Genomic DNA, 260717 nt, shown 5'->3' with positions numbered 1-260717 from the left:
GACAGGTAATCCAGAACCACCCTTACCATTTGAGTTCACATTGTGCTTTATACATAACATTTCCAAACAAATCTCCAATTAATCCAGCGTCTTCAGAGTCCTGAAGGTTCAGGGCCTCAGGGCAATTTCACGCTTTGCCCAGCTGGTAACTTAGCCTTGACAGTAACCCACTTCCTGTGCAACATGGTCCAGTTAAAACATTGTTTTGCCTCAGCTGATTTCACGCTGTGTTGGGCTGTATTCAATTTGGATTAAAAAGACATTACAACTTTGCTGAATAATCTTGCAAACCACTGCCAGCTAGACTTTATTACAATAAGTACAGTAGGCTGTAGTAACCAATCAGCAGAGGAGAAACATAAAAGTACTGTATTTCCATTTTATGCCACTTTATACTTCTATTCGCCAACAGTCCAGGAGGGAAATCACACATCACATTGATTTGACACCTATAGTTAATTTGCAGAATAATGTTACAGATAAAACATACAATCTTGTCAACCAAGCAGTGGTTTGTTTTCTTCTTAATCTTCATTTTATTGCTCAACAGCAATTTATTGTGGCTGATGAAATTTATTTCTGTATAATATTTGGCATTCATCAAGAACCACAGCAAGAGTTACCCATAATGTCACAGAATAGATTTTGCTTTCTTGGAAGATACAAATTCTGTGCCAAAATTGCTGCTTAATTTCATAGACAGGCACTTTTTTGTGGTTAATCTAATGTTTGTCTAATCTAATATGTGCTCTTCTGTAAACCCAAGCAGACTTGAGGGCTGTGAATAGACTAAGTGGAGCAGAATTCATTAAGCTTATTTAGCCTAATTTTCTTATTATATCAGACAACTGGGCAATGGTGGCCTAAAGGTTAGAGAAGCGAGCTTGTGACTGGAAGGTCATCGGTTCAATCCTCTGGGTGTGAAAAACTGGAAAAGCAGTGTTTGCCCCTCCCTCATTACCACCATTGAGCAAGGCCCAACTGCTCTAGTGGAGCTACTCAGTGGCCAACAGTCAGACTGTGGTTGTACTGGGCAGCTTCCAGCTGTGAAAGTGTGTAACTGCGTGAATGTGATCAGGGTGTTCCTGTGAAAGAGAGGCCTGCTCTCAGTGAACTTCAATAACTTGAAGTAAAGGTTAAAAAAAATAAGCATGTGCAAAACGTGAATATTTCCTTATTAGTGATACTCATTCTTTCTCTGCTGTAATTAGTATTTAAACATGTATTTGTTATTTTGAAGTGACTAGACAGGAAGTAGCTCTTGAGTTTCTGCTGTCTGCAGTCAGCAGCATAATGGATAAGTACAGTATGTGCAAGATGCCGAAACTATCTCCAACAAAGAGTCAGAGTCTGTTCAGATGCTGTACATTTGGTTCAGTAATTGTAATCTGCAGATGTCCGTCACTGCTTTAAGTTATTTTTCCATTTTACTATCCTACAGTATATATCATACCATATAAACTCTTTTCACACCATCACAGAACAAAATTTACATTTTTATCGACTCAAACTAGTACAACACATTGTTGGCTGCCAGTGCAACTCCACACACCTTACAGTGCTATAATGTGAGGAGATCTAAAACGTCACATTTATCTGCTGTTTTTGTGCTATTGCAAGTGATTTCCATAACATTTCACTAAGTACTACTTCTTATCAAGAAGAGGAAAAAATAAAACACTTAATTCGTGTTAACTGACCTCCCCACACCTAGAAAACTAGACTCTCTTCTTTAGAGACCCAAAGCTTTGCAGGTTCTGGCAGACCATTAATCACATTCATCACCTCACTCACCAGGTGTGTAAAATAGTGGCTAACTGCTCTGAAGTCAAGGGTCTGAGACCAGTCTAAAATTGTTGCACAGTGACACCTGGTGAGAGACAAGCTGAACAGCACCGATAATGTGTCTGACTTCATTAGGTCAGGCATCTGCCATGCTGTACTTGTCTCTAAAAGTAACAATAGAATGACCTAACCAGCCATACGAATGTCTAAAAATGTCTTGCCGCAACTTTATTATACATAAAGGAAACAAATTTTGATTGTAGAAAAATAAAATGTTCACAATGTCGTAATAACAGTTTATTGAGTGGTATACAGCAAATGCTTAATTAACAAACATCTTTCAAGGGTACCATATAAGGACAATGTGTTAAATATTATTGGTTAATCAAGATAATACTCATAAAGTGTACATTAACATTACAAAATGTTATTAGAGTCATGGAATTTAGTGGGAAAAATGATTTTTGTGCATTTAAGTTGCATTCCTCATTTGGCACTCTTGAATAAAGACACGTATAATTATGATTTATATGGTTCATTTGACACATTCACAATTTCCTTTAAATATTGTTGCCAAAAAATAGACTCTTGCCATCTGCAATTATAGTAACCGTCTCCTTAAGTCAGTAAAATTGGCACTAATACAACCAAAATTTTAGATAATATATGTCAAAAGCATACTGCCTTGATATTGCCGTTTAAAAATAACTCAATCCACACCGTACCAGTCTCTCCCACATTGTCGTTTCTGTACAAGCCGAGTGTATAACAGCAATGATAGTGCTGTGCACTGATGCAGACTGAAACAACTGAGCCATTGTCAAAAAGTGATTGCACCGAAATCAGCCTTTGGCAACAAAGAAAGAAAGAGAGAGGAAAAAAAAAACAAAAAAATAGCCGTACAGTTTTAAAAAAAGAGGAAAAGACAAACCCCTCCATCACTGTAGTCCTATGGTAATGGTTTCAAGTGCAGTAACAAAGTTATAAAAAGATAACATAAGGCACAAACAAGAATGTAAATGCTATGATTGAATACAGGAATACAGCTTGTGCAGTCACATTAAAAACGCCCATTTTGCAGACTGCTGGTGTTAACTTCCAACATGGAAGAGTTAAGTACTTGTATACAAACCAAAGAGGTTAGATGTTCACAGACAGTAACATTCAGGTTAATCAGCTGTAACAAACACACCAACAAGGCGTTCAAATTAAGATGATTTGATTGCATAATGACGAAAGTATCACGGTTTTTATGAGTAAAAGTGTTAAATCCTCTAAGTTCAAAGATAAACAATCTCCTTTTATGAAATACAAGAGTCAAGAGAGAGAGAGAACTAAGTGACAAGCACTCTTATGACACAGCATCATCTGGCTGCTGGCTAACAAAGGCTAAAAATATCAGGGTGTGTTGCTCTGAGCGAGACATCCAGCTCCCACCTCGGTCCCCAGTGACTGTGGAGGGGAGGCTCTGACATTAGCAACCACAAGGCCTCTGGGGTGAGATGTGCCCTGGTGGGAATACAGAGGAGGATCTAGATTAGTTTCCCCCCCCCGCCCCGGCTCTTAGCCCGAGAGTATTTTTTTCTCTAAAAGTCGATATATTAAAATGATCTTAAGGTTAAGATGGTTTAAAGTTATAGGAAACACCAAATGTTGAATTTCTAACTTGAAAGCCGTTAATTCTCGATGCCATTTCCATTTGGATTGTAAAAATGTCAACAACTGTGCAGACGGCTTCCCTGCTGTTACTTTAATGTTATCATTTCACTTCCCTTGTTCGAACACTCGTCTCTGAACGGTTGTGAATTGTTTCATCACCAACAGGGGAAAGCTCAGACCTCACCAGACAGGCACATCAATCATACAGCTGCAGGTTTTTCTGTTACTTTCACCGCTGTAAGCTTAGGTTAAATGTATCAACATAGCAACCTGAGCCATGTTGATTTGTTTTGTGCAACATATTTAGGATGTTATTTATGTGGCCTTCATGATTTCATTTGCATATAACAGAAACCCTCACCATTCTCTGCTTTTCTCTTTCATCGGAAATTTGTTTTTAGCTATTTTTAGAGGTTCTTACAGCTTTTAAGAAACTGACAAAATAATTGCACAAGTATATCTGGAGGTGAGAATGGCAAAAAAGTCTTAAAATTGGCAATATAATGGTAGAACAGTATATTTTTTTTATGAATTGTATTTACTTCAAGGCCAAACTCCACTCATTTTGTTGGAAAAACTGATGATTTCTCATATGTGGTTACTACTTTAACTGTATTCTTACATTTCTTGTATTTGTCCTTGGCAAACGACACTCTGAAAAACATATTATGTGTTTTCTTGCGTGGATTGTACGGTGATTAGTGGTAAAACAAATTGATTCCCCTGTGCCAGACAAGATCTGGAATCAATCACATTTTTCTTAAAAATATCTTTGTTGATTGATGGTAAGACTGCAATTTGAAATTAAGTCAGTGTTTTCTCACCTTTCTGCTGGATTCAGAAGGGTATAATAATGCAAAATGTTTAGAAAAGAAATGATATAGCTGTGGGAAAAGAAATGATCCATCTCCGTCAGTTTACTGGCTCTGCAGCCACTGCACTCTCAGTTCCTCCACCTCTCTGCCATACCAGTCATGGAGCTTGGAGAAGCACCCAGTACCGGGGGAGACGGGGCTCTCCAGAGATGCTCCTCTTCTCCTGGGTGGCACTGGTGGAGCCCTCACCCCATCAGCCCCATAAGCAATCATACTGCTGTACCCAGAGTCTCCGCTGGCTTCCCAGGCCACACAGGAGGACGCTCCCTCGACAAAGCCATTAGCCAAGGCAACTTGTGGTTTGCTCCATGCGACGCCGTTCTCCTTGGAACACCCAGACATGAGCTGGACCTCATCCTGGAAGTTCCTTTGATTAGAGAAGGGGAGTGACAAGGGAGGGGCACTCAATGATGATGATGACAAGGAAGATGAGGATGATGAAGAAGAGGATGCCCCAGACCTTGATCTTGACACCTGGCTTCGCCTGGAGGACTTTGACCTGCCCTGCAGGCCTCCTACACCGGCCCCACCACAGCCACCTCCTGCAGCCTCCTGAATCTCCTCCAGCTGCCTCTCCAGCTCCTTCACCACCAGCCTCATGTAGTCAAAGCTGGCCCTCGACAACGCTTTCACCCACGACTCCATGGCTGCTTGGTTCTCAGCAGCCATCTTGTACACCCGGGCTTTGGCGCAATCAAACTTAATGGCGAAGGCGAACTCCTCAGCTGACTCACACAGCTCCACGGTGCATCCTTCAAGGACGATGACACCGATTGGCTCACGGCTGTCGCGCTCCTCAAAGTAGAAGAGCATGTTGCCCTTAAGGACAAACCAGCGCCTGTGATAAGCTGTGTTGCGCTCACCCTTTTTGAACAGGAAGCCTGTTTTGTCTGGCGGTGAGTCACAGGTGGCATAGTGCGCCACACTGCGTTCATTCAGCTTCATCTTCACTCCTCCTCCTTTTCCACAGTGGATTCTTTATTCATCTGAAGGACAATGTAATGACACAAGTCATCCCCAAGGTTTAAAGGTTAGTTCATAGTCAATGATGCTGATAAGAGTCTTTCAGCAAATCTTTGCAACAGCTGATTCCGCTTATTAGTTGCTCTTTTTCTGCCTTATCTTGTGCTAATTTGTCTTTCTTGAAAGAAAAAGTCATTGTCCTCAGTGCTACATGACTGCATACTTTCTAGTTTATTGACATGATAATATATTAATAATTAGGCTGTGAGATGTTTTATTGTTTGATGTTCAGCAGGCAAGTCATCTATTAGCACTTCTCTTGTTACAAGGAAGTCAGAGCACAGGGTCAGGTATAAAACAAAGATTGCTGCATATGCTTGCCAACAGGACTTCAACCTACATCCTCCAGTCTCCTCCCCCTGGAGTTATCCTGTCAGCACTCCTGGCTAAAACAACAATGTTCGTCTACTTTCATTATATCTGTCAAAGTGCGCAGCAGTCATAACCTCACACATGCTGTTGCAAAAGTATAGAAGAAATACTGTATAGACTTGATTCTCTACAAATTTAGGTCAAGTGATAAGGCTGACTTATACAACAGGGTGAAATTCTTAGGTTATTCACTGTGCAATCACATGTGCAACTGTAAACTAGGACTCAGTCCTTCCCTCGGTGTAAACAACTAATCCAAATCTAATCTGGCCGTTAAAAAGGAAGTATTTAGGTTCAACCCTGGTGTAACTTCTACCCTAACTGACTTGTTTATCTCGCAGCTTTTACGTGTAGTGGTGCAAGCACAACTGATATTTACTGTGCAATCTAACTAGACAACATTGTTTTTACTTACGTGTCTTTCTCATATCCAGCTGACATCCACTCCTCTCCTCTCCATCACATCTGGAGCTCACAACTTAACATGTCTTCATCTTCTTTTGTCTTTCTCACGAACTACAAACGAGAGCTGAAAAAGACAATAAAAAAAGTGGGAGGTTTGTTGACCAGCGACGAGTCCGAGTGGAAATGACGGCTCAGTGAGAGGTCAACGTGTGACTAAAAGCATGCTACGTTACAGATTAGCTGTTTTTTTTTTTCCATCTCTGCGAGCCGATCATGTTTGGTGGCTATGATTCACTCTCAAGCGGTCACACGCTTTTGACACATCAGCACTTTGTGGGCATTTATCTCTGGCTACAGAAACAGTTTCAGTAAATATAAAAAAAATACACAAACACAAACCTCTGAAAACACGTCTCTCTGTGCCAACTAGCTTATCGCATTTAGCCACTTTGGTGAATACAAATGTGCATCAGCGTCAGCGTTTTGAGTCCACAGAGCCGTTGAGCACTAACGTTAGCTAACAGCTGGCAGTTAGTTAGCCCCACATTTAAATTACCACGATATTGACAACGTAAATGTTAATATTTATTACCTGTCTTCTTTCAATCAGTCAGATAATCTCCTCGTTGTTTATTTTTTTTTCCTTTTTATCCCTCTCCCTCCTCTCTTTTTTCTTCCCTTCTTCCATGTCACGTGACCAACATGGAGGGCACTTGCTGTGTTGAACGCGGCCAATTTGAGTGGGCGGGGTCGTTGAGACAGCGCATACTTCCCATGCCGTCCTCGTGAAAAGTTTTTATCCGGATGAGCGGTGAAATAAAACAGGCGCACCCCGTCTTTGCCCTTGGAGAAGAGGCATTTGGACGGCTGCTACAGGCTGCTGCAAACACCTGCATGGCTGGACGATGGATGCTCCTCCTGACGGAGGAATAACGGACTAATAACGGAGTCTTTTATTGAGAATAGAATAGAATAGAATAGAATAGTGGTTTTCAAAGTGGGAGGCAAACAGTTTCAGAGGAGGCTCATTGAATGGAAGTGAAAAAAATATTACATTAGTTATTACATTAGTTATCAAAAGGAGATCAGGTAGAATGCCCTACATGTGTGTGATTTTGTTGAAGAAATAGTTCAGAGATACATAAGTTTTGGGGAGTTTCACTGTTTTTCCCACTTTCCCAGAGTCAGAAACCAATAAATGCCTTAGGACAGACTTTTTTATGTATTTGGTGTAGTCTGAAGTTGTGTCAAACAGCAATATGAGGCTATATTGGCTCAATTGTTCGGTGTTTATGGGATGATATAACATAATCATGATCCCATAGGCATCCAGGAATTGAGCCAAACTAAGAAACTAAACTAAAAGGGGGAGAGGGGGCGATTTTCTCCAAGTTTTGTCTGAGGGGAGGCCCACAGTCTCAGACTTTGAAAACCCCTGGAATAGAATAAGTATTTTACCACTTTGTCTCCACTGCCTGCTTTAGACATTTCTGACATCTATTAAAGATCCCCTCCAGACATGTTTTATGATATATAAAATACTCTGCTTTGTTTTTCCGCAAAAATATTCCGTTAACTAGTTCAAAATTATGTGTTCCTAATATTTTTCCACCCTCGTATCTGTTAATGGAGTGGATAAAATATTAGGAACACTTTTCAATATAACTTTACTGCAGTACACCACCATCACCCACTATGACCTCAATAATAAACATAAAGTAGAATCATTACTTTTCTGACAATGTCAACAAAAACTGAAAATGTATAAGTGTTTGTGCACGGAAGCCTTCAAGTCTCCACATCACACTTGTGTAAGTTGCATATTGGACCAGGATTGGCTCCAAACTAGTTGTGATGTCATAAATCATGCTCATCTTAGACTGAGATTTAAGGTGAGCACAGATAAACTTTCCTCCTTCAGCAGATAAATGTGAAAACATCCTTCTAGTGTCAAACCATGCACATAATTCTTCACAGTGAAGCTCAAACATCACAGCCAGGTAACTATAAAAAAAATGAGTTTAGGGGGACTTTAAGTATTTATTCTTTAAAGTTTATTTTTCTCTTCATCACCCCATACATTACGCTTGACTTCCAACTGAGAAGAAGGGGTTAGTGGAAAAATAACCTTTGCACACCTTGCGGTAAAATATTCATACTTTGGAAATTCTCCAAATTGACACAGCAAAGATGCTTAAATCTTTGTGTGCGTGCAGTGAGACTGTCCTGCAACAGAAATATATCAGTCCCTGTCAAGAATGATGGTGCAAAGTGTTTTATGTGACCTCACATTTTATAAAGAAAGCCATTTTTAGGCTAAAATGTGAGACTTTTACTTTGGATATTCTCCAAATTGAGACAGTAAAGATGCTTGATTCTTTGTGTACCTGTGGTGAGACCCCTCTGGAACAGGAATATATCAGTCCCTGTCAGGATGATGGTGCAAAATGTTTTTATGTGATGGAAAATGTCATTATGGAAGCCATTTCAGTGTACAAAGATACAACTTTTACCTTGGAAATTTTCCAAATTGACACAGTGTAAATGATAAACTGTGTACCTGCAATGTTATTTATTTATTCTTATTATTTTTTTAATTTATTTGACAAATGCTCATTAATCAACAAGAAAATGAAATGTAAATGAGCCAGAGTTACCCTAAAAGGCTAAATTCCCTCTGTTGTCCCTGTTGTCTCAGCCAATAATAGAACTTAAGAGTTAAGGTTTAAGCTGCAAAATACTACAGAAAATGTGAAATACATGCGAACAATGTGTGTGTGCGCGTGTTTGTCAGGGATCAGATTAACTCACCCTGCTCCTTCCACTCTATTTGCACTGTGCACGTATTCTGTTGCCCTTGAGTCCCCCTCAGTTTAGTCCCCCCCCCTTTCTGCCCAAGGTGTGCAGTAATTTGATTAATCACACACTAATTTATTTATGAATATACACGATAAGTAATGAAGGTATTAAAACTAGATTTCTGACACGGAGTCCTTCTACAAGACAAGGCCTCAAGATTACTTAAAAATGCAGGAATAAAGTACAAATGAATGAAAAGTATTTTGCTTTTTTTTCTTCAGCAATGACGCTACTACACACAGCTGCCCAGTACAACCACAGTATTCTTGTCCTACCGTTTCACATCGGGTGCTTTGCTCAAGAGCACCACAGCAGTGAGTTACAAATGCACTTTTCTTATGTTCATTTCCTCTGCAACTTTTTTCTGGATTTGAACCCATGACCATTACAGTCTCCAAGTTCACCTCTCTGTCTTCTAGGCCGCCACCACCTAACTCTTCTGACACTGTCTTTCATTTTCATGGCACTGAGCTGCTGGCGGTGGCCTGTGTTATAATGTGTATGACCGTGACAAACCACTATGAATTCATTAGATTATCTTCTGGAGACAGCTGATGGCCTTTAGCACCGCCAGTCTGCTATCTCATCACACTAATCTTCAATTAACTGATGCAGCTGCTGATGCCATTTAATGTATTTTTCTTTTTGAAAGGTTCGCTTGCACCGCTTTTTGGGAACTCATTTGCAAGAGCATAGATTATGATAAAAGCGTACAGATGTAAAATCGACACTTTCTGCACTCGAAATTATTGTCCAGTCCGTAAAATACACACAGGTACGCAAACATTTAAGTGCAAAGTGTTTACTTCTCACAAGTTATTTTCCAACAGTTTGTGGACACACACACAACAAAATATTACTGATAACCTTTTGAGACATTCCAATCTTCTTTGACTCTTGATTCATCCAGAGTTTGGTCATGAATTCAGTCTCTGTGTCCAGTGAGAACAAAGAGGTGGCGTTTACAAGTGTGGTGCCTCCAGTCTGAATGTGGAGAAAGGCTGTGTGCATCAAAGAAATTCTGTTTGCTCTCCAGCCCACATCTCTCTCACTTTTATTGATCCAAAATGCCCCATGAAAATTTGTCCACAACTATATATTAATATTCTTCCTTTTTATTTGATTACCAATGACTTGTTGGCCTAAGAAATGTGGTAAAACCCAGGATATTTGTCTGGTTTATAGTGGCTGCAGAAGTAGAACCTGATGGACATCATATGAGGAAATGAGAGTGACATATTTCCTAACTCTGTAGCATGGAGAGCAGAGCACCCCAACTGACAGCCTCTCCACATATGCATAGAAAAACACAGTGATGGCAGGACAAAGTGAAGAGTCAGTCATGCATTCATTCAGCCCCATGCCTCCTATCTGATAAAGCACAACTAGGTATTTGGTTTACGCCATTTATATTCTCCACATTACATTTTCTCTCACACAATACCGCTCCCTCTGTAAAGTTTCTTTAAATGATGATACTGAAGCACTTGTTTTCTTCCGTACAAACACTATGCTGTTGCTATATATAAATAACTCATCCTGCTTTGCCCTGCCGAAAAGCACGCACCTCGAGGGAATGACAGCTTTCCTCAGAATAACTCTCAGTCATCCAACACAATATCAAAAATATCATCTCTTTAAATGTTAAAGTCTCTGTAGAAAAATGCCTGAAATATATAGATATCAAACATGTACATGTATATTTGTATACATATAAAATTTGATGCAAATTATTACTTCTTCAAGGATCCTTTAAAGCTGTAACTATGCCACACTGAACTGTATCTCTGCATGTTATCGTGGAAAAAGAAACGTAGCTTGCATGGCAGCAGTTGAGCACGTAGATTTTGATGTACAATGAACATAATGTCTGGACACAGATCAGTGACCACATCATCAAGTTCAAACAATTAGTCTTTCCAAAACTGCTCTGTGTATGTGTGATGTGCATACGGCACACACTGTACTGATACATACTTAACATTATTTTCCCCTTATCTGCAGTCCAGCAGAGCAGTGTTTTGCTCACAGTCGGATCTGTTGGGCTCCCTAGACACAAACAATTACAATTCTTAAAAGGCAAATTCCATCGGTTGAGTGGAGCTATTGATTTCCATCTGAGTATGCACAGAGCAAACGTCTGTGTAGACATCAATCAAATACTGGCTGACATCAATTCACCCCTGCATGTACATCTATAACTAACCTTTCTCTATCCTTTTTGATGAGCAGAGTTTCAGCAGCTGTCTAACTATTTCTATGTAACAAAAATATCATTTCCACAACTATAAATTCATCCATCTGTATGCACTTACATACAGGGACTACCATTTCTCTCTCCCCAGTCTCATAAGAATATTTCCTCCAGCTCCCGTGAACACAACTATGCCCGGAGGTTGTTCATTGCTCAAAATTCAAAGTATGAATTTGTCTGGAAGATCTTGTCTCCTGTTGGTCGAGAGCCATTAGCGCTTCCAAAATAAGGTTGATGCCTGGCCTCCTCCATCTGTGATCAGCCAGGGTCGATCAGTGTATGAAATAAGCATCCCTTCCACTTGTATCTCAAGGATCTCAATGGGCCCTGCGAAGGAAAGAGGAAACACATTAGTGTGGATATCAGACAGCGCGGAGGAGAGCCACTTGACAGAGCAGTCGCAGCACTGACGGTCGCTTTCACAGAGCAAAATGGAAAGTATAGCGAGGTATCGTTGTCCACACACACACGCGCGCTCACACTCATACACACACACACACACATACACATGTAATCAAAGTTAATAGGACTGAACCGTCTGGCACATTTTCCTCTATGGATTAAAAAGCCTTCCCTTTCATGAAAACACAATCACCTAGCCTTGTGGCTCTCCTTAAATAGCTGTCTTTTTTTTTTGTTTCTTATTCAGTTCTGGAGTGGTTCAACGAGCAGAATACCCCCATCTGGGTCATTGTGGCTTTTACAAAGCTGATCCGGAGATATTGTTTACCTTCACTGAGAAAGGTGCAGCTGATGCCTCTAACTTTTAACAATCTGCAAAGGAGCGTGAAATTCTCCGATTAAGTTTGCTTCACCACCAAAGCTCTCCAAGTTGCACCGAGCCATCTCACGCCCTTTTGCACTCTCGTACATTACATTAAAGATATGGACACGTATCCCTTTAACATTAAAATGTATGCATATGAGTGTGCACACACATTTTGACAAGGACACACGCACATGCCCACTCACTTTCCCACATCATGACTTTGCCTGAGTCACAGATAAAGAAGCACCAAGACGAGCCAGTATCCATGCCTAATGTGGACCAGATTTACTTTTCAATGTTTGGCAATGTAGGTCATGTCTAGTTTGTATTCGAATGAACTTTGCATACAGTATCTCCATTACAGATGTAACGCCTCTGGCATGCAACCCCACAATTATTTGGCTTTCATTTTGTTTAATGTCTTCCTCGTAACATTTTCATTTCCAATGACTATAATGAAATGTGGTTGATTGAGGGAAACAAAAATCAAAGTAAACGATGCGTGCAGAATGGAGATGAGCAAATAGACAACTGTGTCTCTTGGCAAACTATCACCACCGACAATCAGACGGAGAAACAACAGCTAATTAATATTCATTGGCAAAAATGTGTGTCTCACACTGACACATTTATTGAGTTTTATTGTATGCTGCGCACTTGCCAGGTTGGAATATGGGAAGAAGACAATACAGTCAGGACACATGTGACAATTGTGTTAAAAGACAACAAATGAGAGTAACAGGTTTACATTTACTAATGTAACTGTGACAAATTAAGCATTCAGCTCCATGAGTTTGAATTAATCATGTAAGCAGCAGGTTTAATCATTTACCCCATGAAATGAAGGTGTCGCAGCAGTGACGTCAGCAGAACGTGGGGTAAAGACTGAAAACACACAACCTCTAAATGGCGGAGCTACTCAGTCATTAGTGGATGCATAATGAGTAGGAGTGGATTTTTTTTTTCATCCCTAGAAGGTCATTTGTAATTCAAAAGGTGCAAAGTGAAGGATGCAGAGGCAGCAGCTCTTGAAAGAAAAAGTCTGTGAACTTTGATTAAACATACAAATGGAAATGTGCCAAAAGGTGTTTGCTGTACTAAGTGTCAGATATGTTTTAATAATAGCAACCCCACCCACATGTATATAGAGATACATGTGCACAGGGAGATTGGTATGCATACAGCTGCTGCCGAGTGGGAGTGAAGCATCATCTGAGGGGAGAGAGAGATAGAAATGAAGAAAGAGTGAGATAGAGAGAGAGAGAGAGAGAGAGGTGGGCTATGAACTAGAGCTGTGAGCTGTGAGCTGTAGGGAGTAGGTCAGTGCGGTTGAGTCAGTCCTGACTCACGATGGAGGCGGTGAAGATCCACCTCCTCCCTGCCCATTACAACTCCATCCTCAAGCCTGGAGCAGTGGAACTCAGATAGCCATTACAAAAACGGTGAAAAACTCCTACAACCGTGGTCAGACGAGCGGTGTTTCTGTGTAATGGGAACGATCTCAGAACAAGTCACGGATGTATTAAACAATGAACGATGAATTCAAACATAAAGGCTCATATTTTGCGATGAGAGCTGGTTAGTCAGCGCAAACTCCAAAAGAGTTTCTCCTCCTTCCCACTGTGGGTCGATTAACATATGCACATTAGTGTGTTTCCTTCACTCATATATGATGTGACTGTTTAAACTGTTTTATGGAAAATAATGACCTTGAAATATAATTTCTAATGTCATATTATAATAGATAGAAAAATATGTAAATAATATACCTGATGAAGGTCGGATAGATAATATTTCAGCAGCAAGTGAGACAGTGTGCGGGAGTTGTTTTCATTGTTTTCAAGTTGCACCTCCCTCCGACACACCTGTCACATATTCAGGTGTGCAGACGTTTTTTCCGATAGATACGAAAGTTAAATTTGTTAGTTCTGTGTGCTGAAAGCTTTCTAGTAGAGATTAAAAATTGGATATGTTGGATTTTGTTCCACTGGCCTCTCACACAGTGGCTCACTTGACATCATATATTGTTAAAGTGCCTCAATACACAATGCACACAGCTTTTCAGTGTGTATTGGTCCGTGCCAGAAAACCTGTTTTTTGACCTTGTGTACCAAAAGCGGGCAACAAATGTCTGGTCAGATTCATAATCTTTTTTACTTCATCATCAGATAGCAGATAAAAAAAAGGCTTTTGTAGCAAAAATATTTTTTCTCACAGTAAATAAAAGATACAGTTTCATATTTTCATATCGTACTGAAATTCAGTACTGGCATTATGGCTGCAAATAACGATTATTTTTATTATCAATTAATCTGTTGATGGTTTTCTTGATTAATTAATTAGTCGTTTGGTCTATAAAATGTCAGAAAATGGGGAAAAATGACGAATACTGTTTCCCAAAGCCCAAGATGTTCCTTATAGGCTAATGTCTTTTGTCTTGAACAACAGTCTATAACCTAAATATGTTCAGTTTACTGAACATAAAATCTACTCGATATATAAAAAGCTACATGTGTGCTGCAGCTAATTTTAGCTTGACTTAAAATTCAACAGAGGAAAAGTTGGAAAGTCTCTGTAATTACAAAAAAAAAACACAAAACAAACAAATTAGTTATCAAACCTTTACAAACAACTTTGTGTTTCATCTCTGGGTTCTAGCCTGTATGCAACAGCAGGCTGTCTTAGTTTCAGTACTGTGGTCACTGGTCACTAAAGTGCGATAAATAAATAAATAAATACCTAGATAAATACAAATATCTTACAGGAAAAACACAGTGGTCAGGAGCAATGCTTTTGAATAAAATTAACTTAGAAATAACTTAGTTGGGAAAAAGACACTGATGTAATCATAAACGTATAAATTATACATGCAAGTATTATGCAAATGTGTGTCCTCAAAAGTCCTGGTCAAAAAGAAGAAGAGGAGCATGCACAAGGAAAAGTAATATAAACAAAATGCAGTCGCCCTTATTTTTTCATTGTGTTCCCTTAATCACACAATGCCTGGTCCACAGTATCAGTGTCCTCGGTTCAATGAATAGTGCATTAGCTAGGAAGGCAGTACTACTGTATAGCAGCAAAAGCCCTTCTGATCTGCATCTATTGATGATACTGGCTACACTCCATTCTGTAGCACATTCTGCTCTGCGTGCCTGTCTCTGTGAGCGTGCTGCTGCCAGACTCATTAGGATCCATTAATACAAGGTAAATATAGTCAATGCTCTACACCGAGTGCAGTCATGTTGAAGACAAAACACGCATCCACATATGCTCTTACAAAAGAGTAAACGCAATTCATTCACTACAGCATCAGCTTCCACTGCATTACTGTTTTCTCTTTCACCATCTTTCTCTCTGCCTCTCTCCATCACACATGCTCTCTTTTCCCTCTCTCTCTCTCTCTCTCTCTCTCTCTCTCTGTCTGTCCCACACTTTTTTTTTCTCTCGCTCTGTGCCCTTAACCCCCATCCTCACTCTCTCATTCTCGTTTTTCCCATGGCTGAATATCCACTGATCCCTAATCCAGATGCCGATTTTAGATTGTAAGGCCAGCAAGGTCATGCATTGGATTTAGTCGTCAGTGTGTGTGCTACTTCATACACTGATTTTCTCAGCCTTATCCTCCAAGCTTCCCACCTCCACAACCTTTACACACATACAGTATATTATACACACATATATATATAATCTAAATACTGTATATGCTCTATATAAAATACAGCCTACTGTTTATGCAACACACCTGCACCCTCAGAACACAAAACCGCCCTACCTCTCTTTCTCTTTCCTTATTTCCGTCTCCATTTTTTTTTTAGCTTTCTCACTCTCTCTCTCTGTTTATCATGAAAAATATGTGCAGCAGCAGAGCTTTGTCAAGGCTAATGTTGGTACAAAGGCTGTCTGAGGCAGTGCTGTTATCTCCTGTAGTCTAATCCAGCTAATTAAGGGCATCGCTGGGAGGAAGGTGCTACTATTCTCATCCAACTCCAGGGTATGCTGTCTCCCCAAGTCTGCCAAACTGACATGTGCTTTTACACACACCTATGCACACACACACACACACACACACACACAGAGACGTGTGCACACACACACATACATGCACGGTTAAAGATACCTTGACACTTGATTTGAAAATGATTAAAATTTCAGTCACATTCGCACACAGTTCACGCACATTCACAGCACACTAGCTTTAATAAATATGCCTCTTAATAAGAGCTAATAAAATGAAGGCTACCAACTGCTCATATAGACTGAGATGGTGTGATATTACTGCGGGTTTATATTCCCTTATGGAAATAAAGGCCAGCATGTTTTCTGCCTGATTATCAGCACTCAAGAGTAGAATTCATTAACTTACTGTCCATTTAGTCTCATAGATATCACAAGAAATAATAGCGGGGGTCTGTAGAAATGGGAGTAGCGTTGCTGAACATTAATTTTATTGGAAAATTAAATGCAGGATTTTTTTTTTTTTAAATTAGAATTTGCCACCAATCAAAATGTCAGTTCTGTCACCTAACACACACTTCTCTCTCTTCCCCCCACTGATTTTCGCTCCCTTCTTTTGCTCCCGCAGTCTGACGCGTCAGCAAAATGTGACATGTACAGACAAGAGGTGATGAAGGAAGAGGAAGCATGAACTCACTAGCCTATATCTCAACCTTCATTGTTCATCTAGACAGGCTTGGTAGAGATGCCACTACCTGTCTGCAATGACTTTTTAATGTACTGTACTGTACTGAGTGTACTGTACATACTGTATGTACTGTATGTGTGTTGGTGGTGGAAAGTTGTTTTTGTAAATGTACAGCACCAGTCAAATGTTCGGACACACCTTCCCATTCACTGGTACTGTATATATCAGTGTATGGGAGGATCTTTAGGGCTTTGGATGAAATCTAAGGGAAGTGGGTTTTCTTGTTTCATCCAGAAGGACATGAATTAATCAGAGCTGCTCTCTGAAGGAACTTCCTGAGTTTGAGACTCGTTAGTACCAATAGCTTCCAGAAAGACACAGATACAATTTAGTTTTAGGGTTGTCAGCAGAGTCACTCCTGAAATTTTAAAGTCCGTGTACATTTTGCCGTCAATGCTCACGGCCTACAAACATCACACTCTGCACACATACGCCTACGCACGCACCAGCAAATATATACACACATGAATATACATAAACAAATAAACTTGTATGCAGACAGATATGACTCAGTGCACACATGCAATTGTTCCTTAGTTCCTCCGTTTCTCGTCCTGACAAACACGCTTATACATGCACAAACACTCACCGCTTCTTCCTGATCTCTCTGTGTGTACATCTCAGAGCCTATGGCGATGCCTTTCTCTCTATTCCACTCCTTCTCTGCATCCTTTTGTTTCCTATTTCCCAACCCTTTCTCTCTCTGTTTGGATAATCCAAAGTTCATCTTGAGTAGAAAGCGCTCATAAAGTAGAAAACACTATGAATGATTCAAGAATGTTTAAGTTAGACAGAACAAGGGGTTTGGTGTCAAACTGTGGTTGTGGTTGATTTGCGTAGGATTGTTTTCTGGGGTTTGAGGGAAGTTGGGTGAGGAGGCACACAAGGTGGAGGAGTGTTCGCTTTCGGCGGGAAACTGTGGCTGACCGAGAGGCCGCCGTTTTCCAACATTAGTTCATGGGGAAGAGAATGAGGAGGGGGGGTAGGAGAGGAGGAAGAAGAGCAGCAGTGCACAGGGCTGAGCCTCAAGTCATTCAGCTCAGCCTGTAAGTGTAGTTCTGTGTCGTCGACATCGTATTGAAGGTCACAATCCGGGCAGTAGCCGTGGTACTGGACCTTCTCACTGAAACGGACACGCTCCCTCTCACGAGGTTCCCTGCTGGGGGCCTTGGGGCATTTGTTCTTTTCATGGTGGAGCAGAGGCATGGGCCGGGGCAATGTAGGAACAAGCCCTGACTCAGGGATCCCGCTGTCACTAGAAATGAAACACGGCGTGGAGGAGAATAACTCCCTGTTTGGTTTCAATGGGAAAACCCCACCATTCCTCAATAGAGACCCGTTAGCCTTGGATATATTCCCTGATAACACTAATGTTGGGTGAGGCAGATTCTTAATGTTGTGATCCTCGGCTCTCATCGGGGTAAGTCTGGGTGGGGGTAAGGGCGGGTGGGGTTTCTTGAGTACAGTCAGGACCGCAGGAGGGTTGACGGGGACCGGTGTGATGGGTGCAGGTGGTTTGAAGATGCAGTCATCGGGGAAGAGCTTCATCTTCTCCAGGCTGGAAGCGGTGGTGGTGGTGGTGGAGCTCGAGCTGGAGTTGAGCGTGTCGGTCTTTGAGCTGTCTGTCAGTCCGTCCTCCTCTAGTTGCAGGTCGCAAGTCAAGGTGTCAATATCGTGAACAACCTGGTGACAAGAAGAGGAAGATAGCTGAGGTCAGGAATAATAAACAATGTGGCATGAGAGAAAGAACTATCACTCTCAACAAGATAAAAAAAAACCCCCACTATGACACCAGTATCTGGCAGAAGAATGATGATCCCGATAGAAGATTGAAGATCAAGAAGAGGGGAGATGAAAAATGTGTTCCTGTAAGGAGTTAATGACTTTATCTCCTCAAGTTCTCAATTAATGAATTGAGAACCTCATTGTATAAAATTTAAAGAAGATACACTTTGATTTAAGAGATTGATTTATGAGATTAAAGACTGATTAAGATATCGCTATGACAACCACGCCAGGGAGAAAAGAAATATCACCACAATTTATGGGAACAGCCATGAGCCTGCCAGACTCCGACTTAAGTGATATACTGCAACAATCCCATGTACCATCACAACTGAGAGAGGTGACAATACCAACCATTTCCTGCAAGCCAAGAAGCAAAAAGTCATTTGTAACACAAAACTGGTGCTGAGACTGAATGAAATAGATATCGTCTACATAATAGCTACATACAGCGAAAGAGTGCAGAGGACAGACACAAACACAGGGAACAAATGGGAAAGGGTGCAGAAATGAAAAATAAATAGACTGTCAGTCTTCAATCAGGAAAAGTCAGCACAAATGTGTGTCATGTTCTCCTGAAAGTGAGCAAGTTAGAGATTGATGAGATTTTCAACCACAGAGAAGGTAACTAAATATAATACAAATGCTATGAGAGAGAAGAACCATTTCTACTCACAAAAGTGTCATTTGTTTTAACAGCAGCACTCATGGTTTGAGTTAATTGCAAGTAAACGACCTTGCTGTGACAGAGATAAAAAAGATTTTATAAACAGGAGAGGACATTCAAAATAACATCAGAAATCTTCTCCTCAAGCAACACAACATAAGAGAGAAAACACTCTATCAGTGGCAGTGGTGCAATGATGTACCGCAAGGAGACGAAAGAAATGCACTGTGACAGAATACTTTTTAGGGAAAGGAATAGAGGCAAATAGAGAACAGTTTAAATATTTGAATGAATTTGCAATCTTGAAATGTAAGATGATTTATGAACACAGGACAAAGCAGACTATTATTGTAATTGTATTGTCAGTGAAAATGGCAGAAATACTCTGCTCAGTGCAGTGGAAATTAATGATAGCTTTTATCTCGGGACCGCATGTATACAGTAGATATTTAGATCCAAAGATAGTTCCTTTGTCCTTCAAGAGGAAATTTGTTTTCACAGCCTGAATAGGGAAATATTAAAGAACTGTTACAGCAGAAACTGGTTTGTTGGCACTCTACATGTACAAAGGCAACAAAGAATACTGGTAATAGTAGTAAGAATGCAGCAGCACAACATAAGATAATAGACTTACACTTGGAAAACTTAAATGTCCTCCGAGAGGCATTTTGTGGTACAGCACAGAACATATAGACACATTAAAAGCACATCAGATAAACAAAAACAACAGTAGTCTAACATCATCTATAGCAACCATCATAAATATCATCACAGTCCAGGCAGCCATTTATACAGTTATGTCAATAACTGTACACCAACAATTGTAATAAAAAATAAATAGTGAGTATACTGCACATCCCCTATGTATCCATGTATGTCACATCCCTTAGTCCATGTATTTCCCCAGACTCTCCATGGCTACCGAATCTTGTTTAATTGAGTTATTGCCACGGGAATAAATGAGTTTCTTGCTCGGTTGGGTCTGATCTTGGGGTATATATACCTCAGACCAGAAGTGAGTGGCTGGAACTCCATACAGACAAGGTCTGTATGGGATGTATCCATACAGACCTTGTCTGCCTTCTCAGTCAGCCTGGTGAGGTGTGGGTGGTACAAGTCAGCCTGCAGCTCCACCATGATTTTCCCACAGGTCTTCATAAATTTCCCTAATCCATAAAAGATACATACAGTACATACTGTACAGACATATATACATATACATATATATATAGACGTATATTCTACTGTAACTGTACATACAACATACTCAACAACACATTCTTTCAGGACTTAATGCTTAACTGAATTTGATTCAATACCCACTAATCAATATGCACCCATCTAGAAGGCCAACAAAGGACTGAATATACAACAAAAGCATGACATACTGTACAGTGCTATCCTTAGACAGTATACTGAGTGGAACACCTCTGGTTATTGTCTCCTTTCCTACAACTGATTGCATTTCATTCACATAAAGCTAACATTTGCATTGTGGACACAACCATGGAAATAAAAGAACAGTGAGGACAAAGTTTCTTGAAATTTCTTGAAATTACATGTACACATAATAAATATTGCCCACGGGAACCATTAGCATGGGGGAAATCAATTTAACAGACCAAATGGACTTGCTGCTAGTTATCATCTGAGGTCATTTCCTGTCATAATGACTGAAATTCAGTAATGAAACATCCATGTTCTTCAGCCATTTTTGGAAGTGCGTCCAAAAACCTTTGGAGAGGAGTTCCTGTGTGGTTCTCTTTGCTTGGTGGAGTTTTTATTACTTTGATGCCCAGAACTGAAGTCTTAGACATTTTATTACTGGCTGCCTGACCAGTGAGAATCCAGCACTCAGTGAGTCTGCAGGAAGTCAAATAAAAGTTAAGCTGAACACGCTTTAAGCTCATAGCATTATGACCTGAAACAGCTGAAATAACTTCTGAGGAAAACTCACCAGAAAGGAAAGTTAATGTACTTTCGTTGTGCATTCATGAAGTAATTATGACAATGGCAATGTGCTTATGTTCATTTTGCATTAGTCATGTTCATCTCAGAGCACCCAGTATATTAACCCACTGTAAAACAACATAACTATCATCTCAGGGTTTGAAATGCATGTCCAAACAGTGGCTTGAGAAAAGGCTTAAGCAGAGATATGGAGAAACGGTAATGAGGAGAGAAACACAGACCGAGTGAGTGAGAGTGAAAGATAAAAAGAGAGATATAAGGCCTGGGCAGAGACAGCAATGGAGCTAAACTCTCCATGCAGTCTTTAAATGGATAATTTGTTGGGACACACACAAGAGGTAATACCAGTATCCCAGTGTGCAGCCCCTGCTGTAGGCCAGGCAGCTTCAGCGGCTATGCCAAGTATCTGGGCAGGGTCTCTCATCAGAGCCAGACTCAGCTCCAGCCCTGTCTGTGAGTTATAACACATAATAATAATAATAATAAAAAAAAAATAATATTAATAATTTATTGTATAGCACTTTTCAAGCTAGGAGCACACAGTGCTCTCCATAGATAACTGCATTTCAAATGGATTATACCCCACATACTGGCTTTGATAGTAACACCCCCTTGAGGTACGTGTTTAGTGTGTGCGGTGTCAGAATAACTGATCCTCTACACAATTTCCTGCAAGCAAAAAAGGAAAGAAAGAAGGAAAGAAAGAAAGAAAAAGCGAACGAACGAAAGAAAGAGGGCACATCACAAAAAAATCACAATAGACAGATTACTATGCCTTCTTGTTCTCATTTATCTCTGGCGCCTGCTGTGAGACATTGTAAACTGCCGAAAAACACAAAAGAAATCTAATTCAGCTCAAGTTGCAAAAACAGAGTAAAGGGAGCAGAGAGGCAGAAGGAGACAGATGCTGTGTCGACTACCCATCCATAATGTAGGAACCAGAGGCTGTACGCAATAGGGTTTTATTAGAATGACAGCCTGTCATGTTAGGGTGAGAGGTTCAGCACAGCGGGCTGGACGCCTAGTGTGTGGCCAGTGGAGGAATGTAAACATCAAAAGCGGGTTAAGACTGCAGGTTATTGCAACTGGAAAAAATAGATCTGAAGCAAGCACTGTAACACGTGAACGAAATCAAAGAAAATATGTCTTTGCACACAGGCACTGCCAAGATACAGAGCAACTTGCTGCAAATAAAATCACAATATGTCTACATATAATCCCTGAATCCTTCAGAGACATCCTCCGCACCCGCCCTGACTTCTATTCAACACCCCTGTCTCTGCATCACTGAGATTTGAATAGCCAATCAGACAGCTCTGAGAGTTTTGATCTTTAACAAGGACTCTGTGGAGAGGAGAGAGAGAGGGAAAGATGCAGAAAGGAGGAAGAGAAAGAGAGGCAGACAACAAGAGATATAAAGAAAGGATGAAGATGAGCGGATGTAATAAACACAGACAAGAAGTGAAAGATTAAGAAAGAAGATAAATGGAGAGACACCGAGAGAGAGTTTTGAGAGAGATGAAAAGTGAAAAGACAACTGCTGTATTATTTGGCAGGAGATAATTCGCAGCAAACAACAGTCAGCATTAAGATGATGAAACGCAATGCAAAAGCGCCTTCCTAGTTGAACCAACTTGCACATTAAATATTAATTGTGATTAAATTTTTCTCACTTTCATCAAAGCCTGTGAATCAGGGTGAAGCTGTCCTGTCATTTCACAGCCCATATCCTCCTGTGCCAAATGTCTTTCATGTTGGAGAGAATGATCACATACATTAGTGGGCAAAGGGGGGAGGAGGGGAGGACAGTCTGTATGTTTGTGTGTGTGTGTGAGTGTGTGTGTGTGTGTGCTGTCATAGCCTATTCCAGGCCCAAGTGAGGTGGACGATTAGCTTTTCCATCACCTCTCAGACATGGATGTTTAGAAAAAAAGACAAGAGCGTCCTCAAGCCAAACCTGTAGAAATAACACATGGATAACACATGGCATGACTAGTAGTGCTTATATGCTAGGCGTTGTGTGTGTGTGTGTGTGTGTGTGTGTGTGTGGTCTCTCCTGGTTCATTTACCTCTTTCAGCTCTTTGGCTACATCCTTGAGGTCTCCCAGGATGGTTTCCAAATTCTCCACGATTGTCTTGATCTCCTTTTTCACTTTCACTTTGGAGACTACTCCTTCAGCCTCTGCATCTGGTGTCCCTGACATTCTTCAGTTTGCGGCACAGTCCGTTTCGTGAAGGATCGTGAAGTCAAATCCTTTGGTTGCCACGCTGCCACTTTGCCAACGCATTTTTATTTATTTATTTATTTTTTTGTTGGTGTTTTAGTCCTCTGTTCCCTTCACTTTTGCTCCTACATCACGGCCAAGAAGGTGCGAAGTGGCGTCGGGCAGCGCTCTATATCTCCCACTAGGCATGCGCAATAGAGCGTAACACAAAAATAACGGTTATGTCAAAATATTGTATCATACTGTCTGCCGAGACTGTCCACTCGGTTTTTTTCTCTTCTTGCACCTTACACGTTCATGTCCAACAAAAACAACAACAACAACAACAAAAGGACGTTCCTCACATATCCTTCACGTCGAGAGAGCGCTAAATTCAACATTTTGTGAAGAGGAAGAAGAAAAAAAGAAATGTTATGGCCGCGTTAAAAAAAAAAAAATTGTGTCAGCTGTAGTGAATACAAGAGTAAGCTACACTAACGGTTATCCAAACCGTTAACACCGCCGGTCGTTAACCTAATGGTCCATAATCCTCAGGCATCGACAAAAAGGTAATACACTCCTCCTTTTTCCTCAAATATACGGTTCTGGTAATGATATACTCAGGAAAGCTGCCAGGTAACGACACCCCAGAGGCACTTTCCCCCGAAAAATACCGCGGCAGTTTCATCCTGTCTCCATCGCAGCCTCCTCCGAGAGTCTGAGCAGCCAACGTCTGGGCGCAGAGGATGCTCTCTCTCTCTCTCTCTCTCTCTCTCTCTCTCTCTCTCTCTCTCTCTCTCTCTCTCTCTCTCTATCTCTCTCTCTCTCTCTCGCTCTCTCTCTCTCTCATATTCAAATTCAAAGGGCTTTATTGGCATGAAGGTTTCAAGAACAATGTTGCCAAAGCATCAAATTTGTCCACAATAATAGTAATATGAACATTAACACAACATTAAGATTGATATATGTTAATTATATGTATACAGTATATCCTTTGTGTGTTTGTGTGCGTGTGTGTGTGTGTGTGTGTGTGTGTGTGTGTGTGTGTGTGTGTGTGTGTGTGTGTGTGTGTGTGTGTGTGTGTGGCTGCTAATCTGTATATAATAAACAAAAAAACGTACACAATATGGGATTTTCTGGATTGAGGGTTTATGTTTAGGGAAGGATGAAGGTGTACAGTAGTATTGAAATGAATCCTCAGTTAACAGTAATATTATGAGTCTATGTAGGAACAGAGTAATTCACTCAGTAACCATCTGTGTGTGTGTTTGTGTTTGTGTGTGTGTGTGTGTGTGTGTTTGTGTGTGTGTGTGTGTGTGTGGGGACCTTTTCCTGTATAAACACCAACCTTGTCAGGACCAGAAGTCCTCAAGGGGACCAAAGCACAGTTAATGGTTAGTGGTAAAGTGTGAATTTAGGTTAGGTTAAGGTTAGGGTTTGGGTTAGGCTGTCCACAATGAATGAAAGTGTCAAAGTGTGTGCGCGTGTGTGTGTGTGTGTGTGTGTCGAGGTCATTCACTGTCCCTCAGATTGTGGCATGTTGATACATATTGGGCAGCAACATATGCCCTGTCTCCTTGTCCTCTGAGTATTTTTTTTATATTTTGAGAGGTCATTAAGCTCTTTGAAATCTGAAATTACAGAGTTGAACTTGTTAAAGTGAATGCTCCTTATTTCATTGAGTGTTTTACATTGTGGAGCAGTCACCGCATATTCTGTTTGCTTTTGATTGCCATGATTTTCTCTCTCTCTCTCTCTCATTGCATGGCATCTAGTAATTTGTTGCTATTTCATAACGCATGCATGAGGGAGAAGGAGTACTCTAGATCTCATTTTAAGGATTGTAACAAGATAATTTATTTTTTTTGTGGAAAAAACATATCAGACACAAATAATTATTCAAAGTAGAGTATTTTACATACATTACATACATACATCTTTAGTTTCACCCCCACTATAACCTAAAGTAAAAATGAATTAGGATTAGTCTGAACAAGAAATACTTGATGGGATACTAGCTCAAACAATAACATGTCAGTAACAAGCACCTGAAATATGCACTATGGGAACACAATACTAGCTTGAGAATGAATGATTGAATAGATTGATGAAATGTCAAACACCTAAGGTGTCCAAATAGTCTTAAAAGTCTCCTATAAACTTTATTCATAGCCTACACACTACAATGTGATGTAGAGTATAAATACCAAAAATAACCCCACAAAGTCATAAAAAAGTATATATATTTTTAAAATAAATGCTTTGAAGGTATGTTAGGTTGTGAAATGAAATTAGGTCCTGATGAACATAAAACAGCAAGTGAGTATCAGCCGTCACACTGGAGTCAAGGTAAGGCGTCTATGAAAGCTCCCCAGATAAACAGTGTGGGTCTCTTCTTTACATTGTAGAGGATCATCTCTACAGTGGGATGTTACTTCATTGAGCCAGTGTCTTTATGAGGGAGGGAGGTTAGATTTCCAGTTTACTGAAATGCATTTTTTTCCCAGCTGTACTGGCAAGTAAAATGAAGTGCGTACCAGTTATTTATTTTCAGTGGATTCAAGTATAAGTTATACTATCATACTACTATAGGTTTCCAAAAACTCTGCAATCACTGGGCAATGCCAGATCACATGTAAAGGATTTGTTATTTTACATTTCTGGCACACGGGTGAGATATTATTGTTAAATTTGTGCAGCATGTGAATTCTTAAAAATACTCCATCCACAGGGCCTCAATAGGCCACTTTCACTGCAGCCATTCTGACACAATAACTGCAGGAAATGCAGGTGTAATCAGTAACATTAATTATGGCTGTGTTTTCTTTAATTTTGCCACTTCCAACTTCCTGGTATTTTGCTTGCTTGCTAACTCGTTCTGCTTACTTCAACACTTAGACGGAACACAGTCATCAATAATTTAATTAGATACACCTGTGCTTTTTCTGCTATACGTCAAAATGTCTGGTGTGAAAGTGGAATGAATATTAGACAGTTCACTAGACTGTGATGATTTTTTTTCACATTCCCTCTATGACAATCGTGATTGTTAGAAAGAGTTATTCCTCTTGGACAGTGGGTAACATGTTGGCATGGACTACTAATCTTTCAGATTTCCTAGCTAATAAAATAATACAGAATGTTTAGCTCATGTATGTATGTTTAGAAGTAATTAAGATACATTTTCTCATCCTGTAGTCTGGGAACTTTACAATTATACTAAAAGGGCCCCAAACAGCTAGATTTACTATGATGTTTAAATCTGAAAAATATTGAATTATGTTACTATTCTAACTCATTGTACCCTGAAATAACTTATAAAAGGTGCCCAAAGCGCTTAAAAAAAGCAACTGTATACTTCTACTTCATTACATTTACCTTACATATACATGTTACTGGTTACGTCCCAAAATATAACAAATAAAATATGATGCATTATTATTGATTAAATTAATATAAATATTAAATAAAGTAAATAAAGATTGAGCATATTTTTTTTTAGCAATTTTATTTTATTGATCTTTTCTGCTAAAAAATAAACTGATAAGCAAAATGTGATAGCCTATGCTGTGATGAATAATGTATTATACATGTTGTGACACCATTGCTGATTTCTTCAACCCAAGCCAGTCTGCAAACATCCACGGGAGTATTTTTATGTAAGCCAGCAAACATCTAATAGATTTTTTAATATACAAAAACAATTTGAGATTGACTATACATTAGACATTTATTAGCTTTTTAGTTGACATTTTGCATTTCCATAGTTTTACACACATGCTGAAATAATCTATAACAAGGCAATTAGGTTCTAAAAGAAAATAATATATTATAAATTAAATTTTAAAAATCAGTTGTCTTGTAATGTGTTTTATATTAAAGGAGAGGTTTTTCAAGACTGTCTTAAAACAACAGTCAGGTGTCCAAATGAACACTGAAAGAGGATTTCCTCGCTGTAATCATTTCTCCTGCTCATACTGGCTGTTAAAAGATCCCCTTCAAATGTGCATTCAATGTAAGTGATGGAGGCCAAAACCCACGGTGTGTCCACACAGTCATTTTGTGCAAAAATGCATTTAAAAGTTGATCTGAAGCTTATATGAGGCTTCAGCAGTCTGAGTTAGTCATAACAAGTGGATACCTGCCTCATTTACAGTCTTTTTAGCATCAAATTCCCTCTTTGTGTTTCCCTTTTGAGCTGCAGTGGAAGTATAGTAACAAAAAGAGGGACTTTGGCACTAAAAATACTGTAACACTGAAAGATATCTACTTGATTTGACTCATTTGAAGCTTCATATTAGCTTCAGATAAACTTTTAAATACATGTTTGCACAGAAGGAGGACTGTGGATTTTTGCCCCCCATCACTTACATTGTAAGTGCATTATGAAGGGATCTTCTTCTGAACAGGACGAATGATTACAGCAAGAAAAAACTATGTCATTGTTCATTTGGGCACCTGACTGTTGTTTTAAGACAGACTTGAAAGTTTGCGAACCTTTAACACAAGGTTATGAATTTGCCATGGAATAAAATATATGCAGTATGCTGAAGGGTGAGGCTCCTAAATAGTTAATGTAATTCAAACGATGATTAACAATAATTTTGTTGAAGTAATAAAATATAAAACATAAGTAGTAAATATAGACTACATGTGAAAACTCAGCAGTGGTGACAACAGGGTTAATAAAATCGTGGTTTCTGATTGGTCACTGCTTAGACCGCCCCCTACGTTATTGCGGAAGTGGAACTTGTGGAAGTTCACCCTGCTGCTGACTGACTCTGGGAATCACTGTTGCTCCTCTACTTGCAACTGTGTTGGTGTCCCGTCACAGCTCAGAATCAGAGAATAATATCTCGCAGGGATGTCTTTGTCATTCGAGGGAAGAGTCGTGCTTGTCACCGGGGCCGGAGGAGGTAAAACTGTCGTGCAACTGAGCTAACTGAGCGTTAGCTTTATGTACTTAAATAGGTTTCGCAACGTTAGCTACGAATGCTAACCCTCTAGTTGCAAAGATTTAATAAATATATGAGCCAGGTTATTAACGCAGCTAGTGTTTAACTATGAAAGCCTCCCTTTCTATTGCAACAGACATTTGCTAGCCCTCGTACGTGAATAACACAGGGATCAAAGTGCGACGCAAGTGTGTCAAAGGGCACATACAGCAACTCCACAACATACTCTTAAATGGGGGGTGTGTTGTTCTGTTAAAGGTATACTTATAGCATTTTACTCATATGTCTTTTTTCCGCACAGGCCTTGGCAAAGAATATGCACTGGCTTTTGCTGAAAGAGGCGCCTCAGTTGTAGGTAAGCAAAAGATCTTCATTTCAAATCGCTTCCTTCACTGGAGCAGGTGTAGTGGATGTGATCTCATGTAGCTTCCCTAGTAAAAGTGAAGCCTCGTTACCACAATGGGTGTATTATTTTTAGTTGCTTTGATGAGATAGTTTTGTCAGTATGCATGTTTACAACTTAGCATAATTCCCTGAAGTGTTAGAACTGAACTGGACAGCGAATCTATGTTTCATTAATCAAATGGTCTATTTTTTAGAAATCTTACTGAAATGTGAGCTTTTTACCATAAATCCATATTACTTGATGCTCATATACAGAAAAGGAGCAGCAGTGATCTTAATCTGCACAAGGTGACATCAGAGCTTGAGTAGAAACCTGCAGATTATTGCTCCTGCATTGCACACTGTTAAAGATGACTGCTGCTGCTTAGAGGTGTCCTCATTTTGATTCAATTACGGATGCACTGATCCAATACATCTGATTGGTGACCAATCCACAGTAAATACAGTTTCTTTGTCAATGTCATTGTGAAAAAAAGTTATTTTTGCTACCAAGTTACATTCATTCAGTCACAGCAGGTTGCAAACTCAGTTTTTAGTGTTGCAGCAATCTGTATTTTAATGTGAACTCACTTAAAAAATAATCCAATGCTTTCCACACAGTGAAGTATCAAATTGGTTCTCGGTATCAGCAGATCCCGAGTTGAGGTATTGAAATTGGTATCAGGAGGGAAAAAGTTGGATCAGTGCATCCCTAGATTTAAGTGATTTAGAGATTACATATACCCCAGAGTGAGGCATGTTTCACAGAAATGTGCATTGCATTGATTGTTATGATATCCTTTCTTTTTAGAGTCAGCAGTTGCAGATATAGGCATAAACATTTACCCCAAATTAACAGCTTTCCCTGCTGCCTGGGCTGAACTTGCCCTTGAACTCTGACAAGGAATCAGCTTAGCTACACTCTTCTCCTAACCTAATCACTCGTGGAGAATTGCAGAACTCACCCCATTATTGCTAATCTCTTTCTTCTCATTGCAATAAAGTGAATGACCTTGGGGCAGACACTAAAGGGGGTGGAAAGAGTTCTGCAGCTGCTGATAAGGTGGTGGAGGAGATAAGAGCAAAAGGAGGCAAGGCTGTGGCGAACTATGGTGAGAAGTTTGGAATAGCTCTTCTCTTCTTCTCTTCTCTTCTGTTCTCTCACACATCATTATCACTGTTTGTTTCTATCTCTGCTAACCTTGTAGTATTTAGGTCATGTAATGCTAGTCTCAAAAGGAATATTGATTTCAGTCAGTCTGAATACCTCACTGATAAAGCAGTCAGTGAGTATTGTTGACAGGTGTATTTTCCTCTCTCATCTCTGTGCATCTTGTATCTGTAAGAATTTTTTTTTTTTAATGAACCAAGCAAGACAACGCTTTGATGTCTTTCTCTCAGGTATTTTTGAACATGGCAAATTCGTTTGTAGATGTAATTCAAAGGTATCACTTACTAGAAAAGATGCCATACTTTTGACCCAGTTTATAACAAACGATGATGCCCAGCAATCAATACAAATGATTTTAATAGCTGAATAACTAGTTTAAATAGTTGAGTTGTCTCAGATTATTACTCAACATACTGAGCACGAGAACTTTCTTTACCATATAATAAGACGCTCATAAATTTTATTATTGTAAGTGTTATACTTTGAGTTGTCATATCTATAAGAAACATTTTTATAATTGTAGCAGAACTAACTGGAACAATAAATAAGATACAGTTATGCAGAACATTTCATCATTTTATCACTATCTCTGCTGTTACAGATTCTGTGGAAGATGGAGAAAAACTAATCCAATCAGCACTGGATGCATTTGGAAGAATCGGTTAGTATTGTCTTTGGATGAAAATCATGTGGCCATCAGAGTTTATTATTCACTTCATTACTCAGTTCAATTTAAATTATCTAAATGAAATGATAGTGATTTTAATATTGTTGTTTTTATTGAACAAAATCTTTTCTTCCAGATATTGTTGTAAACAATGCTGGGTGAGTCATTTCATGGCATTAATCACACTTTTTTGAGGTCTAATCACATCATCCGTTTTTGGAGTGGCCCTTTGATTGCAGTTAGCATATTAATAGGAGTTTGGGGCACTGTAATCATGTTTAAAAAAAGAACCTTATGTTTCGTCACAAAGACTGAAAAGACTAAAATTCTTTCCTGCTTTTCTTTGCCAAGGATCCTTCGTGACCGATCATTTGCCAGGACGAGTGATCTGGATTGGGGTAATTAAATTATGTCCGATCTTTACATTCACTTCACTCTCATTAACTCATACTGTGTATGGGGTCATCTCATATCATCACATTATTTCCTTTTTTTTGGCTCACCTCATCATGAAGACTGTGCCACCACGCTATAAGTAGAAGAACACATTTGTTTTATCTTCGGCTTCTTCTACTTCAAGCTACCTTATGCTTGTAAAAACAGATTTCCTATGTGGGAGTTTTAAAAAACTACTTCTATCTGGATCTGAGCCACAAATGTGAAATAACTAAACTGTGCAATGGTATTTGTTTTGTGCTAATGTTTACTGTGTCATTCCTCTTACTCTGCATTTCAGACCTGATTCATAGAGTTCACTTGAGAGGCTCCTTTTTGGTGACCCGTGCTGCCTGGAACCACATGAAAAACCAAAAGTTTGGCAGGTAAGGAGCCAAGCTACTAACGTTTATTGATGTGGATGAAAACTGTGCTTTCCTTCTATTATGTGGGCAGGATTATTTTTGTAGATCCTACAAAGTTACAATATCCTCAGCAGACAGATCAGTGGACTGTAATCAAGATATCAGGATACATATAATGCTGTGTGATGAAGCCCTGATTCAGACTCAGCTTAAGTATCAAAGGTACTCGGTGTTCTTTATGTGCCCCACTTCAAGTGGGCACTTGAGGATATGCATGTGAGGTAGTGAGTATATAAATCAGAGAATGTCTGCCATCACATTATTATACATATTTTCTGACTCTGACTCTGACTTCACAGTGTAAAAAGAATAAAATCTGCATAATAATAAAAGCCTAAGACAGCAAATTTGAGACGAATATGCAAATTACCAAAGAAAGAAGGAAATTAGTTAATTTGGGTATGCAGCACTTAAGGTTGATCTCTGAATAATTTGAATAGTATTTAAATTGATGACTGTACAAGAAGCAGTAGAGATGTGTGCAGATTCATCTCATTCTTCCAAGTCATGAAGCGTCAAGTCAAAATTAAAATTTCCACTGGACTAAACTTGCAAAATTGAACATGTTTTGCCACTCAATCAAGAGCTTATGCACACATGGACTACTTCTTCAGTTGTAAAGAAACATTCAGAGAATAATTTAATTTAGACTTGAAGTAGTGAAGATGTATCCAGATATGTATCGATCATATTTTAAGGCACCATCAATCCTTAATGGAATATGGTGAAGACATTGCTGACTTCAACAGGCGTCTAATGCAACTCGTGTCAATACATTAACAGAGCCTTGTTAAAAGGCCTCATTAACGATGACTGCGATCTAAAACTGGACAAATGGATATTATTAATCACACCTGTGGTTTTCCTTCTATGACAAGTAAAAATGTATGTGCTGCTAAAAGGGCCCATTGAGGTTTGCGTGTTTTTGAATTGCAATTTTTCAGAAGAAGGTCACACAAGCAGATTTGCTCCCATGTTACTTCAGGTAACAGATGCCCTTCCCAAGTGCACACAAGCTGTTCTACATGAATGGGAGAAGGCATTAGTCTGTGAAAATTAAAAGTGACATTTTGCAAGAAGTGTCATTGAACTCAAGAGTGGCTTTTAATTGAGCAGAAAACAGTTGCAGTGAAAGTCGTTTTTTATGTTAAAGTTTTGACATAAGAATATTCTTTAACATATAGGTTTACCAACTGAATAATCTTGATAATTTCAGATTATAATAATATATAATTTGTATATTTTTTTCTAATGTTTGATGGGCAAGTTTACAATTCAATCTTTGTATCTAGTCATCCTAAAGAAAATTATATTATATTCTGTATCATCAAAGAAATGTTGTGTGTTTGCTTTTGCTCCTCTAAATAACCATATTCGATCATATTCTGCTCTTTAAAAATGCAAATAAGTGGTTCTTGTAGGAACACCTACTAGAATGTTTGGGACTTTGTTATTCAAGTGTAATTGATTCATTAACTTTAGGCCATAAAAGTTAATTATAAAATATTTTATTATTGCCAATCTTCTTGTGGTGGTTGTACTATACACCATGAGTGTGTTGCAATATTGATCACTGCTTTCTGATGACCAATGAGATGGCGTGTTTCAGACGTCATCTACAGTCAATTTGGTGTTGGTGCTTAACCTCTTTACTTGTGCTTGACTGAGGTGAACTCCCTGCATGAGATTACTAGCAAAAATGTATTTACAAGACTGTGTGTCTACTACATGCATCTATCTCTGCATATAGCATGTGTTCAATGTTGTACAAGTAAAATATTCAAGTAAATTTGCTGTACGCAGCGCTGTATTTGTGATTAAGCAGTTAGATGTTGTGTATGTGTGTGAATGGATTTACATTACATGTCTAGTTGCCCACATATGTGTACTCCTGCGTGTTTATGCATGCATGAAAAGAGCATACTACCTCGTGAGATTATGTGTGTATGTTGGATGGGGGCTGCCTGTATCTCCCATTACTCCATTGCGATGCCTGTCACTTTGCATTAACACTGACTTGTTGCCTTGGGATGTCTGTGGCCAGAATCATCATGACGACTTCAGCTGCAGGCATCTATGGTAACTTTGGCCAAGCCAACTACAGCGCTGCCAAGCTGGGCATGCTGGGACTGGCAAACACCTTGGCCGTCGAGGGACGCAAGTACAACATCCATACCAACACTATTGCTCCTGTTGCTGGGTCGAGGCTCACAGAGACTGTTATGCCCCCAGGTAGGCAGACAGATAAAACGACCAATATATTTGCATGCAATTGGTGTGTATAACACATACTGTGGTGTTCCACTAGGTTTCAGGGTGCACACACTTTCACAACAGGCTAAAATGGGTAAATAGATTCTAACCACAGCCACTCATGTAATGTTGATTTACAAAATTTGAGGCAACAGCACTCCCGTTTGACATGCAAATTTATCTTCTAATATTCAAGAGCTGTGTTTCTTTTGCTGTTCCAATAACCATAATGAAATCATGATCCCTGTGAGTGCTTTAAAAGTTTTAATGTATCACCCCATGATTTAAACAGGTGGCTCTGGCCTCCTCATTTGACTGTAGGTGTTATTATATTCACAAAAATGTGAGCAAGTATGTCAGTTAAAAATATTTCTTAAGATGATGTAATTCAGCATTGCGAAATAAAGCTCATAATAGCTCATAAACACGATAAAACAATAAATCCACTTTCAAAATGACAACTTTTTAAACATTATTTCCTGTTTTTTAAAAATGATCTTATGAGCCCAGGAAGATTTTTTTTTTTCCAACCTACCAAACTCTGTGTTTGGAAATGTCTATACTTCATGAACATATTGTGCGTTCTCTGTGACTGCAGCTCTGTTGACAGGGGTATTAAGTGACAAATAAAAGGAATGGTTTTGTTTTCCTGCCGTGCTGGTCTGCAGTAGCATCTGTCACACTGCGCTGTGCCAACTGTCACAGGATGGCCTTACCTTAGTAAATGACTTGGTTCCATATGTTGGCTTTCACTGACTCAGGCTTTTCTAAAAACAAACAAGACAAAAAAAAAACCTAATCTTGAAAAACATTGCAGTGTGCAGTGAAGGAAGCGGGGTGCCTGTTCTTTAACCACCATGTTTTGGTGACAGAAGCGTACAAATATTTTCTACAGACATACAGTGTATAGTATTAAATCTTCAATGGATCATATAGGGGAATTCACAGTGTTTGCCATATTAGCTTGACTTCATTCCAACATGTATGGGAACCTATTTCATAATATAGTTATTAATACTTACTTAAGGCTCCAATATACATCCAGAAATACCTTGATTATTTTCGAGATCAGTTTAAACTTATTTTCCCCAGATCTTATATTCTAATGCATTATAGGTAGATCTGTTTCCCTCTTCACATGCTAGTATGAGTGCAAGTTTTGTGATTATATTAAATAAACTACACAAATTGGTGTGTAGTTACTAATTCTTACTGTGTAACAATCCATAACTGTCATGACATATATATATTGCCTTTCTTTTGATTAATTAAAATAAAGATTCAGATTTCAGAGCCATTAATTCATCATACACATACTGTATAGTGTGTACTGTAATACAGCCTAGATGTATACAAAAATCAAATTAAGGGTATTTTCTCCATATAATTTTCTCTCTCTCTCTCTCTCTCTCTCTCTCTCTCTCTCTCTCTCTCTCTCTCTCTCTCTCTCTCTCTCTCTCTCTCTCTCTCTCTCTCTCCTTTTGAAATTTGTTCGGAATAAACAGCATCTAATGTCTGTTAGCTCTGTAGCACGAGGACGAATGCTTGAGGCGTGTCTGATAACTCAGACCATGTCCTTGTAGTATTTTCAAAATGAGCTTCATTATTGTAATAATACTCTAACTACTAAGCAAAAAAAAACACTGAAGCAAATGCAATTCTTTGCCATTCAGTAAATCTGTGTTAAAAGATGTGCATTTGTTTATTTATTTAGATCTCGTTGAGTCTCTGAAGCCTGAGTATGTCGCTCCCATGGTCCTGTGGCTCTGTCACGAACAATGCCAAGAAAATGGAGGACTGTTTGAGGTATCCAGAAAAAAAAAACACTCTCTTTCTCCTTCTTCAAGGTCTCCCTCTCACTGTACTGTCTGTACTGTAGCTTTGTCTATTTTTTTCTTCTGCCATTGCAAACAGCAATGTACCACTGACATGTTCAATTTTCATAAACAGACTTTTTTTTTTTCTATTTCTGTGTGATGGCTCATCTGCTCATGTTTCATCTTCTTTCAGGTCGGTGCAGGCTGGATTGGTAAATGTGAGTACTGTGTAATTTTCCAGAGGAAACGTCTGTATACATCTATGATATTCATTAGCCCCTGGTTCACCAGTACTGTATGTGTGCGTGACTTTCGCTATTCAATGACCTCTTTTATTTGTGTGTGTCCATGTGTGCAGTGCGCTGGGAGCGTTCTCAGGGCAGCATTGTGAGACAGAAGAACCAGCCCACGTCACCCGAGGCTGTCAGGGACCAGTGGGACAAAATCTGTGATTTTACAGATGCTACGAAGCCTTCTAGCGTACAAGGTCAGTAATGCTCTGACATGAGGGGCAGTGGTGGCCTAAAGGTTAGAGATTGGAAGTTTGCTGGTTTGACCCCTCAACCGGCAGGATAAGTCTGGGCGGGAGAAAGTCATGCTGTGGTTGTACTGGGCAGCTTCCAGGTGTGAATGTGTAACTGTGTGAGTGTGGAGAGGGAAACTTCACTGAATAAATAAATGTAATAAAAGAGCACACTTTCATACACAATAGCCTACATTCACACACACACACACACACACACACATAGTAGTAGTATGTAAAAAATATAAACCATTGAATTTAATAATACACATCCTAATTTTTTTTCTTTTACATATCACTCATTAGTTGTGAACATGAACGTTTATCTCCAAGTCAGAGACCACACAACCACCGTTTGAGATGTTACTAAGCCCATTTTTTACATTTGATTTCTTCAATTGAGTCCATATCTGAGTTGGATCGACTCCCTCCTCGTCACCCAGCTGGTCTGCTTTCACACTTGTTTGAATCATGCTGTGTTGAGTCAGAATGATTCAGATTGCAGCTCACTGTGTAGCAACACTGAATGTGATCAGAGCCATCTGATACTGACCGATGATGTAACCGTGCTCACTGTAAAGCTTAGTCCTTGGTCTTGGGCAGGTTAACTCCCTGATATTCTACAGTTACAGTTATCGCTCATGTTTGAAAAATGGATCTACTGTATCTTGGCACCTTGATAAACTGTTCAATCATGGTGAGGAGGAGGAGTGTGATTTTGAGGAAAGGTGTATTTCAATCTTTATTATGAAGCTATTGGCAGGTTTCCATGAGACAGTGTCTGATATTGATTGATAGCTATGATGTGAGACAAGATAGAAAGTTGTTGAATATTTGTTTATATTTAGTTAGAAACAGCAGACATAATTGAAATGCTTCAAACATCAAAGGATAAGGGTGGCGATTTTCTATATTTTTCGCATTGTCAACCAATTACGGAAGCATAACGCATTCACTTGAGAAAAAAAAAATTGCCCTGTTTTTCTAAATTAACGAGATACCTCAAAATCCTGACTGCGGTAACGCCGCTGTCTGAATTTCGTTGCACCTAAACTAGCGTAATTATGGTAACGACGGCCTCTGAACGAGGCAACGGTCCTGAAAGATGCGTTCTCTGTCATGTTTCTTCTGTGCTCTTCTATGAACATAACTGTTCTTTTTCGCATGTTTGACCTGTTGTAAGTTTTAGGTTATCAGATAAATCCTAAAGACTGCTGGTCCAGATGTCCTCTCTAAAGTCGAGTCATTCCACTATACCTGTTTGTGGAAATTGCAAACTAAAATAACCTCTCAGCTCTGTAGGCGGTCTGGTGTGTTTGTTTCATCTATTTTTGGGCTTTGATGAAACATTTTTGCCTGTCCTGAGATGCCTTCACAAAGTCGACAAACTAATAACAAAACCATCTATATTACTTAAAGACGAGTATTTCCCAATGTTTCAAACCAAAACCAAAATAAAACTGGATTAAACTAAACAGGCGGGACATGTTTACTTCGAGCTCTCAAGTTAGGAATGAGAGCTTCTCTCGGGATTTTGAGGTATCTCATTAATTCAGAAAAACATAGCAGAATTATTTTTTTCTATGAAAACTTTTCTGAGAATTTCCAAGATAATTATCTTGTTAATTCAGAAAAACAGGGCAATTTTTTTTTTCTCTCAAGTGAATGCATGACGCTTCCGTAACAAATCTCAAGTGCAGAGCCAAGTGTATCAGTGTATCTAAAGCCTGAGCTATTGTTTTCCTCTGTGCTGTAGACCTCCATCATTGTCCAGAAATAATTAAAAACACATCAGTCAGCCACACCTCTGACCTGGGTGACATATTCCTTCGTCACAAAGAGTACGATCATGTTATTTTGTCTAGAAACGGCTCCAAAGAATAATAACAGCGCTGAAATTTTCAGTCTCAGGAGAGATGTTCTGTCTGAGGCAGACGCCACTGTACGTGCATGGCAACGCGGTTCCGTTCACAGAGCTTCTCTAGCTTGTTGTGCCACGTTGTACATTTCTCAAAGAACTTCAGTACAAAGAGGTTGTGATATTTAGCACAACAAGCTAGCGAAGCTCTGCTGTTTGCCTTACACAGAACAACTGTCCAGAGACTGAAAACAGAACAGCTGTTATTATTCTTCAAAACTGTTTCTAAACTAACCGAAGGAACATATCACCCTGTGCAACAGTGCGGCTCATTGACGTGTTTTTAATAGTTTTTGGACAACAACAGAGGTCTACGACACAGAAGAATAAGATATATCAGGCTTTGGATACACACACAGTGTAAGGAGGATCAGTTCACGGTTGGTTTGGCTCTGCACACGATAATTAACATATTGAAAATCTCCAGCCTTCTTCTTTAAGTCAGTGAAAAATAGCAATGAAGAAAGAGGGGAAGAAAGGTGTAGTAGTCATGCAGTCACACTTTGAATTGTGGAGGAAATTAAGCTTTTGTGAGAGTGGGAACCTGAAACAAAATCCTTCAGTTTTCAGGCAATTGAGCCATTTTACTATCTGCTCATCTGTATTTACAGAGAGTTTAGTAACACTGAGTGAGGACAAGATGGTGTTAGATATCAAGCGGATGAGGTGGAGGGAAAAAAACTGAAGGTGAATACAATAATTAGTATGAACTAGAAGAGTGTTGTTCCCGTAAGGTCTCATGCAAACAAGAATGTGTCAAATATTGATTATTATTACCCTCTGCCTCCTCCATCCCTCTCCACGCTGTCAGATGTACATTTGAAGAAAGGGTGGTGGTGTTAACATTAAATGAACGGGGGTGGCAGTCCCACTGGGCGCTAGCGGGCCTCATTAGCATGGCTTTGTAGTAACTCCTCATTTGTAGCTTATTACAGAGACTTGTTGCAGCCTCTGTTCTGTAACTGCCGGCCACTGATTGATGGTAATTAGTGTCTGTGGTCTTCCAAGTCAATTTTTGTTCTGTTTGCTGGTTGTTTCAACTGTCTTCCTTTGTTTGTTTTGGCAGAATCTGCAGAGGTTTTCATGACTTGTGCTACCTGGGTAGATGTATTTACATTCTGTTTTAAAGTTGCAAAATGAGGACAAACAGTGTTGACTCAGAGTCTTCAGTACATGTGAACAACTAATGTTAGAACAGAGTACGTGGAGCTCATATTCATCCATCTGTTTTAAAGCTGCCCTGGATCAGTGCCTGTTAGATTGAAGTTCTTTAAGTGTGTTAACATCTCATTAGAGTTCTTTACTTAAATAATTTACCTTGAGATTAATAATTTTCTGTCATATTCCTTAGGCTCATTCCTGCAAAAGTACAGCTTTATTGACAGTTATGTGGTTGATGACTTTTCAAAGGGAACCCCACACATGAACTGATTTTCTGTGATTTTTTTGGGGGACCATCTTCTTTCCTGTAGAGGCTTCGGTATGGAAATGTTGATATAATTGTGATTTTTAGATGAGCGCTTCTATGTTATTGATAAATCAATACAACAAAGTAAAATTTAATAAAGAACCAATCCAAATTTAGTGTAACTAAAAGTTTCTGTCTGATGTCCAACCAATGAAACCAACAAATCTTGATGGAGATGTGTCATTTGTCAACAGTAAAATATATATATTTTACCTACATTAAAAGTATGAAATGTATATATTTAAGTTTAGGCACTTAATTTCATGTTGCCATTATATTAAATGAGAGTGACTCCATGATTTAGCACTCGGCTCCTATAACATTGTTGGACAGTTTTTAAAAGAAAGGATCAAGAATCAATCAATTTTAAATTTCAGTCAATTTTTTTTGACCTGTAAACACACTTTGATGTGCAAATCCAGCGGAGTTCCTCTTGAAATAAATCCTCCAACTGTTGTTGAAGAATCAAATTTGCTAGATGAGAGTTAATAGGATAATTTTAGCTAAACCACATATGAAGAATGGGCCTCAGGTACAGTCAGTTGATGGGTAGATTGCTGACAAGCTTGTTGACACAAGTAAAAGCCATCTGCATAAGAAACAACTATCTCTGTCTTTCTGCACGCTCTGTGGTTTCACTTTCTTCAGGTCAAAAGATCCTGAAGATCACTTCATCTTCCTATATCTCAGTCTCTTGATTTGTCGCACTTCCACTCATCTGCCATCTCTCCCTTCGTTGCAGAGTCTCTACAGTCAATCGTGAGTGTGTTGTCTCGAGTGGATTCGGAGGAAAAAGTCAGTGGCAGTCCAACCGCCGCCGCCGCAGCCGCCGCGTCTTCAGCCTCAGGGATCAATCCTGTGAGTTGAAATATTGCTGCTTTTTTTCCTTGACAATAACGTAAATACATATCAGACATGGAATATGCAAAGAAAGACAATCATAGTTGCAGTAAACATTATCATGACCTGCCTAAACCTGATCCTTTTCTACCTGCACTCTTACTCATCCTCTTCTACCATCGTCCTCCTCTCGTCCTTTTGCTTCATTATTTTCTGGCCTCTTCAGTTCTTAACCTTATTTTCACCACTGTTTCTCCACACTCATCAAATGTTTTCCTCCACCTCAATTTTTCATAGCGCATTACTCCTGCAGTGGTGTCAGTAATGGAAGGTTGACAATGACTTCTGAAAGAGCTTTAAACTCTCAGACTGTTTCAAACACGGCAACTCATGACTCTTTAATATCGCCTCATTGTACTTAGTCGGGGATGATAATTACCTTTTCAGCAAAGCTCCTACAACATAGATAAGTACTTAGATGTCTCCTGTAAATACGAAACGTCGATGCACAAGACAAGTGTCAACTCAAATTAGCTTTTAGAATGCAAGATACAAAAGACGTCGGAGCACAATGGTACAGCGATGGTTCCTGGGGATGGGCGCTTCCTCACTTCGCTGTGTTCCCTATCATTGAATCACAGCAAGTGAACTGGTTACAGCTCACACATGGCTGAGCTGCCTAAATAAAACATTGAGCCACAAGTATAATTGTATCACATGAAATAATTATCCACTTGGAACAGCCACCATTTTTTTTTTTTTTTTTTTTTTCTGAAGCCAGGTGTAGCATGCAATAGTGAGAGTGCAACATTTTATCAACAGATTAATCTGTTTTGTAAAACAACTTAAACTGATACTTAAACATTTACAATTTGTAGATTTATTTTTATAATAAAAGAAATGGCTTATTAAGCATCGACCACAATCATCACGGTTTTATGACTATGATAATTTATTGTGGTTGAATGCTTGGTTTAGTGCAGTGTGTAGTAGGGGTGCAACAGATACTGGTTATCTTATCAGTATTAAGCAATAGTTGTTTAAATATATGTTATCAGTATCTGGACCAATGTCCAAATGATTCTCAGTGCATAAAAGCATTTTGTAGGGAATCAATTTGATAATCTAATCTAGTAATTTGTAGAAACTTATATGTGAAAATGGGATCATGGAAATTATTGTTTTTCTTTAAAAATGTAAATATTGTGCATTAAACTGAAAGGATTAGTCGACTAGTTGGAAGCAGTTATGATAAATAATTAATTGTTAAAGTTATCTTGATGAATCCAAAATAAACCAAAGTAGTTAGTAAAGTGAATATCTTTGGGTTTCGGACTGTTGGCTGGAAAAACAAGCTATTTAGATATGTCATCTGGGACTTTGTGAAATTATGATGCACATTTTCCAATATTATACAGACCAAAGAACGAATCAAGGAGATGAATAGATAATGAAAATAACACTATAGTTGCAACCTTAATGCATCCTTTTTATCTTCCGCTTGTGTGGTAATAACCAGATGCTGACTTGTTGAGATTCACTGATGATGAAACGTCCTCTTTGACATCTGGTGAGACCTCAGCAGCACTCAACTAGTTGGCCTCAATAATATCATGATTCACTAGCAAATGTTAAATGATGTACGCTCCATCTTGGGTGTAATTGTCCTCTCCACTGAGTCTCTGGCAGGGGGGTTTGTTTGTGTGTGTGTGTGTGTGTGTTTGTGTGTGTGTGTGTGTGTGTGTGTGTGTGGACTTGAGATTTGGAACAGGGTCACAATTCAGCCGCAAGACAAACGTCGTCATTGTGTCTTTAGCTGACAGCGTTGTGTTAAGTATGTATGTGTAGATTGTGTATGTTTGTGAATTGCAACACACATATACATTTTTTGCAAGTTATGCCCCTCTTTTCTACTGCTGTGCTTATATTTATTTGATGACATGCACTTCTCCAACTGCAGGGAAGTGTAATAATCTTAGATGTTATGTTTATAATTAGATATTTGAAGCAAAATATCAGGAACATTACATCAACTCTAGCAAAGTTGTTTCTTTGTGCATTTACAGACGCTTGTGTGTCATGCAAGTATTCTCTTCGTGGAGTGTTTTAAAGTTTAAAATGTACTTATATAACATCATGAGCAGATAAAACTCATTCTCATAACATTCTCAGCATGATGAGTTCAAGTAAGTAAGGTATAAATGAGCTTACATGTTTTGTATTAGTTCATTTTGATTTCAATGTCGTGCCCATATGTTTGGCCTACCTACATGTGATTACAAGACACGGCTGTATGTCAAACATCGAAAATATAGCAATAATTTTCTATGTACAAAGCCTAAAGAAAAGCATTGATTATAAGGTTATACTGTATATACACAGTACATTTGGTTTCATGTAACATTTTTGTGCAAAACCACTTTTTAAAATTAAATGTATATATTCAATTTTGCCCTTTATTTGATAGTATGTAGTTAGAGCAGACAGAGAGGGGGAACCACTAGTCTGCTAGGACTAACTAAAACTTACAGAAAATAGTATAGAACAAATAAGTTAATAAATGAAATATACAAATAATTGAAACGTTTTAGAAACTTTTATGGACAAGGGATGCTGTAGTTGGGGAAACGTTGACTTGTGATCTCAGTATTCTTAGCTAAGCTGCTGGTTAAGGCTTTTATAAAATGCTTTTCCACATTTTATAGAAAAGAAATAAGAAAACATGGTGTTTATGGTGCACAGGTTTTGTCCAGATTCCTTAGGAGCTCTGATTGAAAATTCATGATCAGTTTGAGTCTTGAATGGTTAGAAAGTTCTGCCAGAGGATCATAGGCTGGGATTATTAAGAGTTTTAAATGGCTTGCAGAAGAACTGAGGGCTCCACTTTACTTAGCTTTTATAAGGCTACTGCAATGTTCTGTTCAGGTGTTTCTGCCCTGGTTGCTCGTTAACACAAGCAGAAACACAAATCGAACGTCCATTTCCAGCCACCCTACCCTGGCTGCCAGTCAAGTTCACGATTTGTTTTAAAATAGTGCTGATCACATAGAAAATTCTGCACGTGCCAGCCCAAGAGAACATTTCTAAACTGCTGATTCCCATAATTCGGTGAGATCCCACAGGTCTTCAAACTAATGACTACTGATGATTCCACAGATCACAGATTAAATCAAACTCTAAGCTCTAGGAGCAACTTCACATACTGAATTCTTACATCAAGTTCAATCTGAAGATGCATTTTATAGCATTTTGCTGCTTTGAATATGCAGTTTTGTTTACTCTCTGTATTTTGATGTCTGTCTTTTCATTATTATTATTTTCTCTGAATCTTACAGTATATTAACTTGTAATCACTTTTAAGGGTCAAATGTTTCTTAATAGTTTCTACTATTGCTCACTGTGTTCTTCCACTACTTTTATCATCTCTCATCTCGGTTTAGAAAGGTGCTCTACAAACAAATATTGATTAATTCACTCATGACTGTATGTATAGTATTTATTAAGGCATTTGTATTCAGAGTGTTGAGCTGTGGATTTAATCTACCATAATGTAAACCTTCTTTCTTTTCTGCAAACCTCAAAGTTGCATAGTAATTCTCTGTGTCTCAGTTACAGTATAACATTTCATTTTCATTCCCCCAATATGTTGTGTCAAAAAAGCTGACCAAGTAAATGTATGACTGCGCTAAAAGCCTCTCCTCTCCTCTCCTCTTCTCTCCTCTCCTCTCTTCTCCTCTCCTCGTTAGACTGAGGCAGTGGGACAAAAACTACCACCAACCACATTCAACTTCACCCATACCCAGTGCATCCTCTATGCATTGGGGGTTGGCATGTCCACCAAGGACCCAGACCATCTCAGGTGTGTATCTAAACTCATCTTTATTTATATAGTACCTTTCATACAAACATGCAGCCCAAAGTGCTTCACATAGCAAGATTAAAACAACACAGACAAAAAAATAAAAACAAAAATGGACAACAGTAAATAAAATTTTGCAAGACTGAAAATTACGACAATAAAACAATAAGATGTTGAAAATAAATAAGTCAATAAAATAAACACCAGGAATAAAAATGATACAAAAACAATGATTAAAACTTAAAAACTAAGGCTATAACATTACACCAAATTGAAAGGCAGATTAGGAAGATAGGTGTTTAATTTCCTTTTCAAAACACAGAGAGCCATTCTAATATCCAGAGGCTGTGTGCTCCACAGTTTAGGGGCATAAAAACAGGCGGCACCTTCACTGGTACTTTTTATGGGACACATATGGAACATTGAAAAAAAAAAGCACTGGAGGACCTCAGTGATCTGGCTGAAACATAAAATGAAAGACGATCTCTGAGGTAGGAAGGTGTAAGGTCATTAAAAACTTTATAGACAGGTAAAAGAACTTTAATGGTCCAGTGTGTAGAGTATAGTGGCATCTAGTGCAACGGACATGGCAGAAATGGAATTCAATATTCATAAGTATGTTTTAATTCGTTTATAATGTTACCTTTAGAATGAGCCCTTTATATCTTCATAGGGAGCAGGTCCTCTTATACGGAGCCCACGATGTTGCACCGCCATGTTTCTATAGTAGCCCAGAACGGACAAACCAAATACTGGCTTTAGAGAGGGCCTTTCGCGTTTTTCATGAATTTCGTGGCCACCGTAGGTTCTCCTACACGCTTGGTAGGGGAGATCTTTTTGAGTTAAAAAAGGTCTGACTTTGGCAATATTTTTAAGATGAAAAAATGTTTTAATGACCTTGTTAAAATGAGAATTAAAATTTAAATCAGGGTCTAAAATCACTGCCAAGTTCGTGATCTGTGTCTTAATCTGTTTTCTAAGACCACCAATCATTGAGTGCATTTTTTTTTCTCTTGCTGCTATTAAAAGAATCTCAGTTTTTTCTTAATTTAGGTTTTAAAAAGTTTTTACCCATCCATACATTAATGTCAGTGAGATGGGCAATGAGAGCATGCAGTACATTGGGGTCATTTGGCGAGACAGAGATGTACAATTGTGCACCATCAGCATATAATGAAAACAAATTGGGCCGAGAATGCTTCTTTGAGGAATACCATATTCAGTACCATGAGTCTCTGATACATAAGCACCCAGGATGACAAAACTGTCAAACTGCCAAGTAAATAACTCTGAAACAAAGCTAGAACACGGTGCGAGAGACCCACTCATTTCTCAAGTCTGTCAATAAAATTCTGTGGTTGTATCAAATGCTGCACTGAAGTTGAAGGACAGCCACATCGTTTGCATTCAAAATAGTTCTCAGGTCATTTACAACTCTGAGTAGGGCTTTCTCAATGCTGTGGTTTGCTCGAATACCAGATTGGAGTTTTTCTAAAATGCTGTCGTTGATTAGATGATGAAGTAATTGATTGAAAACAATTTTCTCTACAAGTTTACCAAGTTAAGGTATATAAGAAATGCGTCTGTAATTGTTTAGCTCTCAGTAATCTAGATTGGATTTCTCGAGGAGAGGTTATACTGTTGTTGTCTTGAAAGCTGTAGAGAAATTGCCTAAATTAGAAGAGGAGTTTATTATACTTGTTGTTACTTGGGAGAGGTTTTGTGGACAGGATTTAAACAGCTTGGATGGGGTCTAGAACACAAGGGAAAACTTCATCTTGCTAATCACTTCACAGATGGCATCTTTTGACATCATATGAAAGGATGACATCATACATGGAGACCCATAGGCAGATAGATCACAGGGAGTTTGAGTGTCTGCATTTACAATGCTGGCTCCAATAGAAACTATTTTTTCTTTTTAAAAAAATGAAGCAAATTCTTCACATTTAAGAGTTGATGAGTTATTATGAAGACAGAGCAGGTGATGTGTTTAGGAGATTGTCAATTGTGGAAAAAAGCACTTTGGGATTATTTTGGTTTTCTGAAATAATCTTTGAGAAATTATCTTTCTTCTTTCTGCATTATTGTGAAACTTGATAACTTGATCTTAAAAAATGTCAAGGTGAGCATGTAGTACACTTTTCCTCCGTCGTCTCTCAGCTTTTCGACAATTTCTTTTCAGCTGACAAATTGCTGCAGTTTTCCATGGTGACTTACAAATGAATTGCCTTTTTTGATTTGTGCTGGAGCAACTGTATCTAGTGAGAATCTTAATCTGTCAATAACTTCATTGTTAATGTTACTCTTCACAACAACAGTCTCTAGACAGTCATTTGATTTAGAAAGAGTGATGTTAAAAAAGACACAAAAATGATCAGAAACAGGGCTCTTGACAATGGATGACATGTCAACATCAATACCCCTAGTAATAACTAAATGCAGTGTATCTCCATGAATGTGGATGGCAATCTGTACATGCTAAACAAGACTGAGACAAGCAACCAGATCCAGGAAATCTAAAGCCCTCGAATCAGTGTAGTCGTTGACATGAAAATTAAAATCACCGAGAATGACTTTATCTGTAAGAACAATTGACATAAAATCATAAAACTGAGATAGTCACAGTGAGTACAGGCTGGTATGCTTTGATAACCATTACTAAGTATTCAAATGTTAGAAAACTGCCAAAAGAACCTTGAGTGCAGGTAAAACTACTAGAGAAAATAGTGGCGATCCCACCCCCTCTTTTATTTTGTCCACTGGAATATAAAAAGGTGAAATTAGTAGGAGAAGACTCTAATAAAGTAGATGAAGCAGTTGAAGTAAGCCAGGCTTCAGTTAAAAAATAAAAAGCTAAGACCATGTTCAGAAATAAAATCATTAATATAAAACATCTGGCAAGAGAGGGATCTAATATTCAAAAGTGCTAACTTTATCGGCGCGGGTTTGGGCCTCACTGGGACCGACTGTGTCAGGCCGATTTTCATTAGGTTGCGTGCGTTTCCGCCATAATGAGGGATCAGTGTGACATTAATGTGTGAGACTGAGCTGTTGTGAAGAGCACCCCGTGTTTGTGTATTTGTGTGTCTGTGCTAGTGACTATTTTACTTTAACTGCCCCCAGGGGTCTGAAAACTCAACCTCTGTGAAATTGAACTGAAAGAAATGATCATCTCAGTGCTTTTGCAGTGCCATACCTTGACCTGCATAGAGAAAAAAAAATCCAGGCTTACAAACACTGTCCTTTGCAGCCATCTGTGCTATTATTTCTATTTGTCTTCAACTGTAGACTATTCCTATGAAAGTGTGATATTTTTAACAGTTCAGTAACCTTTTCATGTAGGTTCCTGTATGAAGGCCATTCAGACTTCAGCTGCCTCCCCACCTTCGGGGTCATTCCCTCCCAGGCAGCCATGATGGATGGCGGGCTGGGCTCAATCCCTGGACTCAACATAGACTTCACACAGGTTGTAAAACGTACATGTTCATCGTTATGGAATTTTCCATCTTTAGGGGTTATTAATTGGGTTATACTGGGTCAAGCATGGGCTTGGAGGTCACACTAATATTCTTAAGCAGAAGGATACATTTTCTTCTTTCCTTGAGACTCAGAGTGTGACCTCAATTTATAATTCCTAAAGATGGAAAATTCCATAACATTCATGTTATGTTGCTTTGTGCAAATGTGTTTGACACAGTTGGGTGTACATATGCTGTTTATATGTTTATATCCACATGGTCACACAGTCCTAAAGACAAGTAGAACAGTAGTAGTGCACACATTACTCACACCAATGGGGCTTTAAAATGTCCTTTGCCATGATTATACTGTATGTCACAGCTGTTCTCATATTTTTTTCACATATTTTTTGCATCAGGTATTACATGGGGAGCAGTATCTGGAGCTTTACAAACCTCTACCCACCTCAGGTATTTCCTTCAATGTTATTAAAGTACATACAATTTATTGCCTATTTATATAGAAATTACTGTAAAATAAATGCAATAAAAGCTCACTTGGAGGATTTTAATGTGCATCATCACTTAACTGGGACCCTTTTGAGTTCAATATATAAAACTGGTGCTGTTAGCTCTGTTAAAGAGGACATAATATGCACATTTCCAGGTCAATATTTATATTCTGGTTCTCTACAGGAATGTCTTTGCATGATTTACAGTTCAAAAACCCCTTATTTATCTTATACTGGCCCTTTATGCAGCCCCTCAGTTCAGCCTCTGTCTGAAACAGGGTCCTGTCTCTTTAAGCCCCCCCTCCTGATGACCCCACTCTGTTCTGTTGGGTTAGCTCTCGGAAGCTGCCCTCGGGCAGACTTTTGGCACCTCCGGAGGCAACACCAACAATTACAATTTAATTTAGCAGACGCTTTTATTCAAAGTGACGTGCATCTCAGAGTTGATACAGCAAAAACAAGGATCTGATTAGGAGAGAACAACGCGAGTAAGTGCCATAAAGCTAAGTTTGAGTCCGATAAGACGTAGGTCAGGCAGTGCACAGAGGGAATGCATAGAGTGCATAGAAGCAGATTTTTGCCTGGGTCTTTAGTCTTTTTCTTAAAGATTGAGAGGGACTCTGTTTATCGAGCAGAGTTTGGTAACTTGATCCACCACCAGGGAACTACAGAAGAGAAGAGTCTAGCTAGTGTCTTAGGGCCCTGTTGTGGTGGTGGTACCAGGCGCCTTTCATTGGCAGAGCGTAGTGAGTGGGAAGGAGCATAGACCTGAATGAGGGATTTCAGGTAGGCGGGAGCTGTTTTAGTTGGTGTTTTGTAAAGGAGCGTCAGGGTCTTGAATTTGATACGGGCAGCAACTGGGAGCCAGTGGAGGGATATGAACAGTGGGGTGATGTGCTGTTTTGGGCTGGACAGGAGTTGTGCTGCATGCTCAGACAGTTAGGGTCTGATCTTCCTGATGTTATACAGGGCAAATTGACAGGTGAACCTTAAAGGTTAGTTGGTCAGCAATCATGACACCCAACTTTCGGGCATGAGTTTGGTTGATTTGAGCTGGATACTGATCTGTTGTTATATAGAGGGACTGGTTGAAATGACAAGGTGCTCGGTCTTAAAGAGGTTAAGTTGAAGGTGGCGTTCTTTCATCCATGTTGAAATATTGGTGAGGCATGACAAGATCTGAGCCGAGACTGTGTGATCTTCCAGCAGGAATAATAGGAAGAGCTGGGTATAGTCAGCGTAGCAATGGTTTGAGAAACCATGGGAGGTGGCATGATATGTCACCTTTAAGAACCCACAGGATTAAATTACCATATATTATTTAAGTCGAAAGTAAATGGTGAAATACAATTTCCAGGAAAACTCACCTCTGAAGCCACCATAGCAGATGTGTTGGACAAAGGATCTGGAGCTGTCATCCTCTTGGATGGTGAGTTTTTTGTTTTTTTTTGCCCATCAGGGTTCACAACTTTAATGATATAGTGTATTTATTTCATATTCATTTGTTTTCATCACTTTTACATGCCTTTTTCTTGAAAGTTGCCTCTCAGGCTGAATTAATGAAAGTTAATTTACAGTCTGTGTCTGCAGGGATTGAAATAATGGACTGAGAATGACTCATATTTCTGTTTGACAATCCCATAGAGATGGATGATATTAGAACCACTCTGATCTATAATTAATCCGACTTAAAACAAATAACATGGGACCTGAGGTTCCCTGAGGATTCATAGAGGGAACTTCTGTGTAATTTCTTGATACACACCAAAGCAGTCAGTTTCCGTAATCCTCCTAGAGTGAAAGGAAAATTTATTCTGGGTGAGAGTACTATGCCACAGTAACATCCTGCAGAAGCAACCTTGTTTATCTTTATGCCTGTTTATACTGTATGTTGAATAGACCTAATGAAATTAACCAGCCGGTACACTGACAGTAGTCAGGGTGTGATTCATTCTGACAGCTGCTAATTGTTTCCTCACAGCCATTCTCCACATGGCTTTTTCCCTCCTGGTCTAATTTTACTTTTTAAGTGTGCTGTAATGCGTAAATGATGCTCAAGCAGGTTGTTTATTGTTATTCTTAATGTCATATGTGGTACTTGGTGTTGAGTGTCTGTTAGAGCAGTCGCCAAGCAAAGGATACTAACTTATACTGTCTTCCTTTAGTCTACATCTACTGCAGATTTGGAGAATTCTTTAATAAGACTTTTATGTTCTGAAGGATAATCACCTAAAGCGTATAAAAAATAAAATATTAAAGGAGATTCTACTGTACTACTGTTAGAAAGTAAATTTAACCATTTAACTTTATGTAACTGGTAAAGTGCAGTTATAATTTTATAGCACCATGAGTATAAAATATTTCCTTACCTTACATAAGTGCAGTTTTGAGGTACTTGTACTTCACTTGAGTTTTTCCATTTATCAATTTATACTTGTACTTCACTACATTAAAGTAGTCACCTTTTTAAAGTTGTTATAGTGAACTTGTTAGCAAAAGGTTTCCTATTTACACATCGAGCAGCAACATTAACTTTCATTTGGAGTGGTGTTTCAGGAAGTCTGGCTATTTACTCTCCTTTTAGCTCTGTTTATCGGCTAGTTAGCTGCTAAATGCTCTTTAATTTTCACCAGCTGACATTCGGTGCTTAGCAGGTAGCATGCATTGGATTTTTTTTTTTTTTTTTTAAGAGCTGCCTTCTGTGGCTTGACACAGCGCTATGAGAGTGAACCAAAATGGTAAAGCTGCAAGCCAGAAAATCAAAACAGTGAGCTTGAAAGATGCTTAAAATCCCCATAGAGCTGAGAGAAAGAGCAGAGTCTGTGGAAAATCTCTGCGAGTTTGTCACTACAAGCAACACCATATAATCCATTTTTAATACAAAAATATTGACTATAGCTGCTTTAAGTAAAATTTTGAATGCACTTTGAATGAACTTGTAATGGAGTATTTTTGCTCAGTGGTATTGCTACTTTTACTTAAGTAAAGGGTCCTTTACTGGAAACAATAACCGCCACATTTCTGCTGTTTTACAGTGAACACCTACGACGGTAAAGAGCTGATCTGCTACAACCAGTTTTCAGTGTTTGTCGTTGGAGCTGGGGGCTTTGGAGGGAAAAGATCCTCTGAGAAAGCCAAAGTATGTTTTCCATATTTTAGTTGACTTTACCAAAACAGACATCAGGAATAAATGCTGCCTCATATTTGATTTGTTTTATCTCCTCCAGGCTCCTGTGCCTCCACCTAAACGCGCACCAGATGCTGTGGTGATTGATTCCACCACAAGAGACCAAGTGAGTGCGTCTGTGTGGGTTTTGTTGCAGAACAAATCAGATGCATAGATAATGTGTTGGTGGGGAAAAGGACATTTATTTTTTATATCTAAGTGCTGCTCAAATAACCATAACGTTTTAGACAAAATGTAAAGGTATGGCGGATCAGCGCAGCAGCAGAAGTGTTGAACAAGGTTTTCAAAAAAAGAACGCTGACTGTATGATGCAGCAGAAAATAAAAAAGAAAGGGGAATAAAAAACGAAATCCCTTGAGCAATTTAAATGACTGCAACTCTATTACTTCAAAGACATTCTTATTTTAGGTATCTCTTCTATTGCCTTCATGATAATTTAATTTCATCCCATATCTGTGTATGAAAAGTTCAGGGGTTTATGAATTAGATATAGATCTAAACAATGTCTGCTTACCCCGCGGTTACAGGCGGCCCTTTACCGTTTGAGTGGAGACTGGAACCCTCTTCATATAGACCCCAGCTTTGCTGCCATGGGAGGTGAGAGTGCACTTCTAAATCTTTTGGAATATGGATTAACAGGTTTTTCCCTCAAAAATGTCTTTTAAGTCATTTGGGGTTTAGGTGTAAATCTTTCCCTGGGATTTTAGGTCAAATAATGTGTTTTGATCTCATTTATACTTTACATCATGAGCTTTAAAGTGTTCTTTGGTCAGGCTTCAAGAGTCCCATCCTGCATGGCTTGTGCTCATTTGGCTTTGCTGCGAGACACGTCCTCAAGCAGTATGCCGACAACGACCCCTCCAGATTCAAGGCTATAAAGGTAAGTCTTACCTGTGATTTAATAGTCACATTTAATATGTCACATTTTACTTATTCTCTCTAACTTTCTCTTTCTCTTCTCTTCTCAGATACAGATAGTTTGACAGTCTTTATTCCTTAATCTTTCTATCTTAATGAAATTGACGTTTAATTATCATAGTGAAATCACCTAAAATAAAATAAATAACAAAAATTAAACTAATTGAAAAATCAATATTCTGTTCACCAGCGTATTCATGGCTCGCCAGCTCACTGAGAGGTTTGACACAATTTAAATTAAATTATTTTTTTTTTTTAAATTTTTTAATAAAATATGAAATAAATATTCTTTCACTCTGACAGTTGCCTCAGGTCATAATGCAGGTCGCTGTCAGTGGGAACGTCCTAACAGTAAATCAAACATTTACTTGTATAGCACCTTTTCATGCAGGTCTGTGCAATTTAAAGTGGTTTACGTGTGACTGACAAGCTGATTATAAGACAGAACAGATGTGAACAGTAAAAGCAATTTGAGACTAATGCACGTGATTCCAATAAAATAGATTATAATTAAATAAAATAAGAACTAGATACAACAGACGAAGGACAAATAAAATAGATAAAAGAGAATAAAACATTATACAACACACAGATACAATACAATAAACGATTAAACAGAATAAATAATGCTTGTAAGATATTCTGATCAAAAGCCAGGCTGATGAGGAAAATTCTATGTTTACGTTTAAAGATGTCGACACTTCCAGCTGCTCTCACATACTCATCACGTACTGTATGATATTATCCGTCTAATTTGCTTTAGGAAGATGTTTTTTTCTAGTCTTTAACTTCGTGTCATATCATCTCCTCTTCATTTCTGTCATAGTACGTCACTGCTCTGATTCCACGTCATCAGCAGCTGTATTCATATTCTTGAATTGTCTCGGCTCCTGATATGACCGCTGACACTGCTAAATTTGGTCTGTTTTCACCTGCTGGTGTCCGAAAGCAGGACTCAGAGTTCCGCAGTGGGTTACGTCATACTCTTGGTAAACATTTTTGTGAATTAAACTTGCCCATAAATGGAGCAAAACAGATATCCTTATATGGCAGTTATAGGGTGTGTATCTCACGAACAGGTTGTATTGATCGAGTTGAAACAAGCGTTTTATGACAAGTTTGAACAGTTTGCTGAATCCTTGAAACACTTGCTTCACAGAAAAAAGAGATTTAGGATGAAAGAACAGAATACGAAAATGTTCTTGCATGAGGCCCCTTGATGTGCATAGTTTAGGTTGCACAGTGAAGACATGGGAGCTTTCCACTTCAATCTATCCGGCTTAACAGCCAAGTCATCTATCAAGCATTTATTAGGTCTTGTTAAATGCAATAAAATCATTAAAGTGCAGAGCCAGTAACTGCTCTGCCGTCTCTTCATCCCCCGTTTCTCTCGGTCAGGTTCGCTTTGTGAAGCCAGTGATGCCGGGCCAGTCGCTACAGACCGAGATGTGGAAGGAAGGCAACAGGATTCACATCCAGTGTAAAGTCAGTATTTCACAGCAGTGTGGGTTACAATCTTTATAACAGTTCTGTCGTTTCAGTGCTGCTCTCTGTTCTGCCGCATGTGTTGTTCTGATCAACTCCTCTCTTTTCATCCAGGTGAAGGAGACGGATGCGGTCGTGCTGTCAGGGGCCTATGTGGATTTACATGGTGCATCAGAGGCTTCACCAGAGAATCTTACTCAAGTACGTCAGTCTGAAATATCTATCCTCTTTCCATTCCTCTCATCAAATTACTTAATGGAGCCCTGAAGCTTCTCTTCTTTAAGTGCTGAGGATGATTTAGACATTTGACGCAGCTGTGATGTAAAGATAAACCTCCAAATATCAAATGGCGACTGTTACTTCTACCTTGGCGCAGGGTGGCGGCCTTCAGAGTCAGCTGGTGTTTGCAGAGATCGGCCGTCGTATTAAAGATTTGGGGGCAGAGCTGGTCAAGAAGGTGAACGCTGTCTTCGGCTGGGAGATCACCAAAGATGGAAAGAACGCTGCACAGTGGAGTAAGTGCACAGAACGCACAGCACTGGAGGCTGGAGATGTTTCATTCATCGCTTTATAATTCAGTGTCATCTTGGGCAAAATACTACAGCTCCCTGAAGCGTCTCACTCCTGATTTGTTGTTGACTGTTGTTTCTTTACTTCCACCTTGACACATTGTCAGCCTCTTCAGTGCTCCACTTAACACTCAGACATCACAGGCTGGAAACGTTATTCGCTCTGACACCAGCCTGAAAAACAAAGGTTGATATATAAGCAGGAGCTGTAAAGTTTACAATTTAATTTGACCCTGATTGGCATTTTGAGAAAAAGTTGTCAGATGAATCATTAAAACCGAGACACACTCGGTGTTACTGACTGAAACGTCACTTTTTTCTCTTGCTATTTTCTTCTAGCCATTGATCTGAAGAACGGTAGCGGCGCCTTGCATGAAGGCCCTTTCAGTGGGAAGGTGGATGTGACCTTCACGGTGTCGGATGAAGACTTCATGGAGGTGGTTCAGGGGAAACTCAACCCTCAGAAGGTAACAAACAAGACCCATTCAGTCCCAATGAACCTGTGTTGATGTGTCATTTTTTAACAAAGGGGCCACAGTATTTGCATGTTGTATTGTGAATGGCCTTGTGTTTATGTGTGTCAAGTTTTTCTAGTAATAAACATTATGTTTTGGTGAGGTGCCTATTCAAATTTTGAAGGCTTAGAACATTATGATGGAAGTATATAATGGTCATTCACATGCTCAATTATGTCTCACAAGTTGTTGCAGCAATTTTGTGGGTTGATACCATTTGTTACACAGATTTGGTGCAAAACTTAACCATTTTTTACCACTCGAGAATTGATAAAAATGGTCAAAAATCCCTCCAGAATACCACATTAAGACACCAAGACCTTGAGGAACAACGCAGAAAAATTCATGCTGTGATTTGCTGTCAAAAACTATTGACATTTGGAGATTTCTCTAAGAATTGCATTTTTTGGCGATTGGATGGCGAGCACTTCTGCTCTGGAAATTGCTCAGAAACCCCTTTTATTGTCAATATAGCTAGGAAGGCCAGACAGCTCTGAATGCCCTCGGTTTCTAGTTTGTGGTTGTAAAGTTTCATGAAGCTGTGATTATCCAAGAGGTCACAATAGGTCATTTTGTACATTGAGGTCAAGTTTCAAAAAATGGTCTCACTACAATGAAATGGCTACTGTGGGGACTAACATCATCACACATGAATATAATTGGGCTCATCGAATCCACAAGAGTCTCAGCTTTCCAGTCATACTCAATTTATGCAATTCCAAAACTGTTTAGAGATCCCAGTATGCAGAAATATTCAAATACACCATTTTTAGAAAAGGCAAAAATAACACATTTGTACTGCATGCAAAAATATGCATAGTTTTTGCACAAAACTGCATGGGATTAGCACTAAGTGGGCATGTCTGTAAAGGGGAGACTTGTTGGTAACCATAGAGCACATTTTCATTCAGATATCTTGGAGGACCCAAGGGACCCCTTTGAAAATGCCAAAATTTAGCCTAACTTTGGAGCGTTATTTAGCAAGCAAGCTAGCATGACATGGTCGGTACCAATGGATTTATTAGGTCATCTAGTTTACCAGGATCTTCACTGTAGCTTTAAAACTGAGTCCGCTACAGCCTCTGAAAGACAGAAATGTCATCTGAGGACGCTGGCATCCTCAGGGAGCGGAAGAGGTTTGTTAGCATTTTAACTAAAAGACACTCTTGAGTTTTCCCAAACAGATGCTACATTGCACAGAAATAATGAGGTTTTTGGTGAAAATGTATCCCATGTTATAAACACTGCCATTCCCCAATGTTCAAATTCCTTCTTGTACATTTTAATTAAAGCGAACGTTCCTTTGAAGAGCCCTCCAAATCTGTAATGACGTCTTCCTTGATCTCTACATGTCAGATAAAAAATGAAAGACTCTGATCAAACAAAAATTCAGAAAGCACTCAGCGCGGGTAATCAATCGACGCTACTTGTTATGTCTGTAGCATCTCATCTGTCACAGGGAGTGGCCATCACTGTACAGAATTTATATGCTTCCCGGAGCGCTTGATATTGATCTGAGGCCAGTGTGTGTGTTCTTTACAAAGAGCGTTAGCAGACTGCGGTGCTGAAGATCCCTCAGGCAGGGTCTTTTCCAGCCCCTCAGACGATGAAAGCAGCAGCTGGAGAAAGATCAGTTAGTAGAGTTGAAAAGGACGCCGCTAACTGTCATCTAGGGTTATCACAGCTCGCCGTCCTGTGATGGATTCAAGCCGAGGAAAGAGTTGCACATTGTCACCGCTACAGTAAAGAGACTTTTCTGCTGCACCTCTTGGCTCTGAACTATACGAATATGAATATTCTTTCATTGTTCTGCTGCCAAAGCAACAACGGTCATATTCCCGTTTGCCCAAAGACCTGGCTTGTTGTTTTTTCATCTGTATGAAACGTTAGCCGCAGGCGTCTTGGCCCTATTTTACTCCCCTGTGTACTAGAAAACATCAAACCAGCAAGAAATCACAGGAGACTTGTGCTTCCTTTCACAAAAAAAGAAAATAAAACGCCTGTGTGTGTCTTTGTTGTTTTGCTAGGCCTTCTTCTCTGGCAAGCTGAAGGTTAGAGGGAACATCATGCTGAGTCAGAAGCTGGAGGTCATCCTGAAGGATTACGCCAAGCTGTGAGCCTCCTCAGCCAACCATCGAGATGACTTCAGGAACTAACCAACCTACCAACCCTCTCCTTGGGTGCTTTCCATTTGTGCTAATGTGGCCCCTTCACTTCCCTCACTCACGCCTCTTCCTCTTGGTCTCAGCTCCTCCCAGCGGGGGGGCGCAAGAGATGCGAGGACGGAAGATTTTTATTGACCGAACTAGACATCCTCACTCAATCCAGTGTTGTTTTTTAGGAGAGTGCAGTTCCTCATGACGCATGGCATCTCATCTGTCAAATGTGAAGAACCAAGTAAATATTTAAAAGGAAGAACACCTGATGACTGCTGCTTCAATACTGATTCTAGATGTATGTGCAGTGTCAGGTTACCACAGAATAAGACTGGTAGAAATAACACATATAGTGAGGGAGCAATAAAAACAGCTATAAATGCTATGAATAAGATATACTGTGAAATGTAGTACAGCATCCTTTTCAGGCTCAGGCTGATATTCATAGGAATAATAACCTCCACTGTCTCTGATTGAACGAGTGATGCCATCCGGTTAAAAAAAGTTTGCATAGTATACACCTGTAGTTCCTCGCTGGAGGCCTCCTCGCTCCCCCGAGATGCATTTAAGGGGCTTGAACATCCTCAGTGAAGGTGAAACCGGATCAGTTTCAGGGTTACAGAGGAGCGAGGACGGGAGAAGAGCGTCATTAGCAGAATGGAAAGCACTCTTGATCTCTACTTTTCTTGTCCTGTTTCATTTATGTGCTTTTGCCTTTTTAGAATAGATTCTCATCTATGAATTAACCTTAACTGTAGTGATAAAATGCATACAGAGTTCTTCAAATGGATGGAGGCAGATATATATATATATTTATATATATGAGGAAGCAATAATTCACTGTAATTCCAGCTGGTGAGAGTTTACTTGGTTGGGTCCTTGTTGTCCGTCCTCACCTAAAATGTGCCCTTAAAACAGCTGCCTTCATAGAAATTGAAATTAATTCAGTTTTACTTCAAGTCTCAGTTTTGACACCAATCAGTCGTCGTATTCCTGTATTAGGAGAAACAAGCGTCTACTACAGTGAGCTAAAATGCTGCTGTCTTCTAACATTAGGTGCATGTAATGCTTGAAGTGATCATCATAATCAGAAGCAGTTTTACGCTTGGACTGACTAAAGTCATATTTGAGTCGTCTGTTATTTCATTAAGAAATTAAGTTTTATGTACCTGATACTGTAATCACAGCAGAACCTTTATGAACTGTAAAGTACTGTAGAGTTTATTACCAGTATATGAAAGAATATGAAAATAATGATTTTCATTTAATTTTTAAGTAATCAGTGGAATTACAATGTGTGTTTTTTTTTGTTTGCTCTTCTATGGAAATAAAGTAATTCAGACTAAAAGCTAATTTCAGTATGTTTAATACTTACAACTGTGGACAGTTATTGTTATAGTTTAAATTTACCTGTATCAAATTAAAATTATGTGGTTATTTAGTTGAAAATGAGATGTGTCATTGCTTTTGTCATACATGATGAATGTACTGCAGATCAGACCAAATGTCACAAAATGCAACGATATAATCAAGTCACTTGTTTTCAAAATTACAGAAAAACATCTGCTCGTTACATCATTTTTTTATTACATCGGTACATTTTCTGTATATAATACATCGATTTACACGATATCTTCATTATAAAATTAGAACTATCTGATCAAATTCACATTTGCAAGATCGAAAGAGGGAAAAAAAAACAAACAAAAAAAAAAACAAGTCAGAGCAGAATGTGATGATTTTTGTTGATCAGACCAAGTGAGTTTGTTTATCATCATGCAACAGCTACACCCGACACACTGATGTAGTTCATATTAGACTGATCTGTTGGTGGTGTGAGTCTTGAAAGGAAAATAAGTAATATTATTTGGGGAAAAAAAAAGCACTTGCTTTGATAAAATTTATTTCATTCTTGAGTTTCTGCAGGAGCACACATAGTTTGGCTTTGATAAAATGTATTTTAACTCTCCAGTTGCTTTTGGAGTACACATCGTTTCCCGTTGTGGGGAAAACAAGAAATTGCACTGCGATTGTTCAAGCCCACATCATGAAATAATGGACAGAAAAAAGAAAATGGCAACCTGATAAGAGAGAGAAAGAGAGAAAAAAAAGCAAGAAATAAGATTACATCTACCTTTTGATCAATCAGTCAATATTCCTAAATATGAACATATTTCATAAATATACCTGTGTGTTTATACAGAATTATATTCTTCATAAAGTGGCTTTTGTCATTACCCACTGTTCATCTACTGTACGTCTAGTCGTTATGATTATGCAATTATAATGAGACGCCTACTTTATGGATCTATGTATATACACAACTGCAATAAATCTGCTTCATCTAAAAAGGTTTTTCCTCAGTTTATCCTCCCTGAAATCAAAGCTAATGTACATTTCTTTCCCTACAGCAGCACAACAAGGTTCTCTGGGTATTTAGCTTTATAGATTACACTCCTTCAGACTAAACAGCTACAGGACAGTTTGCATGAACCCCTTCCTTATCTATGTGGAAGACATATCATAATATAAACCGAATCTAGATTACATTTCCGAGCATGTACTGAAGGCAATGTGCTGCATTTGGATGATATAAAAAAATCATCTGAGTGGTAGAAAATGAGTTTAGGTCATAACTAAGAAACTGAAAAGCAAACCAGTCTGCTAAATAAAATGACTTCAAGGCAAACAATATTGTTTCCAAGGCAGTTTTTCAATCATGGTCCATAAAGGGAAATGAATGAGTCAATGAAAGGGAAGTGCATTGTTATTGGAATAAAACATTTCCACAACAAAATAGAATTAAAACTTGTTCAACCCCCCCCCAAACCCCTCTTTCCATTGTCAACAGCAACGATTCCTGAAGCTTCATATCGAACATTTCAAAAAACAAACGCAGCCAGGAGAAAAAAAAAAGGTATTATTCATCATGTCCCATATTAACGAGGGCACGGTCAAATTAAAGCTACTTTGTGCAACTTAATAATAATATTATCAGGACCAACAGTACTACAGTAGTACTGCGCCAGCACGGCAGAAGTAGTTTTCAGAGATTAAGGACACTTAATAATAATACCACTGGTTAAATCTAGGCCGCGATTAACAAACACCATAATCTATATATATATTATTATTATTACCAAAGGCTTAACTTGGACTGCTTTTATTGACATCCAGTCTTGTAGTTATATGCATTACACTACATATCATTTAGCTTAATCTTTATGTGCAAATAGAGAAAGAGAAATGGCGCATTCAGGTAGTCCATGAAAAGTAGGAAAAAGGATCGTTGGCGGCACAGCTGTAAACTCAAGTCACAGATTTCGACTTCACTTGATTAAAGGAATAGTTTGACATTTTGGGAAAAGCGTTTATTTGCTTTCTTGAGGAGAGTTAGATGATAAGATCCCTAATAATCTCATCTCTGGTTAGCATAGCTTCTGTTAGCACAAAGACTGGAAATGGAGGAAAGCGCCAGCCTTGGCTCTGTCCAAGGGTTAAAAAAATCCATCTACCAGCATATCTGAAGCTCACTAATTAACATGTTATATGTCTTTTTTTTTATCTGAACAAAAGCGAAGAGTAAAAGCAGCAATTCCCCGTTACATGGGGTCGGACTTTTTCTTGGCCGGGTGTATATACTTGCTGAAGTCTCTTCTGGTTGCCTAGCAACTGCTCAGAGCCAAGAAATAGTCACACATCCCTGTAAAATGACAAATTTGCATTTTTACACTTCAGCTTTTAAAGATATTAAACAAAAGGCAAATAATGTGTTAATTAGTGAGCTTTAGAGGGGCTGGTAGGTGGATTTTGTTAGTAGTTTGGTTGTTGTACCGTCTTTGTGCTAAACTAAGCTAAGAAAACGAATAAGTTTATACCCAAAATGTCGAACCAACATACTATTTTAAATTTCAGAGATGTGATTTGTTTATTTTTTCCCCCTGCTTTTAGAAAATCACATTGTTTCCTGTGTTCAATTCAAGTCAGGATGGAGCAGGGCATCAGTCAAATGCTTAAAATATTAAACATGATAACGATATGAAACTGACATCCTGTAAATTTCCTACAGTTCGGTTTTGATCGTTGAGAAACACATGATCCTCTGCTTTGCCACCCAAAACGATCATTTGCGTCCAAAAATTATATAATGGAGCACCAGAATGCGCCGGGAGTCCTTGTGACCGGATATAATGTGCTTTCTACGATGTCGACTGGCCTTAATGCTTTGTGCTGAACCGAGTTTGACAGTGATGTGCAGTCTTGCGGTGACCTTTAAACCCCGACAGGGAACGCTTATCGTCCCTGTGAGATACACTGCCGCATACACGGTCCCACTTTTATCACCTGAATACTCAGCAGCAGAGACGCCAGAAGAGCTTCCACTATCCGACTACTTCGCTACCAAAGAGAACTAAAGAGAAGGTGATACTGTATTTAGACCAATGCTGCAGCTTTAGACTCTTCACAGTCTCTTCTCGCTCCTGCTCCTTCTACAGTTCCTGTGCAAAACAAGGCAGTCAGTCTTCTCTCCGTGTGCTGTTCAGCAGACACTGAGGTGGCAGTTTGTTTTTGGAGACGTCTCCAGCTGGGTTTCTGTCTGTTTTTTTTTTTTTTTTTTTTTAAACAGTCTTTTCTGATTGAACGTGCCCTCGGTCGTCACCCTGTGCCCACTTTGACTTCCACTACAGTTCAGAACACTTGTGGAGGCTCCTGTGTGTGTGTGTGTGTATGTGTTTGTGTGTTCGTGTGTGTGTGTTTGTTTGTTTGTGTGTTTGTTTGTTTGTTCGGCTTTGATGCCAAATTCTGCTTCTCTCACAAAGCACAGCAGAAGCAGTCACTGCACGCTCACTCTCGCGCCCATGAAAGTCTATAAATCCTTTGTCATGAGTCATTTACACTGGTAGATGATAACACTTGCCATCACATGGCATCACCCTCCCCCCCTCCTGCCCTCCCCCCCCTCGAAACTGAACTGATCATAAAAATGCACTTCACATTATTCAGTCAAACTGCCACATTTTTCTATATGATGAACTTGACGTCGTTCTTGAGGTTGCCGTGGTTGTTGTTATTGACAACACTGAAACGGTTGGGGAGGATCCTCATCTTCATGGTCCCGTCGGCGCCGCAGGAGAAGATGTGATTGGTCGGTCCCACCTCGATCTGCATGACACCCGTGCCGAGGTTCCTGAACAGCGACTGGCGAGCGTGTTCATTCGGAAAGGTATAGAGCGGACACTGCGTGGCCAAGTTCCAAACCTGAGGAGTCCGGGGAAGATTCAAACATAAACTTTACTATTTAGAGAGTTTATTCATTGAAGAGATAGAATATTTGTACATCATATTAAGAATAAGTCTACAAAGTCTAACAAATCCCATGAAAACAAAACCAGAAATGAATTTATCCTGTGAAGCCAAAGCCTGACAATAGATTATTCCTTTAAAAAACACACAGTCAAACCACACCGTTGCTTTAGGTGACATGTTCGTTCATTATGTTTAAAATAGGCGCTGTAGTTGATTGAGTCTATAACATAAACACCACCCTGCTGCCAGAAACACTCTTTCTGCAGCAGTCTTTGAATTACAGGGGACCCGAGGGGGCTGGGGGAGGCTTAGCTCCCCCAAGAGTCCTGAGCTCCACCAGAAGCAACGAGATTTTGAGCTTCAGGGGAGGGATTTGAAAAGTTGATAAATAAGGATTAGCATGTCTAATGCTGCAATGAATGATATAACAAATACTTAAAATCCGATGTCCTGTCATTCATTTTAAATGTGTGTGCGCGACTTGGACGGTGTGACTTAGTCATCTGTCAGTAATGCACGAAACATGATTGATGGACATGTTCAGATTGATTTTTATGTATCATGGCTCACGGGCTTCTGTTGTTTAGCACCTATGCGTAATTATTGTGTGTGTATTTGTTGTCAGATCAATAATTCTCCACGTCCGGTCCGTGCAGTTTTGCGTCTTCACCGTGCAGCAGCTTCTTTCATCGTTTCTGCTGTGCATTAAACCAAAGTTTCCTCTTTTTTTAGAAAATTTCCCAAATTTCTCAGTAGGTGATGAGTTTGTTTTTTAAATTTTTCTTTGTAAGTATGAAAGACAGCAATAGTCTAATTAAGTCTCTCTCTCCGGCTGTATTTCAGCTATATGTACTGTATATGAGCTACCATCATACCATCGTCCTGGCAACAACAGACCTCCCCCCCACCCTGAAACCCACTGACTAACCCGGACAACGCTCTGCAGCTGAAACTAGCTCCCAACAAACGAATCCTGTTTGAGTAACGATTGCTAAAAACCACATTCTCCATCTGTTTTTAATTACTTTCTTGAAAGATGACGCTATACTGTCTATTTGTGACATATCGTGATTATATTTATTTAAATATTTACTTCAGTAGGAACAAATGAGCTTTGGGTGAGAGCCACAGACGGGGTAATAAAGTAGCTTTGGTCTTTTCTTGGGATTTGTTGACCACAACAAAAATGCAGCAGCCAGCATTTCCTGTAATTTGTTTTGCCTCAAACTGGCAGCCAGGAAATTATTAACACAAGATGAGCGTCCACTGAGAACAATGATTAGCTCTCAGCAACTTGCATTGTTTGATTCGTATTCCCAGCCTGGGAGCTTTATTATTTGATAAGGTATTTCATAGGCTCAAGTCTGTATATTTGCTAATCTTCTAGTTCTCTGGACCCTCATCAAACAATTTAACAGCTTATAGATTTGCAGCACACCCGTGTTAAATTTTCAATCAGCCAATATACAATTAATGACTTTAGATGACTAACATCACACACCGCCTTCGAGGTTTTTGTGAACAATCATGAACAGTCACTTGAATTTAAAGCAGATGTGCACTGCACCATTCCTTCCACATTTTGTTTGACGCAGTGGCTTCATCCTTGGAGTGACAGCTGTGTGATCTGCGCCAACATATTCAAGTCTATAAGATGAAAGACTTGCTGTCTCTGGAAATATATGAGCTGAAGACGGTTGCATCTCCTGCCTGCTGAGTCAAAACACTTACCTTTGTTTTCCACTTTCACCTTACATTTTAGTCTCAATCAGTCACACTGTTGTCCCGAGCAGGTGCTTAATCATAAGTGTGACTTTGGTTGCGAGTGACTTTGATGGTGCTCACTGTCTCCGTGGATAAATGCAACAGTTGTCTGATTGTCAATGTGCAGTAGAGGGGAGAGACTTTCACACCTGGGTGCTAAATGCCCTGCAGGACCGTTCTGTCAGAGTAGAGTTTACTTTGTGCTGAGGAAATGATCAAAACTGTTTTTATATATATCGGAGTTAAGATTTTAGAATCACTCTTCCTGGTGAAGCTCTCATGTAAAATGAATGACTCTAAAACAAAGTCACAGAACTTCCAGGAAGATTTTCCTCCTCTCTGTGTTGCTGATGCTCTGATCTGACTTGCAACAGACTTGAAATCGACAAACTAATGCTAATAAATATTAAAACTCTCCACTTCCCTGTCTGGAATATACCTCTCAAAATGTCATATTTTGAGCAGACAACATACCTTAATGTTGCCCTCAGCTGATCCACTGATGAAGCAGTCTTCAGTCGGATCGACAGCCAGCGCTTTGACCGGCGAGTCGTGGGCCTGGAAGCTCTGACGCTGGTGCCTGTGGGCAAGCTCCAGGACACTGATCCAGCCCTTCCTCCCACCTGTGATGAGCAGCTGCTGCCTGGGGGCCATCGAGAGCACGGTAGCACCTGACTCATGGCAGCAGAAAGCTGAGGAGTAAAAAATAAATAAAGTTGGGGATGGAGAGGATGAAAAACTTTAAATATACTAAAACTACTAAAAACTACAATTCCCAAGAGGTGGAGCTTCTACCACCAGGGTGTGCACAGGTGTACTGCATACTGCCAGTGATTATAATGGGATTGGTTATTTTTACCTGTCTGTTCTTTATCGAATCATGTGCTCTGAAGGTCTGATAGACCAAAAGCTCAAAACAAAGTGAAACACTGCATAGAACTTTAAGTTTGGATTCACTGATGTCTCCAGCACCTTAGCAAAGATTTAGCCAGGTGGAGATATATAAAAATGTGCATTACTTTTTGTCATTCTTGTATTACAACTTCAGCATTTAAACAATTAACAAAACTGTTGCAGATTAATTTTCTCTTGCTTGACTAATCGATAAATCAACTGATCTAATTTAAATCTAAAAATACTATCAGTGAATCAGCTGATTCCTCAAAGAGGCTGTTATAAAAAAAAAAACTCCTCTCGTCATGCATCTTACCATGTACGAGGCTGTTAGCAGGAGTCACCAGAGTGTCCCACAGACACACGTTCCTGTGGAGTTACAAAATCACCAAATTACTATTCAGTCCAACATTTTCATCAGACATGTCATTATCTCTGTTGGCCACAGCACAGTGGAGTTGAAAGGACGAGAGATTTAGCATTTAATTGGAAATTCATGGCACAAACTTCAACGTGCGAAGATAATTTCGCGGGCAAATGGAAATTCTCCTTTTACTCTCTTGTACCTGTTGTCTGTCGAAAGGCCCGCAGTAGCAATGAGAGAGGAGGAGCCCACGAAGACAAAGTCATGAGCTGTCTTGTTGTGGCACTGCAACGTCTGGCACAGAGACATAAAGAAGACGGTTAGTAATAGTGACAGTAATAGAGAGCCAGTGGAAGAGTGAACGAAAATGAAGACGACAGGAAGAAGGCGGGTGGACACTAAGAAGGTTTAGACAGACAAAACTAAAAACAAAAATGTTGGAAGAAGATAAAAAAAAAAAGGGAGCACATTAATACGCTCGGTTGCTTTCTTACCAGATAAGGTTTTGGTGCGTTCCCACTTGTGTTGGTCTGCCAAAGACTCAAACCTCCATCAGCATCTACGATACCGAACTACACAAAACATTCAGAGAGCAGATATTAGGGCTTTGCTCAAATTAAGTTAGAATATTACTTTATTTAACAGAATGACAGCACTGCTCCTGTGTTAAGGTGATTTATGTTGTGCTCAACTTATCTTTCAAAAGATGTCAAGAGCCTTAAGTCCAAGCACCACTTACATAACTAAAATCAAGTGCTCTGCATGTTCTCTTTTTCCAATTTTTCTAAAGCATATTTCATTCTTTTGCCAGAACTGGCAGATAAGATAGCACTGGCATAGGACAGGCACCATCTGAGAAAATTATTAGCTTGAGGCGAGTGCCTGAGTTCAGAGCGGTTGAATCACTCAGCTGAGGAGCAATGTGTGCTGAAGCCAATCTCCCTACTGCGGTTCGTGCCTGAATGGCAAAGTTGTGAGAGGAAGTGTGAAAATGTTGCTGAATCTGACAGGCTCACATCACAATGAAGTCGTGTTGCAAAGCTGTTCTAAGTGTTCAAGCTTCCCCAGTATGAGTGTGTGTGTGTGTGTGTCTTTTTTAACCTTGTTTCCTTGGTGGTTGAATCGTATCCTGGTGACTCTGGAGTTCCCTGGACTTCTGAAGCAAATGATCTGCTGGGAATGACCCCACTCGAACATCCTCACGCTTCCATCCTGAGCTCCTGTCAGGTCTAAACAACAACAAGGAGGAAAAAAAAAAAAGAAAAGAAAAAGCTCATTTTTTTCAGTTCATCTTCATGAGCGTTCTGGTCCCAACATGAGGTTTTGGCTTCTCTTTGTTCCCTAAAATCCTTTGTTTTATTATTGATGGATAAAACGGTTTATTTCACACACACTTCAGCAGCTGCTCTTATGACCTGCTGGGAATGATTCCACCCAAACGCCTCACAACTGAATCCCCACACTCTACATTTAGTGGAAAACACAAGGTTGTAACAACTAGGGCTCACTCAGCCGTTTCTAAATCAACTGCAGCACCAGGACCAGAAGAAAAGAACTTTGCCAAATATATAACTTTTTCTAAATATCTGGATAAGAGAAACGTTTTGGGTGATGAAATCGTCCCCTGAAGGCTCTTTTTAACATGAGAAATATGGTGTCTGGATACCACGTTTAAGAGGCAGATACTCTTCTAATCTACTGACAGACTTCTGAATCATACTTACAGTATGGCAGTGTGGGATGGGAGGTCATTCTTCTCACATTGTTGATATTTCTCTTGATCATCTGGGGGAACAAAGTGAGGAGGAGGAGAATTTTTTGTAAGCCAATGTTAGTAGAAAACACCGCAGAGCTTCATTATGTTATACAGTAACATTTACAACAGAGTACACAGCTATGTAATAGCACAGAGTTTCAAAGCGTTGCAGTACTCTGAAACCCTTTTTTACACGTTGAATATGTGACATTGTTGGCTGCATTTATCTGCAAAATAATGGCGTTTTTTTCATTCACAGGTGTTCGTTATGTAAATGTTCATCATCAGCTTTATTAATACATGACAGGACTGGAGCCACAATGCGTGAGTTTCTAAATGTTAAGTGAAAGTGAAAGTATTAATATAACAAAGGAAGATTTGATGCTTTAATCAATGACCGCCATTAGCGTGAGGGATGCACGCTTTGCTTCTCACAGTGAGTCAATCCACTGATACTTTTTCTCATCAATTTCATAATTTATTATTAGATGATTCTACTGCTTATTATGTCAAACTGTGTCCGAGCAAAGAAAAACAAGATGTTGTGACTCTTACTGTATTTAATTCCTATTTGTTTACATGCTGTATCTAAAGTGTTTTCTAGATATTTATAATTTCAGCTATGCAGCTGACATGGAAAATTGAAAACATAGGGAGAGAGTGCCGGTCTTATGTCTTGTGTTCAATTGCATCTCCCTTCCCTTCAACTAGTGTTTTCCATACCGTTGCCATGCATAGTTGATGAAAGGGCTAAGGTTGGGTCGAGGTTAAGCGTCACAGAAAATGACTGATTGGGGAGAATAAAATTGGGACTTTCATACAACACAGGTCTGATTTTTATTTGTTTTCTGGCTATGAGGTGTTTTTTTAAAAACATTCACACATGAGAATTACTCTCATAATTATGTAAGCAGGTGCATGACTGAATGGGGCTGATCTGTAATTAAAATCATCTCAATCTGAAGGTCAGATAAACATCATCATGCCAACGTTCAATACATATTCACCATGAGCTAATATTTAATGCTGCATTTAAACTACAGAATAAAGTCCTCATATAGTATTAATTTCCTTAATATATTGTGGCTCAGTCACTATTTGCTGTCCTGTATTATGACTGGTGGCCTAGAAAGACAGATATTAACAATAATGTTTGCCAAGGATTTAATTTATGATTGTCTCTGATTTTTTCTTTTTATGATTATCTCTAAATGTATTCTGCTCCAAACCTCGAGCAGCTTTCCTGACTGGTTGGTTTAATAATTACGATGCAGAGTGGCTCTTACTGTCCAGTCTGCATATCAAGAGCAATGAGCGAGCTGGTAAATATCAACAAACATGACTCACGGCTGCTTGATTCAAAGACACTGATACCACCAGAACCAAATCAATCTCCTTGCGGCTAATGCCAAGTCCTCGGCTCAGTGAGACGGCTCATACATACTTTACATAAAAGGAGGATAAAATGATGGAGATTTGAGCCTGTTGTCTCATAAGCTCTATCAGTCAATAACATCTTAGTTCCTTTGTAAATCAATGAGGGAAACTAATGTTAGCTGCCATGATGCTTTTGGCAAACTGAGCCCAGACAAAGATGAATTATTAATTAAAGTCATTTAAACTGCTTTGAGGATTTTGCTTTGAGTACAAAGAGGGGCAGATTCAGAGCAACAGACAACATCAATTAATTAAAGAAAAGCAGTGAAGAGCATACTAAACCCATGGCACTCATCACTGTACTGTCTATGGAAAATTAAGGAACCATACTGGTCTTTTAGTCCAAGTACAGATTGCACATACTTGATTTTACAGCTACAGTAATTAAGTTCGTCAGCTTATTTTTTTAACAGTTTATTTTATCCTGTTCTGGTAATGCAGGTGTCTGAGACTTAAAGGAAGGGGTTGGCCATTTGGGAAATATGTTTATAAAAGTAAAAATAATAGTGACAAAGTGTTGATTGTGATGGAATGAAATAAACAGTAGCTTTGGCTAAGGAAGGAAATTAAAAAAACCTTACATACCCATTATCGCTCTAGCCCTAATTGGACCATGCCAATACAGTGTACAAGTTCTGTACTATACTGGCCCACAACCACCTGGTTTGTTTAGTGCTAAAATGTACGCTCAGTGGAATAGTATACTTTGAAAAATGGTCAGCAGCTATGTATAGTAGAAACAATTTGCGATTAACTACAAAAAAAAACCCCCATGAAAAACACTTCAGTAGTCCTGTCCTCTGAGACGGAGATCAGGAAAATCCTCATTTAAGAGAATAATGAGGTGTGTCCAATCTTTTGACTGGTACTGCACACAAAAGCAAGAAAATGGCTCAGATATAATCATCACATACGAATGAAAGTGTTAGAACTCACCACGGATGCTCCTCGGCCCGTCTGCAGGCCTCCCAGCCACGGCATGTTGATGGGTGTGCCAGGGGTACTGTGAGTGTACGGTGTGGTGCCGTGGAGGGCGGCAAAGTCATCGCGTGCATGAACCACCAGGAAGTCATCACTGCCAGCACTGACAGAAGACAGAAAAACAATTACTGTAGGTATATAATGTATTTTCATGACATAATGTGGTTAAATCATACAAAAGAATCCTCCAATGACTCGATGTCGTTCAGTTCAGACAGATCAGGCAGATTTGGCAGGAAACACTTCACAAAGATTTCAAAAAAGGATGGTAAGATGACTTTAGGGGAGAAAAATAACATAATTCAGATAAAAAGATGATGGAGTAGGCCATGCATGACGAGGATAAGAACACATACTGACAGAAAATGACCTTGTTCTGACATAATAACGTAATAGCCCATAAAGAAGCAGCCAAACGTAATACATATAGATTATGCAGCACAGGCACACATAACAAAACAACACATACACCGCCTACACAATCATTATTGCACCGATCACACTGTCCCACTCCCAAACTCATTTTAGCTCAGATGGTATGAAGGTGAAAAGGTGAGTTTATGTTACTCCGGATGAACTCTTAAAGCCATTAGGACTCAGCGAGTACAGTATGCATTGCAGACTCGCTCGCACACACACACACACACACACAAACACACACGCCCGGTCTCTTACCTTTTGGCTTCAGCCTCATCGTCATCGATCCATGTCAAGATCTGTGTAGCCAAGATGGATGACACATCCAGCTCCTGAATGTCATGGGTGGAGGCCATGACTAAACAATTACGATTTGCCTGGAGGACACAGAGAGAGAGATAGGAGGTGGGGAGAGCGAGAGAGACGGATGATAGAGGGGATAAGGGTACAGAAAGTAGGGTGAGAAATAATGTATGTGCAAATTCTGAAAAGTTAGAAAGACCACAAGAGTGAGACAAAGACTTTTTCCCCAATTCTATTCTGCCTTTGGTCACAAAACCATCCATCTCTGTGCTTTTAATGATGACCTGAAGGTTGCACCTTTCTTTGATCCCTGTTGAGAAAAAGCCAACACCACTGCTTTCCTTTAAATGAAGTGCTGCGTTCAACCAACTAAAACCAAGAGCATCACAGTGTGAACTTTTTTTCTAAAATCAAACAAAGAAAACATGGGCTCAACAACAACAACAACAACAAAGGGGCAAAGATACGGTGTTGAGTTGGCAAAAAGATTTTGGTGGAGTTGTGTGCTCTGAATTTGAAGGTGTGTTGGTCAGAGTGAAGCTATGATTTGAAATTCAGGTTTTTTAAAATTCAGTTTCAGACCTCTAACTTCTGACGAGAGGTCTGACTTCTAATGTTTTTATGGTTTTCCCTTTTTGAAGTCAGTAACAGAGAAAAAAACTAAAATAATATAATGTAATGGAGAGATTTTTTTGCACTGGCTACTCCATAACATTAATCAATTATGACATTACTGAACAAATTGCATCACATCTGTTATACTGGAGGTGGATGATCTGAGGTTTATGTAAAAAGATCAATATTAGCCAGATAGACTGGCAAACCGATGCCGTCCATTGTTGGGAATAAACTATACTCTTGTTCTGGTGTATCTGTGTTAAAGAGCCGTACCTTGTTGATGGCAAAGGCTGTGATGATGTCAGATTCCTTGTGGATGATGCGTGCCTTTCCTCCGGGGCTGCCTAGATCTGACTCAGTCTGCACAGACAACCCCACACACACACACACACCCACACACACACACACACACACACACACACACACACACACACACACACACACCACCACAACCACCACAGAGATTCCATCATTACAGCTGAAACATTTGTAAATACTCCCTGCAGACAAATAACAGCCACAACTTCAGATATATTTCCCATCGTGCTACAGAATCAATGACCTGACAACATCCATGAGAGGGGTTGATAAATAAAGTGTCAAATTATTTTCTCTAAGAGATAACAGAGATGATGTTATAACAGAGCCAAGCCTCAGCCTATAAAGCCAACTCTTTGCTTTCAACACTATGTAACATGTGCGCTCTATGTTTATGTGTTTGTCTTGCCTTTAGTAGTTAGGAGAGGACATGTGAGGTGCATCGGGCCGCACTGTTAACCACAGCAGCCAACATAAGTGGGTTAGAGCCATTAGATAGCATGAACACAACCACCCTTGAGCAATGAGCACTGTACCATAAAGGCCCTATGGGATGTATGCAGCAGTATGGCAGGCATATTGTACAGAGATGTTAAGTCTTGATGCGAGAGTTACTCAAAATGAGACAGGCATCCTTTGAGCATGGGATTGAATTGAAGTCTTTACAGCATTTATTCAAGGAGAAAAGACCACGTCTTTTTCTGTCAGATGGAATAAAGCAAAACTTGACTTACAGAAATCTAAATATGGTGGTTTGCCATTTTCGCCGAACACATAATCCCTGTGGGACGCAGATTCACTGTGACAGTGTTGGACCCATTAATCAGAACCTATTTAGCTTCATAGCTTGTCCTCCGAGAGACTGGGTTAATTAACACTGTGCCAAATAAAGTAGCTACAACGTGGCGGTCTGTACAGCGAAAGCCAGAAGATTAGGAAACCTCTATGAAGCATCAGTGTACAGTACGATTTAAGATTTATAGTTTGCATGAATATTTAGAGTGTTCAATGTAAGATTAATATCAAACACTGACAGGAACATGTAGAGTTCATTGCCCTGAAAACGCATGTACTGTAATTCTGTCAAGATCACAGTTTTAATGTTTCTTAGACTAAATGTGACAGGCCACACACTTACTATTCTACTGTAGGAGGCAAACACGAGGCACGTGATGAACATGTTCCCATATTTAACCAATGGTACATTTTGTAACAGCCACACATGTATGGTGACGTAAAGTATGTTTCATAAGGTTTCATAATATCTGTACAGATCACCAGTTTGTTTTACTTGTTTCTCATTCTGACAAATGAGAAGTAGTGTTGTTTAGAATGAAAACATCAGACATTTTTGTGAAAACGCTTCAAGAATTCTCAGATGAAACAATTTTGTGGTGTAGGCTGGTTCTCGGAGACTTTGACTCAGTGTAGTTTCCGCAATTAACTAAATTTGATCTGGTTAACACCACTGTAAAATGTGCTGGTAAACTCTGTGACCAGTCATACAGTTTTGAAACCAGTTATTAGCTGGTTTTCGTCAACTGTGACCAAATTCATCAGTATGTTAAAGTCAAGCAGCCCTACATGAGAGATAAAACGTGTAAAAGTTTAGAGAAGATACTATACTCCTGACGGTTGCATTCAACCATCAGGAGTATAATCTCCCAATATCTATGACCACAAGGATTAGGCATTGCTTGAAATTTTTCAGTATCAGTGCAAATACGATGCCTTAGTTTGCTGAATGTAAACACAAATTTCTAAAAAGAAAGCAAAATAATTATGTTGAATTTAGGTAATATCTGATCAAAGTATGCGCAGACATGAGTAAGAATCTCACATAGCATACTTTTTTGTGTTTTCAATACTTTGACACAAGTGATTCAGTAATAAATGTGCACTGAGGTTTGGTACAGAGCCCATCCCGCCCCACAACCATAAGCCATAATTTATCTGAAGCAGCAGTACCTGATAGTTTCCTGTCTCGTCCGTCCCTGAACATTTCATATTGTCAGTCTGGTCCTCGACCGACTTTAATGATTGGGGGGAAGCAGCACAGCGCACAGGGTAGACATACACACACACACACACACAAAACACACACAACATACAACATCAAGTGATGAACCATGCAGTCAAACACACACAGATACTGAATTATTGTGCTGTTAATCAAACAGGCTGTAATTATTTGAAATGAAAGCATCATCATGCAACTGGAGGTAGTAATAATACATGTGGTTGGCATGCGGAACAAAAAAAGCACAAATGCGCCAACAGGGTGTAAAAGCAATATTAATGATGCAGTTTGCCTGTGGGTAAATACAGAGATGTGTTGTGGATTTTATCATAACAAAATAGTTAATGTGTTATTCAGTAACAATTAATCAAATGTTCTAGCTGTGCAATGTGGAGACAGTTCATGCGATGGCTTAGCACGATGCAAACATCGTGTACCTCGTTCGGGTCCCGTTTCTTGGTAAAGATGTTTCTAATGAAAGTCTCCTGCACTTCCTCCTGCTTGACCAGAAACTGCCACAGACGCTTCACTGGCAGTGCTGTATGATGGCTAGTTCTGGAAACAATACAACACCTCCTGCATATTAACTTTGATGCTCATAAATCAGTTGTATCAGTTCACTGAAGCACAATAAAATATGTTAAAAATATATTATTTCTGATTTGTGCCACTGGCGCTGATCTGAATCCTCCACATATCTCCACATAGCTTAAGGCAAGACACATCAAATGCAAATACTGTAACTGCTGTTCCTGCGTGAACAATAAATCCCTACGTACTGTATGAGTAATATGGAAATCTGCAGGGGTCACATCTGTTGAAGGATTAAACATCGACTCTGAGGAAATCTCGAGAAACAACTTTGAAACATATTTTACAGACATATCTGGTGCTGAAGGCAAACTGTAAGTCAGTTGAACTGCATCACGTTAACATTAGTCTCTAATGTTAAAAAGCTGAAGGGCATTTCTGAAGACTTGATGCAATATTGTACAGCATAAGACAATTACTTTGTTTTCGCAAAAACACAAATGTCTCTGAGGCGCTGAGTGAACGTAAACATGCGCATCAACAAACACATTAGGGCTGCCTCATTTAAAATTCTAATTAAACAAAAAGAAATACTTTCATCTTTTAAAACTTCTGTTTAAGATTTATGTTACAGATCGACTCGACAGTAAACGTGGTGCTACCTGAAGGGCGTGTTGGACGGCTCCAGGAGGGCCTTGTGTCTGAGGAGGGCGGGGCCGGGTGTGGCTGTTTCATCCTGCAGGTGTGTGGAGATGTACTTGGAGGGGGGGCCCCCGAAGACCTCCAGTCTTTTCTGCAGCACCTGCTCCCAGCGCTGCAGCGTTTTCAGCACAGCGTGACACAAAGGAGAGCCCACAGGCAGATCTGCGTTAAGTGGAAGCAGGCGCACACAAACAAGGAGAAAATAGGATTAGTTAAGACAGGCAGTGAAAAATGGCACGGCACTTATCTACATCCTGGACGTTAATACATCAGAGGTTGTATTATGTATTTTAGTTTTACCTAATAGATCATATCCTGCCATGGGGTAGAAGGACTTGAGGTTGACCAGCACCAGCTGAACCATTGCCAGGCGCATTAAACACCAACTGGAGAGAGAAGAAGCCATTACAAACCACATTATAGTTTTGAACATAAATACTTTAAATGGGTCCAAAGTTGATTTCTAAAAAACAAGGGCCATAAAGTTGTTATCAGACTGAATGTAGAGCAAAATTTAGAGGCAGCGTGATGACAAAGTCAACAGAAAAGCTGCAAACACATGCAAGTTAAGTCAAGGCGGCTTGAACTGAGGTAAAGACGAGTTGCTGTTTGCAGTAATATACACTCAGCGCTCTGTCATTACCTGTATGAATTGTGGTTAGAGTGCTCTCTTTGTGGAGAATTGGGGTCAAACACATCTTCATATTCCTCATCATCTTCATCTTCATCTTGACTGCCTTGGCTCTCCTCCGAGTCGTACTCAATTCTGTTTTCTGACGGTGGCAGCAACGGCTAAAAACACAAGAACACAACGATGAAAAAGACTTGCTTCGTGAATAATGTCATGGTACTTTCTAAGCTTAACATAAATGAGAAAAGCAATAAACATAAATACTTTCTTTCATTTGCTGCCAGTCAGCTTTAACGCATTATTATAGCATATTAATGTAGTTAGATGATTCCACATTACCAGTGTGTTTCCATAAGATATAAACTACAATCATAACATGGTCAAAAAATTGTTGTTTTACATGAACCCTGAATATGAAACACTGTCAAAATGAAAAGCCAATTAATCCGAGCTAGACTCAAGAAAGAAAGGAAAGGAATCAATATGAAAGGACCGTTTTTAAACAGATTAATTGGTTATAATATTGTGTGTTACCTTGGCGATAAAGTAATCCCAAATGCTGAGCTCTGGAGGGACAAAACGTTCTTTAAAGACGGAGGGAGCTTCCTGTTCCACAACTGGTCCAGGCTTGGGACTGGACGCGCCCTCCCTCTCTATCCCGGACTCTTCCCTCGATCCGCTACGTGATGACAGGAGCCTGAATCGTCTGGACTTCCTGTCTGAGCCGTCGTTGCCCGGTGAGGCTGGGGCATCAACGAGGAAAAGTTTGTTAAATTGCTACATCAGTGATTTCAGCTCCTATCACAACCCACTTGTGCATCATATACAGGACACACTTCAACTTACTACTTTGAAATACTCATTGTTTTGCCGATTACATTAACGTTAAATATGGAAACACCATCCTAGAAAATATAAAAAAACAACACTACGATTTAAAATACCTACATTGTGTCAAATAAACTTAAAGTTGCATTACATAAAGTGCCGTCTGACAACTATGAGAGTAACACTGACAGTGTGAGGGAAACAGCTCCCTCACTAATAGGTTTATGGATTTCACAATGACCTACAGACGGGAACTCAATTAATTTAAAAGGGTTGATTTCATTTGTCTACTGGGTCACCTCCAAAAGAAAAAAAAAAACCCCACACACAGAGACAGCCACTTAGGCAAACTGTCAGAAATAAAACAATCCTCACTAACCTGGCGGGGGTGATTTTGTTGGGCTGTTGGGTTTCTGTATGACAGGGGTCCGGGCACCTCCTCCGAACACTGTCACCCAGAGTTTGCTGTTGAGGGGATGGGCCACGATGCGAAACAGCTCGTTGCTGGAGTGAGTGGCCATGCCGTGAACGAACAGACTGAGGAAGACAGCAGTGAGGATCTCACAGAGCAGCACGGCTAAGCCTGGTTGACTTTCCTCACCTGCTGAGCTCAAGAGACGGATCAGAGAGGCAATACCTGGAGAGAGGGACGAGAAGACGGGAGACAGGGAACAAAAAAAGAGAAAGACAGCCACGTTTGAGTGTGTAAAACTACAAGAACCTAAAAGAACTTTACATTTTGTAGTTTATATAGATAAATAGTGAATGAATCTAATCTACTGAAGTATTGTCTGTGTAGCCAAAGTCTGTTATATCTTATTGCTCTGTGCAATAAACCTCCATTGACATCAAAAAAGTATTAAAACACATTGATAGGCCACACCTTTGCACTGGGTAACATGTTCCCTAATTATGATTAACAATAATAAAGGATTAGTCAATGTAGTTTATTTTGAGTCAATCCCACATATGCTGTCCTGCTGCCATAAATAGTCACTAGTATATCAAATGTGTATTAATCTGCTGATGAAAATAGTCCGTAACAAATGCACTATTTACTCCTGTTTGATGTTTGCCAAAAATGACAGCGTCCAGCTGTTTAAGGAAATTACTGTAAAGGAAACTATGTATTCATGACCCCATTTTTAAAGCTTTACATCCTCAGTAGGAACAAATGGGCCTCGAGCTGAATGCTACCGACAGGGTAGAAAGTTGTAAGCACTGACAGATGGACTACCAAATCATTGTTGGTTTTAGTCTTTTATTTGTGGATAATAAGAAAAAAAATGCTTACTTTCTATTAATTGGAGCAGAAAATGCATATATTACTGTGTATATAGTACTATTTACCTGGCCACTGTGCAGGAGAAGTGTTGGGCTGAACAGACTCATCCATGCTGACTGTTCTGACTGGCTGCTTCTGGGACAGCAATACACTCTGATATACAATCCCTGTGAAATGGTTCACATGGCTGCGGGAGATGAAACAGAAAAAAAAAAAAAAGAGACAACACACACAGTCAGTATGAGGCCACAAAGCAAAAACATTCATATTAAACTTGAAATGTTGTACTGAAAAGTGAAATTTTAAAAATTGGGTTAGGTGTTGTAAATATATAATGTCTAAATGTTTTACTTTTAACTTTGTTCTGGATTCTGGGATGCTGTTTCTAAGAAAGAGGCGCTGCTGTTGAGCTCTGTTCTGTCGCGACATAAAATACTAATGGACTGCATCTCAGGTTATCTATGCAGTTTGGTAATAGAGAAGAAACACTGAAAGAGAGTGAAGAAAGTATCGGTTCTCAAGTCAAGTGGCTTTTCAACAAATGCACACACAAAAAAAAAACCTCAGATGGTTGGGGATGGAAATAGAGAATATGGAATGCTTAACCCACCAGGGAGTCTATTAAGTTTCTAACATCCAATAAATCCCCCTTTAAGCTTCTGTGAAAAAACCAATTGCCTCCACATCAAAAAGAATTCGAAAGTCAAAGGAACATCATTCAGAGGGAGGAGCGGCAGTGACTGTGTTGCTTAATGCACTTCTCACAACAAATTTAATCCCTCAAGTCACACGCGACACACACAATACACAGGTGCAGTCACTTTGAGTATTTTTAGGCTCCAACCTGATGGACCTGTTGGCTGTTGGCCTGATCGGTAAATTAAATTAAACTGAAGTTAACATGATAACAGAGAGAGAAAAGACCAGAACACGGATCAAAATACCGTCTACTTAGCGGCAACACTCAACCCCCCACAACCTACATCCTGAAATACCTTTTAAAAAATTCACACCATCTCTTACACTCGTTCCCTCCCTCACACGCTCAAGAGGAAAACACAGAAGCACAATTTCATCAAACCTCTGCAGCGATACACCAGGAGAGTTTATATCATAATTACCATAACAAAGACGGTGTTAAATTAGAAATAGCCCTGCTAATTTAGTTAGACTACTCAACTCCCAACAGTATGTGATAGATGGCTCTGTGCGTGTGTGTGTGTGTGTGTGTGCATGTGCAAAGACCATGGTGGGTGAAGAATATGAAAAACCAAGCGCTCATTTAATCACATTTCTTAGAATTGTGTGAGCTTTGAAATACCAAGGTCAGAGAGCTGGTTTTTAAAGAATGATGTTTTCTCTCTTATCTTGAAAAAAAATCTCTTTGGGGGTCACAGCACTGTGGTATCAAGGGTCCCAGTCTGGTCAAACATTAAGTTAATGATTCTGTACAACATCAAGAACCATGAGAGACAATCACACAGCAACACAGCTGTAAGCCAAATCAGTAAGAAAGATTCCCTCGTGCTCCTTCCCTCCTCACCCATCCAGAGTTAAAATTCTGCCGGGCTGTTGTCAAAATGATTGGGAGTTATGCTACATACACGTCTTAAATAAACAATGTTCCTCCCATCTGTCAAAACCAAAAAATCTAATCAAGTATTTAAGATAAGAATGACAAACAGCAGCCTGGCAGCTTCCATAAATCATTCTCGAAAGCATTAAAACAGACAAGTGAGTGTCATATTTTTGGTTAGCAAGCTTCCAGCATGTTTTTCCTTTTTCTATGCCTTAAAATCACAACACTAGTCTACTTGGTGAAACCAGCCTAAATCATGACAAACGGAATAAAGATGATCTCTGTGCTAAAATGAAATCATGAAAAAAAAATGTTTCCACTTTATCACATTTGTAGTGTTTCACTTGAACTGTATGTGCGTATTAACCTCTTGTTATAAAGTATGCACGGTTACCAGTAGTCATGTCCCTTCCCCCTTATTTCTTTTAATTCTGCTCCAATAACCCTTCGAACACACACACACACACTCAAATGTAACCAGAGGATGCAAATGAACATTATTTTTGAAGCATTTTGTCTTTTGTCTCTTGTTGTTTTTGAAAACCAAGTCAGATCACTCATGATAGAAAAATAATCCAGCGGTGGCAAAAGCCGTTAATGGAGTCGTGTCAAGGTGAAAATGGAAAAAGTTGTATCAAAGTTAAGCATCGCTTGAAGACATATAAAGAATTCAAGAAGCTTGCTCGGAGAGATGCTGCACTGCACTGTAGATACCCACGATGAACTCAAACTGTTCTGAGTCGGGCTGCATGACTGCTTTTTCAAAACACTAAGCCACGGCATGCAAAGATTTATTTCTCGAGATCCCCAAATCACTGTAAAGAAATGGAAATCAAGGTTTGTGATGCATTCAAGTGTATGAAGCTGCTGATAATATTGCTTTGTGTAACAGTCCTAACAACATACAGTACTGTATTCTAGAGGGTTAATAGCCTAAAAATATTGGGACTAAGTGAGCTCGTTTAGCAAACGCTCATTAAAAATCCCTGCTTGAGACACTGACCTGTATGTGTGTCCATCACACAGACACTGATATATACAGGCAGACAAGGAGGCAGCCAACGTGTGCATCACGTAGATCTGAAAAAAAGAGCAATGACACAAAAAAAAAAGTGTTTAAATGAGTTTTATATTTTATCAGTTGTAAGGATTTTACACTACTAGTGGAGAAAATTCATACATTTTATTGTGTGAGTCATTGCAGACATCTCACAGTATCACTGCTCTCTTACAATAAAAATCACATTTCATAGCTCTCTCGCTGTCAAGAGGAATGTCCACACTTAACCGTTACGGTGGTAGAAATGCAATAAGTGACACCACCTCACCTCGTTGTTGACAACATCGGGATGTGGAGGAGAGTCTAGTGCATTGATGGTCTGTAAGATGTCGTGAGTCAGGTTGGTCAGGTAGACGATGGGATTGGCCACCACGGTCTTTACGTTGGCTGTGCAAGCCATCAGGAGAGGGATAGAGGTGGGCTGGGAACACTGCGTCATCACTGATTGGATAGAGTCGTCCTGTGGGCAAAAGTCGGGGGGGGGGGGGGGGGGGGGGGCATTTAATTACAGTATGTATTACAGTATGTACACTGAAAGAAAAAATGTACATATTGTTTGGACAATGTTGATAATGCATAAGTGATTACTTTTCACCAAATTCTCACACCTATACACTGGGACATATATATATATATATAACTTAATGTTACACCACAGTAAACCTCAAAAATAAGACACATTCAACATTCTCTTTTTTTTTTTTTTGTTTTGTTTTTTTTGTTTGCAGGTAACAGAGACAGCTCTCAAAGGGAGCTGGAACTGAGAGTTGCTGCTTTGAACTGTGAAACAAAAAGACTTTTCCTGAGCCATACTAAGACAGGATGAGCCAACTGTGAGAGTGTCATACATGATCCCATACTTAGAGAATATATGCGGTGTTTTTCAGTGTGTGTGTGTGTGTGTGTGAATGACATTTAAAGAGCGAAAAAGAAGCCAATGAAGGGGTGACTGGTTTTGTGTGTTTTCTAGATCCCCTAACATAATTCTCTGTGTGTTAGAAGACCACAGGCTTATTATGTTCCTCACGCTTGAAGAATCACATTCAGTTGTCACTAACCTCCTTAACAGAAGCTCTGACTGAAGCAAAGTCAAACGAAAAAACACAAAAAAATTCCTCAACAACAATGGAGAAATTTGACAAACATGGGACCAGTGCTGGGACAAAAGGAATTACTTTTATTTCAACATCAAAGTAGGAAAGTAGAAAGGACTCCGTATGCCTATCGACCGTACTAACATTCAAGAGCATTGTTCCTATGTCGGCTCATTGAGTTGTTTACCTCCTAAAATTTGACTCAACCTTCTAATAGTCAGCCTAAGGCAGGACCTCCCTCAGGAGCTCTGTGAAGCCGCACAACCTGTCATCACATTGCTGGAGGTGTGCAGACTGTCACCAGTGCGCGGTATGTAGGTCTGAATGTGTGTGTCTTGGGAATCTGGTCGCGTTAAGACAAGCTTTTCTATGGCTTTATGTTCATCTTTCATTCGTATTTTGCCCCTCATCTGCTCACTGTTCTTCCCTTCAAAGAGAATATTTAACAGTAAAATAATTCCTCAGCTTTGCTTGCTGATGTGAATGTTTTCACATGCAGCTAGTGTTATTATTATCACTTATCTGTCTTTTGTGTTGACAAAAATATATTCTGTTCACATTATTGTAATAAATTGTTAATTCATATCTAATTCATTTAACAGTATTTTATACATATACAGCATTTAGCTCGTTTTGTCATTTTATGTTCACAACCTCTGACAGACAAAGTTTGGCCGGAACATAAAATCTTTATTACCACTTGTTAGTGATGAAAAAGTCTTGGTTGCAAATATGAAGCAATGTTCTCAGTAGTATCTTTATGATAAAACCATGAACTACAACTGCACCAATGATTTTTTTATTTCTCAGTTATTATTTGTTTTAATTCAGTAATTGAAAAACACAAATAACTGAAAAACTACAACATACTTTGACAAGTAGTGTAACCAAAAATCTAAGCATAATTTACTTTATAATAATAAGAGACGTCAAGACGTTACAGAAATCAAGCAGCAAAGCACCTGAGAATATGTGACTAGTAAATGTTTTTAATGGACTGATAAATGACTAGTAATGAGTCACTATTTTTTATCTCATTGATTTTTGGATTTCAATCTGGATGAATAAATAGACACAAAAAATCAAAGCAGATTGCACAGCCAGCAAAAAAAAAAAATCACAAATTCTAATAAATTTTCCAATCAAAAACTGTCAATCATTCACTAATCGATTATTTGACTAATTGTTTTATCACTTCTTCCATTACTCTATGAATCAGTTAGCATAGTTACTCAGGGGCAGCTATACAGCGACGCTAACTCGGCTGCCGCTGCGAAATTGACATGCTGTGTCCATCAGCGACCTTAATTATGCATCTGATGTCATAATTACCTGGTGAGACTCCTGAAGCAGTAATATGAGCTCCATGCGTACAGAGGCCAGTCCTCCACCGTGTGACCCGTGCAAGCTACAGTAGCTCAGAAACATCCTCAGTAAGGGCTGGTTACTCTGCAGCCAGTGTCTCCTGCTTCTCTGGCTGTCACCACGTGGGCTCCCAGGCTAGAAAACCAATTTCACTTTATTAGTTTTATAGACGCATCAATCAACATTCCTATAAATATGCCAACTTTATACAGCTGGCTAGTGTTCAAACAAAAGCGATGGTATGCTAAAAACAACTAGGTTTTAAAACAATGTACAAATAATCTATTCCGTCAACAGATGAATGTACATCTGTAGGTTTTTGAAAAGCTTTTATCGGTAAATACACAGTAAATGTTCTGTGCAAGGTTGTGTGTGTATAATAAACTATGTTGCTGAAATTGAATCATAACACAGAAAAGAACAAATATTCCCAGCTGCATGTTTTGTACCCCGACAACAAAAAACAGAGGTCTGACTGTCAGAGATCCAAGGAAGAATGGTGCAACAATCTCTTCAAACCATGTTACAACATACCGTGCTTGTCTTCATTTTTTTATTACAGTAAGTGTTGCATCGATTTCTCCTCATGAATATCTGACATATCTAGCAGCAGCCAGCAATCTACACCCACCTGTTCCTCCTCCACCAACCCAGAGACAGGGGCATCACCCTGGACAGACAGCTCTGGCAAGCAAGGCTTGTAGCTGCAGCAGTGCTGGAGAGCCACCACCTGTGGGAATCACAATTTTCTTTTGAAATCAATTTATCTGGAAGAATAATCATACATGGGTGGGAGTGAGAGCGTTACAACAGTTTTCACAGGATAAGGGAGACAATTTCATAAAACACGTCCACTTATTTCCACTTATTATGATGTTTAAATGCAATCCAGCATGCACACGGAGAGAAAATCTTGAAACAGTGAACATGATGACAGTGGAGATGTGTGGAGTTATGCGAGTAATAAACATTTTATTGAGTATCCACCACACAGATGGATATTATAATAACATTTTAACTAAATAAACAATATGGATTTGACCTTTAAGTCTGTACAAGTGTTAAAATGTGTGTGTGCGTGCAATCACCTCTCTTTCTAACCACTGGTAGAGCTGGTAACGAAGCTTTCCTCCATCCAGTTCATACCCGGTCGAAAGCGTCCTCAGCTCATTGGTCATGATCTTCAAACAGGCGGTAAACTTCAGCTGGGCCACCAAGATGTCATCCGCGGGTGCTATGAAGTCACTGCTGTCCTCGCTGTCCTCTCCTGTCACCATCTCCATGAGTGGCGACATGGCATCCTGCGTGTCCTGGAACACACTGCTGCTGTCTGCAGTCCTGCCGCTCTTACCATTTTTAGTTTCCTCTTCATCCTCATCGTCTTCGTCGTCTTTGTCACTGTCCCACTTCAGCTCCAGGGGCTCATCTGGGAGTGTCACTGACGGCTGGCTCCAGTCAAAACTCAACACTGAATCTGACTGGCTGTTGGATAAGCTGTCCCCGCCTGACTCGTAGCCGTTCAGAGCTGGCTGAGACCAATCCGGGTCTGATGTTTGCCCGTTCTTACTCCCAACGCTGTGTTCGGTGGCGATACCGGTGTCCTCCTGGTTGTGGAGTTTGGAATGCTTGCGGACTTTGGGCATCTTGGAGAGGACCTCGAGCGCTAGCATTGGGCAGCCGGCTTGCAGGTGTGCATATGCAGCTGTGAAAAACAGTCTTCTCTCCTCCAGGCTAATGGAGTCAGCCCTGCGACCCTCGGCGGTCAGGCCAACTTTAGCCTTGTCTGAGGAGCCAAAATGGCGACGAAGGAGGAGCGGGTGGGTACGGAGGTAGGTGTAGAAGTTGAAAACCTCAGGATTACATGTGGACACAGAAGAGGAACCTGTAATAGAAACAAAAAGACAAAACATTTTATCTGCTGCCGGTGGCAAAAATCAGCAACCTTTACTGTTTTGACCACAGTATTACCTGTGAGGAAAAGCTGTGTTATTGGATCAGATAGAGATGAAATGTTAATCAGTAGTAGAGAAAAGACCAAAAATTTGCACCTATGTGAGAACTCACACACTAACATACACAACATAACTACATTCTGTGGTCACTTAAAGGTAAGTAATGGGCGGCCTTGGGAGCTCTGTTTAAAAAAAACATTTGTTTAAAAAAAAATTGAGAGGAGCTAGTGGACAAAAAGGTGACACTGAAAGTTTACTCTCTTTCATCCTGAGGCAAAAGCAATGTGAGACAACTCAATGTAAACTCAGCTAGGACAGCACAGAATCTATAAGATGGAAAAAAAAACAACTTTCAACTGCTTTGAGAACATCATTTATGAAACACATGTAGCAGAGGGGGGTTAATCTGGGACTGGTTTGGCTCTGAAGTAAGGTTCATATTAAGTTCAGTTCTTCATTTATTCTTACGGCAAGCCGTGTATATTTTCTTCATTTAAACAGTCTTCTGTGTCTGGTAGGGTGCAATTACTTGTGCAATTTCACATATTTAAATGGAGGACCAAAATAGTTACACGGCTGTGACATTTTAGAGAAAGCAGAGGAGCTGACCTCGCAGTGTCAAATTACAATCTGCAAAGACCTCAGGCTACCCCTGTTTTTATCTGCAATGCTGCATTTGACACACCAGCATCCACAGCAGAAAAATGTTCACCTTCAGTATTTACTGGGGTATCTAGACATCTAGACAGATAAGACTTCTGACAGTGTACACTAACCAGCCTTGGATAAAAGCCCTTATTAATTTTTAACATATGTTAGGGGAGAGAAAACATTAAAATGCAATTTAGTGTAAAAATTAACTTATGCCTGCTTTCCACTGAGGTAATGGAGCACAAGGCAGAATATTACACTCAGATTTTGACTTAATGTATTCATTTTATTTACATGCCAGCAGCACTGTATTATTAATTATATATAATTAATATTGTTTATTAGGGACCGAGCACAAAAGGCAGAGGACTGCTGTAAAACAGCCTAAGGGCGAGGACCCTATTGTTAGGGCCTGAGCCCCAAAGGGGCGAAGACCCTTTTGTATCTGTTCTGTTCCTTTCTTTCTTTCTTTCTTTCTTTCTTTCTTTCTTTATTATCTCGCCACTTCAGACCTAAATTTGACCCCCTACACATGCTCAAAAACACACCAAATTTGGCACGCACATCAGGTCTGGTGAAAAATTTGATAAAATGTAAATGTAATGTACCCCCAATGAACGCTATCTACTCCTAGGGCGTTAATGGTATTGGCTTCAGAGTTTAATACATGACTTATTACACTGTGCTGAACGAAAGTTGTTAAAAACTCGAACGGTTTAGATATTGTAACCCTGAAAGTTGTGGTGCCACATCACACCTTACAATGTGAACCAATGGGGAGGGAATCTCTAAGCTTGGACTTTGTGTCAAACAAATGGTTCTGATGTCTAAACTATAAGTCTGACCACTTTGAAACCTGTATCAATGGATTCGTGACGAAATTTCCTACAAAAAATGTGATTTTTGATGTAGGATTGGGCCATAGTCATGGGATTTATGAGGATATTTCACAAGAAGAGTGACATTCTCCTCTCCAACTGAGAGGGAGAGAGAGAGAAAAGGAGGGGGAGGATGGGTGTGGGCGTCGAATGGAGGTCATTGAGTGAGAGTGACAGTTTAGTGATAAGGTGCTGCAGAAAAATAAAATCAAAACTAAAATTTGTAGCTCTATACTGCAGTTTTTCGTTTATTAGGGCCCAAGCACCTAGCGGTTCGCTCACACTCTCCATTCAAATATATGAGTATTTTTCTGTGTCCAGCTGCAGTTACTTATTGTCTCTACACACCTGACAGTACACATTTCAATCAAACTTTGACCAGGTCATGTGGGTTAAAAGTCTTTACTTTTCTAAAAATAGACTTGATGAAAATAAGGAAAATAATTTGTTTTACACACGAACTCATCAAGAGTTTTCAATTTACTAATTGAAATTTAAGTGAATGAGCCCCAAACTTGCATGATTTTGATGACACAGGTGTGAGCAAGACAGACATGTCTCACCCTGCAGAAAATTCTCATCCTGTCAATCAAACTTTCAAAATTAAAGCACACCACACTTGTAAGAAATATCCCTCATTTTTAAAAAGCAAAATGATCTGATCCCGACGGGCCAGAGTGCGAGGTCCCGACCAACGCTGCTTGCGGCTTTGATTTATTATAATATTTGAACATTGTTTAGACCTAATGTTTTTACTTGATAAAAAGCTGTATATGTATAATATTAAGGTTAACATACAAAACTAACTAGGTCAAAGTTACTTTTATCTAGTTAGTGTAGATACATCAACTGATACTTATATATACACTATATTCTCTAAATATATTTAAACAATTGGTACTGAAAGAACAAAACAAAATGTAGCTACAAAATATATATTGAAAATAATAATATATATTTATGAAAAGTATTGATACAAATCACACACATGAAATCATCAAAAGATGTTGTCAATTATCAATACATGTGGTGCATCAACTTAGTCTGAATAATGTCATTTTCTTGCCTTCTACCATACATTAGTCCATCTTCACAAGTTCTCTCATTGTAACAAAACTGTGCAAATTACAACAAAACAACACATAGTTATGATGAGACTAACTTTTTATTTGTGATGATTTCGTCAGAAAATGTATTTCTTGTCTAATAAAAGAAACTAGGAGATGTGGGATGTGCTTTCTTGTACTGAAATTGCAACTCCAGTGTTACAACGCTGCAGGACTATACCGGCTTAATTTGAACTCTGCATGATAGAAAATAAATTCATAAAGCCAAACAAATGAGAAAAACACTGTAAACCTACCAGTATCAGATCTACTTTCAGTAGACACAGAGTTGGCGCTGTTAGCAGGCTGCTCGAGCAGAGTGTCCAAGGCTCTGCTGTAGTCCTCCAGGACCCAGTGAGCCATGCTCCGCAGGAACGGATCATGGTGGGCTGGAATCTGAAATACCAAACCAAAAATTACAAATGACTCATTGTGGGAAATTGTAGAAAGAACAACCACTAGACAGATTTTTCTTTGTGTCTCTGCAGTGTATGAATCGTCAAAAAAGCTGAAGATTCAAACATCAGCTTTTTTTAAAATAATGTATTTTCTACAGTAAAAAAAAAAAAATGCTTGTGGGGTCTGTGATATATACACATTGTGCACCTGTTTGTCTTGTCCCAGCACATGTCTCTGGAGGATCTTTTTGTAGGTGGATGCTGTCTCAAACTCGGACTCATACAATCTGGAGATCACCAGGGCGAGCTGTAGGTCCTGCATCTTCTCCAAACACACCTGAAAGAGGAAATAAAGTGAGATCTCACAGTTTTTATCAGTTAAAAAATAGCTACCGGCATAGAACTGAACGGGATGAAACGAGATAAGACACAATTAGAGAAATACTGTTTATTCCTGGTACATGTTAATGCGGCAGGTAATAATGATCTTGTCCAGCTGTAGAAAATAAAAGGAAGGAACCAAAACACAAAAACAGAAGTTTGTGCTCACTGAAAGAGTTGAGCTGAGGTGTAGGTGTGCTTGTCCCCAACTACTAAGGTGTGAGGTGCATTTCAATGAGACTACCTCCAAGCCAGAGAGACTAAACAAAGTCAATGATATGATGCTCTTTGCCTGGGTGACGCTCATTTCCATAAAATGCTTAGAGAAGCTGCAGTTACTCACGCAGACGAAATATTGTGACTCATTGCTTCAGGGACTTTCTAAACAGAAATAACCTTGATGAATAAAAGGTTAAACAAAAAGGATGACCAGAATCAGTCCTCTTGATATGAAGGTAAAAAGATGGGGAGCTATATATTTCTTGTGAGGTTTAACCGAACCCAGAAATACTAAATAAACCACTCTATACTGCACAGTTATTATAAAACATGCTGAAGTTTATGCAGAAACAAACAAAAAATATGCAAATATATTTTTATGAAATGAAGGTAGTAGGAGGAATGTCCCCATTTATGAAGCTTCAGTAACGTGTGGTGCTGCTAGTTTATGAATGACATTACTTGTTACTGAAAATTCCCACAAAAAGGAGGAAAGACAGCAACACCCAAGAGTCAACTGCCAACATCAATAATTCTTCAGTGAATTGTGCTAAAAGCTCTTGACAAAGACACCACTGTGGGAATGTATTGAGCTCTTTTAATAATAAAAAGGATGCCGCACACATGAGATATTGGAGGTACGGTCTGTTTTTGTGAATGTGCTTTCTCAGCGTACTTAGTAGTTTTATCAAACATTGCCCTTGACTATGAATTGTTGGAAAAAAGGGCAGAATTACAATGCCACAGACGTCCTGTAAATAAAAATGAGCAGCACTTGATTTAACTCATACTGAAAGCAAGCTTTCCCATTTAGGTTCAGCAGGTTGACGAGAAGCAATTGCAGTTGAAGGAACAAGTGCTTCCCTGCAAAGTTATTTTGTGTCATGTCTATTTTCCACTTGCCTCCACAGCATCCTTAAGGGAGCCGGCTAGAAGGAAGAAGGCTGCAGAGTGCTGGAACCGCTGCTTTCCCAACAGAGAAAAGGCATTTTTCAATGCTGCTTTCCTCCACCGGTCTTCGCTGAAGTTGTTGCGGAAAAAGTCTGTCATTTTGGCATTCTTCTGAGATCTGGAGAGAATAAAACGATAACACTTTCTTCAGTAATCCGAAGAAGGGAAAAAATTGTAAAAGACAATGATTGTATGTGCATGTTTGTGCATATGTATTTTACATGCAAAACCATGTCAGTTTTTCCTACCTGTACAGTCCCCAGACCACTGCCTTCTTCTTCAATGCAAGATAAAATATCGCTGCATCCAGAGGATCATTGTTTCTCTGAAAGGAAGACTTGGCAACCTGACAAAAGAATTGGGGAAAAAAAAAAAAAAAAAAATCAGTTCACACCTTCTCATCCTATACAGTTTTATCCACAGAACAAATTGAATCTTTATGGGTCACTTCAGGGAGTAGTTCATACTCAGTTATAGTACTGTGTTTTATAGCAGCCTCTGCAAAAGTACACATATTTGACGGCACTTCATTTCTAGTTTTATGTGATTATACCATCTTTAAAATTATTCAATAGAACAAGGTCTGTTTGTAGAGAAATAAACAAACAAATAAATAATAAAATGAAAATTGGTGCAGACTACATATTGCTTCGTGTCCCTGGTTTGTTTCTTAGTATTTTTATGGGCATTTTATGCCTTTCGTAGAGAGACAACAGTAGAGAGATGAAAAGAAATGAGGGGAAAAAGAAACAGTGAATTATATGCAACAACGATGCTGCTGGATTTGAACCAGGGCTGTTGAGATTTAGTGTAAGTCCCTTAAACTACTGGGTGTCCAGGGCGCCCTGCATCCCTTGGATGTTAAAAACGTCTACTGTCAACTGTGTCCAACCCATCTTTACTGCAGATACCATGATTAAACCTATGAGCCAAAAGCTATGATGTATGGTGCAAAGAATTTAGTTTCGAGTATGTAGAAGATTGCTTCATAAAAATGACCAGGCAGTTGAGTACCTCACAAATACATTTGATTAGATTAAACAAGGGTAAGGTGGAACAATATCTAACATGAATGCACAAATATTTAACAAAACTGCACAGAGGTATTGGACTTACTACTTTACACATACCTCCTCTTTCACAGACTTGTTACTGAGACACAATCTGAACATTTGTCGGGCAAACTAGACAACTTATTATAACTAAACTGTCCATGGTGTCACTGATTAAGATTTAAACACAGAAACCTAAACTGATGATATTTAACTACCTCATTAGCTGCCTCACCTTCTCAATACACCTGCGTAGCTTGTTGGTGCTGCGCAGCCACCAGCCCACCCCCATGGAGCGCAGCTCAGGCCAGGTGGGCTCTCCCTTCTGTAGGGCAGGCAGCATGTTGAGCAGCTCCTCTTCAGCTTCTGAGTGGAAAGCCCAGGCGTAATGACATGTTGACAGGCCTGTAGGGGAAGGAAAGGAACACATGACATTTATTTTAACATGTACATACATTTAATATACATTTAACAAGAGAAGTTAACCATGACTTGAGTGAGTAAATGCAGGAGTAAAGGTTACATATATTCCCAGCATTGGCTTGCCTATTTCAGTACAGTATGGTGCAGCACAGCGTTGTACTGCTGACCACTGAGGAGTTCAATGGGAGCTGACATGGATTAAGTGCCCTGTTCAAGGGTAACTTTACTGTGGTAGTTAAGGGTGATGAATAGAATGTCTTGTTCACATCTTTCACTGAGACTTTTAGAGTCAAGAATTTACAATTGAGACCATCAGTAATGTTCTTTATAGAGCTACTGTCCAAATACCAAGGTGGGTACAGGAGCTTTATCTGAAGAACACATTAAAGCCGTGTTTCAACCACAGGATCTTTCCCCAGATACTAAGAACCTTTTGAGGAACTCAGTTCGTCTATTAGCATTTCCACCAGAAGGACCAGGATCTAAATTAAGTTCCAAGGAGATTGTTTTACTCCCCAAAAAGTCCCTGCTCGGTGGGTAGTACTTTCCAAAAGTACAGGAGCTTTGGGGGTGGGTTGAATGAAGAGAGGGAGCAGCAGTAGAGAGAACATAGCCCATGAATGAGAGAAATAAAATGTTATTTTCTGATTGTTTCATGGCAGTTATGCTCTAAAGCACAAATACATAACCATCAAACACTCAACAGATGTTATATTGTGGAGACAGACAGACTCTTGTTTCAGTTTCCTCCTCTGCATGTCTCCTTTTCATTCATTCATTACATCCAACTCATGCAGCAGTAAAAACAAAGAACAGATCTGTGTTGTTGTTTCTTCATGTGTTAACACTGCGTCTCTAAATGCTGCCATCATTTTTAAATTCCTCATGGGTCTGATTTGCACGATATACCTGGTTCCTCAGATGCGATAGAAATGCAAACAGGACTTTAAAGTTCTGAGTTTCGTCACTGGGATCAGTTCCTCTGGGTCCAAAGTACCTCGAACTTTTGGTGGAATCGTGGCTTAAGTGCCTTTTGGCCCAAGAACTATGTGTGTTCATTTTTAATTTAAACTTTCTGTTAATGTTAGATTAGAAAAGAGTCTCTTCATCAACCTGACATGACCCTGTATGTGGGAGGCTGTAGTCTTTGCAAGCCTGCTTGTGTCAACTTTGAAATGATCAAATGAAGAAGCACCTCAACCCCATCAAATTAATGTTGGTGCTGGTTGCCTTGAAGGAGAAGGACCACACTCACAGACTCATTTCGTCAACTTCTTCTTTATGCCTTCATCAGGGGCCAAACAGGAATATTGGGTTGAAAACCACTTTTTATACATTCTCAATCATCACACAAAGCATCCTATAGAGAAATTACATCATTCAGTAAACAAGCCATCATTTGTGTCACCTGTATTGTTACCTGTGTTTGTTTTACACATTATGGCACCATCTTGTGGTTAAATCAGAACAAACTAGAAAATGCATTTCCTGGAGAAAATGTGTGTGATTGCTGAATGCTGAAAGATTTTGCCCTGCATTGCTGAAACTACTGAAAGCTTAAATGCATCGCCCTGCTGAAATGAAGGTGAAATGTAAGAGTTGGAAGCTCATGTCCATTACCTAAAGAAGCTGGAAATGCTGAAATCTTAACTGAATTAGCTGAAAAGCTGAAATGAATTGTGTTGCTTTGCTGAAAATCCTGCGAGCCAATTTGTAATAGTGGCAGAGTTGGAAGCTGAAAATGCTGAAATCTTACTGAATTACCCGAAAAAGCTGGAAAGCATCGCATTGCTGGAAAAAAAAAACTGGATGCTGAAACATAATCGCCTACTGGCAGAACTGGAAGCTGAAGTGCAGTCCAAAAAAGAAAATCACATTGGAACCTAAAGAGCTGAGAACTTAATTGAGGAGGGGGAGGAGGAGGAGGAGAGAGAGGAGGAGGATGAGGAGGAGGATGAGGAGGAGGAAGATGAGGAGGAGGAAGTGAGAGGAGGAGGAGGAAGAAGAAGAGTAAGAGGAGGATTAGGGGGAGGAGGAAGAGGAGAAGAAGGAGGAAGACGGAGAGTAAGAGTAAGAGGAGCAGGAGTCACACTGCTTAAAGAGTGGTATTGTATGAAAGAGCATAAATTTGTCTACATTTTTAATGTATAAATTGTGTATGGAGGTGAAATTTGTGAGACTTATAAGGGTTAGGGTGAGCAAGTAGAAGAACAGTTGAAGATTATAATGAACATAATGCTGAAATTTCTGTGCAATACACATAAACTCAAAAAACTGTGAGACAAAAGCATAAAACTGTACAAGATATCAAAGAGCTGAATAGAAGTATAATAGCTGAAAGTCTTGAAATGAAGTCTGCACCTGGAAGTATGCTGAAGTAGTTGAACCTTAAAGTGTGTTTGAAGGTGTCTCTCATTCATTTTAATGTAAAAAATTGCTGAAAAAAGCTGATTATTTTAAATAGTATAAAAGGTAATAAAAAAAAGGCTAAATACAAGCAATAACGTCCTTGAAGAGCTGAACATTTTTGATATTTGAAGGGTTTTTACAGCTGAAAGGAATCGGAATAATAATAGTGAGAAGAACAATCAATTAATCAATCCAGCCAAAAGAATAGACAAAAATCTAACTCTAGTATAATTTCCAACAAACTGTATCAAAGATAAATAATAATAGTTAAACTTAGCTTGCAAGGAAAGTGTGTAATGTGTAAAGCAAACACAGGTAACAATACAGGTAACACAGATGATGGCTTGATTACTGAATGATGTAATTATTATATAGGATGCCTTGTGTGATATATATATAAAAAATAAAAAGTGGTTTTCAACCCAGTATTCCTGTTTGGCCCCTGATGAAGGTGTAAGCTGAAACATCAGGCTTTGATTCAGCACAATGCTGTTTGAACAAAGAAGATGCTGAAATAAGCAAGTCTGTGTTCGGACCTCCTCCTTCAACCGTGACAACCGCTGGTCCACTGTACCTTGCCGCAGCAGCTGTGCTCGGTGTGCCGGGGGAAGGGAGGTAGACAGGAAGGTATGTAGCCTCACAGCCAGCAAGAACTTCAGACCACACTCATCCAGTGTCTCTCCACCTGGTTAGTGAATGACAGATAACACTTATTACATATGCATAAGTACATAACCATTGTACATAACATTATTACAGGATATTGTGGAATGGTGCACTTATTTACTGCATTTCTATCTATTTGGATATCCCCTGTAGTACCTTTGCTCTTGCCCTGGCTGTCCTTGAGGTCTGTGCTGGTGGTAGCGATGGTGTCAGCCAGCGCCATGAGAGACATCTGCTCCATACGAGTTAAGCCTGGCAAACTGGAGTGGAGGAGATGGCTGGACAGAACCTGGGCATGTTCTGGACCAAAGTAGGTTGGACTGTACTGGGACAGGTCAATTACCTACAGACAGAAAACAAGACAGAGGACAGTCTGTACAATGAATTATACTGTGTTTCCAATTTAAAAGGCAACAAATAGTAGAGTGAGGCAGGAAATAATACACATGCTTTTCCAAATACTTTAACCTTTTGACAAAATCCAGACAATCTGCCAGCAAGAGGCAAGATTTTCAACGAATTAGGCAGAAGCACTGTCACAGACTGTGACTGGTTTGTCTGTTGAGACAACTTTATATATAAAATGAATCTTGACATGCACACTTATGCAAGTCTGAACTACAAAAAGAGCCTAAAATGTTGCTGTCAGCTCTTATTTTTATACATTCTCTTTCAACTTAGCGCAAGTCAACAGAAACTAACCTTGTTCCCAGTTTCTTCTTGATCATTGTCCAGAGGGTCCAAGTCCACCATGCTGGGTGTATGAAACAGCTCATCATAAGCATCTGTGTGACTGGAACCATGCCCACTATCTCCGCTCACACTGCCCACTTTATCTATACGAAAACACAAGACAGAACCGATATCACACAAGGCACGCATTTCATGAGAGACATCCCCTCCTGCTGGGGAGACAGTAGATTAAATTAAAATACCAAAGATAAGGAAATCATTTCTGCTTTCATACTTCTCACTTTGTATCCCCAGAGACACAATGAGACAAAAAAAAACTAGAACACAAATGTGTGATGGATAAAAGTGGTCCTTTCTTTTATACTGTTAATACAGTCTTTCTCTTTGTACCAGCTGAAGAGCAGTGGAGGAGATTTATGAGGTTTGTCTAACTTAATATTCTCTGACAAAGTTACAGCAATCGATTCAATTCTCTCTACAGTATCTACCACATTTAGTAAGTTGCTCTAGTTTAGCCTTGTTATCCACAAGCACAGTTGTTTAAGATATATTATTATAGTCAAACATCTAAAGGGTCCCTACCATCTCAGTTTAAAGTCTTTTTAAAATTGGTTTTAAATTGTATTAATTGCTTTTTAAAATAATACGTGTTTTGGCTCCTGCTTTAAGTTCAGAGCTGTTATCACCTGCAGAGGCACAGTCTTAGATGAGCAGATGGAAACCTTTCTCAAGGCTAGATAAATTAAAATAATAATAATAATAATAATAATAATAATAATAATAATAATAATAATAATAATAATAATAATCATAATCATAATCATAATCATAATCATAATAATAATAATGATGACTTTGCAGCCATGGCACCTTGTGTAATATATTTTTTTTCTGGTGTAATACATTCTTATAGCCCTGTGTCTGAAGTAAATTCACTTTAACTGACTTGCATTCACTTTTCCACTTTTTAATTTCAAATTATCATCAGTGAACATCATTTTTGCTTCCCTTTTTTTGTCATTTTCCCAGCACATTTCTTAATATATGTTATTCTAAGCACTTCGCTTTACTCAGCCTATGTCAAACGCTATTGAAATACACACCAGGCTTTGGTGATGTGTCCTCATCAGCTGCCAGAAGGGCGTACAGAGGCAGAGGAGGGATGGAGCTAATCTCTGTGTAGTCTGTGGTGGAGTTCTCTGCTTTGCTGAACATCTTCCGATCCCTGGCCGTGCTGCCTCCAGCGCTGATGGTTCGAGAACGTACACGTTTCTCTGGGTTGGTGGTGTTGTCTTTAAGAGCCACAATTTCTCCAGCAATGCATTTCACCAGGTGAGAGAGGATGGCTTTGGCACGGTGAACCTTAAGGGAGATTAATTGTGTAACACAGATATATCAAAGTTTTGTGAGGCACCCAGAACAACTCGTCAACTTACTCTCAAATTCATTTTTTTCAAATTAATGTTTCTGTCTCACTACAACTTCTACAAAGTTCAAACCTAAAAAGTGAAATTATGTTAACTGACAAAGGTCAGGCTGACCAGGCTGTCCTGGAAATAAGAAATAACCAAAAAAAAAGGAAAATATATGTAATTATAGACATCATTCAGTAATTTCTTACCTTCCCCAAATCCATGAGCTCCAGTAACTGTACTGGGTGGTACTGGGGCAGGGTGGGATAGAGTTGGTGAGCTGCTTCGAATAGTCCAGAATCCTCCATCTCTACCGGCAGGTCATAAGCTGTTCTTTTCCCGCTGAGTTTCTGAGCCAAGCTCATCATTGATCTTGTAAGGGCCTTTTTGGGAGGTGCCAGTAAGGACATGGGAGCCCCTGGACTAAGGCCCTCCTCCTGGCTCTGTCTGACAGCGGAGACGATGGAGGAGACGCTGCTGCTGATGTCTGTATCTTGGACAATGGCAACATTGGGTTTGGGTGGTGCTGGGGGCTGCCACTGGGAGTAGACATGCATCTCACAGTCCATGCCTACTACTAAGATACCATCTCGTACCCAGGAGAGGGAGACTGGGATGGGTAAAGAGCCTTCGACAGAGGAGACCAGATCAACTGATCGAAGCAGAACAAGACGAGACAAGCTTTGGTCTCTACTGACATCAGATGACAGGCCGAGTTCTGGAGGTTTTCCAGAGAGACGGCCGTACATATAAATCTTTGTCCCAATACCAACAGTCAGAACATGTGATCCATCCTCTTGGGAGACCCAGTCCAAGTGAACCAGACTCTTACTAGTAGAACCAAGACAGTGCTCGTTAGGTATAGAGAAGTCCATGTTACTGCTTGGAATATTGGTATCCCCAGTTGTGCTATTGCTAATGCCGTAACTAGCTGTGGGATCTGTGCTGTCCAGGACTAACGTCTGCTCAAGAATCCACTGCGAACCACCAGTGGACTCACACTGGAAGATGCTAATGTGGACCAGTGGTTCTCTAGTATTTGCTGGGTAAGGGCTTGGAGGGACACTTGCGCTACGCTGTATAGTAAGGGTTGGGGTCAGGTGGGTGTTGGTGTTGTTGTTGTGCACATAAGGGGAGGAAGCCAGGGTGGGGGGAGAAGTCAGCAGTCCGTGAGAGTTTAGATGAGGTGTCAGGTTAGGAGATGTGTTTGGTGTCTGCCTGTAGGCAACTGCAATCCGTCCAGTGTGACAGCAGCTGACCTCTATCGGGCGACCTTGCACATTTACTGCGCTGCAATTGGGAATCCCCTCTTCCACAAGAAGAGGCCACTCTTCCCATTGATACATCAACTTGTCCATACCCGAGTGCTCTGTTTCTGTGACATTACATCTCCAGAAGCGCACCTTTCCATCAGAACAGGAAGTAGCGAGGAGGTAAGGTACGCGGCCAGTTGGCAGAGAACACGACGCGCTGAGGTGACCTAGAAGGAGAGTTAACAACTCACTTTTAGGTAAGGAAAATATGCAATGACATTGGTTTCATGGCTTAACGGTGACTACACTAAAAAGATTTGCACATCTACAACATGATTCTTTTTGTTCCAGGTGTTTTTATGAGATTCCTGAACTTAAACAGAGCTGGAAATTGTTATTCACTTTCCAATCTTGTGTAGTCACGATAAGACTGAAATCTTTTTACAAACATCCCTTTCGTTGTTAGCTTCTGTTTTTCATTCCTATCATTCCACAAGTACCTTTTCTTTGGTCGATAGGACCCGTCTATACATTCCTGACAAGGTTATTTGAATCAATGTTTGCAATCATTTGTTCACTCAAAGATGATTTTGTACAAAATGAGGTGCCCATCGCAACCTACAATTTGCACCCTATTATTTGCTGGTGTCAGTAAATGCCTCGACAAGTGCATTTTATTGTTATCACACCTTTCATACAAAAATGCTCTGCGCCAGCCTGTGTGTGTGTCTCCTGCATCTCACAGCAGGGGTGAGTTCCTTGACTTATGTCATTTGTACAGTATGTATGTGTCCATTCCTTGCTGTTCCTCACCTGCTGAGGGTGTAACACTGATGGCCTCCACACCTGCTGGCAGAGCAATCTCCTGGCTGTAAAGCCTGTGTGTTGTGAGGCTGAGGCGACAGGCGCTCTGCAGATTGGAAGTGCAGGGTTTACTCTTCTGAGTTACTGAGGAACTGAACGTCTCAAAGTTAAATTGAGAGCTGTTCATCGAAGAAGCTGTGCTGGCATCCTTCTCTGGTGTAGTGTCCTCTGTGTATACATAAACAGGAAGGGATTATGAAGATTATGAGACAAAAGATTGATGTCATACACAATTTATGTCTACAACCATTCCAAAATCATTAGACAGGATAAAATAACACGCATTTCTGAACTTTAGAACAGATTTAATGCTCGCTATTAGATGTTACGGGTTCGTTGGGAGGATTTTAGTACTTGTGATGCATGCAGATATTCTCAGGTATAAAACTAAAAAGTGTCCTTTAGGCTGACATTCAATTATTTGACTGGGGACTGAACGAATAAAAGTGCTCATCCTGAAGCAATTCATTGCAGCGGTGAAATTTTCCCTTCATCCCATGAACTTTAATTCTTTTGTTAAAAATACTCACCCATGGTGACAGGTCGAGCAGCAAGATGGAGATGCCACATGTGGAGGAGCGAGCGCCCTGTCGGGGTTAATTCGACCACCACGAGGAAAAAACGTGCTGAGAAGGTTGGCTCGCTAGAGGCTGCGAGGAAATACACACAGGGAATATTAATTCACTGCGCCACAATCAGTCTTTCAGGGAGGTGCAAGTGTTTGATATAAAAACCATATCTGTGTTAAAGAATAAGAAAAAGTAAATTTAGTCTGTACCAGTATGAGCAGAATCAGGAGTTTCCTGTGCGCTCTCTGTTCTCTCATTGCCGAGGATCAGATCCTCCTCAAAAACATGCAGGAGCTGCGTCTCCTTTCCCTGCTGTAGAGGACAACAGCAGCCATTATCATACTACATCAGATACAGACACTGAATAACAGGCTTCATCCACTGTGTAGCAAATAGACACAAGCTGTGTTAATGTTACATATACACACATACACATGCACACACACACGCGCACACACATAACTGCCTGAGGGGATGAGAGAAGCTTTGCTCTGCACCCGTTTTTGTTTTTTCATGGGTGACCTTTCGCTGCGACTCAAAAGTCTTCTGCAGAATGTTTCATGCTACAAACGGTCCACAATTCAACTGTGGCTTTTAAATATATTAAAGTTTATATATGTTTCATTTCAGGGGAGAAGGCTCTGTTAATATATTTTTCATCCAAGACCTTTACAGTGTCTTTGTACTGTTAGATATGCAAGCTCCTCAGGGACGAAGATATTTTCTTACTTAAATACTGTACATTCCTCTTCATCTTTATGTATACTTACAAAGTCAGTAATGGCATCCAGCTCTATAATACACCCTGGTTTTGCTGTGGATTGCTGACTGATGATGTTGAACACCTCACCGACATATTTCTAAAGAGAAACAAATAACAATTTCACATTATCTGAGCATATTTAAACAATAGTATTGTACAGTTAAAACATACAGTTGCTATGCCAAATACATTTTTAAAAATCATGAATTGTCATATGAAGGTTTATGATGATGACACAATGGCACTGAAATGACAATTGCTTTAAAAAAAACAATAAGCTATCATATCCAATGAAGAAGATTCTTTACTAGGGAAAAATAACAATTAATAGATCATGAAAATTAAATATCAACCATTGCCTCTTGTGGTACTCGACTGCTGTGCTAAGTTAGAAGAATCAGTGACATCATCATATTTCTCACGTTATCTTATCCTCCTATGACATTTTTCTTCAAAGGCTGACACTAATGAAGTAGCAAGACTGCACATTCCCAACATCTTATTACTTCACTGCCTCTGTAAAGGTCCAAGGGAAACACGGATGTGTTTGTTATTGGTGTGCTTAAAACACAAATCATATAATGCTGGTTGTTAACTTACTGATATCTCAGGATTGGAGAGCTCACTTAGGAGTTTCTTGGCTTCGATAACAGCCTGATATAGCCTAAGGGAGTAGCCGTCACTTGCAACGAAGCAGGCGCTGGGAGAGTTACAGTACACACCTAATAAGAGAGGAAAGAGGAAGAAAATGTTTTAACAGCATCTGCCATTATGATACTTTTGTTTTTACAAATAAATATAAGAAGACAAAGTCACAGTATATAGTTAAGTACGATACATTAAACAAGCAAATCCTCCTCTTATTAAACTATGTACTCTCCTCCAACAATTTCATTATTGGGATCTTGTTTGAAAATGTAAAGCCTTCGTGGATTTTATGGAGTTGAAAAAAAGAGTTGCTTTCAGATGAGTTGTTTGTTTATCTACAAATGAGGGCAAAAAGGAAAAAAAAACTTTTCTAAAATTTACATTTATGGGATTTTCATGTCCCAAAGCTAGTCTCATTTGGCCATAGTTAGTTAAACAAGAAACAACAACTTTTACTTCATATTGCTGAACCTCAATAACAATAATGAAAAAGAAAGCTGTGCTCATTTAAGTGGTCAATTGTAAAAGCAACAAAGAATGTAGTCCTCAGCAATTCCCAAGCTATAAAACTATGTCCTTACCTAAACAGCTGCTGGGGATGAGTGTTGGCAGCCAGGCTACATTTGCAAATGCTGATGCATGAAGAGAATTGATTCGAGCCAACTCAGACACTCCGCCTGACAAAGATAGCGGACCCACAGGGTCCACTCTCCACAAAATCAGCTCACTGTAGATAGCATTGGGATCCTGGGAAATCATACCCAGGGACACTCGGCTGGGCCGTGACCCACGGGGCAGAGAAGTTGAATGAGAGAAACCAGAGGAGCAGGCCTCTGGAGGCGCCAGGATGTTGTCTGCCTCCGGTGTCCTCAAGGCGTTGTGATGTGAGGTGGTGAGGAGGAGAGGGAGTAAGGAATGACAGGCCAGATCATTGAGGTGGAAACGGTGACCACAGTACCGAGACTTGTGTGAGACGCTGAGCACTGTGGAGAAAGCAGAGTCCTCTGCAAAGCTGACCGCCCACTGGTTAAGAGAGCCATCGGCATGTTTGGAGATCATAAGCACATTGGGGGTGAAAATGCTTAGTCGAAGACTACTGCTGGGTGCAGCTTTCCCTTGACCTCCATAGCTAATAAGAGCGGATTTGGTTTGAGGCAGTGTGCTCCCAGGCGGTCGCTGTCTGCCATGTTGGATAGCCAGATCTACATTCTTGTTGCAGGCATACATAACCACGCTGTGACTCAAGGAGATTGCATCACCTGTAGGAAACGCTACAGGAATACGGGACACAAACGACACCTGTGAGAGAAAGAGAACAGTTAAAAACGTTAACTTACAGTTAGTAATAAAAGGGGCTCAGCCAACAGAGTCATTCTGCTTCATCTTGAAATAAGCAACATTATGAAATAGATGAAATTCTTCATAGTAATGAACGTCTATTTGTCAAAGCTGACCAAATGTTGTACCCATGTGTAAGTGCTAATGAAGCAGATGACTCTGAAAATGACAAAGTCATTTTCCAAATGAATTAACTAATAACAAAGGGGCACGAATTCTTCTATTCTCCATTCAGGAAATTAATGACAACTGACTTTTTGAAATTAATGGCGTGACTAAGACAGTTATTGACACTTGAGGGAAACAACCTTCTTCATTTGTCTCTTCCCATATGTAAAGAAGAATAATATTCAACAATTCTCATGCACACATTCAGTTTTCTGTCTGCTAATAAAAGCAGCAAGGTTTAATCAACCTGAACTGAACTGTTGAGACAGACATATCATAAGGTTCTCATTATTTTACCACTAATAAAATGCATCAAGGGACTTCTGAATTTGATACTAAGTCACTCATAATTAGAATATAATTGTCTGAACGGTTGGATGAGAAGCCATTAGAAAAGGAAGTGGACCATCACAGCTGTCAAAATTATTCACAATCTTATTGAGATGATGAATTAATCCTATTCCCTGAGAAGCACTTCTCCAAATAGTGAATACAAACAAGTCACTTGAAAGAGTGACCAAATGAAAGGAGATGTTAGTTGATTAGTTTATAATGTTCCCATTCAACTATAAACAAAAAATAATTATTATTTGCTTTGTTATTGTTTTTCATCCTAACACTGGTACGCTTCTGTATTTCCTTATCAGTCTTTGTACACATGTAGAAGGTGAGCGATTAAATTTGTTGATTAAATCAACATAAATTACATTTTGTAATTTTTTAAAAACAAATTTAAACAACATCAACAGTGAATTTACCTGAGCTTGTCTGAACATGCCTGGCTGGTATTCATCCAACCAGTCCACATGCCAGACTAACAGGGAGCCGTCCATGGGATGGATGCTGAATAACATGTCTGCCCCTTTATTCCACTCCTCTAACAACACGTCCACCTGGTGCTCCACTGCTGCGAGAGGAAGCTCTGCAGCCTCAGGTCCTTGGGGGTCATTTGGCCTGCTACTATGATCGTCTTCATCAAAGTTATCCTCATTTTCAGGCTCTGGAAGAGAATACAAACCAAAGTACTTACAAATAAATTCTGAAAAGGAGTATGCAGAATGCAATATGTAAAAGTGTGACATTTATATTGGAAAGTTATTTTGACATGACTCTATTTTGACAGTGTTGTATCATATGTGATGTGTTCATATGCGCACACCTTCAAGTAGTGTTTATGCTTGATCCAAATATATTTTCTGTACCTTCATGGGAGCATTCGCTCTGTTGCTCCAGGCTGCCTCGGAGCTGCTGCAGGAAGACTTCCATAGCTAAAGTGAAATGAAGCTCTTTGTTGTTGAGCCAGTGGACAGTAAAAGGGCCTCCAGGTTCCTCATCATCCACAGCACTCAGAGAGGAGATGGAGGGAAGCAGAGGAATGTCTGCAACAAAAAATTTAGGTAAACAATATAATAAAACAATTAGGAAAAGGCGAAGAATAACAGAAATGGGGTATGCTAAAGCATACTTCAAGCATACAAATACAATCCTACAGCACTTCTCTGCCTGAAGGCTGAACAAATCTACAGGATTATGCCCTGATTCAGGTCAAATTAATCTGTCCCACAAAAACACAAATTACTCCTAGCAGTTCTCATTGAGCACAAATGTTCACTGGGATGTTAAAGAAACAACCTCAGGCAATTTACAAAATTTACAGCATATTTTACCATAAGAAATACAGAGGTGTAGCCCTCTGACCTGCAGCTGATTTTAATCAGGCAAAGCTAACTCTAACCATGAGGTCTCTATGGTTTAAGAATAACTACTGCCATACTGTGGGTGTTCTGCATTCTTTCCTTCTCTTTAAGAAGTGCTTTTGACCATCTTGAGGCTTCAAATTCTTCACTAAATTTGGAGAATTTCTTTGGTGTTCCACAAAATGCTGGTAAAAAGGATCAACAAGATGTTACAGACAGAAATGTGTTTCAGTCTAACCTGTGGCAGGGTTGATGCTGGCAGCGATGTGGAAGTGGCAGAGAGCGTTGGCATGGGGCATGTTGCTGCTGCTCTTCTTGTGGTTGTAGTGTCGGCTCTGATGGTGGGGCAGGCAGCCAGTCAAAGAGGGCAGCGGCACATCCCGATAAAAGGGGGAGTGCCATGATTCTTGAAAATTCAACTGTAGGGAAAAGATTAATTAAACAAGTTAGCTAATTAAACAATTTTAACATGCTGTTCTTACATGCCGCATAGCCTAATACCAAAAAAAAGATGACTTCTGTGGATAGAAATGTTTATTTTATGAATGTAGACTGCCTTGATTTTTATTAAAGTGTTTTTTTTTCTTACAGCTTACAAACATATGAAGAAATTCCAGAGAGACTGAGTTCCTGCATGATTCTCCACAGAGATTTATATCTTCTTAGATAACTTGAAAAGTGTTTATAGGGTGGAGCAGGGAGGTGGTAGCTACAGCTCTGCATTAGCCCTTTCAGACTGACAAAGTGACACAGGTTAAATCCACTTTGGGGAGTGAATCAACTTGTGTAAATCAACTGGGCTTCATGGCTCTCCTCCCAGCCTGAGTTTAGCTACTCAAGCTTTAGTGAACAGGTGTTTCTCTTAAGAATAGGAATTACATTTAATGTTATTTACTTTTAAACATCATTATAGTGCCCTAATTGTCTAAAAAAGAGAAAGTAAGAGATAGACAGAGCATGGAAGAGTAAGTAAGCAAGAGAATTGTGATGAGAACTGAAACTAAACTATATTTGTTACTTGGTTAATGTGATTCTGGGTAATTCTGTTGTTTCACAGTAACTTATAAGGAACTACAGGTCTAGATTTTAGTCTATGAATGGTCAAAAGAAGAGATTTATCTGTAACAGTAGTGTCAAGAATAGCTGTCCAGAAGACAGAAATTCTTCAGCATTATGGCGATTAATTAACATAATAATGTGCTTGAATATCACAGACTACTCTTGTATGGAATGGGTGAAATAAAAAGGGCTGTATGACTGCAGTTGCTCTAAGTATTATTGAGATATGTGTCACACATTTGTCATATGCAAAGAGGTCATGTGTCAAACATTAACAAGAAATTAGTGTAAACTCACCATCTGATACAGTAGACAGCAGATACACACACACTTTATTGGTTTTACATCCAAGTAGTAAAATTAGATTATGGTGGAAAATCCCCTATCGCCACCTCCTTCAGAGATTCTCAGACGGCACTCTTATCAAGAAACTTTGGGCTTAATAAACTTCACTGATTTAGCGAGACATCTTGCATTGTTTATCCCACCCTGAGGCATCAAACCAAAATGGACTTTAAAATAGGGCTTTCTCCATATTGTCCATCCATTCAGTTTTAGAAGAAGTGAGTTACCTCAGGCTAGAGATGCCATGGTGACAGAATTTCCCCACCAATTAATAAACGCGTGACAACACTGATGTTATTGAGATATTCGTTGATGACGCTCAATATCCGTAGAGCTCTTACTTTGATATTTAACATTAGATATTTAGTTTAGATCTTCCCCTTACTTAAGAGTTAGCGCACGGGAGGGTTTCTGCTAAAAACAAGCACCGTGACCCAGGGAGACATGAGAGCAGCTGCTCACTAACAGCTACGTGTGTTTACAGCAGAGAGCAGGAGGGAAGACAGACGTCTCACTCCGCTGCTCTGTGCTGCGACTGCTGCTGCTATAAACAGTCATGGAGCAGACACTTTCAGTTTATAATTGTAGCGTCCATCATCCGACTAAGTATCGATAACACGCTTATTATTTTACAAATTAAGAGTTTTTTATTTGAGAACGCTGATACATGAAAATGAATTAAATGGGATTTATTTCTTAAAAAAAAAAGCAAAACGACCATATGGGTGGTGGCCAAGTAATGTAATCGGCGTATGCTCAAACAGCGTGTAACACCGGTGACACTGACTACCGCGGCAAGCCTACCTCAGACTAAGATCGCCTGGATCATCCGGCAGTCTGTGATTTTTAATGAAACATTCCACACGTGTACTCTTTACAGGCTTTACTCAAGGCACAGTGGAGGAATTTGCCCTGAGTTCTGTAAGTCCCAGCGAGACTCATAACCATTTGAATGTCCATATTTAAATGGATGCAAGTATTGTGTTTGAGGCCTACTGTAGCTAAGCTGTCAGCAACAACCTAGGTCATTTAGAGCTGAAGACCATTATATGTATGAGTTAGCAGCAGCACAGAAAGGAGGCAGAAAGGAGGCCAGTATTCCTCACTGATGCTTTTAAGCCCTACAAAGCTTCAAAAACCATCTTCCAGCCTGATAGCCAATTAATTTTCCCTTTTAACTCCACTAAGCCTGTTTTTTCTATCTACTTTCTCCGTCTCCAAGTTTGCTCTTGTTTCCTTATCTCTACAGTACCGTAATGTGCTACACTAGCAATGGTGAAAGTATAGTAGCCTGGCTTCTACTTCGGGGCCTAACTGGACAAAGAAGATATCACAGCATTTGTGCCAATCATTTCCCTTACAAAAAAATATGGAGATTCTTTATGCATTTTGTAACCAAAATAGAGGATATTCTCACTGTGATACAGCTATACAAATAATGCTCTTGATTCTGACACAAACATGTTGCGCTGGCCCAAGCAAGCGCATTTAAATTTTTTGAGTGTTGTAAGAGGTCATCAAAATGTCTCAATCTGTGTGCCACACTTGTTGTCAAATTATGACAACAATATCGAAGGAGAAAGGAATGAAAGCTTGTCATTTGTACACCTACTAAACCATGTAGGTGTGTGTATCTGTGAAGGGGTACTAACATACTTATAGTTCCTATAGTTTGTATTTTTTGAAGTTTCATTTTGTGACATGATTTGGGTTCTTACTGGTCTTCTCGGGTAAATATATCTACATATTATTATAGTTAGTTAGATACATTTACTTAAAGCAGGCACCACATTAGATTTGCTTACTTCTTGTGTTGTTCTCCCTTGAGTCTTCCCATTGCAGGTGTTTTTCCTAGAGGGGCCAGCACTTCTCAGTTTATCACTGTGTTGGCCACTGGTGTGGTTGTTATGGTGACCAGACAGGAGGCTGTCACCTGGCAACAGAGTCTCTGCCCAGAGGCGACACACGCTGTCCTTACAGCAGGTGAGCAGAACATTACACACTGAACCTCTGTCAGGAGAGATGAAGAAAAATGGAGGGGTGAAAAAGGAAGGAAACAGACAAAGGGTTAAAGCTGAAGTCCACTGTAGGGCGCCACACTTGTCAGTAACGATGTTAATCATCTAACGCCTATGGTACTATTCAACAGCAGGTCAAAGGAGAAACACCAGTGAAGAGATAAGTTGAACGGAAGGGCAAAAAGTAAAGGTTTACAAGTAAGGTAATAACACTGATGATAAAAAAATGATTGAATCTAATCTTGTACATACTACTTAAAGCGGATGGGAACCCTAAGGGCCTTCTAGGCCTTCAGAGAGGGCCAAACATATCAGCATTTTAAATGTAATGTCTTTTATTTAATAATTATTCTCTTCTAATTCTAATTTTAGCTTCGTTTTTTAACAAGTTTGCTTCAGACATAAAAGGGTTACTATCCTTAAACTATGCAATTTCTGTTGTTGTTGTCTCCAGGCAGAGAAAAGGTTAGCTGGCTCACTCACTGGTTAGGACTTCAGAACCAGGCCAGATGGCCATAGTCCCCATAGCTGTGTGTGTTTGTTTAGAAAGTGATGGATGAATTAACCAATCACATTTTGATTTGTAGTGGATGGAACCAAAAATCATACCCCTAGGCCTTCCCAAAGCCCAGAGCTATCTTGCTTGTAGCTTAGCTCACTACGCATGCTGTAGTTATATTCGCTATGTCTTAATTCAAGGCTCCCTTGTCATGTTGTTTGTTTGGTAATGCTTCTGCTACATCTTAAACTTTATTATGGGTTCATTAGGACCATTTTGTGTACACATCTAGAAATTGTTTTCAGTTAAATAGTGTAACGCTAACTCTGCTAGCTTTGCCATTTTTCCTATGGGATTTCCCATTGTATTAATATATTGTTAGCATTAGGTTAAGCAAGGATTAGTGTCCTGTCAGCCTAGTCCACCTGAAAACCTATTTGCAAATAGTAGTGCATTTACTGAAGTTCAAAGCAGCAGACCAAGTAAGTTTGGAGACAAATGTATTTTTTACTTTCACAGCACACATGACTGTTTGTAGTTTTGTTTGTTTGTTTGAGAGAGAGCTGCAAGCGGCAAACAGCTGTTTCTAGATGCCTCCCTTGCTAATTTTGACAGAGAATCGTTCATAAATTTGAAAAATATTTAGTGCTCTGCTAGTGCTATGTTCTTATGCGAGTGCTCTGATTAATAAATGTATTCTTTGATTTTGAAACAGTAGCTGTTGTTATTTAGCCTTTCTGAGGCTATTGCATGGTTAAATCAAATTTAAAAAAAGGCCCTCCTAGCAATTTTTAACAGCCACTCAGTGACTTCATCCTGGCACTGGGCCTGAGAGAGACAAAGGCTATTTTGATATCCACTGATAAGAATAATATATATTCTGGGTGCCCAGTTTTATATTTTCAGCTATTATCTTATCTTTGTATGGTGTTCATTTTGGAACCTTAAATGATCTCTGTGCTTTTTGTGACATGTTTACATTGTGTGTAGAGAAGACGCCTGAGGTTAAAATGATTGTTATGCCTATTCTTGTTTACTTTGCCTCAAGGCTAGTTAAAGTGTTGCTTATCCCTCACTCACAAAATCTTTTGTCCTGTTGCTGCTTTTTTGGTGTGGGTGTTTTGGGGACAGGACCTGTTCTTGGTAAACAGGTCCTGTCTAACCAGCAAAACAGGTCTTAAAAAAATAGGATACTGATTATTGTTTTAGCAATTATTCTGTAATCCTTCTTAAGGCTATGGTCTAGATGCTAGAGGGTAAACAATACTTCTTAACCTGTGTTATTCTTGTTGTTGCCTTGTTCATACCGTGGCATGAACTTGCTGGTCTTCCTCCAAGAGAAGCCGGTAACAGAGCGGGGATGGGCCAGGTAGACAAAGGAAAAGGCCAGCTCTCCCTGGACACTGACATTGCATTCTGGAGGTGTGTAAAGTCTGGAAACACTAGACTTCCACTTACTGGTGCTGTACCAAACCTTTACTAGGCAATCATCCTGAAGAGGAGAGACAAACAGGGATATATATAATTAATGCCAAGCAGTAGAAGTGTTCACCCAGGTTAAAGCCTTTGGGCTGTGATGCATGCAGATACAACAGCTCAGTTACATCAGAGTTTACAGAATTTGGCCTTGTCAACATGAATGGATAATGCAAACATTTTGGCCAAATCAGATTTCATTAGAGTATGATGCACTAAAGGCTGACTTGTGCAGACTTGTGTGGGGCTGCAACTAACAATTATTTTCAATATAAATTAAGCGGATGATTATTTTCTCAATTAATCAATTTGCCTATAAAATGTCTGAAATTAGTGAAAAATGCCTGTTATAATTTTGTTAGAGCCCAAGGCGATGTCTTCAAAAGTCTTGTTTTGTACAATCAACAGTCCAAAACCCAAAGACATTCAGTGTACTTTCGTGTATAACACGGAAAAGCTTAAAATTTGCACATTTGAGTTGAAACTTCAAATGATTTTTCGATCATCAAAATTGTTCCTGAATGACTCTCTGTGAATTGACTAATAGATTAATCAACTAATTGTTGTAGCTCTAGACTTGTTTACATCAAAACATACACAAACCTCGAAAGCTAACCTACCTGTCCAGCAGTAGCAAAGAATTCCCCATCAGGAGAGAACTTCATTAAACTGACCGGAGAGGCCGTCCTACGGACAAACACAAAAAGTTACAGTATTCTCAAACCTCAGTAATATTTAATAAACAAAAGATACAGTAAATAACAGCAACTCCTTAAGACACATTTCAATACTGAAAATAAAATTAGAACAAAAAATTTAAAAGTAAGATGTACGTATCAAAAAGTAAAAGTGGTTTTACAAAAGCATTGTCTACATAATTGAAAATACTGTTGTAAATACAGTATATAAGATAAACAGGAGTTATCCCCTTTGAACAAATACAGAATTGTGGTTGAAATTTCCTGCCTGACAAAACGGAAAACAATACAATCACTGTCTTAAAGTCCAAGAGGAGCCAGCACCATGTGCATATTTTGTCCTTCTCAGTTCTTACTTGCTCTGCCAGATGCATCTCCATGAGGAATGAGAGTCTCTTGTGGTCAATTCTGTCTGCTTTTCTCCCTCTTCAGTTTCATCTTTCACTCCGTTAACATTAGACCACAACTGGAGGCTACTAGAGCCTGTTAAGAGAGTGCTACCTGGATATACAAAAAACACATTCACTCTTTCAGGAGAGATACCACACATCTTGCATCATACTAATGATTTTCTACTGGACCTACAGTAGCACTCTTTGAAAAAATAATTTATAGTTAATGCTTTGAGGACATAAATATAATTGTTGATTTCTTGTGTTATGTTGTATACAGATATCCAAAGTACCTGTGGGGTGCCAGGCCAGGTTCCGTACCATGGACTGCAAAACAAACTGACCAGTCTTCTGCCATTGGCAGTTCAACTTCTGTGCACAAAAAAGACGACAATATTAAAAACAAAAAGGCAATAATGTTACAAAATAAGACACAATTTGAGAAAAAACATTTACTTTTGTCCCTGATATTAAGAGTTACAAATGCATAACAAAAACCAACAGTGAAGATGCTTTCATGTGAGCCACATGTGATCAGTAATACGAGGGAACTTCTGCAATAAAAGAGGTTCTGGGTTGTGTTCAGGATGAATAAAATCTTTCCATTCCTTGAGACTATTCTTTTGACCTCTCTATCCAAACACAGCTGTTCAACACTGAAAGAGCAAACCTAAGATTTCTGACTTGACTACAATACATGAATAAACAATGAATATATCAATGACTGAATGTACACTTGCATTACAAATATTCTTCCCTGTTGACTTTAAAAGTAGTCCTTTATTCTGTTTGGTTTAAAGTAACAATATTCTGCTTTACTTCAGATATCAAGAGACTTTAGCCAGGAAAAGAAAGGTCCCGTTTTTTAGGGTTGATCTGAATGCATGCATGACCAGAGTGTGACTGAAAGAAAATTCAAGCTACTCACGGTCAACGATGTGTCTTTTTGATCTGGGTGCTGAACTGGCTCAAAAACACACACAATGCTTCCATAGGAAGCTGCAATCTGTCAGCAAGGGAAAGAAAAGGCAACATCTCAGACATTTGGTTCTAAAACAGGATGAAAAGGTATCACTGAAAACATATTTTACACAACCATATACTATCTCACATACTGCATTCCAATTTCATTTCTAAACATAAAAAAAATACTAAATTATCGTTGTAGATCATTTATAAAGTAAACACATTTGAGACAACATTTCATTGCAAAATAAACAACTGCATGTTGATGGAATAGAAACCACCTGTGTGTTGACAGAGCCTACTAATAGGCATATTTCTTGCAGAAAAGATCCCTGTTTTTCACCATTTAGGCATTGAATAATGAGTGTACATCCTTATTCAAGAGTTCTTATTCAGGAAATGGGAGCTAACAAAAACAATCTATAGCTTACTATATAAACATGACATATCTCAACAGTAAATAAGAGTAGTCCCTGGACAACAATCCAAAAATACCTTGAGCCTATAACAACCCAGTGTTGAGTCAACATTTCCTCGTCTACCGCATGCACACCTCCCATTTCTGCATTTGTCAAGGCTACAAGCTCAAGAGCTTTCCATGGGAGCTACTGTCACAATGTTAAACAGACTGAATGGGAGAAATTTCTATGGCAGTGAACACAAATAACAAGCTTAATAAGGTCCAGGACTTAAATAATACAAGCTGTGTCTCTAATGGGGTAAATAATGTCGACTGTCAGAGAATGAATACCATGAAGAAGTGAGTCACACACATACACGTGTACATGTATAAATGGACACAAGCACACACATACAAGCCGTCACATGCATAATCACACAGTATCCTTCTAGACAGAAAATGGCTTGTGGCATTATGATACATCAGGGAAATGTATATTCTTTTTATAGAACATTATAGTTAAAACGCAGTAAAAGCACAAAACACTGCAGCACAAAAAGTAACACTTTTTTATACAGTAAAAGAACAAACAAAAGACTATAGATCCTATCCAAGAAGTAATGTAATTAAGTAAATATACACCTAATCAGGGTGAAGCAAACAGCTGTTTTTTTCTTTTTCTATTGTTATGATCACTTTTCCTTCGTATATATTGTTAATAAAACCTCAACTGATATTTTGAGATCATATTATGCTGGAAAAATACTTAAAATCAACATCTTTATTATCTCTTGATTGTAATTAATCAGTGCTGTTTTTTAGAATTTAATTTCATATCACTGCTTTCTGGCAGAGGTTGCTCCCTGTGTCTCAGCATGCATTTGTTTTGAATACTAAAGACACATATGACCTGATCAAGGCCCTCGATAGCAAAAATAGGCAGAAAAGACATTAGAAATAGTGAGGCAAGCTAACACAGAGTTCAAACTATATCATTATAAAAGTGGACCTGGTATTAAACTTCAGAATTAACCTTATTTGCAAAATAATGACGAAACTTTGCATTGCTTAATGACATTAAGCAATGCAAAGTTTGTGCTGAGTCCAAATTGTTGGTACAAAGTAAATTAAAATGCAGTGCAGAGGCCAGTGCACATTACTGTTATTATAACAAATTACACTATTAATATAATGAGACTGGAAAACACGTTTCATAGCAATAGGTCATCAATGCTTACAACATCCATTTGATGTCTTAAAACACTTATAATATGAGCACAGGGGAGCTGTGCTCAACATCTCTGTGTTAACTAACAGCATTGCAAATATCACAATGTGGAGGGGAGCAGTGAAGTGGACCTGCCAAGCATACCAACTGAGCATGCTCAAACAGATACTAGACCATGCTGGAGGCATGTGAGGTTAGTTCTGGCCTAAATGAATTGGATTAAACATCACATGAGGGGAGTGGTAAAAGACTGGGTAAGCACATTTTTTTTTCATTTGAATTAAATCAGACTTGTCTTCTGCTTTTACAAGGCTACCACTATTCCCAATTAAAAAATAAACCCAGATTACAGTAACAGCCTGGCAATGAGGACTTCTGTCTTTAACAGAATCATCAATTAAACTGTCAAATTTATGCAGATGTGGCAAAACTGTCTGTCTCCCTTTATATTTCGGTGCAGGACTGTTACTTAGTAACTAGGAGGAATACTGTGACTGTAGTAGTAATACAGAATAGGTTGCTTTGGTTTCCATGTAAAAACCAGCAAACTCTAAAAGTATGAAAGTATGTCGCTTTGCTAATATTTGTGATTTAGGGTTTTTACTGAAAATGAATGTGATTTAGATAGAAATCCACCAAATTCTGAATAATTTCCCTTGTAGTTATTAACACTGATACTAAGATATTAAAGAATTAAACTCAAGAAAAGCAACCATGCACGTGAAAAACTCTGTTAAAGAAAGAATAAGCTGTGATAACATTTTTTAAAATATATTTTTAGGGCATTTTTGTGCCTTTATTATAACGACAACTGAGAGGGTTGACAGGAAACGAATGGAGATCGAGATGGAGGTTGACATGCAACAAAGGTCAGCTGCCGGAATCGAACCGCGGATGTTGTGGTTATGTGGCATGTGTCTTAACCAGCAGGCTACCGTGGCACGCGTAACCACATAAGTATTAATAAATACAGCCATACACAAACCAAAGCCTCATCTGGGGACCGCTTCTACTGTGGTCAGAATTCATCGGGTCAACACCAGGTTATGAATGTCAGCAACTGAAAAGGTCATATTATGCCAATTTCCCAGTTTAATATCTAGGAAAAACCAGGGCTCTGGGTATAACTAACCAGTAAATTGCGGTGGCCACCACTCAGGACAATGTTATCCAACCACTGGAGGTCTGTGCAATGACAAATATGCTTCCTGACACCTGACACACACAGCGTTTTCTCCACGAGTCTCTCTCCTCTGCTCCGCTCTGCTCGTGTGTGTGTGTGTGTGTGTGGAGGGGCTAAGCCCCGCCCCCAGTGAAACACAGAGAGCAGAGGAGAGGAGAGAAACTAGTGCAAACATACATGATAGCAAAATGTGTGTGCATTTCTCAGTGCACTGGGCGTTTTGATACTCTCACAGTATTTATGTAGCACCTCGACCTGCATTATAATCAAAATCAAAAAAAGAATGGAAATCTCCCTTTCTACAATATGTCTCCTTTAATGGCTTAAAACTTACAATTTGTGAAGAGAAATTTTACAATCTCACAGAAGTTTCACTTCACAGTTAATAAAAAACCCTACAGAGATTCAACACACTGAGTGCAGAGATTTAAGTCTGATCTTTGGCAGCTTAAGATGTTAAGTTGCATGGCAGCATTCGAATGGGCAAAAGGTCCAAAACTGTGGAAGAAAGTTCAGCAACCTAAAGCAGCCTGGGTTAGAATTAAGAGGGTCAAACAATTGTGTTTTTCACATCTCATTTTTTTAACTTCATGAATTTTGGACACATTAAAAATCATACATTAAATTCAGTAAATTCAGCAAAACATCAAAACAGTGCTTAATCAAAATACACTGTAAAATTCTTCACTCTTGGTCCAAAATCATTTCTGCAACTGGGACTGACTCCAACACCGCCTTCCTTCACAAACTCTACCAGCAAACCAGTGAAGACAAAAAAAAAAACCTGATCAATTTCCACATTTAAAATCAAAATAATTGGACTTTTGCTATAACAAGCAGGAATCGTACAGAGACGCAATCCTCTCTTTGTCTCTGTGCTGAAAATGGACTAGAAAACATGCTGTGAGTTCAATAAGAAACACTACAAAGACTGCATGCAATAATTTTCTTTCACAAATCTGTCCCAGATGCAAATAACAAACACATCACACAAGATTTTTTTATACCCCAAAACCATTTGGGATATAAGATTATCAGTGACAATGTGCCTGCTCTATCACTGCTTGCTTCACTAGATGATTTTCCCCTCACTTGGGAGTCCATGACAGGAAGCTTAAGTTCATTAAAGAGCCTTTGATGGTGCAAACAAATGTCTTTCCTGAAAACATGAACTGCCAACACTTCATGAGAGGACAACATAGCTTCCCACTAATGTGCCTTCTGCAAAACAGTAACAGTTAAGTCTAAAAAGCACAATACACAACACAAATGACCTGGACATTTCAGCAAAATTTGGGTAAGATTAATTAGTTATGTACAATATTGTTGACACTGAACCGAACTTGCCTACCACATATTTATAAAAACAAATTCCACCAGCCCATGTTGTGAAGTCATTAAAATAAAGTGAAGTAAAAGGAAAGAAAACCATGTGAATGATTCTCAGTGTTTTATTTTTCAACATTTAACAAGTTCTTAGAAGCGGTTCCCCCGTTTTTGCAGTTTGACCTCTCACAAAAAGGGGATAGCATTAAGGGTTGAGGATGAACATGGTGCATTGTAGTTGTATATCACTCATTTTGCATCGTTAACACATGGTAGAAACAATTTCTGTGGCAAATCATTTATCTGCAATTGACCCATACAGCCTTTAATTTAAAATGTCTGACACCTAATGAAGGATCCTTGGGCTCACGTAGATGAAAGTTGTTGAACAAACAATGTGTACTATTTAACTGGATCCATGAAAAACCTTGTACTGTAATACACTGGTATAGAAGTTTTTACAAAGAAAAGGCTTAGTGCCAAGATAAGAGGAAATGACAGCAGAGGTACAGTTACTTGCCTAATGATTTGAGTAACACTGGATTGAAGTGTTCCTGATGTTTCTATGTAATACATGGCAGAAGTAAAGAAAACTGTATTTTAACTCAGGGTCATTCCCAAGAGCACATCAGCCTGAGTGCCCGACATCACAGAGCAGCACTCCATTACTCTTACCTGTCCTCCCTGCAGCGAGCAGTCGACACAGCCAACCTGGATATTGCCATGTTTGGCCCCTGGGATGATCTGCAGTCGCTCAAAGTCACTGCCCAAAATCACCACATCACAACCAGACGCATAGGCCTATAAACAGACAAGGAGAGCAGCAAGGAAGGAAGAGAGAGAGCAAGAGAGAGAGAGAGAGAGAGATGAAAATGACACTCAGATCAATCCAGAGAGAATTGCATGAAAGGTCACTTCAAGTGTACTTGTCCTGGAGCCAGTGTCACAGCATCAAACATGCCACCATACGACAGCTCTGGAGTACAAGAAGATAAGATTAGAATTCTCCCCTCAGAAGGGGATCTTCACGTGAGCTGTGATTCACTGTGACTATGCCTCCTTCACAAGAGGACAGGGGACATAAATAGTTCTCCTATTGATCCACTCTGTGAATAGCATGGAGAAAGTATCTCATATAGTTTTCAGATCACAGAGTGAAAAGGCAGCCAGAGGTGCTGCGTTGGTATTTCAGAAGTTTAACACAGTCTTAAAACCTAAACAAGGGGTTCCTGCAGTATAGGGAAGTGCTTTTTTCACTATTAAACATGATCTAAATTACACAGCAGTTAGCATCCCTAACACAATAACATAAGCTATCTTCTTAAGTTATTTTAAATTAGCCTTCATAATGAAGCATTGGGTCAGGCTAACTCATGATATCATTGCTATTTTGCAGTGTTTTAGTCTCTAGTTCCTCTTCTTTTATATCATGGTGTAAACAATTTTAGCATCTTAATCCCCCCTGGGAATGAAGCCTCTACCATATTCTACCTAGTTAGTTATACTTAGAACTGAAACTTAGAGTGTCTGTCTCCACAGTGTAACATCTGTTGAGTGTTTGGTTATTTATTTGTGCTTTAAAACACAAACGCTGTGAAACAATCAGAAAATAACTTCTTATTTGTCTTATTCACAGGCTTCTCGCTACCACTGCACCCTCTCCTCGCTTTACCACCGCCGCTCTCTCTATCTCTCTCTCATTCGCTTGCTGGTGCTCTCTGCTCGCTTTCTCTCTCTTTTTCTCACATCAGTCGTAGGACTGTTGATTCATACAATATTGAATCTAAACTGTCATATACTGTGAGTATATTGACTTAGCAGGTGGAGGTACTATTCCTTGCTATCAGCAAGAACAGATGAATGAGCTCAAAGAAAATCATATCATCTATCTGCTATGCAGCTTTAAAGATGATGAACAGAAACACCTTGGGTCAATACATTACATTTGTATTACAATATCAATGATATTGCTGCATCCTGCGCCACACTGTACCACACTTGATGAAAGTGTGTGCTCCTCAACAATACCATTCTTTAGAGTTGTTTGGCATTGAAACCAGAGTATACATGAGAAGAAGTTTTTTTTTGTTTTAGGAGAAAAGCTGACACCAATATAATGTCATGAACTCTCCACCTTAGAGTGTAACCAGACTGACATGGTTTCTGATAGGGTTGGCATGTTAGCTGCCCTTTCATTTTATGTGACCGTTTGCAAAGCATTTTGGACTAAAAAAAACAAGAAGCTGTTAACACTTGGTTTTAACATGTGTTTCGGTGATCCAAACACAAGTGGACAGCCCAGACACGTCACTGTTCACACCTGTGTCCATCATGCGTCTCCAAGGTGTCCAGCTGACCACTTGTGTTCAGATTACGTTACTGCCTACGTCACTTCCGCTAGAAGGTCCACCGGCCCTGTGCACAGTTATTGTGTCAGTCTGTCACCAGACAGGCACCAGATTTGTTTCGCACAGGCTAGCTAGGCAAATAAAAAAGTTTCAAGAACTAATATACATGTACGGGCTATTCCAACTGTTGAGATTGGCAGGAAAAAGTCACTTGGCATTGGTGTGCTGTCACCAAAACAACCATCATGTCCTGCATTGATGGCGTATTTTCCTTTTACGTCCTTGTGCGTTTACACTACAGAAGATATGTGGTCAAATGCATCCCAGACCACCTCAGCAAGTGGTTTGAATGATTGGATCACAATGTGTCTTGGTGGTCGTTTACACTTGTATTAAGCACTGGCCACTTGTGATCCGATAACCCAAGACGTATTTTAAAACTAAGTGTAAACAGGGTCCAAGTATCATTAATGGATCCTTTGTTGCACCTCAGTAAACTCAAGTTTGTTCCCCAAAACATAGATGACCAGAACTCCAAACTTAAGTTAAGCCGCGTTTCCACTTGGAACTTTAAAGTCCTTGTAGTTGGGTCCTGTTTCTGTTTCCACAGCATCTGAGGATCATGCAAATTAGACCCATGGGGAGTTTAAAAATGATGGCAGTATTAAGAGATGCAGTATAACACGAGGGAACAACAACGCAGATTTGTCTTGTTCTTTGTATTTACTGCTGCATGACTTGCAGAATGAATGAATGAAAAGGAGGAAGAAAAACTGAAACTAAGAGCATCTGTCTCCACACTGTAACATCTGTTGAGTGTTTGATGGTTATTTGTGCTTTAGAACATAACCGCCATAAAACAATCAGAAAACAACGTTTTATTTGTCTCATTCATGGGCTTCGCACCGCTCTCTCTCTCTTTCAGGAAGCCAACAACAAAGCCTAAGTTTAACTTTAACACTAACAAACGAAATGTTCACCCTTTGTCCTAAATTGGTCCTAAATCAATACGAGAGTACGAGAGAGCAGGTAGAGGACCTCAAAAGGTTCTTAGTACCTGGAGAAGGTTTCTGCGGTTGAAATGCGGCTTTAGAGGCATAAGAATATTTCACATCAATGCTCAGTATCCAGCCAGGTTCTAATCAGGATCGCCACCTTGACTTATTCTTCATCCATGGGATAACACTAAAATTTATAAAAGCTTTCCTTGGCATCAGTGTTGTTTCCATACTGTACCGCTGCTCTACCAAACACATTTACATTAAAAAACAACTTAATTACAGAAATATGTTCTTCTTTGTGTCAGATCAGTTTGGCAAACGCCTCAGAATTGGAGCTCCCTAATAGCTGGTATGGAAATGTTTCCAGAGCTTGAAATATCTTACCGTGAATGGCACATTGTTGACGCTCCCTACAGAGAAACAATTGTCTCCAGGGTTGACAGCCCCTGTGAGAACCTGATGGAGATTCATGACTCTTGTTTATAGTCCCGGTGTGTGGTCCTCCCTTCTTCCTCCTTTCTCACAACACCTTCCCACTCCAGGTGAGAATCATGGGAAACCATGTGAAGGACGTGTTCATCTTCATCTGTAGCCTGTAATTTTACATCAGTGTCTCTACAGACAAGCTGTGAGGGAGAGAGGAAAGGAGAGATAAAACAGAAATATGTAAACAGGGAATGTTTTGGTTTAGTACCCATCAAGCCCAGAGTATAGTACTGACTTCCAGACAGGGATGCAGTGATTAACCGATTTCACTATTAACCACACTTTAAAACATCATGGTTTTGTAACTGTAATGGCTCAGCTACACTGAGTGTTTTGGTCTCACTCTCAAAAAAGGGACATTATGGTACATTATTTTTCTATTAACAACAATTGTACTGTGAGGAAAATTAAACAAAATTAGACAGTTGTGTTAAAAAAGTCCATAGGTGCAACCAGTCTGGCAGACTTCAGGTGGAACCAAAACAAACCTGGTTCAGGTACAAAAAGTTACACATGCTGTCATGAGAGCGAGTCCCCTTATTTGTGTTTAAGGGGGGGTGACATTAGCTAAGGAGACGAGGAGTGTTCTGGCAATGGCTGAAGGACCCAACATGGAAGCATTGCATCCACCAAAACGCCTTAAATTGTCAGTGTCAGGCCAGGAGGTTGTTCAAGAAGACGGATCTCCAATTTGTAAAACTTGCTGCTGAAGGATCCAAAAACTCAAACTTAATGCAACATCTGCAAGATCACCATCACCATCAAGGTAATACACTAAGTAATAACCAAGTTAAAAAATCATTACTTTAGTGGCAAGTTACTGAAACACTGAGCTGGAAGGGAATGAAATATGTGTCACTTACAATCAACAAAGTAGCGGTGAGTTAAATGTTGGGCTTTCAGTGCGATGTAAACAAATAGCAATAAAGCAGGAAAAACAACATGTTATTCCCTCAAGGGCTTCAATGTAACTATTTACATCCTGTTGCTTCCTCCCATCTGTGTTGAGTAAATGCTAGGATGGTAGGTATACGCCAGGTGTAGAAGACTAACTTAACATTAGGATCTTGTTGACTTCCAGCACTATATCATGGGATCTAATTAATTGAATTCAGTGATTAATAACACCTGCATGAGATGTCCTCAATTTCTTTCTTTGATTTTTAGTAAGACTGAAAAAATAAATAAATAAAAAATAGACATGTAAAATTAGATCTATTATAAAAAAGATTATTAAAAACAAATTTTTTAAAAAGGCACGGACGACCGACTGATGGATCACTGATGATAAAAGCACTTCAGTTTATTACCTACATTAGTAATATTTTCCCCTGGGGGATTAAAAGAGTTCATCTTAATCTTATATTAATAATAATAATTAAAAATACAATATTTTAGATATTGCAATGTCCGATTGGACTGCAATCAAAGTTCATCTTGGCATGGATTATTTATTTTCATTTTTCTTATTCACTTTTAGCGTAAGACGACTTCTGATACTGCTACAGTTCAACCCACTGTTGCAGAATCCTTGATGAAGTGTGTGTCTTATGCTCCCTCTTCAAAATGAAACATGCTCATGTGATTTTATCCATCCGTAGTATTGTGAAATAAATGAATGTATAATAATCATGAAACCGTGACTTCTCCTCAGACTAAAATCATACCATCAAAATCTATAATCGTTGCATCCCTCCTTCTAAATGTTGACAGCAAACATTCAGCACTAGTAATGTTATCACTGAGGAGCTAGATTAATTATTACTACTTCACCATATTGTGCATATCAAGCGTTCTTAAACCTTTTCTGCACCAGTGCAAAACAGAATAATATCAGTCTCACAATGGGACCCTGACACACAACAACATACTGGTATTGTTGTGAGAGGAACCACTACAGGTAAGCATTAAACCTATCTGGCATTTTGGTGTGAAAGCTCATTTGATCCAGGTGACCTGTCTCCTCATTTAAAATGCATGCCATTTTGTGTGTCAGCCCTTTTAGAGGTTATCATCAAACGTTCTTTCACTGCACCAGAAATGCAGTCAGCTTGATTATGAACAAACTACTAAGCATGCAAAGAAACGTAATGGCTGCCGGGGTGGGTAGAGACTAGAGAGGTCTGTTTAACTACAGTAAACAGAGAGTGTGACAGATAAGACGAGGTGAAGCTGTGCAAATCCAGTGTCACGTCCGTTCTGTTGGGAAAAAATATTTGGAGTGGTGAGATTAGCTTCTGTACACTACACAGGTGGAAATGGGAGAATAATTCTCCGAGCATGACTGAAACAGTGTATTTGAGAAGGCAACAGTGTGACTGTCACAGCAATGGAGATGAAAAGTTAAGTCATTAGAGTGTTTAGGCGGATAGATCACAACTCTGACGCATATCACAGTGAATATAAACTTCTACAGAGGCTCTGAGTAGGGATTAAGTGATTGAGGTGGATGGAGAGTTAGTAGGTAACACCTCATAACAGACAGTAAGAATAAGACTGTCTTTTAAGAAATGGCCCTGAAAGTACAGTTTCTGCATGCTAGCAACAGCAGGCTGAATAAGTATAAAAAGGCCACTAATGAAAAGGGTGCAGAGCAGGTGTCAGTGAGCAAAGTGGGTCACCTTACTGCAGGCTCGCACCTTACTCCATCACTGCAAGACCAGTTAATCCACTTTGTGGGTTCTACTTGTCTTTGTCACTTTACTTTGCTCCAGACACAATCGACGAAACTAACATGCACAGAACAAATGAGATCATATTACATGTCTAAAAGCTGTACTGATAAGATATATCCCACTCTTTGGGCGCAAACTGCATAACTTGCTGTTCAGACGATGTATTAGCAAGAAACAACAGTCAGATATGAAACTGTTATGTTAACGTTACATCACAAAATAACATCTCTTCAGTAAGTGGGAAAACAAGCCATTGGGTGCCAAAGTTTGGCCTACAACATAAACACAGAGTGCAGCAGTAACGCTAGGCTATTTTATAACTGGAGAAAATGAGTTATGTGTCCTGTGCTGTGGCAACTCACGTGATAATGTTTCACACGCCAGCGCATTAAAACATCGCTAATGACAACACATCTGACTAACGTTGTGCCACCCGCTCAGATGAAAAGCATATTTAGTTGAGTTGCTCAGTTATTTTTAACATACACTTCATACATTATCTAAGTTACCTGTTTCGAGTCCTTGAATCATGACGGTAACTTAGCTGTCAAGTTAAGCTAGCCATCTTTGGATAAAAAAAATAAACACCGTAACACAACTGCTACATCAAGATATTTAGCGACTCACCTTGTGCTGCTACTTTGTGCTAAGTCCTGTTGATATACAGACAACAGTTACCCCGTTTTCAGATGCTGTCTTTGAGAAATTTAGCTCTCCAAGTAACGTTAAATGTTAGGTACTCGGTCTCCTCAGTTAGCTAGCGTTAGCGCGCACTAGCTTGTGAAGCTCTCTTTTTAGCGAGCTCTTGAGCTACAAAGCTAGCTGTAGAGCACCTACTGCATACATTTAGTGTCCGACAACCTCTGTTTGCCAGGACGATTATTTATTTAACTCTCAAATACTAACCATAAGAAGGAGCCAACCTCTCCCCAAGGTTAGCAAATAAAACGCTTCATAAGAGGAAGCTTTTCCTAATGTTGAAGATGTGTCATGATAATGACTGTTTCGCTGCAATGCATTATGGTCCTTGTAGTCGCGCTGTGAGTGCAAACCGACGTTTCAGTTGTTGTCAGACAGGACAACATGACCTGGCCGTTGTTGAGACACTCAGACTTTCCCAATAAATTGTGGTGTAATTACTTACATGTTGTAAGTTGTTTTTACATTATGTTGGACCTGCCTTGTTCAAATGAATCTTTAAAATGTTAATGTAGGCCAGGAAAATGTAAATGATAGTTTACTGAAGTCTACCAGTGTCCTCAAAATGTTTACAAAATTTCAACTACTTAATTTAATAGATTTCCAAAAGAGCATGACCATACTGGATTTTTTTATGCTAGTATACCGATATTTGAGAGTGAAATGTAATTTTTCTCATAAACTCGTGACTAGAGATCTTTTAATTTTGTTTTTTAAGAACTATGACCTTACAACTGAAAAACAAATCCGTCATTGCTCTTTGATCAACAAACTATGCAATGGAGACACTCTCTAAATTCCTTTAAACTTATTTGTTATGTTTGCAATATATTATTACTTATTGGCCGGCATATACAGTACACAGATACATATATATGAGCAATAAGATAATATTGGCCAATATATTGACCTAGACTTTATCAGCCCTGCCAATTTATCTAACTACCTTTAACTTGCAACCACTTTCTGTTACTGAACCCTCCAGGTGTCTAGATGTGCTGCCAAATGAGAACTGTGGAGATGTGGAAACTGACTGAGACATCTCACCCAGTGATGTCACACTGTACTGACGCACCTTGGTATACACTTCTACATCACTGCAGTCATAGGAGAGGTTAAACCACCAGCGGTAAACAGTTTCTCTTTAACCATAACAACATCTCTTATAAATCATACAGCAAATATATCAATGTGTGTAGTATTTCACAGCAAACTATATATTCCATGATGATGTTTATCAGAGGCCTGCAGTAACAGAGCTACAGTGCTGTTTGTGCCATCGGGCACTAAAAACATCACTCTCTCATGTGCAATCATGACATACTGTTTGAACGTGTATACTTTGATCATCTGCTTGATTGTAGAAAAATATGTTTGTCTACTGCCTTATACTTGCAGTGTTCCTTATGGATTCTATCTAGGCAATTATATTTTGCTTTAAATTATGAAGTCTTTATCTTTGTTGAGGGCCATAAAATGTTGGTCAATATCAGACAGAGGTTTATTTTCAATTCCCAATATTCTAGTGTTGATGAATTATATTCCACAGTTATTTACAGGGTTGTGAATGTTGACCGAGCTCTAATCTTGTCAGAGAATATCTGTAAGCGGCAACATCATATCAGTTTTCCGTGACCGTGACATGAAGGATAGAGAGCAGGTGGGATGTGTTTGATGTCCTTGCATCAAATCTGAATAACCACTGAGTGTCACTGTTGCTCAATGCACTGGATCCCAGTTTACTTTGACTAGTCTGAGGTGGTTTGACTGGACCGACATTCATACTCTTGTGATCTGTGCATATAGTAATTGATGCTTTTTGTTTGTTTGTCACTCCCTTTTTACATCTTAGATATAAGCATGTATAGAGATTTTGCATTATTACTGTTTTGGTCACAAAAAACATGACAAATAGCTCTTATTAAATTATCTGAATGGTTGTCATTGTCTCACAAACATAATAAAACTCCCTCATTGCAATATCACATTTAATAAACACAGAATGAATACAGCATGTACAATTTTATAGATATATTCTACATATAATCAGTTGCCAGCTTGCTTCTAAATATTTGCACTGTATTTCCACAAATTCTGCTCGAGCCTCACTGTAATGGGCGAAATTCTGTTAAATTGGGAGGTGAATAGGGGTTTAGGCTTCAAACCCAATTAAAGCATGTGGAGATAAATAGAACAGACATTCTCCATGAATAATTAAAATGGCTGACATGTCACTGACATTAGGGAACGTTGGCGACATTTATTGTCATGGCAGTTGGATGGCGGTGATGATGAAACTGTTGACTTCTTGTTGAGGAAGTAGGTCACAGCATTATTAAAGTGCTAAATGTGCACTAACTGTGTTAAATATTGCATTGCTTTTCAGGTTTGACACACACGTGCACGACTACTGTCTCACCACTGGTAAAATTTATGTGCACTCGAAGTAAAAAAACTGACAATGCTCTTGCGCACAGGATTGTGCCACACACCCACACACACAAACTATCCATCCTGGTGTAATATTGTCATCCTATCTTACTTTACCATCTCTGTTTTTCCACCAGTGAATTTGACCTTGAGCAACATTCACAGAAAAAAAAGAAAAGAAATAATCCTTTTCATTCTGGTGTATAAAGGATATTGCTGTTCAGTGTGATATTGAATTCTTTGAGAGCCTCATACTTGCTAGAAATACTAAGATGCAGACACCGCAAAAAAGAAAAAGAAAAAGAAAGAACTCACTCAAATGACACTGGAAATAACTGTGATAAAGTTCGGCTGAAGGTTTAGTTTCCATTTACAGTGAGCATCATGTATTTTTAGCCTAACTTGGTAAAATATCTGACCATCTCTGCACATGATCCAAGATATATTTGGCAGCATCCAACAAAACCTGCAAGATTGTTAAGCTGGAAAGGAAATGGGCAAAGTCAGCATAGTTTTTAAATAATAACAGTAAAAAATAGACTTTGAATCTACACAGTTCATGTCCAGTCCAAGTCAACTGTTGCTGAGTTTTAGTATGATGCACATTGTATTTGCCTTTATTGCCAGTATATTTGACATTAAACACTGATACATATCTTTGATTTCTGCTGTCCAACAGCAGTAGCAACACGAAACACTTTTAAAGGAAAACTGGGTGAAAAATAAGTAAAGCTGCTTCTTGATTTTTGATGTTTTTTGATGATGATTTTTATATTTTCATATAATTTCAAGGGAGAGGAAATAATATAACGAAGAAAAATGAAAAATTGAAAGAATGGAATTATTACTATTATTATTATTCACATACTGTGGTAAACATGAGACACAAGAGGGCAGTATTGAAACATATAAAAAAATCAATGGTGGCGAGGCTGCTGTATCTGTCAAGGCGCTGCAATTTAACCTCACGGTCTGAACTCACACTTGGCTGCTGCATAATCCTATTGTTACATGTGAGGTAGGCTCTGCATTGCAAATGCAAAAAACAGGCTGGAGAGAAAATACCCCAAACCACTGGTCTGCTCTGCTCAGTTTTAACAATCATGTAGAATTTATTTTCAAATTACGCCAACATAAATCTTGATTATCAAGTTTGGGTCTCGCTCCAGATAACATGAGCTGAGCCCCAGCTGCTTTGGAAGGTTGAATCAATCCTTCCTTATGCATAATCCATGAGTTTTTATTTTTCCCTTGAAATGTGAGTTGTCTCTTTGAAGTGCTTTGTGGTATTATTATACTGTGGTTTGACGAGTAATAATGTTGATGTCTCGTATGAGCTGTAATTACTGGATCTGGAGGTAGGAGGGCAATGCCAAAATGGGCTTGATGTTTCACTGTGGTCATGCTTTGATGTCGCATGGGTTGGTGGGGGGGAGTGGGAGGGGGTGGGGGGTGGGGTTGAGGCTAGGCAGCTTTTTCCACAGGGGGAAAATACCCACGAGTTGCTGAACTTTGTCTGACAGACAGGGACATGTGTAACAAAACCATAATGAAGCATAATGGCAAATAAAACAACTGTTCTTTTCAAGAGACAAGCCGTTTAGCATTTGGCTTCAGTAATCACAAAATGATAAATAGTCTCATCTCAGGGTAATTATGTGTATCCTTTAAACACTCATCAGATGATAAGCTTTCATTTTGGTGAATATGTGTAAAACTGCACAGAGAGGGATAATAGGCTATATTTGCACTCAGTAAACCAAACCAGCTGCACTGCACTGCATGATAATATTGTTTTTGTTAGTGCCACCTCTGGCAGACTCTCTGTGTTTGTAATCCACCCTATCTTTCCCCTCTGTACTACAATTTCAACACTGTCCTTCATTTCTGCTTAATGTGGTGACCTGAGTGAAAGTGTCCTTGGCTGTGAGTGTTGTTGAGTCAACTGGAGGTGTGTTTATGTGTGTGTGTGTGTGTGTGTTTTTGGCTGTCAGCATGTGTGATGGCTTGCGTACATCAGTGCATGTATCCATCTGTGCGCGCATGCACGTGGACATGTGTGCGTCATTGCATGAGATGCCTGTGAGTGTATCTCCTGTGTGTTTGTGTTGCTCTTGAGCACAGCCTTATCCTGCAGAGGTGACTGTGAAACGATGGGAACAGACAATACCGTCGGAGGAAGAGGGGTTAGCGGGCAGGCGGCAGGATATCCCATCACATTAGAGCTGCTGCTGCGCCCACTTCCTTCAACTTTTCCCCAGCAGCCGGATCCAGGACGAGGTCAGCAGAGGTCAAGTAGGCTCCTCCCTCTGTCATTATCCTTCCATCACCTGCCGTCCTCTCTGTGCTGACAACAGAACTTTCTCTTCTCCCTTCGCCCTTTAGTCCTGACACCAGCTTTAGCTCTTTATGGCCCTCACCCTTTCCCTATTCTCACCATCTGACTCTGCCTTTATGATTTTCCCATCGTTTTCTCTCTCCATCTGTTCCCCAGTTCTCTATTCTTTCTCAGCCTTTTATTTGTCTCTTTTTGCTCTTTTGATTGCCCTGCATCCCTCTAAATTTCCCTCATTTTCTCTCACAGATATAGAGAACTCAGGGGTCCCTCTTTCTGACACCTTTTGTTGAGTCTGCAGCTGATCTCTAGATTGCGACAGAGATACTATGCACTCTGCTTTCAGAGACAGACTGGAGAATGAACCAAATTCTTTCAGGGGAGAATCACTGGTGAGTTTTTAGCAAGAGAGGAGAGGACTAGCTGTGTACTGTGAGTCTTAGAGTGCAGCCTAATGTGTGTCAAAAATACAGCTGAAATCTAGGGCAAGTGGTAATGCAATATAGATGTTATGTCATCATTAATATTTCATGATACACAACAATGTACTGTAACAGAATAATGTATGGGTATTGACTAAAGTGAGCAACGGAGGTGACGATTTGGTGTCTTCATATTCTGTGTCATTCAAATTTAAATGGAAAATCTTTCAGCCATCTGAGCAAAACACGACAGCTGCCTCGAATCAGAGCAAACTTCATTCACTTAATTCACTTTTTAAACAGCACATGGTTCAACATTTTAACACGATGGTTCAATATTTCAGCAAGAGTTCTATCTTCATCCAAGTATCCCACTCAAAACTCAATATTGGATCTTAATTATCTGATTTGAAATCTACAAGGTTGTGCGCATGTATTCTTTATAGAGCTCTCCTTGTTCCGAGCACCAAGACACTCATTGACTCACACGCATTTGAGCTGCATTCGCCTAGATGTGTTTTGACTGTGTTTGAGCTCAGGTCTCTTCATCATCAGATTCTTTGCCATCATTCTTTGCCTGGCTGCCTCCTCCTGTCTGAGGATGTGGATTGAACTTGCTTAATGAGGAGACGATTTTTTTTAACATGATTTAAACAGAGATCACAGAGCAGACATCCAGAAGACGTCTCTCTCAAGCAACACACACCTGATAACATATCAGATACACAGTGTAGAGACACTGTAGGTTAAAAAACACTTTCACAGGAAAGTATTATTATTTTTGACATTAAATATCAGTCAAGTAATGAAGGAAATACTTTTTAGTCATGTGTATGATATATAATTTAGGTGAATATCATGCTATTTGGTAAGTACAATTCACTGTACCTGACCTCAAAAATCAAAAATCCCATCACGTTTAAACCACTAAACACTGTATTTTCTTCAACATCATTATCTGTTAATAGTAAAATGTGAAATCCAACATTTAGTGGCTATGGCAGATTGTTACGGCTGTTGAATATACCTGTAATAGGCTCTGGTTGGGCCATTATCCTCCATGATATCTGGTTATTATCCCTGTCTGATTTATGCTGCTTCTGTCAACCCTTACCCATGGTGACCTACATTCACTTTCATCTCACCCATCAATCATTTAGCAGTTCAAAGCCAAGGTCTGTCTGTGGAGGAACGCAAAGAGCTTGATCATAATGGCATTAATTCTCCAGTGACACCGTAAAAAAGTAGCCAATAGTATGTTTCTAAACGTGCTTTCACTGTACCACTGTGGATAAGACAGAATACAAACTACAGTACATCAAGAGATAATTAACAGGAAGCAGATCATTTTGACAATTGCCTCCAACGTCCTCTGGAGTTATCCAACTGTTATCAAGCCCTGTAGTGAATGCAAATGTACTTTTTCAAGTTCAAAGTCCAAATGCAATTAAATCTTTTCCCTCCTATACTGTTACATGGACCCCCATTCATTCACCCCCAAATAACCACAGTACTGAGACAATTCAATGGAAACATCCCCTGCAGATGTCAAAGATAGAGTAACAGAGTGACTAAGTAGACAAGAATCATAACACAATATGTAGCTCATTGGCTTTTATAAAGCCAAAGTTACTTACACACTCCAAGGGGACAGACAAAAAGAGACAAAGACAGAGATAGACATGCAGACATAATGTGAGTGAGAAGGAAAGACAGAAAGATGCCCCGGACTGAAAAATAGATGAGCACTATGGGTGTGTAAGCGGTGGCTGGATGACTTATTCAGTAGGGACTGTGTGTACATGTCATTAAATCAGCTGCACCCACCCAGGTAGACTTAAACCTGGAGCTCAGGGAAAAGCTCCAGACATTGGGGTCAACTCAGGATCTAGATTTTGGATCTGGAGCAGCAGCTGCGATGAAGATGGGAATGATAATATAAAATGTCAGGGGAACATCTGTTTCCACTTTGTATGCCACTGTAGTTCTTCCGATTGATACTGTACTCCGCAGCATCATTTCCTCATAAAATCGATTCCGCCCCACACTTGATATGCATTCATAAGTGCAACAAGTAAAGGTACACTGTACTTCCATGGTGTGTACATAAATACCGTGCTTGCTTACGTAGACAAGACCAAGGAGACAGAGGTAAGCTATGCTTCCTGCAAAGATATGGGATAGAATATAAAATTGGGCAAACTTGTTGACCAAAACCCCCCAAACCCCAACATTTAATCATGCTGTTTCAATGTAGATACAATATTTTCACACTTTCAAATGATATATACCTTCCATGACTCCCTTGTAGGTGGAAAAATGAATATTAATTCTCATTTTTCATTTTTCTAACAACTGGAACCGGTAGTCAAACTGGTATCACCTGAAATTGAGTCTTGACTGCCTGATAAAGTGTACAATGTCGCTTGGAAATAGATCAGGGTTATGGATGAAGTTCAGCCCAGGAGCTAGTTGGAATGGGGGCTAGCCTAGTCTATATAGGTGGCCAGGATCAGATGAGATGCAGCAAAGACCGGTCTGGCCTTGGACTGAGGTTTTTTTTTTTTTTTAAATCTAGACTGGAGTTGAAATGTGCTGCAAACTGCAGCTCACTTGTGGCAAAAGCTAGCTTTCCACAGTTTGTCCAGCTTCAGGCTACTACTGGGCTGTCCTTGGTTGTGAGAAGAAAGCTTGTAGAAGCAAGGCCAAGAAAAACCCATACGGATGAAACAATTAACAAGCAATTTACAAATCAACACCATCAGGATGGATGCAGTGATAAATAGGTAAGCTATGAGAGAAATGAATGAATGAATAGGTAAAATATTAAGTTAAAAAAAAAGAAACAACAACATGGAAAAAAATGTAGAAAAGAGAAAACTAGAGGTAATGTTTCTCAGGGAAATTTAACATATCTATATATCAAATCCAATACCAGGATATTATATATAATAATATATATGATATACATACAAACCACTTGTTATCACGCCATCAAAAGTTCTATACTTAGGTCACATGGTAACATCTTTAGTGAAGGAGGAAAAATGTAGTAAGTGAACCTTGAGTTTCTAATATTTTACCACAGAAAAATAAAAATAAATCCTGAAATATTGCTGTTTGGTTATGTGATGACCGAGGTCTTCCCTTTCCACCTGACAGCTCCATTTGCAACTGACGTCAACAACCTTTTTCCAGCAGCATGACGTCCATTTGTGAGGTAGATGAGGGAAGAGGGCAGGACATAAGCTCATATGCACAAGCACTCAGCCCCCCCTCCCACCCAACACACACACACTGAGTCTCATCTGAGATTCAAAAGACTATGCTCTCTAACTGTCACTCCTAGTTACAGACCTATCATGCAGAAATGCTGACTTATTCATGGCTTTCATGCAAACCTGGATGCACAGTGGAAACTGAAGCTGGCTGGGGCGAGGCCCAGCAGGCTGGTGTTCGTGTGTGCATGTGTGTGCGCGTGTGTATGTGTGTGTAAGCATGGTCTGTCTTACAGTACTTGACTTACTGTACCTTACTTAGCCATGCCTTACATCATTTTACCATTACAGGTCACACAAACATACACACACACACACACACACACACACACACACACACACAAACACACACACATACACATACACAGAGTATATATATGCTGACGTAGATGTCTCTGGTTTACACTCGCAGCCAATCTCATCTCTAATAAGGCTTTTACGTTTTTGGCAACGGCTGACTATATGTTGATGACAGGATGTGAATACAGTTTTTGTGGGGACTAAGGGAGAATACATTATATCCCTGCATTATATCATCACATTTTCATATTACAGCATGTTCACTGATAGTAGCTAAGAACATGGTTTACAGATGGTTTCGTAATGCCTAGATAGTCAAATAAAGGACTCTTAAACCACTGGTAGTATAACAGCATAAACACTAGCAGGTTAAACAATAATAAATGATTATACAACATTATAAAATTTGTGACATGAACATCCACACACTCACGGAGGGTTGCCTACTTGTTGCTGATACATGTCAATATTAAGAGGTAAAAACTGTGTTAAGTAGCAGATCTTTATGTAACAGTATGAAAGTTTAGCAGCAAGCAGTCATCTCTGAATACAAATCAGCTACGCAAAACCTTTTGGTAACAGCAGCGCTGCTTCAATGGTAGTGCTGATAGAGGAAAAAAAAAAAGACTCAGTCGACTAGAATTTTCTTGGAGACCAATTAAAATGTTGTGAAAGTGTTGCTTGCCAGTTGGATGGTGCTAAAAAATGTGAGTGCTCTTGTGACACTGGGAGGATTTTATTTCCTGTAATACTTAATTATCATAACACAAAACCCCTCCAAACTCTCTCTGTGTGTATTATTACTATATGTATGTTTGTGTGTGTGGGTGAAGGATCTTTACAACATTGAATTCATAACTGGGGCATCTGAGTGTCACTTTCTACAGTGTTTCTTATGATACATTCCAAGCTCCACTAATAATTGTGGGTGCTGTATGCATGGATATGTGTGTTTCTGTGTTGAGATGTGTGTATATATACACATACTGTACATGTATATGAGTGCATGTTTGAGTGACATCTCCCTGAGATGACTGTCAGTCATCTAATGATCATTATTCAGTTGCTCAAGGGCAACACTATCTCAGTTTATTCTATTTTTTAAAAATATATTCCTGTCTTTATGCTGAAACTGACATTCTATCTTCTAGGATCAGATGAATATTGCTCTTGATTTTTAGGTGTTTGAAAGCTACTTCACTTGGAGCAGATGACACATCAGATGTACAGTGAACATAAACACACCAGCATGCATGCACGCACAAATGTACTCATGCAGATGGCATATATACAGAGGAATACAGAAATATATTCCTTAGTTTTGTGTACTTTTTACATATTTTAGTCAAGGACAAGACTTGTAACACAAGTATGGCACTATATAGACAGAATGTGGATGGTTTACGTGTATTTCTGCTATATCTGTAATCTGACATCATGATTTTAGTTACCATATAATGTAGCTAATGAAATTTTGATTTGGTTTGGTTAATATAATCGATCATTCCAAATTGAGATCCATGAACTAATTGTTAAAAAAAAACCATCCTGCTAAAATTATTAGCAGGAATTAAAAAAAAACAGCTATGAATTCTAACTGAATAACTTCTAGACTTCAGTTATATATTAGTTCAATTTTCAGGTTAATTATTTGACAAACCTCAGCTAGAAACAGGCTCAAGGGCTCAAAGGTTTAGGAGTGAAAATATGAAATCATTTCCCTCTCAAGCCTAACATACAACTGAGACACCTAGGCCTCTGAGGAAAATATCAAACTATGAAACACAGTAGTGAACCCATGGTGCTTGTTTGTAAAATTATTTGTGCATATTTTCCTGGGCTCCACATTTTAAAAGCAAATGTTTCTCCTGAGGAAAAGCTGATTTGATTCTGTGTGTCAGTAAACATTTAGTGGTGCTTATAAATTGCATATTACTCACTCAAAAGTACCTAATTTTGGAAAGTCTATTAATATATCCAAAACCTTTAGATAGCAATTTCTCACAAACATCTATGGTATGGGATACTTTCACCCTTTAATGCAAGATCACCTTTGAATTCTGAGAAAAAGTGCTACCGTTTTTACAATTTTGTGTATCTCTGGACCTTACAAGTACATTTCAAGTATTAACACACTTACGGCATTCACAATAAGTACTTTATTAATTAATATTAATAATTAATAGAAACATCTGTCTATAATTCATAGTTATCTACAATGATAGCATGATAGCGATAACAAGAGCAAGTAATTCCAATTGCTCTTGTTATCTTGTGATTGTACAGTAGTTGAGTGAATGTTTTTGTGCCAATACAGTGTTTGTGAATATTAGAGCTTAATTAATATCAGTAGTTTTACTGAAATATGACTAATTTTTCTCTTTGACATTATTTCATAGCGTACTTTGCAACATATTAAAACTCAGCAGATGGATTTCGTTAACTGTCCACCTGCCCAAATTCATCACAAACTGTTGATAAAATGGCCTGGCACTATTCGCAGTGAACAGTCAGACATAGCATTTTTCAACCAAAACAATTAAGTTATAATTCCAAGAAAAGTAATAAGGTAATTCATAATCTGAGTAATAGTAACAGCACTTCTGCTTTAATAGAATATTTTGTTCCCTCTTCCTTTGCTGGAAGTGCTGCAGCCTCATTATACAGTGTACTGGACCTGCACACTGTTTCCGAGAACCCACAGTATCACTTTCAAGCCTGTAGCTGTTTACCAGTGTTAGGCTAGATCCTTATAATCCCCATTTTCCTGTCTGTTTTCAGCATGATCCACAAGTGAATATCAATTATGAGATGACAGACACAGCAGAATACAGCCTATGCTATGAATGCAGATGCAGCTGTCGGGCTCCCAGAAGTCACATATGGAAAGCTTTAGCAATCAGTAGTATGGTAGCCACAAATTCTTGACGTAACTATATGTTTACTCCTCTCCACTTTTCACCCTTTGGGGAAAATGATCATGCTGCAGTGCCCATTTAAGTACTAAGAGGAGAGGTACAAGACAGATTCAGTGATTGGCCTGCAGCAGCACAATGGCAGTTACCACTGTAAATGGTCTTTGTGCCTTTCAGCTGTCTGTATGATCCACAGGTGAGAAGCAGCCATTAGGACTCTGGCAGCAGCAGCAGTGGCAGTTTTAACAAATGATGCTCTTCCAGTGGTCCAGCTGTAAAACACAAAGCTCAGCAGGCTGCAAACAGGCATCCTATCACCTACATCATATAGTCATATAAAGGCACAACAAAACTCCTGTGACTCCGCTGGCTGAGACCTGAACCAGTCCTATAGACACACTACAGACTGTCTGTGGTTTTTTCATTTCTTAACCAGCATTTTCTAAACCTATTAATGTTTGATTAAGGTGATTATGAGTGTGTATATGTTTGAATTATGTCTCTTTAGGTATACACATACATGCATATTCAATGATAAGATGAGTACTGCAGTCATGAAATACAACTAAATATGGTATTTACTCAAATATAAGCACAATTTCCACTACTTTATATGTGAATTTACACTTGTATACAACTTCACACATTTATTTGACAGCTGTAACATACTAATTAATTTGCTGACTCTGATTTTACACGCAAAACCTATGATTATATAAAATATAATGCAATTTACAGATTAAACTACCCAACAGTATGTTCAGTTGTTAAACTTCACTGCGACCAGCTTAGATATTTCTTACATGAGCGTCATTAACAATGAAACCAGCAAGACTCTGAATGATGTGTACTTTTACTTTTGATATATACAATTAGCTCATAATATGTCTGTACTTTTACTTAAAGAGCCCCTCGAGACATGTTTTAAGACATATAGGAACACTGCTTGGAACAATAATGTATGTCTGACATGGTTTTTCCACATAGATTTTCCACAAATAAGTATAATTACCACTTTAAAATCCTTAAAAAGAAATTCACTCCTTCTCCCTCATTAAAAATTACAGAATCTATTAATATGCAAATATAAGATTAAGAATAAGAGTAAAGATTGAACCAGTGGTTCTCAAACCCTTTGGTTGTAGCCCCTTACAAAAACAAGCAGTTTACATTTGGGGCCCCTTGTCACTTTTCGGATGTTTATTGGTTATTAGCAGTTCCACCAAAGAGAAATTTCCCCTCTAAACTTCTCAGATTTGAATTGTCATTTAAATAACAAAACAGTTTAAGTACAATTATCCAATATTCCACATAAAAAATTCCCGATGAGAGTTAAGTTAAAAAAGAGTCTAACCTTTGTGTAGCAGGACTTCTCTTTTTCCTTCTTTCCAACCCTGCTAATCATCTGACAACCCCACACATTTATCATGTGACCTTTGTGAGGTGGCCTGACCTTCAGGTTGGGAACCACATGACTAAACAACTGAGCTGTCTGGAAAGTACTAAAAACAAGTGTTGCATACATGTTGATGCATCAGTATTAACAATCTAATAATGTAATAGAAAACAATGTATCAGTCACAGGGGCTGTTTTTGTGTAGCACTAGTACTTTCACTTTTGATGATAATACTTCTGTATTTCTACTTAATTTTGCAATGGAATATTTTCACATGAATTCATTGGTAGATTCACTTACGTAAAAGCTCTGAGTAATTCTTCCACTACAGCTGTGGTGTGGCAGTTTTTCATTGACAGGGGAAAAGAGGAGACAAGAGGTGAAATGTTACAGGCACAGGAAATTGCTGCATGTTGTTATAAAGATTTTATTGCTACAAAACTGTCTAGAGGAAGGCGAGTGCAGTTCCTTTAAAATCTTTAAGGCAAGAAGCCAGTTAAATAAGCAGAGGATGACTGTGACACTGGAAAGGTAATGTTTTAGATCAAGTAGCAGGGGTTGGAGAGGACATGCTGCTATACTGTAAGAGCTGCTGTAATCTAGTCAGGAGAATATAAAAGCCTGAGCTGAGTCCATGAAAAGTCACTGGTGCATGCTCTCTGTCTGTCCCAGTCCGGGATGTGATGGTTGCTCCATTTCAACCACTTCTTCTCCACACACAGAGTCCTAATGCACCTGGGACGACTTTAGCAAGATAAGTGAGATAAGCTCTGACACGAGCATATTTCCAGAGTTCAAACTAACTGGTGTGTATCTTGACATTATTGAGCTGGAATTATATCCTGCCCGCCTCCCACACTTTGCAACACTTCCACTTCAAAGTGTGTGTGAGAGAGTTTTAGAGAGCAAGAGAGATAAAGAGACAGATTAAAGAATATAAAGATGGAGAGGCTGTGTGAAATACAGAAAGGTTATATGTAGTTTGTTGCGGTTAGAGGCTTGTAGCATTTGCATGACTATTGATGTTATCACAAAATGTTTTCCTCAACCGGTACTGTGTACAATATCTATAATGATTCACCTGTGTGAACAGCACATACAGTATAAACCTGCACTCTCTCTTAGGATGTTACTGAACTCGAACAAGCCTGCCAAACGTTAAATTGTAAGACGTGATACATGAATGCACTTCAGGCAATTAATTGCCAAATAAGTGCTTGGATTTGCATATGCCTCAACCACATTTGAACCCCAGTCTGTTTATAATAAGATATTTTTGAACAAACTACATAAACAGAATCCAGATCTGCCTGAGTGAATGTTAAAAAAATAACAAACTGACTATGCTTTTTCCATCTCGTGCACGGCCCCGCATGATGGTTTGATTGCATGATGGTAAGCGAGTTTTGTTTTTAAAGCAAATTAAATGATAACAGATGAAGAGAGGATTGGCAGGCACAAGCACATTAGGAACAACAGTATAGTGTTTGGCACTGGGCCTGTGTAGGTAGCACTGTATTGAGCTGTTACAGTAACAAGACAGCAATGGTGCCTGACAGGCTGCTACTCAAGAGCGCAATTACACAAATACATTACACACAGACACACAGACACACACACACACACACACACACACACACACACACACACACACACATACACACTACTGCTTTCACAGGTGGCCTGTTATTGTATAATGATAATCCCAAAGTCTCACACACATGAGCTTTGTCTCTCTGGAGCTGATATACTGTATATCTATATATGATCTAGATGTCTACACAGGTGTGTGCACTGTAATGTAATGTCTGCCAGTGTATGTTTGTGTATCTGAGAGCGTTTAAGTACTTATGTTTGTGTTTTGTGGCAGGCTTGCAGTTTTCTATCTGACAAATTGGTGTTGATTTTGGTTTGGTTTAAGGCTAAGAAGGTGTGTGTGTGTATGTGGCAGAGAGAGGGTGGGTGTGTGGAACCACTGACATCAGATTGTAGCCTAAATGTACCATGGATTTAAGCAACAACTTTTTTTTTTTTTTTTTTTTAACTTTGCTGTACTTTTCAGACTTTACCTGATGGCCCCCTCTGATGAGATCGGAGCTAAATATATGAGGGCCCATTTGCAAAACCCAAAAGCATGTGTTTCTGTGTGCGTGCACGCATGCTAGACTGGAGACCAGGGGGGGGGGGGGACCACCAGGGAAGGAAAGGCGGCCCTGAGACTGGAGACAACAGACAAGAGAAGCTTTGAACCTGATCACATCCCGATTTGCCTCGGCAGTGAGGAGAAAAACAACGCACAAAGTAGTCCTGCGGGTGGCACAAAGGAGGACCTGCATCTTTATTGTGTCTTCAAAATTACCAGTGACAGTTTGCATGACACAGAGCCAGCCGACCGACCTGCATGGCTACATAATGCCAGTTAAACTGAATTTCAATTCCACCTCTTGACATTTTTTCTTTTTTTTCCAGTGTCGAAACTATTATTAGCGTCCAGGCTTTCTCCTTCTCCAACGCGCATTCTTATGAAATGCCGCTGCGTAAAAATAGAAATACAGTTGTCCATAACTGGCACCCATTGACACAATAGCTCCCGTTCTGGAGACGTAGCTCCTCCCTATGTATGTGTGAGAGAGAGTCTGTGTGTGTGTAGCGGGTGGGTGACAGCTGGGCTCGCTGCGCTCTGCTCCAGTCTGGTAAGAAGCTTCATCTCCAAATAGGATGACCGTCGGCTTTTGTGGAAGGGACTGCATTCAGCTCCGTAGCTAGTTCTGGGACACCCGGTTGGTTCCGTCCGTTCAGTTTACCTGAGGGGAGTTTAAAAGCCAAAACGTCGTTTTTTTCCTCTCTAGTGTGGATTTCCGATGGATATTCCGATTTGAAGAGGTGTGATTCGAGCGCGGCATGTAACAAAAAGAAGCGCAAGAGAAAAGTAGCGCTCGTATTGTTGTTTTGAAACGGGCACCGTCTGAACTGCTTTGAGAGCCATATCTCATGGATTACTAATAGACAGAGCCGTACAACCACTCCGAGGCATATCCATTCATGAGCTGAAGGTAAGATTTATTTGTTTATGTGAAACTTTAAGTGCGCCTCTAGCCTGTAACAGTCTTTCTCCAGCCCCGGAGGCTTGTTTTCTGTGTAAGAGCAGGCTGCCGGGCGACAAGTGCACAAGCCTCACAGGGTTACTTTATCAACTTCGGGTGATTACGTGTATTTATAAAGCAATTTGAAAGTTATTGAAAATCACAAAGTGCCTATTTTGAATTCAAATGATGACTGCGATGCTTTCCCACAAGAAAAATATTTTCTGCCGATATAAACAGACCTCAGTTCCGTGCGTAATCCCTCTTACGCTGTTTACTACCCATATGGAATAAATAAGTGTCAGTCTCAGAGGATCTTGGCCTATTGCATATCGCGTACATCGCATAAATTCGAGCAAAACATTATCAGTAGACTATCATCCAAGGTAGCATAGGCTATATGAAAATGTGCTGTGTGGGAACTTACAGGAGTCGGACCGACTGTTGTCCATTGACTCCTCCGTCCAACGATGTTTTTTAAAGCTCGTTTACTCTCAGTAGATGATTAAAAACTACAGCCACAAAACTACCAGCTGTAGATCTAAAATAAAAATGAGAAATTGCAGTAATTTTATGAGCCTAATAACATATTCATGACTGATTTGTTATGAAAACGCACCAACACTCAAGCGCTTGCTCCATTATTACAGAGCATGATGGGATTTTCATTAGCAATTTTTTAAAAATGTGACTGAAAATTCAGAATTAGAGCAGTAATTTACATGTAGATTAATGACGCAGGCAGGCTGTGTTTACAACCTTTCCTTCTATTCAGTTCTTTCTATAAAAGTCTAATCTAAATCATGGGGATTTGATGTGGATTTATTGGATATTTTACATGTGCACATTATTCTTTTTTATTGTTCTTACTGTAGGTGAGTTACTCAGATAGCTGTGACTTTCTCTCCGCCTCTCCTTTTCACAAATATATACTTGCGAGGGTATGTTCAGGGATTTCATTCTACCAGGGGGCGTAGTGGTCACTATTGCTTTGGCCCAAAAGATCAATCAAATATTTGTAATTCTGACCAGGAGACAAAATTACCCTGGTCTCAGAAGTGGATTTGCCATTAAATGAAGTGCTGCTGCACATTGTTTCTTTAACAAGCTGGGAGAGGAGATAGAGGCCTCACAAACCACATCCAGCAGCCTGACTGCCAACACCCAGTCACTCCCAATGGTTTTCCTCTCCTCTCCTCTCCTCTCCTCTCCTCTCCTCTCCTCACCCAGTATTAAAGACCTCCCCCTCTTCCATACGCACTGATAAAAGCTGAAAAAAGGATTTGACAACTCTAAATGTGGGTTATAGATTATGAAGCATGCAAGGGTGATGATACAAATGGGTGAATCCAAGGAGTATTGAATGGCCATAGCAAACTGTGCCTCTTGTCAGCTGATTTTCAGCAGCAGCACATGGTGTTTTGGAAACATGATATAAGCCTTTACAAAAAAAAAAAAAAAGGGATTTTATGCCAACTCTGAAATGAAAGGGTGTTGTGTTTCATCAGTTTTTTCCTGAAATCACTGGAAATATTCTGTACTCATGCCTATTGTATGTTTTTTTTTAATCTGTGACCCTATGTTTTTTGCACTCGGTATGCATACTGTGCTGGAGGTATAACACATAGATCTTGAATGTGAAATAACAGAATGCTTTAACATTTTTACCACCACTCCTCCTACAACATTCGCCTCAAGGCATTCAAATGTCCTGGAGGCATTTTTTGAGATGTTGTACAGGCTTTAAATCCCACCACACTGTTTCATAAAAGCAACAACACCACAAACCCAGAGTGCTAATCCTGCTATTAACACTTTATACACTGACATGTTGTGTTGCTGAGACATGAATTACAGCATGATTACCTTTGTGACAGCAGCCTGCCTTTTCTCTTCCCGGAGCGGCAGAATATAGCAGGGCGACCAGAGTTCTTGCTTGTATTTGGAGCAATGCTCCGTGGAGCGTTTGATCCTCCGATCCCCTAACAATAGCAATGGGGATGGCATTGTGTGTGACTGATGTGAATTTGTCACACTGTATGTGTGTACATGTGTGTGTGTGTGAGAGAGAGAGAGTAAGAGAGAGAAAGAAAAAGAGAGAGCGAGAGTTGGTATTTAGCTTCGCCAGTTGAGGACAGATACAGATGCTGCCTGAATACAGTAGGTCTGAATAATTGATAAATGGCTTTACTCCTGTTCAAATGAATTGGCCTTCTATTATAAACAAGACCGGTCAGCTGCCATTAACCAATGGTCCTCATTCAGTTAGTGTCAATACCAAGCATTCAATAGTGTGTGTATTTATGCATATTTTATAAAAGCCATGTTTTATTGATGATCGTCCTCAGTGTGTGGGCTGATTTTTTTTTTTTTTGAAAGAATTAGAGTGCGAGAAAGCATCAAACCCCTCTCACTCATCTGGATGTGATTTATTGATGCTTAACCCATTTTCCAGATTCCACATCTTTCTAAATTGCCTCTGCTTCAATTATGCCGCCTTAACGCTGAATGACAAACCCGCTATAATAGGGAAACAGAAAAAAAAAGAGGATAATCATGAGATTGCGTGTATGTTTTAGCGCATTTTGTTGTAGAAATACAGGTCAGCATAATCAGAGAAGCTTGTGTATTTTAATGGAACTGTCCATCACAGGTGTTACATGGCACATTTGCTGATTTAGTCGCACTCGAGTTTCTTTTCAGTAGATTCAGATTGAGTGGGAGTCTGTTGTGACTCAAGAGGTATAAAAAGAAAAAGGAAGATATTCTAACCTGCTATAACAAATTACACAACGCCCTCCCCTCTGTATAAACATTTTTTTGCTTAACCTTTTGCTGCTCCATCTCGCTCATCTTTTTTGTGGTTATGATTTCCCTGACCCTCAGAGGTTGAACTCATTATTTGATAAATATTTTATTTGATCCAAGAAAACATACTGAATGATATCATACAGGATAAGATGAGATGGCAGACCCGTGTCTAAGTTTTCCGGTATCAGTTTTGTTTGCATATTTGATCTTGTGGAGAGCCAGCACTTTATTTGCTCAACACACCTCATCCTTCATAGTTAAATTGAACACATTGTCCACTGTTTATAGAAGGTGATAAATGATATCCAGTATACTATAGGGACCTAATATATCTCACTGTGCAGGATGGTCCAGTGTGCTCTATCCACATATAGCATGGCTCATTGAAAATGTAATCACTCGCTAATCACTTGCTTCAGCATGTTGTTCCTTGTCTCTCTCTCACACACACATACACATGCATGCATAACTTTCCAGTTTCCAACTTTCATTATGTTGTTCTAACTCGCTGCTTTCTTCCACTTAACCTTAACCCTTCCAGCTCCCTATAAATGACTCTACAGTTTATCCATTGGATTAACCGTCCATGTATTAACCACTCTTCGTACTCGTTACATTAGCATAATTGATTGAGCGTGTTGTGCATGCCAAGAAAGCCAGAGGCATGAAGGACCAAGCAAAAGGCTTATTTTGGGCTGGGCGCCGCTTGCCAGTGGCAGAATTGGCTGAGTGTCTGTTGGTGTTTTGGCTGTTGCTCCTTGGCAAGACTTTGTTGTTAGAAATTAAGTGAATTAGAACGTGATAGCCAGCCCATCTAGGAGAAGATTGTTGAGGAGCCAAACTTTGCCAAATGGTTGCCAAATGAAAACGCATCCACAGGAACATTTGCAATCGGCTTAAAACATCAGGTTTCTCTTCATGGAAATTTTTTATTTTAAATACTTAGTACATGTTGCATTAACATGCGGTAATACCTTTGTCACAGCTGAGTTTGGTTGCCTGTCATTACTGAAATGGAATGGAAAGGAAATGCATTTGCAGAGATAATCCAAAAGCATCAGGGCTTTGTGCGATTGCCTAGGAGAGGGATGAATGACCGGCCTTGAAAAGAGCCAAGTCTTGTACTACAGATCAGATGATGTAAACTGTGATACACAGCGTAAAAATATGATGTCCTAGTTCCAGTTCTGCCACTGTGCTTTTACAGGTGAGAGCAGCCAGCTGTGAGTCGTGGAGACAGCAGTGTATTAGGACTCATTAGGTCCGTCTTGCTCTGTGGTTCTTTCTGTGGTTAGTTTGCTTGTTGGCAGCCAATAAGGAGGTGCATGTCATGTGGATGTTAAGCATCAGGAAAACTCTGCCACCTCTTCATTTGCTTCTAACTCTGCGGGAGCGGCCTTTAACGTACTGTGTCTATGTGTCTTTCTGTGTGTGTGTTGTGTATGTCAGACCCTTTCACATTTTCTGTGTGTTCTACTACCACCACAAAGCACCGAGGGTGGCTAATGGTGGGGGGGGGGGTTTAAGTGTGTACTCACTGTGTGTACTCTCTCGGCATGTTTGTGTGGCGTTGTTCGAGTGCATCTGTCCCTCCTCCCCAGGCCCCAGCGATTGGCACTGCATCTCTCATCTATTAATCATAGAGAGCGCTTGCTCTCTCATTCCGTTGCCATAGTTTCAGGACCTGAGACAGTGTTGGGGTGCCTGGCTGCCTAGAGAGAGGAGAAGTGAGGGGAAGAGGAGGAGAGAGGAGGGAAGGAAAGGAAATTAAAGGAAAGAGGTGTTACTATAGAGAAAAGGAGGAAATGGTATAAACACCAGAGTGAGGGGAAGGCGGAACAATTGAAATAGAGCAGAATAGGAAAGAGGGGAAGTGATTGAAAGAGCAATGGCAGGCTAACACACTGAGCAGGTCCTCACACCGTGGACGAGTATGCTTCAAGAACCAAAATGGATTCCATTTTTATCTCAGCAGTGAACCCTCTATCTCCTTCTGAGCGTTCATCTTTTCAGTCTCTCTCTCTCACACACACACACTTATATATATATAATCTCTCTGTCTCTCCGCTCTTTGTTTCCTAAAGAGAGCAGAAGAATATTTTCACAGTAGGCATCATCTTGTGAATAGTGTGCTCATGGGACTGGTGCATCACCAGTGTGTTACAGTACATTGAGCGTCTGTTATTTCACCTTGCTTTACAATGGAAAACGCTTTCAGTGAGCTGAGATGGAAGATGGGCCAGGGCCTCCTGTTTCATGCTCAGTTGGATGTTTTGATGGTAAATCATGCTGAATTCATGTGTTATTCAGTGATGGATTACAACAGAAATCGGCCTCTATGGAAATTTCCAAGGCAAGGAGTACCTCTCGCTATCAACCCTCATTTCTCTGTACTTATCTGTCTGTCTCTTGTTCTTCCTTTTCCAATCCTATTTTCTTTCTCCTCCACATTTAGATTTCCTCTCCGCTGTGCAGAAGAAATACTGAACATGCATTGTTACTTTCAGGGAAGCTGCTCTTGTTTTGGCTGTAGGCTTTGTACCTCCCATATGACCTCATAATCTCATTTGGGTGTTTTAATGGCTAACCATGCACTACCGTGGTGGTTGTATTATCGCCTTGTCTCATCACATCATACCCTGCTTGTGAGCATTTCCAATGGGAGCTTTTGGAGTGGAGCCGACCAGCAGCACTGTAATCATGGGATTCTCAGAACACAGAACCACCCTTCACTCAAATGCGTGTACACAATTACACATCAACTCACTCATAAATGCACACAAATACACATGTAAGTGCACCAGGGCAATTTCTTTCATGTCACTAAGAGGGAAGAGGAATGAAGAAAGCTTGCCATTGTTGCAGTGCCAATGGGCAGAAACCCAAGAATACCTGATTGTAGAGTACACTGTAATTCTCCCTTCACCATGTGTGGACTTTCTACTGGGGAATTACCATCAGGGGACAGAAGGACAAAAGGAAGGAGGAAGTGAGAGGGTGCGTTTGCTCTTTGTGATGATGGCACCGAGGTGCTTTTGTACCTTTGAAGTGATGGGATTGCAGGTGACATCATAGCGGTCGCATTCTCAGGTGCAGCAGGTGAATTAATCCAGGTGGGGGATGGGGTAAAGGTGTGTGTGTGTGTTTCTGCGAGTGCAAATCCGGCATTTTAATGCCCCTGAGTATCCTGTGAAAGCAGGCATGCATGTGTGTGTGTGTGTGTGCATCAGCCATCAAAGCAGAAGAAAGCCAGTGTGTAAGGTGATCTGTATGCTCATGGCAGAGCAGCAGTCATACTCTCCCAGAGGCTATAAGCCTCGCTGAATGTGGAACAAGCTGCTTCTTCTTCCAAAGCCCCACTGTTAGTTTCCACGCGCGGGCCAAACGAGGCTAGACAGATTCAGTTTATTATCCATGTTTCTGGATTTCCTCCATAGCAACATTTCTGTTCAAATTATCTGTCAGCAGGGATATCGTTTCACATAATCTAGTATCGATTTCTACCCTGTGATGCAAACATACGAGTTGGCCCTAAAACTGGCAAGACCTGCCCACCTCAAACAAGCAACGACTGATATCCTAGACAGCAGGTAATTTGTAACAACCATCCCTAGCTCATCTAACATAGTGATGATGATGATAGATTACTTGTAATTGGCCCTGGGTGAATATAAATTATTTCCAGGCGACTGGTAAATCTTTACAATGACATGTAGTTATTCTGACATATAAACACAAGACCTAATAAGGAAATGCTTTTACATTTAGCCATATGAAGGCAATCAAAACAATTACATTCAAGCTGTGGATATTACTCGCTAATATCCGAAACCTTACACAACCAACATTATTTTAGTTTATGTACACAGTCTCCCTTAAAGCAAATATAAAAATACTGACTACATGTGTTCTTTGGAGTTCCCTTCAAACCTTGTTAAGAAACCAGTCCTCTCCTGGTCACAGTGGCTGGCAGACTACAAGTGATTCCCCCGAGGGTCCTCTATTTCAGAATCCAATCAGGCAGAACTCGGAACAATATTACCTCTGTGTGTGTGTGTACATTTATTACATAGCTAATGAACAAATTGCAGCCATGTGGCATGGTCTGGTGGCGTGGCCAGTGAAAAAAGAAACACACACAGGCTTGCAAGCACCACACACAGATATACTCACACACACACAGACACACAGACACACACACACACACACACACACACACACACACACACACACACACACACACACACACACGCCCAACCACAAGGCCCCCAGTGTTCTTGGCCTGTCTGTCCATCAGCTCATGCGGAGCACTGGGCTGGGAGTACTTATCATCACTCTGCTGAGTGGAGGCCTCACAAAGGCCCACTCACGTCACACACACACACACACACACACACACACACACACACACACACACACACACACATACATGCACACAATTCAGTCAGCACAAGGAGACTGCTCAGCAGCCCGGGCTGCAGGACTGATTAAACGTATGGTGTGACAGCAGCCTGAGCTGACACTGGGAGGAAAGCAGACTACTAGCAGGCAGGTAGACAGGCGATTCCATCTCCTACAAAATACTTTTATATACCACTAATTTGTTTTGTCAAAATATGCTTTGGGGAAAACATAAATGCTGCCTGAAGGAGGCCATGTGAATAGCTGAACACATAAAACACAGGATTTTCACACCAGAGACCAGGGTTCTTGTGCTGTATTCCACGTGTTTTTAGGTTTTGGCGAATAAAACACGTTAAACTGACATTAACTGATTTTTTGGCCACTTGGGGGCAGCGGAAACAAGTTGTTAATGCAACACTGACATATTATCACATTTTAAGTTGATAAAGTGAATTTTTTAGCAAACAGTTTCCTATTTACACATCCAGCAGGCACAGAACACAGCCGAGTGGATCTGCAGAGTCGGGTGATAATTATTGGTGAATTAATAGTTACGTGTGAGCTTGTTCATATGCAAGTAGTCAGGTAATCCATTGTTAATGTAGAGATATCAATTACAGCTGCTTTAAGCTTTGGAAAAGATAATATTTTGGGCTACTTAGTGAAAAAGACAAATCATTCTGTGTCATGCTTCATGTCTTTGTAACAAATTTTCCTTAGCCATAACTAAGTCCTCAAAGTCCCCTAAACATGACCAAAAGAAGCCTAATGATGCTTCATGTAACATGAACCTTTTGCAGGGAACAGTTAGTCGATGTGCTCAAAATAAATGTTTCTATACTGATAAAAAACGTAATTCAGGTGGCTTTATGTGTTTGCTATTGCAGATTACTTGTGTATGAGACCAAGTTGAGGAAGGAACATTTTGGGAGAGCACCAGGCTGATAAAATGGCTGTTAGACAGACAGTGATGGAGATATCCAGTACAAGCAGATAATCAGGGGTTAGGGGGCAAGGAGGAATGTACAGAGTTAGTGAAGAATCTGGGATATTTAAGCAGACAGGTAAAGAGGAAGACAGCCTGTCAGAGAGAGTAATAGAAAGAAGCCGGACAGTTGGCAAGAGAGGCAGGCAGTGAGACTTTGAGGCACACAGAGCGAGAGAAATGCGACACATCTCCCTTTCAAAATGAATTCTTGTGAAAAGAAATAATATTTCACCTCGCCCCCATCCGTCCCTCTTTAATCTGGACAAAAGTTGCTCTGTATGTGGGCAGGTAATCAGGCAAGCAGGTTGATAGGCAGGAAGACAGACAAGCTGTGAGGCAGGAAAAGAGAAGTTGTGCATTGCATGATAATGTATTCATTCATCCCCCACTCTGATAATGTTCACAGCATGCTTGGCTTGATTCATTCATCACAGTCTACTGGGGGGGCTTTTTATTTGTTTATTATTTGTTAAAAAGCCTCTTTGCTTTTCTAAACCTGTTAAGGTTTTGATTTGTGTGCTGACTGGATTATTCAGGAGGTGATTGCTTCTGGGTTTGTGCAGGTGTGTGAGGGTATGTGCATGTATTTTAGCTAGCGTCTTGTTTGTGTATGTATACACCCTTGTATAATTGGGTGTGTGTAGAGACTGAAAATTCTGCAATGAGGCCTATTTTGGTCTCTGAGTAGTTTGGTTTGATTGGACAGCATAGCAGCTGCATACTGAAATGCTGTGTCTTTTGATCTGCTCCCATCCTCAACTAATGTGGGACTGTCTCATCTGTTTCACTGATACGTTATCTGTATTTGTGTCTTGTGGGATCGGTTTAATTTCATCCAAATAACCAACAAATCTTCTGTTTATTGATTGTGGTATTATACAGCAATTGAACCCTTGATTATTTAATTGGGTTCGGAGTCTGAGGGAGGAGGTATGGCTATGCGCCCGGCTCTTCTGAAGAGAGTTTGATGAGTCAAAACTGCTCAGACATCACAGCAGAGAATTATTCCTGTTTTTGGATGAGATTAATAGAGCACGTTTTTTTACTCGGTATTGAACCCTGTTTGTATAAAGGCTTTAAGCTGCTGCTCTCAGCTGCTTGACTGGTTAGGTAAAAAAACAGATGATGGCCAACTCATCAGTCACCCCTTCTTCAGTATATCTCCTCCTCCTTATCTTTCTTTTTCCTTTTCCGTGTTTGTGTCAGAGTAAATGTGAGCTAACACTGGGTGCATGAGATCTAGTAATGCTAGCTAGCCTGGTAACTAGATAGGAACACATGACAGCAGGTGAGGCTATCTAGACTTACTATCCGTAAATCATTTACATGGCCTTGCTGCTTCTCACAAACCAGGAATGGCTCTTTTACAACTTTGCACGATTAATTTTATCTGATACTCTGTCTTTTGTGTTTAATTTAAATCAATATCAGAAGATTGTAGGGCTTTTCATCTGTTTATGTTTATATAACAGTTAATCACATTTGGAGGTGTCATTAAAAAAAAACAATCTTTCTTTTTATATCCTCTTCAGTTATTAGAAAGAGTAGTGTTGCTTTTGTCTGAGTGTTTTTAGAAAGCAAACACATGGCTCTACTACCTGGTCTCCATGTTGAGTTTACACAGCAAAATTACAGTACGTTACATCACCACACATGACAACAAAGAGAGGAGGTGGGATGAGTCTTTGGAGATGGTGCAGCTCTGACCTAGATAAGATTGAGAGTGTGGAGTGTTAAGTCGATCCTGTGGTGTAGTCCTATTGTTTTCATCCAGTCTGTACCTGACTTTGATCCTCATCCTTCCCTTGTGCTGCGCTGGATTTGCGTCTCTGTTCAGTCCTGTGAGGCACAGTCATCCAGGGCCAGCCGAATTCCCTCAAGCAGACCGGTTGATTGTTGCAGACTCTATCTAGAACAAACAGGTTTTCATGCAGCCAGTCGATAAGATGGGACATGCTGTTGTGTTCTCACTGGCGCCGCTGCAGCAGTCATTTGTTTCACACATTAACAGGTGAAGGACTTAGTGTGCGTCTTTGCAAGTGTGTACGTATATATGTGTGTGTGTGCTCTTGTGTTAGTCAAGCTGTCTAAGTGTGGGTGACCCAGACTTTGGTAAATGAACAGTCACAGATAGCACAGGCTGCTCAGACAAAGATATTTCATGTCATTACAACACTGTGAAGAATGAGGATGTGGCAACAAATGGAATGATTTGTGTACATTGCCAATGATGCATACACACACACGCACACACACACGCGCGCACAGAGGTCCATGCACTTTTTATGCACACCTGCAGGCCCTTACATGCCCACATAAACATAAACATGTGAACTCAATAAAGCAAGACCAAAACCAATAAACCTGACACAGCTGAGCAATTAGGTGACAGGTTTGAAATACAATCCATAGAATCTAGTACATAACTGGCATTCTGTCTTATATTTATTTATGGCTGCCTTGGTCTTACATGCTTCAAGTAGAACATATTGACTATATCATCAAACAGTATATATGGTGCAGTTTCGCTTGTGGGCTCAAGACAAAATGAGAAAAGCTTTTTTTTTTTTAGCCATTTTAGTACCACTTTCAAGCACTTTATTTAAATTTCATAGAAGCGACTCACTTACCTATAAGTGTAACCCACTCATGGTTCCCCACTTTTTAATATTTGAATAGTTTTTTTTTTTTCCTGCACCATGAGGTATGCTGATTTTGGAGGGCAGGCCACTGCGGGGTTTCAGATATTTTCATTTCCACTTCAAACCAGCATCTCAGTCTTGTTCAGGGTGATTGTCTGTAAGAAGCAGCCTATATGGCCTCAATTACCTGGGGAGGCTGTATTTCTTACCTCCACCACTTGCATAATAAGGCGTGACTTTCTATTTGAGTGTGCTCATTGCTTGTCCCACCCTGGAGGCAGTCAGATAGTTATTCCTTCATCACGGTGATTTCCATGCTTGTAACACTGGGCTAATTACTATAGTAAATACTGCCTGGGCTGTGACTACAGCATCAACTAAATAGAAGGGGTGAGCACAGGGGAGATGCTTTTAATGAATTGATTGTTATTTGGAAGCCTCTGCGAATGATTGGAGTCAGTCTGACACAACAGAACTGAGAGTAGCACTATTTTTATCCAAAGCGCCTCAGCATGGATGAATCAGTCTTGTAGTGTGCAAACTTTTGACAGGTACTAGGATGTAGTGGCAGCACTTCAGTCAATTTAGGATAATCCGAAATGAGCAAAGTCTCCCATTCTGTCCTCACGGAGCAATTTCTCATCCGCTTTTCATCCTTAATTCCTTGTGCCACTATATTGAGATTAAATAAAGATTGTGGTTGGGGGAGATATCGATTTTAGTGGCTAGAACGTTAGCCGATTCTCAGGAGCTTTTTATAGCCATTAGCGATGGTTATTCATTCCCTGGGATGCATTGTGTTACATTTAAGGTGGGTGTAGGAGCGGATGGCGAGATTGTAATCAATAGAAACATTAATACTGTTTTTGCCCTGCATGTCTTTCTTCGCTCCTAAAGAACAACCTCTGCCTTCCTCTTTTAGACTAAACAGCCGCTATCATGAGTTCCACTCATGGTTCAAATGAGCTTAGATATCGTCCTCATTTGATGCGGTCATAAGAGTGCAGTAACAAAACCATAGAAGGAAGGTAAGTCATAGGAACAGCTTGCTGACTACAGTAGGCCTGCCATATGCTTCAAGTAAACAGAGCTAAAAGGAGATATTATTCACAGTGGGATGTAATGAGGAGCTGAATGCAGAGAAAAGGGGGGCACCCGACAAGTGAAGAGGCTTTGGTTACCCTTTTAACTGATAGCTATCGCTCATACGGACAGATAGAGGAGCGCACCTGCATCGCAGCTATTTGTATGAAAGGACAAATAGTGTATTTTATTACCTGGCAGATGATGAAACTTTACCCATGTCTGGGGTTTTTTTATGGTGGAGTTTGATGAACAAATACATGTGAGCGATAACAAGCTTTGGACAAGCTTTTATGGCCCCTGTAATGGTTAGCTGGAAATTCTAGATGATGTGCTCAAGAATGCACACACACTCACATGCAAAGGCACACAAATGTGTAGGTATGTATGCACTAGTAAATATATATCATAGTTATAGCCTCTCAATGTCACGCATACATCCACAGCTACACGGAAGCGCACATTACCTCAGGGTGAAGACATGCAATGCTATAGACTGGGTTACGTATGTGCTCCTCTCTGGTATCTACTATCAGGGTTTTGGGCTGGGTTCTGTGTATCAGGTATCGGTGGGTCGGACATGTGCTGGGAGTCGGATGACTTTCTGCTCAGATGATGATCTGATCCGTGAGAAGCCTGATTCTCTGACTCAAGTTTTCTTTGTTTTGTTAGTGTCAGATGCCTGCTTGAGACCACAATTTAATGATGAAAAGAGATCAGCCAGGTTGTATGAACTAGAGCTGAAACTATTAGTGGATTAATTGGGAATGAAACCGAAACTTAATTAATGGTTTCATAATCGATTAACCGTTTCAGTCTTATATAATATACTGTTATTATCAAGCAGAAATACACAACATTTGTTGGTTCCATCTTCTCAATTACAAGGATGTGATGCTTTTCTTTGTCATATATGATAGTAAACTGAGTATCTTTGGATTGTGGACTGTTGGTCTGATAAAACAAGCACTTTAAATACATCACCTTGAGCTCTAGATAATTATAGGGACCATTTTTATTAATTTCTGACATTTCATATACAAAATGATTAGCTAATTAATTGAGAAAAGAATCTGCGGATTAATCTGTAATGAAAATAACCATTAGTTGCAGCCCCATTATAGACCCTATACCACTAATGCAATGTACAGGTGGGAGATAATGTTCAAATATAATGTGAAATATACTGTTATACCATTTATACAGAAGTAATTTTCTCTCTAACATCTCTGACCATTGTGAGCAATGTTGGCAACATTAGACCCACAGGATTTTTTCCATTATTGTGATGAAAAACTTTACTTTACTGGCTCAACCAAAAAGACAGTGAATATGTATTATGTAAACAGTTTCTAAATTGAATTGCATAATTTTAATATTACAATACATACCCATATCATCATATAAAATAATGTGTTGACGAGTGAGATAGACAGTTTTATCCATAGAGCCCGTCCCTAGTGCAATGGTGGTATCTAAAATTTAATCAATCTAATGCCGTTGTCACAATGAGATTGGTAAACCTTGCAGATTTAACACAAACAGTAAATTGTTCTGGCTGATGGTTTCTGGCACTATCATTCCCCGCAACTCAACTGGGAGTACTAAAACAAGGTACGATACAATATTGCTACATAATATAACACTTTGTTACACCATCTGTTGTTTCCAATTCCTTTCAATTACAATATGTTCATGAATTTCAACATAAAAGTGCGGCCAAACTAAGAACACTGAGTCACGGTTTCTAACAGAGGGACTATTTACTCTATTATGGATTTTGGCAGTATGGTGAATATAAAGTTTGTTCTTCTTTGTGATGTGATGAAAAGACATGTCAGAGTGAGTGTAGGTAGATCTGTTTATGGGGTGTATTCTGTATTTCCTGCTTTTAAAACATACTAAAGATCAGATTTTTCATCTTCAAACAGAAAAGAACATGATTCCTCTGAGTGTCGTTGAGCGTTCAATCTTAACCCATCTGACTGCATTTCCGCCCACCCACCCTGCAGGCTGAGGATGTAAGCTATAGTGGTCGATCACAAAGAGCCATTCAACAAAACTTCCTCCCCCAAACAGATCAAATGTATAGATAAGACAAACAAACTCATGTTGGGTACCCGACCGAATCATACGATATTTCCCCCCCCATCTCTGTTTCAGTTGATACGGCAGTTCTTTTGAATGTGGCAGATGATTCTGTTCTCTCAGCCTTTAAGGTATAGAGACGCAGAGAAAAGTATCAGGTGCTGAGAAAAGCTGATCTACCTGCCTGAAGGCTGTGAATATCTAGATTTGTCTCCACAGGATATATTATTTACATTTATCATTTGGTTTTGTGCACAAACAGATATTTTGACTGGGTGAGACAAGACAGCAAAATAAGGTGACATCTTTGATAATAAACAGTCACTGCTGTGTTTGCAGTTCAGTCCCCAGAGAGAGAGAGAGAGATGACACTGCAGCCTGAAACAACAGTTTCATTCAGTTTCTGTTGATTGTGTGATTTGTTGTTTTTTGTCTGTTGCTGTTGCTCTTTGCCTCTTTGGTAGCTCAAACTAATTACCTAGCTCTTTTTCTATTTACTCTATGCAAACCTGTTGTCAAAAACCTCAACAATTCCTGCGCATTAGTGGATGTTTCTCAGAAAAGCACTTGTTCCCTTCCTTCTTCTTAAAGATTGCAGCTGTTGACATGCTGCGAGATTTGGAGTGTTTCTGTGAGTAGGAGGTAAATGAGGAGAAAAGAGAAGAGAAAACACAGTAGATCTGCCTTTGGTGGAGGTTGGCCTCTCAAGTGCACAGTATGGTGCTCTTGTAGTTGAAAGTGTGTGCATGTTTTGGCGCGAACACGTGTGCGAGTGTGTGCACATCAAAGTTTTTGTTTCATGTATTTTCTCTGTGCTTATGCCCACCCTGCTGCGAGCTCGTGTGTACTTAGGTGTGCGTGAGTGAGCGTCTTCGCTTCTCCGTCGACCCCCTATGATGTAAATATTGCAGCGCTGGGAAAGCGGGGCCAAGCGGACCCGGGCCGGAGCAGAGGCGAAGCAGGGCAGACAACCTGCACACAGACCTTTCTTTATATCCCATTAATAACAGAGTTCCACGAAGGACAGCCCGAGGCCAGCGAAGGTCTGTCAAGGTAGTTCATTGTGCGAAAGGAAGTGAGTTGTTCATATGGTAATAGCTGTTGGAGCGGGTTCCTTCAAAGCCCGTTTGTTTTAGTGAAAGTTGTAGTCACTCATTGAGGGGGACTGGATGGAATGTGACAGGGTGCACTGCTGTTTAGTTACTGTAGCTGAACTGACCCTGAGAAAGGAGAGCGAAGGCGGAGGGAGGAGGAGGAGGAGGAGGAGGGCGGGAGGAGGGTCAGTGCAGAAAGGAACAGAGACGAAGAAGAGGAGGAAGGGAGAGAATAAAAAAACGGACAGAACAGTGGGGGGGCAAAAAACAGAAAGGAGACGGACGAAAAGAGAGGATGCTTCATTATGGCAGAGGCAGTTCTCCGCTTGAATCTGTTTATCTATTTAGTCCAAAGGAAATCTTATTGGTGAATGCACCGCACAATGAGATGGATTCTTCTGAAGTCCCTTCTACTAATGAGCCAACTTGTCCAGAATCATCATCATTCTAATTATTTCCTTCATTTTTATTTACTGTTCCATTTATGGTTTTTCTATTTATTGCATGCTGATTTGCTGTTTTGTTTTCTGGGTCAGGGAAAAGCTGACTCTTGTCTTTTCTCATTAAGCTACATTAAGATAATGGTTATAAAAATGTTGTTTCTCTGCTGGGGAACATTTTTGAAAGGTTTCAGTAAATTTTGCCGACTTGGGATGATTGGTTTCAAAATGACTGTGTGCTGTCACATATTTAGAAAAACCAACCAACCTGGTAACCTGAACAAACATTTTTTTCTCACATTTTTTTGTGATTAATGAGTCATTGCGTTTTTTTCTGTTAATAATGTACCCACTGAGATCATTTAATCTTATCTTAATGTGTACTCAGGCTCAGCTCCACCAGGATTTGTCCCTTCGGAAGAGGAGGCTTTGATAATACCTTGTTTGTCTAAGCTTTCATATTCGATGTCGAGTTGTTTCTCTTTCTAAAGAACACAAAGTGTTAAGTGGACAGCAATACTGTGTGTGTGTGTGTCAGTGCTTGTGTGTGTGTGTCAGTGCCAGTTTGACTGTCTGACATCCCTCTGAAGCCATTACAAGGTAGGTCTAATCTGACAGATGTGATGATGGATGATGACAAAGAATCACACCCCCCACACACAGACTTGTTGTGCGTGGGCTGCATCACCACCTTACACCGTGATCTTTCACTCAAACCCAAAACACCAAATAAGACTGGCAAGGCCGCAGACAGAGACAGAAAGAGACAGAACGAGACAGATTGTCAACCCTGTCCCATTTTTCTATCTCCTCAGTATGAAATCTCTCTTCTGTCTCCGCTCTACCCGGAGGTCACGAGCTAATCAAAAATGTAGAGACCTCCACAGACCTTGGCCAGACTCCCCATTATTTGGGTTAAAGCTGAGCTGCAATTGGTGGAGCTATTTTAAGGCACTGGCTGCTGCTTGCCCTGTACTTCCTATATCTCTCAGTGGGAACACAGAGTCATTGATCTATTGCCTCGCAGCCCTCCCGCACCCCCACCTCCTCTTAGTGAGAACCCACAAAGCAGCAGCTTTCACCTTCAGATGGCATACTAGCTATACTGTAAGGAAATATCAGTGTGAAAAGAAAACGTTTGAAAACGCTTTAAGTGACACAATCAGCTTTACATCACAACAGTCTGAACCTTTTGAAAGAGGCTATGAATTGTAGTTCATAAATTATGGACTTCTAGACCCTTGCCTTTGCAGTGTTTGGGAATAGAAAAATATTCCTCAGGTATGTGAACTGAAACAAAGATAAAATGGTTCCTGACTCTCCAGCCAAGCATTAAATAGCCTGGCTGAGCACTACTGCTGATGATGATGAACAAAGAACCTATGTGCCTCTCTTTGAGGGTAGATATTTTTCTGTTTCTATTTTTCTGTATTGCTGCTGCTCAGAGGGGAGTATTCAGCTGCTTTTTTTTTTTTTTTAATATAATGACTTTTTGGAGTGGATCATTTAACTGAAGAGTGACTACGCACATTCTCTGTATTGGATAAACCTCTGCACTGCTTGGGATTTGGAGCCGTTTCTATGGAAAATACTGATTATGTCATACGTTTTAGGAAAGATTTGGCACAGAATCCGATAACATGATCTATAGATGCCACTATGACGCCTGACTCTGCTATAATTTTGAAGAAGTTGTGAGGTTACTGTGCAAGCTTCACCTGTTCTGGCTTGTCGGCTTCTCTGGACACAGTTCAGTGACATTGGAGAGGAGGGTTAGCAGCAGGAGAAAGGATTTCTGGAGAAAAGTCATGTCCACAAATATCCCACATTCATCTTCCTCTCTCTGTCTCTCTCAGTCTGACTCACTCTCTCTCTGTTTCTCTTTTCTCTTGTGTTATGTTCTCTAAGCTCTCTGCCAACGGTTGGTCCAGAAGAGGTGAGAGGAGAAAACGACACGTTTAATCCTGGAGTATGTGTATTTGTGTATTAGTGTTCTTAGTGAGGGTTAGTGCCAGACTGTGTGCAGCTTGCATGCCTAATCTCTATAAAAAGTCAATACAATGTAACTGTTTTTCTAAGAGACGAGGAGACTTAAGGGATGTTTGAATGTTAGAATAGATGAAAGTTGAAGGCTAAGTAATTCAGAAGAAATCCTCTTGAGTCTGAGTTGAGATGTAACCACTTTGGTTAGTTTTGACTAATGAAAAGGTTTACCCAACGTACAGGCACGGAGAAATTTGCCCTTTTTGTTAATGCTCATATTGAAATGAATATCATCAGATAGCATTCAAAAATCCTCAAAAGCTAATCCAGTGCCAATAAGCAGTGGGGGAGGGTCTTGCTCAAGTGATAATGCAACTATTGAGACATCTCGTCACTGTGACATGTGTTTTGGTTCACCAGCAATCGGGGCTGCTCATTCAAAAGTTCCCCCTGCGCCTACTCAATCACCACTTTAGTTTACATAGCCTGTCCCCCTGTCTGAGGTTCCTGCTGCAGACTCTCCTGCTATGTCTTTGTTTGTTTTGGTAATGGATTCCAAGTTGCTATTGTTGCTTATGTCACTTGGTGATTGATGGGAAAAATTCACCTTCTCTTAACCCCCCCCCCCCTCCCACACACACATTTCCCCCTTCTCCTCCCAAAGCCATCCTTGTGTGCCTTCCAGGATGAACACACATTGAGCAGAACAAGTTCCATCCTATTCTCCTGACAAAGTGACTCACTGGCATCCGGATGCTCGCTTTTTTGGACCAGCGGGCTGTGCCTTTAAATCACGAAGGAGACCTTGCTGAAAACAAGGTTGAATCTGTGTGGCTGTGACAGTGCAGCCTACCAAAGGGCAGGCTGAGATTATATGCGTGGACGGTTTGGGGGTCCCTCTATTCATCGGCCATGTCACCCCATGGGGGAGGACTAATTGGTGGCCCCAGAGAGCCCCCTGTTTTGTCCCCGGTGCTCACAAAGGCATCGGGGTGCGGTCGCCTAGAGGATGGGGGTGGAGGGAGGCAGCAGCGGGGACGGAGAGATGAGCAGGTTTCCCATAGAATAGTTGGCTGGGATGAACTGGAGGGGGGCCTCGCTGCTGGGTTGCAGGGGGACACGACACACTCATTCACTCACTCACTCACTCATTCACACACACACACACACATATATAGACACACTCAGTGGGGGACTCTGGTGCCAGTTGCTGGCCTCCTCCTCTACAAATGATCCAAGGCTGACCCACATAGTCAGCCATGTGTGAGGCTTCCCTTTATCCCACAGCCCAGTTGAAACATTGAGTTATGGGTGTTCTCTGGTGCTCCCTGCCTTCTCGGCTGGGACTGCACTGGGGCCCCATGTGGGCTGACATTGTTCACCCCGACCCAAGGACAATGAAGCTGTTGGCTAGGCCGAGAGAGAGAGGGAAGGGAGGGGGGGAAAAATGGGTGGAAGAAGAGAAAGAAAGAGGGAGACAGAGAGAAAGAGATTGAGATGGACAGAGTGAATAATTGACATAGGAAAGGAATGGATCGGAGGTACAGATAGAGAGATAGGAGATATAGAGGGTGTTTGAGGTAAAAGATACAGAGAGAGATTGCATCTTTGTTAACACAAGGGGAAGAGATAAGAAACTTTGACGACAAAGGTGAAGGGAGACAGAAAGATAGGTATGAGAGATAGAAAGACAGTAAGACAGATGGTGAGACAGAAAGACAGAGCCAGTATGAGAAAGTATTGATTGCAATGTGTGCTGGGTGTCTTCAGCTGTCGTAGCTGGATCCAGAGCGAGGTCGTTAGTGTCTGCAAAGCATGGAGCCATGGACATTAGTGGCTCTTTAACAAACTCTGTATTGATTGGGACTTAGAGGAAGACTTACATGTATACCGAGGGATAATGTCCTGTATGTAATTAGCGCCACTGGTCTGATAGTGGAGCCGGTGACATTGCACAGGACATAAAGGCTGGAGGAAGGAGGGAACCATTACTCTCAATAAGAAGGATGTTCTTTTTCTTTTTTTTTTTTTCTTAAAGTAAAAGCTTCATTTCATAATTTCTCTCACAGCAGTTTTTATGAGCCTTTTAGCCTGTTCACCCTCACTGATATTCAATCTAGATTCAGGGCATTTTATTCAGTTAAAAGCAGCTGATGAAGCTTATACTAATAGTTTATCTTAAAGGCATAAAGAGGATAAATCAGAGAATGGGGAGCTACAACTCTGTCATGGATCATTTAACGCGTTCTGATTCTCTCCTCGCTTCCGCCATTTCTCTCCCTCCACATTGGACCATGATTAGTGGTGGGCCCAGCTCTCAAAGGGAGCTGTATAATTGACAAATGACTTTAGCTAATCAAGTGATTGTGGTGATGAGAGAAAGTGTTGCCTCATATGCTGCGTCGCAGGTCAAGCATGCACACAATCAAGTATATTCACAGATGACAGATGTTGCAAGAAATGTTGGGTTTTTTTTTTCCGTGCCTGCTGACCTGATATTACACTGTTGCTCCTTTTGTGAAGATCACACAATATAATGAGGAATGTAGGAGATGTCTACTGAACGCGTAGGATGATTGCATCTCTGCATGCGCACTTCCCAACATACAGAAGATTAACACCCACACTGTTTCTGAACTAAGATGTTTACATTACCCAAGACAAACATATTCATCTGTCAGGCCTCTTTTTCTTGAAGAAGTCCCTCTGAGCTATTTGTTTTGACGTTTTGCAGCATTGGCGTTCATGGATATAGATGAAAGATGGTGCTGAATCGAATGATAAAAGCCATTTGGTTTCGACAACAGTCCTACAGGCAGCTGATGTGTGTCAGCTGTCATGTATTTAGATATGTTTGCAAAGATCAAACTCTTATTCATGTTGGACAGTAAAGACTTTTTGCGGAAGTCTTAGATGGCATCTTTAGAAGGAGCTTTATCTCAAAGACTTTGTTGCAGTTAATTGCTTGTAGCATGACATATTGTATGGCTAAATATTTAGTTAGTATAAATGCTTTTGTGCGCTTCAGTCACTTTTTTTTTCATTAAAGTTCTTATTCTATTCTCGGCTTATACTTTTGCTCAGCTTACCTCCTAGTTTGACTGGTTTTGAAAAACAAAGGATTACTTCTGACTCAGTGTGTGTGTGTGTGTGTGTGTGTGTGTGTGTGTGTGTGTGTGTTTGGTGGGGGGTTTCGTTGATGAACAATCCTCATATATTGTACATACTTCCAGCACACACACCACACCAAACCAGTAGCATGTCATCAAAAGCTCAGATTTAAGCGCTGTGTGTACGCAGCACGCTCGCTTCTGGAACCCATTTTAGAGTGGGGTAAAACCACATGAAAGGTCTGCCCCTCTCCTTCCGCCCATACCCCCATCCTGCTTCCCCCTGCTGCTGTTAGAAGATTAGACAACTTTACTGGATCTTATAATCAGAGATGTCAACCACAGATGAAAATGCCCAGCCAAATGCATTTTGATAGCTCCCAAGAAGAGGGAGACATATGCAGGTCATTACGCTTTTTGCTCAAAGACAGCTGCTGCCTCTGAATCTCAGGACTCCCTGAAAGTCTCTGGCATAAATGGAAGGTAATTACCATATCAGAGATCAAGACTCTGGGCTCTGACACCACTTTTTCAATTACTCAGAAAGGTTGTTAAGATGCAAATTCAACAAAATGGCTGAAACCCCCAGAGAGGGATACAGTTTCACACCCAAAGACGCTTCTTGAGTTTCTTAGCTCATCGCATTTTGACAGACAAAGAGAGATAGAGAGAGAGAGAGAGAGGAATAGAAATAGAGGTTGGGTGAGGTGATGCAGGTTATCTATAATTCATTCTTTTTGTTAGCGTGACAACCCAACTTCTCGTTTGAGCACAAACTTCTCTTAATTGTATATTCTCGGGGAGGGGGTGGTGTTTTCATTTCTAAGCATGCAAAGTCACCTTATTAAACCTTGATGCAGGTCTAATTTAATGTTGATGTCGTGCAGAGAGTTTGAAATCTTAAATCTGGTACATATTTTTTCGGAACAGGGACTCCTCCTCTTAATCTGTCTTCATGACAAAAGCGTTCTTTCATCAAATATACATGAGAACGTTGTCCTTAAACTATGATCTGTAGCCTCTTAAAACGGATATTTATCCAGAGAGTGTTCCCTCGTCATCACATATGAAATCACCTCATTCAAATTTAATTTGCAAGATTCAAACTTCTAATATTTAGCTTCCTCAGATAATATATTGCAGATGAATTATGCATCAGCAATGTACAGAACGGTACTGTATGTCTCCTGCATATGCAAATCTGTGATTGTGCCTTCAGCACACTGAAAGAAATGATTCATAGTATATGTAAAGGAAGATATTGCCGAGATAATACACAGAATACATGTAGTCATGACAAACCAAACATAGATGAAAGAAAAATGTTTGTATTGGAAGATAAAAAGACTTGCTTCTCTTTTCTTAACTCAACCAAGAGTGGTTTGAGCTGACCGCACAACTGACCATGTATCTGACTAACCAACATTGGCATCCTTAAAAGTCTGGTGCTCTTGCTCTTGCTGTCGAACCAGCAAGATACGGTATGAATGATTTGAACAATGCTTGAAAGTGGCACAGCTTGTGTTTCTGGTCTTGAAACACTGAACCGTTTGTAGGCGTTGAAGAAAAGAAGAAGATTTTGTCCAACCAGTCCTGGTAGCTAACAGCAAAGGCATCCTGAAACTTAAAATGTCCTCTGTCTTCGACTGATCTGCCCAGACAGTGTGTGTGTGTACTGTTTGTTTCTTATGGCTCCCTGTGGGGTAAATATGGATACAAGAAATGGCAGCAGAAAAGATTAAGGGGAACTCAGCATGAACAGTAACTGAGAGATGTGGAGGAGCAGCCTGGTTAGACTGGTGCTGCCAGGAACGCTGGGAACACTGTGAGTGTGTGTGTGTGTGTGTGTGTGTATGCCAGGGCCTGGAGGAGGGAAGTCTCTCGCTGAGGTCATGCCATGTAGGCCTCTCCACTGGGGCCCACCCTGCCTGGCAGCCACACACACACACACACACACACACACACACACACGCACACACACTGGGGCTAGTGCCAGATAGAGAGTTGAGGAGACTCCACGGCTCTGTTGTATGAATGGCTGTCTGTTAACTCTGTGTTGCCCTCATCATGATGGCCTAATTATGACGGAGCTGGATTGTGTGGGTATGGGTATAGTATGTGTGTGTGTGTGTGTGTGTGAATGTGTGTGTTTGAGTAACTGTGAGAGAAAGAAAAAGCAAGAGAGAGAGAGAGAAAGAATGACAGATACAGGGACATAAAGGCCTTGTGCGTTCATGTGCAGCTTGTTCATTCAGTGTGTGTGTGTGTGTGTGTGTGCGGCCATGCTCCCAGGGTATTCCTATGTGCCGGATTGCTGGAGTGTATCAACAGGATGTTTCTTGTCAGTGAACACTTAAGGTAGGATGTCTTCATACTGTGAAGGAAGAAGAGACTCCTACAAGCACCGGAGGGCTTATGTAATCATTCATTAGGAATACATATTATGCACATATACATAAAGTTTGCTTGCTTTCCGATTGTTACTGCCGTGCCCAATTTTTCCCTCGACAATCTATACAGAGAGCTCATGCATTATGCAGATCACACAAGAGGACCAGTTTGCTCTGTGAGGGGAGAGAGGAAAGCATGACTCCACAGCGAATTATTATAGCACACATGCCACAATGTTGTTTACACATTCTTATATATTCACAAAGAAAAGGCAAGAGACATGCGATGATTGGAGTTTGTGTGTGTGTTTTTTTGTTACTTTTCCCTCGCTTCCTCCATCAATGCTGTTTCTTAGAGTTAATAAAAACACTTTGGTGGCAAGGGGGGGGATTTATTTGCATTTCCATGCCATCCCTGTCTTTGTTTTCCTTTGAGTAAACATGAGTGTATCGCATGTGTAGTGCCCTCTCTTTCCTCACCCACCACTCTCTCTCCCATTCCCTCTTTAGTCTAGCACTTATCCCACTTCTCCCTTGTGTAGATTATTTGTGGTGCCTTCTCTCCTCACCCCTCTTCACCCCCCACACATTAACAAGAAGCCTCCATATTTACACCCAACTCTCTTCTCCCTCATGCCCTAGTTTCTCCACCCTCTTTTCTCCGGTAGTGTCATCCCCCTCACTCCTGTGTATCCCTGGTGTATACTCCCCTCTCTCGTTGCCCGTTTATGCCGCTCTCCATGGATGGAGCCCCCACAGCCCCCATGACTCCCATTCACTTATTGGTGCCATTGCAGCGGCATAATAACTTTTAATCGGCAGTCCTCCCTGTGCTCCCAGTGTTTCATTATGGCCTTGGCACCGCTCCCTGCGCAGGCGGTGGTGATTGTTGCAGGAACCGCTCTCAGTGAGCTTCTGTCGGTCTCTTACTTGATTAGAAGAAAATAAAGAATGGGCACATGAGGGAGGAAGCAAGAGAACTGAGAAAGATAAAGACAGAAACTGAGCAAATGACATATTTGCTTGGGGAAGAGTGCCCTGTAGAGTAAGAAAAAAAAAAGAGATGGAGGCAACAAACTATTAGAAAGAGAAACAGCATCTCACTCAGAGTTTTCTGGAGTTTGAGAGCGTCGGCCGGCTTGCATGGCGAGCCAGCAATAGACGTCACCTTTGCTTTTAAAATAGTTAATCTGCTCCTGGAGGGACAATGACTGCTTTAAGTCCCTCACATCTCTCCCTCGCTCTCTTCTAAGTCCCTCCCCTGAGCTAAAACCCTCCGAGGCACATTGCTCGGATTAGCTTGTGTTGTTGTTGCATCTCTTCAGCACTATAGTACCAGCTCTAGATGCAAATACATATTATATGCTTGGAAAGCCATGCATATGAGGGTAAGATGCTTATCTGTGAATAGAGGGGGGTTGATAAATTTGTGATTTGTTGGTTTATATAGTGTTGATAAAAAGAAAACATAAATCTGGTGATGTTAAAGGATAATGTAGTATTGCTTTTAAAGGAGCATACATAGTCCCAAGGCTTCAGATGACACTTTTAGTCTCTTTGTTACACTTGAATAAAAAGCAACAAGAAAAATAACTAAAATCAGAGCTGTTTTGTAATCTGGGGATTTAACTTGTGTAGCTTAAAGTGCAATATGTGCGTGTTTGTGAGCGCAGCCACCAGGGGTTTCTTAAAAATAGTATTAAATGTTGCAAATAAAGGTCTTTGGGTAGTAGCCCAGTGGCTGCAATTTTTATGTCATTTCCCTCAGACTGTATTCAGGCTCTGGTTAGGAGGGCAATTTTATCCCGACCCATCTGAAAAATGTAAAACAGATGTGGTTGGCTGGATACTGTAGTAGTACAGTATATTGTACTGTGCTTAATTGCTACTGGAGATACTGTAATATCACAGAGATAATGAAATGAACTGTACCAGCATATCCTGTTTTTTAAAAAAAGAGATTATATCTTGTACGGGCTTTAGATTATCCTGTCCATTTGGATTAATATGATTCAGCGCATGCATTTTAGTGATCTGGTCAGACACTTATAGTCACATGTAAATACACCATTCAAATCTGTGAATCCTCTGTGAATCACACTGTTTTTAACATGGTTCTATGCAAATACAAGGTTTATACAGATACAATGTTTGACATTTATTTGACTCATTTAATATTAAACTCTCAGTATAATCTTACCTTAGAGTGAACTATTGAATGCCTAGAAGTGTAAAAGAACATTTTACTACTGTTAAACACAGTGTTTATGTTAATTTAATCTAAAATCTCCTCTACTTCCGTGACAGCTGTTGTTTTTGAAACCTGTCACCTTTGACCTCTCCCCTCATACAACCCTCCTCCTGTAAGTCAGCCATGTGTCTTTGTGACATGCTATGCTGCTATGGCACGAGGGGATTGGCTGCTGATGCCTGTCGGTGTTGTCTTGTCTACCAACAAAACCAATAACATCAGCCAGTCAACACACACCAAGGGGCAACAGTAGAAGGGCCATTCTAATTCACACAAGTACTTTTGTCAGCACCTCCATTGTCAGTTTCAGTCAGTTTTTTGACAGATAGAAATGGTGTCAAAGGGCAAAGCACATGTCTATGCTTCAGACAATATGTCAAATGCAGTCATACCTGTATGTCGTAGATTGATTCTACAAAAAAATGGCTTAGATTCAATATGACATAAAGATATAGACAGCTCCTTTTTACCTGCTTGTAGCTCTACCCCCTAGAGAAACAACGCTTTGAACAAGCTTTACGTGCTAATTCAAGACAGGGGCTGGCTGCTGAGCGTCTCCACTTACATTCGACAGAAAACCAGCTCTCCTATCTACTCACCAATCATAAAGTAATATACCCCGCCCATCCCAAATATTTAGACATTCAGGGTCTAAGGCTGCCTCATCTGCCTGAAAACCTACACTAAATTACCTCATAAGCATCCCGAGTAATTGTCTCCTAACCTGTCAGTGCATGATTCTAATTCATCACATTAATATGCCACAAGAGAACAAATCTCTACAGCATCATTTCACAGATGGCTTATCTTTGCAGAAGAAAAATGAAAATGAAGAATGAAGTCTTCTGGAATGCTGCGCCGACTTGGTTCCTTCAGAAACTGCTGAACTGAAGTGACTACTAATTAACAACTTGATCTGAGAAAGAAACAAAGATAGTAAATGATTAGACGCACAGTATATAAATTTGTTTTACAGGTACTAACGAATTCTGTCTATTATTGTTGAAGTTTTTATCTTTTATAAAGGTGCACTGGAGGGATGCTTGTAAAACAGGGTTACAGCAGAATGATAGGACACCAGAGTCATGTCCTTATTATTATGTTTGGAAATTTGGGGGTTTTAATGACCTGTAGTGACATTTTACAGATACACAGACACTTACACATGGTGAGTTTTGGCTGGTTCTGGTATTTTTTAGACTAAAGACTAAAATTTCAAAATATAGTATATAGTTTTGTATCACTCCCCAAGAACTATATTGTGGAGTTTGGTGTAGGCTTTGAATCAACATTTGGGAAGATCAAAATTACAGAAAATATAATTGAACAGTTAATTCAATAAATAAAAAGAAAAAAATAACAATCAGAAAGTTGCTTTGGTGGCAGCTCTGGGCATTTGGATTTCAGTATTTCTGAAATCCTGGTTGTTTCTAGTATTATGGATTGTATGACACTACTTCTTTTCCACGTATGGAGTCTAATAATACTTATTTATTGTTTTTAAATGAATAAGAAAAATACATCTCTAGATCTGTTTAGATGTCATAGAACAAAGCACCCGTATTTCACATGATTGCACATATGCAGGCAGGTTGAACAACCAGTTAGGGAGCCTGTTTTTTGAATGAATGAATAAATAATACAAGCTGAGAAAGAACCTAGGATGGGTATTGCTTTGCGCTGTGTAAGATTAAGTGCAAAAAAACCTACTAGCAGTATTGGTAATTATCCTATTGTTGTGTTATCCTTCTTTTACAGATTTAGTTTAACACAGAGTTTTAAGGTAAAGATAATAATCCGCAGATCCTTTTTCAACAATCAGACTAGAGGATCCGTACTGCTGCACTTTAGCTGATAAGTCAATTACACAAAGACAAAGTTTGCATTTACAATAGCTGGCTCCTCAGAGGTTTGGTTTCGGGGAAAAAGATCAACTTTTGAAACCTTTAAAGAACCTGACATGGTGAAAAAAATAAACAAAAAGAAAGGCAACTTTATGATTGCTAAGTTTGTTGAAGTCCCTTCCACATGAGTGGGTCTCTAAATTCTTGAGGAGTATTTTTGTTAAGCCAGCCTGATCAGGGTATTAAGCCCTAGCATTGTCTGACAAGATAGCTCCTTTGCATTGTTTTTTGTCCAAAAATTGCATGTCAGTGGAATTAAATGCACAAACAGTTAAAAGGTTTAAGTTACCGGATGAGCAACTTGATCCTCTTATGTCTTTAGGGGCCCTAACTCTGTCAGTAAAGCACAGATTTCATTGTTGTAGCTAGCAGACTGTAAAGTGCAGTCTTCTAGGCTTTCTCTGTGATTGCGTGCACGTGGAGTCGCGCGTGCATGAGATGGTGATGCTACTGGTGGTGATGGTTTGGATAGGATCATATCTGGATGGATGAAAGGAGGATTGGATGGAAGGGAGGGGCAGGTTACCCCAGGGACTCATCAAAAGAAGACAGAGTGAGGGAAACAAAAAGAAAGGATAAAAAGGAGGACATTGCTGCCTATCCTCCTTTTTTCTCTCCAAGGCCAGTGTGACATCAGCTAAGGCCCTCTTACTGTTGTTGCTTTTTAGCTGAGTGGATATTTGAACCTTGAGCAACCCTCTCCCCTTCCCTCTCCTCCTCTATCTCTTCCTCCCTCCAGCTCCTCTTCGCTTATTCGTTCTGTGTCTTCAATTCCATTAAGTTGATTTACATTATTCAGACGAACTCATTAATCACATTTTCCACTGGATATAATCTGCTCGTCAATCTGAAACCTGGTGAGGTTGAGTGGAGGGTAGCGAGGGAAAAAAATAAAAAAAGAAGAAAAAGAACAAGTGAGGTAAGGAAAAATGAGGGAGACAGATGGATTATGTTCTGCTGGAGGGTCACTTGGACAAAACAGCCAAACCAGTGCAGTTCACATGAGATTGCGCTCATCTTTATAGATATTTTGTCTGTGTGAGGAGAGCCAGACTTGTGTTTATCTCAGGAGCCAGATGGACATGAGAGAGATAGAGAAACACAGAGAGAGGAAGCGAGAGGTAAAGACAGAGAGGGAAAGCCAGAGATGGGGGGCAGAAATGGGAAGAGGAAGACAAACTAGAGAGAGAGAGAGATAGAGAGAGATGGTGAGTCGGGGGAGGCTCCAGCCACAGTCTTTCAGTCGATGATGATGAATTACTTTGATAGAGACAATCAGGATGAAATGTTAGTGTGAGTATGCCAGAGGATGCAGTCACAGCCAGACTAAGTCCTCCTATGGGGAAATGAGATGGTTAGTAGAGCACACACACACACACACAAAGGCAAAGTACACAGGATATATAGTCATGCAACAAATCACTGAGGAAATAGAAGTTGTATTTGCTGGTTTCTTGTTCATGTATACTGTATATTGCCGCAGTGAGAGAAGACATGTATGAAATGCCACTAACCTTTGTACACAGGTAGGTGTGTGTACAGTATGTCTGGGCACTGTTTGCTTCTGGAAGTAGAAGATATTCATACAGTGCACTAGAGGCTGTGTGGGCTGCTGGGCTTGCCTACAAATCCATGATTTCAAATCTCAGTATGTACTGTCAGAAAACAATTGAAAACTTTTGGGTAGTAACATCTGTTGTTTTCATACTATCTCTGTCTAATGATGGAATTTTTGCAGTGTCAGAAAATTTTGGCTATCTCCTTAAAGGATCACACATTTTCAAGTCCGTCATAAAACAATAGTTAGGTGCCCAAATGAACACTGACATATGTTTTTCTTACTATAATCATTGCTGTTCATACTGACCAGTAAAGCCCCTTTTTCCACTACATGGTAACAGCTCAACTCAACTCGACTCAACTCTACTCGCCTTTTTTGGTTTCCCATCTGGCAAAAGTTGTGGATAGTACCTGGTACCTGGTCTCTGGTATCTGGTATCTCATACCGACCTTTTTCGGTATCGCCTCCATTGAGGTTCCAAGCAAATTGAGCTGATACTAAAAGGTGACATGAAAACGCTTCAGACCACTGATTGGTCAGTCATTTCTCTCATACTGCTCTCATACTGCGGCTTTCTCTCCTCGCTCGACCACCACTGCACTGTCTGTCTTGCTTGCTCACTCTTCTCAGCTGAAAAAAATTACAGCTGTGCTTGAAACACTGCATTCACACATGAAGAAAAAACAATACAGGTTTGTCCTGTTGTATTTAATGCTGCATGAATTGGATGTAATGAATTATTGAGAAATGCAGTGGAGGAAAATTAAACAGAAACTAAGAACGTCTGTCTCCATTGTGTATCATCTGTTGAGTGTGATATGTTGTGTGTATTTGACCAATCAGCAATGGTCATCCCTGCAAACCCTGCCCTACATTGAGGGGGTGCTATCTGTAATGGAAAACAAAAATCAAAACAGTAAAGCGAGAGGAGTTGAGTCAAGCCAGTACCATTTAATGGAAAAACAGCATAAGAGATCCCTCCACAATGGGGACAACATCTACAGTCCTCCTTTCATACAAAATTTTTAAAAAGTTTATTTGAAGCTAATATGAGACTTCAGTCGTCCAAATTAGTCAATACAAGTCAATATCTTTCAAAGTTTCTGTCTTTATAGTGCCAATTCCCTTCTTTTTGTTATGATCCTTCCACTGAAGCTGAACAGAAAAACAATCCACTGAGATACAAAGAAGGAATTTCTTACTAAAAAGACTGTAACTGCAGAACTCAGACTGCTTAAGCCTCATACTATCTTCAGATAAACTTTTAAATAAATTTTTGCTCAAATATGCATGCATATTGACTATTGGCTGACTATTGTTTTAAGGCACACTTGAAAAATCCTATCCTTTAACACTGCTGCATCGTCTAAACGGATTTTCCCACTACTATTTTTTAATAGAACGAGCAAAATCATCAGTCATGTAGAAATGACTTAATAAAGGTGTACAGCGGTCGTAAATCAGCGTCTTCCAGCTGTCAATCATTCAGGTTTGAAAAAGCGTTGCTGTTCTTTTGTCTCTTTCAAATACAGAAGTGTCTGAGTCAAAAAGCTTCTTCCCTCCACATGACTCATCAAACTCAGAAGTGGACTGACATGATAACTCTTCAGCCACTGTATAAACTGCCACGATGTGTCTGCTTAACCAAAAAAGGAGACTCTTCTCGCTCTTTCTCCTCTCTCTCAAATCCACCCCTTTTCTAGCACACTTCATCAACCATTTCCTAACTTCTCTTTAAACTCCCTCCTCAGATCTCTCTATGAACTGTGGGAGCGTATAATTAAGAGAAGCCGGTTTAAACCATTTTATACCTGATGTACTGTAGGTTTGTTGTCTGGCAGTCAGTCAGGCAGACAGAGAAGGAGACAGACAAAGAGAAAGGCAAAGAGGCAGGCAGGCAGAAGGGGAAATAGGAATTTTTTTTTCATGGTTTTGATTGAAAGGAAGCAGTAATCTTGGCATTAGCTTAACATCACGGTGAGTGGGCTTGACAAGCTCAGGTTTCCCTCGGTGCCTCCGCTGTGTAAAGCTCTGGAGCTGCAGGTAGGCACACGCCCACCATCTGAACGACTGACTGTAACACAACACCTGCAAAGGGCAAGCACATAACCACATGTCGAATTGCACAAATACTCACAACAGCCCATCACTGCAGTCTCCTCTTCACTCTCTTCACACCATCCTTCATTATCACTCAGACTGAGAACAATAGGTCAGGGCTGATGCTCTCTCCATCTTCAGTCTGGTTCCCTTCTCTTCTATTTTCCCCTCCTCTGTCCTTAAACTGACAGGAAGTCGTAAACGCAGATCTTTAGATGTTTCCCGAGTGGGGTAAGGCTAGAGGTTATAAGGTTAAGATGAAAGCCAGAGGAATTAGTTGAGGTTTTTTAGCTGAAGCCTTGCCTGCGGTGTATTCTTATAAACTCTGTCTAACGGCAAGTGGCTGAAATAGAAGAAGTCTCCCCCCTCCCAGAACAAAAACACACAAAAAAAGTAATCAGAATTTGTTAGCGTGAAATGGGAGGCTGTTAAAGCTTTTATCACTTGAGAGGAACAACACTTAGTGAGTGATGGTGTGAAAAACAGAAAATAGATAAGAAAGAATAATTGTGTCCTCCACCTTCCAGATTGCAAGTTCTCAGCAATTATGCGGCGTTATCGTAAACTGTAAACAGGTTTTTCTTCCAGTTCACTGCTTATTTGTACTGTGAAAATTATACTACTTATACAAATCCCATTTCCTTTGTTGAGCTATTCTTAATGGATTATGATGAATCTTTTGTTTAGTCTTGACCACACATATTTTCCATTGTTGTTGGGTGAAATACTTGGAAATTCAAAGTGTCAGCCTTGATGGATAAAGACAAACAAGCTGGTTTTATCATGACAGTTAATTTGAATTTAACTATATGGTTAAAAAGGTTCATTCAATAATTGAAGGACTCCTTAAACCTATTCAGTCAAGTATGTAATCTCTTAATTGTAGTTAAAAAATGAAGTAGCCTTTTGTTTTCCAGGACCCAGAAAAATTTGTTTAATGTATATTTATCTTTAATGTTTTATCTTTTCATCTTTTTGTCCTATCAAGATATGGAAAAAAGAAAGCAGTAAACACAAAGTGAGCCCAGTGCTCTTTCATTTGTTGTCTGTTCCTGGAAAGCTGCTAGCCTGATTTGGCCTGGCCTGGTCCAGCTCAGCTCAACTCCCACAAGGGAAATTTATAGCCATGATGTATAGCCCAGGCCACTGAATTAATGCAACATTTCCATTAGAAAAATTGCATGACACAGCTGATATAAGAAGTTAGTGATCACAAAGACGCTGTGACACAGCATGGAAAATTACTTATCGGAGAACCGTCATATGCTTTACTGAAATTTGTGACGGGAGACAGAGACGGCAATGTACTGTACGTTCCCCTGGAAGGAGAGGGCTCCTGGAGTGAGATGCGGAGAAGGATCTTGAACCCTCTAAATTTCTCATGTTACACTTGAAAGAAATTATAACACAAATGTCAATGAGGTTCTGCATTTTCCAAAGCTTTGACAATTGAAAGGAGGTGATTCAGATGTAATTTCATACAGTTTTCCACCAGTTAGTACATGATTTTCAAGTCTCTGAAGTACACCCAGTTTTCATTGTAACCGTACACTGTAATTACAGCATAATTACTGTGCATATGAGAAACGGTGACATGAGTGCTGGTTCAAACAGCTGTAAACACAAGGTCAGAATCTCTTTGTCTTCATGCCATACTGGACTGTATTGTCTTATTTCTGTCTTTTTTATTTAAATTTTATTTTCTCTTGTAAAATGTCTTTTTGTGACAAGTCCAGGACTTGTGCGCCAGTTTCAAAATGACCTAAAACGGCGAACATTTTTAGTTGTCACACATTGTTACATTTACAATTAGCATGTGTACAGTACTTTTAGCTAATGCCACCTAACCAGCCAAGCGTTTAAAGTGCTATGGGCACTTGCATTAACATTACATCATTTACAGTAGTAGGCTACAACGGGACAAACATCGGGAGACTTGCGTTTTTTTTCCCCCCCTATGCTGAACACAATATTTTTTAACTTGATTCACTTTTATCCTGGGGCTGTCTTTTATTCTTCTGCATAAATGAACTTGTGGAGCCACAGAGCTGCTTCTCTGTATTGATTTTGTGGTCTTGTTATAAAGAATGTACCTCTCTTGTGGCACCAGTATTCATACAGCTCATTACATGAACCTGGCATTCAGTGTTCATTATCTTATGCTTCAGTGCCTGTCATGCAAATGCTCTCAGCTTTATAACTTGTTAGACATTAAAAGCATCACGTTCTATTTATAACTTCTTGTTGCGATGTTAATTATTGTGGAATGAGCTTGTACAGGATCCACAGTACTATATACACAGCAGCCATAAATACTTATTAAGTTAACCGAGGTTAACTAATAAACCAGCCCCATGTACGTAAAATCCTAAAGGGATTGTGTTTGCATGGCTCATAGCTAATTGTTAATGGATAATTAGCCTGTGCTACTGAGTAGTCTTTGTAGTAAATGGATTCAGCATCTTGCATAGAGAATTTATTTTTTATGAAAGGCTTTTGCTTGATTGTATCACACGTCACAGCCGTGTTAAGATCATAAACTCTACTATTTGTTGACTATTCGAGAGAGTAATGCAAAATCTTTACTTGTGATTTACTTTTTAGGTCAAGACAATGCACAAGAACATATTTAAATGTTAATATTGTCCATTATAATTGTTACATGTCTACAGCCTGCCACTGAGCAGGTGCTTGCCTGTTGCTATGTCATGAGAAGTGTCTTACAGCTGGCTAATACAGACATGCTAGTCTACAGCATCGTGGGCATAGCTACACGCTAAGATGTATAATTGCACTAATTGGCTTGGCTCTAATCAGGTTTACAGACAGAGACATTGGTTTCCTGAAGGATTACATGCTTTACATCACTTCTCTTGTGTATCTTTCTTTTAAAAACATTTTCTCTCCTATCTCCTATCTGTGATTCCTCTCTTGTCTCTGTCTTTCCTCCTACAGTGTAATTTACTGGAGGTTGAAGCAACACAAGCAACAATTAGCCTTCAACAGTCTTTTTCTGAGTTTATAACTATAGAACATCCTGTATTGTGTTACCTCATCTTGTAACATAATGGTAATGGTAATGACAGGCACCACTCTGCTGCAGACTGACAACATTTATTTGCAATAAAATGTAGAGCATTGCGTAATACATTTCCTTTTCATACACTTTGTTTTCACACTGCCAGAGCGTCTCAATGATCTGCCTGCCTGAGGATTGTCATCTCGTTCATTAGTTTGGAGCTGAATGCTGCATGCTGCATCACTCCTACAATATGTTCTGTGGAGATAACAACATTCAGACAGATTCATTCTGTACATTGGCAATACAACAGCTACTGTGGTATAATGTGTTGTCAGTCAGTGACTGTGGCCTCATGCAGCGGCAGGATTGAATGTCCTGGTTTATCGGAGATGATTCATAATGCTATTGGATATGATGCACTAACAGAAAACAAGATACTCTGTTATCAGTATCACAATATCACAGGCTAACACAGAACGTAATTGTATTTAGTTTATTCCATCCTCCATTATAAATATATGTTTCCTGTCATAGAGGAACATGGAGAGAATCAGAGTCTGTGGGATGAGGTTTTATTCTATTCTGAAGATGTATTCGACGTTTAGTTGCAGGGAAGGGCAGGGGAGCTGAGAGAAGGAAAGGAAAGAGGACGAGAAAATGAAATGTATAAAGACTTACTGAACAAGGTGGTTTCTACTAAGTGAATAAGAAAGAGACTGATAATGAGGGAGACCAGGAAAGTGTGTGATAGTGGTGTGCTCTGCTCTCCCCTGACCCGTGGCCAGCACATTACCTTAATAGAGATTAGCATCATGCTCAGTCAGATCTGATAGGCCGCTGTTTCTGTAGAACGGAAGGCCAGCTAGCCAGTTATCAGCGAGGACACAGACTCAATCACTTAGCATAATGGAACCTGCATCAAATGAACTGGGAGCTCAACAAGAAATATGCCATTAAGAGAGCCGAAATAATTTTCTGTGATGGTAAAACAGAAAATGAAATCATGGTACATTTACAGAGTTTATGAATGAAACAGATGCATGCTATATCAAGCTTCATCGCACGGCGTTATTTACAAGATAGCATGGCATTTTTTATGGCTTTTCACACACACATGAACATATAACTGATGATATGCGTATGCTGCATTTCATTGCATTGCAGTTACTAAAAATGCACGATTGATGGATCGTCGGAATGCGGCACAACATGCTGCAAAGCTTGCTGAACAGGCAGAAGAGAGAGGATTTCGTTAGGTACACAGCGAGGCACAGATAGAGATGGTATCACACCTTGTATAACTCTGAAGAACACCTATTATGAAGAAGCAGGAGGCTGTGAGATGTGAAAACTGCACCAGATGGATACAACAACAACAACAGAAAACCATCACACCTCTTATTCAGTCCCTGTAGGCCACCCTCATATCCTGTGTCTGCTTTTCCAGTTTAGTTGCAAGGAGAGGAAAAGAACACAACAAAAACAGCTGCATAAGTTGAGTGATAAAGCAAATGCAAACCCCCCCCCCCAAAAAAACAAAAACACAGTGAATGTACATATATAGCCTTGTCATTACACAGTGAATTCTTGGAGGCACTGAGAGTTGAACTTATCTGCCAGATGTCTTGACATCTCTGCCACAGTGCTTTACCACAGTACAAGATTATACAAGACTGCTGTTTTATCATTAATGCCTCTCTGCCTCTGTCCCAGACTAGAGGTCATATCAGTTGGATTCGTATGATTTTCATGGATTCATACATACATGCTTTATTGATTAAAACTTTATGTCTGTTTCGTCAAGGTCCAGCAAGGAAAGGAAAAATGTCCATTTCTTTCCTCTAAATCTTCTTGAGCTGGTTATATTCATAGTAAAAAACCATTTAGTGAGCTGCCATTGAATATTGACTTTGAGACTTTTCTCATTTACAACTCAGGCCTGTCGAGGAAAATGGTCCATCCAGCTCTTGGGCCAGAATTAAAGCTATTGTTTTATTGATTGCTCATCCGCTTTTATTTGTAGGAAAACTACCTCAGGAACACAGTGTCCCTCAGCTACTTCTCCCATACTCTTTTAAATACTAATTTCTGCTATGACTCAAAGAACTTATGCATGAATTGCTGCGAGTCTATCAAGCCTCCTCTCTTCCCGTTAGTGAACCAGTTTTTTTTTTTCCTCTTCTAGAAGTTACATAAAAAATCATTTTAGGGCTCATGCATTTTGGATTTGGAAATACTTAACCAGACAGACAGAAATGGATTTCTCTGTTATGCTTCCCCCTGCTGATGGCTTAACTAATGTTTACCAAGGACGAAGGCCCGAGGAGGATGTGCTTAACCCCTTCCTTGAAGTGTCATCTGCCCCTGCATTTAGTTCATCCTGTATCAGATTCACATCTCCAAACATATTCTCAAATGTTTTAAACCTCAGGCAGCCTAATTTAAAGCATTACTCGACTCACCAACCTTACAGGCTGGAAGTCTCAGGTCTCTATCATGATTAAGGATAGCATGACATAGTGCAGCATCGCTTGAAGACACCCAGGCACCCTGAAGGCAGTTGGCCTTCTAAAATGCGAGTTTCCAAGTAAAATGTGCATTATACCGTGTGACAGTTTCAACGCCCCATCACTGCTCCACAGGGCGCTGTGCTTCAGTCATTCCAGCATCTCTCTCTCTGCGGAGTTAATGTGGCATTTAGCTCAGTGACATTCTGATGTTTTTTTTACTGCTATTTCTTCTCTGCCGCACCTCAGGAGAAACACTGAGTCCTGGTTTTTATCGCTCAGCTCAGACTCAACACTAGGCGGGTGATCTTTACTCAAAGTGACCAAGTACTGTACTGTATGGATCGACAAAAGTATGGCCTTATGATACAGAGTAAAGGGATAAACAGGGTGATGTCAAACAATCAGAAAGGCAGGCGGAGTAGCATCAGACCAAAGAGATAATTGGATCAAAAGAGAGACAGAGACGGCCATGTGCTACCAAGCATGTCCTTATCAGCAGCAATTTTCTTTGCTTTGCCCACACAGCTCTGTATCAGCTGCCTCCAGATTGATTAAGTTGCTCCACTTGTAACATCGCGAGCGGTGATTGACAGGCCTGGAAAAGGTTCTGATATTTAAATGCGTAACCTCGTTCTTTTTTGGGGTCAATCTCTTAAGCACCAGTTGAGTGTACGTTTGTGTGTAGTCGGGCTTTGTGTTTGTATGTGTGTGTGTGTGTGTGTGCGTGTGTGTGAATGTGACTGAGTGGGGGATTGTTTTGATTCATAAATGCTTCTTTTAGACAAAGCGAGGGAGCAGCTTGCACCACACTCACCTTTTTCTTCTTTGCCGCCATTCTTGAGGAGATAAAGAGAAGTGAAAAGAGAATTATGAGAATGAAGGGAGAGGAGAGGGGGAGGAATGATGGTGATACCGTAACAAATGTTTTCATTAAGTCTGTGAGAGGTAGTATGGGAACATAAGGGACAAATGGCTATGTAGGCATGAAAAACAACTTGTGAAAAAGAGAGAAATAAAGATGAATAGAATTAAGAGTATTTTGCAGGTATAATTGCATGATATTTACCATTTATTGGGTGTGTTAAGTAATTATATTTTTAGGCTAAATTAACTCCATGTAACCTATTCTTTGTCCTCAATGTTCAGCTGCAAAAGGTTTTCCAGAGTAAATTTGGGAGCTCGTCTCAGCCCCAGTAGCCTAACAAGCTCTTGACCTACTTTTAAAAACAATGTAGTGAGTTGTAGGTAGTTATCTCCTCTAATCTTTCTGCCCGGTTGATTTCTGCGGGTGGCAGGGCTGGTGTGATGTCAGAGAACACCCATCAACATCCCTCTTCTCCTCTCCTCTCTGCTTTGCTGTCTTTTCCTCTCCTCTGCTCTCCCGGTCTCTTTGCATTCCCGTCACACGTTTTCTTTTTAATTCTTTTTGCTTCTAAATCTATGGTAATTTGCTGCAAAGAATGTCCTCAATACATTCCAAAAAAAAAAAGGATACCCATTGCTTTGCAGCAGATAATTGTTTTTAATGAATAAGACGCACAGAGGCATGTCCAGGCCTAATGGCTTTCAGATCAGAGAGTTAGAGTTATAAAGATAGCAGCTTATCTCCAGTCAGTGAATTTCTTTGTGAGGTTGCTGTTGTTCCAAGTTGGCACTTTGCCTCTGTTCTCTTGCTGTTCTTCTGTCTCTGGTTCCCTCTGGTTCCCTCTCGTCTTTTTGAGTCTTCTTTGGCTCGCTTCCAGAATCAATCCGTCACCTCTTTAAAAGGGAGACGTTCTTGCATTTGAGCTTCTGTTTCAATAAAGGGCGAACAGCGACAGGGTGCCTCATTCACGTCCATTTCATTGTCTTTTAATAATCAAACCATGATGGATTACCTCCATGCAGATATTCATTTGAAAGCAACATCTGAGGGATCAAAAAATGGGGGAGGAAAAGAAAAACACCAGTATGTTTTTTTGATAGCTCAAGGACTGTTTGTGGGAGCGTACATGCAAGTGTGCATGTCTGGATTTGTGTGTTTATATTGGATGCTAGTTTGGCTCTTGTTCTCAGATAGACAGGCAGGTTCCTCCCTCTCGCTCTTTCTCCGTTCCCTCCTCTTATCATGGCCTCCTGGGTTCAGGCAGACAGCTCCTCCTGTCTTTTCTCTCTGATTTATCAGGCCAGGGTTGACAAGTGTAAACACCTGCCAGGCTATCCACCCCATTTGGGAGCCCTAGGAGGTTGGATGTATTCCATTTTATATCCCCATATGGTGGATCAATGCATTATTCTCACCTTGCTGTCTTTCCAACCTTCTCTGCTTGGTCTTCTTCTCTACTTTCACACCTAACCCCAAACCCAATTTCCTCCAGTCTCTCTCTCCCTTCTCTTTCACAGCCTGTCTGTGAACAGGTGTTACTATATAGATGGCGGACTAAAACTTTGTTAGGTTTAGCAATATGGTATTTATATGGCTGAGTTGTAAAAGTGTAGGTCTGGTGTTGGGGGTGTTGCGTTCACACTCGTGTGCGAGGTGTGTTTCTGCTCTGTAACACCGTGAGATTGTCACACAGCCGACACTTCTGAAGTTGCTGGAATTACCCTGCCGTCATTCATCCGCCTGTAAAATCACTTTGGCTTTTATTCAGTTCCAGCAACCATGAAAAGCAGTTGGAAAAGCAACATACAGATAAAATATGACTTTCTCTCATCCTATTTACTTCTTTAATTCATGTTTAAAGGATCAGTGCACCCAACTACAAGCCAACTTCTTTCTACTGAAGAAATAGTTGACAGTTAGTAGATGTTGACAGTGAGCTCTGTGGATGATTATGAGTAACAGGGACGAATATGTTTCCTCATAATTGGTTAAACGAATGCTCACACAGAATTTGTGGTTTTCTGCAGCCTTATGTAAATATATCCTTTACAAAATTCCTATCAAAGATGCAAATAGCAGCTGAACATAATTACAGATACATAACAGCACAATGCCAGTTAGCTACCCCTTCTTTCTGGCATTCCTGTCATCTGTAAACCCTTCAGCACCAATCTGTGGACATTATCCAGGCTGCCAAATATAAACACAAGCAAGCTGCACTTGTATCAAAGCTGTCAGACAACATTTATAAGAAACAGCGACTTCACTGTAAAAATCATATATCATTCATCATCATTCATATGGAACACTTCCTCCAGACTAGACTATGATAATAAAAAAAACACGTCCAATCAGACAAGCCTCTATTGTTCTCAGTAATGACAACGACTTGTCTGAAAAGATCATATTCACTCTTGCACAATTTGATCACGTGACATAGCAATGTGTGAAGATGGAACAGACATATCTATGTCCTCGACACACAGGTCAACCATTCTTCACAGCTGTGCTATGTAAAGCCACTTATATACATAGCAGCTATTCAAAATATTTGACAAGGACTCAGCGACTGATTGATGGCCATGAAGAAAGCAAACACAAATGCATGCAGAAGCTTTATCAACAGGTCTGCTCTGTTGTAATTAAACGGCAGTCTCTCACTTCATCGCACAGTTTGATGGATAGCACAGCAGGGACCTTCAGCAGATGAATATCTTGGACCTTCTCAACATTAAGTGTGTGCATGCATATATGTGTGTGTGTGTGTTTGGAAGAGTGTGTCCGATGTTTCTGAAGCATGTGCGTCTTAATCTGTGTTTTTTGCTTATAATTGCACTTAGCTAGACTGACAAACTAAATGTCGGGTAACATTTCCTTCCTTTTCCCAGGTGAGGCCCCACTGTGGTTGACCTTGTCGCTCTAATAAATGTGTGTTATTGTGTTTGTGTTTTAGCTCCGGGTACCTATAGCTAACATGTTGATGCAACAGCAGCAATAACATCATTAGGCCTGATCATGTGTTTATTGTTAAAACCAATGTAGTTTGGGTTGGTTACCCTCATGGGGCTGCTCGGTCTGGGGAGGGAAAGTGGATGTATGTATGTATATGTGTGTGTTTGTATGTGTGTATAATTGCTTCTCTGCTTTGAGTTGCCTGATGTTGTGTATTATTAATATAGTTTGAGTTTATGTGCGTTTTTCTCCAAATTTTCTGCTTCTAGCTGTGTGCATTAGCTTCTTGCAAGGATAAAAGGTGACTGAATGAGTAAGTGTGTGTGTGCGTGTACGCATATGTGTGTATTAGTTATTCATAAGATGGTGGGGTCTGTAGAGGGATTCTGGGGGGTCCTTGTGTTTTTATTACCTGCTGGTGGCCTCCTGCCAGGATCCAGCTTGATTAACTCTCCCCTCTCTCCCCTTTCTGCATTACACACACACACACACACGCACACACACACGCACACACACAGCCAGCTACTTTATCACTGAGAGTGTGCGGGAGGTGTAAGGGAATAGTAGCTAAGGTTCTCAAAACGTTATTATCTATTAAAAGCCTGAGGAGGAGGCACAGGGCTCCTCTGTTACTCTTTATGTCTCCTCTTTGGTTGTTTTTCAAGGAGAGCTTTTACAGGAGAGGAAATCCGCACACTTCACTTCTACCTGCGCAAGTGGTTTTCGGTAGTAGGTAATTTATTGTTGGAAGTTTGAGCACATGTTTAATCCTGGATTCCTGGATTCCTGATTTCAGTGTAGGTTTGTGTGTGCTTGAACAGACATCTATGGTGGTGTACAAAAGTAGTATTTTAGATTAGGATTTAACACACACACACACACACACACAGAGTCACACATACACACAAGGAAGCAATTTGCTCTTCCACAAAAAGAGTGTAATTCGGTAAAGACAGACTGTGTCTCGCTCCCTCCTGTTACTCATGTGTGGCAGCTGGTAATGAAAGGGCCATTGGAAGGCTTAGGGTTTCACTTAAGTCATTTTGTGCTCAATTTATTTTGTGTATCACAGGAGGCAGTGTGAAATGGTTTGACTAACAGTTTTTAGCATTCTATTACACCCCATTGATATAGATGGAAGATGTGCCTCGCCTTCAACAGCTGCTGATTCTCAGCACGTGCAAGATAAATGTCTGGAGTATGATTAATCTCCTGAGATTCATTTCAAAGAACAATAACAGTACAAGCATTGGCGTATATATATATATATATATGGAGCTATTGTAGTTTCACGTTTGATTCTGACATAATCAAGTCCTGTCTAAAAATATGATTATAGAATTATTCCCATTTATTAGACAGAAGAGCTGGAACATGTTTTCTTCCTCGGTACAACCTCCATTTGTCATTCACTGTCTTTCCAGCTCCTTCAGGGCAAACCTCGCTGCCCCACGCCACTTCCCTGCTCATCAATCAGTCAATTACTGAAGGACTTCCGGGTCAAGGTTCAGGAGAAAAACACATTTCAGTCCTCCATAGAGGTTTACCGTACTGTATAGAGAGAAGAAAAAGAGTGCCAGTCAATTTTTTTTTTGAATTCGGACAAAGTACGAATGCACAGCTAAAGTGTAGCTCAGTCAACCTTCGCCGTATGATGAGCGTGAGGTTGAGGGAAAATCCATTTCAGTATTTTTCTCTTCATAAAATATAGAGAGCAGTACGAAAAAAAACCCCAACAATCTACGGATAAGAGGAGTAGGCCAAGCACTGAGAAAGAAGGGAGGGGAACGGAGCGGCTTGTGAGATCAAGGTCGTATCCAGGCTTTAGTATTGGTATTCTCCTCAGTGTTAAAGTGATTCTCCCAGTGAATAGTGTTTTCATTCCTCTCCTGAATGAGATTCACGGGAGCATGGAGAGAGAGAGAGAGAGAGAGAGAGAGGAAGAGGGAGAGAGATGGAGAGAGAGGAATGACAAAGAAAAGAGAAAGTAATTCCCCCTCCCTCTCTCTCTCTCTCTCTCTCTCTCTCTCTCTCTCTCTCCCTCTCCTTCCTCCCCCCCTGTTTGTTCCCCCTTCGGACATACAATAGCGAATGAAAATACAGCGTGGGATAAACAACTTTTATCAGACTGGAGCAAATGAAATTGAGTATTTTATTCAATTCTTCATCCCTGAAGCATCCCTTACACTATCTACCCGGCAACATCTCACCCCTGCAGCTTCAACGAAAAAAAAAAGAAGAAGAAGAAGAAGGTGCTTTATGCAAATTAAATGCTTTATTCTTGATTAGATTACAGACGCAATAATTGTCTGGGATGATTTATGGGTGTAATTTGTTGCCACAAACGGCAGTAGGAAAAGCTCAGTTGCCATGGTATATGCAATGAAGACATTACATCAACACAATTCTGCTATAAAAACCACGTCAGTGGGCACATATACATTACATTAGAAAATTAGCTTCTAAGGATGCAGTGTTTTCCAAGATTTTAAGAGAAATAATCAAGGAAAAACATCCAGGTATTTCTTCTCCTGGAAATTGGCAATGCAACAGCCTCACAATTATTGCGTGAGAATAGAGAGTCAACAGTTGGCATTTAAGTTAGATTCTCAAGTGTAATGAGAAGTGAGATGAGGAGGAAAGGAAAGAAAGTGCAAACCTCCAGGTGGCTCTTTAACCATTGCTGAGTTAAGAGTGTTTAATAGCCATACTGATGCACCAATTTAGCCCGCAGTAATCATTGGCCTGTAGGAGTTAGGATGTGGGATTGCTACCCTTGTAGGAGACTGACAAGTGGGAAATTAGGTACTTGCCACGCCATCCTGCCCCATCTCCAGGTACTGCAGATACTTTACAGCAGGCTAATCTCAACAAGAGCTCTCCCATTTCACTAAGACCCTGTCACACACAGAGAGAGAGAGAGAGAGAGAGAGAGAGGGAGAGAGAGAGGGAGAGAGAGAGAGAGAGAGAGAGAGAGAGAGAGAGGCACAGAGATCTTCTCTGCCTGACATCGATCTATGACGCATATTACCACTCTAATCCATTTAATTCTGTTTCGCTTGCAACGCGACTCACTTGAGTCATCGAAAATGCATTTATAAATATATCTCTGACAGATTGCAACGGGGCCATGCAAAATGCACAAACAGCTAATTCAGGTGGACTTGAACTTGTTTGGCGAACTCTTTTCTTTTTCTGCCACTTCTCGTCTTCCCACCGGCTTCTGCGTTCTTTGTGTGAAACAAAGAACGCAGAAACCGAGTAATTGAGGAGGCAGTCAGGTGAAAACAGATTTGTTTGACAAACTTTGTTTTTTTCCCTCCCGCCTTCCCCGTCACTTTCCCTTCATCCCTCTCCATCTCCTCCCTCTTCTCTCTCGTTTACCATGTCTGTCTCTCTTTGTACAGGCTGAGGTAAATCTGTAGCAGAGGACCAGCAGCAGCAGCAGCAGCAGCAGCAGCAGCAGCAGCAGCAGCAGCAGCAGCAGCAGTGTTGGTGCGACCATGAGGTCAGAGGCCTTGTTACTCTACTTCACGCTACTGCAAATAGCCGGGGCGGGCTTCCCCGAAGACAGCGAACCTATTAGTATCTCACACGGCAACTGTGAGTATATACTTATGTCTTTTTCTTTCTTTCTTTCTTTCTTTCTTTCTTTCTTTCTTTCTTTCTTTCTTTCTCCTGCCTGTCCCTCCTCTCATATAACAAGTCCTCCCTCGCTCTCTCCCTACACTCTTTTCTTCTCTTTGTCTTCCACCTCTTACCCCACTGCAAATCCCCCTCTCACTATCTCTCTCACTTGTGCTATCCTTTCACTCCTCAACATCCCTCTCAACCCTTGCCTCCTCTACAACCCCCACCCCTACGCTGACTACATTGTGAAGGCATGGAGTGTAATTTGGCGCCCAAGGATACAACCCTCTACACACAGTAAAATGAGGACTTAAAGCAGCATTTGAAACGGAGCCCACCCTACATCAAAGGATAATCCGCTATTTTTCTGTTGGGCTCCTAATGCTGTGTGTGATAGTGTAAACACTGTGGCAGGCTATGAAGATACGGTCATTGTTTCCTCTGTTTCTCTCTGTGTTTTTCCCTCTGTCCTGCCTCATCCTACTCTCTCTGGGCGTAGCGCTGTACCTCCTGGCCAGGAGAGCTGAAACAGTAGCCAGCCAGCCAGCCTCACATAGACCTGCTCCTCTATCAGACTGTTTATTCAAACAAAGCGCTTTCATCCAAAGCCACTAACAATAGAACGATTGCACGGTACAGTGCAGCACATTGTTAGCCTACAATTTATGGCCACAGTAGGAGCTCAACCAACAATTGTGGTGGAGTTTTCTAATCCAGCTAAGACACATGGGTTGACATTTGACCCAAAACCTGTGGGACAACTGACAAAAGCGGTGAAATGTATAAAGTCCAAATTCCTGAAGTTATTACGTCGGGATAACACCCACAGGGGTTAATTGTTTTACTGGTCTCTTCTCCTTGCAGACACAAAGCAGTATCCAGCGTTTGTGGGCCACAAACCTGGCAGGAACAACACGCAACGGCACAAACTGGACATCCAGCTCATCATGATCATGAACAGGACTTTATACATCGCTGCAAGGTAAGTTTACACTGTTATCAGAGGAATGGTGACATATGACAAAAGCTTCAGGAGATCCTCAAATACTGTAGAAAGACAGATTGACAAGGAGACTTTTTTGTGGAATAAAAAAGAGCAGGTCTCTGTAGATTAATATTAATTAAGATGAGCAAGTGTGGTTCCAACAGGATTATTGAATCCTTCATCATCCTCTGATTGAAGTTTCAGCTATGAATGATTCTCATCGACTGTTGCCACCTGAAGATTCAAAACTGTGAACATGTGATCCCATTTTAAGTTGATAATCTCTGAGGGCTGCGGGATTTGCAGCAGTCAGGCTGGTGAACTGAACTTTGGAGCCCTGCTGTGTGTGTGTGTCTTTAAAGTTTTGGGAATCAGGAGGGACTAATTCAGAGCAAAACGCTCAGACTTTAAAGCACTTTGCTGTCTGGACGTTTTCTTTCATTACCTCTTTGTTGTTTTTTTTTTTATTTTTTTGGGCTCACCGTCTGCCAAACCCCTTTTACCTCGAAAGATGTCCCTCAAGACTTGTGCCCTGTTTTTTCTAGGCATCCAGGGAGATGTGGAAATGCACACAAACACACACATGCACTCTGCCGATGAATAAAACTCTAATCTCAAGAAGAAGAGTTTCCAATTTTTCAGAAAAAATCATCCACATTTGTTGGCTAAACGCCACCATCCCCATATGTGTTTTACGCTTCATATCAAAAACTGCCTTAATGCACATTCGGTGTTGTCGATAAACAGTAATACAGGAGTAATCCAGTTTTGACTCTTTATTTGTTGGCGGCCTAGTTGCCCCCACAGATCGATTTTAAAAACTCTTCTTCCATGTCTGTCACCTGCTTTTATTGCTTTCTCTCTATCTGTCAATGTGTTTTTCACCGGCGTGTCTTTATTTTTGTGTGACTCAACTTTCAGATAATATAGCTCAATTACACAATCTGGAGCCACCGAGAAAGTCGATATTGATTTTGTCATCTCTCTTGTCGTCAGTATTTTAGAATTGTTCATGTTGCTTTCCTTCACGGCAAATTGAGCTAGGAAAAGTCAGTTCCATGTCCACAAGCATCGACAGGCAGGTTTTACCTTCAATGCAGGCTTTAATGTGCGGTATGATGTTAAGGCAGAATTGAAAAGATCTCAATAAAATGGATCCTTATCTGCTTGTGTTGTGCCGTCCATGGCTAATTGAGTGGCAGGCTTGATTGGATACTGTTGAAAGCCACAATAGGGGTCTTTCTTTGTTTTCCTCCCAAGCATGTCAAATTAAGTGGCTAAGGGAGGCTGCTGCTTTAAGTGGCAGAGCTTTTTAACATATCTGTGGTCATTAAGAGGAAGTGTGTGGAGAGTGAGAAAGGAAACAGAGTGAAAAGGGGAGCCTGTGTGTCTGTGTGTGTGTGTGTGCGTGTGTGTAGGGGGGTGGGGTGCCAGAGACTTTGGTCTGCCTGTTGCCCACCTGCTCCACATGGGGTGTCAGGGGCCTGAGGGGTAGGGGAAAGAAATGAGACACAGAGGGTTTATTGGTTGTGGGGTGTGTATATTAGAGCTTGTGAGAGAGAGAGAGAGAGGGTGTGTGTTGCCCAGTTTAGTATGCTGACCAGTTGTCGTATAGATTTAGAAGTGATTTCTTGAGTGTGATGTGTGGACGCATGTGTGCATGTGGATATACGTTTAGAATGGCGAACATGTGTTGCCTATGGGCGCGGTTGCTACATGTATGTGTGTCTGTCAGCCTGTGATCCTGTCTGAGTTTTGCATGTGTTTGTGCGCTCAAGCGTGTGCGTGTGTGTGAGGTCACCTGGTGCATCTGTCCCACACTTGCATACTTGCTTAAAGCAGACGGGAATTCTGCCACATGGTCGGGGGTATGTGACCCCTGAATAACTGGAATGGCTGCCTTAGATTAGACCAAGCCGGATGACTGCCATTGATCCTGACACAGAGACGAATGCTGGAGTCGATAACATGGACACACAGATGACGGCCTGCGCACAAATACTCATCAGCGCTAAAGGGATATCAATAAAGACATGTAAAAGTTGAATGACAAACAGTTTAAGGTGAATGGCAGAGACAATCACCACTTCAGAAATCAATGTGAAAGCAAGCCAACGGTCGACCCGGCGAGTCAGCCTGAGCCACGAAACAACGGACAATGCTGCCGAAAAAAACGAGGAAACATCAATGGCTGCTTTTATGATGGTTGTCCAGTCAAATGACTTGTTTATTCTGGGGCCAGCATCACACAGCTTTGCCATCATGCCTCTAGACCAGTGAGCCTCAGTTCTTGGTGCGCAGCAGCTTGCAGATGGCCACTGTGAACACGGTCCAAAGCCCAACACTGTTTCAGGCTGTTTTTTGAATGGCTGCTCAGTGTATTAAATCCCTTTGGCTCCTGCTTTCAGGCTGGCAATAAAATCACAACATTTTTTAAGCTGTGAGATGCATACAAACATAGCAACTGACAACATTGTAAATAGACAAAAGTGGCTTAATCCATACAGGGAAAGTGTCAAGTCTTTGGCAATGGAGGAACTCAGCAACAGATGCAGTGATTGATAATTCATCCTTGGTTTTGAGCGGTGAATGAAATGTATTGATTTGGTGGAATCAGATGCTCTTTTTGCTGGTCTGTTTCTGCAATTATATATGGACAGATATTTAAGAAGGTGGCCTCTGTTAACGAGGTCTTATAGCTTTTCCCGATATGTGTAAAATATGATTAGCCTTCTCAGATTCATATATATTGAAAGCTGATTATGAATTCAGGTCATGACTAGTTTAGTCCCCTAATATTCTGAATCTTATTCCATGACTCGTTTTCTATCAGGTGCATTATCCAGAGGACAGTACAGCCTGATAAGACAGCAGACTTCTGTCTTTTCATATGCAAACTATCAGAAAAGCCTCTTGTTTGTTCAATTTTAACAAGATGTGCTTTGGACTGAGGATAGTGTTGATTTCTCTCACTTCCCCTCAAATATCTGTTGTTAACACAAGGGATGCATACAGTAGCAAATCTTCTGCTAACAAGACCCTCTTTAAACTGCTCTCCGCATACAGATGCAGTTGCACGCAGAGTTTTAGGAATAAAGATAGGTGCTAGTTATGAATAATAGCAAGAGATGTTTTTTTTGAAGTCATAGTGAAGAACATTGTTGTCTTATGTGCAACTGCTGTTTCATACACTTTTATGGTAGCGATCAGCTGTATATTATCCATGATAAACAAAGACATGATGTATGTTAAAGTACAGGTAATGAACATAAAGACTTTTGCATGTTCAAGATCAGTGGTTTATATGTGTCTGCTGTCATGGCTGTTGTCAGTGTTTAGCAGAAGAGTCACGTTCACTAAAAGCAGAAAACTGTTCTTGATGCAGTGAGAGATGGACGCAGGAGGATTCCTATTGGACCATATTTCATGGTCAGGGTACACTATGTACAGCATTCAGAGGGAATTCATCGTGGCGCAATGGGAGATATATCATTCTGATCTCTGGAAAAAAAAATATATATATGTGTGTGTGTGTGTATGTGTGTCTCCGTGTTTGAGACTTTGTGAGACAGGGAATGTTTATGCATATGGGTGTGTACAGCTGAAACCATAGCAAGACATGTCATTCTCTCCACTGTGTGTGTGTGTGTGTGTGTTCAATCAATTGGTTTGATTGAAGCCATTTGCCATGCAGCAGACAGGCAGACTTATCCGAACTATAAAATCTATTCTGAGCCTTTTTTTTTTTTTTTTTTTGCCTTGGGGATATCAAACTGATCGTTGTCAGCCTTGAGGATGCCAGTAGAAATCATAAGTGTGTGTTCATGGATTTCTATCTTTGTGAGAACCACTTTGAGTTTTAGACCTTTAGAGTGAGGATATGTTTGCAAGATGAGCTACATTTAATCCATTCACACTTTTTCTAGTTGTTTAAATTTTTGGTTAGGATTGGCATTAGGATTAAGTTTTTCTGCTACCCAGGTCCTGTTTTTGTAGCTTTGGACATAATTTCTATTGGTTGTTGTGTCCTTATTAATGGATAGTAATTGTTGAGATCTGGGAACAAGTTCAAGATAAAACCGATAAAATTGAAGGTCAGTACACTGGAAGGGTTGAACCAGGAAATTGCTTAACTATAATGGATGCTTACAAGGACAGTTTGCGTAATAATCTTTGTTTTTTCTTTCACAAATAAGTTTGGCTGAAAAACCTGTGTGGTTACCTTACATCATGTTTTTTCCCCATCTTACTTCTTTTCAGCGATGCCGTCACGTTCCAAGATCTCAGCAATTAATTTAATGAGCACAATGTTATTGTTACAGAGAGGAATGATGGCTAAAACTATGAAAATGCAGCCCAGGTTGTATGAAACAGGAATTTCCCTTTGAGGTTAGAACAAGGTTTGGAGGACATGAGGAGAAGAGACATGCAGAGAATGAGACCAGTCTTTACATAATTATGCATGTCTGTGTGTGTGAATGTGTTACTGTATAGTCGTGCCTGGCAAGCATGCCCCAGGTCTCTCCACATGCAGGGCATAGTCGCCATTCCCGGCCCTCAGTCGGCCTTTACCATGGTAACACCAACCACACTCTGTTTACACCCCTCTATGAGGCTGGGAAGCATGGGAACCACAGAGAGAGTGTGTGTGTGTGTGTGTGTGTGTGTGTGTGTGTGTGTGTGTGTGCGTGAAGGAGAGAGACAGTGTGAGAGAGAAAGAGAGCAGAGGGACCTAAATATGTGGTTGCTGTTAGCAGTCACACACACACACACACACAAGCACACACAGACACACATTCAAAAATACAGATTACCTTCTCTCACTTGAGTCCTCTGGAACAGTTGTGCCTCTGTGGCCGCTGTTCTTCCCTGTCGGGTCTCTTTGGGTCTCGCAGTGGAGGCCACTAGAGTCTCCATTATTGTAGCTGCACCAAATCCTGTTAAAACCCACTAATGACTGGGATTACACGGTTGCCTCCTCTCCCTCTCCTCGTAGCACCAGCGACATCCAGCCACGTCCACACTCTGAAACAAAGCTTGCCGCTCCAGTAATTGTAATCACCTGAATTAAAAGTTGGAGCAAGTTTGAATGAGTTTTTCAAAAATACTTTCGTTTCTCTCAAGATTTGAAGCTTTTTAGAAAGTCATTTTACATCATTATATATCTTGCAGCGGTCAAGATCGATTTTTAAAAACTAATACACACAAATTAGCTCTCTAACAGTAGAGGCTGAAGTTATACGTTTTTAGAGAGGAGAAGAAGTATTAACAGCAGGTTGTATTTTGGTTTTGAGGAGCCTACAAACACTGAATTCAGCCCTTCATAATAATATTGTCAAAATATTGCACTTGTCCTTGTCCCGTTGACAGTCTTTTATACAGCTTTGATTCTACACTGGATGCTCTGTCTTTGGCTGCTATCACTATCAGTGGCAGCTGTCAGGACTAATCTAAATGAATTTCTTAGGTTTAAAACAGTTTTGTATTGAGTTTGGACAGAAATATGTAGATATTTTTCAAATATTCTGCATTAAACAACACTGTGTTATTTGTGCCATCCCCTTATCATATGTTAAAATGATAGCAATATTGCTTAATGCTTCTGTTTGTTTGTGGGCACAAATTATTAATTCGTGAGCACAAATTAAGTAACTCAAAAGCACAAATTACTAACTTGAGAGATGGAATTATTCATTTGGGAGCACAAATTACTAATTACCTTACTCACTGGGCTGCGTATAGCTTCAAAAATGGAGATGTGAAAAATATTCAGACTAATGAATACTTTTTATATCAATAAATCCAAAGAAAATCACGTCTTCTATGCAGAATGTATGCTTTCCTAATTGCCAGTGCTCGTACTCAAAACATGCCCCCTTATCCCACTGACCCCGCCACACTCAAATACACACATACACTCATATACACACACACAAAAGGAAATGTGGAGAGAATGTAGAAGACCATAATGAGAACTTCAACCTTCGAAAAGAACAACCTACCTCAGCTTGGGGGTGAGTGAACTCTGGCTTGTTGTATTTCATGCCACCACATCACTGAGGGCCTCTCGATGCCCTCAGCCCATTCAGGACCTCAACAACTCCCTCCAAAGCCCAAAGGTGCCTGCTGGCTTCCCCGGTTCCCTCCCATCCACTTTGTGAGGAGGATTTGAACCAGTGAAAGCCACAACAATGCACAATGGGCCCTCCTCTACCACCCATGATCCAGTCATGAAGAGAGAGAAATATGGGTGAGGAGGGTGATGAGAGAGAAAGGGTGGGAGGTGGAGAGGAGGGTGGACATGCAAGCATTTAGTTTGTGGAAAGAGGGGTGGTGGCACAAGGTGTGGGGTGCATGCTAATGGCGTTCCTCTCTTTTCTGCTACCGGAGTGCCAGATAGTTTGACAAAGGCCCAGCAGATGGACCAAGCTGGCCTGCAGTCACCCCAGAAGAAATGCGCTGTTATGAAAACGACATTCTTCCACACAAAGACGCTGTGTTCTCATGGCTACGCATGGCTACATGTCCATCGGAGACCCTCTATGTCACTCTATTGCACTCAATCTAACACTTTTCCCCACACTCAGTTGGTCCACTGTCTTGCCTTGATCATTCAGCTCTTCCTCTCTTTCTGCACCCATCCTTGCATAATGCCCCCGTATTTGTGTCTGAGAGGATATTTACATACCTTCCACCCTACTCACACATTTTTGTCGCTGAATTTCGGGAAGCGAGAAGCTCACTCCAAATGATTCATATTGACGGCCAATGTTCTGCACTTATCCGATGTCAAAGGCTTCTGTTATTTCATTTTTTCTCTGAATTTCATGGTGTTTCGTATTTCACCGCTGACAGCACAGCCCCTAAAGACCCTTATGTTTTGTGTTTGCTTCAGAGTTTACAGTAGAGAATGAGAAAATGATGGGAAAGAGCACAAAGAAATCCTCAGAGTGGATTTCAGTAAATGAAGTCACGTCTAAAAAGCATCTAACCAAAGGTCAGATCACCCAAGACGACTGGACAGTAAGTTTAAAAGTGAACCAAGTTGATTTGGGTCCAGAGGTTGGCCATAATTATACTGTAGTGTGAATGGACTCAAGACTGGAGACTCAGTTGATGTTTTTGGACTCAGTCTGGAACTTGTTGTGAAAGTAAATCAAGATTCACCAAGAAATCTGACAGTAAAGGCAAAGTCAGAGGGAGTTAAACCCATTGTGAAGAATAAAATAATAGATTAATTAGCACTGACATTGCTTTTACAAACAACAACAGTTTTTACTCACATGCAGCAGATATTATACAGGAGGCGAGATGTTTAGGTCTACTTGTCCTGCTTTTATAAGTTATTACAAAAGTTTATTTGAAGGAATTCACCAGATATTAAATCTTATTAAAAAAAAACCAATATGCCTGGTTCAGTCCACATGGTATGCCAATTAACTCATACAAGGTTTTTCCTTCTCATGAATAATTTTAAAAGAGAAATGTAAATGTGCAGCTACATCTGTAATGTAAATAGCATCTATTCTAGAAAACAATAAACAATGGATCACCTATATTTGTATTCACAGTGGACTAGAGTGTAAATGGAAATTAGGTTGTATGATTATGCTTTGCCACATTTTTGCCCGAACAGAACAGCAGCTTTTACTCAGGCCACTTGTTTAGTCTGAGCTACACCCAGCAGGCAAGAGCTGTCTTGAAATCTGACCTCGGCTTTAAGCTGCAAGGTCAGTAGGACGCTTGTCTTTTTCAGGTCTGGAAAACTTGTGACAAGTACATATTTACAAAAGCTCAGATAAAATGTTGTCAGTGAAGCCACTGAAGTGACTGTTTAATTTAAAGTGTGCTACTTTAAAAATAATGCCTACATTATGTCAAATCATTGCCGTGCATTTTCTGAAACACACTATAGGTTTCAGATTTAATCTCAGCACGAAATAGTTCCTGTTTATTTCATCACACTGTGAAAATAAACTGTCCCTGTTGGTGCTTCAACCTTTAAGATTTCAGCGAGGACACTTTAAACAACAAGAAAATACCAGTACCAACCAATTGCTTATTATCTGTTGTCCTCTGTGTTTCATTATCGAATAATATTGAATATTGTGAAAGCTTTTTGTCCAAGGAAGTCATATGTCAGACCCTACCATGTGACAATAATGTAACTTTGGTAGGAAATAAAGGCAATGAAATGTTGGCTGTGGTAAATTACGTATTTTAAGCAGGTTTCAGCTCCCTGCAATATGATTTTCATAGCTTATTAAATAGAAACCACTGGCTGCCTGGAAGGTAGGAAATCAATTTTAAAACTTCAGGTTTTCTTTGGAAAAAGGTTGGCAATAATGTGAAGTATATATGATTTGTTGTTAATGGTCGACATCATACAATACCACCAGTGTAGTCTTGTGACTATGAAGTCTCTGCTTTCTGTCCTCTCTTTGTAACCATGAAGTTACATAGATGTGACTCAGAGACCAAGAGGAAGAGGATATGTTGTAATATGAGTTCAGGTGCAGTGGTGAAGAGGGGAAAGGGGGCATGCGTGTGTTTGTGTGAGTGCATTGGGGTAAAAGAGTGGGGGTAGGGAGGGGGGTCTCCTTGCACATGTGTGTGTTTGGAGAGCTGGTGTTGACACAGACACAGCCACTCCATTGTCCTCCTCCATCTCCAGTCAGGATGTTTGAGGGACGCCTCATCGCTTGGCTCCCTCTAATCTCTGCTGGAACCGAAACCCTGCGGCTGGAAGACCTTGGCCTTCGAGGACGCTGTCAGCACCAGGACAAGAGAGGCGCAAGATAGAGAGCATAGCTGGGAAGGTTACTGGTGAAAATTATGGAGCAGGAGCAGTCAATTACAGATTACTCTTGAGCTGTTTTAAAATTGCAGGCAGTAAAATAACCCACAGGATTACACTAAATCCGCCAAGTAATCCCCTGATTTATTAGCCTCTGATTTAGTTTTGTCTTTTTTAATAATAAGTTTCAATTTTAATATAAAGATATAAGTGAACAAGTTACTGAACTTTAGGAGCCATTGCTGAACATAATAGTGATATCATCCATCACTATTATCACCCATCATCTTCCTTTTCCATTAAAGGCTTCTTCTTCTCCGTATTCCCTCTCCACCTATCTTAAATCTGATGGTTTAGATTGTTGTTTAACTTGAGCAAATTACAGTTGCCATTTTTAATAATGACATTTACTGTAGTCCCATTATTCTGTTTGGTTACCCTGGCAGCAAGGTGAAAGAGACACTGAAAACACAGTTCAGGAACCCTGGAAATTCAATCCAGATCTATTAGCCAGAGTAGCGCAATGGTAGTCCTACCAGAGATTCTTAATGAAAAACATTGTGCAGCAGAGTTTGTGGTTTTGGCTTGAAATACTCTATTTTTAGTCATGGCAGACTGCACAGTGACAGTCTGCATCTGGCATTTGCTGGAGCAAGTGAACTTGAATCGAGGAAGGGCACGGGATGCATCTCAGTAACCTAAAGTGGTGGCATGAGAAGGATAAATGGTGACAGAGAACAAAGCAGAAATTTTATTTTTGACAGAGCTTTCATGGCCTCACCGGAAATGTGCCCTCTCCCGCCAAGGAAGCGGCTCTGTTTTCTTAATTTCAGCTGCTCTCAAAGATTAATTATTCAATTTAAGCGCCATGGTTGATAATGTACAGTAGACTGAGTTTTATCCTCGAGGAGATGACGGTGGCCCCCAGGAAAGCGATATAAGTGGATTCATTTCAAGATGCCTGTTCCTCCAAAGACTTTATTAGATTTAGTTAATGAGAGAGCAAGGCAGGCTGGCTGGCTGAGCGCAGGTTGGGGAGCTGGAACGTAATTAAGCCGTGAGTCTGACGATACCACTGTTACACACTTTGATTAAAAACACGTTCAACAGCTAATCTCCAACAAATTAAAGTAGTTACATCGTTTGGCACGGTCACCTTTGGTTCTCGCCTTGAATGAGGTAAATCCCCTTTTCTTTCTGTCTCTTCCGCTCACACCACTTCTACACCTTCAACCCCTCGCTGCGACCCCCCTCCCCCCTTGTCTGCACCCTAATTCTCCACGGTAAGTAGGTGTAACTACATGCCTGGTCAACCAGCCGGTCTGTCTGTCTGAGATGTAGTTAACCCTTGTGGGTTTTATGTCTTCCATATGCCCTGCTGGGGCCTATAAGGCTGGACTGAGTAATACAGGAGAACCCTGTATATTTCCAGGCCAGCACACATAAGTCTTCTTGTCTGAGCTATAATGAGTGTTAGTATAGATTTCCTGTGGCTCAAACACTAGGCTTAATTGACCTGAACAGCTCTGAGTGACTTGGCACCTCTTGTCTCAACCTTCCCCTCCTCCCTTACCCCCCACAAGACCTTTCTCTGGGACAAAGAGGCTTTTGTCCCCGGGCCTGCGCCGCAGCGCTCTAAACCTTTGTTGACCGTTTCTGTCTGACAGAGCAAATATCTCTGGCCTCCTTTTGTTTATTGTCATGTTTTGAAGTTTGAACAAAGTTTATACAAAGCCCCATTTTCTGACGTTGTTTGCTGCCTGCAGGGGGAAAACAGAGGGAAGAAGAGAAATGGGTTTATTGTTTGTTGAATTTTTGACTGTCTGCTGCTGTCTGACCTCTTATCTTCTCGTCTCTCCCCCTCTGTCTGTCTCTCTCTGTCTCTCTCCTTTCTCTCTTTTTCAATCTGTCTCTGCTGCCCTCTCTCTCCCTCTCTCTCTCTCTCTCCCCCTCCCTCGATCACTCACAGGGATCACATATACACAGTGGACACAGAGACTGCCAACAGTGACGAGATCTTTTTCAGTAAGGTGAGTGAGACGTCTGTCAGTTTGAGGACGTGTTGTTCTCAGCGTGCCGTGATTGACAACGTAACCCTAATAACCCGGTGTGTTACTGTGTGTTACGCGTGCACGTGGGTGCGTGTGTGTATACTGTGTGCCTGCCAGCAGTCTTACTCACACGCTCACCGGCGTGAGCCTGCCGTGTGCGCCTTGGTGACCCTGTTAAGAAGATTATCCAATCAATCAGCTAGCAAACTGCCTGCGTCATCCACGCTCATCAGTGGGACAGCGGAAGGTCTGATGGGTGTGTAACGGAAGCTGAGAGGACAGTAGATAAAGTAAGGAAGAGAGAGGAAGAGGAGGAAGAGGAGGAGGATGAGGGAAAGTGGGTAGAAAAAGAGTATGAGGGAAAAAAAAGAGGGAAAAGGAAGATGAGATGAATTGCAGAACGGCGAGAAAGACAAGTGGGATCCAGATGGGAATGAGATCCCATTGTATATTTTCAGATTATTCAAAAAGCACTTTATATTTACATAGACCCCCGGCTGTAATAACCCACTCTCCATTCCATTTTAACCACTCCTCGCTGGCATCACTTGCCCTTAACATAATGCATGCAAACAGAATTCAAACAAGGCCATTCTTGTGTATACAACAACCCGCCATCCCTCCACCTCATCCACTTCAATGTCAAAGCCCAGCGAATGGGTCTTAATGAGAGCAGGCTGCAGATGAAAGGCTGGTGGGAGAAGCGCAGATTGATTGATGACTGAGGGTCTTTAATCAGTGGCCGAGCTCCAGACATGTTGTACAACAGCAGCGAGTACGAGGCGGCCTGAACCAGCGGCTCAGTGCTGATGCTCAGGCCACACAGGACAAGACCAGAATGGTGTGTGTTTGTGTGTGAGTGTGTGTGTGTGTGTATGGCTGGATATCAAATATAGCTTAGCATTTACTGATAAGTGTGTGTGACAATGACAGAGAGCGTATACGTTTGTGTGTTTGTAGCTGACTGACAGGTATTGGCTAGCGCTGACCTACAGGCCAAGATAATGTGTGTGTGTGTGTGTGTTTGTGCAAGGATGGCCAACCTATCAATCAACAGAAATTAGCTCTCAGCTCTGAGGTGAGATCCGTCCTTGGACTGATCCAGAGTCAGTGTCGTATTTCCTTCTCCCTGGCAGAGAATTGGAAGTTCAAGGAGGTAAAATGATCTCCAGTCGGCATTTAGAATAAAGTTCACCTCGGTGCAGGTGCCTCATGAGGGGAATCAATGACCAAGAATCCAAGATGATTATTATTGATCACGGTATAGATTGGCTATTGAGCTCTGTACCTTCTGTTTTTTGTCCTCCTACCTCAATGTTTATCTTGTTTGCCTTCTGATTCTCCTTCTCTTTTTCTTGTTCTGTCCTTTACTTCGATCTTTTTTTTCCCCAGAAAATGACATGGAAGTCCAGGCAAGCAGATGTGGACACCTGCAGAATGAAAGGGAAGCATAAGGTAGAGAAAACACATAAGCTCTGCTACTAAGACACTTGGTAAAGTACTGTGCTTACACCCTAACTTCATTTATAGGACAAATATCACCCTATTCGTCACAAAAACACTTAGTGAATCACACATCATACAATGCAGACAAGCTGTCACAGATCTAATTGCTCACATTCTCTGGTTCTTTCTCTTTCTCTCTCACACACACATTAAGAAAACAGGAGACCATGCAGGTGCAATAACACACTTCCTGCGGTTCATATAACCTTCAGCTATCACAATTTATAGAGCACATCAGTGAGAATCTTCCTATCAAATGGAAGTATTAAATACATTTTCTCTGGATTTAAAGTAAGTTCTAACAAAATTGTGTACAGTGAATAATGTCTTCATTATTCTTCTAGAAAGACATTGCATGGCACAATAAAATCTAATGTCAATAAGTCTTAGCGTATCATGAGGAAATGCTACATTTCATGATTATACTCTTAATGTCTGCTGCACATCTGTAGAGCACTACATGCTGTGCTTCAAAAAAAAGAAAAGAAAGAGCCACGTGTGGCTTTCAGTGTAAAAGTATCTGTAATAAAAGATACACAGATGTCACCATGGACCTTCTTTCTTCTTTCTCTTTTTGTTTCTCTCCCGCCCTGCGCTCTCCGAAGGATGAGTGTCACAACTTCATCAAAGTCCTCCTGCAGCAAAATGATGACACCTTGTTTGTTTGCGGAACAAATGCTTTCAACCCATCATGCCGATCCTACAAGGTAGGGAAGCACACACACACGCACACACAGACTCATTCACACACATATCTAAACAGCTCTATCGTGCTATATTTTTGACCTAAATGAAACGCATTTGTCATACACACACACACACGCACTGTGCACATACAGTCTCTTAAAGCTCTCCTCCCTTTTCCTCGCTTTGTCTTTCTTTATCTGTCACAAACACACACACACACACACAGTCAGGGATATTTTTCACATACAACTCCAACCATGTGGCAGTTGAGGGCGGTCGAGCTATGCAGCGATGGACATAGATGGATGACTTTCAGAACTCAGCAGGCCCTCCTCCGATGTCTTTATCTCCAGGTGTACTCTGACATGCTCAATTTAGAAGCAGAGAAACCTAACTACCTACCTTCTTACATACACACATATATACTCACACACACTGAAATGCAAGTGAAGGCTCAGTCCTGAAATCCGACTCAGCCTTCCCCTGTAAACAGAAGCTTGCCAGGCCGTATCCATACGGGCATGTCTGGAATAGTTTCAAGATTCCTTCAGTCTAAGCAAAAACACCTTGTGAGAATGCATTTTAATGACCTCGGGTCAAGAGAGATAGCAGGTAGACATTTAGATTGATTTGACTTAATGGGCAAAAAAGGAGATGTCAACAAAAGATAGACATGGAGAGAAAAGAAAGATTGGCATGCAGGGAAGCAGATGGACAAATTGGAAAACACACACACAAAAAAACACAGATTTTAAGGTATACAGGTAGGCAGAAAGACAAACAGCAGACAGGCTGTCTTCAAACTGCTACTGAAAATGTCCCAATTTTTTTTCTTCCCTTGGGACATAAATCTGATGTTTTTTAATGCCTCGGTGTGAAAAGTGAGCAGCATTGCCATTACAATGAGTAATCTTGCCTCATTCAGAAGACAATTTTCATACTTCTTCAGCTTGGCTGACCTAGTGTTAGGAGAGCAAAATATAATAGTGGAAAGAAAAAGCCAGTCTAATTGGTACTTAATTACATTTTACTATAAGGCTTATACTATGTCTGAAATATACTCAAAACCAACAGAAGTGCAGGAAAAGTGGTTTCAGCATCATTGTCATTTCATTCAAGTATCAGGAGCGGTATTGCAGACATTGTGACTATGAGCCATCCAACAGACATCAGATATGAACAATGTCGTACAGGCAAGAAAGAAAGACAGGAGGTCAGACAGAATGACTCAGAGGCAGTTCTGTCCTGAAGGATACTGTTGTTTGGTTTGTTAGGATGTGATGCGATGGTCACAGCACACAAAGATGTTATCTTGGTGGCCTGTGGGGAAAACTCTCCTGCTTTGGTTCACTAGATCTGTTTACCAGAAAAACAAGACATCTCCGCTTCGTTGCCTTTATGGTTCAGCATGCTAAGCACACACCGAGTGGATGTCTTTCAATGCACTGACTCCTCCTGCAGGGAAAGTGGAATTTATGTCTCTGCATTTATCAGGCGTGGTTAGCTTTTATAACTCCACCAGTTATGGTGTCAAGGTTTGTGTTTTAGATGTTACTGCACTGACATTGATTCTAGTCTGGGGAAAGTGTTAGAAATACATTGTGGTTTGGTAAAATGGCCATGCACACACACATGCATACCTGCCTTTGCAAGCATATAAATCAGTGCATAGGCCTACTTATGTATATGATTGGTCATTCTAATAAACAATATGGTACAGCATAATAAAATGCAATGATTTTATTCAAGTATTCATTCAAGTATTTTTCCATGTTTCAGATGTGTTCAACCCAATTAGCCTTTGCATATTTTAGTGAGTCAATCTTATATTCTTGCAATTCCACTTTCCCTTGAAAAAAAATTCCACCACTGTAATTTTTTAGTCAAATGTAATAGCCATTTCAGTTCAGGGAATAATTGAATCAATATGGCCAATCTGATTAAATGTAAAGGCTTTTTTTGTCAAAGCATTTCAAATATTGTTAAAATTACCACTGATCGCTGGCTCACAAACATGCAAATGCACTTACTTGGCTGGGCACAGAGGGGGAAAAAAACAGAAGTATGAACCCATATAAACACTGACAACTGTGCAAACATGCAAACATACAACACACACATTTTACAAAATAATCACACACACACACAAACACTGTACTACTGGCAGGCTGGCAGACTCTCTGGGCAGATACCAGACCTTTGATGGCATGCTGAGCTTATCCACTCTGCCTTGGTCAAAAGTGTGTGTGTGTGTGTGTGTGTGTGTGTTTGTGGTTAAATCCACCTTGGCCACAGTTTGCCTCTCCATCTCCCCAGTGTGACAGCACTGAAAAGAGCTTCTGTTTCGGGGCCAGCCTCATCCCACATTAATCAGCAACGCGGGCGGGAGGGAAGGAGGGATGGAGGGGAGGCAGAGGTGGAGGGAGACAGAGGGGGGAGGCGGAGGGGGCAGGCAGGGCTCCCGCCCAAACCAGCAACACCCCACGCTGTCTTCTGTTCTAACACCTTTCTCGCCGGGTTACCTCTTTATTTTTGCCCCTTTCTGATTTTCGTTTTTACAAACCTACCAATTTTCTCTCTTCTTTAGCTTCTTCTCGCTACCCGTCCTTCACCTTCTGTGTTGGTGGTGTCAACACCTGGGTACACACATACACACCCATACACACACACACACCCATACACATGCATACAGAAAAAAAAACAGACAAAACACCATGGCAGCTATGGCACAGTCTTCTCCCTCGGTACCACACAGCACCCAACTTCTCTTCTCCTATTCATCCTCCCTCCCTACTGCCCTCCCCATTCTCTCCTGCTCTCCTGCCAGCCTTAATTCCTCTCTCCCTCCATTGCTCCCACCACTCCACCATCTTTCCCTCTGTTGCTTTCTCCCCCTGTCACTCCCTTGCTGTGTTGTAATAATAAACACCCCATCCAGTTGGGCTGATATATGACTAGAGTCAGTTTCATCGCCTGTTGCTGGGGCAAAAGGGGGGGGAATCAATGGGGAGTCAGTGAGTGGGGCTTGGAAGCAGAGGGTCCCAGGTGATGCATCCTGGACATGATACTGGTGAACTGAGGCTACTTACTGGGAAATTTCATCTGTGCCAAGTTTCTACATTTGAAATATGATTTGTAATAAGAAACAAATTCCACACACACACACGTACAGATTTTCCAAAAGCTATTTGACTGACACGATGTTCATTAACATATATTTTCAAAGGTAATTAATTAATAATTGTACATCAGTAAGAATACATAATTACCTAATTATTGTTTGATGCAATGCTTCACCAAAAGATCAATCATTTTACAAGTTGAAGGTTCAGATAAATGAGGTTTTTCCTCTGTAGGTTAAGATGACATATTTCTTTCAACAGCTGCAAAGACTCCAGTTTCCTGCTTGAGAGTAAAAGGTGGTCAGGGAAGGGGTTCATCCTCCCAGAGCTCAGAAACAGGTTACAGAGAAATGGGCCATGACTATTAATCACCCAGGGAGATATGTCGTTGTTTGGTTTACACAACCTCCTCTGGCCCAGGTGTGAACTTGTGCACTTTACCCTTACAGACAAAGAAGGTTGTGCAGGTGGAAATATGGACTGCAAAGAAATGTGTTGGGACTCAACTACAAACTGGAAGTCATCAATCTGTAAATTTATCAATGTCCAGGATGGGTGATAGAAAGGTTTATGCAGTTTTTACTGTAGTTTTTATTGTCTTGTTCTCCTTTATGTTGATTAATATAGCTGGCTAGTTACACCAATCAATTAGGACAAAATTATGAACCAGATAAATCACAGACCTTATCTCTATATAGATTATTTTGCCAATTACAGTAGATTTGCATAAGGATACGTCTCAGCAAAAATGCTCTTTACTATACTTAATCTATAAAATAAACAAGTCTGAAACATTTCAAGGAAACTGTTCCAAGTACACAATTAATAACTGGGACGTTGGCTCAGTTTACCCCAAGTTTGTCCTCAGTAAAGATTTCACAAATCCCTCAGCAATGATAAATAAATCCCATAAAAGAGTATTTTTAAAAACAACAGACACAGAAGCAGAACACGTCCCTCACCCTGAGAACTGAAGCTGATGCTGAACCAATTATAACACTCCTGATGGGCATGTTTTGGATCTACATTGTGTTTGTCTAATTAATTAGCATATAGCCTATGGAAAACACCAATGAGCTGTTGTAGTAATTAATTCATCTAGATACACTACACCCCGAGCCAAGGTTACTGTACATTTGTCTGCTAAGCTACAGTAGATCCCTACAGAACGATGTGTTGTTAAGGCAACACTGACGAAGTGTGACAGTGCCGCTGTTCCCTTCCCATTACTTTGAATTGTGTTTCTACAAAGCTGAAGCGCTTCTTTTTTCTTCCCAGCTAGTGGAGTTGACAGCATAATAAGGTTTGCCTGGTAAACAAGGTAACAAAAATCCATCTGGCTGTTTAAACATCAGATTTCTTTATGGTAATATTTAAAAATGTTGTGGCTCATCGTGGCAGTTTTATGGATTGCTATTGCCCCTTTTTAGAAATATTGGATATTGTTTTGGACAAGGCTAACAGCATGAAAGTGAGCAATCTTCTGGTGTTTCTCTGCTCATGAAAGCTTGACAGGAGACTGGAGCTGTACGTATATCTGCGGCAGGACTGGGAGTGTCTTCCTCTGTTCAAACGGCAGGAATAGATCAGTGACAGGCAGCCAAGCTCAGTAGACAGAGGTCACTGCCTCGGTGAAATCAACTGAGGAGATGGAGGGGCGGGGGTAGCTGCCGTGGCGTGAGAGATATGTGAGTGTTTGTGATATGTCAGAAGAGGAGGGAGTGTTTGTGTTGCTGTACGCCTCTTGTTAGGTATCTGACAGAGAAGCTGCTGACGTTTCAAGCTTAACCGAGTTGCCCGTCGCTCCGTATGACCAGACGCTCTGATTCAGTGGATGCACCTGACCTTCAGCTACTTGTGTCCCTTATGATTAACTCAGCCTAATCTATAATTACTGTCTCCCCTGTCTAATAACAATATATGTCTTCAAACCAGCTTGCCTCCATATATTATCCTCCTATAATTTCTGAAGAAACAGAAGGAATGAGAAATCGAGAAATGTGCTGCTGCTGCTGCTGGTGGTTCTGTGTTTGTTGTAAAAGGTCACTTGTAATTTTCTCTGCCAAATCAGCCTCAACAATTTCTCTGGCAGGCTTTTCCAGCGTTGCGCCGGAGTGTGTGTGTGACCTTTTTAGTGGGCAGATGATAACCATTTCCGCCGAGACAGGAATAGAAAACAAAATGACCTGTTTAGAGACCAGAAAGGGCGGCGTAAGCACTTTGCAGCCTTGGCAAGCTCTGCTTCTCTTTGTCGAGAGAAAAGGAGAAGAAGTGAAGAAGTGGAGTACGAGCGAGATAGAGATAGAGAAGAAAAATGATTATGTATTATGAACTCCGTAGGCAAACAGTATGTTCAGTAATCTTCCCTGACCTCAGCCTCTGGCCAGTGCAGTGTGTTTGTGTGTATTCCTGGTCTTTAGCCAGGGTAAGAGAGAGTCCTAAGGCGTGCTGGGGAAGACAAGCCTACCCATGGTGGGATGATAGCGACCTTTCACCCACATCACAATCTCCGCCAGCACCCCTGCCAATTGCACTGCACCCAAACTGGGCGCAAAACAAGAAAATTGTGTCTAAATTCTGATTAACATCATCCCATTAATTCTGTAAACTAGACCGATGGGCAAGGCCTCGAAGTAGCTTATTGAAATGGGACTGCTGAGTTTCTGAGCATTAGCCATTCCCTCTGTGCTAGAGAAATACCACTTTTACTTTGTTTAGGTGCCGGATTTTTTCCTGAAATATACCACGTCTTTCCTTACTATTTAAAAACTACTGTGGTTTAGTAAAAAATTATCACATTCGCCGCTCAGGGCCCTGGGCTCACCCATTTTTTCTCTTCCCATTTATTTCCCCTTCACAGCAAAAGCACAAACTTTGGAAATCAGGGCAGGGGAAAGCACCGCAGTAAATGGGTTAAAGATCTGTCTTGAGGGTTGTTAAAACTCTTCTTTAACACCAGTACAGTTGAAGGATAAAGTATGGCAGGGGGAAGCAAAACACATCCACCCATACTGTGAAACATGTTGCTGTGAAGTGGAAAATGGCTGTTTTTTTTTTTTTTAATCTCTCTCCATGACAGTTTCCCAGATACTCCCAGATGGGCTGCTTTGAAAGCTCTCAGTGGGACACCAGAGTGGCATCCACAGGGTTTCAGTATAGGTCAGAGTTAGATGGACACACTCCTGGGCTGGGCACCACAGCTTTTTTTTTGACTCTTTTACTCTGACTCACACCATGTTGCTCCTCTTTAACACAATATTTTTGAGTCGTGAATTCAGATTGTGACAGTTTTGACAGTTAGTACATTTCTCATTCTCACCTTCTATCTGTTTTTCATCTTTTCAAACTGGGAAGCAACATTTCCTTTCTTGGTTGTATTTCAAGTCCATTGTTTTGTTTGACAGCACAATGTTGTTTTGACCCTCTCTTTTGACCTTTCACCTCATTTATGACCCCAGATGGACACCCTGGAGGCTCTGGGAGAGGAGATCAATGGGATGGCACGCTGTCCGTATGACGCCAAGCACGCCAATGTCGCCCTCTTTGCTGGTAAGATTAACTGCATCTGTGTATGTGCAGTTTTACATATTTATCAGTATTCTGAAGTGCTTGATTAAAACAATCATCACTATGATTTTCCGTCTTTAAGCCCTGTTCTTTCGCTTACATGAGAGAAACTCTTCACAAGCTTCTGTGAGGTGAAAATAGATTAAGTATGTGTGATGCTACGACTCACTGACTGCCATGAGGCAAAAACATTAATCAAAATTTTCTCCCATCTGCACTTATTAAACACTGGAACATGTCTGAGCTAGATGGGAAAGTTGAGTCTATTTGAGTGAGGGGGATTAGTTGCGGTTGTATTTAAAATTGTTTTTAATACTCTGTGGTTTATTCTAATGGCAACACTCCCGACAACATGTCGAGAATGAAAGCCAATCTGTGTTACATGCACTAGAGCAAATCGCAAAACTCCGGGCCACATTCGCTCTGCGTTAGGAATTCGACGCTTATTAGAGCCCATTGGAAACACATCAATAGCACATTGTGGTAACAGAAAAAACTGAATCATCTTCCTCTCTTTCTCTTATTGTGCTTCTCTGTCGACCTCTTTGTCTCGTTTTCTTTTTTTTTTTTCAAAATGCATAAGATTAAAAATAAGTATGGATGGAACCCAAATGAGTCAGCTTTCCGTTGGCGGGGTGCGATTCTTCTGAGGCAACCTACCCACAGGCTGCTAAAGACATTCAGTCCCCCATTCACATTCACTGTGAACCGATTTATGGCTGTATTGATGAGCTGTTCCTGCCTGTTTAAAGTCAAGGAGGAGAGTAAACGCCTAGGTTGACCAGTTAATGTGTAGCAGAGCTGCTTGGAAGGGGCTGGAAGCACTGAGTAATCAAGAGGGTTCCTCTCACTGCTATCCTTTCAATTATGTAGTTTGAGTTTCCACTGTGGTTATAGCCATGGCAGGCTGAGGTCATGCTGGTGGTGGATTGTGTCGTGTCTTTGTGTGTGGAGCATGTGTGTGTGACTGTGGGTTTCATGGGGCTCTAAGAGTGTGTGTGATGTAGGGTTTCAGTTGGTTTGCGTGTTTGATGTGTGTTTGGGCGAGTGAGCAATTAACATCTTCTAAGTGTGTGTATAGCCTGTTTGTTGTCCATCAGAGAGTCTTGTTGGTGTGATTCATTCATTTTTCCAGGTGTGACCATGTGAAACCTGTTTGTGTATTTGGTCACAGAGGTAGGAATCTCTGAGAGGCTTTGTATGTTTCTCTCTTGACTTAACTTCACTCTCTTCACCTTTTTCTCTTCATTAATGGCTCTTTCTTTCTCTCTTCATTCTTCTCCCCTCTACTCTATCTCAATCTTTCCTCCTGATTGCTCTTTCCTTCTCTGCGTTCCCTCTCCAGATGGCAAGCTGTACTCGGCCACCGTAACAGACTTTCTAGCGATCGATGCGGTCATCTATCGTAGCCTAGGAGACAGCCCGACTCTGCGCACTGTCAAACACGACTCCAAATGGCTGAAAGGTGAGTGCAGGACACACAAACAAAGTCTCTGTGGGTGGAAAGCACCAAGCTGACTGACAAGTTAGAAAACAAACTCGGGTTTCGACATGCATGCTTAACCATGTGTTTGTGTTTTTGTGATTTATTTGTGATGTGTGTATATACGTCTTCGCACTTGTGTGCTGAAACTAGGTATGAAGAGCAGCACTTATGCTAATCCTACACGCTCTGTTTGATTCAGTCATTTTGCCAACCTGCCCTGGTAGAGTTGATGTAGCCAGGAAATTGCTCTGCCTTGGGGAGAAACAAGCATAAGTCCAGCCTGTCAAAACTCAATAGAGAGATCCCTCTTTCTTTGCATGCAAATTGTTTCACTGATATGATGGATGATAGATCGAGGCACTCAAGGCTCACAGTCGGTGCTTTTCTGCATAATGTGAGATATATTCTAGCTGTTTACTGTGAAATATGGTGTCAGAACTGTTTTGTCACAGCAAAACGTCACTTCATCTCATATTTTATTACTATTTTTTTTGTCTGTAGAGCCCTACTTTGTCCAGGCAGTCAATTATGGAGACTTCATCTACTTCTTCTTTCGGGAAATTGCTATGGAGTACAACACAATGGGGAAGGTAAGCACAGGCCCTATTGTTCTGCAATTGTTTGAGCTCTAATCAGAGGTGACTTCCTATTTACTGGGAGAATCAGGAAGTGCCTGAGAAAACTAACAGGATATGGGTGTATCACATAACTGGAAGGAGGCTTTCAGGAGCTGTAAAGTGGCCAAACATTTTTCAGTAACAGATAAACACTGAGCAGGATGTGGTACCTAAAATAGATTCAAAAAGAAAAATCTGTGGATGTCTGGAGATCCCATTTTGAAGTCTAAATATACCGCTTGAATTGCACGTCCGCATCCGTCCGACATTGCTCCTGTTTGACCTATCTTCTCAATGTTTCCCAGGAGGAATTCCACCCAAGTGTCTATGAGAAATGAGACAGAGTGGTAGAGAAGACGAAACAGGCTTTCCTCAGGTTTCACAAAAAAGGGACAGTTACAGACATTTTTCTATTAATCTCCTCATTTCAGTTTTGGACCCTGAGAAAGTTTAATTGGGCACCAGGTAGAAGAAAATACAATATGGAAATGAATCGCTCAATACCTATTTTTCCGAATAAATGAGAGAAACACACAAAAAAGAGTGACAATGATAGAGGATGGATGAGGACAGAGAGGAGGTAACGAGAAACACAGAAAGAATGGATTCCCTGCCAGAAGTGACAGGCATGTGTTATAAAGAGCATGAATACAGATCAGGCCTCTCAATCTGCTGGGTGTTTTGAAAGCAATGTCAGTATAATTATGCATGTTGTGGAGGAGCTGATGGTGCAGCAAGCAATTTAACATTAAGTGAATGATATTCCTTCATCATCATACAGTAGATTGGCCTTCCTCGACAATATAAACAATCGTCTTTGGTTTTGTGTTTGCTTTAGTATTAATGTTGGATTGTAACATCGTTATCAGGGAAATACAAAAAGGATAACTGTTTCATTAAACAAGTAAATTAACAAGCCTCGAGTAAGGTATTTGTTCATGTGAGTGATCTGTGTATTTGCCCAAGTAACACACAGATAAAGCCTGTGTTCAGCTATCTTCAGTGAGTTGAAATGTGACAGACTGAACTGTAATATGTAAAGCCGACATAATTCCACTTTCAACTTGACAGGTTCACCTGTTTGGTATAATACATTTTCTGTAATCTCAATGCTCTATAATCTCACGGTGTGAGAGTGTAAGAGCATGTGTGTTTTTCTTAGCTTGAATTGTGTGTTTTCCGCATGCATATTTGTATGTGTATGTGTGTGTATGTGTATGTATAAATGAGGGAGTGGAAGGTTGTGGTGTTTGCATGAGTGAGGGTGTGTGTGTGTGTGTGTGTGTGTGTGTGTGGTTGTGTGGGTGTGTGTGTGGGGATCTGGTTTAAATGCATGTTCGCTCCCATTCACACTGTTTACTCTAGGTTGCAATTTCAGGTCAGGGTTAGATTTATTGCTGTTAAGTATAGTGTGACAACAACTAATTACAATACTGACTACATGATTTTACAGAAGAGTTGTAATTACAGCACTCGCTCCTATTGAAGCTGTATACTTTGAATATTCTGTTGCCAGGTGCTGACTCTTTAACAACATATCAAATCCACCAATTTACTCTTCTGTGTCTTTCATTTGCTATAAAGTGATGAAATTTTGGTTTAAGACACTGGCGTCTCCCACAGATTTTTGTAATTTAAAAGGCCTAGAAGGGCTTATAGTAAGATCCGTTTGGAACCAAATTAAAAAGTTTCTTGAATATTTTACATATAAATGCTAAGCACAAAATAATAATAACTGATACAAAATTTAGTGCTTGGTAAACACCACTATGAGAAAATTATGGTCTGTTATGGGTTGCTTTCACTTCTTTATCCAAGTGAGCAAGTAAGTTTTGTCAGTCCCATCAAAATAACAAAACAAAACAAAACAAAAAAATGCATTAAAAATGGACAAAAAAAACTAGATGATGCTTTCTAGATGCAAATTAGAATAATTTATTTCATATTCAAAAGGTGAAAAGGTGTGAAAAAAAATGTGAGCAGTTTTAGTCATTAGTTATTATAAGCTGTTATGAGGCTAAATTGTTAAACCAAATCCTGTCCTCATGCAAAGCATTTAGAGACTGTAAATGTCTATTGTACTTATACAAATGTCTATTCAAAAGTATTCTTTTAATCTTAACCTGTGCGTTGGTCAGGTGGTGTTTCCTCGGGTGGCCAGAGTTTGTAAGAATGACTGGGGTGGCTCGCCTCGTGTCCTGGAGAAGCAGTGGACTTCATTTCTCAAGTCTCGACTGAACTGCTCTATCCCCGGTGACTCCCACTTCTACTTCAACATCCTGCAGGCCGTGACAGATGTCATTCACATCAATGGGAGGGATGTAGTGATGGCAACCTTCTCCACACCTTACAACAGGTACGCTGAAGAATTAGCAACAGATAGAGGTGATTTGTGGAGGTCATTCATTTTATTTAGTCATCCATCTTCTTTTCCTCTCACCTCTTCTGAGTTCATGGGTGTCAACAACTGTTTTGCAATTTCCATTTATTAACCCAATTATCTTTCTCAGCTTGAAATACTTTGAAAATGCCCCCAGTTCATCAACATTATGACAGTCTGACCTTTATTAATGCTAGAGACGTGTGCCACTGCTGTTCCTCTTGGCGACTTGTAATCTAGAGGCTACAGGGTCAACATCTTCTGTCAAAACAGTTTTACTGCCCTTTTGACATGCAGGTGCTTAATCTTATTTTTCTTCTTACAATTCATATTCAGAAGCGCTTTCATATTCAGTGGCAGGAAGAGTTGTTATCTAAATTGAAAATTGCCACAAAGCCATAGCGCTTGGCTGATAGCTTGCACATATTGTAATTTTCCATTTTATGGCTGCTTTTTAGCAGATAAGACAATTGCTTGTGACAATGCAATTGAGCATGGTTAATGGACATTAAAACCCAATGAAGCATAGCCTCTGAAAATTTCTATAAGCGCTAGTTTTGATCCTGGCATTAATTTTCCATTTCATAGTCGGAGGATGAAATTAGAGGGAGCAAATTCAGACTGCAGGCAGCACTCAGAGATTGTGTCATGTAAATGTCTGTCTGGGTGTCTGGCTGGGTTGCTGCCTGGTCAAGTCACTTGCTTACTGGTTGGCTTGCTCACCATTTATCTGCCTTGTTAGCAGCCTGGTATAAACAGACATATGACTGTCTAACTTTCTGTATATATCCAATGCAGAGGGTAATTACTATAATTTCGCAGCTAAGGCGAGAATTAACAGCTCTCTGACCTTGCTCTCTATAATACTGCCCTTGTGTATGCTGTCTCCCCAATGTCTACATGATGAGTTTAACCCATGATGCAACAGCCAGAAAATCCAACCAGCATAAGAGAGAGAAAGACGTCTCACTTTAATAGAAAGTCTGATAGAGAATAAACAATTCCTAGTTTTTATTTCTGAGTGCAGATGGTTGAAAAATAGAAAAAGTGACTCAGCAAACAGCTATGCATTGATTCCACTCAGACAGAGAGAAGCCAGTGGCTCCATTGCTATCACAAGACGGGTTTTTTCCCCTTAAATGAATAGCAATAATAAGATAATCTGTTGTCCATATTTTTTGCCCAACAGTGTACTTGTGATGAACTTCGTCTCAAGGCTTTTGGGGAAACCCAGTCTCAGAGGAGAAGGTTAGGGAATGTGTTTCCTCATGGGACTTGGCAGGCACATGTAACTGATAGGCTACTCTATTTAATAACACTATGCAATATATAGCCTACACTAATCTGTAATACAGGAACTAGAATAATTGCCAATGATCCATGTAGAAGACTGGGACATTAAGAAACATGGTCTTGTATTGAAGTGCAGAGCTGTTATTATAGGTATGATAAGGAAAAATGTTATTTCATTCTTCGCAACCCTGTTTAGCTACTTGGTTTACATATTTGGACAAGCAAGCTTGTTTTATTGTTTGTGTTTTAAAACTGTATGTTTCACTTGTAATGTTACAAAAGATAAGGTTTATGGGATGAAGACAAACTGCTGTGCTTTGGCTAGTGTAACTCTATTTCAGATAATAAGTTTGGCTTGGGGTACTATAAACTTTCCCAAATCCAATAAAGAGCAGGACAGAGCTTCTAAGGTTAGCTAGCCCCCCAGCCTATGATCACAACCTGAAGGCCAATATCAACACCTGTAGATATCTTCTATCATACAGGATTTACACCACACGATTGCAACAATACTTTCCTGGGCCAGGAGCAACAAAATTAACACATTAGCCTACAATGGCACATACGGCCCCACTTCCACCAATACAGTTCTATGATTCAGATTCTTCCATCAATCACACACATACACACACACACACAAACACACACACACACACACACACACACACAAACACACACACACACACACACACACACACACACACACACACACAATGATCGATTCATACTGCTCTGCATAGATAGACCTATAATAAATAATAATATATGTAACATGTATCATACAGGATTTCCACCATATCACACATCCTGGCATAGAGACACAATGATACAATAGCCTAATATTTTCCAAAAACATCCAATGTCAACTACTTCTCATTGTATAAACACAACACCTTGGAGACAAGAATATATACCTTAAATTAGGATCGTCCAAAATGTGTGAATAATATGAGATTTACTCCGTTTTTAAGGCTTAAACAGGATATAAACAAGCAGGCAGACCTTATTATGTGAGTAGTCTGATTTTGAAACAGTAGCCTTAGGGCTTGTGTCCTGTCCATATACCATTTCGAAAAACGGTATATGGACAGGACACAAGCCCTGGGCGCTGGGATGAACCTGAAGCGCTTGTGCAGTGAGAGAGAAAAACCTCTCGCCGCACAAGTGCTTCATCCCAGTGCTTCCCAGAGCCCTGCCATCACTTTTCTGCCAGAAAAAAACACTATATGGACACAAGCCCTTATGTTGTTGTTATTTAGCCTCGCGGTTAAAATTAATTTTATTTTATGAAAAAAATTGCCCCATTTATCTTGGTGCCTGGCCTGAATAATTTTAACAGTTAGGTAAAAGTATGGTTGAAATAGGTAAAAAGTAATAGATAAATTGTGGGGCTGCTAAACTGGTAACCTTCCCGCCAACGGGTCTCTGCCATCCGCATCGGTTTCGGGCTCAAGTGGAGATGAGGGTGGGGCAGTTGAACAGGTGGATCTGGCAGTTGCAGGGCTCTGGTTCTCTGCCTCAGTTTCATGCTCAGCTGAACTAGTAGTGGCTGCTGCCATGTTACTGTCCTCCTCCTCTTCGCTGTCAGCATCGTCCTCTCCAGGCTCTTTGCTTGCAAGCTGACTTTTGAAAAAAGTGTAGATAGACGGCATGTTTTTCTGAAGTTCAGTGTCTCTGATATCCTTTTCTTTTTTTGTCTTTTTCTTTGCTGCTCCACTGCTCTACCATTTATTATCCATGATGTTTGAAGCGTCTTTCACAGCTGGCCAGCCGGCCTTGCTGCTAAATTCCCACGGTCACCACCTGACCTGACCTGACTCATTATCATCATCATCATGATACAGACACAGCCAGCAAACCAATCATAATATATTTTTTTTCTTATTTGCAAATAAAGTAATTTATTTGATTAGATTTCAAAAAAACAAAAAAAAACAAAGCCAGGATGAGGCCACAGTTGGTGGGGGTTTGGAGGCCCCCGGGCACCGGCCCAATCGGCCCGGTGGATAATCCGTGCTTGCACTCTGATATAGTAGTAGCCTATCAAGACCCAGCTTCTGAGTCTGTCTGGTGCTTTCTAAGGTTGTAACCTGTAACCACACAAAATAATGTAGTGTGAAAAACTCCTTGGAAGTAACGCCAGGTTACTACTCTACTAGTTAGTTGGACATGGTAGATTTTGCAGTGTACTTTAAAAGCCAACAAACACACTATGTAGTCCATTTCTTACAGTTTTGATGTTGTAATTTTGGTTTTGGGAAGGCTAATAAAAGACATGACCTTGCACACTCTTTATATACAGAAAATTGCTGAGCTTTTCAGGCCTTACGTGCCTAGTTATGGTTGCTAAACTATGATTGCTATGACAGTAACTCTTTGTGGGAGCAATTTAGGGAACAGTCAATTGGCCAGTTTGAATGACTCATTTAAAGAAATGGAGGAAATAACAAAGTTGTATCCATAAAATACATCTTGTTTTATAACACGGATGTTTTCTGGCAATTGTCACAACATTTCAAATTTGATTGTATCACCCAGTGTAAACATGCCACAGCTAAAACGAGTCATCCTCGAGGGATTTTACCCCTCCGGAAGGAGATTGTAAATCTATTTTTCTGTCTCCTGGTGATAGACCAGACTTGGCAAGGTGTTTCTTTGATATGTTCAGTCGAGAGGTTGTTTATGTGATTATTTTTGTGTTTGTGTCGTGGCAGCATCCCAGGCTCAGCGGTGTGTGCCTATGACATGGCGGAGGTGGCCAACACGTTCACAGGGCGTTTCAAAGAGCAGAAATCCCCCGACTCCACTTGGACGCCTTTTCCTGAAGAGAAGGTTCCCAAGCCAAGGTACAACAGCAGTTAATTAACCAGTGCACACACACACACACACACATACACGTTTACGCTAACACACACACACTCACAAACACATGGGATTTAACACAGTCGCACACACATACAATATATTTAGTCACACAGTCTCTCTTCCTCTCTTTCTTCTCACATTCCCTCTTTCTTTGTCTCTGTCTGTCTCTCTCTCTCTCTCTCTCTCTCTCTCTCTCTCTCTCTCTCTCTCACACACACACACACACACTCATATTTATTCATTACCTAGAAAAGGTTATATACATGGCCCCCTAATCCATGCATAAGACTTGAAGAACAATATCACCACATTTTTTACTCATGCAGCACCATTTTCCAATACAGTACATTGCCACTCTTTTTAGTCGGGGATTACAATATCACGTTGCGTCACACACACGACACACCACCTCTCCTCACCGTTCCACCCCTAACCCATTACCTCACCTCTCCACCACACACAGCTGCATCAAAGAAGGGCTCAGTATCAACAAATGAAGCATGAGATCATTTTACAGATGGCTGGCTAATTCCACAAATGCACCAGCCTGATCAATCTCCCCTCTATTGCTTGCTAATTAGTGCGCTAAGAGCTGCTCTCCTCTCCTCCGGAAAAAAAAAAAACAGATTTACTACAAAGATCTGGGCCACGATAATTGTTAGTACCCCGTGTGTGTGTGCGTGCATGCATGTGTGTGTGTGTGTTCCCATATGGGTGAGGAGGCGGTTCCTCACCAACAGAGAGCCTGTACAGTACTCTTTGTGCATGCATTATGTGAATGAGTGTATATGTGTGACTTTACCCACTTCCCTCAATTAGCATGTAATTACTTGTTTATGTTCAACAAGGTCAGACATTGCAGAGATCAGATACACCCAGCGTTGTTTTTGCTGTGATTGATGTGATTGATTTCATTTCCATCTTCTGGTGCATTTCAGACTTTTTATCTGCAAGCAAACAGACGGAGAGTTGTAACAATGCCACCTAAGTCTGCCCCTGCAGCAGACTGTTCCTCCATGTGCTAGACTCTCTCTGACTCATTTAGAGATTCTGTGTTTAAGAGATGTCTGTTTCTGTTCTGGTCTCCATATGTCCAGTCAGACATAAATGTAGTTATACAGCAACAGAAATGTTACAGCACTGCCTTCTTTTCCAATGACAAGTGGTTCAGCAGATGCTGCCCCCTACTCTAACAACATCAATTTGGAGGTCAGTTTAACACTAGCAGCAGATAAGTGGAACTCATCTATCAAAAGGAATTTCATTTCAGGCTAAAATAGTGTACCAGGAGTGGTTTAAATAAAATTCAAATATGTTTGGACTATAGTTTTCTTGCTGAAGCACCTCACTTTCTTCAGCACTTTCATAAAAGCTCTTTGAAATTGTGTCCTTTTCCTGTGTAGACATGATGGGTATATGAATGCACAGAAAGGCTGAATGATTTTTCTTCATTATTTGATTTCCTTAGTATTCGTACCTGCAGATCACTACTTTTAAAATTGCAAAAACGATGGTTTTCATGGGAAGATGAATTGACATGTTTCATGAGAGCACACACACACACACACACACATATATATATATATATATATATATATGGTGTAATGGTGTAACTTCATCACTCACTCAAAAATACTGTATATATATATATATATATACAGTATTTTTGAAAAATACTGTATATATATATATATATATACACAGTATTTTTGAATGAGTGATGAAGTTACACCATTGATCGGCCAGCCCAGTATTGGGAGTTTCCCCATGGGGCGTTGCTCTTTCAAAATGAATCAGTGCAAGATGTTGGAAGCGGAGGACAGCGGCGCAACGCAGAGTGGCTGTGTTTCCTGGTGCGTTTGGATTTTATGACTGAAGTAATACCAGGACACAAGCTTTTTACTTCTCTGACGTTTTCACATCACAAATGTTAATGAACAACAGTGTTAAAACACGAGTCTTGTAGCTGTTTTATCAGTTTATTGTGGGGCTGCTGCTTTGCAGGTTCTCTTGATTTGACTGTAACTGCGGTAACTGGGTGGAGATAAGCCTCCTGAATTTGCACCCAAAATGCTGTCAAAACTTTCATTTAGAATTTCCACCGCAACCATTGACAAGGAAAGAGGCAGAAAAAAGGCGCATAAGGGCATGAGAGAGAGAGTGCAGCCAGTTAACGCACCCCAAATAACAATCACTCTGACAAAACACTTCATGCAGAGTGAAAAACAATAGATATGAAAGTATATTAGTCATATACTAGGCTTTGACCTAGTATATGTTTTGTTTAGGGTTTGGTCTTTACATGTTGACAGTGTCAGACATTCAGTGTCCAGCTGGCTAATATTTCTAGGACCTGGTGAGGATTATGTGGTGTGGCAGAGTATCAAAGACCATGCAGTAAAGGGGTTTTACAAGCTCTCAGAGGTGAGATGCCTGCAAAGGGGATATGCTATCAAAAGCAGTTTCTCTTTTACAAGCAGCTCACCAACTCCCTGTAAAAGGATCAGATAGATAAAATGTCTTAGTGCTCTAACCTGAGTCCAAAGAAAAGAAGACATCTTGAGACCTCTGCTCTGGTCAAAGCCCCCTGGAATGAGAGTTTAGTAATTTAAGTCTACACTCTCATTGATTTTAGGGAAGTAGAACTTTCTGCCTTCTTTTGGAGTTCTGGCCATGAAAATGAAAAATGCTCATTCCCCCTATAGTCAATGTGGCAGTATTTCTTTTGTACTTTTTGTTCCATCTAATTTTTCCTTCATCCACTCACCATTTTTCCTCTCCTTTCCCTCTCCCACCATCCAACTTCCTCCTCCTCCACTCCATTCACAGGCCTGGCAACTGTGCCGGCACTCCATCCATGGAGAGGTACAAGGTGTCCAATGAGTTCCCCGATGACACACTCAACTTCATCAAGATGCATCCTCTGATGGACGAGGCCGTGCCCTCCATTGCTAACAGGCCCTGGTTCCTCAAGACCATGGTTCGGTAAGTATTACACACTCCAAAGGCCGTTGTCATCAGAAGTCTATGAGGCTCTTCAACCCAGGACAATAATTACGTGAAGTGCTGCTCTGAGAGTCAGGCTCATTAAAACACAGTAGTACTCCACCACAAACCAGCCGGTGACCTATTTTCGCTGTAGTAGAGGAAACAGTGATCTGCACTATACTATCATTCTCCCAGAGTGACCACGTAGTAATGTGATGAAGACAGAGTACTCAATTTGAATTTGCTTTGATATTTTTAGTGTTAGTTGTGTGAGAAGTTCATATTTACACTTAAAAGCCATTATTAAGAGGCGGATTTCAAGTGTGTTCTCCGTTGCAAATTGCTTGTTTAAATCCCTTTGAAGATATTTCTATGAGAGGACACTGGAGTAAAAAGTTGAGGGGTTTTTTTGTGCTGTGGTTAGCTTTTCTCCAGAGTTTCTGGAGTTGAGCCCATTTCCCAAAAGCCAGTGCACTGTGGTTGATGCTGTTTGATCATAAAGGTCTCTCTGACTTTTAGCTGCACTCATGGGTGTACTGTAGATTTGGGTATGGACTGTAGGGACATGTCCCTACTAATGTCAAGGTGTTGCTGAATTCTCCCTACCAATATTTTTACCAATTTCAAACAATCTTGCCATTTTAACTCCACATTATGTTACCAGTAAGATCTCTGTAGAGTTGCCAGGTTTGTGTGTTTTTTGCAAAAAAGTAGGTTATTATGATAAAGAGTGGAAGAGGGGGATACTTGACTTGATTATCTGGCAACCCTTAACTCCAAGCTGTATTACGCATTGCTGACTAGCTGCAGCCCAGCAGACACCTGGTAGTAGTAGATTCTGTGATGGACAATGGTGAATTTGAAGCAGTTAATAGTTACTCATAGCTTAAATGTTTTAAACATAACAGAATTGAAAACATCTTCACTGGACAAAACTAACATCATAGTTAAATGTCAGGCGTTAGGTGTTGATAGCTGATTTATGATTCCTGCTCAGACATGTCATTAAAAAACTATTACTGTAGGTGAAAATTGCTCCCAAAAGCAATTTAAGACTTCAGGTCCTTTTTAAAGAAGAACTGGAGTGTAAGTAACAGCCAGGCTTAGCTAAAAGAATGTTCTGTAATCAATGATTAATATTCTTTGACATTATCAGGAGAAATATTTATATAACCCCATCCCTCCCTGTTCAAAGAGTGGATGCGTTATTATTGCATATGAATCATTACAACACGGTGAACTCCAATGTTGCAGAGATACAGATGGGTGAGCTGCAGCCCTTCAGGTGAGCTCTGATGAGATCTAGCCATAAGTTCAGGAGTTGAATGAAAAATAACAAGTAGAAGTTTCTGAGATGATTCAAAGATATCAATCAGCAAACTGAAAGAAGAGCTACAGAATCTCAGGTGAGGTTTGAGAACCTTACAGCAGATAGTTGGTTCACATTACCAGCAGGTACATTATTTTTCTTGTAGCAATTATTGTGGAAAATCTATCATATGTCAATTTTAAATATTGCCTGTTTCAGGCAAGTTATATCAGTATATGTGTGTGAAAGAGAAAAGAGAGATAGAGAGCATGTGCACATACACTACTGTTTATTTTTGGCATTTTATAAAAATAAAAAAAAAAGTCCCTACCAAAGTTAAAACCAACTCTACGCCCTACGCAGACATTTCCCGCCAGCCTGTATGGGAATACGACAGCACACCACCATCCCATCAGCAAGGCAAGACTAGCTGACAGAGCATTTGGTAAAAAGTAAAAAAATCTTGTCTAGTTTTTCATTTGGACCTGATTCTGAATTGCAGCTACTCAAGACTTAAGGTTAAAACTACATGCCAGGCCTTTGACAAGCCTCAGTGGTGGTAACATCACTTAAAAGATGAGTTACATTAAAAATTCTTCATAGGTTTTACAAATGATTTGCATCGTATCACATATTGCTGGTACTTTGCTGAGGTCTGACCTACATACTATGCTGGCTTAGTCAGAATATGCTCAGAAACAGCTTTCATCAAGGTTATCTCTACAACCCTCTCTGTTCATGAATAACACAGCATTTCTGTCTTTACATAATCAGGAAATCAGATTATTTTATTTGAAATGACACCACAGCAAGCAGAGCCTTACGTACAACTCAGAGGCAGTAGTTAAAAGCATTACGTAAGCTCAAAAAGCATCATGAAGGCATATTTGGAGGAAGGAGAGGCATTATGATACTTGTCACAATCTGTATGTGGAAAACTATTCTTGAGATGAAGTCAACTGGAAACCAAATCAGTAATAGGGTTTGATCCCTGTTACACCCTGGAGAGGACACCCCAATATCCAGCTGGAGCTTTTGCTGCAAATTTGGAAAAGCTTTTCTGTCTTGAGACTTGTGCTGTGGCAGGGATCTCAGCTGGCTGGGTACAATGAATCGAATGGAGGGGGGTAGGCACTCTGAAGAACCCCCTCTTGAGATTTTTATTATCCTGAATAGGAAAGACAGTGAATGTCTTAGTCCTTGAGATCGTATTATTTTGCTGAAATCAAATCCCATTGACACAGTCCTTGGAGCTCCTGTTATGCTTGAATAGATCAAAATCACATTGGACCTTGAGATTGCTGTTATTGTTGATTGGTTATAACCATTGCACAGAGCATTTTAAGAGATAACGAGAGAATGGGATAAGAGGATTTGGCCTTGTTTTGTAATGGATTCATGGTGTAAACTGTACTCTCTAGTAAGGCAAAATTTACATTCATCACACCCAAAATGAATTCTCTCTCTTTTCTTTTTTTTTGTTTAAAACATTTTTTTAAACTAATGTGTACATTTTCATCTTCTTTTACATAGAGAACACTTGGTAAACCAATAATGAGGGTAAAAGTGGACTTTCTTGATTTCCAGATAAGCTCTCATATTTAATCTTTAATTCCCATCTCCTTCAATTAAAAAATCATGAAAACAAGCATTTGCATAATACACCTTGATGTGCAGATATGTACCTTTTTTGATAACTTAGAGTTTCTTGGCCCTGGAACAAATTGAGAGATAGATACCAGAATCTGTGATGCTATGAAATCAGATGGTAAAAGGAAATAGCCTCAAGAGGTATTTATTAAAACCTGTTATTTGATCTGTCTGAGTTTTCCTTGTAACATCAACAATCACAGATCCCAAACGCATTGACTGGCAGCTGTCTAATTTGCTAACTTGAATCTGCTTGGTGTGTTTTATTTCTAATCATGAATTGAAAATTGAGTTTTATGCACATCCACCTGGTGCTGAGCCAAACTGTGAGATCAGCAGCTGTCAATTAGACAAGAAAGTAGAGCTCACAACTGTTGTCTGCTGCTTTAGCAACTTTTTTGTAATGTTTTTCTTTTAGGAACCACCTGACATGCCTTATGGCAATCTGATTGAGTTTCTAATGAAATAACAATCAATTAATTAATGAGATTCAGGCTCTGTAATCTCCCCTGCTGTTCCTTATTCTCTTTTAGACTTCTGACGTGTGTGTTGGAAGGTACATCAATTGATTAATTGATTATATAATTATTTTTTTGGATATTGTATTCATCCTTTATTTTCTAGTTGGTAGTATCTGTCAGTACATATAAAAATAACCTCTCAACTCTTTGAATGTGGTCCAGGATAAAGAGTACTGAACTGGGATAGAGGTGAAAATTCAATCACTGCTGGTATTGCTCATCACCATCTGTTGCTGTTAATGGGTAAACTTGTCGCTGTGTTGGTGGGCAAACTGGTTAATTAATTGACTTATTGATTGGTTAATTGATTGTGCTTGGTATTCCCTATTCCAGGTATCGTCTGACGCGCATCATGGTGGACAATGAGGCGGGTCCCAATAAGAACCACACAGTGGTCTTCCTGGGATCGGAGAAAGGCATCATCCTCAAGTTCCTCGCCAAGATGAACAATGGCTTCCTCAATGATAGCCTCTTTCTGGAGGAGCTTAACGTCTACAACCCTGAAAAGTACGTTGCTTTGGGTATATATGTGAACTGTATGTGGGTGAGAGATTGTGAGACACTGAGTCTGAATGTTCGTAATAGGGAAACACATGGATACTGTTGCTAAAAACGAAGGAGGGTCAGTTGTGTGACAGAGAGAGAGAGTGTGCGTGTGTGTGTGTGTTTTCATGTTTCCAACCATCCAACCATTTCCCAACTCAGCCAACCCACCAACCCACCAGCTCCATCAGTACCAGTCAGTTCCCCCGACCCCAGCTATACAGTGAGCCAGCCAGATGGCTACTCTATCATTTAAAAGAGTTTTATCAGGTTACACTTTGCCCAACCGCCTGCTACTAAATTAAAGACATAGACCCTAAGGCTCTGGATAACGTAGCGCTGTGGTTCCCAACCGCAGTGGAGCCCAGCTCCTCCAAAACCTTGGCTGATTAAAGGAAACACACACACACACACACACACACTCACTCACACTGAGGTCTGTGTTTGTCTTCAGGGCCAGCCTGGGATTTCTTGCTAATACATTACGCGGCTGTTGGTGCATGTATGGATGTGAGTGTGTGAGTGTGTGTATGTGTGTGTCCTCACATTGGGTACAGTGGGGTGAGGGAGTTAAGCATTGTTGTGTATTTGGAGTAGAAGTGAATAAGGAAAAATCAGCCACAGTGTGACCCTGCCAAAGCAAATATTTATTTAAGGGGTAATGGATGAGGGGGAACGAATGGCAGCACAAACAGAGGTGAAGACCAGAGAGAAGAGAAGGAAATAAGCAGAGTGGAGAATTTCTTATTGTATTAGACAGCTGAGCAGAAGAAGGGAAGGAGAGCGAAGACTTGATAGGAGGGCTTTCAAGGTTACCACTGTTTGTTATCCAACATGCTGTGGCCATGTGACGAACCGTATGGAGGGGATGAAGGGCAGGCCTTTGCCTTTTTTTGCCTCTCTCCTCTCTGTATCTCCCTCTTTGTTTCTCCCTGTCTCGCTATGGCTGGGGCCGAGCATTCGTCAGCTGCTGGCCATCTGGCTTTACTAGCGTACAGTAAGTGACTTTGCCCGCCTGCTTCCCTGCCTGGCTGGTTGGCTGGCTGGCTGGATCAGCGCAGGCCCGATTGTCGTGCATTACCCAGTGTATATGGACTCTAAGCCCTAATTGAGAATGTTAATGCGGCACCAGAGCACTGCGAAGGGGAGATTAAATCCCAGGAGCTGGATGGCGGGATGGAGCGAGGAAAGGATGGAGAGAAGGGATAGAAAGATGCTTGACACGCCCAAAGGGATTAGAGTGTGCTCCTATGGGGCCGAGTAGACAAAGAAGACTAGCAGGGATGGAGGAATGGAAGAATGGTGGAGTGGGGGGAGGAGAGGGTTTTGTCAGTGTTAGTGGGTTTTACAGTTTAGTGCGGTGTTATTGCTGACTGCTCACACTGCCCATCTGTCTGTTTATCTGTTGTATCTGTATCACCCCTATCTTTATCTCTCTTTATCTCCGACTCTGCTCCTGACCCCATGTTCTTGATTCCAGCATTATCTCTGCTCTCCCTGACCTCACAGTTTGTCTCTCTGCCGCATCTTAATCTTCCTCTTTTTTTATCTCTTTAGAAGAAAAGTCAAATTTCATTTTGCGACTTCTTGTGTCTCTCTTTAACAAACTTTTCACTAGACTTTGTCTCTAAATACCCAGACGGTTAAGTTGAAGACTAAGAATAATCCCTACTTATCCTCAACTGACAGCTTCTTTTTCTTGTCCTTGTTCCTTTAGATGCAGTATAGATGGTGTGGATGACAAGCGCATCATCGGCATGCAGATAGACAGCAAGAGTCACGCTCTGTGGGTTGCGTTTACCTCCTGTGTGGTTAAAGTGCCGTTGTCTCGCTGTGAAAGGCATGGAAGATGCAAGAAGTAAGTTTGATGCTTACAAAGTGATGAAAGGCAAAAACTATTCCAGCATACAATATGCTGCAGGACTGATGATGTTTTTGTGTTTCATCCAGATCCTGTATAGCCTCCAGAGACCCGTACTGTGGTTGGGTGTCAGAAGGAGCCTGCAGACAGGTGGTTGGCAACACCAAGTAAGTAAACACAATCATGGTCATGTTAACATGTTAATTCCTGGCAAAGAGAAAGTTAGTAGGCTGACATTTGGTGCATTTCCAAAGCTTGGATGGGATGTCAGCTACGACTCCTAAAGAGTATTTCCATAAGAAACAATCAACCACTAAGCTTTAAGATCTGATTCACGCTCCTTTAACTGTGAGCTGAAGCTAAAGATTACACTTTATAGAAACCTGATGAAAACATTCAGCAGCTTCTGGGTGAATTCTGAATGAATTTGGCAACTATGGTGCAATGTCTTGTTCCGAAAATAGCATTTTAAATTTGTTACAGCTCTGCCTTGTGTCTCTTTGTGCTGGTTCATGGGTTCTGTAGAATTTTGAATCATCCAACATACCACACTAACAGGAATTCTTCAGAAACAAATCTGAAATAATAAAACAGATGGCCGTCATATAAACATTTTGTATCATTGAATTAATTAGGAGACACGATGCTTCTTTGATGAGAACCATATTGGACGTCATTGAAAATAACTATGAAATGGAAATTTACAGTTGGAAAGAGTACTTACAGAAGCATCTCCTTCCACTCTCCACATTTTTTGACATAACCTCAGAAACTTTGACATTAGTTTTACAGTTTGTCACCTCTAAAATCATCGCTCAAGTCTCTTTGTCCCGCATGAAGCCTGCATTAATAACGAATGCTAACATAAAAAGCCTGTGTTCCAAGCAAGTTTTATAATACAGTATCTTACCTTCTTCGTCATGCCTGGTGGCATTTCTCTCTCGATTTGTCGTTTCTGTGATCTTTCTAATTTTATGGTGTGTAAGTGCAATTTCCTCCAGCTGAAAGGGCTATTGGAAGGATGAATGGAAGGAAAGTGTTGTTTGCCCCGGGCTTGGGGTTGGGTACGTGGGCTGGGGAACGCTCGATGGTCGCGGTAACTATAATTTGTGGCTGTAGCTATGACACAGAACCAGATTATGCTTTCTGAACGAACAGCATATGGAGTTTTGTGGTGGGAAAAAACATTTTACAGATGAAGTCATAACAAAAGGACCAGCACTCCAATGGCTATTTGACATTGAATGAATTTGATCCCCCTGCTGCAAAATGTTTGGCCTGTCATGCCAATACACCAAGGGCACACATACACACACACATACCCTCATGTACGCACAAAATTTGCAAAAAAAACACACAAACGCTACCCATCCTTTTGTTATTCTGCAAAGCTGAGCCGGTGGACTGTTCTGATTGAGTTTCCACTTTGGAGCAGGAGCCGACACAGAGGTATTAAGAGGGCGGACGAACTTGCTCCTTTACTGTACAATATTTCTAAGTGAGGGAGAGTGGGGGATTAGTCCCGGTAGGATCTGTGGCTCTGCGGTGAGCTATTCAAAGCATTTGCCAGGCAGGACAGAAGGAGGAGAGAGTCAGAGGAATTTTTGTGTTAAATAAAAAAATCTTTCCTCATACAAACAGGTCCCTGACGAGAGCAGACTTCTTTTCCTTAACATCAGTCTCCCTCTCTTATTTTTTCTTTCCCTCATTAAAATGAAAACCCTGTTGCAGCACTATCTCTTCTCCTGTTTCCTAGTCTGTCAGTCTGTGTTTGTCTACCTAACCGCATAGCTATCTTCTTACCTGCGTATGCCCATCCCTGTTTGTGCATCTATTTTTATCCATCTTTCTTTTTCTATCTTTCCCCTGCCATACTCTTTCTCTCTTGCATGCCCCCCCCCCCTCCCCTTTCTTCTTCCATCTGGCCTCGGCGCTAGTGTGCCAGCTTTCCCATGTGGAGTTATGCCTCTTATACCTACTGCCTATAAACAGCTTGGACTCTGGTCTCCTGCAATATGGTCCACAGTCACCCCCCTGTTCATGCATATGATCCCATATGAGTCCGTATAGTTGTTATTATGTAAACTAGATACATGACTGTGAGTCTGTTTACAAATCAGCAGATTAACAATTATTTGTCAATTATTGAGCCATTGTCACAGCCACTGATCCTGACTCTTCTCTTAAGATTACACATAGACAAATATACAGCATAATCACCTAGTGAGCCCCTGATTATTGAAGTTTGAGTTTACTGCAGGTATTCCTTTGTAAATCAAAGCCTTGGATCAAAACGAAAGGCAGACTTTCAGGAAACATTATGCATACTTACTTTACACTGTATGTACAGTATATTAAGTCCCGGTTGCCCATTCACTTCTGATATGAATAATTTATGATATTATGCCTGACCTGCATTTCAGCAACCAAGTCCCCTCTGTGCAACCACACATCTCACATAATAATCACATCTGATGCAAGATAATATAAAAATGTGGCCCCTGGCTGCCTCCACTTATGTACAGTGCAGTTTGAATGTGATTTAAATATGCATAATGCGGTTGCAGAGGGATCTTAACCCTGAGCTGAACCGTCTGTAGTGTCACATTCTAACACATTGAACTTCTGTTGCTATAATGTAGCCACTTTGGGACCTGAACCCTTTAGCTGAGGGTTCACACTATGGATCATTGACTGTCACATGTACCAAATACACTGCATCTGTAGTGGGACTATTCATTGTTAAACTATCTTGAGACCAGTGGGATTTAAACGTATAACCTTGTAAACTTCATTTCGACACAGTGTCATCACAGTCGATAATGTTATTATCAACCTATACTGGAAACCGTGACCTAAAGGTTGCCAATGTTTTGGTCATGTCAAAAAAAGCCAAATAACAGCAGGGTGGGGCAGGGTGATGACGACAGCAGGGAAATCCGGTAGATACTAAGATGCATGGCATTTGTGCTTAGACAGGTTTAATTGTGCAACTCTGCTGCTCTGTTTTGTGATTATGACTGTGTCTGATAAGCAAATCAGATAAGCAGATTAAATGTACCCCCAGATATGAAAAGAGGATGCTGCTTTTGTTGTTGCTGTTTGCATGGCTGTTATTGTGTTTGCTTTTCAGGGGAAATACGTTATCGAGAGGGTCAAATTTACCATCTACATCCCAATTAAGGTTCTATCAAACTGGTGGGAAAGATGAGTAGTAAATGGATTCATGAAAATTTTCAATCATTTGCAGCATATAAATAAATATACATGAGGTACTGTTTGGCTCTACTGTGTTTGAGAGCAGAACAGCCAAAATCCAATTGTATTTTCCTCCCAAAATCTCCTGTACTTGTCCTTGTCAAGTGATGACTCTGATCAGGGGATAGGGGGGTGATGTGGTTTTGGAAAATCCTTCTTCATGCTATAATTGTGACCAGTGGAGGGTGAGGAAGATGAGAGGCGGGTGGACAGGCAGGAGGGAAAGAAGGAGGAGGAGAAAGGGGAGGCTGAGGAGGACTGTGAAAAGCTGTCATGCATGACTGTGATCCTGGTTGACAGTTGGTCCGCTCTGTTTCACAGATCTCCTTACTGCCTGCTTGGTGGTCTTTCAGGAAGAAAACAGGTCTCGGTGCAGATTGCATCAGAAAATAACATCTTCGAAACTCTCTCTCTCTCTCACCCTCTTTCCCCCCTCTCCCTCTGTGTCATATGATGGCCCTCAAGCATGGTTACCCCTCACTGCCCTGGTCTTGGCCCATGTGATTGGGACTACAGCCTCATATCTCTACTGAATCTCAATTATGTCGAATACTGAGAAACAAGAGAGAACAAATTGAAGATCTCATGAAAACAGTGTTGTGTTTTTTGCTTCCTTAAAATGTACTTTATTAAAGCTATACAACCTAACATAACATTTTTATCACAAATAAAACATAAATCTATTTCTATCCACACTTCTAGCAATGAGTCCCGTGCCAGCTATGGATTTACAAGCCTGCCAGCATTCTTCATAACCACTGATTTTGGGCCTCCAGGGTACTTGCTAGGTGTTCTTTGATTTTATTCCAGAATAGAGCTCCCTGCGGCCTACACTGTGTGCTAGCATTGGATATGCTGTGCTTGGGGGTATTTTTGTAGTAGCTGTCCTATAGCTTTGTGACTTTGTTAGGTGTGGCGAGCCTGCATGGCCTGGCCTGTTTTCCACTGCTGACCATGATGTCTCTGTTCCCCGCAGATCAGCCTTTGAGCAGGACGTGGAGCATGGTAACACAGATGGCCTGGGAGACTGCCAAAGTAAGCAGGCCCTCTTCACTCTTATCTTTCCTTCTCTCTTCTAAACCCCCCCCCCCGGCCCCCCACCCCACCATTCCTCTCTTCTCTGTTAACTCGTCTCCCTCTTCTCTCAGCCTCCGTTTCCTTCTTCGCTGCTGTCACCTTTTTCTCCCCCCCCGTCTGTTCCGCCCTCACGATCCTCTCTTTCAGCCTCTTCCATCCATCTGTCCCTTTTGACTCTCATCCTCTTCTGTCCTTCCCCCGCTGTTTCTCTGGTCCTCTGGTCAATAGAGTGTTGTGTCCTGTTGGGCAAAGACTGGGTTCCTTCTTGCAAATCGCTACGATAACACAACACAAACATTCATGTGACACACAGGGAAGGGATTTTACTTGTGAGCAGTCACACAAAACAAGACACAAGGCTCTCCACTCAGTCAGTCAGCCTCAAAAGTCTTGAAAGGTCTCTTTCTCTCTTCAACACAGCAGCACATACGGTGTGCAGACTGTATATTCATCATTTCTGTCCAGAATAAATGTTTAGATTTGTCAATTTTTGACTGAGCTGCTCGGTTTGCAAGAGAGACTTCAAAACAATCTGATATTAACATCTCTCATCGTAGTCCATTTCATTTTAATTTCATCTGTTTGCTCAGAGTAAATGAAGCCAGGGCATTTTTCCTTCAATTTCATCAGTTTGTTTAGTCAAGGGAAGCCGTAGCATTGGACCTTCATTAGCCGTAGAAGCCATATAGATCACCTCTGATTAGAATTTAGGAGAATATTGAGCAGGTGGTCGATTCTGAATTACTTTAAAAGTCATGGCTTTTGATCATGTTAAAACACAGGCCCTCTTTACAGCAAGCAATAACACATTTCCCTTTCATTTCTTCTCTTCTTCTTTCAGATACCTTCGTGGCACTCAATGGTAAGTATCCTACGTCTACTGTAGAGACAATCAAATAAAAGAGAGGAGGGCTGCATTTCATCTCCCCTGACTATTTAACTTCAGCCACACCTCTTCATCTAGTCAATCAATCATTCCCTCTCAAGCAAATGAAAACTCCTCCTACATGTGTAAAGACGGGTTATTAATGACTCAAGGATTTAACTGGATTCATTTCACTCCTTCTTTCTGATAGACATTCCTTCCAGTTATGAAGGTAATGAAACATTAAAGCACTTCTCATAGTAATCCTCCTTATCCAGCCCCTGTGGTGTTTAGTAACAAGGACGTAGAATTAGAAATCAGAAATGTAGAATTAAAAATCTTTAACGCTGATTCTGATTCTATTAGTTCTATTAGACCTTCTCTCCCTTCGTGTCCCCCTGTCTCCCTCCTCTTTATCCCTGTGCGATTGCATCGATTAGTCCTGACCTTTGCTTTGCTAATTGGATGGATATGGTTGTTGGTGGTTTAAGGCCTTGATGGTGAAGAAATGCCTCAGCATGCGCATTAAACAGGACATGTGTCGACAGAGGGAGAGAGAGAAATTAAACTGGCCTGTTTAGAGTCAGGAAAAGATCAGATATGTCTCTGCCAACTGCGATCAAGCGTGTGAATTTGGCACAGACTTTGAAAAAGGCTAATGTAAACATGCACAGACATACTGTACATGCATTCGAACGTTTTAGTGCTGGCTTCTTCTCGCTCTCCTAATCACACAACACAATGTCACAATCACTCTTCAGTGCTGGCTGATTTGTACCATTTTCCTCACTCAAGTCTTTTTAAAGAATGATAAACAGATGTGATTAGCCTGCAGCAAAGTCACTCTTATCCATAACACCCACACCTACACTCACAACCCCCTTATTTTTATCTAATCGGGGAGTGTATTAGTTTGGTTTTCAGTGAATCTCTCTCTCTCTCACACACAGATAGGCGCACATACCTTGCAGCTGCCAGATCAAAACAGTCAGATCCATACAGAATGACAAGAATAGATATTTTGAAGTAGTTCCAAAAAGCCCAGTTCTCTGTCTCTCTCTCACCCCCCTGTGGCTGTACCCCCACTGTGATTCTCCCTCCTTTTGGAAATCCAGGGTCACGGAAAAAGCCTCTGTGTGTTGGTGTGCACCCCTATAGTGCTAAATATGCTCCCACAGGCTTGGCTGTGTGTTTCCAGGCACACACAAACACACACACACATACACACTCAGACAACACCCAGTTTACACCCTCAAACAAAGTCTCAGCCATTGCCCCAGCCCCTCAGTCTATCTGTCAGTGGTTGATATGGATTTGAAGATAAATAAATGCCCCCTCTCCATTCTCCTCTCCTCTACTCCAGACTAGACATCCTCTCCTCTCTTTTAATCTGTAGAAAGAGAGGGATGTGCATCCGTCGGCAGTTTAGAGCCCCCCACCACACCCCCCGATCCGTGGAGCAGCTCTGAGGCTCCGAGCTCTCTCTCTATGTGTGTCATCTGCCTGAATTGTACTTCCCCTGGCGGTAGGGGAATGAATTATAAAATAGGCCTGTCACACTAATCTCTCAGCCTTGGGCCAATAGTTAAATAAATCATTTTAATGATTGCCACGCCACACGGAGGAGGAGGAGGAGGAGGCTCTGGGTGGTGTTGTGTGCGGGTGTCTGGTGTGCGTAGTCTACCAGCAGCATCAACGTCAGCCCCCTGAAATGCCTCCCCCTTCTTCAAACACAAACATAAACACATATTGAAATGGCACTACTGCAAATACACACACACACACACACACACACATGGCTGTCACCTCCTCTGTGGAAAGAGCGTGTAAAATGGGAATTGGGGGCTGAGCTCCACAGAGGCTGTTGATAAAAGTGTTGTCACTCTTCATTCATATAGGGAAGATTTCATCCTTAAACGAGTGGCTTAAATACATTATATAAAATATAATATATAGCTTGTGCAAAATTGTGTAGGGTGGCTTAAGTGGAAGCATGTGGGATGGTAACGTGATTAGCATGGTTCAAAAATAAACAGTCAGACAAAAGCTTAGTACTTAGCACAAATTCTGCTTATAAAAGAAGACGGTAAAACTGAGACAGGCGGATGCTGGAAAACACACAGATCGTCGGAGAGTTGTGCATTGATAAATAGGGAAGAGATAGGTATAATCCATCATCTGCATGAAAGAGTACTTTGTTACAATTGTCAGATGTCAGACTTTCAGGTGTTAGAGCACTTATAGCGCATTCATTTCCACAGAGAGATGTCCAGTGTGTTCTATTCTTGTTATAGCCTCTCATCATGTGTGTATCGTCCTGGCTGTGTTATGATACCCTCTTCAACTGTTGGCCAGTAGTTAATTTAGCCATTAAGGAATTTAATTACAGGGTGGAGTCAGATCAGAGAAAATTCATTAACTCTTAATGACATATTTCTGATGATTGATCTAGCCATGTTGCTGAGGGCCTTGCTAAATAAAGACTGTGCTGTGAAACATTTAGGGAGATATTTGATTTAAAATGAGGAGAAAGAAAGAATAGAAATAAGATGGGAAGCAGGGAGAGGGATACGCCGAAGAGACTGAAGTTTTAACAGTGTGCATCATCACAAAATTAACATTGCTACAAAATTGATTCAAAAGCTAGATTTAATGTAACGGAAAGCTTGAAAGTGCACGGACAGAGTTACAGTTGAGGAAAACTTACTCAACGGGAACGATGGAAGGAAAGTTTGTCTCTTGTCCTTCATATCAAAGCTAGGCACCCTATGGTGGTTGTGGAGAAATACGATTGTACTCTGCTCTGTTCTGACAGGCCCGACGGAGCTTTAACATGTCAGTCAGAACAGGAGGGAAGAGAGTGAGAAAGACACAGAGAGGCAGAGAATGACATAGAAAATAAAAGAAAGGACATGTCTATGCTGAGAAACACACACACACTGAGACATACACATTTGCTAATGAGACGCCCAGGGTCACTAGGGAGAAACACTATGTTGCCTCACACAGCCCAGCAGCTGTCCTTGTGTGTGTATGTGTCTGCTTCAAAGAAGGAAAAGATGTGTATGTGTGTGTGTGTGTGTGCACGCACCCCTGCTGCACATGCACTGAAGCCTCTCCCTCTCTGCCCCGGCATCGGTTAACCTGTGTTGTGTCCGGCAGGCCACCATCATCACCACCATCACCACACCCTCTCACTCCCCACCTCGGCCCTACCTGAGGCTGCCGAGGGCCCCCTGGGGCGGGGCCGCATGGTGGAGCGGAAGGACCCCCCCATGAGCTCTGACAAAGGGGAGGACCCCTACATGGCCGTGCCCTCTCAGACTCAGCCCGAAGCCAATGGTAAGCCTTGGAACGCAACAGTGAGCAGTCAATTTGGTCCATTGTCACCTGTGGCAAGGGAGGTGGGGAGGGAAGAGAGGAAGGGGAGGGGAGGGGTTTGCGTAATTGAGATTTACGGCTGCCTGGCTGCTTCCAGCTGACGAGGTGTAGAGATAGTGGATCGCTTTCTCTCTAGGGGACAAATTGCCTCACACTGTGCACGTAAAACCCCTGCAGAAAGACAAACACACCTATACGATACAGTACATACATATGCAGACACATGCTCACGCACATTTTGTGCTCATTAAGAAGCATGTACACTCACAAAAACGCTCACGCGCACGCTCTGTGGGTTGGATTTATTATCCGTGGACTCTAATGTCCCACAGGAGATGTAATATCCAGACCATTACGCTCTGAGAAGGAAGATGGCGATGTATTTATTTCCTCGAGAAGATGGCCCGGGCCCCAGCTCTGTCATGCTTTGCGACACAGTGACATGACATTGAACGCCCTTTTATCCTGTGTTAACAACCTGCCTAATGCTGTACTGCCTCAAGGACAGCTCGCTGGATAAATGAGTAGAGAAAAGCAGAGAAGGAAAGGAGATGAGAAGGGGACACACATCGGGAGGGGGGGAGAAAAAAGGGTCACCGCTGTGCTGCACATCCATGTTTTGTCCCTTAATAAAACAGATAGACCTATTACATATCCCATTAAAACAACATGCAACATATCCCTGCTACATTATATAGTTCATGCTATTAGAGTCACCATGGCCTTGAGGAGATATTGATTATTAATAACGGTGATTCATCATGAGCGTGGCCTCGTAGACACCCTCTATAGACATACAGTATATAAAGAAAGAGACAGAGAGAGAAAGAGCAGCTAATGAACTGAGACAAAGGTGAGATTTTTTTTCATTGAACTTTAAATATGAATACACTTCAGTGCATCTCTCATAATTAAAAACACTAAAATAAGGCTTCATGGCAGTTCAGTCTGCCACATTAACATTCAAATATCCATCGTCTTTGGAATAAACAGAGGCAGAGACCGCAGAATGTCAGCTGGAAGCAGTAAAGCACCCGTAGATTGATCCAAGCACAATGGTGGCAGAAACTTCAGACAGCATGCCTACAGCCAGCATCACAACATGCTGTCGCTCCTCTTGCTTTTACCTGAGCAGGTGTAACATTACTCGAGCCTCACAAGAAATAGTGAGGAACGCTGTACTTTGAGAGTCACAGACTTTAAGCTAAAAGCCGTCTGGCAGTCCAAAAATGTTCCAGGAACTTTTTTCCTTTTTTTTTATTGGTGGGGGTGTGGGCATTCAACAGAGCATGCTCAGGTAACTGCAACAAGGCTTCACATTTCAAAACATGCTTCCTGCTGTTTTTTTCTGTATTATCATTATTATTATTATTATTATTATTATGATTTTATCTGACACCTTTGCAGCTTGTTTCAGTATTTATCAGTTCTATTTCAATTTCAGCTCTACAGTCTTTTCTTTTTCCTTTTCTCTAAAAGTCAACTCTGATGAGATTTGTTTGAGTTTCTTGTGTCAATTTCTTGTGAGCAGTTCTTGATATTTTGCATGGCTTGGTCTGAGACTACATTTTCTTTTTTGCTATTTATATATTTGCCTTTTTCCTGCCTTGATTGCTTTGATGGTATTAAGCACAGTTTTGCCTCCATGCAGCTTAATGCTTTTACAGCATGGCAAATTGAGCACCACAGTCAACAGTATTCATTTCCCGCTCCACCCATCCTGCCTCCTCTTCCTTCCTGTCGCCCTCAGTATTACTGGCTTCAGGTGTCAACTGTACTGTGAAAACTTAGCAAACTGCATGACTGAAAGTGAAAATGGAACCAATATAGGAGAAATGATTATGGAGTCAGAAACTAAGTATGTTGGAAAAGTAAATGAGTCCTTCAGTCTGCATTTTAACTGCAGCGATAGACCCATGCACCCACTTTACAGGAGAAATAAGAAATAAACATCTAACCACACCATCAGTATTTCAAATTAAGTAAAAAAGTTGAGTGAAAATGTATTAGCTCATGTCCAAAGTCGTTAGCGAGCTTGTTCGTGATTCAAAAGAAATTACAATTACTCCCCAACTTTTTCATTTGCAGTTGAAGCATTGTGGAATCTTATCTGCTAATGAATATTACAGTGCTGCCAATATGTATTAGGCCAACACCACCAGAGTAATTAGAAATGCTGTAGAGTGATGAGTATTCGCACACTGATGATATTTAGCACCCAACAGCATCATTATCTAGCGTTCCAGTGGGGCCATCGCAGTTGCCAGGTGGCTGCTTGTGTTTCACAGTACATTTGAGCTCGGTGTTTGTCTGTCTGTCTGGCCCTCATCTGTCTCTGTTATAATTTTCCTCCACTCCTGACATCTAACCCTACACCTCTCCCCCTACGCCTCTCATCACTCACCCGAACCCCAAAACCACCAACCCTGCCACTTTCACCATCTGCTGCCATTGTGATCAGTCTCCCTTCCACAGGACCTTTCATCTGACTGGGATGGCATGTTCCAAGGCTATACCTTACCTAGTGCAAATTAATTCCCGAACCAATTTATGGAGCCTCCTCCCCCGATGCCCCTCCCCCTCCTGTCTCTCTCTGTCTCTTTTCCACCTCCATTTCTGCACCTCCTCCACCTCCTCTGTCTCTCCCCTTGTAGACTGTCTCCTCTCCAACTGGAGTCGTATCTCTTCCCTTGTCTGCAGGAATGAATCCTTGCCCTGCTCCCCCCCCCCCCCCCCCCTCGCTCTTCCCTCTTTCTGCCTTCGTATCTCTCTCTCTCTCTCTCTTTCTCTGTCAGACTCAAACCCCCCCCCCCGCCCTCCTTCGCCCTTACATCCACCCTCCCCCAACCCGACCTGTAGCCACTGCTGTGTTGCTCCAATTTATGGGTTCATTACAGCAGCTATCCAGGGGAGAAGGAAAGGGGAGAGGTGGAAGGAAAGAGGGATGGAGAGAGACGACGTGGGGGAAGAGGCATGGGAAATGAGGGAGGAGAGATGGCAAGAGAGCAAAGGAACACACATGATAAAGATTTATTAAAGAGAACAGGACAATAATGTAGCAGTGACGGTTATAAGGGAAGAGAGAGGGGAGGCAAACTGGCTGAAAGATAGCATTGCACAAAAGGAAGAAGTGGAATAACCTAGGACACAAGATGCAGTGAATATTGTAGTTGAACAGAGTAGCAACAGCGTTTCTCTCTATCCCTCTGAGTCATTTGTTCTCACATTCGACCACGGTTTTAACCCTGCAACGTCTGCGCTCTCTATTTCATGTTGACCCAGCTAACTCAACTCATTTCAGACTTAAACTGTATTTAGAATGAAACAATGTTGGGACAAATATTGAAAATCGACAAGCGAATCTGGTGAGATGTTTTTGTTTTGTCATGTCATACTCATTATGATTCACAGGATTAGTATTCACAAGTGTCAATTCACAGAAGAGGATGCTTGATAAATACAAACTAGATTAGTTGGATTTAATGTGTTATCGTTTTAAACATCATGCTTCCAAAGCTGCGCAGCATTTTGATGATATTTCTCTGCCATTAGAGGGGAACCACCATAGCTTATTGACAAATATGATTTCCCTCCATGTCACAGTAAAACCAACCGTCTGCTGGCTGCTCTGCAAGGGTTATTTTCAGCTGTAGGCAGCTCCCTGGCACCTGTATGCCAAGGTGAGACTTGTATAATAGAGGGAGAGTATGACCCCTCTCACACAGGGACACTGCGCTATTTTTTTTTTCCATGACAGAAAGTCTTCATAGCCAGAGCGTTTCACTTCATCTCACTTTCTGGAAGCCAGTTAAAGAAACATTTCAGCATCGTTACCGGGGATGCTATGTCAATCTTGAATGTTAGCTTTAGTTATGGAAACAACAAACTGTCAAATATGTCCAGTAGTAGGAAGAAGAATGCCTTTTTTTTGGTTTACAGTCAAATTCAGGTTTCAAACTTTCTTATAATGCACAGAATTGTTATGAAGGCTGTTTGTCCTTGACTCCATTAAGCAGATTTGTGGCTTATATCTTAGTGTATCTGGAAAAATATAGGTTTTGTATGTACTACTGGTTGAAACACTGATTTATCCCCATATCGGTTCAGCAAACGGCAACGAAAGAAATAACGGGAACTGACAGGAACAAGAGAATAGTGGAGTAACTTTCTGTTAAATAAAACTGTGTATCAGACATTATACTTTCAGCAACAGCATTCTTCTACCACTTGTGAGAAAAAAAGAAAGAAGAAGGATTTCCCGGTTGTCTGATTTTTACCTTCCTTTGGAGGTGAGGCTACTAGATTTTAGGTAATAGAAACTCTAGTTTAACATGAACTCATGCTCACCACCAGATTATGCATTTGAGTTTTCCAGGAGCTTGTGAGCACGCAAGGCACAGAGGACACTGGGTAAATTTAATGTTAGTAGTTTCGTATGTCCTTACAATAGAATGATAGGATTCTGCTTAATCTTATGAAATAAGATGATAGGATTTAGGTTGAAAGTTGGTGAAGTGGCCCTTTAACGCAAGAAGACTGCACTCAAGGGAAGAACATGTTTTAATCAAATAATCTTACGACTCATATTCCTGTCATTCTTACACCTTCACTATTATTATAAATACAGGACTTTGTTGTAGTGTTCTCTACTGGTCAAAGATTCTGATAGGCCTTTGTGAGGCAGATGAATAATCTGCAGCTCATTGTGAATCATAATAGAAACAGTGGACTGGATGTTTTCCCGGCATTACGCACTTCCCTGACTGACGTCAAGCCATAAGCCATAATTTCCTCCACTGATTAGCTTATTGTTCTCTCAGACTGCTTTTGTTTTTTACACGCATTTGCTGCTTACTTCTCCATTTTTGTGTTTTGGTTATGCTTTTCAGTAAGACTTCTCGCTATTACTGGCTCACACAAAAGCTTTGCTTTGTCATTTGGCCATGTGAGACTGAATCTCATATCACGGCAGCTCATCCCTTTGTGCTTTTGAAGCTTGTCTAACCCACATTCAGCTGTCATTATTCTACTTTGAACTGAATTTAAATGGTCATGTTCACGTTGTGTCCATGAGCCACTCGTCAATTAGACACAAGCCAAGTCTTTGTTCTCATTTGTACTATGCAGGGCCTGTTGTTGTATACTAATAGATTTCTAAAGGATTATCAATACCTGCATTTATAACTGGATGAATTACAGCACATACTATATTCACATCACACATAGCACTTTAGTCATCCATAGAGGTCAGAGGCCTGTCAAACATTTTCAACAGTCAGTGCACGATAAAATAGCACTACACTTCAATGGGTGAACAGTGACTCATCAGGATTGAGTATTAATTAAGAGCGGTCAAATTTATAAGTTTAAGAAAAGTCACACAAGAGTTCAAAGCAAATCTACATTTAGGAATGGCTGTCAAGTAAAAACCTTGTATCTAGAATGTCGACGTGGTAGCTCTGAAATTCAGAAATAACTGGATTAATTGTTTTGGCTGTGTTATTCACACTGGGCAGTGCCTCTTAACAAGTCGATCACCCATTAATACAAACAGTTCTAGCGTCAATTTAAGAAATCATTGAGCTGATGAAAAATGTTCCCAGGGACGTTTAATTTGAGCAGATTGCCTGTGAGTACTAAAAACTACACTATGTATGCACGGAGGTGGATAGGTTAGTACGTCGCTGTTAATACCTGAGGTGCAGAATGATATAATTAGGGGTTTAATTATATCTTAACTGGCTCATTAGTATACAGTACACTGACTCAGGATTGTCTGATGAATGCTTTAATTCTGAATAACACCATTGATGCAAGTGCCTCTTAAACGCAAACATACACAACACCTAATGGGATAATACCCTAAATGGGGATTAAATAGAACTTAATTAATTACTGTCATCATTTTAACAGCAATGTCCTTTTAAAAAGATGACAACAAGCAAGTCCTTGAAAGCAAATAGGAAGTTTTAAAGGCTCTTGCGGCAGTGAAGGCAGAGTAAACACAAGTCAGTGAACATTTGCTGCTCCTCTCCTTCATCTTTCCTTCTACTTCATTACTTCTTTAGTTGGCAAGGTCCACTGTTTTGCCTTTCAACAAGTGACATGTCGGTGAGTGTAGTTGAGTCTGGTTAAGATTTTTATCATTTTTTTCAGACAATGTCTGTGAGTAACGGTCGTCAGTCAGAGGTTAGCGCCCTCTCCGTAACCCCTCTGTGATGTTTAACTGCCTTTGAAGTTTTCCCAACACCAACACAAAGACAAGCTCTGTGGGCTTAAGTCAGTTGGTGCTTCTGAAGAGATTAAAAGAGTGTAAGAGTGTGCATGTGTGTCAGCCAGACACACAGAGAGAGTATTCACAAGTTCCAGCTACACCGGATTACAATGTTTCTGATTTACAAGCAAGTGTTGCCGACCCAGGCTGTTTTGACAGTGAGAAATATCTGAGTATCTGAGATATGTGTTCAATATCTGCATGTTGAGGCCCAGGGCGGTGTGAAATTCAAATCAATTCAACTGCTGAGTGAAGTGTGGAACTGTAGGATGCCTTGCGCTGCATTCTGGGGTTGAGGCGAGAGTTGAAACCAGAAGATTATAAGTCACTGTAAAGTCAGAGCCCCAACAAGATGAGACTAAAGCAGAAAATCTGTGGGTTTGAACAACTCTTTGATACTTTTCAAGGTCGTGTTGTGAAAGTTTTGAAAAGTATGCCAAGATCACAAACAGGCCTTTAACAATGAGCGACGCAGCCACCTTGATTTGAAGCCCTGAAGTCCTGTGATTCGACAGAGACAGCTCCAGTGTCCTCTGTGGCTACTTTCATTCTCTTTGATGTTTAGGGTGAGAAACAATTTCTCACATGAAAGATGGAGGTCTTCAAAGTTTTCTTTTTTCTTTCTTTCTTTCTTATTTTACCCAAGGCCTTGGGCTAAGTATCCTCCGGAAGTGCGTGTAAGTGCAAAAGACAAATGATGGATAGAATGGGAGAAAAAATGAGAAAAATAATGAAAAGACTTTTTTTTTTTTTCAAGAAAAGATGCAGACAGGAAGAGCCATGCAGTGCAGGTTAAATAGCGCTTTAACCTCGGCTCCCACACCCGGAATAGAAGACAAAGATCCAGCTCCGCAGTTCGCCCCCTTCAACAAAGTGGACAACCCGTTTGGCTCTGCTGCCCCCGGCTTTGTTATTCAATGTGAAATCCAAATCCCTGGTGGAAGAAAGTTAACCTTTAGTGGCAATAAATTCACTGTCATGAAAATTCACAACAGTTTTGACTTGCTCTTTCAGCATGTAAGCAAAGCAGACAGAGATGGATGAATGTATTTACATTTATCAAGGATTATGGAAAAAAGAGAGATTTGCCAAAGTATTTGTTTATGCTTGTGCTTTCATTTTCTTACGTAAATGTTTTTTTGGAGATTTTCAGGGCTTCTCATCTCAAGTGAAGCTATATTGTTTGCCAAAAACGTTTAACCCAGCAGCTCTCAAACAGCACCCGTCACCGTTTCTGCCAAAGGATGATAACTCACAAAGACCACAAGGTTGTAATTACAGCCTTCCCAGTTTCCACTGAATAGAGGACTTAGCATATGGAGGCTGAACAGTATGAAAGGAAACCCTCTGAAACAAGAAGAAAGTCACAAAAATGATTCATTGTTTCTTTAAAGGAGAGAAGTAGCAGAAAGTGGGAAAAAAAAGATCTAAGTGAGGACAGAAGAAAGTCAACAAAATGAAAGATAGCAGAGAGGAAAAGTATCTCTCTTGTTGTCAGATGTTACTGAATGAGATGGGAAGCAGATGTTTTGTCAGACAGGCAGGCCATTTGGTCACACGAGTCCACAGCATAACACATGTCAAACCTTAATGTTTCACTGCAGATAACACTCATCACTTCTTGCACTATCTACACAGCAGGGCATATCCTTGATAAGAGACAATTTTGGCCAGAAAAGACGCTTTAAAGTCTTGTTAAACACTAAATGAGATATGACGGAGCTGCAAGTTGTCAGCACTCTATTCAGGAGAAAAGTGACATTTTGTTTTTACAGTAAATGAGGAATGAGCTGAGCAAAAGTATCATCTCTGTTTTTCTATCCATGTTGAGACTGAGGCATCGGTCAGTGCTTAATTCTGGCCAGGAAAACAGGTTTTAAGACGTGTTTTTGGACTAATGAAGTATGACTGCAGCGAGTAAGGATTATGGATGTTAGTTTAAGAGAGTCTGGATTTCAGTTCCATGAGAACAGATTACCATGCTGTCTCTGTGTCTGTGTTATGTCTCACTGAGGAGACACAGAAGATATTCTCTGAGTACGTCCTCGGTGACACAGCCGAGCTGAAAAGCCTAAACACGATTACCCGGCCCCTTCAGGATTTTACAGAAATATTGCAACGCTTCATTTTGTGGCATCTTCTTTCAAAAAAAAAAAAAAAAAAAAAAAAAGAAAATAAACTGTTTCAATATGCAGAGCAGATTGAAACACTTTTATGATGAGCTGCAAGAAAAGTGAGGCAAACCATGAAAACAGCAAATTGTAAAAAAAATAAAATAAAATTGCCATGATTTGCTTGTTTCCTCAGAACGGAGTATTTCAAAAATGTTTCCACATGTATATACTGGGCACAGAATAATATATATTTTGATACGAGACAAAGAGTGCATTTCACACGTGTATCTGAGTCACGTTATCATCGCCCACAAAAGCAACGGTGCACAGTGGGAGCTTTTTACGTGATAGAGCCCACCTGTCTAATCCTCTGTCTGTGGTAACTGATCTGTGTTGGCCACAGGTCATGTGTGAACGCATTATAAATCTCTCTGCTGCAGACTGGTGTGTTTAACCCAAGGAACAGAGCGCTGCATTAGATGTCTACATTCATCAACAGGCTGGAGGTTATCATTTGTGTGCATGTGTGTGTGGGAGGTGCATGTGTTTGTGTGTGTGTTCGTGTGTGTGTATGTGTGAGCAGATTACTGTTGACCCCATTTTATTACACACAACCTGCTGCTCCCACTCTCCCACCGCTAGAATACTTCATAGCTGCTTTTATTGAATTATCTTTTATTTGGCCGTATCGCAGCCCGTCTTTGCCAGTCTTTGAAAGTGGCGCTTTCATAAGACACTGATGACACAGCTCATTGGATTTAGCGCCTAATCAGAGGCTTTTTAATGTATTCTCTGTGATTCATGAGATTGGATCCAAGCTTTATGAAAAGTCTCCCATTTGCATCTATGAGAAGAAAGGGTTTGGGTATTTCAGGCTCCTTTATCTCCGTTCATATCTTTTTTCATTTCAGCTGAAGGTTTTATCTGGGATTTAAAATGTGAATCATAATCACCCCTCCGAAACACATTTTGAGTCTAAGATTGGATTTTCGTGAAATATTGAATGTTGCTACTTCAAGCTACCATTTGTGCCCGATTTGAATAGGTGTTCCTTATGATGGGATAAACGCATCTTCATTTGCATGTTTTTCATGAAATTATTTAAACCTTTAATCTTTTTACCCAGAAAATATCTTTTAATTATTGTAATTCAATATTATTTTCTATTTTTTTGGCTAGTCTAATAATATGCATCTTTCCCAACAGCTCTATTTTTCTCACAAGTTCCCACAACACACAGCAGCAGCAGCAGTAGTATCAATTCTACTTCCTGTAGTGTGCCTGTCTGAATGTCATCTCTGCATCTCTCTGCAGGTGTGATCCGTGAGAGCTACCAGAAGGGTCGCGACCAGCTAGTTCCTGTGACCCTGTTGGCCATCGCTGTCATCCTAGCGTTTGCCATGGGGGCCATCTTCTCTGGCATCATAGTCTACTGTGTCTGTGACCACCGGCGACGAGACATGGACCTGACAGGCCGCAAGGAAAAGGACAGCCACCACCTCCACTCCCGCCGGGGATCCATGAACAGTGTGACCAAGCTGACGGGCCTGTTTGAGACGCAGGCCAAAGATGGTCGCCCTGAGGCGATCCTCACCCCTTTGATGCACAACGGGAGACTCACACCAAATGGGAAGATGCTGATCAAAGCGGACCAGCACCACCTGGACCTCGCTGCTCTGCCAACGCCTGAGTCCACTCCCATGCAGCCACGTCGCAAGCCCAGCCGGGGCAGCCGTGAGTGGGAGAGGAACCAGAACCTCATCAATGCTTGCACCAAGGACATGCCACCTATGGGCTCCCCTGTTATCTCTACAGACCTGCCCCTGAGGGCCTCGCCGGGCCACATCCCCAGTGTGGTAGTCCTGCCTCTGCCACAGCATCAGCACCAGCTCCAGCCTCATCTCCAGCAGCACCAGCAGTCTTACCAGCACGAGTACGTGGAGCAGCCCCACCACAGTGACCTGAGCATGGGTCACAGTGTCATGGACGACCAGGGGGCCACCCTGGAGTACAAGACAGTGAAGAGCCCTTGTCACAACCTCAACATGGTGGACCCAGATGGGGTGCTGCCGCCACGTGTGCCCCAGCGAGAGGCCTCCCTCACCATCCCTCCTGCAGTCCCACAGATGGGCAAACGCCTGGAGGTCCACTCGTCAGTCTACGGGCTCCGGAAAGGATCAGCATCCTCCGCTTCCGGATCCTCTGCCCTCAAGAAGCACAACACCAACTCATCTAACTCCTCCCATTTGGCGAGACATCACAGCTTCAACCGTGTGGAGACTCCACCCCCTGCGCCCCAGAGGGTAGACTCCATACAAATGACAGCACAGGGCATATCTCTGTCACGGCAGCCTGGAATGAGCTCCTACGATTCACTGCCTCGAACGGGCATCAAACATCTCAAGCCTGATGTCCCTCCCAAACCCTCTGTAGTCTCACTCTCAACAAAAGTCAAGTCCAGTGACTCCTGCACATAGTCAGCTAGTTATCTAGTCAGTCCAATGTGAACGGACAGTAGTGAAAGGGTTTTTTCTGAAATAGAGAAAAAAACAGGGAATACTGTACAACTTGCATCTCCTTTTAGTGTTTTTTGTTTGGTTGGTTTTGGTGTACAGTACAGTGGAAAATGCAATACAGTTTTTTAAAGGAAACACTTTCTTTTTATATAAATATGTAAATATTATAAAAATGGTTGTCGTCATTTGTTGCCGTCATCGAGCACATGCTCTGGCTGGCTCCCAGTTCCTGTGTAAACACACATGGGAACACGTGCTACTGAAACAGAAGAAGATGCCCTGAATATTTCATCCAACGGTGCCCTGTAGCATCTAAGACGGTGGCTCTCTTGTTTGTGGTGTCTTTGGCCACCGGGACTTCAACTGATACTTTATCATGCTGGTAAAAGCACATAAGAAGGCAGCACCGGGGTTTGGAGAATCATTGTTGTACAGTACCTTGAGGGCTGGGGAATCCGAGCGAGCAAGCACTTGGACCCAGAGACTGAGCTTGGACTGAAAGGACAGATAGCGGCCTGAGTTCTGTGGGAAACTGTGAAAAGCCTCTCAGTGTTACAGCAATCAAGTCCTGCCTTGGTTTGACTGAAAGCCTGGGCCAGAAGAATCTTCTACTGTACTGGTTACTGAATAACACATGACTGTTAATACTAATAGCTTGTTGTATTTATTTTTATTAAGTGCTTTTGAAAAAAAAGACTGACTTTCTAGGCTCGGTGAGAGAGAGAGGACAGAAGAGAGATCTTTTAATATTAATTAATCAAGTGTGATGAAAAAAAAACTTATTTAAAGTCATTAAACTGGAGCCAGTAGAACTTTCTTAATGACTAAAGGTCCACTAGGTCTTACTGTGTGCTCAGTGGGACCTGCAGCTTGAGATATATGTGACCTCTGTGAAGAGGAGGAGATATTTATTTAAACTGTGCCAGACAGGGACTTTTACCTTCATGGACCAGAATTTCCATTGTTTTAGACCAATCATAAAAAAGACTTCCTGAATCTCACCCTTTCACTCCTACAATGAGCACCCTCCCCCCCCTCCCTCCCCCCCTTCTCCAATCAGCACTGTGGTTTTGTGTGAGTCAGTAACATTTGTCCTGATTGGTTGCTGGCCTACCTGTGCCATCAAAGCTCACTGTTGCATGTTGCAAAGAAATAAGAGATGCAGCTGCAGCAACAGTATGGGAATCTGCATACACACATACAAAAAAGAAGCTGTAAGTGACGCCGCGAGCAAACGAAGCGATGCCTCCATCCCGGAACGTATCGTCTTCTCTAGCGGCGTCACACAGATGAGCAGGCGAGAAAGAAAACTATAAAAACATCTGTATTGCCTGCTTCTTTTTCCACATGTAAATTTGTGCCTTACACCCTAAAGTAGTGACAATGTTTTCTTTAATAGCTGTTAACTTTGTCTCCTTGTAGTATTTTTTATTTTTCTTACATCATGATATTTCCCTGGTTTGATAAAAATGCAATTAAAGAATGTAGGTGTTATTGTTGTAATTCTGGTCCCTAGACATAACACACTTACAGTCCAGAGGGAGGAGAGGAAGAAGGATAGTCTTTCTTCTTTTACTCTTTCCCTCTCTCTCTCACACACACACACACATGCACACACACACACATATGCACACACACACACACACATACACTCATCTTTGTGGTTCATTTCTGATTGTGCCATTAATGCGCTTAAAGCAGCCCTTTATGTTGTGCTGGCAGTGTCGATGAAGACGTTGTGAGTGTTTTTGATTTTCTATTTTATACAATTTAAAAGTCCTGGTATTTGTTTTTACTTTTATTTTTGCTGTCTGTTTGTTTGGAGTGATGGTTAATTGACCGATTAACTGAACAATTAACATTTGTTACTTGAGAAGGCCAATGTACGTGTATCTTTCCCGTGCACTGCAATGATAATGCAACGACAACACTAGCAAACGTACAGTATGAGATACACACAAGCACCCGGTGTACTAATACAGCCCTAGGCTTCTTATGTGTATCCTAACACTCAGTTGTTAGGCAGTTGCATAAACAGGCTGGTTCCTGTGAAGAAAGTTGACATTTTAAAACAACAATATTAACAAATGTACCTTATTTAACCCCCTTTTTCTAAGAGAAAAGACAGTTTGAGGACGTTTTATAGATATTTTTTGTTTCGCTTCACTAACTCTCATTCTCAAGGCCTTTAAGAGTGGCTGAGAATTTGACTAATACCAATCCGACCTCTTTTTTTTTTTTTCAAATTTTCAATAGGATTTTTATTGATCACCACCCCCCCTCCTTCCCAACACTTAAATCAACAGAGCACTCCCTTAGTGTTGTATGTGTAGATAAGTAAAAGTTTTCTTGATATCAAGCAATTTTCTGTTTCTCAATGGAGGAAAGCCAACTATGTCTCAATCCACAGCTAACATGAGAAGGATGTGTAGGATCTGTGACCTGACTAACGTGTACATAGACGCTTGCAGGGTTCTGTTGCAAATGACCGAGGACGAGTGGGAGCCGGGAGGAAGTTGCCCCTTCAGAAATATGGTCTGGGGTCAGTTGAGATAGTTATCCCAGCAATTACTTACCAAGATTAGTAAGTAAGAAAGGGTGTATTTACTCCAGACTTCCAGAACCCCACTGCATTGTAGACTGGTTACTGGGCGCTCCAAGGCCCTATATACACCCTCCAGTGTATTGAAGAGTGCGTGAACCAGCAACTTTCCCAGGCTTGGATTAATGCTGATATACAACTTAACATTTCTTGTATAGAAATGTTCAGTTGTGTCAGCTCTCGCCTTGGAGAATTGTCATGTCCATACAGAGAAAATCTGTCCGGTTCAGAAGGTTATATGTCCACATCCTGTGTAGACGAGTCAATTTAGCCGTGGGTGCATTTAAGATTCTGTAACACGGAGCGTTTTGATGTCAGACAGAGGTTTGAACTTTTTAAAGACTGGATTGGGTTTGACTGTGAAGGCTGCTGTGGACAGTGAGGTTCTTTGGTGTGTGCCTTTTTGTCTTTCACCCTTGTTATAATACACTGCTATTAGATGCAAAATCATCTCTCTTCTCAACTTCGAAAACCTTTTAAACTTTGTAAGCTTGTAAGATATTGTGACGTTTTTTGCCCTACTCTCTCCACTTCCTTAACATCTGATTCACAGCTTAATGTATGTTGTAAAGAAAAAAACTCTTTAATTTAATGCAAAATGTAATAAAAAAAAAAAAAGAAAATAAAATTCTTGTCATGAAGACTGATATGTCCTTGACTTTTTCACTGTTTCTCTGCCTGAGGTGGTTATCTTTTCACCAGGAACATCTGCTTTAGTTGTTGAATTTTATACAACACTGTTTGGGGAAGACCAAGCCCGGTGTTTGAAGGTTATTTCAATCGAGAATCTGCTCTAAAGAAAATATTGTACTTTTATGACCTCACCATTCCTCTTGAGAGTAGAATGGAAACTGAAAAGAAAATGATTTCTTTAACTTCATAGACATCTATTAAGTAAAAGTAAGACTAGGTTATAAATAGAGGGAATAGGCCTGCTTTGTTTTATGATTGATTATGTCACTTAAATGAAGATTAGATTGGAGGCAGCTTTCTGTTTGGCAGTCTGGTACAGGAGGCACTCTAAAATCACCCTTCAAACTACAATACATAATTGTCCAAAAGGGCATTAAGAGTTTAGTGTTGGTTCAGGGTAATCCATTTTAATTCCATAAAGGAAATCAATAAACTCTTCAAATATATTCTGAAGGTGATGGGTGATGTGGTCTTTTAATTTGATTTAAAATCCTTTGCAGCTGCATTCAGAACTAACTGCGGAAAAGTAAATGTTTTGATATAAAGTGCAGCATATAAGGAGCGATAATGATCGAAGTGGAGTAAATTCTCTTTCTCAAGGGCAGATAGAAAATGCTAGACTTTTGAAATACTGATAAAAACGTGGACAAAACACATCTCACGCTTGCTGCTCTGATCAATATTTTTAGATGACAATGCACAATAATCGATGAAGTGACTACGTGTTGAGTGAAAGGTGTTGCTTGTAGTGATGAACCCACAGATAATCTTCACTTGACCCCGCAGTTCACCTTAGTTCTACTTACTTTCAGCTCATTCTTGTGGGCTTACCGGCTCGCAACTTTTTTTTTTTTTTTTTGCTTCACTCTCACCAGCGTTGTTTCCAGATGCAGCATTTTTCTGTGAAAAAGCTCTGATAAACCAACTTTACACACTCTGCCCTGCACCGAATGGCAGAGAGACAAAGTTAGCAACTAGCAAGTAGCTTGTGAACATAGTGGCAGCTAAATAAACATTTGTTGGTGGAGACCACACTAGAACCAAAAAAGAGAGTGAATATTGGACTTACATACACAAGTCCAAATTAATCCTAATGTTGCTCCGTATCTGCTGAATGTGTAAAGAAGAACATATTTGCTAACAATTTTGTTGTATGTCAGTGTTTTTCAAATCTGTAATGCCAAGATTCTCCTTGGTGTCAGTTTCTGAAGGTACAGATTCAACCTAATCTTATCCTAACTGACTTGAGGAAGAGGAGAAGGTTGTGTGTATCATTTACTGTACATAACAATGAAACAAGTTATAGCACATGCCTGCTTAGTAAGCAGTTAAATGGAGAATGGAAACTGAGGAAAGAATATTATTAGAACTTGGTGGAGAGGGATATTAAACTACTTAATGCGAAGGAGAAACCCATTTAAATATAAAAACTGCTCCCATGTCTCACATTATAGTACCTATTACCTTATTACATTCATATCTCTGGTTTAAAACAGATCATGAAAACAAATCTCATCAGCAGCAGGGAATCGGTACTGACTAATACTTATCAGCACCAACTGCACCAATGGCATAATTTTGCCAAGAGTGGTGGCTTTGGCAGGTAGTTTGACACCCCTGTCTTTGATCCTCAGGTGAGTCATAAGTTACAAGCATTGGTACAAGTCAGACTGTGCATGGAGATCAGATAACCAGGATGTGGTGCTGCTAATGAGGCCTGTCGGTGCCTTCACAATGCGGCATTGTGCAGTCTCCACTGAGGCAGCAGTGTGTTGTTGTACCACTCAGAGATCAAAATTCAGATTTTCACCACTAAGTCTATTCCAACATGACAGGAGCACAATCATATCTTATGGCGACTAGTGTGAGCCTGTCTTATCACAGAGTTAGTCAGAGTGTGGCTTGATAATCTGAAAGGTTGACATCTAAGGGGTCAAAACAGGTGAAGTCTAGGTCTTTGTGGGTGTGGGAGGGGGTTAGATAGACACAGAGATGAAAAGAATATGCCATAGTCAGGACAGATATCAGGCTGCAGTTTTGAAACACATAATCTAACGCATGTAACCTAATCTATGTTAATAGTAATCCTACATAAATTAAAATCCTGATGTAACAGAGTGGTTCTCTTACTTCAACATACTTTAGTTGGTGAATAATTATTTGTTTCTCACTTGTCTTTAAGTTATGTTGTGTAACTTTTTCTTTGATAAAACTACAATCAGTTGTATATTCGCCTTTACAAAAGCAACCGCCATTGAAAAAATTATGCACACTGATGTGCTGTGAGATGACAGTATTTCGTTTTTATGCTTGGAGTTCACAATCTGATGTGTAGATACTGGACAGTATGAGTATCATAACATGTTGTGCTGTTGTTGTTGTTGTTGTTGCTGTTGCTATGTACAGTTTATTCTATTCATGGCATTATGTTCATATAATTGAGGATAATTTGACGGGCATGTACACACGTCCAACATTGTGTGTTGTTCAATGTTGGGATGGTGGTTGGACAAGAGTGATTTATTTCTATCTAGTTATATTTCATACATCTTTGTATATACCATCATGAGCATGTTAATATTCCATTATACAATCACTTCATCAAAATGTACACTCATTTGCCAGTTTATTAGGTGTTTTAGGTGAGAGCTGTTTATAATATTCAGTTCACCCCACGAAGTAAGTATAAGAACAAACTAAAAATAAGGAAAATATCTCAGTATAATACCATACAAATCAACAGCACCACAAAATACAGCCACCAGAATAACCATAAAGGTAAATCAACACCTTAATAAAAAAGTCTCATCAAAAACTGAACATTGAAACCTTCATGAAGGTAGGATTTATTGCATTAGTTATAGCCGGGTATATCTAATACACTGACAACTCAATATAGTGAAACCTGTCAATGAGGGATTCCTTGGTATTAACTGTCCCTGCATGTTCAGTCTGTGTCACAGCAGATTCCAGTAAAGAATAGAAAACAAGCTGTGAGGTTTCTGTGGTTTTGTAGCTTCATTCACTCACACTTTAATGCATGTGGCCATTTAGAAGTTAGTATGACTTTCTCTTTGATTAGCAGTCGCTATGGAAATGCCACACACTGCTAAGTGTAAATCTTTTCAGTGTAAATCAGCAGAGATCACACTGGCTTGTCACCTGACACTATGACCTGTCAATCCAAGAGCGTGGTTGCTCTTTTCGCAGCCAGCAACAGCTACAGAGGGAAACCTGCCAGACTTCCAACAATCCCGACAACAAACTCACTAGCCAGTCAACCATTAAACCCTCCAGCTAGCCTTTAAGTCAACCATCTAGTCAATCATGCAGCTATTCGGCCCCTGCCCCCATCAGTCCCACACAACTCTAATCCACCCTGGCCGTGGCCTGGCAGTGCTCATTTCGAGTGCCCCGCAATCTGTGGTCACAACAAGCTTAGCCGCGTGCTAATCCTCGCCTTCCCATCCAGATATCATTATCCCAGCACTGATACTGTCTGCATCCGCCGCTGCACTTAATGGCACACATCCTAGGTTTTTTATGCATTCTTCTGCCAAAATATGGTTGCTACAGCTACAACAGCTACACAGACACAAAAGAAAGAAACACAAAGGCACAGAAAGATAGACAGATAAACAAACGGAAGAGATAATTATCTGCCTTGTCAAAAAAAAGGCCTGCATAGATTTAAATAAAGTCAAAATACAGACAGGGAGGCAGACACATGTTCCCACACACACATTAACACACCCCTGAGTAATGTGTCCCCTGTGAATTAATATGGCTCTCTATGAGTCATTAATGGGGGTCAATAAGCCCCTTAATGGCCATTTCCAGTGTTGGTTGGTTTGTCGTTAATGTGTCATGTTATAAGTGAATGTGAGCCTCATAGTGGAGTCAGTGTGTCTGTTTTACAATCACATGAATGTGTGTGTGACTGTCTGGTGTTCAGCTGGTGCAATGTGCAGGGCCGCACTGTTGCTAAGATAGGTCATGTCCTCATGTGGTCATGTGGATCATTTTATAAGCTTTACAAGTTTTTTTTGTTTTTTGTTTTTTTTAATTTGACCACTTTTAGGCCAATAAATAAATAAATTACTCAATGTTTCTCTTCCAATTTATTCCTGGCATTGTAGAGATGGTAGTATTTAGACCTCAATTCAGGTCATTATGTCAAATAATACTATATAATATTTGAGTTTAGATTACTTTTGTCAAACATACAAGACATATAATGTGACAATTAACTGAATAATGAAAAATATATGGAAAATTCAAATGACAGAAATAATAGAGAGATAGAGAGAGAAAGATGCATTTTGGGGAACGTAGAATAAGTTTGTTGTTAATAGCTGTTCTGAATGGCTATACTTGAAGGCAAAGTGAAAAACTAGCTGTCATAGAAACGTGTGAGATGAGATAATTATTTAAATAAGGAGATAATGGTGCACACTTTAATACAGTCTCTCCTGGAAGGCATTCATAGTGTTGCACTCGTTTGTACACATCAAAAGTGATAGCAACACTTCACTGTGTGAAGAATTAAAAAAAGAGCTCAGGTACAAAGTTTCTCACCTCCACATACTGGGGCAAGACCTTAGAAAGGTAGGGGGCGGGGGGTATTCGGGGTGGAGGGTTTTTTGGTTTCTGAAACTGTTAGACTATCTGACAAGTACTTCTGTTGGAGTATACTGGAACCTTTACACTCAAGAAAAATATTTCTTAGACCCTGGCTACAGCCCTGACACTCTACAGTCTCACTGTCTGAGTCTGATTTCCTAGTCAGTGTGTTGTGGTGTGTGTGTGTGTGTGTGTGTGTGTGTGTGTGTGTGTGTGTGTGTGTGTGTGTGTGTGTGTGTGTGTGTGTGTGTGTGTGTGTTTGTGTGTACAGTAGTTTTCTTTATGAATGCCTCTAATCCTGGACTCAGAGGAAAAACAATCTTCCGGTGGAGATGCAGAGCTTATTGCCGCTGTATTGTAAACTGGTCCCGACAGACTACGCCTCACAATAAACTTGAAAATAAATAAAATACTGGATTAAATTTGCCTAGTTTTACTGAATTTGTACTTTTGTTAAGTATTATAATGGTACAGAAAGTCAAACCTTTGTCATGTTGCCTCTTGCTGTTAAACCCAGAGAGATTTTAAAAATGTCAGATCATAAAGCATCACAGTGGTAATCTCTGCTTTGCTGAGCATCTTTGTGGTTTAATGGTCAGTTTTTCTAGCTGCACCTTATGTCTTGTGCACAGAACAATATCTGCACCACTTCATATTAAGCTGATTAGGTCTCGCAGTAATCTGGACGTTGGCCAAAATACAGAGCAGAGCAGACATTATTGCCTTGTCGAATACATAAAAGCCCACTGGAGACATTATACCCTTGTAGGAAGCAAATTAACACATCTCAAGCATTTAAGCAGTACTAAATGTACCTTTAAGGCATTTAGGTGGCCTTGTTGTGAAGAGGAGAGACCCATAAAAGTGGAAACAATGAAATAGGCCTCCATGCCGCTGCTGTTGTTGTGTTATGAAGCCTGGCAGCCACAGGGTACCAAGACAAATGTGAAATTCAAAGAGAGAGTGGGATTTAAATTGTGACATTATCTAGATATGCTGTACAGAGTAAAACTAGACAGATTTAATATCATTGTGTGACTGTGATGCCATAGTTTTCTGATTATATAAGTGTACCTGCATGTATCTTTCTGAGAAATATGATGCCCACATTCATACAAAATTCAAAATGCGTGTCATTCCTATTCCATTAGCAACCTGCGTTCTGTACATGAACTTAAACTAGAAATCCATTAAAATTTCCTTGAAAGCATCTCATGATATGATGGCTCACTGAGGATGCAAGATGCACGGAAGGGACGCAATGCACGAGGAAGAACGTTGTGATGATAACAGCTTATTCTTGTATGATTTCCAGCGCACTACAGCATGCATCATTCAGCTCAAACTTCTCAGAAACCGAGAAGAATCCAGCAGAAGATTCTCAGCGAGGATTCACAGGAACGAGGGCGAGAGCAACTGTCTCTCACACTCTGAAAAAAGCCTTGGGCTGTGAAGAAGCAGCAAGAGGAGTATACCTCTGAGACTTCTGATGGCAGAGTGAGCGGGGAAAAGAGCCAAGCCTTGTTCTGCCGCTATAAGCCCTGCACTGCATACACTGTGAAATGAGCAGGGGAGAAATTGGCAGTGGGAATAAGGGCAAGACGGTGTAAATTTGGAGCACAAAAGGCTTATAGGGGCACTGTGCATGCATCCCTGTGGCCCCGTATGCCTGTGCATGCACACACACACACACACACACACAGTAACGTATGCACGGGGCTTAAGAGGTGGCTGAGGAGAATGACTGGCAAGGGGATCAAAACAAAGCCCATGGGTGATGTTGGAGGGGAGTTCATGGACTTGGGATGGAAGGTTGCTCTTCATCTGACAGTCATATGCACATATGAACGTGTCATGCACACACTCACACATATATACCAGATGTCTAAGAGCATAATGACCATAAAAGAAGGAGAGATAAACCAAAAAAGACACACACTACCAAGAGAGAAAAGTCAAACTCACATGCATTAATTCACACATACACACACACAGCACAAGGCTGTAACTGGCTGATATTGCCAGGAGTGCAAGGATAATCCTGTGAAACTGTGTTTGTGTGGAGAAACTTAGTTTCAGTGGCCATGGAGAAAACACCCTCCAAACGTTGAGGGAAGACGCCAATCAACTTTATACCACAATAATCTGTGACCTGGTTTCTCAATGCTGTCAGCCTCTTTGAGGGGTAAAAATAACTACAACACAGCTACATCCAATTATTTTCTTTTAGGGCATCCCAACGTTTTCTGTAAACATGCTATTTTCACAGTCACAGTTCAGAGCCACCACTGGCCCGATCAGAACACCATATGGGTACAATAAATATAGTGTGGAACACATAGTGTGAGTTGTATTTACAACAGGCTTTAGTGTGATGTAGACTTCCTCCAGCAGTGTTGGTGCAGTGATTAGCAATCAAATGTGGTTATAATTTAGGAAGAGCCAAAAAGTCAGAATTTATGGGAGTACAGCTCCCATCAATGGTGTCATCCTGTGAGGAGCCCTGAGTCACAACCGGGGTGTCAAAGATATAAAAGAGAAATGTCACTTGATTAAGGATTTTGCATATGTTGTTAATTTTGCACAGGAAGGAGTAATCAGTGTTTTTGAGTATAAACAGCTCTCTCCCGAAGCTATAAACATTCTGTGCTGTAAGCTAAAAGGACTGAAAGTGAATACAGAACTGATTTTGTGGAAACGACAGCTATAAAACTATCAATTTGAAGTCAGGAAGCCATTTAAAGAGCAGAAGGCAGGATTTCAATGTCTCAATAAAATGTGGCACAAAATAAGATTTGTGTTTATTTGCAAACCTAAGACACATCTCCTGAAATTCATAACTTCTGGCTTTTTCCATTGATATTGTTAACATTGAATATGTAAAAGTAATGTTACAGAGGCTAAAAGTAATCAGAATACTACTACTACTATTAGTGAATTTGGGTATTCCTTATGGACACTCAACATGTTTAATATTAAATAACACAATAATAATTAAAATTAAAATGAATAATTAATATTATTGTGCACCTTACTACTGGAATGAACAACAAAATAAACTGAAGTTATAGGCAGATATCCCTCTAAGAGACCTTTAGTGAAATTTTAATAATAAAAGTGATGACTGCTTTGTGTGACCAAATTATCCTGTTCTAATATTGTTTATTATGTAACTTGTTTGCAGGTCTCTCTTGTAAAAGATATCTTGATCTCATTAAGACTTTCTGAACAGATGAAGCTTAATTATCTAATAATTTCATAATGCTGCATTTCCATACAAATTATTTTTCTGTCAATCAAACAGGGCGGGAATAGTTATGTGATTGGCTGTGTGCTCATCACATCAGACCAAACCAACAGCCATTTTTAAAGGGGTTATAATCAATATTTTTCTATACTAACAACACATCAAATAACAATGTGTAATGTTACATATGTTGCGTGTATGAACCTACAGAGAATTATCAGCCAACACTGCTGAGTTTCAGCTCATTGTTTAGCTGTCTGGCTCCAACTTTACGTTTTGGTTCACTCTCACTGCTTTCATAGTGTCATTTTTGGCCTCAACAGGCAGCCTTTTAGTGAAAAAGCTCTGAAAAGCCACTGTACACTATCTGCTCAGCACCAAACTGCAAACAGACACAGTTAGCGACTACCGGTGAACATAGTGGAGCATTTAGCAGTTAAAGTGCCAGATGTTTCCCTCAGGAGTTGATAGAGACCAAAAACAGAGCTACAAGACAGTGAATATTGGACTTTCATTCTTCAAGGTGGACAGAAACACAACTCCAAATGAATGATGATGTTGCTCTGTAACTGCTGGGCATGTAAATTAACAACTGTTTTCTAACAAGTTTGCCATATCAGCTTAAAAGGTGATGATAAATGAATGTTGTGTTCACAACTTGTTTCTGTTGCCCACAAGCGGACAAAAAAATCAGTTATTGCAGGTTTAAGGAAAACATAAGAAGATGTAAGTGCAGCTTATATCTTTAACTGATGTATTATTGGTATTTGTGTTGATTCACTCACATACATATTTAATCTCACATGAAGACATTTATTATTAGAACTCCACTATGGTCCTTGACCCAGAATTTGTGTCCGTGTCCCTGCAGTCATCAAAAACGTGAGAGCAGGAGGTCAAAAGAGTAGTATGTTAAAAGTCTCACCTCCCTCTCACCCTCTCAGGCCACCGTGACAGGGGACAGGAGTGAAAACATGCACGTGTGAAAGCTGCCACATACTTGTTAATTTGCTGACGGGGTTTCATCCATCTACTCTGACTGAAGGAACAGAGTTTGTCATCTTGTTATGCTTTTCCACCCTGTGGAAATGTACTCTAACATTGTACTTCACTCAGGAACACTCAGAGTGCATCTGCTTTCTTATGCTTCAACTGGGTTTATTTTAGTCACATCATTTATTTTTATTTTATATAATCTTTCATTGTATATTTATTTCGTGCAGCCCTTGCCCTGCTGTTGCCCTCCCTGTTCTGCCAAAGAGTTTTAGAAAGAAGTCTTCAGATTAACACAAGCATGGAAAATTAATAATCATGTCATAGAAATTCATGGAGATTCATGAATGTTTACTTTTACTCCTCTCCCTAAGTGCCGGTCATTCAGTAGAGGAGAAGTTAACTAATGGATCAAATGGAAATGCAGTAAAAGATATGAGAGTTTAGACAACTCACAATATTCGGCTGATGAAGTTGTTTCTGCAAAACATTAATTTTCCTCGGTTAAGACTAGTTACGGACAGAAAATGTAAATGGACATATACATCTTCCCCCCAAAAGGTGTACAAATAATCATACACTTTATGGAGATACATGGGGACCTCAAGAACTGTGATTGGTTATGTTTTCTCCTGCACATTTCTGATACTGGTAGAAATTGTTTTGTGTGAATACAACATGAAGCAAGTTGAAAAAGGTTATCTTCTCACACATCTAGCAAAGTGGTGGACCCTCCCATTTTTACTCATATAACAACAACAACCTGTAGGTTTCCATGGCTGGATTCCAGTTAACCCTTTGCATCAACCTGATAGTGATACTATATGTAAGTCAGGTATTCACATTTCACTAAAAACCACAAATGTTAATGTCATGGTGACACTAGAGAAATCAAGTCACTACAATTGATCTGTATCAAAATTTGTGCCAATCTGTCTCGTAGATGTACAGATATTTTAGTGGATATGTGAAAATTTTGACCTGCTAGGGGAAGCTATACTGTATTGATGAAAAGTTAGGAGATGACCAATGTCATTAGGAGTCATCCTCTGTGCGCCAAAGAGATATCTGTACCAAATTTCATGGAAACACATTCAGTAGTTGACATCTTTTTTCACAAAAAACTAACTAAACTGTGCTGCTATCATGGTTAAAAATCAAAATAAAGCTTTTATGCTGTTGATCACTGGATTACAGAAAGTTATAGAGATGGAAATATCCACAGAAGACACACAGAGATTTTTACCGGAATTAATTCCACTTCTATTGATGAAAAACTACCTGTGGGTGCACTGCACCCACATTTAAAAAAGAAAACATCTTACAGAAAGATGAAGATATCCATCATCCATCCATCTTACATGCTAGTCATTCACCCAGGACCATAACGGGAAAGACATGGCGCCTGATGGTGGCTGATAACTGTTGTCTGAGAGGATTGTCTGGGCTTGTCAGACACAAAAGTAAGGAAACATGTTGCCTATGAGTGTGATCCCACCTCTCCTTTTTTGCTGCCGTACCCTGAGAACAAGAACATCTAACTGAGATCACAGAGGGATTTGTGGGCATGTATTACCATTTACCAGTTATACCTGACACACTGAATGGTGGAGGCTAATTCAAACTATTTCATCATGCTGGTATCACTGAGTATCATGAGAGTGCAGTAATCTTAATACAGTTTCAGAAGTGTAACAAGTTTGAAGACAATACTGTCTGACCTGAGGAGATTGTCTGATTCAGACATCCAAAAAATCAGATGAAAAATGTGGAAGGCTTGGTGTGAAATTCATTTCTCTGTGTCTCTATATCTGTATAAGCCTTTCACTTTTCTGTCTGAGATGGAAACCAGAAAAGGACAGCCTTGACACTGAGACGGATAGATACTGTAGCAAGATTATCTAAAGGTCTCCAGCATGGGGAGGAGGAAAATTTAAAACACTCTACATAAGATCTGTAATATAGCCAGAGGTCAGACTTGGTGCAAAGTAAAGCATCCTTACAATAATAATCATATTTTTTTGGTTAAATTAAATTCAATTTTTTTTATATGGCAACAAATCTCAACAGAAGTCATCTCAGGGCACTTTTCACATATAGCAGGTCTAGACTGTACTCTTTATTTTAGGGAGACCCAATATTCCCCCATGAGCAAGCACTTGGCAACAGCGGCAAGGAAAAACCCCCCTTTAACAGGAAGAAACCTCAAGCAGAACCATGATCCATAGCTTAGAAAGGTGATCCAAGCTCATGGTCCATAACCAGGCGGTCCACGACCGTGATCCATAGGAACCTGTGAGATGAGAAAGGACAAAAACTCTGGGGAAGAAGCCAAGTTAGTAATATGCATTAATGGTACATGAATGTGTACAGATGGAGAGGGGGAGGGGGAGAGAGGAGCTCAGTGTATCATAGGAAGTCCCCCAGCTGTCTAGGCCTGTAGCAGAATAACTAGGGGCTGGTCCAAGGCAAGATGAGATGAGATGAAGAGAAGGTGTTTCCACAGGAGATGAGCCTGATAGCCGACGGCTCTGCCTCCCATTCTACCTTTGGAGAATCTAGGAGCCACATGTAAGGCTGGGAACGCACTGTTCTAGTGGGGTAATAAGGTACTATGAGCTCTGATAGGATGGTGCCTGACCATTGAGGGCTTTGTAGGTGAGGAGAAGAATTTTAAATTCTATTCTGGATTTTACAGGGAGCCATTGCAGCAAAGCTAAAATTGGAGAAATATGATCTCTTTTCCCAGTTTTTGTCAGTACACGTGCAGCTGCATTCTGGACCAACTGGAGAGTCTTTAGAGACTCGTTAGGGCAGCCTGATAATAAGGAATTGCAATAATCCAGCCTAGAAGTAACAAATGCATGGACTAGTTTTTCTGCATCTTTTTGAGACAAGATTTGCCTGATTTTTGCAATATTACGTAGATGGGAAAAGGCAGTCATTGAAATGTGTTTTATGTGGAGGTGGAGGAGATATTTTGATCAAAGATAACTCCCAGATTCCTTATAATGATGCTGGAGGCCAGAGTAATGCCATCCAGAGTAGCTATATCATTGTTTGTCATTTGTAACTTTCACCAGTGCTGTCTCTGTGCTATGATGCTAAATCCTGACTGAAAATCCTCAAATAAGCTATTGTTATGTAGAACATCACAAAATTGATTAGTGACTGCTTTCTCAAGGATTTTACAGAAAAAAGGGAGGGTTAGATATAGGTCTATAGTTGGCTAAAACGCCTGAATCAAGAGTAGGCTTTTTAAGAAGTTTAAAAACAGTTACTTTAAAGGACTGTGGCACATAGTCTGTTACAAGACAGATTGATTATATCTAGTAAAGAAGTGCTAACTAAGGGTAAAACATCTTTAAGTAGCCTTGTTGGGATGGGGTCTAAGATGGATTAGATGAAGAAATTGTTGAAGTTAGTTCAAGAAGGTCAATTGGAGAAAAACAGTCTAAACATATATCAGGTGTTAGAGCTGTTTCTAAGGTTCCTATGTTTGGGGATAAATCAGTGTCTATCCAGGGCAGGAGGTGATGAATTTTGTTTCTAATAGTTAGAATTTTATCATTAAATAAGCTCATGAAGTCGTTACTACTGAGAGCTATAGGAATACATGGATCAATAGATTTATGACTCTGTCAGCCTGGCCAAAGTGCTGAAAAGGAACCTGGGGCTGTTTTTATTCTCCTCTATTAATGATGAGTAATAGGCGGGTCTGGCCTTGCAGAGGGCCTTCCTATATGTTTTAAGACTATCTTGCTAGACTAAGCGAGATTCCTCCAGTTTGGTGGAACACCATATCCTTTCAAATTTTCACAATGTTTGCTTTAATGAGCGGGTTTTGGGAGTTATACCATGGAGCTATGTTTTATTATCTTCTTTTTTAAAGGGGGGATGGAATCGAGTGTCATTCGTAATGAGCTATGCGGCACTATCGACAAGATGATCAGTATGGGAGGGACTCAAGTTAGCATGTGGGTCCTCTGTTGTATTGAGACATGGCATTGAATCAAATGCTGATGGAATCACTTCCTTAAATTTAGCTACAGCACTATCAGATAAACTTCTAGGGAAAACATTTTTGTCTAATGGCGTGTAGTTCAGTAATAGGTTTTCAGTTATTAAGTAACGCCCTGACAAAATAGGATTTTGTGGAAAAACTATTAAATGTTTAATTTCGATGCCATATATCAGAACAAGGTTGAGGGTGTGTTTATGACAGTGAGTAGGTTTACTTACACTCTGAGAGAAGCCAATTGAGTCTAATAATGAGATAAACGCAGTGCTAAGGCTATCATTATTGATGTCCACATGAATATTAAGGTCACTTACTATAATTACTTTATATGTACTAAGGACTAAGGTTGATAAAATAAATAAATAAATAAATAAAAAATAAATTCAGATAAAAATTCAGAGTATGGGCCAGGAGGACGGTACACTATAACAAATAGAACTGGCCATAAAGTTTTCCAGGTTGAGTGTGAAAGACTAAGAACAAGGCTTTCGAATGAGTTATAATTAAGTTTAGATCTAGGGTTGATTATTAGGCTTGACTTCAAAATGTCTTGAGGAATGTGAGTATTAATATGACTGGGTTCATTTAGGCTTTCCAACATATTCTTCATGACACATCCAGGTTTCAGTAAGACAAAATAAATCAATTAGATAATCTGAGATTAGATCATTTAATAATACAGTTTTAGATGACAGAGATACGATGTTTAAGAGTCCACATTTAATTTTCCGATTTTCTTGTACTATTGCAGTGGTGGTTTTAATTTTTTCAATTTTTTATGAATTACTCCTCTTCTGTTTACTTTAGATTTAATTGATTTAAGTGGTCGGGGAGCAGACACAGTTTCTATGTGGTTTTGAGTGGGTAACTGCTTTAATGGAAGCACAGAGAAGCATGTAGGAATGCAGCGCTGCCTCCTGGTCTCAACTCTGGGTTGTCATGGTTTTGATCTACTAATAAAGTCAGCCATATTTCTAGATATGATAGAAGCTCCATTCAAAGTGGGATGTATGCCGTCTCTCCTAATCAGACCAGGTGTTCCTCAGAAAATCTGCTAATTGTCTATGAAGTCCATGTCGTTTGCTGGACACCACCTCGACAGCCAGCGGTTGAATGATGACATGCGGCTATACATGTCATCACTGGTCTGATTTGGCATGGTTCTGTGGATGTATGCACTGTCATTAACTAGCCAGTTGATCTCTTTGTTAATTCACATTAGTGCAAATGTGTCCTTAGCAGAACACATTTGAATAGAACTAGAACTAATGGAAGAGACAAGCGGTTCACCAGCTCAGTATATTAAAAGAGCAGCAGGAGTGAGAAAAATATTACAGTACGTGGGAAGAACGGCTGCTTGTGTAACATCTTTGGCTCTGACACAGTCGAGGAGAGTCAGCCTCGGACTGAGGACCTAGGTTGTGCAGAAACACGCCCACAAGAATAAATTCACTATAATGTACGGAGTTGACCGGAAAGGTCATCGGATGTTATTTTGCTCGAAGACTCCTGAGGTGAGAAGATGCAAAAAAATGGGTGACCTCAAGTAGATAGATATGATACTAGCAGGTGAGAATATTGTACGTATAGAGGGATAGCTATAAAAGAGCACAGCAATATTGTGATGTACTGTAGATATGATGCACATATGCACAATATCTTCCACTCCATTACAGTTTGCTGCCATTAACAGCAAGTACGCAGATAGAAGTAACATGTCACTGTTCAAATTTATTATACATATTTATATATAAAACATAATGTGTTGGAATACAAGATTATCTCCATATAAGTTATGGATGAAGATGACACATATAGTTTATCCTAAAAAGTGATTTTTCAGCACATGAGTAGCTTAAATGTATTCCACAGACAGATATAAACTGTATATATACTGTATATAGTTTTCTTGAACCACAGGCCTGTGTAAGCATTTCCCCTGTGCCAGTGAGCCACCTCCCATATCTTCATACTTTACAGCCTCTCTGTGGTGTTCAGTGTGTGCATGCACACGTAGCTGTGTGTAGTGGTGGCTGTCCTCCTAAACTGCAGTTCTGATATGAAAAAAAACGATATCTTACTGAACCACAGATGTGGCCACTGAAAGCAGTCTCTCTCTGCTCCCCAGAGGAATAGTTTTTAGAAAATCCTGCAGAAGCACTAAGCACTAAGAAATATGAGAAGAAGATGGCTAGCAGTTGATAGCAGCTACAGACATTATTATAAGGGACCCATTTAACAATAAATTACTGTGTTTTCATCGTTCAATAAATAATGATAATTACCTTATTATTATCACACCTTTACGCAAAGATGCAGTGCTAAATGCTTCATATAAAATGGTTAAAGGTTGACTCAAAGAAGCACTAGAACAGTAATTATTAACCCATTTGCAAAGGGCCAAAGAATCAGGGGTTGTACTCTGTCCGCTAGTTGCTAATACTTCTTTGAAAAGAAGTATTTACATTGATAATTTATATCAGTGTTTTTGTATATTTTCCTTAAATTATTGCTCTTTTCATTTTTTTTGTTTCCAATTTTGATCCATATGTAAGGTCTGATTTAACAAAAACTTTAAACAGCAGTGTTGGATCAGGGCTCTTGACTGAACACTGAATCTGCATTAAGCATCGTGTGTTCAACCAAACTTTAGCAGATATGAAGTATGAGGCCTTCTTGGAGTCGCTTATTGTCATCAACACTCTTGATTAGATTTTTGACAAAGGTCTTTTTAGGTATGCCATTCATGTTTATGAATATCACATTTCACATGATCATATATACAGTATTTGTTATCATCTATTGATGGTGGTTATCAGCTGCAGAATCATTAGCATCATGTTGACTGATTGTTGAGGTCTTATACATTTACTATCAGAATTGTTTGGCATCATATGGTGATTGCTGACTGGTTGCATGTGTATGAAGTTTTACTCATGTTGTGGGGACATGAATCTGTTTGCACAGTCACATATGAGGACTCACCTCCCGTTTGGGGACAAAAAGCAAGACCCCATAATGTAAATCATTTGAAGGCAGGTTAGGGTTAAGTTATAGTTAGGGGAAGTCTTCGGGAAATGAATGTAAGTCAATGTAATGTCCTCTAAAGTGATGAAAACACGACCGTGTGTGTGGGTGTGTGTGTGGTGTCTGTCACTGGTCAATGTTTGTGTCTGAACTGGCTCCATGTCCTCTGCTCTCATATCAGCTGGGATGAAGAGCTGTGTACAATCCATCAGCAAACAGCTGTGACTTACTGCCCGTTGGTTGGTCAAGGTCACTTCTCACACACACACACACGCCTGGTGTAAATATCCTTTTTGCAGGATATATCACCACTAGGGTGACCAGACATCCCAAAAAATTCGGGATAGTCCCGAATTATGAGCAGTTGTTCCGAATCTCGAATTCTGTCCTGTTTGTCCCGTTAAGATGATAGTAATAGATAATATGAACAAACTAAAAATGAGAGCTGTCTGTCAAAAATGCTGGGGAGACCTAACTTGGTGACACAGTAATATTGAAAAATGCAGCACTGAATGTATTGTGTCTTTTGGAGTGCTGCCAAATTGTCATGAATAATTAATAACAGAACGGAGATATGTGCAACAAGCTGCTGCTGTCAGCGGAATAAAATGTAGAAGACTCTAAATTCAAATGAGAGAGCCCTTTCATTAAATTATCAATTAGACTAGTCTACATGAATTAGTAGTTCAATAGTTTGTTTTGTTTTTTTACTCTCTGAATCCGTGAAAATATTCTGATCAAATCAGTTAGGCTATAGGCTATAATTCCTGCTTTTAGTTATTAAAAAAAATGTCAAAGTAAGCATAAAAGTTGTTCACTCTCTAGAGACACATCAGCACTTGAGGTGGGGCACAGGGGGTGGGTTTGTAATCTGTCATAGTTCTCGGACCTTGCCACATGCTTCTCGGATTGCCCTAGTGGAATTGTAGTTTCACATAGTCCCTTTTTGCCTCCTTTACTGTTCTTCTTACATTGTAGGTTGCTGCTTTATAATTGATCCATGGTTTCTGGTTGTGGAAAGATTTAACTGTAGTTTTGGGTACAGTTGCTTCTGTTGTTTCACAAATTAAATCCACCACAGACTCAGTGAATCCATTGATGTCATCGGTGACAACAGTGGTGGTTTCCTGGGACGTGCTCCAGACTGCGTAATGTAGTGCAGACTACAGGGTGGCCTCTGATTGGCCTGACCACTTCCTGACCTCTTGCGTCACTGGTGGCATGCGTCATAGTTTGTTGACATACTTTGACCGCGCGGTCACTCTTCCTGAACATGGGTAGCGATTCCGCTCTGTAGTTTTTGAATGGTGTGTAGCAGTGATCCAGATTGTTTGTTCTCCTTGTGGCATAGTCAATATGTTGATGAAAGTCAGGCATAACCTTCTCAAGATCCCATTAGAAACGAATGCGGGCACGAAGGTCATGCAGTTTATTATCCAACACCTGTACAGGGGCTAGTAGGACACTTGGCAGAGAAGATCCATGTGGCCGGGAGCACAGCTGGTATTTAATCCCTCCAAATTTACCTCAGTGTTTCCTTCGATGTTGAGATAGATGCAGAGCTGGATGCAGCGATGGTCTTACTTGTCTGTGTGGTTGGGGTCATAGCTGTTGTTTATCCCCTTTGCCTTTTCCTTGATGTTTACTCCAATGTTTACATTTGAAAATCTTAACTGGCCAGGTAGCAGAGTCGGCAGGAGGAGAGTTTACAAAGTGGTGAGTTGACCATTTCCCTATCATGATGAGTGACTCATGGTCATACGTTATCATTGTCCAATATTATTCACAAAAAGTAGAACTAATATTGTAAAAATAAACATATAGAGCATAAATTTGCTTGCATTAAGCAGAGCTAGTGGAGAAATGACTGGATAGGTCCATGCCTTCAAGAGCAGTTAATGCTGTGTTATTAAGTAAAAGAGAAGCTACATCATGCTCATTTTAATTTAAGGAAAACACCAATGGGATGTCGTTGGCAAGTTGATGTATGCACCAGTAACATTAAAGGTCATGGGTTAAAATGTGGTTAATGTTTCATTTATTTCCCCTTTTCCCATGAGAGCTGTCATTCTCTACCATGTGTTGTCTGACAAAGCATACAAGTAGCTATGGAAAAGTAGACAAACATATCTCACAGCTTCACGTCTTTTGTTGAGTTTCAAGTTAGTTTAGTATGGTGCCCTTCTTCTGTTGTTGTCCAGCATACGATTGGCTTTTAAGCAACCACTCAAGAAGAAGGGATCTCAAGTGAAATTGGCTAATATTGTGTCTGACTGTCAATCACACAATCAGAGCCCATGTTCCCACCACATTTCTTTTAGTGGCATAAAAACCGAGAAATGGCTGAGCCCAGTTTCGAGATGCCCTCTATCTGAACAAATTGATTTCTTGTCGTAATGTCCGTCCAGTTAATTTATC

At 40.3% G+C, this 260717-nt stretch overlaps 5 protein-coding genes across 11 annotated transcripts; 2 read left to right on the top strand and 3 right to left on the bottom strand.

Annotated features, from left to right (window-relative positions):
- Positions 1-2069: 2069 nt before the first annotated feature.
- pheta1 (PH domain containing endocytic trafficking adaptor 1) lies at positions 2070-7024 on the bottom strand. 3 transcript variants are annotated; one of them, XR_006098110.1, is made up of 4 exons: positions 6712-7024; positions 6130-6243; positions 4269-5305; positions 2070-3294 (listed from the first exon to the last, which is right to left on the bottom strand). XR_006098110.1 is itself a non-coding variant. In XM_042421242.1 (3 exons), the coding sequence occupies exon 3, from the start codon at positions 5262-5264 to the stop codon at positions 4362-4364; it is 903 nt and encodes a 300-aa protein (XP_042277176.1). In that variant the 5' UTR covers positions 5265-5305; positions 6130-6243; positions 6712-7023; the 3' UTR covers positions 2070-4361. The 3 variants fall into 3 exon arrangements, 2 of the variants coding, with proteins under 2 accessions (XP_042277176.1, XP_042277177.1); XM_042421242.1 differs by having other exon boundaries at positions 2070-5305; positions 6712-7023; XM_042421243.1 differs by lacking the exon at positions 6712-7024 and adding an exon at positions 6519-6669 and having other exon boundaries at positions 2070-5305.
- Positions 7025-9764: 2740 nt separating this feature from the next.
- prr16 (proline rich 16) lies at positions 9765-24067 on the bottom strand. The gene is made up of 3 exons (XM_042421917.1): positions 23196-24067; positions 17293-18386; positions 9765-11559 (listed from the first exon to the last, which is right to left on the bottom strand). The coding sequence occupies exons 1-2, from the start codon at positions 23328-23330 to the stop codon at positions 17514-17516; spliced, it is 1008 nt and encodes a 335-aa protein (XP_042277851.1). The 5' UTR covers positions 23331-24067; the 3' UTR covers positions 9765-11559; positions 17293-17513.
- On the top strand, positions 23869-58567 carry hsd17b4 (hydroxysteroid (17-beta) dehydrogenase 4). Of its 2 annotated transcripts, none has more exons than XM_042421916.1 (25): positions 23869-23899; positions 28587-28640; positions 29674-29781; positions 30442-30501; positions 30644-30665; positions 30859-30905; positions 31244-31328; positions 33412-33599; positions 35335-35426; positions 35631-35655; positions 35796-35924; positions 40089-40204; positions 43933-44045; positions 47391-47514; positions 47926-47977; positions 49376-49447; positions 51054-51157; positions 51246-51311; positions 51733-51802; positions 51979-52085; positions 53522-53608; positions 53723-53809; positions 53985-54123; positions 54517-54644; positions 56720-58567. In XM_042421916.1, exons 7-25 carry the CDS (start codon positions 31306-31308, stop codon positions 56807-56809), a joined length of 1812 nt encoding a protein of 603 aa, XP_042277850.1. In that variant the 5' UTR covers positions 23869-23899; positions 28587-28640; positions 29674-29781; positions 30442-30501; positions 30644-30665; positions 30859-30905; positions 31244-31305; the 3' UTR covers positions 56810-58567. The 2 variants fall into 2 exon arrangements, with proteins under 2 accessions (XP_042277850.1, XP_042277849.1); XM_042421915.1 differs by lacking the exon at positions 23869-23899 and adding an exon at positions 28048-28246.
- Positions 58411-121695, bottom strand: LOC121904260 (dmX-like protein 1). Of its 3 annotated transcripts, none has more exons than XM_042421912.1 (51): positions 121321-121695; positions 117917-118158; positions 114859-114984; positions 110009-110086; positions 109374-109452; positions 109045-109189; positions 108611-108677; positions 107822-108006; positions 105803-106007; positions 102832-103012; positions 102099-102275; positions 101655-101896; positions 99972-100689; positions 99343-99464; positions 98750-98839; positions 98189-98291; positions 97941-98060; positions 97360-97578; positions 95503-96773; positions 94985-95243; positions 93891-94024; positions 93345-93531; positions 93097-93207; positions 89926-90095; positions 88887-88984; positions 88591-88756; positions 87296-87424; positions 86947-87085; positions 83191-83984; positions 82734-82832; positions 82070-82237; positions 79912-80103; positions 79587-79663; positions 77070-77191; positions 76099-76356; positions 75426-75634; positions 74904-75052; positions 74561-74646; positions 74221-74422; positions 73465-73582; positions 72976-73038; positions 70963-71049; positions 70027-70145; positions 69307-69454; positions 66902-66962; positions 66279-66406; positions 65672-65749; positions 65380-65471; positions 65130-65182; positions 64394-64611; positions 58411-62107 (listed from the first exon to the last, which is right to left on the bottom strand). In XM_042421912.1, the coding sequence occupies exons 2-51, from the start codon at positions 118001-118003 to the stop codon at positions 61871-61873; spliced, it is 9366 nt and encodes a 3121-aa protein (XP_042277846.1). In that variant the 5' UTR covers positions 118004-118158; positions 121321-121695; the 3' UTR covers positions 58411-61870. The 3 variants fall into 3 exon arrangements, with proteins under 3 accessions (XP_042277846.1, XP_042277847.1, XP_042277848.1); XM_042421913.1 differs by having other exon boundaries at positions 121600-121695; XM_042421914.1 differs by lacking the exon at positions 72976-73038.
- A 15195-nt stretch (positions 121696-136890) lies between these two features.
- sema6a (sema domain, transmembrane domain (TM), and cytoplasmic domain, (semaphorin) 6A) lies at positions 136891-240118 on the top strand. 2 transcript variants are annotated; one of them, XM_042421897.1, is made up of 19 exons: positions 136891-137522; positions 181158-181353; positions 182245-182362; positions 193132-193192; positions 194606-194668; positions 195325-195426; positions 201987-202077; positions 203441-203560; positions 204083-204171; positions 206337-206554; positions 210586-210717; positions 213566-213721; positions 217538-217711; positions 219465-219605; positions 219698-219775; positions 223843-223901; positions 224785-224805; positions 227971-228150; positions 237892-240118. In XM_042421897.1, exons 2-19 carry the CDS (start codon positions 181254-181256, stop codon positions 239052-239054), a joined length of 3066 nt encoding a protein of 1021 aa, XP_042277831.1. In that variant the 5' UTR covers positions 136891-137522; positions 181158-181253; the 3' UTR covers positions 239055-240118. The 2 variants fall into 2 exon arrangements, with proteins under 2 accessions (XP_042277831.1, XP_042277832.1); XM_042421898.1 differs by lacking the exon at positions 227971-228150 and having other exon boundaries at positions 136892-137522.
- Positions 240119-260717: the final 20599 nt, after the last annotated feature.

This window comes from Thunnus maccoyii, chromosome 9 (assembly GCF_910596095.1).
Source record: "Thunnus maccoyii chromosome 9, fThuMac1.1, whole genome shotgun sequence".
In the NCBI taxonomy this organism is placed as follows: domain Eukaryota; kingdom Metazoa; phylum Chordata; class Actinopteri; order Scombriformes; family Scombridae; genus Thunnus; species Thunnus maccoyii.
This window is presented reverse-complemented; position numbering and strand designations above follow the sequence as displayed.

What these genes read in the sequence shown, in the direction of transcription:
- hsd17b4 (XM_042421915.1), top strand. Translation starts at nt 28,195, where the DNA reads ATGTCTTTGTCATTCGAGGGAAGAGTCGTGCTTGTCACCGGGGCCGGA. An exon ending in TCAACATAGACTTCACACAG is followed by an intron (nt 47,515 to 47,925) that starts GTTGTAAAACGT and finishes TTTTTGCATCAG; the next exon opens with GTATTACATGGGGAGCAGTA. An exon ending in CAGCTTTGCTGCCATGGGAG is followed by an intron (nt 51,803 to 51,978) that starts GTGAGAGTGCAC and finishes TTCTTTGGTCAG; the next exon opens with GCTTCAAGAGTCCCATCCTG.
- prr16 (XM_042421917.1), bottom strand. Translation starts at nt 23,330, where the DNA reads ATGTCAGGGACACCAGATGCAGAGGCTGAAGGAGTAGTCTCCAAAGTG. An exon ending in TAGCCAAAGAGCTGAAAGAG is followed by an intron (nt 18,387 to 23,195) that starts GTAAATGAACCA and finishes TCTTGTCACCAG; the next exon opens with GTTGTTCACGATATTGACAC.
- LOC121904260 (XM_042421912.1), bottom strand. Translation starts at nt 118,003, where the DNA reads ATGAATCTCCATCAGGTTCTCACAGGGGCTGTCAACCCTGGAGACAAT. An exon ending in TGCTTCAGGAGTCTCACCAG is followed by an intron (nt 80,104 to 82,069) that starts GTAATTATGACA and finishes TTTTGCCCACAG; the next exon opens with GACGACTCTATCCAATCAGT. An exon ending in GATGAGGCTGAAGCCAAAAG is followed by an intron (nt 69,455 to 70,026) that starts GTAAGAGACCGG and finishes GTCTTCTGTCAG; the next exon opens with TGCTGGCAGTGATGACTTCC.
- sema6a (XM_042421897.1), top strand. Translation starts at nt 181,254, where the DNA reads ATGAGGTCAGAGGCCTTGTTACTCTACTTCACGCTACTGCAAATAGCC. An exon ending in ACTTTATACATCGCTGCAAG is followed by an intron (nt 182,363 to 193,131) that starts GTAAGTTTACAC and finishes GATCACTCACAG; the next exon opens with GGATCACATATACACAGTGG. An exon ending in CAGGTGGTTGGCAACACCAA is followed by an intron (nt 219,776 to 223,842) that starts GTAAGTAAACAC and finishes TGTTCCCCGCAG; the next exon opens with ATCAGCCTTTGAGCAGGACG.
- pheta1 (XM_042421242.1), bottom strand. Translation starts at nt 5,264, where the DNA reads ATGAAGCTGAATGAACGCAGTGTGGCGCACTATGCCACCTGTGACTCA.